General features: G+C 46.4%; 4 protein-coding genes across 4 annotated transcripts; 1 reads left to right on the top strand and 3 right to left on the bottom strand.

Moving 5' to 3' along the window:
- Positions 1–8,963: 8,963 nt before the first annotated feature.
- On the bottom strand, positions 8,964–25,273 carry LOC139057621 (uncharacterized). Its single transcript, XM_070536170.1, has 5 exons — positions 24,473–25,273; positions 18,043–18,249; positions 16,323–16,403; positions 15,139–15,216; positions 8,964–10,673 (listed from the first exon to the last, which is right to left on the bottom strand). The coding sequence occupies exons 1-5, from the start codon at positions 24,521–24,523 to the stop codon at positions 10,596–10,598; spliced, it is 495 nt and encodes a 164-aa protein (XP_070392271.1). The 5' UTR covers positions 24,524–25,273; the 3' UTR covers positions 8,964–10,595.
- A 30,404-nt stretch (positions 25,274–55,677) lies between these two features.
- On the top strand, positions 55,678–110,458 carry LOC139057620 (uncharacterized). The gene is made up of 6 exons (XM_070536169.1): positions 55,678–55,831; positions 73,062–73,341; positions 86,172–87,680; positions 98,919–99,007; positions 102,732–102,909; positions 109,290–110,458. Exons 2-6 carry the CDS (start codon positions 73,070–73,072, stop codon positions 109,450–109,452), a joined length of 2,211 nt encoding a protein of 736 aa, XP_070392270.1. The 5' UTR covers positions 55,678–55,831; positions 73,062–73,069; the 3' UTR covers positions 109,453–110,458.
- A 20,478-nt stretch (positions 110,459–130,936) lies between these two features.
- Positions 130,937–184,116, bottom strand: LOC139056971 (sodium-dependent low-affinity dicarboxylate transporter 1-like). The gene is made up of 18 exons (XM_070534755.1): positions 184,003–184,116; positions 179,561–179,594; positions 176,591–176,724; positions 175,581–175,730; positions 169,860–170,009; positions 165,012–165,107; positions 161,217–161,346; positions 156,103–156,296; positions 152,423–152,573; positions 150,168–150,219; positions 148,723–148,842; positions 146,411–146,521; positions 142,638–142,718; positions 139,863–139,961; positions 137,829–138,078; positions 135,982–136,143; positions 134,530–134,667; positions 130,937–131,651 (listed from the first exon to the last, which is right to left on the bottom strand). Exons 2-18 carry the CDS (start codon positions 179,592–179,594, stop codon positions 131,487–131,489), a joined length of 2,217 nt encoding a protein of 738 aa, XP_070390856.1. The 5' UTR covers positions 184,003–184,116; the 3' UTR covers positions 130,937–131,486.
- Positions 184,117–209,424: 25,308 nt separating this feature from the next.
- On the bottom strand, positions 209,425–275,801 carry LOC139057619 (sialin-like). Its single transcript, XM_070536168.1, has 10 exons — positions 274,057–275,801; positions 255,379–255,692; positions 228,523–228,789; positions 227,805–227,979; positions 224,900–225,036; positions 223,751–223,954; positions 221,638–221,770; positions 216,962–217,117; positions 213,222–213,307; positions 209,425–211,419 (listed from the first exon to the last, which is right to left on the bottom strand). Exons 1-10 carry the CDS (start codon positions 274,097–274,099, stop codon positions 211,198–211,200), a joined length of 1,737 nt encoding a protein of 578 aa, XP_070392269.1. The 5' UTR covers positions 274,100–275,801; the 3' UTR covers positions 209,425–211,197.
- Between the last annotated feature and the right edge of the window lie 12,557 nt (positions 275,802–288,358).

Raw genomic sequence — 288,358 nt, 5'->3', positions numbered from 1 at the left:
AGAGGTAGGTAACGCTGTATCAGCGGTTAATGTTGAGATATGGTAATCGCAAGCCTAGGTCAATGTTGCAGGAGAGATGCCCTGATGTAGCACTTGAAATCAGAGGCCGAAATTTACCACAGGAAGACAGCTGGCATTCTCTTTTATACGGACGACCGTGTGTGGGAATGCGACGTCCTGTGGCATGAGGACGGTGACGTTGGGCGGCACGATGTAATCGCCGTCGGCAACGGTTCGATCGGGTGAAACGTCCATATTGGTCACGGCTCGGATAGGTAGGCGAACTTAATCGGAGGGCCATAGTCGATTCAGCTTACTATCAGGACGGTCAACGGCCTCCAGTAGGGCAAGTTGGCCAACACCCGCAGAGCAGTCTATAACGGCCGAATGTGCCGACAAAAAATCAAGGCCCAAAATGATTTCGTGTGAGGAGTGCTCTAAGACCTCAAATAAACCAGAAGTATGGCGTGCGGGTACAGTGACGTAGGAAGAACACATCCCTGTGACTGCTGGAGTTCCACCGTCGGCTACGTGGACGACAGCGAGCGAGGCAAGAGTTAGGACTTTCTTTAGGCGCGTACAGAGGTTTGAGTTCATAATGCATATGTATGTTCCTGTGTCAATCAGTACTATTGCAGTTCTACTATCCACGTCCACGTTGATGCGGTTGTGATGACCAGGCAGTGTAAGCAGAGGAATTTCGTGTCGGATCGTCATGGCAGGTTCACCTCTCGGAACAGCGCCTGTTCCGAGAGGTGTTCCGAGGAGCGGCGGAAGTGAGACGGAGACGGGGAGCGACGAGGCAAAGGTTAGCAGGAAAGTCGCAGGCGTGCCAAAGGAGAACTGTTTGTTCGTGCTGGCAGAGGTGTTGGAGTGGTGTTTTCAGTATGTGCCGGCTGGCGGGGACTACCAGGCGGGCGCCAGTTATTTCGAAAGCTCGACAAGGCTGTGAATTCCAAGGACTGCGCCAAAGGCGGGGAATATGTCCGACGCGTCCACACCAAAAGCATGTATAGGCCGGTCACCAAAAGTGCACCGTTCATCCGCGTTTCAACAACGACGACGGGCATACGAAGTTCATGGTAGATCGGGTCTACCGGGTAGGCTGTAGTCGGGTCTGTTGACTGGGCAAAGTGACTGAAATCCAACGTTGACAAATGTTCGTCTATGATGGATATGTTTGCATGGTAATCGTATAGGGCGCCAACCTGCGGAGGAACTGGGGAGGCAGCTTTAACCTCCTAGTGGACGATGCGCACGATACTGCCGGATGCAGCTGGCACGGGTGGGAGACGGAGGTCCTCGCAGGTGTGGCAGCAGTGTCAGGAAGGTGAGAAAAGTAGTGGTCAGTTCGACGGCTTTTGGCTTCTTGGAAGCGGTTGCATTCAGCAATGATGTTCTGCAATGTCGAATACTTCTTGAAGACGAGGAGAGTAAATGCGTCGTCCTCGGTTACTTTGAGGACATGAGGTATCCTTGCCGCTTCTGGCATCTTCTCGTCAACCTTGCGACGAAGCTCAAGTACGTCCTGGATATATGTCACATAGCACTCAGTGCAAGTCTGAACTCAGAACGCAAGGTCTTTCTGCAGGGCATGGTGGCGTCCAACAGCTTGCCGAATAAACCAGCGAGCTTTCGTTCGCGCAAGTCTCAACTGGTGCGTTACTCTTCGTGGGTCCCAAACCAGACGCTTCGCCGGGCCCATGAGGTGAAAGATCAGGTTAACAGCATGGCGTTCTTGTCCCAGTGATAGCTCGCACTCACCCGTTCCTGTAGTTGAAGCCAATCTTAAACATCGGGTTCCTGGGTCGCGCGGTTGTCCCACGATGACGGTGGGCGCGGGTGACGCTGTGCCCGAAGCAGCCATGCCTTTAGCTGGGAGCGCCCGCTGTGTAAATCTGTCGGGCATCTTGAAGAGCACGCAACCTCCACCAAAATGTTATGTGGAGAAGAGAGGTTTAAATATATTTACATGGTATTTACAAAGCAATCACTGGCATACAAGATGAAAGACAGCCCGCGAGATATCCGCGAGCGTCATCGTCTTCTGCATGATAGCATCATGATAGCATTTCCTGTCGGCAATGCTATCATGCTGATAACGCGCGTGCCGTTCGTGACTGGAGAGTACCGGGCTCGCAGCGTTAAAGAAAGGAAACGCATAAAGGCAGATGGCGATTATTCTTGTGCGGCAGAAGGGGCACGCCAAAGGGTGTAAACTGTTCTTAGAGCGCACGTTGAGGTCGCTGGCTCTGTCTTGCGTTGCAGTTAGGTCTTCGCCTCGGATCAAGGCTGCGTCGCATTGAACTGTGGCTGGTAGGTCGCATCGTCAGGTCTTTTAAAGCGAAAGCTTTACTTGCCGCGATCTTGCGATTTCGTCGTGGCGGGGCTCCGAGGAGGCACATGACGTGACAACGCGCGCCTCACCACGGATATTAAGGCGAAAGCTTTACTGGCCGCAAACTTCCGATTCCGCCGTGGCGTTGCTCCGAGGAGGCACATGACGTCACAACGCGCGCCTCGCCGCGGATATATATCTCTCTCTCGATCCCTAGTCACTACTGCGCATGCGCCACCAGTAGCACCGAGCCACAGGTGTTCCGCCGCTGCGCAGCGCCACGCCTTTCCGCCGCCGCCGTTTGGTATGACGTCACATGCATTCCTCGCCATTGCGCTCGCCTGCGCTCGCTTCGCCAGCTGCGGCTGCGTCGCATGCCTGATAACATGTTGGAGGATTGAAATTGAGAGCTCATGTGCGCCGCAACCAGTGTCGAGGCGGCAGTATGGACGGCGACAATTCTGATAAGCAGGAGGAGGCTTGGGGTGCTATTCTCGACACGCATGGCAGGTGCACGGCCGCCATTATCCGCCATGTTGACTCTCTGATTGGTTGTGGAGAGCTCACGTGCCTTGAAATTTCTGCAGGGAAACGGAAGTTTTGCGAAATGTCATTTTGCGTTTTCATCAAGATGACGAAACGTGACGTGGAGCTGCAAATGTTATGGACTAATACATTTTTTGGTCCTTGGCAGATATATTGTGATGTTAGCGCTTCAAAAAGAATGTGAGCGGTAGCGTGCAGAAGCCAGTGCAGTTCATCTGCAATTGCGCGAATATGTGGTGGCGATGCAAGATATGCGCCATGCCAGCTTGCTGATTGGCTGAAGGAATATCTCGTGAGGAGCGTCACAGGAAGGGCTGTTTCCTAAACGTCATTTTGACGATGCGTGACGTTGCGCTGGGCCACCATTGCTGAGATTTTCCGCCATAATTTTTGCTGCGACGAGCCGCGCGAATTATGCTAATGAGCAGCCATATGCAATGGCTGCCGAGAGGAATGCGTATCGCCACATTTCCCCCGTCGTTTGGCACCACGAAAATATTTTGTCCATAACGCGTGCTCATAGTAGTTGCATCGCTCTCGGGTGGTGTTGGCATTTGTGGTTGGGGCCATCATTTTTTAAAACAACGCGTTTATACGAAATAATATTGGTTGAACATAGCAAACTTTCTGCAACGTTGTCCACTTTTCACTGCTGCATTTGTATTGTAATCAAGGTTAATGCCTTTTCGCACAATCAGAAGTTATGACAATGGCCTCTTTCTAATTTATAAAAAGAAATGTACGCAAGGCGGCGCCTTGAAGTTTCCTCCCTCGGTGCGAGTTATGCTATGTTCAGACTACGTTCGTAAGGCGCCGATTTTTCGTAACATACGTAAGCGGAAGCGCAACAAGCGTATGTGTCTAGTTCAGACTGCGAACGTAAAGGTACCAACCTGCGCAATTCTCGCAAAAATCGTGGGTGAGAGTGTTGAAGGGTCGGCAACATTTACGACTGTTATGTTACGACCGTTGCGACACAGCCAATGACCGATAAGCTTTCGGCTTTCAACAACCGGTGACGACACTTCCGTCCTCCCGTCTGCAGACAGCTCCGGGCGCGGGAAGTGCCATTCCGCCATTCCGTGCGCACGATTGGCTGTGTTCGTGAAAATTTTTGCAGTGCGCCTTGCGAGACTGTTTTCAGTTCATCTGGTTTATCCGCCGAGGAAATCGATGGCCGCAGATGCGTGCTCCGAACTTCGATGAGTGGTCTCATTAGGTTTTCAAGGAAGCGGAACTGCTGGGGCGACATGCGCATGATGTTATGAAACATCGCAGCGTCACCAACTCGGAGCTTGGCGAAAAGGTTGTGAAAATCGCCGTCCGCGGCCCTGTCGAGAAATACTTGCCGCACCCAAACCCTTCTGCGTCGCCTTCGTCGTCTTTGGGCGATTGAATACATGACTATAAGTTTGTTTTGAGCGTGAATTTCTTCGATCTCGGCCAGCGCTCGCATGTTGGCAGGAGCCATATTGGACCGCTGGTTACGTCCATTCTGCAGCTCCAAATTTGATTGGCCTGTTGTAAAAGCCGTAATTTAAGCAGCAGTAAATGTGAACAAAGGTGCTGGCTTAACTGCCGTAACGTTTTTTACAGCCGTTACGTTCGATACGCCAAAAGAGCTGTTACGCGCGTTGCGACCGTAGTGTGAACATAGCATAACCAGCGAAATGAACAAGAGATGGCAGCGCCGGCGCTTGCGTCGCTCTAATAGATATCTCTGGTGCGCGCAACGCTATCGGTGATATTCGGCCGTTTCTCAGCCAGCCGAGTCGGACTGAGTCACTTGCGTTTCACGAGATAGCGATAACGTGGCCTAGAACGTGCGCGCATCCCCACTGGTAGGTCGCGTATGTTGTCTCAAGCAAGAAAACAAGCGCGTTGGAGCCAACATGTGATGGCTGATTCCATTTTCCGGGGACACGCATCCTAGCTTTGAAGCAGACGATGGCTTGTACGCAGCAGACGACGGAAGCGAGGAGCGTTTTCGACGGAATAATCATACGCTTTGAGATAGCTGCTTTATTTTTACTGCGGAGGAAAACTGTTTTGCTTTACCGATAACGCTATATTCAGTGCCTTCATTTCAATTTCTTAGGCGAAACGTCAAGTTGGCGTCACGTTACGTAAGCAAAACGGGGCCACCAGCGCCATTTTGTTTGCGTCGCGCCTACGTCATGCATCGAAGAAAATGGCGGAATGTCCAGAATAGCACCCTTGGAATCGACAAAGAAACGAGATTAAGCGGAAACGAATCGCCCAGGAAACAGACGAACAGCGCGCCAAACGCCTGGCTAAACACCGCAACATAGCTATACAACTAGACTAACCTGGACTTGCAATCAAGATTAACCAAAGATAACCAGGCTATGCCTTAGCTTTCGCTACGTATATCCTGGCATAGCCGAGCTAAGCCACTGCCAATTTTTTTCGTCAGCGTATTCTTGGCTTCAAGGCTTCGTCATGGTGGCTGCGTGTCGTTGCTGCACCATCGAGATAGGTCTTGAAGCATTGTCGCCGGCGGAGGAAGATCTTCAGCATCTCTACGTACAGCAACCGTACCCTCCATCGGTTGCTGCTTTTAGTTTTCTGGATATGGGACCAGCCCCGGGCTCGGCCAGTGTGCGGTCGGCGTTGCGACGACAAATAGCGCCCTGGTGACGGCAAACGTGAAGGACGTTGGGGTCTTGACAGCGTGGCGGCTATGCAGTCGGCGATGTCACATGGCCGTTCGGCAAATTAAGGGCGTTGACGGCCAACACTCGTACACCTCTCTCGCGGTATGGGTATCGGTGGTAGACGTGGCCCGCTTCTCCGCAGTGATAGCTTATTGAATGGTGGTTGGGGGAGCACAAAAGGTCAGTCTCCTTTTGCAATGCTGCTCGGGGCGACGGGTTGGCGTGCTGGTGGCGGCGGCGGCGCTGGACAGCGGAACTGCGGCGTTGCCGGGCCCTGGCGTGGACGCGGTGGGGAACGTGTCGGTGAGCTACAGCGGCGTGCGTCATCGCTTCGGGCTGAGGCTGCAGCGACTGAGAGACTCCGCGTGACTGCTGGATCGCCTTGCGTACGACGTCAGCAATAGAAGACACTTGAGGCAGGGATGAAGGGGGCGGCTTCTGGAGCTTCTTGCGTACGACCGCTCCATGGTCTCGCAATTCTCGTCGGTACACATGAGTGAACTTAGGCGTAGTCTGTTTAGACCGTACGGTGGTTGAATTGTCGGTTCCGCATTTTCAGTGTTTTCTCAATGCTGGTGGACTCGCGAAGAAACTCTTCGACCGTCTCCTGTGGATTTCGTATCACGCCGGCGAAAAGTACTTCCTTCGCACCACGCATGTGTAGGCGGTCTTTTTTCCTCTCGGTCATTTCCAGGGCGGCAGGGCGGAATACACGGTTCATTTCTTCCATAAAAATAGCAACATTATCGTTAGGTAGTGTTACTTGGGCTTCCAACAGAACTTCGACCCTTTGTTTTTGGACAACGCTCGTGAAGATACTCAGAAAAACACTGCGGAACAGCGTCCCACGTCGTGAGGGCAGACTCCCGGTTTTTGAACCATGTCCTCGCGCCATGTTCCGAGAAGAAGTACATATGGCGTAGCGTATCCTCAGAGTTCCAGTTATTAAAATCTGAGATCATTTCGAAAGTCTCGAGTCAGGTTTTTCTGCATCCTCCTACGACGCTCCACGCAAGGTAAGAGGTTCCCTGAGTAGTTGAATCACGATGGGGGACGCTTGGGCCCCCATTTCTGGTATTGACTTAGCCACGATTTCCCTAATCGTCTCAGGTAAAAGAACGTACCCCGGGGGCTGACCTTGTAGCCTGCGGCTACCTTGCTGGTGCTTGGCGACGTTCCTCTTGTCTTCCAGGTTCGGGCTTGCATCGCCACTTTGTTGGCGCGTCCGGCGCGTAAACGCAAAGACCTCCACTGGATGTCACGTAGTACTGACAGTGAAGGACACAGTATCAAAACTGTGAATGGCGACACCTTTTACTGGTCGAAGCACTGCCCATTAAAACAAGCTACATTCAAAGTACAACGATAGTTATGAGCAAAGTCGGCGATCATCGGAACCTGACGTGAGGATTGGCTGCGTCCGCTTTTACACGTCATCGAGGGTTCCAGATTAATCGCTGGTGCCCGCGTGTCTTTTAGAAAGTACTACACAATTCGCGTCGTGCATGCAATCAGACGACACAAGGCGAGGCGACAGCAGACAACGGATAGAACCGTCGATAACATTCGAGAAACTTCCGATACATGCAAGCGCTTTCTGCGATGACCAATAAAGTTTAACATTTGTTAGCCAGTGAAAAACGCTCTCCCGAGAAAGTTAAACAAGTGGACGTGTCTATATTTTACAAAATATGGTGCATATGCAATTGCAGAAAGAAAATATGCCCACACGGGAAGGAATTGTCTCTGAGTTCATCGCTTCAACATGCGTTTCTCCATTCAATAGAGCTCCTCCTAAAATCTAGTCTTCAACATCAGCATCCCCGTTATGTTGAGGCTATGTATCGTCGACTTCATATAAACGCCGCATTCGCCAATAACTACATGTGCCACCTCGGATTGAAGACCAACCCCTATAGTGATAACTACGGTGCATTAGAAACTGTGGAACGCATTTTGTTGAGATGTCCAGGTTACAGATACGAGCGAACTTATCTCGTTAGAATAGGCTCTCTTTCCCAAGAACCACAAGCTTTAGGAAGAATTCCACTACTATGCCCGCTCCTGCAAAATAGCGGAACCCTTTAAAGCTTCTCTTTATATTGCTTGAGGACATCTGCTTAATTTACAAGCTCTAGCGCGTTTACAGGAAGACCCATTACCTTTGTCACACCTATACCTACTACGATCTTATTTTTCCTTGTTCTTTTCTATCTTTTTCTGGCCCTCCTCCCCCTCGGGCCTTATTGTCTCCGATCCCTTTTCCTGTGCAAAATAGCTTGCAGGAGCCTTCTTATACGCCGGCTGCTTTCCCTGCATTTCAGTAAAGCGTTTTTTTTCTCTCTCACTCTCTTTTTATTCAGTCTAGCATCTGCGCAACTAGGCCGCACGTAGTGTGAACATATTCGGGATATGTATAAAATCTTCACACTTTGCCAATAAGCCTGAAGAACAATGCAACCTTTTCAGAATCATGATTTTAATTCCACCGAGTCAAAGTTCGGAATGCAAAAGCCGCGGAGCCATGCGTGACCATTTCCAGGGCTAAAGATTTCTTTAGCTTAATTTTCTTGTAGAATTCGTTGACCAACACGTGCAATAAGTCATTTTCTAACGTGTCGTGCTTTTGATATGCTGGAAAATTGAAACACAAGAAGTTTTTCCCTTTGTACATTACTCTTTTCGCGCGCGAGCTGAGACGAACAACGGCTTGTGTAAAGGAAACACCAGTAGTAGAGTACAGCTTCATCCCCATAGGTTCGCTTTCTTTATTCGTCCACACGAATAATCAGGCCAATGAAACTATCTTGTATTTATCTCCACGGGATAAGCGAAACGCGTCACCCAATGTCAAGATCATTATATCAACCAACGGGGGAAATAAATTTCACATACAAATGGGGGAGGGGGGTTGCTCTCACTCATCAGGAGAGCACCCCGTTGACAGAACACCTGCAGCCAGCGTCGCTCCAACGTTGGCAGGCGACCATTTCAAGCCAGGTGGTAAAAGTGTCGTTTTGAGCCACACAAGTCTAGGCAACATCACAAGAAATAATTGGCCACATTTTCTAGGAGAATTTTCTCATTTCACCACACTACCTATCTCCACTATCACACAACCTGTGCCGTCCTGGACAACGCTTTCGGTCGCTCGGAACTCGTTAGGAAAATCTAATAAATCCCCTGTTATATGTCCTCTGAATTACCTGCATGGCATGGCCAGCCCAACTTTAAAGCTTCCTCTTAATGTCAAATGCAATATCTGCTACCCATGCATGCTCTCTAATGCATATCGTTGTCTTCCTGTCTGGAAGTACCTGTCAGTTGATAACACCGCCACAACTACAGAAAGTATACTGCACCAGTCCAGCTGGCGGAGTCATCCCTGTCGAGAATAGAGATCAAATAAGTCAACAAAGCTTTATTGCTCTAAGGTCTAAAAAAAAAGTGAATTTCCGCATAACGCTGGTGAGAGTAAACTTTATATACAATGTTTCTGTGCAAGAGTCGCATGTAACGCAGTAGTGTAAATCTCAATGAGTGTTACACAACAGTCACGAAGTGTCCTCGTCATGGCGTCATTGTCGTAGTTTAGCACTTTTCCTCCAGCCGTGGTCATCATAGTCATTTTGTTACTGCCATGTCATTGTCGTGCTACCGTAGTCGTTGCCAAGCTGTCGTCTCATGCCAGTGTGGTAGCCATTTCGCTGTCCATTACATCGCCTTGATGCTGTAGTCCTGTCACTGTCATAACGCCGCTTTCGCCGTCATTGTCGTCTTGGCGCTTCCAACGCCACTTTCGTTACCATCATCGCCCTTTTCACGCTGCCGTCGTCCTGACGATGCGATCTTCATCCTGCCACCATCGGAATAATCGTCCTTGTCATCGTATTTTTCACGCTGTCGTTGTCACTGTGAGGCCGTCGTAATCACGCCATCTTCGGAACCATCCTTGTTGTCATCGTTGTCGCGTGGAGGTCGTCGTGCCATCGTCATCATGGTGCTTTTGTCCTGACTCTGGCGTCACCTCCATATTCATTGTTGTCAACGTATGTTTCAAGCCGGCGTCGTCGTTGTCGCGCCACGGGCATCACGCCACCGTCGGCACCATTTTCTTATTGATCATCGTCACCATTCTGCGTTCGTCTTTGTTGCCATTATCGTCCTTTTTTGGCCGACGTCGTCGTCATATTCATTGTGATGTCCTCCATTCTTGCCGTCCCGCCACCGGCTATCCCGTTGCCCTCATCCTGTCGTCCTTTTCAGCGCCATGCTGCCATTGTCTTCACCATCATACCTTTATTGGAGAATAAACATTCGCTGAACCCGTCAAATGTAGACGTGTTTCTTCCCCTCATTTTCACTGAAATGAAACTAAGCAATGGTACATAGTTAACTGTTGGGCGTGGTAAATGACGCAGGACGCGTTCTCGTTTGTGTCTACTTTATTGAATCCCTCGATGACTGGATGCCTGGAGACACCTCGCAGGTACAGCGTATATGAAGGCCCACACATTTTGAGATCTGAGCCTCAATGTCCCGCGAGCAGCAAAAATGCGCCAGCCGAGTGAGCGCTGCTCTTTCAGAGCAGTAAATGAAGACCTGTTCCGCAGCTATTCTTGTGACGTAATGTGTCAGTTGTCTACTTCTACAAGTGCGGTTTGGTAGAGAATTTCCGCGAACAGGGCAATCAGCGCTGTAAGCATCCACATAAAGATTTCCCCATTCTCGTTGGCGCATCTTCTCTCTAAATTGTCCAGCTTTCTCCAGAAACACGTGGGTGAACCATGACGCAGGTACTCGATCTCTTCCGCAAGGTGCGACTCCGGTCTCCCACCCCTTTATTTAGTACCCAACCAGAGTCAAAGGAGTTCGACGTATTCTTTAAGCGAAGGCTGCTAAAGACCTTAGCAAATGACACCTGGCACAGTGGACACTGAGTGGTGCAGCTGTCGCAAGCAACCATTTGTCGCAGACGTCAATTTGCGGGCGTAACTTCTCGGTCACATTCCTCGGCGAGCAACAGAGAGTTATCACAGTGGCACCGCCAGGTAGCCTCGACGGGACCTAGCCTTGCAGCAGACCGTCAAAGCCAGGATCAGAGTCACCAACTGAAATGAGAACGGTAGGGTATAAGTCTGTGTGTATAAATGGCAAGAAGTTGACTGCACACTGCAGGGTACACTGAACTTAAGCGGGTTTGTTGGGAAGTACATTACCAAGCCTTTTCGACAGTGGCGCAACAGTCGCACATCCAACAGGGCAGAAAACGAAGCACAAAGGAGCGCGTGCCGTCAATAAGTTCAGCAGAAATCATTACGAGGCAATAACAGCAGCAGGAGTTATGCATATTCAATGCACATAATGGAATTCATGTGAAGCGAAGCTTCAGTCAAGCGGTATGCATGACATCGAGTACAACTAGTTGTGACGCGTACATTTGCGCTTAATTTTATCCTATGCGGTATGCAACTTAAACGGACACAAAATATAATTATTAAGTCGAGGCTCACTGCTCAAATGCAATTCCAGAAACTTCGAAGCTCTTGTTTCGTGCTAAGAAAATCAAAATTTACGAGAAAATTGCATCTGTTGGGCCCGCATACCTTTAGCGCAATTCAAATCGCCCACCCCTGAGCGATGGCAGTGGTGACGTTGCACACGCCATCACCGCCATTAACTGCCGTCGGTAAGTAAAAAAGTGCTCGAGAGGCAGCGCTACGATATTTTGCGCAAAAGACAATCGTGCGGTCATGGAGAAACTGAGAGAAGACAGAACGTTTTATTCTGCGCTGCATCTTCTTTTGGTCAATACCCGCCGCGGTTGCTCAGTGGCTATGGTCTTATGCTGCTGAGCACGAGGTCGCGGGATCGAATCCCGGCCACGGCGACCGCATTTCGATGGGGGTGAAATGCGAAAACACCCGTGTACTTAGATTTAGGTGCACGTTAAAGAACCCCAGGTGGTCAAAATTTTCGCAGTCCCCCACCACGGCGTACCTCATAATCAGAAAGTGGTTTTGGCACGTAAAACCCCATATATTATTATTATCTTTTGGTCAAGTGGCGTGGACCACTAAGGCATCCCGCGACATTAGATGAACGCGAAGTTCTCTGCTACTTGCAGTTTGTGTGAGTTTCGCAAGCCAGCAAAACCAGCATGGTACTGCACGATGAAGAAACTACTGGAACGCGAAAGCGTGAGTGGCAGAGTCGAAAGTTAACGAACGCTTTCGACCCCCCACGTCGTTGGAAAGAGCAACGTCAATGATTTATTTTTCTTTTTTCTAAAGACCAAATAGAACTGGAGATGTAGGATTTGCTTCGGTCTTATAACGCATTGCTATGACATTTTATTACGAAAGGGCGAGTAGTAGCGACCGAATTGTAATGAGGAGTGCTGAAGTCACCGGGATACCACTTGAAGGTCCCGCCTGAGTCGCAAGTCTTGTACTGCATTTACTTCACTTTCTCGATTACTAAGACTTCATTCGCGATAATATTGACGCCTTAGAGGTTACGGAGCAATAAGGTATCACTTTATTGTAACCTAGTATATTTCTTTAGTTTCCCTTTATTGTAATATTTACATTCATCCACCAGAAAACTAACGGCGTTAGCATCATGCACTTTTTTTTGCCTTCAGCCTTTTGCATTGTGCACAGCACCGCTCATAATCCATTCCGATATAAAAACACCAAATCAGGCATGTAAACAGTGTGAGGCATGCAGGCAACGATGTCATGAGGACGATGGCTATGTGTGACGCTTGTCGAGGAAAGAAGTGCGTAAAGAAGGTGTATGCCAAGGAAGGTAGGGCACATATTTTGCTGCACTTAAGGATTCTGTACCTCTTGTGTCACAGTGGCACAAACCAATTCCGGAGCATTGGCCAGGAAAAGGCACATACAGGGTTTTTCAGCGAACACTTCCGAAATGTTTAAAGGTTGCCTGTGGCAGATAGCTCAATTCTAGTTTATGAGCCGGTCTACTGGAAGCGGCGAACACTACTTGTACAAAAAACTGAAATGAGAAATTGACTAATTAACGATAATTCACTACTTAACGTTTTAGTTAATAATCTTATGACCAATATTGCAATTACAAATTCTAGCAGTGAACTTCGCAAGGCTTGGCAATTGGAACGAATTCTAAGGACGACACCAGTTTCGAGACATAAATTTGCGAACTTTGCGGAGAAATGCATTGGCGTTCCAGCTCCTTGCGTGCTCCAGTGCATGAAACGACGTTTTGTTAACAGATTACCTAATTGCTATCACAAGCGGCAACGTTAGCGTCGGCAACCATCTTAATTCATCAAGACGATAAGAGTGCTCCATATGACAGCAGAAGTTTGCTTTAGTGAGACAAGGCACATGCCTCATATTTGCTGGAAATAGGCGAGGTGCCGGTTGATTCAACTGAAGCAACTCTTAAAGTCGATCACCTGGCGAAAGCTGTCTGTTGCTTCAAAGATTGACTTCATGCACGCAGACCTTGACTCCTTGTGACATATGTTGTACGACAGAAAGTTCAATGTGTAAGAAGTTCATCTGAGGGTATTCAGCTCGGAACTTACAAGTAAAACGCTGTAGAAATCACGTGCCCAGCTTTAAAGCAAGTAGGTCTGGTTTATGGATTACGTCATTGCCATTCCTGCACCGCTATTAACCTACAGGCAGAGAAAGATACACGTTCATGTGTCAAGACGAAGAGGGAAAAAAAACATGAAAGTGAATAATGAGCAGCGACTCTTCAAAAAGGAAGCACAAAAATTAGTCAAGGTTCACCAAACAGCTTGCAGACGCTTTCATCCATCACTCCGAGAGCAGGCCTTCAGGCATACAGACGAACGCACCAATAAGAGAAACGCGATCTCTACACTATTCCTCGGGAGATGTAAATAGCATAAAATAAACGCGAGCTCGCTGAAAAACCATGGCAGATGTGGACACCGGTGAGGAGGGAGGATTCAAAAGAGAAGCAAAATGCGCATAGCAAAGCAGACCCCACGTAATCAGCTATGCAGATTCTTTTCGAGGATGACTAATATCTGCTCTAACTATTCCACCTCGATTACGACATCATGCCCGTCTAGGCATATGAGGCACGCGATGAATAGACCATGTGCTGCAAGGGGGCCTTGTGCGTGGCGAAAGAAACCTGGCTTCTAAAGTTCACCTTCAACTCTTAGTTTCGTTAAGGACAGCTGTCTTGAACAGTTTTTTTATATTTCCCGACTCATGTCGGTGCTCACGTCTTTGTTGATTCTCTTCGCTTGAATTGTTTCGAAGATGCGTACGTGTTAACGTTTGTCTGAACTTTTTTGAAGCTTAAGTGCGCAAGCTGTTGGAGTTTTCTTGATTGTCACTGCCCTGCAACTTTCTTAAAGCGGTGGCAGCTGGTAAGAGGTACATGACGACGCCATCGCGAACGTGGCACAACAGCCTGAAGATCAAATAGGGCAGATTATAAAGTGCACAGGAGAACACTCCGCGGCAAAGTTCGGCAGAACAATTCGGGCAGAGCTCATTTACGATGGCTAGCCAAGTGTGCGAACAGCCGAAACACGTCATGTATAGACATTTCATGTGGCCGGGCTCCTATTTCGATAAACAAAGTGAAACCAAAAAATAAAGTTAGAGAAACAGACCCAGTCAATTCAGTGGAAATTATTCAAACAAGAAAGACTATAGAGCTTTACTATAGCAAGAAAGAAATTAGAAAGTAAATGTTGTACGATAACAGAAAGGGCGGTGCCTTGCTATTTGAATCCCGAGCTGGTGGCCTAAGGACAAAAATACACCGCCGCAAAATATCGAAACTAGATGGGACGTGTGCCTGCTGCAGCAACAATAATTAAAATACGGAGACAACTCAACATATTCTAATGAAATGCAAAGGCATTCACTCAGTGAGACCCGCAGGCAACGTCTACCTTCCTGACGCGGTGGAATGCAAAGCGAATGGTAGCATTTACCGGTTAGCAGTCGAGAAAAGGTGGAGACGTTTAGAGTATTGGCGGCAAAGAAAGTAGGCAAGACGTTGATAGGGCCGGGTTTTCTCATCTTTTTTTTTTTTTTATACGGGCCGCATGCCAAAGACATTTTCACCAGCTCATATATTTTACCGTTTACAGCAAGCTCGCTTGGCTCCAGACTAAGCGAAAAGTAGCCCTTCAGCCTTCTTGTATGAAAGCATACATAGACATGCAGGGACCACGTCACACAGAGAAGCGTGTTCCGCAATATCCTTACATTACTCTCGTAAATCAATGGAAGTTCAATCTTTCGATATTTGTGTAAATCGCTCGCCCGTATAAATTGACCAATTTCTCGGACGTCATTGAGTTCGCACCCTTCAAAACGTTGATTCGTGTGATAGAGGAACAAACCTAACGAACGCATTCAAGATCTTTTTTTCTCGTTTACTATATGTTAGTGCATGGGTTCATGGCTATTAAAGCGATTACCTTTATTTGACTCATTCGGCCATTCCCATTCGTCAGCTCTCTCTCCTTCTCTCTTTCGTTCGTTCGCTTGTTAATGGCTAATGTATGCGCAAAAAGGCACTTACCAGGGCGAACACTGCCAGCGACTGCACCAGGATGCTCCAGTGTCGGCGATTCTTCACGTCGAAGCTCTTGTTGCATACCTGGACATTCAAAACAGCAGCACTTTTTGACAAAAAAAAAAGTCGGTACCCTGGGTTTGAAATTTTTATTTCTAGTCAGGCGCTTGCTTCGCACGCATGGTTCTACGAGCTTGCGTTAAAAATAAGAATACTGCTATGCGCGCAAAAGAACTGGTAATTAAGCAGACCCAGAAAAGTTTGGTACCATATTGCATGAAGAATTAATTCACTGGTGGAATAGTCATGATCGAGTGAGTTAAGAAGTCAGTTAGTGAATGATCAAGCGAGTGAACTAGTTGGTTCACCGCGCATTTCTTTCGCATGAAACCCACCATACTGAGGTCCTCACCAACTTCGTTCAACTGATAACTGAGCAGCAATTCAAGGATACATTGATATGTCGCCCAATTGAATATTTACGATGTGAGTATTAGTCAAAATATTAACAAGAGTAATGCGAACAATGCGAACTTGTATCAAAACAACTCTCGCCAATCTTAGCCGATGTAATTAAGAACTTTTTTTTTCAGCTGCTGTATTTCCTACAAGCCTGAAGGCGCGAAAAATAACTCCCATTTTTAAGAAAGCTGACCGCGAATATATTAGCAACTATCGCCCAATTTCAATTTTAACGTTCTCTAGTAGCGTAATCGAAAAACTAATTCATAACCATTTAATAAAAGGAAATGCCTATTAAAGTTTAGCTCGTTATCTGATGACCAGTTTTTCTTATGGCAAAACCTCTCTTTCACAGAAATGATGGGTGATTGATTGATTGATTGATTGATTGATTGATTGATTGATTGATTGATTGATTGATTGATTGATTGATTGATTGATTGATTGATTGATTGATTGATTGATTGATTGATTGGTTGGTTGATTGATTGATTGATTGAGCACGTACCATAACATTATCTATGAAATAAAATAAACAGTAGCGGTGAGCTTGTGTGCATCACGTGGAGACAACGTAGCTGACGCCCAAAGTTGTCTCACTTTCGAACGACAAGGTCGGTCATGTCACAAGTTTTCCAATGGATTCAACACACGTGGCGCGTGCAGTCTAAACACTTCCATAGGTGCCAATCCAAGTGGGACAAGTCAACCCAAAAGCATTCACGCACCCTCTCCTTGATGCAGGCGTCCAGCTGGAGTGCAAGGTAGACGACCAGTGCTACGGTGACCAGCGACAGCACACCCACGTACTGCGAGAGAGAGAGAGAGACAGAATGCAATACGCGCGTTTCACCTACGAATGAATAAACTTCACATGAAATAGGAGCTGTCGTTACTTTCTTTTTCTTTTCTGAGGAATGTTCCCATTAGTGTAACACCACAGTGGCGTCAGCGACCACATGAACTAAAGCAACCGAAGAAAAGGGTGACGCATCGCCGAGCTTTTGTGTCCAGAAGTGTGTCCGACGTCAGCATGTTTTAGTCTCCGACACTAAGTGATCAATCCCGGTCAAACATATCGAAACTATACAATGCATCGCGCTGCACTACAATTCTGCTGTGTTGTCCGAATATGGGTACATTTACTGGGCGGCCCATCCCACTCCCCCCTTCAGAAGCGCCCATGCACGTACGCGATCACTCTGTGACTACGCTGGCAAAAACTTCTGAGGAATTTGTCAGGCCGCATGCTGCAAAACACTGACCCTGCAGCCCATAGGCTTCGTTCTTCTGTGGGTGTTTCCGCTCTTTACACAGTACCGTTTCGCGGAGACCAGCTCTGTGTCTTTGCACGCACTGGCAAATGGTTAAGCCGCTAACAGGCACTTGTAACGATTACTTCGCGCAAGAAGCAATTGCGGCCGGAGTGGCGAATTATCGCTCGTATGCAACAATGGAAGACCACATTCATTTCCCTGCCGGGTGAAAGCGAAAGCCTCCTTGGTGCGTAGGAAGAAGGTATGATAATGCGCAGTTAGCTCGAGCGCTGAAAAGCGAGACACACGAGCAGTGGTGGCCTGCCAGCTCGTATAAAGCGTGATAATTGAGATTACTAGAAGTAATGTGATGCTTAAGTCGTTCGGTGACTGATAGACGTAGCACGTGAGTATCAGTCGCTCGTCCTCCTTTTCCCTAGATTGTGGTCTGCCACTTGGAAAACAAAACTGCGCCATATTATCTCAGCTCATCGTTTTTTTTTTAATTGAGGTTTATAACGAATACCAGTTCATTTCACTCCAATTCTTTCGGGGACCGCTGATATACGTGACGGCCTGTTCGTCCCGCACGTTGTGAATTTCTCAAACTACCAATTATCACGCACTTATTGAGCATGTTTTTTTTTTTTTTGAGTGAGCTATTCCTTTGCTTTCCTGTATCAGTTGTCAGTTGACTCGATATCAGAAAAATCGCTTTTGTTAGCCTTGATTTAAATTTTCAATCATGGGAGAACCTCCTATACCAAACATCTGCAGTTTCGTATTGTCCAGCTTATCAGGACGGAATTCTGAGTTGATCAAGATGCTAAGCCTTCTCGTGCCGAATAATCAGAGCGCGGGCAAGGCGTTTGACTGCTCCACTCCAAACCGAGATACGCTTCTTAAACCAGGCGCCAGCTCGTTTCACACGCCATCGCATCGAGATCGATGCACTACTTGTAAACGCTAGCATATCGGATTAAGGTGATGCGCTGCCAAATCCGATGCGCTACCACCGTGAGCTTCTAAGCGTGGCATGGATACTGCTTTGTATGGCCGCCTCTGAGGTGGATAACGCGTTCTAGTTCATTGATCGGAAAAGCCAAAAGCGTCATGCCAAGCACGAAGAATTTGCAACGAACACAAGTGACAACTGCGGTGAGCATTCGTACCAGTACTTGTGAGCACGTACCACTACGAGCCATCCGTACCGCTCTCCGCACGAGCCACCACAACCCAGTGTGGCGATCAGCAGCAGCATGCAACCGGAAATGACGTAGAAGCAAGCGACCTCTGTCGGTGGCCGGCCGCTGTCATCGTCCAGTAGTGCACGCGACACCTCCAAATCGGGCCGTACCAGCGCCAGCAAACCACCCGAAAGCAGCACCGCCCCGATGGCCTGTGGAGAAGAGGGAAATACTTGAGGTCGTGGCACCTGTGGCAATCTCACGGCGCCTGCTGACTGGAATGTTCATGTGTTCCTTAAGGCTAAGTGTTTGAGCGAACAAAATGCGCAGATATATTGTTGGGTCCCATGAAGACCACATGGGACCCCGGCAGCTTCCGAGACCGTTCCACGATTTGCACAGCTATAGGGAATCCTGTTTCTAGTAGGAGGTTCTAATTATAGGCGGTACCACGGAAACCGTCAAAGCGTTCACGCTATTTACGCGAACGAGACGAGTCATTCGCTAAATGCAATCTGTGCTGTTGAATTCCCGGAGTGCGCGCCAAGCGAACTTTACGCGTGTTCCCATATAAGCACGCACTTCCGCTGAGCGTGCGTTGTAGAAAAAATGAATAATCTTGACGTGCACGCAATAACAATCCGTGCATTCATAACAGGTCGTTGGTAGTCGTACAGGGCAACCTAGGTGTTTCGTGATTACATCCGAGGACCTCGGGCTTCTACCGTAAAATCACCTTGCTGGCTACTCCGAACATTGACTGATAAGTACACAGCTTTTACGTTTTGTACTTGTTTTTACATTTCTATTTAACGAAGCACCTTTGCCAGACTTCTGGCACGTGCTGCGCAAAGTTTTGCTTCGCTTACTTTTCATTCGTATCTGCAGTGAAATCAAGAAGACTTTCTTCTTTCACAATAATTGGTCTTCAATAGCCAGCTGACTTCATTAACCTTATCTCCGCTATCACAATTAGATAACACCTGCTCTTACGAATCACTCAAGCACACACACTCATTCCTCATTGTCGTCGCCTTTTTCAACCGTGCCCTTACCTACGCGTGTTGCGAAACTATGGTGGCTGTGATTTTCTTTCTCTCCGTGTTCTACCTTGCACCTGCTATGGAAACATCTCTTTTTCTCCTGTTGGCCGCCATGCCCATTGCAACATGCGCTATGAATTTCGCATATCCAATTAACTGCGGTTAAAGCACTACGCTTTGGAACTTCATTTCCAATGCTGCGCTTAGCCTGTAAGTCCTAATGTTTCGCGGCAAAGATGCTTCGCGGCAAAGGTACTTTAATTTTGTGGCAGAGTTCGATGCTGAACCCGTACTATCAATATTGCGAGATTAACTGTCCCGAAAATTGCTATGTGCGCTGTTTCCACCGTCATTTTACAGCCGTTTTTACTTAACTTTGCCACAGACGAATGGCACTTATACGGGTGGGTCAACTACATTTTCCCGCAAAGCACCAAAACTTTATCCTAATGCTGGCACACTGGTGCCACTCGCGTCAACATTTGTCTTCCTTCTTCTCCCGCCTATCGACAGCGGTCGTTCCTACCAAGCGTATATGAACGATGCTGAAAAACGTGGTTTCATCAGTTGGAGCGTCACGATATACACTTAAGTGGGTCCTGAACCACTTCTCGGGCTTGGTGACAAAAACGCTGTCGGCGAATAGCACGCGCTGCGGCGAACATCTCAGCCAAACTATGCAGATGTGCGCGGTGCACGGCGCTCACAAGCGGAGCGCGAACTCATATTTTTCTCGAACACTCTCTTTTGAAACGAGGTTTTCTCTTCAGCCGTTTAGGGGCTGCCGGCGGCTTGCATATGTCGCCATATTCAAGATTCCCATCTGCTATTGGCTGACAGCTGACATCAATCAAGAAGCGGGTTTGAATCAGCGTACTTCTTCCAACTGATGCTGCGTATATTTATTGACGCAGTTTAATAAACAGCCCGAAATAATCAAAAATCTGTTTCGAATTTAAATAAGAATTAACTATTTCCGGAAAAATCCCCCTATCGTCTGTCCCCGCGCGGCGACTGCCGTTCGCGTAGAAATTAAGCTTTGGCCACCGTGCTTATCGGTGTCGTAGGCATCGGTCTCACTGATTTCTATTCATTTTGAACACTCAACTATCCTCAAGCCAACAGAGTGCAGGCACCAAAATCTCGCGTAATCATTTGTTTACTCTTTCGGAATACACACCACATAAGGGACGATAATAACAGCAGGCATAACCACGATCATGTCCCCAGTAATTTAATGCAGAACTGTTTCCATCACGCAGTTCAATATTTTTAAACTCCGGCCAGCAGATGCGGATAACCTTTAAGTGACGTAAATCATGAGTATCTCATTCACCACCAAAGTGTTCGCAACAACCAAGTTATCCGTCGTCAGCTCAGTTTCCCCCGTCAGCCCACGTTCGTGAGTAGATCATAAATATGATCGCTTTGGCGCAAACAAGGAAGGACGGAAGGGAAACAGGGGATTGGGCGCTCCCCTTGTTCACTTCCGGCCTTTCTTGTTTGCGCCAAAGAAATCATATTTATGGTCTGCTCAGCAATATGAAGCGACTAGCCCAGTAACATGTACTTCTGCCCACTTTCGTCGACGCCGAAGCTACGTGGGAGACGCCCATTTGCTTCACCGGCCTGTGCTTTGCCGAATGCACGTGCAGCCGCTCTGAAAATGCGCGGCCACCAGCGTCTTTACCACCACCCTGTTTTGCTCTCAAGAATGACTCTTTCATGCTGGCTCTCGCAACGAGTCTGGAGAAGAGAGCCGTGCTTCATTTCTAGACTTCAAAATTAAAATAAATTATCTTATAACCATCTGCTGTCAGTCACACTCGATGAAAGCGTTCCTGACAAGCGTAGAAAGTTAACGCTTTAGTAAACCTAGCCTCCAAATTTGGTGTCTACGCTCCTTTAAGGTCAGGCCATACGTACGCTTGCAAGCGAGCGCTCACTCCTTGCCACTCCTGGCTAGACGTCTTGACAGAAATCGCTTCGTACTGAGTTAGTGAAAGCCTTTAAAAGCTCCAATTTGGATGTGGCCGCTATACATCGCTTCAGGTGGTGCAGGGCAAAGCTGGTCCGCACCACGTAGCACGGCCAGGCTTGAGCACATGAACGTGAGGCGCACTCCAGTCCTGTCGTGCACATATAGCAAACGCTGGGCACAGTTCCATGTAGCTGTATCTCCTACGTAGCTTAGATACCACCGCCGCCACCGGGTGCTGCGCCGAACCAGATCGTTATGATGCTTAACCTAGCAGCCGCTCGCTGAGGACAACCGCATACTCCAATTGGTCTCTGTAGGCAACGTGACTCCAGGCGCGCACTGAGCCTGCCGAGCTCCAACATCCGACGAGAACAGGTCGTCTGCTTCCCGATTTGCCCACCTTCGAGGTGTGCCGCAATCATGGTCGAATCACGTTAGGCGATCATTCAACGTGAGTACACAGTGACGCATTCATCGCTCAGCCGATGGGAGCACTGCCGGCGTAATCGAACGAGCGAACATATGTAAAGACATTTCGTTCGACCCTCGAAAACTGTGTAATTGCCGTAGAGATAAGTGTGGACGGAAATGGGCTACTTTCCACTCGATGCGAGAAGAGAGACCCGCTCGTAGCTATCTGGTACATTGCAGCGCAGCAAAGCTACCAGGCACCGTAAGCTGAGGCTAGCCCAAGCAAAAGTTGAGGGATAGCTTCCGAATTTGACGCGTCGTACGCGCCAACGTCGCAAGTAGTGGCGTCTACGTCAACATCCGAAATCAAATTTGAATTTCGAAATTTTAGAAATGGGAGCGTTGTGGGCACGCCCCGCTCCACCGTTATGTCCACTGTGCAAGGCATTGAAGGAGCGGGAACACTGCGAAAGGGATGAAAGGAGATTTCGAATGACTCCGCATCTAGCGAAAGCATTGCAGTACATCCTGCGGCAAAGCACTTCTGAAATAGCCAATTGTTACGCCAAATGCATTTCTCGACACCGATAATAATTTTCTCAGGGCCCCTTTAGGACAGTGTTAGAAATGATTCGAAGGGCGCTTTTCATTCCAAGCTTTTATAATTTTCTGCGGGTTGTTTGTGCATATTCAAGGTAATCTGCCCATCGACAAACACTACCTCTCAATTAATAAACATCAAGTAAAACAGCATTTTCCCTCTTGTGTTGCCTTTTCTAGAGAACACACATATGTTGAGCAGCAATGCTAAAACAATTTCCTTGGAATGTTATATCCTCGAACAGCGATCGCTTACAACTTCACGGTGAAACGAACTCTCCGGCTCCGACGATGTGGCGCTCCTTTTATTACTATGCTCGTTGTTATGTCTTACTTCTATGGTCCATCGATAACTGAAGACGTTTGCTTCTAGGCATTCTTCTTGTGTTCAAGGCAGCGAGAAGTTTAAAAAAGTGGCTGGTAAGTTTTAAAGTGTTTTCGCATGTTCTACCATTATCACTCCTACGAACTCGAGGATTTTAATGTTCAGTGGCTATTCACGTATTCTAGAAGCGGCATTACCAGGGATAGCTGCGGCAGCCACTCCTACTGTAACAGTCAGGTAGAGATCCACATGCGAGCAAATAATATGGTTGCAACACGCGTTCATCGAAGATAAGTTGGCTTCTTTATTTACACGAAAAGTAATTTGTTTTTTCTATTTGCAACCGCCCACTAGCGGTATTTAGCAGGCGGTCCTAGGGAAACCTCGAGTAAACGGGGCTATTATACGAGTGCATATCTCGAAGGCAACTAAATCTTTGTTCTTTATGTACATTAATAATATTGTCTGCGAGGAAATATAATGACGCTTATTATTTTTTATTATTGTTATTGTTCTTATCATTAAATAAAATTTATTCTCTCTGGCTCTCTCGAGGTATTTCCGCACATAAAAGGCCTATTTTACATAATATCGCAAATAGATTGTGCAGATATCTGCAACGTGGACGAAGTTGTTAAAAGGGAGAAATTGCAATCCATCCAAGAGATGCACGAAATTACAAAGTATTAGTTTCTCCAAAAGAAAGCTTCGCTGGTGATGAAGCGTTCGTCTTGGCTCGGGTATGAAACCCGAGACCACGGTCTCATCGGGGCGGCCGCTCCAACATCTGAGATAAGCACGAGGTTAGAAGATTGCGTCATAGGCGTGCGAACAAGGAGACAAGGCAGGGATCGCAATCAACCCTCCCCCACATTGGGGATGGAGGTCACCAATGGGCCACTTACTAAATTTGTAAAAAAAAAAGCCTATTCTGGAATGTTTTTCGTCTTCTTTTTTTTGCAATTAAAACACCATCTACCGGCCTACCTTACGGCAAAAAAAGTGCGGTGCGCATGGTAGGAAGCACCGAGAACGCGTGCCTTCAATCAACTTCAATGTACATGTATTATTATTTTTTTTTATATTTGCGTTCGTCACTGAAAAAATGTCTGTCACTTCTGAATGCGGGACATCTTGGTCTTTTGAGTGGTTTGCGGCGATTGCGTGGAAATTAGGCGGGTTTGTTTTACAAATTATCGAAGCGTCGAAACTGGCGTCTGCATTAGGGCAGAAAACTGTCCTCATAGCACACTGTATTAACGTGGACTATTTGTTGCCTGAATTCTGCCGTGTCCTGTGGGTAGGATGGCAGCAGCGCGACGTTTCACCGCCTTCGGGATCGGCACAGTTTTCACAGTGAATCGCCTTCGAGATCGGCTCAGGTAAACACCTTCCCCCGCTCGGTGGTACTCACAATGCAGCACCTTCGGCGGGAACTACTTGATTAATTCCGGCACATTACGGGCAGTCAGTCCTCGCATCGATTCTCAGTGCGCCCCTTTCAGTATTGGCCGTCGTCGTGCCTTACTCCTGTGATTGACGTCGTCATTTAGGCGACATTTCGCCGTTGCCGTCGTCGTCTCGCCATCGTCATCACGTCGGCATCTTGTCGCTGTCGTCACAAACAGAAATGCTCGCCTTACACAGACATGTTGCGCCATCTGGTGACACATTGTGTAACCCCAAACGATGCTAGAAAGGTCATGCAAGTGTATCCACGAGATGCTTCGCATAAATTTGTTTCCCGCATAGTGGGGGATCTGCTAAACTTTTTTCACGCGGTTTAAGAAAAAACAGCTTTGCACTGGGATACTGTTGCCTTCGGACGTTACAACACCTAATGTTAACTCATATCCAGTGCGATTCATTATGCAAAAAAAGAGGTGAGGCGTACAGACAAGACACAGGAGTAGAGAAGTGGACAACACTTCTCTACTCTTGTTTCCTGTCTGCACGCCTCACCTTTTTTGCCTAATGAATCCTTACCAACTAGCTCAGCTTTCTGTCGTTCTAAGCTTCATTTGCAGTACGAATTGATTACAAGAATCTCAATATTCACATCTGCACGCACTCACCCATAGAGTAACGTTCGTGGTAAGAAGAAGACATCGCGCAACGGGAGCCATGACAACGCTGTATGCTATCCGCACACGGCTAATACACGCACACGCACGTTCTCAAAACACGATGACAGGCCCGCACTTCACACACGTGTCTTGCTTCAGAGGCGTCACGTCGTTGCGTTGAATGGGTGAGGTGCGCGACAAGCGCAACAGCTTTACTGAAGTGATACCCTTCCAGAGCTGTAAAGCACGAGTGGTCTTCTTTGTTCGCATCACTTCGTCATAGCTTTGCGAAAGTCATTGTTTACCTGCTTTTGTCCTTGTTCTTTTGTTTCTACTTGAATGAAATTACAGTTAGCGCACACAATTGATTGAAATATTCGGGCAAGTAGAAACCGCTGCCAATGCGCTTAAATGCGTCGCAAAACAGCCCGAGCTATGCAATTGTGCTCGCCACAGGTGCCTTGATGCACGTTGCTAAGGTATCTTGATGGCTCCCAGAGCAGGGTACACAAGGAAGCAGAAGCTTTTCGGCGGCCACTGTCGTTGTGGAAATAGATCCCTGCATACGTTACACTCTGTCAAAGGTGGCTACGTCCCACTACTCAGAGATGCAGCTTTCGAAGCTGGAGCGGCAAGACAGGCTACTCCAAAGGCTGTAAGATTTCGAGGACATGTAACGCACATGAGAGAAAGCTTAACGGACGGGAAAAAACGTTTCATCCGTCGGACTTGCACGCACATACGACGTGAAACGTGGCACCCATTACGACGGTCTCGCTCGCTGTCGTAATCTGCTCACGTTGACCGCATTTTCTTCTCAGCCGCTGCCGTTATCTTAAGAGAAACAGATAGCGCCTTCACGCGTGTAGTGGGAAGGCTGATGCTGGGCGGGCCGACGCCTTTATCAGCGACGACGACGGTTCATGTGGTGGCCTCCGTATATCTCCTTTTTTGTCCGCCGACGAACGGCGTCCGCAGAGCCTTGTTGATGCAACGCGCATGCTCGGTGGTAAAAAGAGCTGCACACAGCATAGAAGGTGTCGTTTTAGCGTGTATCACTCATGTACCAAATTAGTATTGTGCTGGTTCGCTCGTTTCCAAATAAGGTATCTCAGCAACGATACCACGAAAACTGCAAACGAAGTGAAATGAAGGAAAGTTGCCGGTTTGGATTCTCAATTTGTGGTCACGAAGATGGCGCACAAACAAGTGACGCTACAGCGTCTGCTGTAAACGGCACCCTTTCGGCGCGGCGTTACTGGCTCTGCTGGCAAATCCCGCCCTATTGCTGCGTTATGCTCGGAAAGATCAGAGGGAAGGGGCAAACACAAATCCCCACGTTGGGACGCTCCATCTATTCCCCACGAATTGCCCAATTAACTTTCTTAATTAGCCCTAGCAAAAACCTGATAGGATAATCTGATAAACATTCCATCAGTTTTTTTCTATTGCATTATGAAACGATACAACTGATACACTGATAAAATTCATTTTGGTTCTATTCTGGACGTATCTGTGCTATTCTGCTTGTACAAGTCAACTAGTGTAGTCGTACTAGCTTGCCAGATCTATAGTCTATCAGTATCTATGTGCGTTGTATAAATGTAATCTCCTTCATGTAGAAGCAAGCTTCTTCAATTGTCCAAAAAATGACTCAGAAATAATGTATTTATATTATCACAAAAGACAATATATATAAATCAAATATGAAGCCCAGGATTTGCAAAGGAAACATGATTGAAACAAACCTAAGCAACAAATGTGCACGATACAACATATTAAAAAGAATAAAAATGTTATCACATTTAAAAGAGAAAATATGTGCACATTGGTTCACGACAAAGTTTAGCCTCTTCAAACAGGAGGTTAATGGCAATCAAGCTACCGAATTGGTTCACACGTACACCACGAAGATTATCAGACTTCACCCGCCGTGGTTGCTCAGTGGCTATGGTGTTGGGCTGCTGAGCACGAGGTCGCGGGATCGAATCCCGGCCACGGCGGCCGCATTTCGATGGGGGCGAAATGCGAAAACACCCGTGTGCTTAGATTTAGGTGCACGTTAAAGAACCCCAGGTGGTCGAAATTTCCGGAGTCCTCCACTACGGCGTGCCTCATAATCAGAAAGTGGTTTTGGCACGTAAAACCCCATAATTTTTTTTTTAATTATCAGACTTCACAATCTGGAAAGCTAGTGAATGGAAGTGGTGGGTTCTTCATTATTCATTACCATGCCTTCATGGCTGTTTGCCGGATAAGTATGTCAGACATTTCAGTTTGCTTTGGGAGAGTATCTATCTACTTCTACTGGACACCATCACTTCAGATGACATAGTGAGATTATCCGATCTAATTCTCTCAGAGTTTATTGTGAGAACACAGTTTTCGTATGGATTGGGTGCAATGACATACAATGTACACCAAATTCTGCATCTTCCTAAAAGTGTAGCCAAACTAGGACCTCTTCAGTCGCAGTCTTCATTCGTATTTGAAGGCGGAAATGGACTTCTTGTGAAACTGGTCAGCGGAGCTAATGGTGTTCTTTTACAAATACTGGAACGTTATGTACTTGCTCGAAAGTTACAGGCAGCTAAAGCTAGTTGAAATCATTCACCAGAAGCAGTAAGATGTTTTGATGCACAGGAGAGGAGAACTGGTCAGCAGGCAGTTTTGTTAGGCACTGGAAAGCTGTGCCTGAACTTGTATGAAAGTGAAAAACAGGCTGTAGTCCACAACCGTGGCTCTGACTCAACAAGTGTCAGTGAATATTACCGAATGGTCATCAACCAACGAACATTCCACTCTCTCCAGTACACTCGGGCTACAAAGACTAACAACAGTGCATTTGTCAGCTTCCCATGTGCGTTCTTTCTCATTTGTAGAATTCTTGCTGGAGTGAATTCTTGTATAATTCTGCAATGCCAGACACTATTTCCTGTTGAAATTATCCATGCAAAGCACCTTTCAGTCTGCGTCAGAAGAGAGGAACCACTAGTTTATGTGACATGCAGGGAAGTTATGCGCCTTTGTGTGCTTATGGAAATAGACCACAATATTTTTGTATCGACAATACCAAACTTTTATGCAACAGGCTAATTCCAGTGCTCAAGACATGGTAATAATGAACAGTATGTCTTCTGCCATGGTACATGAATGTCTGGTAATAACAGGTATAACTTTAAAGAACAGCAGCTGGTAACAGTGCACCACGCTTTACGCCGTTCTGTAAGAATCAGCTTTTTGATGTTTGAAAATAATAAACAAGCCAGAGCCATCAAAATTCGAGAGCGTATTTTTTTTCTTGCGATAGCTTCTTGTTTTCCTAATGAAGCAGATAGCCCAATTTGCCACTCTTCATTATTGTACACTTGTTGAGCAAGTGCTTGGGGAATCGCATGACCTACATTCTGGCAGTAGTGATGCAGCTTCTGATGAACAGTTGCGGTAGCCAAAACACCACAATATTTTACAATACTTATGTATGGTTTCGGATCGGTGTTCTTACATGTAGCGAAGGACCCTACTTAACCGACTGCCTTGAGTGGGTGATCACAGTGAACATAAAGCGCTTCACTAGCATATGGTGAAGAGCTAAAGCTTCTCAGTCTGTATGCAGAGGCATGTAAAGCAGCTGAATGATGCCTTAAGTAAGTAATTGTGCTACATCATACAACAGCATCACTTTAACACCATGCATCTGTCTTTCTCACTTTGGTGTTTTCTCTTTTGACTCAATGTAGCTGGTGCAAGTTTATCCGTTAACTGTGGTGGCATGACCAAGACACTGTCTTTTTTCTGAATGAAACGAGCAAACTCTAAAATTTTGTTTTAACAGTCTATTACGGTTTGAATCAAAGACTCCAAACACTATATATGACGCCTGTTGCTGATCGCGTTCTTTGCTGTCGCGTGCTGAAGGCTACACAGGTTAAACTGCTCTTACACATTTCGACGTGCGGTGGTTGAACTAGCACCCACTGAAGAATTGTGGCTTCTGATTTTGCAATATGTGCGCTTGATGTTTGGCTGTTTTTGTTCATGGATATGTGGTTTTAAAAATGGCAAATCCGTGTTCTTACTTGAATATGTTCTCAGATCTGTACTGACTATTGCTTAAATAATATTGCTGCATTGTCATGTTTTGATGTGTTGCTGTAGATCTTGTACCAATAGTGATGCTTGTCTTGTTTCCTTGCTTCCTGTCAGTGTGCCATGCCAGTTCGTTCTTCTTGCACAAGCTCACTTGTGTTTTGTCGCATATTACAACACTTTTGGGACGAATTCAAAAGCGCATAGTCTGGAGAAAATAGCTTCATATGAAGTTGGAATATAATAAAAAATGTGCCAATTAGACATGGCGTTCTATGCAGAATCTGTGAGCACAAATGGGCATGGTGATGTTGGTACTTCAGTCCGCGTTTTTCCTCTTATGTGTTTGTTTAAATGTGGCTCAAGTTGCTTGCTTATTGTTTAGATAATGGAGTGTAATATAAACCCTAGTCATGTTGGCAGTCATGTCGCTTTTGTCTCGTCCTTCTTCTTTTGTGGATGCATGTGTTAGCGCTGTTATTATTTTCAAATCAAGTATGCACCAACTAGCCCAAAAGGAAGTTTTAATGAAATAACGTTGGTAATGCCTAATTTATGGCATTAACAAACTTAGCCTGACATGTTAGAGCTGCAGTTAGTATGAACAGTCTTGAAAGTGCTTTGTTTTGCCTTTCTAAATAAACTTTATTGCAACAGTAATCCTATTTTAGATATGTATATATCTATTGGTGATATATATATTTTATCGGTGTTGCACATCCGTCTCGCAAAATTTGTAAATGCAATTTTGCACTGAAAGAACTGGAGCAGACCTACTACAAAAATGGACTGATACTTTTCTCATGCAACGTCCCCAGTGTAGTTGCAGAGACTAAGTAGCACTGCTGTGCTTTGAAAACGTGCGCTTTAATTTATGTTGAAACATGTTTAAGATAATGTATCAGCATACATGCTGTAAAAAGTTTTGATAATTGCACAGTTTATACAGTTCATTTTCATTTGATACTCTAATATCCCAACTGGGTTTGTTAATCTGTTCACGAGGCCGGCAGTGTGTTCGGGGTTGTATATTCATTTCATTTTAAAAACATCTCTTCGGGCTTGTGGGCACCGGTGTGTGTGCTATTTCTAACATGCTTTTATCAGTGCCCCAATTAGATTTCTGTATGATTTATTATGATCTCTATCTGGGTTTAAAAGACGTGTGAGATGTTATAGCATGTGATTACTAAGCGCATACGAGGCTTCCTCTCCGAACATAAAATTTTATCGGTTTATCAGCACGGGTTTAGAAAAGGTATGTCTACTGTTACAGAGCTGGCATCGACATTGCATAATTTGTTTAGTGTTCTTGACATGACTGGCCAAGTATATGTATTGTTTTTGGACTTTTGCAAGGCATTTGACAAGGTACCGCATGTTAAATTATTATATAGGTTGGAGAGCATTTGACTTGCACTCTGTTTTGTTAGGTGGATTTCCGCGTACCTTAATCATAGACAACACTTTGTACAAGTGCAGAATTTTTCTTCCAGTGTGCTCTCGGTGACCTCGGGGGTTCCACAGGGGAGTCTGTTAGGGCCATTGTTGTTTTAATCTTTATAAACGATTTAACGGAGGTAATACCAAAGGATGTCTCAATCAGATTATTTGCTGATGATTGTCTGGTCTTTAAAACAATGTCGAATACAGATGACCACGCCTCTTTACAAGCAACTGTTCTGGCAATTCACGAATGGTGCGAGAACTGGGGCACGGAACTGAATAGAAAACGAACTGTTCTTCTACGTGTAGCAAGGAAAAAATGTCCGAGTACCTTCACACACCACATGAACGGCAGCACTAAAAAGGAAGTTGATAAATATAAGTACCTAGGGTAACTCTTACCAGTAATATTTCATGGGGTGTGCACATTTCAGATACCGGTGCGTGAGCTTTTCAAAAGCAATGTTTCCTTAAGAGGAAACATAGAAATGCTCCTGTAAGTGTTCGGCTTCTAGCTTATAACGCATGTGTTAGGTCGAAGTTAGGGTACGCGTCTGCGCTGTCGGACCCATATGTTAAGGAACATATAATAAAACTTGAGGGTGTTCAAAGAAAGGCTGTACCGTTTATATTCGGAAAATATAGAAGGACGGATTCACCATCGTCTCTGATGAAAGGTAATGAGACTACAATGTTGGAGATACGTAGAAAAATAAACGGACTTTTGTTACTTTACAATTTTAGGTCGGAAAATCTTGCCCTATCTGAACCAAGTTGTGCTCAACCTGCTGCTACTAGGAAAACAAGGGACACAGCGGGACATTCACTGAGGCCTATTTTTGCGAAAACAAATTTCTACAAATTCAGCTTTTCCCCTAGAACAGTGAAAGAGTGGAATGAGTTGCCGACAAGTGTTATCAAGGCCGAAGACTTTTCGCCAGAACTGGAGCGTTTCTTTTGTGAGCTATAGATACTTGCAATTGTATAAATGTACGTATTTTCTGCTGGTTTAGTTCTGTTCCGCCTGCTTTTGGTTCTTTTTGTTTTGTTTAAAATTGCTTCTACATTGTGTTAAAGTTGTTACTTTGCCCATTTTGCTTTTTTCGAGTTTATTGCTGTTATTTATCGTTTGTCATTCTGAAATTGCCCCTCCTGCTAGGGCGAAAGAATTGGCCTGCAGTATGATTAAATAAAAATAAATAAATAAATCATCCTATTTGGTCTTGCAGGCAGCACAGTGAGATGTATCTGCTGCCTACCAGTCTGGCAAATAGTTCTATGGGTCAGGTAGGAATATATATCCCACTCATAGAAGGAACCGTACAACCTATACATATTCCTAACAGACTTGCAGAAATTTCGATGTTTTTTTCTAGGGAGTGTACAATGCCCTGCAGCTCTGAAGTCGGCCTCTAGTCTCAAAGCCTCCAGCTCTGGAATCGCCCCTTTAATGCGCCGAGTGGACGTACCGTATTACTGATTTGAAAAACCCGCGTTTTGCCGTCGCACACGGGAAGAGCAGCGCTTAGACGAATCAAGATGTGCGTGAGCGTCTAAGGAAACGGACGCACACACAAATCATGTTTCTTCGAAGCGTTGCTGTTCCTAAACCTGAGCTATGCTACACAAATGGGTAAAAATGCCTACGTGTGCATTTATAAATTCCTTAACGCCTATCCATGCATTCAACATCGCGCAATTTAATCCTTCACCACCTCTCAGGCATTTCGTTTTCTCTTGGCATTATTTCTGTTTCTTTAGTCGAACGCCTCTCACCTCACGTTTGCACTACGAACGCTCGAGTTCACCGCTTTTATTGCAATTTCTCCCACAATTATTTGTTACCTAATCAATGCTTTCATTTTCCTACATACAAACTTAACACTCCTCTCTACGTATCACTTTCATACTGTCACGTTGTAGTGACGGGCAAGAACCAGACAGTGGCACAACTGCTAGTGACGTAACCTAACCCTTTATTGGGTGAACCAGCATACACAGAAGCCGTATTCTGTAACGGTTCGTATTTCGAAGAATTCGCTTTGCGAGCGGCGATAGGTAGCCGCCTGGGTGACGCCATTTCCCCGGGGCGTGCACGCATATTATGATAGCGTCACGCACATGTCAATCATGCGGAAACGGAACCGTCGCCTGCTACAAAGCGAAGTAGCGTGAGGTGCTTCGATGTGATCCGAAGACGCTGCGTGCGTGTGCAGAGCCGGTTCGTACCGTGTGCACGGGAGAGATCTGTCGTATCTGCGCCGCCGCTATCAGTGCGTGATCGACGAAAGAGAGGAGACGACTGCATTCCAAAACGCCAGCAAGGGGAAAGAGCCCCGTCTTTATTTCCACAGCTGTTTAAGTAGAACCAGCGTGACGTCAGTGACACGTGGTTCCATACATGCGTCAGGCGCAATGACTCGGCGCACCCTGCGGGAGCGTGCTTTCAGCCGCAGAGAAATACATTCCAGCACAAGATCGTCGTTCAGAGTGAAATCTCGGCGATGGTGATCCCTGCGGCCCCGGTGTTAGTGCTTAGTGCGAAAAAGGTAATGCATTGTATCTGCAAAAACATGCGTAATTTGTGAAGTTAAGACATATAATCACTATAATAGCGTAAATGTAGATTATTTGTGGCTTTGTAAGTGATAAGGAACAAGTTAAAGGGACACTAAAGGGAAACAATAAATCGGTTTAAACTAATGAATCATCGTTTGAGAACCCTGCAGGCAGTCATTTCAAAAATTTTTTTTTTTATTATTAGATGAGAAAATGAAGGTCCAAGTATCAGTATTTGAATTTCGCGCCGAAACCCCAGCGCCGGTACGTCAGCATGACGTCAGGGTTCCAAAGTGTGTTTTCGCATTTGGGCCGCGTTGGCTTAATAAAGGTTCCCGAAACTTGCCATGTTTAATATTTGGTTCCTTTAGAACACACTTTAGTCAATCTACACCGCTATATATAATTAGTAAGCCCTAGAAGATGCCATCAAAATCCAATACGTCACAGCCCCCGGGTGCGGGACCTTAAGTAGGCATCGCCACCCGTATTTCGTTATTCAGCCTTTTCTGGCTTACCAAACGTCTCATCGTTGTAAGAGTGGTGTTTTTGGTGTTGTAGAACGGTAATTTACTGATGCAGAAGAAATCATTTTTCACTTTAGTGTCCCTTTAAATGCAAAAACTAAATTTCATCAGAGACTATACCCATAGGGATATGCATGGGAAACATTGTAGTTGGGGCGGGCCAACTGAAATTTGGGTTTGGGCCAACTTGAAATTTGAATACTGGCCAAATCAAACTGAGGGTTTGTCAACATAAATTTGGGGATGGGCCGCCTTAAATTTGGGGGTGGGCCAACTTGAAATTTGAAGGTGAGCTACTTAAATTTGGGGGTGGCCCAACTTAATTTTGGGGGCTGGTCAACTTAACTCTCGGGGTGAACCAAGTTGAAATCTGGGGGTGGGTCAGCCTAAATATAGGGTTCGGCCAACTTAAATTCGGGGATGCGCCAACTTGAAATTTGGACACGTGCCAAATCAAATTTGGGGACGGGCCTAATTAAATCAGTGGGTGGGCAAATTTAATCATCAGGATGGGATAAATAAAATTTGGAGGCATGCTTACGCATACTTAGACAACTGCAGTGGAATTTTCGCACACCATGTAAAAGGGACATTAAAGGCAGATACTAAGCCGGCGTAGACTGTTCAAATACCATTCCAGAAATCTCGCAATGCTTGTTTCGTGCCAACAACAAACTTAGTTTACGAGAGAATTGCAACTGAAGGGTCCGAATACCTTCTTCGGAATTCAAATTTCCCGCCACCCGACCGAGGGTGTGGGTCGTTGCATATTTATTTATTTATTTTATTTTTTATTTATTTTTATTTAGTACATACTGCAGACCCTTTTCAGGGTCCAAGCAGGACAGGCATATATTCTTAAAACTCAAAAGATACAGAACACAATGAAAAGAAATATACATAAAAATAAGGAGACAAATATTGCAAACTATTAAGATGTCATAACATGGTTCCAATCGGATATTGTCCGCGGTTAAGATATCATATTGACTGCAAATAAAGACGGGGGCAGCGGAAGAGAACACAAAAACGACACGGGCTCACGATCACCCCCCTTTGGTGCTGTCGGTGAGTCCAACTAGCCCAACAGCTAGCCAACAGAAGTGCTTTTAAGTAAAACAGCGCTCGACAGACGGCGGTACAGAACCGAGACAGAGCGGTGGATTCGCCACTCCAGCTGTTTTTTCTTTTTTTTTCAAGTGGCGTAGACCGTTCGGGCATCCCGCGATATCACATGGAAGTTGTATTCTCTGCTACTTGTAGTTAAGCAAGCGCAGCGGTATGCGATAACGAAACTACTGAAACGCGAAAGCGTGGGCTGCGCAGAGTCGAGCGAAAACGAGACCTTTCGAGCACCCGCTTCGTTGTAAGGGGAATTTCAATGAATTCTTTTTTTAGACAATCAAATAGAGCAGTATTTTATTTCCTCTTATAATACAATCCAAGTATTTTTTTTTCTGCAACTAGTAGTTGAGTACTAGTGACAGAATTTAATGAGGAGGTGCTTTCGTCATCGGACAATGCTTGAATGTCCCGGGGGACTATCTAATCCTGTCCTGCAGTTACCTCAATTTCTCGGTTATTAAGGCTCTGTTCGCGATCATATTGACGCCTTAGAGATTCTCGAGCACTAATCTATCACTTTACGTTGACTTAGTATGTTCCTTTAGTGTCCCTTTAAGGTGGCGGTCCCACTCCGGTGGCACCCGCTCCAAATTTTAGTCCTTCTTTCCGCACACATTGTACTTCCTGCGCTCATTGTATGGATATGAATTACATTGCATTAGGAAGCTTACTGTTCGTGCTTTCCAATGACACCGAGCATACTCACCTAGCTTGAAGCGTTATCTGACGGCAATGAAAACAGCGGAAGCAAAAAAAAGGCCTTTTTGCTCTGCTAGCCTCCCGTGTTCTGCGTTTCCGGCAAAACTGTTCAACAAAACAATGAAATTTGCCGCGCCTTTAAATTAAATGCTATGCAAGGTTTCTATGAAGAGATATTGCACGTAAAGAAATTTATATAGGCACTAATAAAAATAGGCAAAAAAGTAAAAAATTCGTGAATTATTATATCTTTTTTTTCTCTTTCAACGCAGGACAACAATATTTAGCGGTTTCTTAGGCTACAGTGCACTCATTATTTATGTGAAGTTGTTTTCTACTCTGATGAACAGTTCATGAGTTATTATTACTTGAAATTGGCAATTTGTGGTTATCCTTGGTCACGGATGACCGAAGGATGTGCGATATATTCAAGCTAAAAATCTGTCATTTTTAATAATCAAGCAGCAAGCCCTTCTCGGCGAATCTATGAAGAGAAAATTGTCTTATTTTCATTAAAGAATCTACAAGGGAGCAGGGAATTTAGCTCACTTTTCTGCTTGCCAGGTCCGTTCAAACTGACATTCTTTTTCATGTACATCTGCCCAAGGAAACGCAAAGAGTGCTGCACATTAGTATACTTGTACAATGCCTTGTAATTACAAGCACCCACTAGTTTTACTGGGCAGGTCTTGAAACAAAAGACTTCCAATAAATAATTAATCTCACAGGCACTTTTTGCTGGTAGCGCCATCTGTGCAAAAAATATCAAGCTGTTTCACAGTTCTAACATCTGTCGTAAGTGGGGCCACTAAACATTACAAAGCGGGCAAAATGCAAGTGGACTTTTTCTCCAGATTTGAGTGTTTGGACCAGTCTAGTCGTCGCACCTCCCCCACATTCGTTCAAGCACACGTGTCTGCAACCACGCCATCAATGTCTTCTAACGAGAGCTCACTCAATTGTGGCTGATGGGAGAAAAGAAAATGAGAGAGAAAGAGTGCCGTGCACGGTACCTCATAGGTGAATGACAGCTAGCCTGCAGTTTATGCTATTGTGCCTATGAGAATTGCAGATAAAGTAACATTCCAGAAATTTCCTGACTGCTAACTTTTGTTCACAGGCGACTTTTGTTCACAGGGGCTCATAATGTTTCAGTTGGCAATACGCAAAGCCTTTCCATCGCGCATGCATATAAAGAGCATCCTTTTTGGCGCACTTCAGGGCGCGCAAAAGGGCTCTGCGTAATGTTAGCAAAGAAGTAATGGAAAGAGGCTTTCTGGGGGCATGTGAACGCAGGAAAACAGGCATCAGGTCCCGCGGCACATGCGCGATAACCATACTATATTACAGTCGAAACAAAACAGGTGTCAGCGGTGCAAACAGCTCTAATTTATATGCACGTGCACGTGTTCCCGGGTAGCTAACAAACACACTCTGACTTCCTCTAGCAGTCGGGCCTCGCCACCCGGCTGTTCCACGGGACCTAACAGTGCCGGTGACAAACTTTCTCGAGGAAGTCACTGCACAAAGGAACTGTCTTTCTTTTACTTAGTTGCTCTGTTGTAAAATAGCTTTTTTTTTACTCTATACTAACCTCTCCCCCTATTCTCTTACCCCCAACCCTCCCCCGCTGCTGAACGCTCTTCAGGCGTCAGCAGACGGCGCTAGATAGTTACTGAGGTAAGTAGCAATTTCTTTCCCTTCTTTTTCTTTTATTTGTCTATCTGTTCAGAGCCACAAAGCTATATTTATCATTTCAAGCCTAAATGCCTTGTTTAGCGGGCCGGTACCTTGGAGAGTGCTGAAAAACGAAGTAGACGCTAGGAAAAAAAGAAACAAAACTAGTTGATGATCAATATCACTAAAGGTTCCGTCTGCTCAGTCTCAATCTGTCTGTATTATTACAGCTAGTGTTGTGTTCCGCCGGGGCAGTGAGGAGTGCAGTCAGCAGGCCATGTACCGAGACGGTTTTCGTATAGAGCCGCCCGAACTCACATGACAGCCACGTCAAAAAAAAAATTACCGACGATTACGTTACTTCCTAATGCGAAATTTGAGCGCAGCAAATAAGCTGTTTCACCTTTTCGATAGATTGAGGCAAAGAAATCGAGCAACACATGTATGCGCTATCACAGAATTTTTTTTTTCACACGTATTCCTTTAACAAAGACTCCACTAACAGTTCTTGACAGTCATCCTCCGCTTCGGCGGTGCGAACGGCAGGGTCTTCTCGGCGGCGGCGATGAGCTTCTGCTTCAGCCTCGCTTACTGCTGGTTGCTCTCGACGGCGGCGATGAGCCTCCGCTTCGGCGGTGCGAACGGCAGGGTCTTCTCGGCGGCGGTGATGAGCTTCTGCTTCAGCCTCGCTTACTGCTGGTTGCTCTCGACGGCGGCGATGAGCCTCCGCTTCCGCGGCGCGAACTGCAGGGTCTTCTCGGCGGCGGCGATGAGCTTCTGCTTCAGCCTCGCTACTGCTGGTTGCTCTCGACGGCGGCGATGAGCCTCCGCTTCCGCGGCGCGAACTGCAGGGTCTTCTCGGCGGCGGCGATGAGCTTCTGCTTCAGCCTCGCATACTGCTGGTTGCTCTCGACGGCGGCGATGAGCCTCCGCTTCGGCGGCGCGAACTGCAGGGTCTTCTCGGCGGCGGCGATGAGCTTCTGCTTCAGCCTCGCTTACTGCTGGTTGCTCTCGACGGCGGCGATGAGCCTCCGCTTCCGCGGCGCGAACTGCAGGGTCTTCTCGGCGGCGGCGATGAGCTTCTGCTTCAGCCTCGCTTACTGCTGGTTGCTCTCGACGGCGGCGATGAGCCTCCGCTTCGGCGGCGCGAACTGCAGGGTCTTCTCGGCGGCGGCGATGAGCTTCTGCTTCAGCCTCGCTTACTGCTGGTTGCTCTCGACGGCGGCGATGAGCCTCCGCTTCCGCGGCGCGAACTGCAGGGTCTTCTCGGCGGCGGCGATGAGCTTCTGCTTCAGCCTCGCTTACTGCTGGTTGCTCTCGACGGCGGCGATGAGCCTCCGCTTCCGCGGCGCGAACTGCAGGGTCTTCTCGGCGGCGGCGATGAGCTTCTGCTTCAGCCTCGCATACTGCTGGTTGCTCTCGACGGCGGCGATGAGCCTCCGCTTCGGCGGCGCGAACTGCAGGGTCTTCTCGGCGGCGGCGATGAGCTTCTGCTTCAGCCTCGCTTACTGCTGGTTGCTCTCGACGGCGGCGATGAGCCTCCGCTTCCGCGGCGCGAACTGCAGGGTCTTCTCGGCGGCGGCGATGAGCTTCTGCTTCAGCCTCGCATACTGCTGGTTGCTCTCGACGGCGGCGATGAGCCTCCGCTTCGGCGGCGCGAACTGCAGGGTCTTCTCGGCGGCGGCGATGAGCTTCTGCTTCAGCCTCGCTTACTGCTGGTTGCTCTCGACGGCGGCGATGAGCCTCCGCTTCCGCGGCGCGAACTGCAGGGTCTTCTCGGCGGCGGCGATGAGCTTCTGCTTCAGCCTCGCTTACTGCTGGTTGCTCTCGACGGCGGCGATGAGCCTCCGCTTCCGCGGCGCGAACTGCAGGGTCTTCTCGGCGGCGGCGATGAGCTTCTGCTTCAGCCTCGCTTACTGCTGGTTGCTCTCGACGGCGGCGATGAGCCTCCGCTTCGGCGGCGCGAACGGCAGGGTCTTCTCGGCGGCCGCGCTTAGCCTCTGCTTCGGCGACGCGTACTCCTGGATCATCTCGACGGCGGCGACGGTAAGCTTCTGCTTCGGCGGCACGCACCTCTGGATTCTGACGGCGACGGCGCTGGGCCTCTGCTCTGGCAGCTCGTTTAGCAGCAGCAGCAGCAGCAGCAGACGGAGGACTTCCATCGGTCGTCTCGCTCATGGCTCAGAAAGAACTGGCAGATAATTTCGCAGTGGCGAACGGCAGCGGCAATTTCGGCTCGGGCGGTGCACATATACAGATCCGCCGCCACCGATCTGGCTCTCCGATTGCCACCGCACAGGGCGAACGGCAGCGGCAATTTCGGCTCGGGCGGTGCACATATACAGATCCGCCGCCACCGATCTGGCTCTCTGATTGCCACCGCACAGGGGTTGCATTGGAGGAGGAGCGAAGAAAAGAATTAAGTTCGAGCCGGCGCTTTGACAACCGGAGACTCGCAGGAAGAGGGGGGAGGGGGGGGGCGTGTACACCCAGCGGCAAACGATGGGGGCAGAAGCGCGCGCAGCAAGCGGACAACACGATAAAGGAAGGAGGGAAGAGATAGCAGCGACTGACTGATGCCGATGACGCCGATAGTGAGTCAACCCCAGCTGCGGAGTTGGTTTCAGGGACAACGCCGCCGATGCCGACACAAACAATATGATACCCTCGCTTCCGCAGCGCTAAGAACCAGGTCTAGCCGTGGGAAGGTGGTCACGTATTCGTCGACGTGCCGGGGCCTACGTGAAATAACCGGCGCGTCGGCAACTGAAGAGCACCCTATCCGCCACACAAGAACAGGGGGGGGGGACCCTTTCCTCCTCTTTCTGCATGGCGGCGACGGTGTTCTATGCAGTCACGTTATCTTGACTCTCTAGCGGCGTCAGCGGCATCCAGCGGTATCAGTCGGTCGCTGCTAGCGCTGGGGGGATGAAAGGGGGGCGGAGCTGGTTACGAGGCCGACGACAACGCCGACGACGACGCGAAACCCAGGAACGGACGCCAAAGAGCTGCGCTCTAAAACGGCAGTGACAAACCACTTACCACGCCTTTAGCCACAATCAATCAGCGGCACAGACCATTTTTCACATAGAAAGGCTCAACCGAGCCACTGCTGAAAGTATCAGCCGTGAAAAGGCCACGCCCAGCAACGAAACGACAATGGTCTGTGGAACTACTCGTCCTAAAACAGAGGGAGGCGGGGGGCATTTTTCTGAACTGCAGCAGATCACCTGTCCCTGTATCACAACCTGGTCAGACCGGAGGATGCTGCGACGGCTAAGAGCAGATTTCTTTCCCTTTTTCAACGGACGAATGGATGTTATGAGCATCCCCTTTGGAACGGGGTGGTGGGTTGCACCACCAAGTTTTTGCTACTATACTACTTAATGTCCTACCTAGGTTAAACAATAAACACTACGAACTGCCACAACCAAATTTTCTGATCCCCTATTGCAAACTGTGCTTTTGTACGTCAACGTTTTTTTTTTTCGTTTCGCAACTTTTCTTCCACCAATGCTCCAATCGCCTCTTACTATGATTGAGTGACGTCGCCTGGTGGGAGAATCTGAACTACACGCACGATGGCGACAGTGATACCACTGATACCTTCGCCTTAAGGCCCCACTACAAGCACACTTGCCAGAGCACACTCACTCCTGGTTAGACTCCTTGGTAAACTTCGCTTGTCATTGAGCTATTGATAGCGCTTCAAAATGCGCAAGTTCGATGTTGCTACTATCCGTCGGTCTAGCTGGTTCATGACAAAGCCGTTCCGCAACACTGAGCACGGCCGTACTGAAACACATGAGCGCGAGCGGGCACTCAAGCCCTGCCTTGGACAAAGCAAACGTTGCGCACACATGCACTAAATGTGGCTGCGGTCTCCTATACATTGCATAGATACCGCGGCCGCCGCGGGTTACCGCGACGAGTCCGCTGGCTGAGCGCACTACAGCTCGCTGAGGACAACCGCGGTTGGCGCGTCGTAGCTGCCGAAATCGCCAATAGCGGCGTCCCAGTTGGTCAAAATTTCCGGAGTCCCCCACTACGGCGCGCTTCATAATGGGATCGCTGTTTTGGCACGTAAAATCTCCTTGTATAACTTTTTTTTGTCAGATAACAACCTTAGTGGCACGCATTTTCTTCTAATGTTTATGGACCGCACCATTCACCAGCAGTGTACCGATGCGAAGCAGTTCATGCGACTGCACACAACCAGACAGCGATGCAGTGATTTCACGAGGACGAAGACAAAGGCGATATTTCATGTTTATCGGGGAAACAACGGCGAGAAGTGCATGCAGGGAGAAGTATAGCGCGAAAGACAGTGGTGAAGTCGTCTGTTATTCCCCGATTTCAATCCATCGTCTGTAGTCAAATGAAACCTGCAAGAACGCGCAAGTGCTTTTGCGCGCACGTGCTAGGCTGCCACGCTTTGGCACGAAAGAAGTATACGTGCGACTGCATGCGTGCGGCCATGGCATCATGTGGAATGGGGTAGATAGCACAAATGTTACTGCGGCCGCATGGCTCCTTAAGTGAGGAAGACAAAGACCAAAGGGTCGGTGTCGCTGCTTTTGCTCGCGCTGTCGTTTGGCTAGAAGTGCTCGGCTGCTCTCTGCGCTGGATCCGCTAAACCGCTAACCGTCAATAAGCATCGTAGCATTTAGTGAATGTGTGGGGCACCCTAACGCCTCGCCCTGAACTTTGAAGCCGCACTCGGCCCACCGCTATGTATGCCGCCAAGACCATGCTAGACGACGCCGGTGAGCGACGCACTTCGTCAACTGGACCAGTCACCTGCGGTGCATTTTTTCAACGAGATCCAGTTGTGTTCAGTGGCACCGCTAATACTGACCTCGGCGACTGGCTTTCATCGTATGAACGGGTGAGCAATGACAACAAATGGGACCATTTGATAAAGTTCACCAACGTTATCTTTTATCTTGCGGATGTCGTCAACCTCTGGCTCCGAACCCATGAGGCCATCATTGCGGCATGGAATAATTTAGGACTGCTTTCGTGGAGGCATTTGGCCATCCGGCCGTGCGAAAGCTTCGCGCCGAACAATGCCTCCGCCAACGAGCGCAACATCCGGGCGAGAATTTCACTAGTTATATTGATGATGTCATCGACCTTTGCTACCAAATAAGCCGAACGATGACTGAAGAAGAGAAGAATAAACAAATCCTCAAGGGCATTAAAACGACGCTTTTCGAATACTCTTGGCTAAGAATCCTACTACCGTTGCAGCCGTAGACCCCTACTGCCAAAGCTTCGACGAATTACGCCGGCAACGAGCGCTCGCCCGCGAAACCGTTTTTCACGTGGCCTCCATTACCAGTTTGGTGATTGCTCCCGGACAGACTGATGACGGTTCTCTGATGCCTCAAATCAAAGTCTTAATTCGTGAAGAGGTAGCCCGCCAGCTCTCGCTGGTCCCTCTCATCCAGGAGCTTACCCAACCCTTATCCCCGGCCGTGAAGCAGGCCATCCGTGAGCAGGTTGCAGAAGCTTTTCCACCAGCCTACCAGCACGCTCCGATTGCCGCACCGCTGACGTACGCTAAAGTTTTGTCCATCTACACCTGACGCCCAGTTACTCTTCATGCCCTCATCCACTTTTCTTCACTGCATACCTCTACTACTTCCATTCGCCGTGCTTGACGTGGCCGCTGGTGCAATTATGCTAGTGCGCAACGCCTTCGCATACCCGTTCACTTTCCTTTACGACGAGTACCTAGGATCTGTCGAGACCATTGACATATCTGAATGTTTGGACGTGCCGGGCTGCTCTTCTGGACTTTCGATCGACGCGATGACACCATTTCCGAAGAGCTCCCATTGGGTACCGATATCTTTGATTCATGCAGTCACGCCAACCTTTCCCTTGAAAACCGCGAGCAACTTCTGCCTCTCCTGGATTGTTTCCACTCTTCCTTCGACTTTACGGAACACGCCTTGGGTCGTACTGCCAGTATTTCCCATCACATCGACACCGTGTCCCATACTCCACTCAGACAACTCCCTTATCGCGCTTCAGCGGCGGAGCATGGTGTAATAAATGACCAAATGAATGACATTCTCGAGTATGGAGTCATTCAAACATCCCACAGTGCGTGGTCTTCCCCAATTGTGCTAGAGCGTAAAAAGGATGGTTCTATTCGATTCTGTGTCGATAGCCGCCATCTCAACAAAGTAACACGGAAGGACGTCTACCCCTTACCCCTAATTCATGATGCACTTGATTGTTTACAAGGCGCCGAGTACTTCTCGTCATTGGACCTGCGATCTGGCTACTGGCGTGTTCCCATGACCGTATACGATGGTCCTAGACAGCGTTTGTCACTCCTGATGGGCTATATGAATTTAACGTCATGCCATTCGGACTCCGCAATGCGCCCGCAACTTTCGAGCTCATGATGGATAACATACTTCACGGCCTCAAACGGAACATCTGTCTGTACAACCTTGATGGCATCGTCATGTTTTCTTCAGATTTCTCAACGCACCTGTCTCGTTTTCTCCAGGCTTTGAGGTGTCTTAAGAACGCTGGTCTTCAGTTGAATATCAAAAAGTGCCGCTTTGCAGCTCGCAACTTGACAATCTTGATCCACGTTATATCTAAAGGCGGCATCCTCCCTGATCTTGCGAAACTTTGAGCTATCGCGAGGCTTGCTTGAATTTCGTGCTTCGACATGACGATCCTCGAGAACTCCTCAGTTGCTTTCTTTCCCAAGTAGCTGCAGCGCTGCTTGCCGAGTGTTACGTCATCCACCGCAAATCTACCGCGTACTATCCTCAGACCAATGGATTAACCTTGCGGTTCAATCGCACTCTTCTCGACATGCTCTCTACATACGTCGCGTCGGACCACTCCACCTTGGGCATGGTTCTCCCAATAATGTCAGGTTCTTGGGAGGATATCGTGCACGCAAGTATGCAAAAAAAAGAAACTTGGTGCGAATATTAGACAGAGATGTTTGCAGATGAAATGCGATCTTTTCTCTCTATACTCCCGTTAGATTCAATAAGTTATATTTACAGCACATATGCAGGAGCCCTCAGAATAAAACGTCGTTATAGCTGGCAAGAATCAACAGGCAGGGCGCGATGAAAGCTATAGAGTTGCTCTGCACGTTTTATTTACTTCGCCCATTAACGACGCGACAAGTCAGAGTCACAGTGATTGTACAAACACGGGTTCACAGAGAGAAATTGCGTCGTCCCAGACGATGGGGCCGTTGACGAGCATGCAGCCGTGGATAAACCGCAGGGTCTCTTGTCGACGCTGGCCTCAGCGCAACGCTTGCTAGTCGTGACCAGCACGGTCGATGAATAGGTCCCAACGGCGTTCTCCGGGAGACGTCAGTAGGGCTGGGTGCTGGATCAGCGCTGAGGAACGGTTGTCGCATGGGTCGTAGCCGCGCTCTGCGGAAACGTTGGTCGGGCCGGGGCGCAGGAGCAGCGCTCAGTTGCTGCCTGGTGCAGCAAGTGTGCAGTCAACGGGTCCCAGGTTGTGCGGCAGGCCCGCGTCCTCTAGCCTTACAGGCCAGTCAACTCCATCCGCCGGGCTCAGCTCAAAGGTGGACCGTCGTCCGTGAACATCCCGGAACAGTCCGGTCCCTTGGAATAGCAGGTGGCTCCTGGCTCTGCCTAGGCACGCTGTTCTCTTTACCCCTCCACTAAAGTCCCTTGATAATTTTAAAGTACCGCCACTCTTTGATCTCTGCCGCTGCTGCGTGACCTCATCGCCTCATCCTCGCCGTTTGCGCGTAACCTCACCCCCCCCCCCCCCGGCGGGAAGCGGCCTTGCGCCCGCTCTTCTGCACGACGCATAGAGTTTCTAAATAAATACTCATATGAAACTATATGACACCACGATTGGTCTCCCTGCCGTTTCCCTTGGAAACACGCGGATCTTGCGTTTTCCTTCTGTTTTTCTTTTTCGTCCGCGCCGTTCTCCTCAGCTCGGCTGGCTCGGCGCTTTAGCTCAGCGTAGCGAACGTTGTACGCTGTTTCCTGCTCTCTGTGCTAGCGCTCTCCTGGGCTGTTGCGCATATAACTGCAGCAAGAAGCCCGAGGATGGTTATGCAGCATTTGTGATACCACAAGGAAAGCGTGACGGCTTGCACAGGAAGCCGCTGCTGCATAACATTGGCCGAAAGAACTTCGTTCCGACAAATAACAATGTTGCTTGCGAGGTGAAGTGCCTTTCTTATTGCTCGTATCAAAACATCCCCTTGTGCTGCATTTCTTAATTCTTCCGGCCTGCTCCCCAGCATTTTTGCTGCAGCAATTTCTACGTTGCATAAAAATTGGCTTGCCCTCAGTATGCTTAATATTATGGTTGGTCTCCATCACCTCGAAAGTCCCCAACCGTTGTTATTGAGTCGGAAATGAAGCACTATAGGTTGTTTTGCGCTGTGAAGAATTCTGAGCGATGATACAGCCTCTCGATCGCACTTTTCGTTATTGTTAGGATACGTTGCCTGTTCTACTGAAAATCAAAATAGCAGCTTTTAGAGGAGCTATTATTTTCATCTTCCGTTGATGTGTTCGTCAGTCATACAATTAAGGCAGGCCTCCAAAAAATTAGCGGCAAGTATAACTATGGTATTGCAGGTGATGAACGCTAGCTAGTCCACATTGCGTTTTTTTTTCAGTTTTCAGACAAAAGCCCTTCAATCTCTGTTTCAAGGTCGCCTTGTGAACAGAAAATATCGCGCGACCCAGGAAGGCCAAAAACTACCCAAAGCATGTCCAGCCGTGTATAAGAGATTATGATTAACCAAAGTAATTAATAATTTATCAGTGATTTAATTAAGTTGCATTAGGGGAGGATTAAGGTTGATTAGGGTGGATTAAAGTCAATTAAGGTGCATGAACAAGGCTTAAGATGTAATAAGGAGGATTAAGGTGGATGAAGGAAGATTAAGGTGGATTACGGTGGACTAAGGGGATTAAATTGTACTAGGCCGTATAAAGGAGGACTAAGGTGCATGAACAATGATTAATGCGTATTAAAGAGAGTTAGGGTGGATGAAAGAGAATTAGGGTCGATTAGGGTGTATTAGGGTTGATGAAGGAGTATTAAGACCGATAAGGGTGTATTAAGGAGGATTAGGGTGGAATAGGGTGGATGAAGGTTGATGGAGGTTGCTTACGGCTTTACAAGGCTTTCGCATTCGCGTCTTCTAGGCAATACCTAAGTTCACCTTGGATTTTTGGAATTAGCTTTGAACTGCACTTCAACGCACGCCTGAGTGGGCGACGATTATTAAAAATAATAACATACAGCGCAAAGGACAAGGACAGCGATAGACGACATACACAGCGCTGTGTATGTCGTCTATCGCTGTCCTTGTCCTTTGCGCTGTACGTTATTTTTGATCATGAATTACCAACTAGCCCAAGCAACCACCCTAGCGACGATTATTATTTGGTTTTCTCATGGATACAGGAAATGTGCAGGGGTGTTCACATGATCGCGCACACTTGCTGTTGATATGGACATCTAGGCGGAGGCAGGGATTCTTCGCTTCAATAGCGAATGCTTTAAAACCACCTTTCTGTGGTTTTGTTCTGTGGGGAATCATTTAACACGAGCCGAAGTCATTGCATCAATCCGCTTTGATTACGAAAATTGAGCAATCAATCACGACTGTAATCACGATGCAGTAATGCAAGAAATATTTGGCAGGCAATAATGTTTAGCACTGCAACGGATTTCGTCGTAATCCACTTTCATCCTCCTTCATCGACTTTAAACCTTCTTAATCCAACATAATCGTCTATAATGCACCTTAATCTAACTTCATCGACGTTAAGCCACCCTAATTCTCCTTAACACACCTTATGCCTCCTTAATAATACTTAATCCCTTTTAATACAGTCAGTAATTCATAATTAATTAACTTTGCTAATCAGCAATCACAACTTATACACGGTGGACTTGCTTCGGTTCGCTTCCGCCCTTCCTTGGGTTACGTATTATTTTCTATACCTCACAACGCGACCTTGAAACAGAGATCTGAGGCTTTCGCGAAAGCCTTAGATCGCTGTTTCAAGGTGGCGTATAAAGCGTACTTTATAAGCCACACGCAGAGGCATGTACCACAAGCAATACTAATTCAGACGCACAAAGTAAAGCATCTCATCATATGGCAGAAAAATTGTCTGCAGTATCGAACTCACCTCAAAGATCATTTTACACCAGTGTGCCCCGTTCATGTGGCTTTAGGAAAAAAACCGACTTCCTTATAAATGTTGCCTTCGGCATGATCGATGCGGTTATCAGACTTTCTCAAAATTTTCACCACCACTCGGCCGTGCAACTGGCCCAAAATAACGCGCCTCCATAGAATGCTTGGCCCGTCTGCGGAAGCCTTGAGAAAAGTAGAGAAGAATCGAGTAGGAAAGTGCCGCAGGGAGGAGAGTGTCGCTACTTCCAAATAATCAAGGCGTTTTACCCTCCACGAACCATCACCGCCTCCTTGCGGTGGTGCCAGTTTCGAGATATAAATTCCCGAAATTTGCGGAGAAATGCATCGGCGTTCCAGTTATTTGTTAACTAAACGTAGTTTCATGCACTGAAGCACGCAAGTAACTGGAACGCCAATGCATTTCTCCGCAAAGATCGGGAATTTGTATCTCGAAACTCATGTCGTCCTGAGAATTCGTTCCAAGTGAATCCGCCTTGCGAAGTCCGCTGCTAGAGTTTGTAAAATGCAATATGGGTCATAAGATAATTAGTTAAAAATGTAATTCCTAAATTTTTGTAAATTAGTCAATATTGCATTTCCGTTTTTTGTGCAAGCATTCACCGCCGTTTCGAGCAAACCGGCTCATAAACTAGAAAGGAGCTATCTGCCACAGGCAAACATGCAACCTTTAAATGTTGAGTGTTCGCTGAAACACCCCGTATGTATATATACCTATATATATATATATATATATATATATATATATATATATATATATATATATATATATATATATATATATATATATATATATATTGACGTAATAGTTCTGCGGAAACCGGCTATGTGGAGAGCAGCAATTAATAAAACGGAAATCAGACATCGACCCGTTCGTAGCACTTGCTCCAAAGGAAACATATACGGGTTCCTCAAAATAAAAGCCTCGCAGTTGAAGAAAAATCCGTCCTGATCCGGGACTCGAACCCGGGACCACCACCTCTCCGGGGCAGCCGCTCTACAGTCTGAGCTAACCAGGCGGCTAGCAGAAGGTAGGGCGAAGTCAAATTTGTCGACAACTCGAAGCAAAGGCAAGAGTTTGACGTAATAGTTCTGCGGAAGCCCGCAAGGTGGAGAGAAGTAATTAATAAAGGGGAAATCAGACATCCACCCCTTCGTAGCAATTGCTACAAAGGCTACAATTGCTACCTTGCGGGTTTCCGCAGAACTATTACGTCAAACTCTTGCTTTGCTTCGAGTTGTAGACAAATTCGACTTCGCCCTACCTTCTGCGAGCCGCCTGGTTTGCTCAGATGTTAGAGCGGCTGCCCCAGAAAAGCAGTGGTCCCGTGTTCGAGTCCCGGATCAGGGCGAATTTTTCTTCATCTGCGAGGCTTTTCTTTCGAGGAACCTGTAGGGTTTCTTTTGTAGCAATTGCTACGAACGGGTAGATGTCTGATTTCCATTTATATATATATATATATATATATATATATATATATATATATATATATATATATACACGCGCGAGGAAGTCAAAAACTAAAGATACTTTTGAGAAGAGGTAGAGTTATTGTAAGGATAGAAAAGTGGAAAATCCATTGTTTTTCTAAAAAACCTACCTGCACTTCAACGCACCTTGCCCAACGTCTCACAAGCTTTTTTATTCTGTCAGAAAAAAGTTTTGGGTCGCACCTGCGACCAATTTTGCACCGCATCAATGACTTCTATATCGGTTGCAAATCTTCTCCTGAGCGCTTCCTTCAATGGTCCAAACATATAAACATCGCTTGGAGCCAGGTCTGGACTATGTGGCGGGTGTTCCAGCAACTCGAATCCCAACTCCTTTATTGTTTCGGCCATCGGTCTGGCAGAATGTGGCCGAGCGTTATATATATATATATATATATATATATATATATATATATATATATATATATATATATATATATATATATATATATATATATATATATATATATACGCATAAAAATTAAGAAGGGAAATGAGGGGCTCGAATCGTTCATAACAACAATAAAAAGCCAACAGACAATGAAGCCAAGGGCATCATAAATGAAATTAGCTGGTGTGGTTGAAACTGAAATCTAAAAAAGGAATGAAGAAAGGGAAATGGGTGTGGATGAAAGGATAGCCGTCTCATATATCTTTCAAAAGACAACCGTCTCGCTACTCCAGAATGTGACCGGCTATTCGGATAGCACGTGCTTTCGTTGGCTCGGATGTGGGGCGCCTTGCAATCAGACCCGGAGAACTGAATCGACCACCCGAATACACCATTAATATTGGTAACAAGAAAAGTGGCGCCGTCGTTGGTTGGAACATATGACGGGAGCTTCCCGCAAAGAAACTGCCAAAAAAGGGCAAGCGGTAAGAATTATTATTCAGGCTCTGAAAACTAAACTTCGAGCCGAAAGCAACATTGATATTAGGAACAAAGTATAAAAATAAAGAAACATACACGCTGTGAAGTGTGGAATGGCACTGCCAGTGATGTTGGGTTTGATGTTTGCCTTAGGGCCTTCCTACATGACTAACCGTGATTCTACTCGACAGTCGGTTTCATCATAACTTTCACAGGTCACAGAAGTTGTGTTTGGGACGTTCACTTTTTGTTTACTTTATTGGCGCTGAAGAAGCCAACTTCAAGCAGTGTAATGAAGCCAGCTTTCTCAATCAATAAACAATGGATTATACGGGTGTTTCGCAAGTAAATATGTTACAGCGAAGCTCTATAAGGCTAGGATTGCATGTATTTTTCGTGTGCGCCAACAAATACTATTATCATCAATGACTCATACCCCCGTAAGCAAGGAAAAAATGAAATGGCTCATAGCCCCGTAAGGCAGAAGCTACAAGCACTCAGCAAAGGAAAGCTCTTTCTAATCACACATTCAACATATATCTTCAACATTCAACAGCATATCTAAAATGGTCATCACCAATCAGTCATACCCCCTGAAGCCATGGCTCATGCTCCTGCAAGCAAATAAATAAAATTGTGGGGTTTAACGTGCCAAAACCACTTTGTGATTATGAGGAACGCCGTAGTGGAGGACCCCGGAAATTTGGACTACCTGGGTTTCTTTAACGTGCACATAAATCTGAGTACACGGGTGTTTTCGCATTTCGCCCCCACCGAAATGCGGCCGCCGTGGCCGGGATTCGGTCCCGCGACCTCGTGCTCAGCAGCCCAACACCATAGCCATCGCTTAGCAACCACGGTGGGTACTTGTAAGCAAGCAAAAAATTCAATAGCTCATAGCCCCGTAAGATTCGTGGCTACAAAATGTATGTACTTTTGTCATTTTGACTCTCAAGAGGACATGCAATGCCAGTGACTGTGGGGATGGATATCTGTGCCGTACAAATGAAAGACGGAATTGTGATATCCACTGTGCACCCATGTGTGATATTGAGACGTTCATGACAACGCACTTTGCAGGGGTTATCCGTGATGACACTACCCCTGTTATAGTCGTCAGAGACTTCAATGTGGACATTTCAAAACCTGACAAGAAGTGGTTCACTCAGTTTGTGTTAGAAAGGTTTCTGTGAAGGTCGTTCCACACCAATCCAAGCCACTAAACTACTATATAGACTTAACTTTGTCCAAGATTCTGTCTAAGGCTGTAATCAAATCAATCAGTGTATATCACAGTAATCACTGAACTGTCGATCATTACTGCCATCACCAGATTATGAAAATAAATACATTTACCTTTGTCTAACACTGTGTGAGGTGCTACGCTGCAGCTTCGCTGCTCATCCACCTTCACAGATATCCGAACGGCTGCTAAATTTTTATTCAGATAGTATTTCGGGCATTTAATTAATGTGCTGATTCAATCACGCCCTTCGGAAAAAACATCAGCGTTTTGGAAACTCTTTTTTCATATATATATATATATATATATATATATATATATATATATATATATATATATATATATATATATATATATATATATATATATATATATATATATATATATATGGTCGCTTCACGAATCCTTTTGCAAACTGTTTGTTTCTTGCGCATGTTGTTACTTTTGGGTGGAGATGTTGAGTTGAACCCTGGCCCTACACTAGATGGCATAGCAGAACAGCTAAAGCTAATTGCAGGGGATATTCAAGAAATTAAGAAAGAAATATCTATAACAAACACTAGACTTAATGCAATTGACAAGAAACTTGAAAAGATAGCTGGCATTGAAAAACAGATCTCGGAGAACAATAAACGAGTATCTACCTTAGAAAAAAACCTAATGGCTATGGAAAAGAAAGTCGAGGATCTCGAAAACCGGAGCCGTCGGTCCAACCTTGTCATATACGGTGTTGAAGAACAACAAAATGAGTCAACAGACATGCTTCTTGAATTGGTCGAAAAGAAGATTTTAGACGGTATACTACAGATAAAAACCAAGGGAATCGAAAGAATCCACCGCCTAGGCAAAAAGAAGCAAACTGATACTTCTAGGCCAAGACCTGTAATCCTTAAACTACTCGACTGCCGAGACAAAGTTTCAATCCTCAAGCACTGCACGAAGCTCAGGGGCTCAGGTTTCTATATCAGTGAAGATTTTTCTCGTAGTATTCGAGAAATAAGAAAGAAGCTGTGGGATCGAACGAAAGAACACCGGGGTAAGCAGGAAAGGGTGTCGCTAGTCTACGATAAAGTGCCTATAAATGGTCAACTTTTTGCTTGGGATAGTGACCATGAAGATTTAGTTGCAGTCCAAAAAAACGAAGAAAAGGACGCCTTACAAAAGAGAGTCACTCGAAGTCCACAGAAGTAACCCTGTTGAACGTGAACGCACGAAATCTTGCAAATAAAATAGACCAATTCGAAGCTCTTGTTTTAGAAATTAAACCTGACATTATTGCTGTCACAGAAACATGGCTTCACTCGGATATCTTAGACCACGAAGTCTTGCCACCGGGATATGTGATTGTGCGCAGAGATAGGGGCATTAGAGGGGGGGGGGTCGCATTTTTCTTCAAGAAAGAACTAGGGTACACCGTTTTACCAGATAAGCCAGAAATTGAGGCGGTGTGGTGCAAAGTACAGCTGCAGAAAGGCTGCATATTCGTAGGCGCTATCTACAGACCACCTAACGCTGAGATAAGTTACCTAGAACATCTTCTGGATTATATGCATGATCACATGACGAACGGAAAAATAATCATGGCTGGTGATTTTAACTTGCCTGAAACGGAATGGTCGTCCAAAAAAGTGCGAGGTGCTGCGAGTGACGCCATATTGGATATATTGTTCAACTTTAACCTCAAGCAACTCGTACGCGTCCCCACACGTATCCAGGGCAACTTCAGTTCTATTCTAGACGTTGTTCTTGTTAGTGACCATTTCCTGAACGACCAGACATCCAGCGAAATTTTAGACGGCATATCCGACCATAAATTAGTCCTATGCACACTGCCTCTACCTGGTCTTGCACGACACCACGGCCCTATAAAGCACGTTCTTGCATTCAACAGAGCAGACAACGATGCAATAATCGCATATATCACTTACGAATTTCTCGACTTTTCAGATCTTTGCTCGGATAAAGACTCGTCGATAGATCATGTATGGTTGCAGTTCAAAGCACACGTCATGCATTGTATTGAAAATTTCGTCCCACTAGAGCGCAAACTTACAAGGAAATGTAATCCATGGATCACTCGCGAAATAATTCATATAAAACGTAAAATTAGTAGGCTGAGGAAAGGTAGAAGGTCTGGTTTAGCCGCTAATATCACCGCTCAGATTTCCGCGCTATCTAAAACATTGAAAAGCAAGATACGCGTTTCCAAAATGCACTACTATGGTGCCACTCTATCCAAGTTCATGAAAACGTCACCAGCAAAATTTTGGCGTTTCGTCAATGGTAAACATAGCGATAGCAAGGCTTCTTCTTCAATAGAAACAAAAGATAAGGCGGATCAATTCAATCGCTACTTCCAGTCGATTTTTACAATCGATAATAGACTAGTGCAACAATCCCAGACTATCACATCTACCAAAAATAAATTACTAGAAACCCCAGAAATAACCGAAAGTGGTATACTGTGTCTGCTATTAAACCTTGATGACAAAAAGAGCTGTGGCCCAGACGGGATACCAAACGCTTTTCTCAAACAGTATGCAGAACCAGTTAGTAAGTATCTACGCTTAATATTCACAAAATCTATCCAGGATTCACAGATTCCTTCTGAATGGAAAGTCGCAAAAATAATCCCAGTGCATAAATCCGGTGACAAGACGATCCCATCAAACTACAGGCCCATTTCCTTGACGTGTACCAGCTGTAAAATACTCGAGCATATTATCCTCAAATTCATCACAAATCTTGTCGAAGACAATGATCTGCTACACCCCAACCAGCACGGATTCTGGAGAGGCCTATCGACCGTTACTCAACTCGTCGAGATAATGCACGACTTGGCCCAAGGCATTAACGAACACCCAAATTGACATAATTTTTATGGATTTCTCAAAGGCGTTTGATCGGGTTTCCCGTGAAAAGCTAGTTATCCAGCTGGTCCGCAAACTTGGGGATGGGCCAATGACTCGATGGTTGTCAAACTATCTGTCCGGCCGTCAACAATTTGTGCAATGCAATGAGCACGTTTCTGACACATTAAATGTCACATCCGGTGTGCCCCAGGGCACCAATATTATTTTTGCTGTTTATAAATTACCTGGCAATCAACATTAACGCAAATATTAGGCTATTCGCAGACGACTGCGTACTTTATAAAGAGGTCAAAAGCTACAGTGACCAAAATGAGCTGAACAATGCCCTGAATGAAGTAGTAAGTTGGTGCTCTAACTGGCAAATGGTGATTAACACAGGCAAAACAGTTGCAATGACAATAACAAAAAAGAAAACAAGCCTAGCATTCTGTTATGGTTTTAATAACGTCGCACTCCGAAATGTAACCCAGTACAAATATCTTGGTGTAATAATAACTTCTGATCTCAGCTGGGCAGCTCACACGGAAGCTATAACCGCGAAAGCAATGAAAAAATTGTTTTTCCTTAAGCGGACGCTGCGGCACTCTGACCGTGACACTAAGCTTTTAGCGTACACCACACTCATCCGACCGATTCTAGAATACGCGAATATAATCTGGTTCCCTTTCACAAGTATAGCGGTATCGGCATGCTTGAAAATGTGCAGCGCAAAGCGATTAGATTTATTTTTAACCGCTATCGACGCCTTGATTCCCCGACAGGATTGCTACGCAGCGCAGGTTTGCCCTCACTCCAAAGTCGCGCTAAAATCCACCGCCTGAAGTTCTTATATATGCTACTGCACAACTATTTTAAGATAGACCACACAACATACGTTGAAACTAAACAAACAAGGCAACTACGTCACACACATGATCTCACACTACAAGAATATGCGTGCAATAACAATACATTCTATTATTCCTTTCTCCCTAGATCCATTCGAGAATGGAATACCATTGACCGACTTATAGTCGAACAGCAAAGAATTGATGATTTCCTTGAGATGTTACATGACTCGCTTAATACGTACTCATCAACCTGATGTCATTTATTTGTGCTCTCTATATGATTAGCTGTTTTATTTTTTTCTATTAGCATGCTTGTCAATACTCGTATTCATACTTACTGTTGTATGTATATTTTTCATTCTTATTTGTGCTTGTTTAGCATACCTACCCTGACAATTACTGTTATTACTGTTTCTTTCTGTACCCAACCCCTGTAATAACCCTGTCAAAGGGTTGACAGTATGTTGAAATAAATAAATAAATAAATAAATAAATAAATAAATAAATAAATAAAATCAAGAGTTAAAAATATGTGAGCTCAAAGTAAATAAGTCTAGCTGCAACACAGAGCATTATTGTCTTGATTCAGTCACAAGCTCGGGCACTACATCAATATATGTCGTGCTTTCGAAACTACTTATATACAAAAGTGTACAAAATGCATGCGTATTCGGTATGATACAGCACTCACAATGCACAAATAAACAAATGAAAACGACGCGGTAAAAACAAAGAAACAAAGGTGAACCTGCACTGATTCACGACCAGGTAGCTTCACGCTCAGGTGGCTCACGAAAGAGTATGCTGTGCCAAGTATTTTAGTCGAACAAGGGTGGTGATTACAATGTACAGCCACCTCGTAGAGATGCATGCAGCAATGCGACAATACCTCAATACCTGCTTTACTGTATTTGCTAATGCTACATCAACCGATTATTCGCGATTAAATCATTAATAAAAAATTGGAAAGGTATATTGCTCCGAACTAGGCACTACTTGTCATAATGGTGCCTCCAGCGCTTGCCAAATGGGTACCGCAGTGCTACAGTTGACATGCCGAGTGAGGCCGAGCGTCTCCTTAAAAAATGGAGGCGGGCCAGGTCCCTCTGACTTTCTAGGCACTATACTTTAAGCATTGAAAAATGAAACTCATGCACACAAACTTGCTATCGAAATGAGCACGCAGCGAAATGCCACATCTGCGCTGAATTTCATTGCAAAAGAACCAGTTAAGCTATACCATGCAGACATGCCACCGCAAGTGTAGCAGACGATAACTAGGCGTGACGTCATGCAATCCGCAATTCTAGTAGCCAACAGTAGCCAACTAACGCGGCAGCACATGAGACTCTGTAATGAAGCAAAAACTATAATTGTTATATAAGTATGTCCTAGAATATGTGTAGCAATATATTGTGAAATAATTGCAGAAATAATTTGTTATTCATCTTCAGGTTCTCAAAGTGTAAAACCAGAACCGAAACTTTTTGTTTCGCGGGTATTGCTATTTACCAATTTTTCTTGAGGCGCCAAGGGGCATTTCTCCCAGGTAAGTGCTGTGAGGTATTGTTAACGTACTGTGTTGCTGCACACTTTGTTACTGCTCGCTTGGGTTTCCGCCTCCGTCCTGCGAGCCTGTTTGTTTCGTACAAGGCGTATTCAAAGAGGAAGAGGATGGAGATGCAATCGGCCACTTGTCCCCCACTACTACGCGAGGTGAGTTAGCGTTCCATTCTTCCGAAAGCACTAGCGACGAAGCGAGTGTTGCCTAAAGTTCGGGACAACGCGATGCCACATGTCAGTCATGAGCGAGACGTGAACTTCGCTCGCTGTTTTGTTGGAGACGGTGCGAAGCATACATCTGCCCGTTTCGTTAGTTGTGACTACGGGGTTGAACTTAACATTTGTTGTTCTTGTTTTGCCTTATTTTCCGTGTCCTGTCAGTGGCATCGGCGCAGCCTTTGCACCGGCGTTGCCTGTAGCGAGCTTGCCGTGAGAAATGCGTTGAATAGCTGATGCTGTTTCTCTGAAGTTGCGTGCAGATTGGCATAACTCTTTTCCGCAGGCACCTTATTAAGAATGCTGCTGTGTTATCCAAGTTGCTGCAAGCGCTGTTTTGAAAACACAGCTTGAAGCGCCTGAAACTTAAGTTCCGTTCTTGAATACGGGCAGAAGCAACCTGGCGTTGAGACGTTCATTATCTGTCAGCGCAACAACTAGGCAATGACGTAAAAAAAGATCGTCTTCGTCTAGTTGCCGAGCTCACATATCGTGAACACATACGAACTCGCCTAGTTCTCTCTAGCTGAGACGTTCTTCGCCGTGCCTTATGCTTGTATCTCTGTATTAAACGCGCGTAGATGAGACAATTCAGCAAGAAAGATATTACACTCATTTGAACCTTTGACGAAAATGGACAGAGTGAGAACTGACAAAGTTGTGTAATTTACTTGTCAATGACAGTTTCTTCACCACTCATTTTTATTACTCCACCTGTCAGCGTAGGGCACCTTAATTTAGGCGGAGGCGTCCAGTCTGTTCCAAATACACATCTGTGAAGTTGCATTGCTCACTGTTCTCCAAGTACACTGGGCTCCGGGGACAGACGTGTGGATTCTTGAACACAGTTTGCCTGAAGTGTGATGCACTTGTATGCATAAGTTGGAACAGCTTTCAGCCTAACTTCTCCTTTATGGTGATTTTACCGTAAGCACAAATGCATCACATTATTGGTTGATTTACCACAGCTTTGATGCAGCATGAACCAAGGTGCACAAACTTTTTCCCCTAAACTGTCCGGGGCTTCCAGTGTGAGAGCACTCAGCAGTTGCTTTGTGAATCAACGAATTCCACGTCTCATTTCCACGTCAGGAAGTACTGGATTAGATTAACACCCATATCATGACATTAAAATAGGGATGCCATTGGACATACTCTCCAAAGTTGAGGTCAAAACTGCTTATATTCTTAAAGTGAAAACTGTATTATCAATGGGACTCGCCACTAATGACAGGAACTACTATGCAGGAAGGTTAGTAAGCTGATAAAGTAAATTGAAGCCAAATGTCAGTCAAATAGCTATAAAAAGGAAAGCAATAATAGTTCTTGTGTGTAAGAAGACATCACTGTGAATTAGACCTTAAACAAAACTGTCAGAGCTGCCCAGAGATGAAACTGGCACATTTTGTTCTTTTCTACCATAATTTCTTAGCTGAACTAGGCGAAAATGCAGAAATGAAAAGTGATACATAGGTGACACGCATACGTGTGTATATGGTGACACTGTGTATGCAACATAGTAACCTTGTCAGTTAAAAACAAGTGCTGCACAACATCGTGAAAATACCTCGACAGAGCTCTGATACAGTTGCTGCTGAAATCTAGCTACATGTTGGAATGAGTGTGATGCTTTTCAAAAAATACACTCCCGAAGAAATTGTTGAAAAGGGCCTAGTATGTACTGAGATATTCATAGTGCAATATTTACTTTCCTCCGTTCCCCTGAACTCATTTGTTCCTCTGAACTTGGGCATTTTTGTCCCTGCGGTGTACTTCTCGTACTTCTTCGAGGCTGACATCCCACACAGGCACCCCAGGGTGACAAAGTACCAGTGGCAGGTTGGGTGGGATGCATTGTACAAACCACAGCTCCACACTTCCTAGAAAATCTTGTTGAATGTACAGTGCAGTCCGCTGTTAAAAGGAACAGGTGGGTAGAGCAGATGCACATTTTTTTAACTGAGGTTTTTTAGCGCACGAAAAGGGACGAAAGACTGGCAAGACGCGGACACAGCGCTTTGGCAAGCAGGAAGCCACCTGGCTTTGTAGCAGGTGACTCGTTGCACACCTCTATAGTGTTTTAGAGCCTCAGCCCGCACTTAGAGCGCCAACGAAGTGAAAGCTACACGTTGAGGTGTACGCTTTGGTGGTGGACCATATTGTAAATGCATGTCAGCGATGACTGGCGTGTGTCGGCTGTCATGCTTCGGGTAACGTCATTGTGACACTGTCTAAACAAGTAAAAAGTGCAGGGGTTTGGAAAGCCACAGAAAAGAGCCAAATGATATTCGTTATGCGAAATCTGAGGTTCTCTGCGGCATGCAGTAGAATGATATTTGCCTCGTGTTTTCATAGCATCATTGTCCATCAGAAGGAGAATGTTTTCTTACCACCTTCAAAAAGTGCTTCAGTGCCCATTTATATATTTGGCTGGCTGGGCAAAAGTACTTCAATGGCACCATTTGACATGGTCATTGCACGCAAAGATGCAACACACTGGCACTTGTTTTTTTCTGGCCCCCTCAAGGTATCTGGTAGGCATTGTGGTAAGTTGCAATTTTGTTCGCAGCTAAATTGTTTCCTGGATTAAAAGAAATGTGAGTTTTCTAGGAGCAAAATCTAGTGGTCAAGATTTACTCAGTGTTTACCTGGAGCACCCAAAAGGTTCACTTAAGAATAATATAAAATCAAATCTTTATTCAATACAGTTAATTACAAGGATAATTATATACATGCAGGGCCCCAGACCTCTCATAGATGTGTGAGGAATTTAGATTAAGAAAGTTAGAGGTGCTAAAGGTAAAGAGAGACAATCAGTTTAAACTGAGAACGTGTGACATACTGTTTCAGAATTCAATTTCAGTTAATTTTGTGGCATTAGGTTTACTTTTGGAATAGAAAATCAATATTAAGGCTGCATTTCTGAATTCATGCCAGAACCCCAGTGCTGATATGTCAGTGTCATGTCACCAATTTCAATATATATATATATATATATATATATATATATATATATTTTTATGTGGGCCCATTGTGGCTCAACAGACGTCCTCAACACTTGCTAAGTTCAATGTCTTGCTCTTTTAGAATACTATGTAGTCAATATTTACCTCCAAAGTAATAACTAGGCCCTAGCCGACGTTCCGTGATGTCATGGTGAGCTAGATGGTGCAGGAACTTCTAGGGAGTTTTGCCAGCAGTTTTTTATTATAATAAATTTTCTGTCTTACCAAGCCACTACTTATGGTAGAAGCAGTGGCTCCAAATTACCAACAGAGCTGAACCTGTTTTAGGGCGCAGCTCTTTGGCGTCCGTTCCTGGGTTTCGCGTCGTCGTCGGCGTTGTCGTCGGCCTCGTAACCAGCTCCGCCCCCCTTTCATCCCCCCAGCGCTAGCAGCGACCGACTGATACCGCTGGATGCCGCTGACGCCGCTAGAGAGTCAAGATAACGTGACTGCATAGAACACCGTCGCCGCCATGCAGAAAGAGGAGGAAAGGGTCCCCCCCCCCCCTGTTCTTGTGTGGCGTATAGGGTGCTCTTCAGTTGCCGACCCGCCGGTTATTTCACGTAGGCCCCGGCACGTCGACGAATACGTGACCGCCTTCCCACGGCTAGACCTGGTTCTTAGCGCTGCGGAAGCGAGGGTATCATATTGTTTGTGTCGGCATCGGCGGTGTTGTCCCTGAAACCAACTCCGCAGCTGGGGTTGACTCACTATCGGCGTCAGCGGCATCAGTCAGTCGCTGCTATCTCTTCCCTCCTCCCTTTATCGTGTTGTCCGCTTGCTGCGCGTGCTTCTGCCCCCATCGTTTGCCGCTGGGTGTACACGCCGCCCCCCTACCCCCTCTTCCTGCGAGTCTCCGGTTGTCAAAGCGCCGGCTCGAACTTAATTCCTTTCTTCGCTCCTCCTCCAATGCAACCCCTGTGCAGTGGCAATCAGAGAGCCAGATCGGTGGCGGCGGATCTGTATATGTGCACCGCCAGAGCCGAAATTGCCGCTGCTGTTCGCCCTGTGCGGTGGCAATCAGAGAGCCAGATCGGTGGTGGCGGATCTGTATATGTGCACCGCCCGAGCCGAAATTGCCGCTGCCGTTCGCCACTGCGAAATTATCTGCCAGTTCTTTCTGAGCCATGAGCGAGACGACCGATGGAAGTCCTCCGTCTGCTGCTGCTGCTGCTGCTGCTGCTGCTAAACGAGCTGCCAGAGCAGAGGCCCAGCGCCGTCGCCGTCAGAATCCAGAGGTGCGTGCCGCCGAAGCAGAAGCTTACCGTCGCCGCCGTCGAGATGATCCAGGAGTACGCGTCGCCGAAGCAGAGGCTAAGCGCCGCCGCCGAGAAGACCCTGCCGTTCGCGCCGCCGAAGCGGAGGCTCATCGCCGCCGTCGAGAGCAACCAGCAGTAAGCGAGGCTGAAGCAGAAGCTCATCGCCGCCGCCGAGAAGACCCTGCAGTTCGCGCCGCCGTAGCGGAGGCTCATCGCCGCCGTCGAGAGCAACCAGCAGTAAGCGAGGCTGAAGCAGAAGCTCATCGCCGCTGCCGAGAAGACCCTGCCGTTCGCGCCGCCGTCGAGAGCAACCAGCAGTAAGCGAGGCTGAAGCAGAAGCTCATCGCCGTCGCAGAGACAACCTCGCGAGGCACTTGTATAGATCTCGTCTTTGAGAATCAAGCATTGGTGTACCAAGTCGAACATATATCAGTCTATTTCTCCGACCACAAAGCTTCCTTCATGACTGTCAAGAACTGTTAGTGGAGTCTTTGTTAAAGGAATACGTGTGAAAAATAAAAAAAAAATTCTGTGATAGCGCATACATGTGTTGCTCGATTTCTTTGCCTCAATCTATCGAAAAGGTGAAACAGCTTATTTGCTGCGCTCAAATTTCACATTAGGAAGTAACGTAATCGTCGGTAATTTTTTTTTCTCTTTAGTGTTCGTTCTAAAAATTTCTGGGCCACCAAATTTAGGGAAAAAAAGATGCCTGGTTGTGCGTGGCGTTCATAATGTTTAGAATAGTGCTGATGCTTCTCTCTAAAATGGTTGACCTCTTGTAAACTGTGCTTCTCATAAAACAAACATTGCAAGGTTTTTCCGTAACCTAAGATTTCAGAGTAATTCAGTGTTCCCTTTTTAACATCACTGCCTCACACTGCGAAAGTATTCCTTCACTGCTTCACTTTGTGTGCAGTTGAACGACATGATGACGATGTTGCAGCCAGCATGAAAATAACTTCATTATGTATTACATTTGTTAAAGACATATATTTGACTCTCATTCATATTGGTGACAATCATTTTACATTCACTTCATTATTGGGGTGTGCGAATATTGGAAACTTTCGAATAATCAATTGAGTAATCACTATTTATATATGCAAATATATTTGTTATAGTTTTGAAATACTGAAAAAATGTGAACTGTGAGCAATCAAGCATAATATTGGAGGGAAAGTGTGATAGTTTTCATCACTGCGGCCATAAAACTTGAGAGATTTTGCCCAGAGGGACAGTCTATGCCACTCGGAGAGCTAGACCTGACCAGATTTACAGCGATAACTTTCACTCTGAAGAGCACTGTGTATGCAAACAAATGCTTAATTGTTCTTAATGCTCGATTTGGGCTTTATTAAATAATGCTTCATAACATGCGATGTAATGAAAGAAACTTGCTAACGTTATGAATGCTTGGAAGTGAAAATCATTTTGCATCACAATTGGAAAAATGGGTGCTCATTATTTGGGATGTATTGAATATTTCATTCAAATTTCTATTCATATTGATATATATTGCATATAATAAAAATATTACGTAGTTGAGCATGTACAGAAGAAACTCCCAAGGTTTAATCGTTGGTGGGACCTCCCATGCAAGTAAAAATGAATAGAAAGACAAAGTGAAAGATAAAGCTTATGAAAGAGTGCATAAATTACTATATATATATATATATATATATATATATATATATATATATATATATATATAAGCTGTATAACACTTCAATAACATTCACTGGTAGAGGCGATTAATTATGGTCTGAAAACAGAAAATGTTTCAGGTTTCTTTTAAACATTTTAAGAAAGTTCCAGCTTTTTATATGCATGTTCCAGAATGATACTGAGAAAAAAGATGCAAAGTGGATCTACCATAATTTGTGCAAATACTAGGCAAGAGCAAGTTAAGATGGTTGGCGAAAGGAGTAGAATTGGGACTAGAGTGCATATGCTATGGGATTTGCTATTGGCACTTTTCAATTTGCATATGATTGGTCTCATGGATTGCTGTTCCAGCACTCCTATTCATTATATCTGATCATATGTAATATTGAGATTCCGCTGTGTACCCTGACGAACCAAGTATTTTCATCTGCTGAAAATCGGCTCTTAATATGTTTCTTGAACCCTTTTGAACCTTCCAATTCGCCAGCTCTAGTTCACTTCCTTTCAAACCGGAATCCAGGAATGTGTCTGTCAGTGAATGTTGACGTGAAAAATTTATTCTCTGCCTCACAACATACTTATGGAAAGTGAAAATTTAGATTAACAGAACAATGAGGCCGAGTTCAGGACAAGAACAGCCTTGCCAGCAGAATCGTCCTTTTAACAGCTAGCGGTTTACTTAAAATTCATGTTTGTTGCTGTTCAAACAAGAAGCTGTATGTACAGAAGACAGGACTATGTGTAGGATCGAAAGTTGCATCAGTCTTAGCATTTCTTTGGGAAGCCATGTCAACAGGAATCATCAGGAGCAGCTAGCCGGATTCACAGGTAAAATAATGATACACCAATGACTCTGGGATATTTCTTGTAAAGGACAATTACAATAATAAAGTGGTCAGTGTGATGTTTCTAAACATCTTAAGAGAACGAGGTTTAGGGCTCAGATATGCAGTATAACTCATGAAAGACAAGCAACTGAGCAGTTTTGATTGATGAAGGATTGTTTCAGAACCCTGCAGGCAGTCATTTAAAAAAAAATAGTTTGATTATTAGATGAGAAAATGAAGGTCCAAGTATCAGTATTTGAATTTCGCGCCGGAACGTCAGCATGACGTCAGGGATTCCAAAGTATGTTTTTGCATTTGGGCCGCGTTGGCTGAGTAAAGGTTCCCGAAATTTGCCATGTTTAATATTTGGTTCCTTTAGAACACAACGTGGTCAATCTGTACAGCTATATATAATTAGTAGGCACTAGAAGATGCCATAAAAATCCATGACGTCACAGCCACCATGTGCGGGAACTTAAGTAGGCGTCGCCACCCGTATTTCGTTCTTGCGCTTTTTCTGGCTTACCAAACGTCTTATCATTGTAAGAGTGGTGTTTTTGGTGTTCTAGAAAGGTAGTTTACTGATGCAGAAGAAATCATTTTTCACTTTAGTGTCCCTTTAAGATTATATTTCGTATGTAAGCACGTCCACTCGTCTTATTATCCAAGGACAAAGAAATGTTTGCCGAGTTACTGCTCTAAACAAAAGTTGAGAATGACCTAGCCATATCGACACTGTGAGCAGCTTTATTCAAGTCTTGTATGCACCAGACCCAGCCATATAATCAAGACAATGCTTTTACCGTAGTGCGCATATACGGTAAAACAAATGCATTTAATTCATCTGCACTTCCTTGTGCCATTCGTCTCTGGAATGACCTCCCTGATAACATAGCCTCCATATCTAATCCTGACACGTTCCACTCTCAGTTACTCACACTTTTCCCATTTATTACCGTTCACGAGTGCCCAGTCTAGTGTATTTTATCGCGCATATTTGCAATGTTGTATATCATTTTCATAAACAGTATTCCTTTTGCTCTGTTAACAGTAAGAAGTGTTCGTGTGCCTTCAGATATTGCTTTGTGTTCCCTGTACCTTCAATAGTGTGTAACACGGTAATCTTATTATAGCAGTGTTCTTGTTGGAAATTTGCACTTTTTACACCTTTGCTGTTTAATATGCCCCCCTTACTTTATGCCCTGCCATAGGGCCTGTAAGGTTCTTTTGAATAAATAAATAGATAAACAAGATGCCACAGATTAATCTCGGCAGTTAAGGCTTATAGCACAACGAAGAAAGACCAAGGCAAGTTTTGGAAGGCTATGGTAAATTTTTATGTACACAAACTGCCCCACAGACTGAAGGTATGGAGTGCAAAGTATTTTTCTACTTCGGATACGCTTTTCAGGTGTTGCACTTCAGCCAGAAAAAAAGGTTGAAGACCCTGCAGGAACTTGAATTGGCAGACTTCACATCAAACATGTGCACTGATATGTCCCATGCAATGTCTGGGTGGTCTACCTTTCGCCAATATCTTGCAGAAATACATGGGCCAGAGTGTTCAACCGTGGTTGCCCAGTGGCTATGGTGTTAGGCTGCTGAGCATGAGGTCGCGGATCGAATCCCAGCCATGGCGGCCGCATTTCAATGGGGGCAAAATGCGAAAACACCCATGTACTTAGATTTAGGTGCACGTTAAAGAACCCCAGGTGGTCAAAATTTCCGGAGTCCTTCACTACGGCCTGCCTCATAATCTGTAAATGGTTTTGGCACGTAAAACCCCATAATTTAATTTAGAGTGTTCGAAGTGTGAACAGGGATGTCATCGGAGATCATTGTTCGGCGCGTTTGTTCGGTTACTGGCGCGTGCGATTGGCCTACTCCGCGCCGACGTCGCCAGCCGCGGGGCGCGGCCACGTTTTTGGTGACATCAAAATGACGGCACACTCCTGTCAATCATCTTGCCACCGAGCACGTTGTCTGCTAGGCGCCGAACACGATGGGAGCTAGGAAGTTTGGAGCAATCATCGCTCTTTACGAGACCGGCTTCGCATGGTGCGTCAGGTGGATTGGATTGGATCCAAACAGCGACTTCGGCAGCTGAATAGCACATTCGGATCCAATCCATAGTTTAATTCGAGAAAAATGGCGCTTGCGTTGCTCGAGGAGGAAGGAGAGCGGGTGGCAGCGCAAAACGTGTTTGAAGAAATGGCAGAAAGCGAATTCCAGCGTCGCTTTTGTTTCTCGAAACAAATATTGCATTGGTTGTACAGCGAAATCGGCCCTATCTTCGGTGCAAGCGAGCCACTGAAATGTTGTTGCTGCCTCTTGAAAAGTGCACCACTCTTCCCGTAGTTTCTTTCTTTCTTTTTTTCTTCTCGCTGTGCGCAACACCACCTAGGAACGACGCAGAGAAACTAATAGTTATATATTGCAGTAGTCACAGGTACTACTAATTCAAAACGTGTTTGAGCTTGAGCAGAATAAAGTAAATTTTTTAGATAAAGATTTTATACATTGAAAGATGAGAATCATTTCGATTTGTAGTATACTGTCTGCAAGCAGACGACAAATGAGGGAAGTAAACTTCCGGGGAGTTCACCGCTTGCCAATTGGCTGCTCTCTCCACCCCGTTCTCAGAAATTTTGCATACTGCCACTGTGTGACGTTGCAACAACTGAACAGAACGCGTATCAAACAAAGATCTCCGATCCCGCCCCAGAAGACTGGGCGAGCTCGAGCAGTAACTAGGAACTGCGTCATATCTGCATCTGGCATAGCATTGTCGAGCATGTGGCTGCCAACTGGACTTCGGAGACGCTAAGATTCTTTCCACAGAAAGAGATAAAATAAATTGAGAAATCGTCGAGGCATTTCGGATCAGGATACTTGGAGAGGCATGTGTCCACCGGCCGTCATTGTCACCCACAGGCAAAGGATTTGTGTACTTTCAGAGCGCATGTCACACAACTGGTTAACTATCATAGTGTTCGTTGGTTTCTTTTTCCTTTTTTCACAATGAACCTGTGATGTATGTAGGAGGTGCTACCAGCCTATATATTTTTTGTTTCCTTTCGATAAATCCAGTTGCGATTATGGAATGGTGTCTGGATAGCGCACCAAGACATGGACACACAAAAAATTGCACGGACGAAGCAAGCGCTTGTCCTCGTCTATTCATTTCTTCTTGTATTCGTGTTTTGCTATGCTATCCAGACACCATTTCATGATGGCCGACCAACAAGTCCAGCTCGCTACCCTCGTCCAGTTGCAAGTCTGCACACACGGCCTGTCAAATTTCTTGCACTTGCCCCATCTTTATCTGTGTAGTTTTCAGGAATGCAATCGCACCAACTTGCCCAGCTGTCCATACTTTTGTAATGAATGCTTAGACCTAGGGTGCGATCTTGTACGCGTTCCAAAATAGAACGGAGGCGGTTCGTTCTTTACGTCACGAAATAGGCGGTATGTTCCGTTCCGTTCGTCCGATAGCAGACGACACGGAATGATTGACAGCAGATATCACTTCACAATTGACGTCATGGCGTTCGGCGCGGTTCAAATTGACGAACCGTATTTGGCTCGGTGGAACGAACCGCCTCCGTTCTATTTTGGAACGCGTACAAGATCGCACCCCTAATGTTATTTCGTTGCACACAGCAGGGAGCCATCTGCCTCACATAAAAGATTGCTTGCTCGCTATTAAGGCCTCTAGCTTTTTTAAGGCCTCTAGCTAGCTTTTAAGGCCTCTCCATTTTGCTGTAGTGTAGGATGCCATGAACCATGCAACGGGTGATAGACACCACACAATGAGTACATGTTTATGACCATGAGTAACTCAAATGCAAAAGCTCCGATAATTGTTTTCGAGGTAGCTGTTGATTCTGAAAGCAGTTAGCATATTGCGAACTTGGACACAAGAAAGGCGACAAGACGAACTTTACGTTTGGATAAATGTAGTGTTTGTTTTGTCACCATTTTTGTCTGTTGTGTTAACCCTGTGGTTGTCTCCTACCAGACATTGAATTGATAGTTAATGTGTCCTGGCCAGCCTGTTCAGATTTTTTAAAGGGGCTCTAAAGTGAAACAGTAAGTAAGTTTAGACTAATAAAGTATTCTTGAGAGACGCTGTTTTCATTAATTTTGCGATGATATGTTGATTACCAGACGAGAAAGGGAAGGTTAAAATTTAATTGTTTTCGTACCAAATGCCTCAGCACCTGTATGTCAGTGTGAGGTCATGAATATCATAGTATTTTTTCCGTATTTTGGCCACGTTGGCTCAGTAAATATTCTTGAAAATTGCCGTGTTCAATCTTTGGCTCCTTTAGAACACAGCGTAGTGCATTTTTGCTGATAAACAATCAAGTACGTCCTAGTCGTCATCATCATCAGCCTGGCTACGCCCACTGCAGGGCAAAGGCCTCTCCCATACTTCTCCAACTACCCCGGTCATGTGCTAATTGTGGCCATGTTGTCCCTGCAAACTTCTTAATCTCATCCGCCCACCTAACTTTCTGCCACCCCATGCTACGCTTCCCTTCCCTTGGAATCCATTCCGTAACCCTTAATGACCATCGGTTGGTTATCTTCCCTCCTCATTACATGCCCTGCCCATGCCCGTTTCTTTTTCTTGATTTCAACTAAGATGTCATTAACTTGCATTTGTTCCCTAACGCAATCTGCTTTCTTCTTATCCCTTAACGTTACACCCACCATTCTTCTTTCCATAGCTCGTTGCGTCGTCCTAATTTAAGTAAAACCCTATTCGTAAGCCTCCAGGTTTCTGCCCCATAGGTGAGTACTGTTAAGACACAGCTGTTATACACGTTTCTGTTGAGGGATAATGGCAACCTGCTGTTCATGATCTGAGAATACCTGCCAAATGCACCCCAGCCCATTCTTATTCTGATTATTTCAGTCTCATGATCCGGATCCACAGTCACTACCTGTCCTAAGTAGATGTATTCCCTTACCACTTCCAGTGCCTCGCTACCTATTGTAAACTGCTGTTCTCTTCCGAGACTGTTAAACATTACTTTAGTTTTCTGCAGATTAATTTTCAGACCCACCCTTCTGCTTTGCCTCTCCAGGTCAGTGAGCATGCATTGCAATTGGTCTCCTGAGTTACTATGCAAGGCAATATCATCAGCGAATCGCAAGTTACCAAGGTATTCTCCATTAAATTTTATCCCCAATTCTTCCCAATCCAGGTCTCTGAATACCTTCTGTAAACACGCTGTGTATAGCATTGGAGAGATTGTATCTCCAAGCCTGACACCCTTCTTTATTGGGATTTTGTTGCTATCTTTATGGAGGACTACGGTGTCTGTGGAGCCGCTATAGATATATTTCAGTATTTTTACTTACCGCTCGTCTACACCCTGATTCCGTAATGCCTGCATGACTGCTGATGTTTCGACTGAATCAAACGCTTTCTCGTAACCAATGAAAGCTATATATAAGGGTTGGTTATATTCCGCACATTTCTCTATCACCTGATTGATAGTGTGAATATGGTCTATTGTTGTGTAGCCTTTACAGAACCCTGCCTAGTAGATGCTCTCAAATGTGCGACGTGACAGCTGGTGCAGGAAATTCTGGGAGGCATTGCCAATTGTCCTTTCTTGTTGTGCCTCATCTGACTTACTTAGCCTCTCTTCCTGCTAACAGTGGTGTCTTTGTTATTGCGGTAGGGTAATTTACTAATACGTGTGAAATATTTTTTCTTTAGTATCCCTCGTGCAGCCCTTGAAGGGTTGCCATAAGGGCGCCACGAAAGTAGAAAAGGAAAAAACAAAAGCAGTTCGCAGGGCATTGCTAATGGCTGCAACCTCAGCTTAAAAGAAGGATGTTTGGGGTAGATCGGGAAAGTGGACAGCACATCACTCTTTGTACCTCTGTCATTATTAGATCCAATGAAAAAATATATTCGGTGATATATTCACTGAAAAGCATCACTCTTGCTCCAGTGCACTCTGAGGTTTGAAGAAAAGATCTTGCAGAGCCCCCTTATTAATAAGCCTGCTTCCAGTGCAAGACAGGATTATAAGGCACCTGTGCTATGCATGTAAAGTGGGCAAGCAACAATGTGTGACTGAACAGAGTGCACGCGTGACAGTCAGAAATTTGCGCGGCCTTTGGTGGTTCACTGGCTGTCGCATGGGACTTTTGCCATTAGAGGGGAAAGGGCAGCGTCATCTGCAAGCCTGCGGTTCTCAGGAGCATACCAGCTAACATTTACAATTTTTTCATGAAATGCTAGAGTTTTAGGGCTTCTTTAAAAGTGCCGTGTTGGTTCCAGATATTCTGATTTTGTTTTCTTCTACTTTCTTCCAAACTTTAAGAAAGAGAAATACAGTTGTCAGCCGATTATTTGTACTTAACCGCAGTAGCGAGATGAACTTATTAAAAAAAGTGTAATCATAGCAGAAAGTTTGTCACTGTTTCATGTGAATATTTTAGGAATAAATATAGTAAGCATTTCTGTTTGTATGTGCCACAGATCACACTTGTTGCACTTCTAGAGCAGACTGCATGCTCACAGTGTCCCTGCAGAGAAGAAAGCCAGGGAAGCATTAACAGTCAGTCAGCATGTTTAGTAATCAGTTATAATACTTTTTGGCTTCTACTGTAGTACTTGTTAAGGCTGGCAGGCTTGCTGATGACATTGTGCATGCCAAACTAGGTCTCACAATAAAGTGCAAAGTTCGCTTTCAGATTCGCTCGCTCATTAAGCTTACGAGTGTGCAAAAGAAAAAGCGCTTGCTCGCCACGCACTTACGTGCACGCACAGTGTCAACATCCAATCGCCGCGCTGCTGCGGGCCACGTTCAACGTGCCAAACAGTACGGGTGGCAAATTTTTCGCACTCCTGGCATCGCTAGTGTGATGTATCCAAATTCACAAGCTGCTGCCTCGCACACCATGCTGCATCTGTACCCCGACAGTGAATCAAAACAGCAGAAGCCTGTTTGCACTTATCCGACGATCCATCAGTGCACGAGTACTTCGCCTCCACAATCAGTGGGCCTCCAACACATACGTGAAGCTCATCAGAATCTCGTACAGTTCCGCTCTCACACTGGAGCTTTTGCACACACAGTGTGACCACTTCAGCCTCAATACCTGTTGTACCTCTCGTATAATGACTTAAAGGATAGGCTGGATGTCAGCTACCTGCTTTTCCTCCACGAAACAGCGCAAACCGACATCACACTGCAAGAAAGTGAAGACGGTGGTAGTGGGGTCATAGAGACTTCTGTGCACCCACCATGCTGCACAGCGTAGCCGGACTTCACAATGCCCCCTGATGTTAATTTTAGTTGGGAGTAGTATACATAAATTTTGCCCATTTTAGGTTTATTCTTAGATGCAATTTACAAAATTGTTATACCACACTTCATTGCTGAGTTGAGTTGTAAACTTAATAGTTTTGTTTCCTGAAAATTTCCAATTTTCAACAGTTTGTCATTTTAAAGAATTATTTAGAGCCGCCGTCTGTGGCTCTGCGTAACACTGCCGAGTTTGAAAACTGAAGCTGGTCCTCTAAACGTTCAGGTCCACTCACTGTGCATTGACATAAAACACTCTGCAACTAGCAGCTCATCATCAGTGGCAGCCTGTTTATGTCATCTGGAGTTTAAAGGCATCTCCCAGTGTTCCTCAATTACTCCAGTCTAGCTGGCTCTATCCCACGCCTGTGAATATCCGAATATCATCAGATCCCTTGATTCTCTGCATCCCCATGACTGCATTTTCTCTTCCCATTGTATCAGTTGCACTGCATTAATAATGTACTGGTTGCAGTTCGTTATCTCTTCTATTCATTACTCAGTATAGCGATTTGGGCAGGTTTCTTGAAGTTCGTGACATTAACGCTCCACAAAGCACAAAAGTGTGGTACATAAATAGGTGTAGTTAGAGAAAAGTACAAACATAAGCACTCACTACCAGCTGAATTTTATCAGCCAAAGCCTGTATACATAAAAACGTAAAAGGTGAGAGGGTTACGCACAATATCATAGACGAACAACAGTATTCTCCCATCTCGCACAACCATTTTGTTCTGACATTACGGTGCTTTATGCTGCATTTGCTTCATGACCTATGCATTACCCCATCTTCTTAACTACACTTAATCTCAACTAAGTTACCATCTTGTTCACATTTGCTCTTTAAGGAGGCAGGTGGGTCTTAGGAGGCCAACAATTGCAATATAATAGGAATTTTAAAACACATTTTTGATATATATACAACTTTTGTGACAAATCTGTTAAAGGGACCCTGAAACGGTTCGGACAAATTTCGTACACGCGTAGGGTACAACTAAAGTTAATCATTCGCACAACAATTTGTGTAAAATGTCTCATTAAGAAAGCTACGGACGATTACAAGTTAACCTCCTCCATAGCCATGCATTTTCTCCTCAGCTCGTTCACTGAGTGATCGGGGCTAAGCTCCGCCTTCATTGGCTCTGCTTCATGATGACACGTCTTGTCGTCGACTTTCGGTTCTCCAGGAGCAAGCGCGCAAAGCCTCTCCAAACTCTCCACCAGCTGCTTGGCAGTTGACCCCAAGCGGGAGCCATCGAAGCAGCGTGCATTGCGAGCATTCTGTCGCAGCGCGGTACGTGTCTGGTGTTCCGGTAACCACAGGCTAGCTGGACATTTCGATGGGACGGTGGAGGCATAAACTCATGCTGATGAAGCAACATTAGCGTAGACGTATGTGAGCTGCCTGATCGGTCTCCACGGTCCAGCCACCCGTGGATGCAGAGCTTAACAGCCAAACAAAGAGCTAATATTCCTCTAACCAAGTGTAAAACATTTTAGACATTTACAAAAACAGTGTGTTAACGATTACACTCCTGAAAAAAATTACACCAGCAGCAAAGAAGAATACATTTTGTTACTGCTACTGTGCGTGGTTGAGCTCTGTGCCACCAGGTGGCTGCACCGTGCGGACCATTCACATTTGCCCTTCTGTTCATCCCCTGAAATGACACGCAAGGGGACACGGCCATGCTGTCCCCTTGCGCTTGCGTTTACCCTAATACCGGTCTCTTGAAATGCTATTGCGTTAGTAATCTTCCGGTGTAAAGTGACAGCCACAATCGCGCAAATCCTAGCGCCGATCGGATAGTGACAGTCCGATGCGCTGCAGCCAGTCCACTTGTCTGCTGCCTTGCAGAGGGACACAATGTTGCAGCTTGACATATTGCCAGTCGCTACATTTGCAGTCCACAATGCAGCAAAGTCAAATCATAGTGCTCACAAAAAGATTGGAAGCAACTCTGACCGCAGAGCTCGTGTCAAAATGGAGCACATGGTAACACAAGCAGACGACGCTTGCTGTGTGCCAGAAGTGCTTAAGTGTAGTGAGAAATTGTTCTTGTGCATCTTGTTCCTGTTACTTTATTTTTATAGAAAAAAATTAACTAACATTCCAACTGTTACGAACATCATTTGTTCACCATAAAGGTGAAAAAATGATTGATGATGCACCCTGGGCAGCCAATCGGATAGCTCGCCCACATGACGTCAGTTGGATGATTTACGTCATATTGGTAGGGGCAGCTGAAAATTCCGCCGAGCAGTGTGCTTTGATCAGCAGTGCTGTACATTTTTAAAACCTTATAATAAATTACATGCTTTATGCGGAGCACTTAGATGCATCAATTAATGATCGGAAGGACCTACTCTAATGACTCAGTACGTTTGTAGAAAATCATCATCTATTTAGGGTCCCTTTAAGTTTCTTGCTTCATGGAGCAATAGTATTGTCAAAAAATCAATTTGTAGCACACCTATGAGGTGAATTGGAGCTAATTTCAATTTTCTCAGAAATTTTTTTTAACTTCCTTGCAACTGCCAGCCTTGACATTTCGGCATCCAGAGCAGGATTTTTTTTTTTTTTTGTAGAAAGGTTCATGCATAAGTGGTGTAACACAGAGTTGTAAATGCTGGCTTCAAAACATAATTATTTTTACGCTATTTTTTGCCACTTTGTTCCCATACTGCAGGAACTGAAGTTGAATTTCAGTATTATAGATGCACAATAATTGATTGGAAATGCTTGAATCATTGTATTCTCTACCTTTCGGGCTGTTGACCAATGCGCTAAAATTAAATTTTTATTTTGCCATTTTCTTGCAATAGAAGCCTGAAACAATGGTATGTGAGAAATAATTGCCCTCTACACAGTAATATCTGAAATTGGCATGAAAGACTGAAGCATGCATAATTTCATCGAATGAAAATTAAATGATCGCATGAAGACCAGGCTGCCCACATAAATTATACCGCCGATTTCATCATCTACGTCAACGGCAATTCACGGTGAAACACTTCCAAGCGCTAGCTCAGCATCAAGTGTTGTTACATTCAGCAATTCTCCTTCACAGGTCTGCTCATGGAGAAACTCCAGCAGCAGCAACAGGGTAATGACCCTGCTAGCACCAGTGGGAAGGAGCATCCCTGCTCTTGTTGCGAGCGGGTCTTCCCAACCGCGGAGCGGTTGGCAGTGCACGTTAAGGTGCACCGGGACGGCCCCAGGCGACCACTCAAGTGCAAAGAGTGTTGCCGCAGGTTCACTCGCATCGACAAGCTACGTGCCCACCAGGTGGTCCACCGGGTTGGCAAGCCCCATCAATGTGAACTCTGCGGCAAAGCATTCACGCACAAGTGAGCTTCACTCCCCCTTTGCCACCCTTCGTGCACTCCGCACTTTGGCAGCAGCTAAGGTGAACCGCTTGCGGGCTTTAAAGCCAACTCCAAGTTGGGCAGACAGCTATTTCGCCCTTCATTAGGTTGACACAGCTGATTGAGAAGCTGAGAATTTCAGGACAAGTGATGGAACAGGAAAAGATGGGTGCAGTTCTCAGATACCTGAGGACGGCAGTAAGAATTAGAGAGCCAACTTGAGTAGCTGGTATGCTGGTTGGAGAGGAAAGACTGTCAGAGTTGGGTAGGTCACGTAATGCATAGGTCAGACGACCTTGTGGTCCATCACTGTAACAGGGTGGGCAACCGGTTACTGTCATTACTTTGGCTGTCTGTGACATGTGAGCTCCTTTCACAAATGTGCCTTCTCAGCACTGCTGCTTGACGTACCTCAGTATGGGAACACCAGTTGACAGATGTGGACATTCATGGATGACTAAGCAAGAATGGGCACAATTGAACTTTCTAAATTGGATCAAACCAATATGTGTAGCTGCATTTATGTTAAGTAGACCATCTTGGAAATGGAAAGTTTCAAGAGATGGAAAATGGCGTTAGCCCCGTGTAGCGTGTTGCAATTTTGCTACGTACCAAATCTAAGTCCGTACATCCAAACGGGACACTTAAGCGAGAGAAATCTTTACTTTGGAATCATGTGTGGTCATCCAGCGAAAACCGTCAGCGTGTCGCCATCTCTTACTCAGAGAACACTGCAAGAAACTTTTGCAGCTGCGTCCACTGAGGTGCATAAGTAAAGTCTTCCCATCTCTGCACTACCTACTGTTTTATGGACTGCCAGAAAGTGTGTTATGGTTAATCTGCAAAGTGCGAGTTTGTTCACTGTGAAAACATGTGAAAATAAAGGCACTGTTTTGTGCTAGATGCCCGTTTCAGCTTTCCTTAAACAAGCCTACAAATGTCACCCAGGGTAGTAAACAACTGTATCAGAATAATTTTAGATGTTATTACCTTGCATACAAGTATTTCCAAGTTCAATTGGAATGTCTTTCTTCAGGCAAAAAAACTGAGGCTGTAAAAGTTTAAGTGAAGCTTTCTTTCATGTTTGTACAAATGTCACACAAGTGTAATGCTAGTGGTGTAAATGTTCAAAGGTAACGCAGTCACGGAAATGTAAGGTAATTAGTTTGCTAATGCACCAGCAAGGCCAGAGGCATTACAAAAGGGAGGGCTTCCACCAAACAAACAAAATAATTGAACGAAAATGCAGTGAGCAAAAAAATAAATTACAAAGGCTTCTTTTTGTACAATTTCAGCCACGGCTTCGGAGCATACCGAACATGTAGCTGTAAAAATATGGTACAGTAAAACACTTTCACTTCTCATTTTGCGAGACCTAAAAGAAATGTCGAAGTTAACCACATCACCAATTATCAAGGGTATCTAGAGAACAAGAAACAAATGCTTACTACATATGCACACTTTTATTTAATAAATGAATCGGCAAATCCTGTTTTCATTTTGCAAAAACGCTGTGTGGAAGCTGCAATTCTTGTCGTCTTGTGACTGATTAGTACTTGCAGTGGCAAAGGCCTCGTGACTTCCTTTCTGGTGAGGCCACGGCACAAGACCCTTCGTCCGAGATATGCTTATCACAACCACGCACACATTCCAAATATTTTTTTGTCAGTCAGCGGGTCGGCAACAGGCCATCCGTTCATCGTGATGTAGCCACAGCGGGTTCAATTCCAGCATGCGGGAAGCACAAGGATCCCACTTCATCAGCTGCTTTTACCTTGTTTGTTTGCGTGCATATTGCACTGAGCTTAAACGAAACTACTGCTCTGTGATCGCCGTGAACAGGAACATGGACAGCAACCACACAGTTTATAGAGCACACAACGGACACGCACCGAGTCAAAACAAAACTACTGTTTGCTGCAAGCGCTGTGATTTGAACTGCAGTCACTATAGACACAATCTTAAATGGTGGCCATGCGGTTCCGAAGGCACACGGCCAACACACATAATAAGTCAAAAGATTTGCCGCAACCACCAGGGACGAAATCATGGTCGCTGTCAATGTGATCATGGATAGTAACTGTGCGATTTTGAAGGCACCCAGCTAATGCGGTGCCATACACAATGGTAAATGCAAGATTAAAGGTTATAAAGGCACAAACAGGTACAAAGCTTTCTGTCATTTCTGTCGTTCCCATATGGTTTCCGCTGATGACTACAGTGATGGGCACTCCGGCACTTTGATCCCCTCAAGCACTTGCGGCACTCTATCTTTTTGTGTTGCTTATATCCGGCGCTCCACACTCTCCAAGGTCCAAGGGTTGTCCGATTTAACCGGTGTGCGGGCAGATACGTCCAAAGTAGTAACGAGAGCCTAATGCCATTAAATAATTCGTACACCTGCCTGGACTGAAGGACAAGTCCAAATTATCTGTTTTAACTTTGATCGTTATTAAAGGGGCCCTGAAATGATTTTGACAATTTTATAGAGATGTACTGAGTAGTTAGAGTAGGTCCTTCTGATCATTGATTGATGCATCTAAGTGCTCCGCATAAGGCATGTAATTTATCATAAGGTTTTAAAAATGTACTAATGTACTAATCTACATTAAATATGCACAGTAAAATGTACTACACAGGTTTCCACAGATATTGAAATACCGGAGCTTTGTCCACTGCACTGCCGCTGGCACCTGCGATACATTGTTGCACGTGGCCATCCGTGTTCCTGACGTGTCATCTGGATCAGATCACATTCGGGAAGCGGAGGTGCCATTGCCTGCCTGACGGACACAGAAACTATAAGAGCTGCTACTGGCTTCAACTAGCTTCACTTTGGCAGCAGTGGCAGCAGCGAGCACCCGTACTTACGCTGTGATTACTATGCAGGTTGGTGCATTAGATACTGTCTCCACTATGCTTGTTGCTGCTGCTGCTGCTGCTGCTGCCTAAAAGCAAAAAGTGTGCATATCTGTTGTCTCTTGCCATCATGCCTCCGGAAGTTGCGAAATTCATCAAGTATTTCAGACAGGAAATGCGTGAAATGCGATCTTCACTTGAAAAAGAGCTACGAAAAGAATTTAAATAAGTGAAGTTGTTTATCAACTTCTTCAGCCAGCAGTTCTACGCCATGGCCACACGCTGCAGCCAAATTGAAAAAGAAAACTCTGCACTGAAGGAAGAAAATGCCGCACTGGCTTCTCGGTGTGAATCGCTCACACAGCTCGCACATAGCTCAGAATAAAGGATAACAAGCCTCGAACAGTATTCTAGAAATAAGAACATCGAGCTGAAAGGTATACCGCCCACAGAAAATGAAAGCGTGACAGACTTGGTAAAGTAAATTGGGGATGCTTGCAAAGAAGACATTAGGGAAGATGGCACTGGAACTGCCACCGTGTGAGCAGGAAAGAGAGTGGGTGCCCAAACATAGTTGTGCAGTTCCGGGCACATGCCAAACGCGAGGCACTTCTTGCAAAAGCGCGCAAAAAGCAAATCCTCACCTTTGACCTTGATCTCTTGGGTAAGTCACCCGTCTATGCTAATGAGCACTTGTGTCGGGTCTTCAAAAAGCTTCTTGGATGAGCGGTTTCCAAAAAGAAGGAAAAACAATGGAAGTATGCATGGGTGAAGGAAGGCAAAATACTCGCGAGGAAAACTGACACATCGAACTTGCTCTGTGTGACTTGCCCTGGGGACTTAGATAAGATACGATAATCAACATTTAGCATTCTAGCTGTCACCCCTGTCATAAAACATGGATATGTGTGGCGTTGCTCTGGCACTGTCCATTGTAACAGACCTTACAGCTGAGGGTAAACCCTTATCGTTTTTTCACCTGGACACCCAGTCCGCCAGGAACAAACAGGATGAACTGCGTGGATTATTTTCTTGCTTTGGTTTTTCATATGACGTCACCATGTTCCAGGAACTGTCGGTGTACAAATAAGCGACCACACAAACCTTTAAAAAACTGAGTCTATAACAGTTTAAGATATAAACGCATTAACGTTAGAAGAGTTTTAGAGTTGCTGCAGACTGATTGGGGAGCAGTTTACAAACAATCGGACCCTGATGATGCCTATTCCGCTTTTCTAATGCTATTCAAATCTTGTTATACTGAATGCTTTAAAAACAAAAAGGCTCATTCTAAATAATGAAGGAAGCCCTGGATTATTAAAAGCATGTTAATGTTGAACAAGCGGAAAGATACTCTTTACAGGCATTTCTTGCAAACAAGAGATCTGGATGATTTGCGGATGTTTAAGGGGTTTAGGAACAAAGTGACAGCAGTTATGAGACAAGCCAAAATGCACAACCTTCACAATTTTTTCAATGCTGAAGTGCTAAAACGTAGCGACAATGTCTGGAAAAGACTTAACAAAGTAGTTAGTAGGACAAGCACAAACCACAACCATATTCCAGACATAACTGCTGTAGATGGTGTATCAAGATCGGGAACATCTCTAGCTAGCTATTCTAGTTCATTTTCCACAACTTTAGTTGACAATCCTCATGATTCACTTAGATTATCTTGTATATAGGTACTAACCGTAATAGCACATTCCTAAAACCAACCAGTGCAAATGAAATTCAAATAGCGTTTCTAATGTTCCGAAACAGCCCATCCCGAGATTGCGATGATATACAAATTGGACCAGTAAAATACATCATACATGTTATCGCTTTTATCCTTAAGCACATCTATAATATCTGCTTTGCACAAGGCAGATTTCCTAATGCAATGCAGTTAGCAATAGTGAGTGTCATCTTTAAAGGTTGCGATAACAAAGAAATGTCTAACTACAGACCAATATGTATACTTCCCGTGTTTATAAAGGGCATAGAAAAGTTAATTACCAATAGAATGACTACGTTTTGTGACAAACATAACATACTGACAAATTTCCAATTTGGATTCCGCAAGGGTGATTCGGCAGAGTTGGCACTATTAACTCAAAAAGAACTAATCTTGAGTGCTGCAGAAAGCAAGCTTTTAGCCCTAGGTGTCTTCGTTGACTTTTCTAAAGTGTTCAATAGCTATAATCACGAGACATTAATAAAGAAACTTAAACTCAATGGCTTTAATGGAGTATTTCTATATTTACTAAAAACATACCTACAATATCGCCGCTAGAGGGTTATATCAACACTCAAACCTCTTATGGCATGGAAATTAACTGTGGGATACCACAAGGAAGTATCCTTGGGCCCTTGTTTAGTCTTTATTTTAGTGACATCACAAGCATTGATGAGATCGTTAAGTTAATTATTTATGCTGACAATACTAGCTTGTTTTTTACGTCTAGCTATGCTAATACTATGCTGCGATCACTTCCTTAATAAACTACATAAATGCAGCTCATTCAACTCGCTAACTATTTATAGCACTAAAACTAAAGCTGTGCTATTTCAAGCAAAAAGTAGACATACCATTATTAACTGCGACCTCATCATAGGTACTTCTATAATGGAACTTGCCCGCTGTGCCAAGAGTCGTGGAGTTATATTTAATACACACCCAACATGGAATAATCACGTTGATTTCATTTTCAAAAAGGTTGCCAGAGGTGTTGGCATACTAACATTATGTTTCTGTTTACCGCAAACCGTTAAAGTGCTAATATACAATTTGCTGTTTTTATCGCACATTAACTATTGCTACCTAGTCTGGTGTAGTACCACCACAACTAGCACTACTAAGCTGTTGATATTGCAAAAAGAAAGCCGTTCATGCAATTGCTGATAGATCGCGCCTCGCTCACACAGAACCACTTGTTAACAGCCTTCAAGTAACCACCATAAATTCCATCTGTAATGACTTACTATTTAAGTTATCTATAGGAAGCAAAAAACAAGGCAGCGATTTGATTCAGGAAATATCTAACCTCACAACAAATTATTACGATTACGATACACGGCATAATGAAACATCGTCTGTTCCGAAAACATGAACCAACTACAGTGTACAGTCACTGAATTACATACTACCATCATTACTTAACTCACTTGACAATGCTATATGATTTATTTCTGTATCATTTTCATCTTGTCAAATTATGTTTCTTGCTTCGGAATGCTGCTTCACATTCCTATATCGTGAAACATGTTTGTAAGCACGGTTTTTGTATAACTAAATGCCAACTCTTTTTTAATATATCTGTACAACTTATTAAACTGAATTGTGAACCATGCTTGTAAGTGCTGTTTTTGTATTATTAATTGCTGTAATGCCAATTTTTTTTCGTTTTTTACATGGGCCTCTGTCAAGCCGCACTCTTACTGCTTTTTGCCCATGTTCTGACATTGTGTAATCATGATGTCGAATAAATCCATGTGTCTGTACATCGCTGCCGATCGCAGCACACTGCTTGGCTGAATCTTCAGCCGCCCCTAACGGTTTGACATAAATTGCCCCAATGATGCTAGTAAGGTGTCGTGAGGCTTATAGCGCGTTAAAAAGACAAGGACGAAAGTGAGACGTGACACACACAGGCGCTAACTTGCAACAAAGTGTGGAAAGAACTACGTGGGGCAAAGCGGAAGGTGCCTCACTGAGCGTTTAAAGGAACACCGGTATAATGTAGCAGAAAAGCGGGGTGGGTTCCTTGACGCCCACTGCAGGCATTGCAGCTACACTGTCACCGGGGTGGATGATGGTGACCACTCGACGTGTGCTCCAGCCTACAGAGACTGCTCCATTGTGGGAAAAGCCCGAGGTAGAATAACTCGCGAAATTATAGAAGCAGAAATGATTGATAGGCTTGGCGATAACTGTGTGTCTAAACCATCAATTGCACTTTCCCGCAAAGAGTTATCGTACCTGCGCAATAGTTTGTAAGGGTTCTTTTGCAAATAGCGCATGTATGATGTACGTGAAAAAGTTGTATATATGTATGGGTCCCTTGCTCGAAATAAAGATTGTTGCAAGTTAGCGCCTGTGTGTGTCACGTCTCACTTTCGTCCTCGTCTTTTTAACGCGCTATAAGCCTCACGATGTCTTACCAACAAGCCCAAATCACTGCTTTACAGCTAGTAAGGTGAGCTATCCAATTGGCCACCCAGGGCACGTCATTGATAATCTTTTCAACTTTATGCGGAAGAAATGTTGTTCGTAATAGTAGGAATGTTAGTTAATTTGTTTCTATAAAAAGAAACAATGCACACGAAAAATTTCTTCTTACACTTTAGCACTTCCGGCACACAGCAAGTGTTGTCTGCTTATGTGACAATGTGCTCCGTTTTGATGAGAGCTCTGCATTCACGGTCGGTGTCAGTCTTTTTGCGAGCACCATGATTCGCCTTTGTTGTATTCTGGGCTGCAAACGTAGCGACTGGCAATATGTCAAGCTGTGATATCGCATCCTTCTGCAAGGCAGCAGACGAGTGGAGTGGCTGCAGCGCATCGGACTGTCGCTAACTGATCGGTGCCAAAATTTGCGCAGTTGCGGCCGTCACTTTACGCCGGAGGATTACTACCGCAATAGTGTTTCGCAAATCCGGTATTTGAGTAAAGGCAAGCGCAAGGAGCAGGGCTTGGCTGTTTGACCGTGCCATTTCACAGGATGAGCAGAAGTTCAAACGTGAATGGTCTGCATGGTGCAGCCATCTGGTGGCACTGAGCTCAACTAAACACAGCAGCAGTAACGAAGTATGCTGGTATGAATTTTTCGCAGGAGCACAATCGTTAACACATTTTTTTGTAACTGCTTAAAATGTTTTACACTTGGTTAGAGCAATATTAGCTCTTTGTTTGGCTGGTTAAGCTCTGCGCCACCAGGTGGCTGGACCGTGCAGACCGATCAGGCCGCTCACATACGTCTACGCTAAAGTTCCTTCATCAGCTTGAGTTTGTGCCTCCACCCATCAGTCGAAACGCCCAGCTCGCCTGTTGTTACCGGAATACCAGACGGCTTTGGCGCTGCGACAGAATGCTCGCAACACATACTGCTTCGATAGCTCTCACTTGGGGTCGACTGCCAAGCAACTGGCAAAGAGGTTGGAGAGACTTAAAGCTTGGGCAAATTGGTGTGCCGTTCTTTTTACAACAGCGCAAAGGACTAGGATGAGACACAGCGCTGTGTATGTGTACTCGTCTCGTCCTAGTTGTTTGCGCTGTTGTAAAAAGGTTGGAGAGGCTTTGCGTGCTCACTTCTAGTCAACCAGAAGTAGACGACATGACATCCCATCATGACACAGAGCCAGTGAAGGCGGAGCTTAGCCCCGATCACTCGGTGAACGAGTTGAGGAGAAAATGCATGGCTATGGAGGAGGGTAACTTGTAATCGTCCATAGATCTCTCAATATGAGACGCTTCACACAAATTGGGGTGCAAATTATTAACTTTAGCTGTACCCTATGCGTCTACAAAATTTGTCCGAACCGTTAAAGGGGCCCTTAAAACAGGTTTGACATAGCAAGGTTTCACTGTATATACTCATGTGCAGATGGTTATAAATGTAAAGGACACATATATTTGTATACAATGTTGACTAAAGCAGCTCAAAATTGTTGATTATTTATAAGTACAACTTCTTTGGAGAGGTGGTTCTAGTCAACACAGAACGAGGCAGAAAGCACTGAAAGAAACAGTTTAATGTGACATGGTTCAAGACCAATGTTATAATGCTGATCAAATTGAGATGTTGTAGCAGGGTTGAGAAATTATTTTATTGGGCATAGTCAAAGGAAGGTAGGCAGTTAAACTGATGTAACAAACTTCAGTAATAACGAAATCGTCGATGCAACAGCAATTTTCATAAGATGCCTAATGAACACCATGTGTTTTTATTTCTTTAACCTCTATATAATGACGTGTGTTTATCTGCAATTTCATTCTAACGAAATGTCAGTGCTGCTGCAAATGGAGGTAATAAAGTTTAACTTCTACGGGTGCCACTGGTGAAATGGTTGAATTGCAAAAGGTTGTTTGTGAACCCACCTTTGAAGTTGCACACTGTGTGGGAAAGAGAGGCTGGCGAAGCGCTCCGCAAAACAGTCAGCCATAGCGTCCGAGACCAGTCAATGCATGTCACTCGGTCTCGCAGGCCATATTCTGTTACTGCAGTGTTGAACAGCGGCACTACGGGGCAAACATATTGCCGCATCGTATTGTGCATTCGTATCGGCAAATTATGGTATAGTGGGAGGATTTGTAGCATGCCTTTCATTGAGAAACAAGCAAAGTGCTGTGCTGAATGATTACACTGTGCACGAGAAGTTCTAAACAGTTCAGCTTCACTGTTTGGACCTGCCGAGTGCATACCGCTAAAGGCACTCAATGTAAATCTGCAATGGCAGACTCTTGCATTGTGTGTCTATTCTCATTGCACATCAACTCAGAATCGTGGCTTCTATACAGTGATGTAATCGACTAATCAAAGTAATAAAAGAAATAAGCTGCTATAACATTACCACTGTGACCGAGTCTGACCAGTTCAGGTGGGTGTCGACGCTGGCTCCCGTAGGACTGCCCGACATAAACGTGCTTGTGCAGGAAACGCAAATTTCCCGGAAACGGCCATCAGTACACGGAGCAATTGGCTTCCAGGGCATTTCGATAGGGAGGGGATGATGTGGCCGCAGTTATTTTGCTTGCTTGTCAGTAATTTGTTTAACAGCAACATGTAATGTGTCAACAGATATCCAAGCACCACCGTTTTATCTGCATTCCCCCAACTTCATGCTATAACTGGCTGTCTGTACCTCGTCAGTCGATTTTGTTTCTCTTCTCCTCTCGGCAACATGTTTTGCACTAGCTTCTACCACTCTGAGCTTTCCTTAAATTACTTGTGGCACTTTACCATAAAAATCTCCCTTAAACCATGTAAATTCCTGTTCATGACTGTTCCTAAATAAAAAAAAATTAAGAATGAACACCATCACCTGTGGTTTTAGACTTGACTGCATTTCTGCGGCAGCTTTTTGCATGGTTAGGCAAAGCACGGGGCACACTCTTGACGAGATGAGAGTACTGAGTACTGTGAGAGTACTGAGAGATGAGTACTGTGAGCAAATGAAGGTGCCTTTTCCAGTGTAAGCACAAAAATAATGTAGGATGTGTATCCTGAGTACACAAATCAAGTAAGCAAGACTGACTGTACAGACGAATGACAGCATAACGCAATGGTGGGAGCTGCGGCTTGTACTACCTAGGCGATTTCATCGCTTGGGGATGGTGTACTGCTTGCCGTAGTGGCTGGGTCTGCCTGCCTTCACTATGGTTTGTTGGAGCAATTGTGGCAAATTGGGCCAAGGACAGTGCATTGATCTATCCTGCTACAAAATGGCATTTTAGTGGAAAATTGAACCATGCCGGCGCCAAAGATGCATAAGAGCCACCTCGTTAGCAAAACTGAAACCTAAAGCATGCTATCAGTATCATCGTCGTCATTGAGGGGGATCGAGTGATCGTAGCCCACTTACACAGCTGACGCTGCTGATGCCATCAGTTCTCCATTTGCTGCTTTTGCTCTTTTGTTGTGTCTCTCTCTGGCGGAGGTTACAATGCTCTGTTGCTGTGCGGTCTTGTCTGTGCCATTTGTGGGGCAGCTCTGTATTCATAGTACCACTGTGATGTTGAGCTCTCGTAATTAGGCTGTCAAATAAAAAAGCAGCTTCGGTGGTGTTCATTCCCACATCGTTTAGCATAGGCAGTGACGGTGCTATAACTTGTAATGCGCATCCTCAGCCGTTGGCTAGAAGGAGGAGGAGAAAGAGAGAGAAAGACAGGGAGGTTAGCAACGGCTGGCCAATAATTTTCTATTGGTGGGGACCTTCTTTTCAAGCCTGCATGATTGAAAGGATACATCCCGTTGTTGTCATTCAAAGAAGCTTTCACGTGACCCAATGCACAGTTATGCAAGAGAGACTCTGTCCATTGAAAGTAAAGAAATCTCTGGACGTCCTCACTGTAACTTCAGTTTAATCGTGAACATCCTTTGGATATAGGGTATTACTGCACGTCCTTGTTCTATGACGTTTATATTTATTATTTATTCCGGTAATGTTGACACCATTTGGTGCACAAATTTATGTTGGACACTGTGCCAAAGGGGCTTATCGCTTTGTCGAATCGGCTCTTTTCGTGTGCCAAGATCTGCTCCGAGAGGTCAAATGGCTGTTCCACTACTGATAGCCTTAGACAGTGGAACACGGCAACTGGCATCAGATTAAGGTTTTGCTGTGTACATGTGGCTGCCTATAGAAGTATTTCAGTTGTTTTCAAGTTTTTATTTGAATGTTGAGGACGTAAATAACGGGGAGGAAAAATGTGAAAGTTGACAAGAAGGTAAATGAAAAAAGAAACATTGAAGTCTGGGAAACATCGGTGAAGCGCCAACAGTGGTGCACTATCGATGAGTGACGCTTGTAAGCCTGAGCTAACTCTTGTTCCAGGAGGTAATGGCTTCCAAGTGATGCTGTGTGAGAGCGTGCAGGCATGAGCATTTGGTTATCATCGTCACCTTATTTTTTTGAACTACTATTGTGGCATTTTTGGATTTTCATTTTCCTCACTTTTTCCCATTTGGAGCACTGGGAAGAGCAGTTTCGTTGAGTGACTGTGACTCCCACTTTGTTTACTTCTCGAAAGGAGATTGCAAGCATGCAGCTGTGAACGATTGCTCCAGCAAACACCGCACAAAGCATTGTAATGCCTAGTGCACAGTACATTTTGCCAGCTATCTAGTCACTGTTTCACATTACCAGCGAAATTATGTATATATTTTTTGCAATAAGTGAGGGTTCTGTGCCTTGAAATCCTAGAAAGAAAGCTGGCAAGTAACAGAATGGAGTAACTAAATTAATTAATTAATTAGGCACTCTCTTCGGCTTACTCAGTCACCTAAGATGATGTTAGCCGTGACTCAGCTGTGTGTAACAGCGTAGCAGGCGACCGATGAAGCTGGAGCGAGTGCCAAAACACGATGGCCTGCTCCCACGTGACCACCTTCTGCATCACGACACTTCCTGGGAAGTGAAACCAAAACTGGCTCCTGAAAACGTCTTATATTAAAAAGCAAGATATCCCATAAACATAAAACAGAGACACCGTCGGAGGCATTCATCCATCTTTGTCTGCCACTGGGCTGTTTAAAAACTTTCATCACTGTTGGTGACATATAACTCGCTGAAAATGTCTGCCTCATTGAACACACTGTCACTACACTCGATGCTTTCATTCAGCATTAAATATTCCGAATTATGCGATCAGTTTTCATGAAGCTACACTTCTAAACCAAATTGGGCATTGCGTGGTCAGAAATCCCTGCTATAGAGCATGAATGAAAAAAAAAAACAATGGATAGCCTGTATGCCATCTATCAGCCATAGAAGGAACTCACCAGGACATTAAAATAGAGTTGACGTGCACAGCTCGTTACTGCCATTGACAAATGTAATGGACACATAGATGAGTCAGGTCCAACCTTTTTGCAAGATAAGAAAGAATAAAGAAAGCTTGTAGATAAGAAATACTTTTCTGCAGCACTTATATGGTCCATTTTAACTAATAATGGCAATCTGCATTTCACTGTCTAAATGCTGCGATCTCGCTGCCTCGCCTCTAAAGGTTATGACTATAATGCGACAGTGCTTGGCACCATAGGTGTTATTCTCAAGTGATAATGGTTTTACGATACAATCTTTTTCATAAGATTTCACATTATATGGCACCAGACGAGGTGGGGAGCTTGGCACCGCACCAGAAATATTGCTGGTCATATACACACGCACGCAAAATCTTGTGAAAGTTGATTGTATCCCCTGAAGCGATTGCTGAGAATGCCACACCGTGTCTTCCATCACTGCAGGCAAACTCTCACGGGGCACCTTCTCCGGCACAAGGGCGTGCGTCAGCATCAGTGCGACCTCTGCCCCCAGAGCTTCTACTTCCATGTCGACCTGACCAGCCACCAGCGCCGGCACACGGGTGAGCGGCCATTCAAGTGTCGCGTATGCCACCGCTGCTTTGTCGACCATGCTGACCAGCTGCGCCACGAGCGGTTGTACAGTGGCGACCGGCCCTACCACTGCCCCATCTGCCAGCGCAGGTTTGGCCGCAACAGCGTCCTCGAGCGGCACCTGATGTGCCACACGGGCGAGCGACCATACCAGTGCCACCTCTGCCCAAACACATTTACGCGCTCCTACCTGCTCCAGGACCACTTGAAGGACCACCCACAGCCGCAGCACTGCCTCAGTTCTCTGAGTATGCACACGAAAATGAGAGGAAAGCCGCGGCAACGTAAGATAACGGCTGCCGCTGCTGTCTCCATGTCAGCTGTGCCAGGAGGGCAGCCCAGTTCAGCATCTCCATTCCCTACTCAAACAGTGGTGGCTGCTTCCACATCTTCTGTTCCTGGAAAGAAGCTTGATACAGCACATGTGTCATCCGTCCGGGAAGCAGCTGCTGCTTCAACCTTATCCGCAATCCCAAAGGAGGTGCCGCATTTAGCACCTTCACCGCTGCACAATGCTAGTGCACCCAAAGTAAAACAGGCCTCGAAATGCAAGGCAAAAGGCAAGGCAAAAGGCAAGGCAAAAGACCAAGCAAAGCCTGTGTGCAGCCCAGTGAGCAGTTCGTCTTTGTTGGGTTATTGCACCCTGTCCGAGGCGGAGCTTGGCTATGCATTTGTGCCCCCACTTTCATCTTCGGTAAACCAGAATTTGCACCTTCAGAAACATGTCTATGAAAGAAAGCCAGGAAACCTCAGGAACGTGCGAGCAAATCAGCAGCAGAAGAACATGGTGGCTTCTGGCACCTCATCTGCAGTGGTGATCAGTGCGACACCTAATGTACCATCCTCATCATCTCCACGACCGACAGCTGATGTGGCCGAGGTCAAACAGGCCTCGAGAGTTGACTACATGCACCGTCCAGCTACTTTCATGGTTTCGCCGCTGTCGCCAGAGACCCAGACCGCAAATCTGGTTGCGAGGGCTCAGCCCATGATGTATCCACCGGGCAGCTACAGAATTTTACCACCTCACGGTGATTTATATGGAGCAAGTGGGCATGGACTGGTGGTTTCATCTTTCACTGACCACAGCTCGCTGGTCAGCAACAACGCGTGCAAAGTGTTGTCGCAACCTGCACTCGAAGGTGCTGCTTTCCTGCTCCCCCATGACGCTGTGCCAGGTGGTGGTCACGGGGTGTCTGAAGTAGAGCCACAGGCTGGCCTTTCGCGCCCACTGTGGGGAGACCAGGATCTGCAACAAACCGACAACCAGTGTATCGCAGAACTGAAGGAGGAGCTCAATCTCATGAATTCGTTGTCTGCATGCCCAGTTGTCCCAGAAGACATAGGAAGACACTCTAGGTATCTGTCTGCGGCACTTAGCCTCATGTCATCGTGGTCAAAGTATTGCATCCTGCGCGAAGGCAGTTCTCCCTGAAGTGATACCAAAGATTAAGGATTTTGCTGTGTTTCTCTTGCTTTTGTGCAAATTTAGCACATGCGTAACCGAATGAAAAAGTCTAGTCGAGTGAAGGTGGGCTCAGTGGGTTGAGGCTTTGTGCCACTTTTTGATTCTGCAAAAAGCAATGTCGAAAAAGAGCGACCATTTACTTTGAAAATGAAGTGGGAAGGGACAGTCATCTTAGTGAAGTTCAGTGCTCGATGTAGTGTCAGCGGTGTATGGGCCATTGTCACAATGTGATGAAAAGGTGCTCTTTGACTGCGATGGTCCTTTACTTTTCATAATATGCTTTTTCTCACTACCGGTAATTGCTTAGCTCTGCTGTGGCAAGCTGAGGTCATTGCAAACACCAGTTCCATTATTATGTCTAAGAGTATTTGTGTGGACTGGAACCATTAAGGTGCTTTACTTCCACCTTTCCCTACTGCAGCAATACGTGTGATATTCCTATTGCCGCTACTGTTGCCGCTGTTGTACTTTGCCCGCCCCTCTCCTCACTCTCCACCCACACACACAGACAGTTACTGCAGTTGAGGGAAATTGCGAAACTACCTTTGCTGCAAGTAATGCTTTGTAGTTTGTCTTAACGGAAGGTGACTGTGATATATCGGAAAGGCAGGACTGTAGCCTCTCCCATATCTTTTTGTATTTTATACAATGCCTGTCCAATACCAATGCAAACAGTGGAGCCAGTGACTTGCTGTTGTATATACAGCAACCAAAATCTGGGTGACGTCCACTCTCTAACTAAAATTTTCCCCCAGCCCTGGCTTTGCTCAACTGGGCAGGCACAGTACAAGTACAATAAGCTGTATAAGCCTTGTCTCAGCCTGTGATATATTATTATATAATCTGTGACTTCTTGAAACATGGATTTTGACACAACCAGCGTAACTGTCAGCTCCGTGATTGGACTACCATGGACCAGGATATGATTGGTGCGCTTACTGTAGCAGTTGTCTTGATCAGATTGAAGCCAGCTGGAATACTTGTGGGGTGCCTGACATAATGTGTGAAACTAATTATTCGTACTCTGTTATAGAATGTGGGGCTTCGTGTTCTCGGTGTCAGATGGGCATTCTGACATGATGACATTCCCAAATCCACTGCTTGCTTGAGGGAGTGTACCAACCCGGTATTAACTGTTACCTTGCCCTTGCAATATTGTTATTGACTACCAGTCAGTGTCATTATTAGCTCTAAATAGTTTCAGAGGAGAATGCATACTCTGATGGGCTACTTTTTACAACAGCAGTTAAAAACGTGGCAGCAAATGATGACTGCAATTTAGCTACTTAGAAGGGCGTTGCGATTGCTCTGATCGCATTTACTATTTACAAGGCCATACAGAAGAATTTGAAGTTCTATAAGGAACACAATATTCCTTCCATTCAGAGGCTTTGCTTGCAGTGCATGGAACTTCACATACGTTTGTTAATAAAAGGAAAATTTCACTTCTGATGTCCCATTTTCTGCGGGGCTGTGGTGAATGCTTACCATTTCATAACACTGCTCTCTGTTCTGCTTTCTCCTTGCTTGTGGAACTGCCTATTTGGTCTTTGAGCATGCAGTCACCAACATTATCTTTTGTCCTTGTATCTGGTTTTTCTCGTGATTACTCTCAGACAGATACAGGAAAAAGGTCTCTGCTATGATTCTCTAGCAATACCTAGTTGCCTGAACAAGCTTTAGCGAAAGTTGTTTTTGTTTTACTTCCTACTGACATGCAGAGCTTGGGAACCACATCCTGTGAAATCTAACTAGGAAGGAGCAAAGTAATTTTGTGGTACTATGTAGGACACACGGTTGGGACAGTAACCTAAGAAAAGTTAGCACCTTTCAGGCTTATCTTGTTCCCAAAAAATAATCGTCCTCTATCCTGAATGCCTTTCCTGTAATGCTGCACGCTTTCAGGCCACAAACAGCATGTGCATTATCAGTATGACATCGCATATTTTACAGGAGAGTAGTGAGCGCAGAGCTTCAACGAAAATAAACTAAGACAGATGAGAACCATCATTTGAAGATAAGATACGCCCTGAAGGGTGTAAACTTTTTTTAGAGTGCACTATTCAGCTGTTGCAGTAACTGCATGGTATTCAGTGGCTGGACAAGAATGTAGCAGCAAACAGAATGCATGTTTGAGCGAGTATGTACTGTCAGCGTAAAATCAAACATGAACAACTCCGATATGACTTCAGTGTGTTCTGTTTCCTGGGTCACCTGAATTTGTAATGGTAGCCAAGTTCTGGCACCAACGTGTACACTTGGCAGTGCTTTATGCATAGAAACTGGTTACGTTGTGATTACAAGTCACACTTACATGTAATTACTCTTATTAGGATTGCAAATTTGGTAAGTTTTGCTTGCCCCGGTCATAACGGTGATCAGTGTGTCCCTTGTTTTCTTTCACTTGTGCCCTTCGTAAGGGGTGCTCCTGATAATGTAATTATATCTAATAGATGGTGGTGTCTGTTATTCCCTGCTCACATTTCAGTTTATGCCAATTAGCATGTGCATGCGGGTTTGCACCCACTCATCTTGTAAGCCAGCCAGTAATGAATGAGAGAAACCTAAGCGGTCAAAATTAATCCAGAGCCCCCACTATGGCTTATCTCATAATCGGATCATGGTTCTGGCACGTAAACCCCAGAATTAATTTTTAGAGCACAGCTCTTAAACGACAATTCCTCCGGCAAGCGTCGGCGTTCCCGGTATAACAGAGCGAACGAGCACAGCGAAATATGAAAGTGAATGCAGCGTGTAGCGGGGGATGAAATAAGTGGCAAGAGAGAAGAGACGCGAGGAGGAAGGCGGAGAGGAGGGTGCAGTGGAACTATGAGGTGGAAAGGAGAGGAAGGTATGGCGAAAGCGTGAGAAAAGCGTAATGCGGCGACGGTGGCTACAAGATGATGCCAGAGTAGCACGCGTTGTTTGGGAGCTTTGTTGGCAGAGGCTTCTGTGAATTGCGCCCATGCGTCACGCCCGCGCTGGCCCCACATCGCTGGCTCTCGCAATCTCCAGATTAGCGAGGCAGTGGCACCGCACTTCACTCCATTTGCAACGTGCCGCACGAGACCGATTGTCCACGCCAGCCAATATGTCGGGAAACGAAGACACGTATCGAGCTGTGCTCAAATTTTGCATCAGGAAGTATCGCAATCGGTGGTGTATTTCTTTCTTAAAGGGCACTCTTAATGTAGTTAATGTTCTTAATGAATCTTTCCTGTGCTCTTGACTTGTCACTAAGGCTTCGTTCACACTTGGGAAGCGAAAAGAGCGAAAACGCCAAAGTGGGCACAAATTTATTTCGTAGGTGTCCAAGATGTTCACATTTGTTTTGCCACTGCTTTCGCCAAGACTACCTACAGTGAGTGCACTTGTCCGCAAGGTTATCCTTGTCACTACGCCATTTCAAGCAGTGAGTTCATTCATTTATCCATTGGTCATCTAAGAGGGGGTATCCAAAAGAAACCGGAGTAGTGCCGCACTGGGTGGACCTATCGTAGTACACATTTCTTCCGCTGGTTGAGCATAGCGCAACTTGTTTCAGGTTCATTGCACCTGGCGGCTTCTCCCAGGAAAAATTTCTTCGGGTACAGTGAGTTTTTTTCGGGAAATCAGTTTTGCGTTTTGTTTTTTCTCGTGGCTGATATAAGTGAAGAGTGTGTTGCTGTGAAATTTTGTTTCTTGCTTGGGAAAAATGCCACACAAACTGCTGACATGGTCAACACTGCTTATAAGGAAGGTGCTATTGGAAAAACTGATGTGTACGAGTGCTTTTCTCGGTTCAAAAAGGGAAATGTCGATTCATGACAAACCTTGGCCTGAACATCCGTCAACTTCACGAAGGGATAAAATGTCGAAAAATTTTCTGCACTTGTGCTTGAAGGCCGACAGCGCACCACCGAAGAGTTGGAGAAGTTATCCGGCATACCTTGGAGCTTGGTACAGTGAAATGTAGCGGAAGATTTGGGAATGAAAATGGTCGCTGCAAAATTTGTGCCTCGAGTTTTGACAGACGAGCAAAAAGATGATTGAGTGGAAGTATGCCGTGCTTTGAAAGAACAACTCCAATGCGATCCAGACTTTTTTTTTTTCAAGGTTACTGTTCACGGGACATGATGCTATTCGTATGACCCAAGAAACCGAACATAATCAAGCCAGTGTACGACACAATTGTCACCTCACCCAAAAAAAGCATGCCAAGTGGAGCCGAACATCAAGACCATGCTCATTTGTTTTTTTTTTAATGTGAAGAGGATAGTGCATTCAGAGTTTGTTCCACCGAGTCGGGCTGTTAATCAAGCTTTTTATTTAAAAGTACTGAACAGATTGCATAACAGTGTGCAACAAAAAAGGCCGGGTTTTTTGAAGTTGAGGGACTGGTTTTTCCACCACGACAATGCACCAGCTCGCAGAGCCATCTCGGTGCACCAGTTTTTGGAGAAAAATAGCATGACTCCCTTTCCCCACGCCCCTTACTTATCTGACCTGGCGCTCCGTGTGGCCCGTTCTTTTTTCTCTTTTCTTTGAATGAAGAAGAGCACGAAAGATCTGATTTGGCGACATAGAAGAGGTGAAAGAAGACATGAGAAAGCAGCTATCAGCCATCAAAACAAATGAGTTTGAAAAATATTTCAAAGAATGGAATTGCAGATTGGACAAATGTATGAAATGCAATGGAGAGTACTTTGAAGGTGTCAAGGTTGTTTTGTAAAAAATAATTGCATAGCTTTTTAAAAGGAATTCCGATTACCATTCAGTACCCCCTCGTATAGACGTATTGCATCCAACTTTGGCCACAGATTTGAACAATGAATAAATAGTTTTAATCCACTTGCCTGTTTTTTTTTGTTTTTTTTTCTGGAGATGCACAAGGAAGAGCTTAAGTAGTGGGTGCTCGAGAGAAATGGTGATAGATTCGCCTGGCTCTGCAAAAGCACGAGAAGTTCGGACTTGGCAACATTTTGCTGTTACACCTTTTGCTAATCCCCACCTCCTCAGAAATGTTCATCCAAATCTGGCTCTTGTGGAAAGCGTTCTTGTAGAGTAGAGGCTGTGAGTTTTATCGCATAGCACAGAGTAATTTTTCATTGCATCGATAACACCATCACTAACATCACCACTAACACTCTGGGCACCATATTCTGTGTTTACATGCCAATGCAGCTTCCAACAATCTGTAACAAAATTTAGCTTTTCAGTCTGAGAGCAATTCAGCTTGCTACCTAGTTTTCCATCCGCTTAGGCGGAAAAGCAGGGCGATTTCTGTGGTCTTTTTCTGCTTTCACCCACTTTGACACAAAGTGTGAACGTAGCCTGAGTGTTGAGCAAAGCTTGGAGCATCTTGACACGCAAAAAGTATTTTTGGTTATGGTCGGACCTAATGACATTAGCCTAAACGGGTGTTAAGGCAATTTTGTGCCAGTTACCTTGCCGTCATATTAATGCAGTCGCTTTACTGTGCTAAGGCAGGCAATGAATCCTACTGCTGTTATATGACAATGCATTAGCATGCAATGAGTGGGGAATCATTTTTGATGCCACCCATGCTGTGGGCTTGAACAGAGCAAAAACCGGCTTTTCAGAAACCATCATGGCTAAACTCTCTTGGTCTTATTGCTTAGAGCTTATATATAGGGTGTTGCAATCAAATTTCCATTAAGCGGCCAGGCTGGCTTATTTGCTTTGACAAGCTTTTAAAGTTTTTTCCTGTGCCACCAGCATGGCCCAAGACATAGGAAAGCCAAGCTGGTATGTTTTGACTTGTGCAATTTACAAGAATACGCCAGCTAAGAATGCTGTGGTGGGTGAAGAAGTTGTAAAGGCACTATCCAAGTCTCGTATGAGATGTTTTTGAAAATGTTTTCTACAGTGATAACTGTTAACAAAACTGAAAAGCAAAATATCGGAGGTTTTATCCAGCAGCTGCATTGTGATAAGGGTGGAATGCAAAAACACTCATGTGCCATGCATTTGGGGACACATTAAAAAAACCTGGTGGTCAAAATTGATCCAGAGCCCCCCCCACTACGGCGTCATAATCTGATTGTGGTTTTAGCACCAGAAACCCTACAATTAATGTTTTTATTTTAATACTCATAGTGTAGTGTTTGTCTTTTATTTCTTGTAGAAGACATCATCGAAAAAGAACTGTTCATCCCCACCAACTGCAAGGTTGAGACTATCAAGAGTCATTGTGCCATCATTGTCACTGTAGTGACATCACCATGCTTGTCAGTCTTTGTCGCACCAGCTTCTGCTCCTGTTTTGGTTGCTACTCAACGTTTTCGTTTGAAAGGACCCTTTCTGCAACCTTTCTGTCATGTTCCGACCTTTCTGTCACGGCTCCACTGCAGATTTGTAGCTAATAGCCATTACCACTGTTACTGTTTTATGTTTTATGTTTCTCTTTTCTGGCTTCTGGAAATTCACGCTATGACTGCACTGTCCTTTCTCATTTTTTCTACCTCTCATGCAGGGCAGAGAGTGGACAGTGTCCAGTTATTTGTACTATCCCTATTGGTAAGGATCTGTGATATAGTTTATAATTGGCACTTTATATATACAGGGAGCGTTACTTGATCGAATTATCTTAAATAGGCTCTGCAACACTTCTTGAGCACAGCAAGCAAACTTGCATAACTCATCAGGAAGTATTTTGTCAGATTCCTCCAAGCCAAATATTCTGTACCTGCAGCTGGGAGGCCAGACTTTTGCTGGAAAGGTTGCTCCCCTTCCTTTTAAGCTTTTGGAGAGCACCGCCACTTTTTTATCCATTGTAGTACACAAGAGTAAAATGATAGCCATTGGGCAGATTTCTCCGTGTCACAAAGCCTAAATGTCAAAAGCAGTGTATGAAAATGGCACACAACAACCCATTTCAGCCGGACAGTTGGTGTGAGCAGCCTGTTTTTGCAGATAGAGTCCATTCACAATGACAACTGACGAATTATAGATAGATAAACTTTATTAAACGAATAATCAGAATAATCGCTAATGGTCAGGGCCTCTAGTCCAGGGCTCCGCTGGCTCTTGCCATCTTGTCAGCTATCTGGATCAGCTTGGATCAGCTTGAGCTGGTCGTCGAGGGTTGAGCTGGACAGCAGTGCCTCCCATTGCTCCCTCGTGATGTTCGTGTTGTGGTGTTCTATATTATGTAGCGTGCACTCCCATGTAATGTGGTATAGGGTTGGTGTGGTCCCGCACCACGGTCTTCATCCTTGTAGGCTGTGGGGTGTATGTGATGTAATAGGTGTAGGTTTGTGTAAGTGCCTGTTTGGAGCCTACACTAGGCAACAGCATCCTCTGTCTAGATTTTGATGGGGTGGTGGGCATTGCAAGTGACTCCCTCTGCGGTAGTTCACGATGGCTGAAGTCAACAGGGCCCGGCTCTTTGTGATGCCAGTGTGGCCCGGTATCCAGATAATGGCTTGAGTGGTGATGTCCCCGGGGTCCTCCTTGAGTATTTGGGCTAGGACTTGTGCAGCAGGTCTTCCGACTCATCCCTGTAGGAAGTTGTGACAAGCCTGCTGAGAATCCGTGAGGATTGTCAGTGGTTTGTTTGCGTGTTGGCCTTTGTAGATGGCTAATGCGGATGGCCAGCTCTTCGGCTTTCTTGATCATGCAGGGGTGGGTCGAGGCAGTGGAGGTAACGTGGCCTTAGCGGTTGCATACCACTGCTACTGCACCCTTGTTCTTCGTCCCATACATGGCGGTGTCTGTAAAATGGGCCGTGGTATGGAACCTGAATGTTTTCTCCATGTACTGGGCAATGATATCGGCTGAAACTATTTCTCTGTTTAGGAACATCGCTATTAAGGACTGCACACTGTTAAGATGTGCTTTGTAATCCTTTATTGCAATCTTCTGAAAAATTATTGTGGCAGCTGTCTTTTGAGGTGCCTATCTGCTACCAGGGATAGGGAATGTTGGCGACAGTGATTAGTTTCCTCTTGATATGCAGTGTTGTGTTGCATTGGGAGGAAGGGGTCCTGTTAGTCATTGAGCACTGCATTCATTTGGTTTCCTCAATGGGTGCAAGGAACATAACATGATTTTGTATTGTTGCGCAAAGTGACACGGACACAGACTAGAAGCAGACAGGACGAGCGCTCGTCCTGTCTGCTTCTGGTCTGTGTCCGTATCACTTCGCATTACAATCCAAGATCATGTTACCGTACCAAGTCGCCCAACTTTCTATTCGTTTGCAAGGAACATAATTTTGATGCGTACCCCATGGCAACAGAATGTTTTTTTGAGTTCTTGTTGACTGTTCAACAGCATGAAACTGGGCAATAAACAGACTTGGGTCTTGAAGAGGGAAGAAAGGCAAAGTGGTATATCATCTTCTTCTTCACTGTGATCTGTCCTACATTTCTTTTTCGAAGTGACAGCATTTGAAGGTTCAGGACACTGCTTCCTCTGTCTGTCCATTGTTTCTGTTACACCATCACCAGGTTGTCATTGTTAAAGGCACACTAAAGAGAAATACTGAATCAGTTAACTAATAAATTGTACTTTCAGAACTCTACTTGCACTAATTTCGCAGTAAAGTGTTGAATACCGTGAGAGAAAATGAAGGCTGGACTTGCATTTATTAAATTTTACAGTGGCATCCCGGTGCCTGTGTGTCAGTGTGAAGTCATGGATTTCAATATATTTTCTTGCATTTAAGCCATTCTGGCGAAGTAGAAGTACTCGAAACTTGCAGAGTTCAGTTTTTGGCTCTGTATATATAAGGCTTTGGTTATATTAAAATGTAGTGTGTGCCAATGTGCTGAACAACCATTTAACTATTAATTTCTGTGTTACTTGCAACCAGAATGCCTGGGCAAGTTTGTGGTTGTAATCTGTGTTCTGTGCACCAAACATGAGGTAAAGGAGTTCCAGGAGGCGTCCATCATAGCCTCCTGTCACCCTGTAAGAATGAATGATCTCTCTGTTACTTTCTCACTTCCTCCATGCAAAATGTTTTTTAATGTCTTGTGCTATGCTGCAGTGTGTCATAAGCTTTCTTTTGCATGGTAAATTCCACATTGTTCGCTTCTGTAGTTTGCTGCAGTGCCCAACTCTAAATAGCGTTCATTGTGTTCATAAAGTGAATAGGATGTATGCTTCGCAATGCTTTCCAGATCTCGCTTAGAACTGGGCATATTGGCACATTGCAGACAAGTTGCCCGTCTGGGTTGTCCCAGACAATGCTGCAGAAAGAGCCTCGTAGAAAGCATCAGAGCTTGGGCTAGAAGTGAACATATACTCTGTTTCACACATGGTGGGAAATGCTGCGGAAGCTTTGCACGTAGTGATATAGAAGTCTCACGCCTTACATATTGCAGTGCAAGTTTTCATCTGCAACCTTTTCTACAGTATAATATGGTATAGAAGTTAAACAGGAATAAAGTGCCTTACAAAGACTGGCCAGTGTTTCGATAGGTGGACCTATCTTTGTCATGGGTGGCCTTGCATAACCATTTCACATCTTACAACTACAACTTGTGGACATACAGTTACATTGACTTGCATATCATTTGGGTGCCTTCGTGCTTTCAGTATGTGACTCGCCATGTTTTGGTCTCATTCGTAAATGGTGTGCTGTGATGTCTGGTTGCAGAAACATGTTGTACTGCTTTTGTGGGGGTAAGTAGCTTTTAGAAGTGAGGTGCCTTCTAACAGGTATGTCGTTTTTGTGACGAGGTACATCGTGAGTTGAAGAAATTGCATATTGTTCAAACTTCCTGTAATGTGTCGTTCTGCATTGAAGAGGTGAGCAGTTGCTGAATACGGAATATCGCTGGAGCAGCGTTTCGACAAATTCCTTTATTGTAATCTTGGCTCCAGCGTCATTCTTTCATTGACCATTGTTATTAACGTCAAGCCTACAGCTTCTTGTGAGCTTCTGTCCTACTTGGAGTTCTATGTTCGAAGTATTGACGACTACCTTTTTGGTTGTATTGAAGGTCAACCAATTGTTAAATTTTAACTCTGGGCTATGAGTGGTGCATATTACACTAAGTGACAAGCTTTTGTAGGGCAACTGCTACGAAATTTCGCTTTGGCGATATTGGTGATAAATGAGTAGTATTGTCAAACTTTGATACTATAACGAAAATAGATACAGCCAATTATTGGATATGATGAAGCAAATCTAAAATGAATATTTCTTGCCAATATCAACCATGTAACAAATGCATGCTTTTAACGAATGTTGGATAAAACTAAGCTATTTTTTGTGCAGTATTGTCGGAGCTGCTGGTCAGAGCATTTAAATAGCTCCTAAGCACACGTGCACTTGGTGGTTAGTGAATGTGATGCTAATCCTAAACGTATTGCCTCTGGGATGTTTCAGTGCACCATGGGCGGTGCCCAAATCTCTCAGGTTATCCCGAGGAGCCACGCACTTTAAGCCGCGAGTCAATTCCAGCGAGTGATCATGGCGGCACTTTTTTCTATATTTTTTTTCCTGGTTTGGTATCGAGCATAAACTTTTGCTAGTCTTTCCTGACAGATGCATTGATATTTAAAACTGGAAATTTTGCATCGAAGCTTCTCTAAATCTGCACCATCTCAAACTACGCATTTTACATAGCTCAAAATTTAATTGCAGTTGATCTCTAAAGGAATGCTGAAGACATTTCGGAATTTGAAGATTTATGGTGGATTTGAAGGGCTGCTGCAGTATGATTCAATTTTTCAAGTTATTTCCTCGATTGTTCGGGTAGCAGCGCCACAATCGCCGCTTAATTTTTGTCAAAGCATAACCCTGCCCCCTCGCATGCTGAGTGTAGTGACAAAAGAGCAAGTGCGAGGATGATGTCAACACGGATCACATGAACATGCTGTTCAAATCACGCACCTCACCAATACCCACAATGACGTCATGATCATCTTCATCATCAGAACCTGTTAATGGACTCACAGCATCTCCTGCAGACACTGCTGCTCATTTTTACTAAGTTAAAGTGACTTGCGGTGACTTTTGACCTGTTAAGATATGATTTTCATATTCAGGGGGTCAAAAATTATAATGGATTGAAAGCTCACTTTTTTTTAAAGGTGCTTCAGCTTTCCTTTAAGGAGAAAAACACAGGGTGTAGCAGTATTTGTTGCTTGATGTGTCTTCTCCTCTCTTCCAGACCATTGTCACCACTTTGCTCCATCTGCCACATGAAGCCAAGAGGATGGCTGCATAGGAGTGTGGGAAAAGCCCGAAGACGTCAATGGGGCATGTCACAAGCAACTGCACTTTTCGCTTAGTAGCCTATACATAGCACAGAGTTCGGGCATGTTCTTTGCTGTACGTAAATAATGCCAAGGACAACTTGTGTTTGCATAGGAAGTAGCCAGTAATGCCTTGTCTTGTGCGAAAGAATTTTTTTTTTTTGTAAGAAGTGTGCTTTTCCTTGCCGCTTTCATGGAATCGCAGCACACATATTAATTTCACTCTTGATCGACATGTGCTTTTCCTGCAAATTTGGAAAGCAAAACAAGTTGCTGTGCCTATTTATGCTGTGTTTTGATTGTCACATGTATACCTACCAACTCTCCCAATATTCCCCTGAGGTATACTGAATTCTGGCTTATTTTACAATTTTATTAATTTTATAAATAAATTGTGCTCATGAAATGGTTTACCCGTCCAGTGACCGTATCATTAAGTCTTCTGACTGGGAAAGGACACCACAGGGCTACCTTTTTAGACAAGTTTATTCATACAAGTTCCTGAAGCAGGCAAAATGAGCACCAACAAACTTGTTTTAAAAAATCTGTGATCTAAAAGTAAGTGTTTCCTGTCACTTTGTGCTGTTACAAGTTTGCAGCTTCTTATGTGCTGTGTCTAAGGGTAACACATCGTTATACGAGTGCATGTGTATCCATCAGAAGATGTGTGCGCGGGGTGATCTTTTAAAGAATGCTTTCTTTCCAGTGTTGTGTCTGTGGGATTTTTACAAATCTTAAATTTCACAGGTTGGCAGGTTTGCACCTACCTGCAGGACTGTACAAAATGTTTGCATTCTTCTTTTATTGTTTCCTTTTTGTCTTTCACCTCAACATTGTGTATTGGGGCTGCATGGTTGAGCCAATCATGTTCTGGAAGTCTTCTGTGTGGCACAAATTTTGGCAGACGCATCACTGGTGATTTGAGCATCCTTGCAGTTTGTCTGGAAAACTTACTATACGCCAATTGAAGCTGTTCATTAGTGGAGTGCCATACCTTTCACCGTGTTCACTTCTGCTGGCTTACCAAATTCATGTGCTCTGAGATTGATATCCCCCAAAGGCCATCAGCTGTGGATGTGGCCCTAGTTAATGTACAGTCTGACTGTATTGCACGTCCCCACTTTGGGAATCTCAAGTGTGTTTGAGTCAATATTCATTTCAAGACTAGATCTACTGCAAGATTTAATGTGTGATGCTGAGGTTTCTGCAACCAAGTGCGTGCGGAAAGCACCCAGATGTGTACAGCAGAGAAGCTTGAAAACGTGCTACTACAGAATTGAGCACCTTTTATGCATGTGACATGTCTTGCCTTTCACACTCAGTTGCATTATCGATAAAGAGTCAAAACACTGCAAGGTGTTGTTTACGTGACCGTGTGTGGTTATGACACTGCTTTGTTGTGCATGTAGGTAGCACTACGCTGTAGCATAGCAGCTTAGCATTAACTGTGTGCGAAACTTCGAGCTCTGTGCAAACAGATTTGCTTTGCTTAACTTATGCCGCATCAAAATATGTATTTTTGTTTTCATTTTAAGAGTTTTTCCTTCATGAAGATAACGCCTGGCCAACTGAATTTTAGATCTACTTCATTGGGCCTAACCATTTAGTGTACAGTTGTCAGCTCAACTGCAGCAGCATAGTCAAAACTGTTTGCAACTATTTTGTGTTAACTTTGCCACTTCACTCGTTATTTTCTAGGATGTAGGTGCCTTAGAGATGAACTGAATGAAGCTTTGAGAATTCATCCAGTTAATAGGAAGCTCAGCTTAACAAAGGTGTCTTAAACACTAGTGTTTGTAATTTGTCATGAAACCTGCTAATTTTAGTGAGATTTATTTACCGTAACCACAACTTTGCCTTCTTGGAGTCATAGCGACTTTTTAGTGATGTAAGTAGCCATTAATGTGCCCTAATAAATTTCCTTAAGGAATTTTTCCCAACTGCAGTGCTTTATCAACATTTAGTCTCAAGCGTCTATATGAGCCTTCATTTGTTGCTATTTAGGACCTTATCAGTGAGCCATCTCAGTATGTCAAAGCTGCTTTTCTAAGCAAAGCACACTATTGAGATCTGGTATCATTTTAAAAAACCACAGGTTCTCTCTTTTCATAATCTGACCATTGGCTTGCTATTGCAGGAGGCCATCTAATCCCATAGCTTTAAAAAATAACACGGAAGAGGTCTAGGAACAGTTTCAACATACAGAAATCGAAACAAGTCATCATCATTGCCACTTCATGATTTTTCACCTAAATCGAGTGTTTTGGGATGCAACTGGGTGACCGTGTCCAAAAAAGGTTACCAACACTGCTTGACATGTACTTGTGTAAGAGGAGTGTCATTTACTTAACTGGAAACACAGCAACTTCAACTGGAGAACTTGCAAAGGAATATTTATTAATGTAATGTATTACTTTAGATATCATTTACGAGGCCTTAAGCAAACAGTCATCACTAAGTTTGGCACTTATTGAGAGGCAACAGCAAAACTAGCAACTGGGAGAGTGGGTGGAGACAGGTTCCAGCTTAAAAATGTAGTCCTCCTGTTGATAAAAAGGCCAATCAATGATGGCCAATTAATGTGAACAAACAGTAAACCAGTGAATAGATGCATACACAGCAAAAAAAGTGAATAGAACAAGTACTGGACTTGCAATTAACATTACTGCCCAATATTTCTATTTTCCTCCTGGTTTAATTTATTTGTTTTCTGAAACTCTTCCAATAGTCTATTTGGCTTTGGTGTCCGATTCAGTGGTGAATATCCTTGAGGGTATGTGCAAGTCTTTATCAAAACCTCACTGAATAAATTGTGTCCGGGGGGAAAATTTTTTTATCCAGAAAGCATGTTGTAGACTAGGGGGCTTGCTATACAAGGCCTCTCCTTTCATCTTTTTTTTTTTTTTTGCACATATTCTGCGGCCAGCATTGACATTTTATTTGACATCTTTGACGAAGGTCAGCCTCCCCTCAGTAATTCAAACTCATGCAGTTGCAGATTACCATTTGCAAAGTGATTTGTATAGTGATGTTTACAAAAGTACTGCAACTAGAATTCGAACATGTCAGTGTCACGTTCCAGTTACCAATACAAAAATAACACACCCGACGACATCTCAAGGATGCAATTGTTTATACTCGTAGGATATGCGTAAACGCACAAACTGTATTGCAAGGAGTATGTTGCGAGAACAGACTATGTGAACAGTGAAGATTTATCCTATCCAGCATGGAAAGAAATTTGTGTATGCGTTGTAAAAATTTAAGTTTAACACCCACCTTGACTTAGCATCACCCTACAAAGAGAAATCGCATAAGCAAATTAGTAAAGCAATGAATTTGGCTAATTGGTGTTTATTCATTTTCAGTCTGTCAAACTTGCCCTGTGTTTGTAGCCACAGTCAGTCTCACTATGCGCATCAGAAAATGAAAGCAAATTAGGAAATTATGTACAAGCATACCATAGCTGCTTTCAGCTTTCTTTATAATGGCTTCGTCTGACATTCTTTTCTTTTTATTCTCTTGTGTGTCAAATGATGCTGCCCCTACACTTCTTGGCCAGTGCAGGTCACCCTTGGTGAATAAAGTTAGTTGCGAGTCCAACACTTGTCCTACCCACTTGTTTTGTTCGTGTGAGCTCTGATTTGCTGACGCGAATTCACTGTTTCAACTCACTCCCTATTGGTACCAGGTTAAGTACTTTCTTTGCTCCTGTACCTGTTCTGCAGGTGTTCTTGGCAGCTCTGGTGCACCTCCTCTGGGCTCACACAGGCGCTGGCAGCTGCTGCAATGCAACTTCTGCCCATTTGTGAGCCGCTTCGAGAGCGCCATCCGCCGGCACCAGCTTCGACACACCAAGGAACGGCCGCACCGATGCGAGTTCTGCCCGAAGAGCTTCCAGCGCAGGTCAGCCTTGTGACGCTAGCAAACGGATAGCTTTTGTGAGAGGGAAATATTGTCGTCAAGCTAAGAATAGCACGAAACTACTATGAGAACCACATTATGTGGCCTGCATTTCGAGTTCTTGATTCATTTGCCCTCGCTCTATGGTATAGTCTCAAGTTAGCTGAAATGGTAGAGCAGCCACTCTATGTAGGTGTGGGAGCTGAGCTTTATCCCAGCACAGGAACAAGGTTTTCCTCGGCTGTGGCGATGCTACCGTGGTGCCATTTGTGCTGAAATTTGCTGAGAGGTGAACCCTGCTACGTCCTGCTATCTTTGAGCAAGCTATGAGAAATATGCACCTACCCTGCTCTGAAAGGTTTGCTTGGACTTTCAAGAACAGAAATAAATACTCAAGTGCTATTTCTCTGAAGCATCAGAAGTGGCCTAGACCAGTAGCTACATTAGCTTTGTAGTGGACCAAGCCAAGCCTCCCCAATTAATCCTGGGTTGTGCCACTGTTTCTTCCGGGGGCTGTCATCTATTTTCAATACATTCGAAGCCGTCGTGTGCAGGTTGCTTAGGCAACGGGACAGCGTCGCTATTCAAGCTGGTGACAGGAAGTGACATTGGCGTCAAGCCAGACCCCACACTCCTCTCCTGTATGACCTGTGTAAAATGGTGACCAAAGTTTTCGATGCTGTATGGTGTCTGACTCGATTTTTAAAACAGAACGCACACAATGTCATAGACATGGCAGCTGTGAACAAAATTGCCACGAATAAATTTGTCACCTATCTCATGCTTTTGTTGGTGACATGATTTCAGGGCTTTAAGAATGTCATGTGGCTGCTATAGATTTTGGTCGGCTGTTCACCAAACATCAACTTTCACCGCTGGATGTTGACCAATTGTCCCTGGTTAGGCCTAGCGGCATTGTATGGCTGTGACAAAAATTCACTCAGCTGACATGGTGGCATGAGCAACAAGCTGTCTCGGCACTGGGGCTGTCCATATGGTCGAACTAGTAAACCACCTGAACGATTCAGCATTAGAACACGGGCTAGATTTGCAGCTGGAAGCCAAGATTGGGTCCACGGACAACATGCCAAAACTGTTTGCCAAAGCGCACAAGCCACCTATGCAAGCTACTGTTTGCTTAGATAGCATTAGTTTTATCAAAATTACTGGTACCTTAACTTTAGAGGACTTGTATAACCTGAAGATACTAACAACATTGCAACAGCAATGCGAAAATAAAAGGATCGCCAGTTCCATTTAGCAGGTAATTGAGAGTGCGCCTATACATTAGGTTCTGCTGTATTATCAACTTACCTTTTTTTTTTTCATGGAGTGCTCATTCTTAAAGGATACATTTATGCCAATGAGATCACACTGACAGTTCTCAAAATTCCCGTGACATCTGCACATAGCCTGTCCAGGTTCTGTGCTTCTTTAAGCCACTAAAGTTCTCTTTAAGCACATCGTGGGAGACCATTACTTCATCACAGTCCATAGTGAGGACTGTAATGCAGGGGAAGGGGTGTCATCTTTAGTGTTTGGGTTGAGGTTATGTACCAGTGAGCACTCAGTGCATTTGCATGGCTTGCCCACTGTAGAAACTCTATATAAAGTAATTTGCAATTGCTTTCATAAACCTGCTCCAAAAGTCTATTTTACTGCTCGAAAATTCAATTTTGGCTGTTCCAGAAGCTGCTCAGAAATTGCGCGAGCCAATAGCATCACTGGGACTGTGAAACATTTTTTAGAGTGCAGTTCTTAGGCGCCCAACGTTGAGCGTCGGTGTCCCTTGTAACCGAGTGAACGAGCACAGTGAAGGATGAAAGAGTGGACACAGAGCACAGCAAGGAATGAAAGATGGCGAAAGCGAATAGAGCCCTAGGAGCAAAGCGGAGGGGGAGGGTGCAGCGGAACCATGAAGCGGAAAGCGGAGGAGGGCGGTAGGGTGAAAGCACGAGAAGAAAAGCATAATGCTGCGCGAGGCATGCTCTGCAGCGACGATCGTTACGGCATGGTGCCAGAGTACTATGTGTCGTTTGTTCACTGATGATCTCATTGATAGGGCACACGGCGAGCGCGTCCGATACGATATCATATGGAAACTAAGCGCTGCATGAGCGGAGGTCTGGCTGCAGCGGCTCTTGTGAGACATGCCCATGTGTCACCCATGCACTGCCTCTTGCGATCTCCCTAGCAAGGCAGTCGCACCACAATCCACTCCGTTTGCAACCTGCTACACAAGACAAATTGTCGGCACCAGCCAACATATTACCAAATGAAAACACTCATAGAGCTGTGTTCAAATTTCGCATTAGGGAATATCGTAATCATCGGTGATTATTTTTTTGAGAAACTCGTTTGGGTTTCCTTTGTTGCTTTGTGCAACCTTTGGGGGGATTACAACCTTTCCCTTTCATAAAACATCCTCAGCTTTGTGGATTTTTACGGAACTGATTTGCCCGATTGGTCTTGTGAGAGCTCTCCACTGTGCACCCAATGCTTAGAGCAGAAACGTTTTTGCCTAACAGTGCCTGGGAAGAAGTTGTCTTGCTTGTAGCTTTCTTGTTCGGACAGCCTGCTAAACTCCATTTCAGCTCCTATTTTCTTTAAGTCATCATCATTGTACAGCTTACGTCCACTGCAAGGCGAAAGCCTTTCCCAAAGCTCTCCAGTTACTGCTATCTTACAGCACCGACGTCCAATCCCTATCTGCAAAGGCATGATCTCACTGTGTGGCCTGACCCCACCTGACCCCCATTGACTGGACCCCAAGGAACCCAACGGCATGCGCATGTTATGGAGCTGACAATGCGAGGGCACTGAAGAATGTTGGAGCAAGTTAGGCAAAGTGTCAAGTTTTGTGACAGGGCACAAGTTTTCACAGAGTGACCAGTGTGGCCGGTGTGGTGGAAACTCTGAAAATAATGACGAACGTTGACAGGGGTCTAAGGACTGCACCACGAGTGATGCATTGGAAAATGATTGACACAGTCGTACAGCAAGAGGGGTAGCATGGGACAAAGATCAACTGGGTGACGTTCAAATAAAGAAATGTTCTTACTGGAATGAATTTGAATACTATTTGGACAAAAAAAACTTCGAATTTCATGTAAAATACCAAATAGTAGCTTCAAGTTCAGAACAAAGAGAAATACGAGGGTTGTGTGTAGCCCATTTGTCAAGAAAAGGCTCATATACATTTCTTCAATTCATTCGACACATCTAATGCCTTTAACAAATAGATGTTTGGTCAACTGAAAAGCTTGTAAAAAAGCAACAAGTGACCACATATACCATGACAATGACAATAATGAAACAAAGCAACAAAGGGGTAACTTTCAAATAACACTGCAAGCCTCAGTTATTGCCATCAGGCTGTGCTGTGCCAAGACTGCATGCTGCATGCCTGTGTTTTGCCAGAGATGGCACAGCATGAGCAGCCTGTGTGACGGCGAGTCTGATTTCAAGAAGTTTGACCGTGCTACTGCACACTTCTTCGTGGTCATATTTGCTGTGCATTAACAGCCATGAAGGAAGATGGGTGTGCAGATGCCTGGAAAAATACATCTGCTTTAGCCTTGACGCAAATAATGACAGTTGATTTTGTTTCACTGTATCCGAAGTGATATAACATTATGGGGTGCATGAAATGGGCCCCTGGAAATTTTCACATTGAATTATGCAAGGTGTCTACCAACCGGGAATTCTCAGGGAATTTGAATAGTCTGGAAATACTCAGGGAAAACTCAGAGAACTTGTGCTTCTGTCAGGAAAAATTAGCTGTAATTTTGTTGATAGGGAACGAAAGTCGTGTTTAAGGGACCTGAAACGATTTTGACGATTTTCTACAAACTACTAAGTCGTTAGAGTAGGTCCTTCCGATCATTCATTGACACATCTAAGTGCTTTGCGTAAAGCGTGTAATTTATTATAAGGTTTTAAAAATGGACATCACTGCCAATCGCAGCACACTGCACAGCAAAATTTTAAGCCACCCCTACCCATATGACGCAAATCACCCAATTGATGTTATGTGGGCAAGCTATCCAATTGACTGACCAGGGCACGTGATCGATAATTTTTCCAACTTGGTAAACAAATGATGTTTGCAATAGTTGGAATGCTAGTTAATTTGTTTTTATAAAAAGAAAGTAGCAGAAAGAGAATGCACAAGAACAATTTCTCACTACACTTAAGCAATTCCGGCACACAGCAAGCGTCGTCTGCTTGTGTTACGACGTGCTCCATTTTGGCGAGAGCTCTGCGGTCAGAGTTGGTCCCAGTCTTTTCACGAGTACTATGATTCGACTTTGTTGCTTTGTGGACTGCAAACATAACTGACAATATGTCAAGCTGCGACATCGTGTCCCTCTGCAAGCCAGTCCACGAAGCAGACTGGCTGCAGCGCATCGGACTGCCGCTATCCGATTGGCACCAGGATTTGCGTGATTGCGGCTGTCATTTTACACCGGAACTAATGCAATATCGTTTTGCAAGTCTGGTATTAGGGTAAACGCAAGCGTAACAGAACAGGGCATGGCCGTGTCCCCTTGCGTGTCGTTTCAGGGGATGAACAGAAGCGCAAATGTGAATGGTCTGCACAGTGCAGCCACCTGGTGGCACAGAGCTACCACACACAGTAGCAGTAGCAAAATGTATTCTTCTTTGCTGCTGGTGTAAATTTTTTGCAGAAGTGTAATCGTTAACTCGTTATTTTTGTTAATGTTTAAAATGTTTTACACTTGGTAAGAGAAACATTAGCTCTTTGTTTGACTGGTTAAGCTCTGCGCCAACAAGTGGCTGGACCATGCAGACCGATCAGGTCGTTCACGTACATTTACACTAAAGTTCCTTCATCAGCTTGATATTATGCCTCCACCGTTCTGTCGAAATGTTCAGCTAGTGTGTGGTTATCGGAATATCATACACGTTCGGCGCTGCGACAGAATGCTCGCACCGCAAGCTGCTGCGATAGCTCTCGCTCGGGGTCGATGGCCGAGCGGCTAGCGGAGAGGTTTTGCGCGGGCGGGGGCGGGCTCCAAAACAGCAGGAAGTGGACGAAGTGATGTCGCATTGTGACGCAGAACCAGTGAAGGCGGAGCTTAGCCTTGATCGTTCGGCAAATGAGTTGACGAGGAAAAGCATGGCTGGGGAGGAGGGTAACTTGTAATTGCTTGTAGCTCCATTATTACGTAACGCTACACTTAAATTATGGTGCGAATGTTCTACTTATGCTGTACCCTACGCGTCTACAAAATTTGTCCAAACAGTTTCTGGGGCCCTTTAATGCTGGCTCTAGTAACAGAGGAATCACACCGAATCATCATTGACGCTGTGTCATCGGCTCGAGGAATTTCCAGAGTACAGTTAATGACCGATTTTCCAGACACCGGATTTTTCGGACATGCCTGATAATTTGCACGGCTTCGCGGCACCACCACCCCATAGAGTCAATGTATAAGAACGTCTGAAATTTATGACGCAAGAACACTTCGCCATCCGATAATTGGGACTTTTTGCCTTGACTGCAGGTCCGAAATGGCATTAATCAAAGCCACCACTGCCGCCATTTTGATTATCTCGCCGCCTCGAACCGGCGCTCTCGCACGCAGATCCACTGGTGTCCCTCATCCAAACCAAAATAAACTCTTTAAAGCAGTGAAACCCGACACTGATATGTTGTGTACAGACTGATAGTATGTCAAGACAGTTGAAGTTGACTTTCAAGCTGCTGAGAGAGAATCTTAGTTGTGACAAAATTCAGGCCTCATACCGATGACCTTGCTATCAGTTTATAGAAATAGCTCATATTCGAAAATACTTACTTCTGTATGCACTCCTTTTCATTCATATTTGAAAATGTTCGACTCGATTCGGAATGGGTTTTACATTTCTTTTGAATATGTTATATTCGCTGTGCATTTTAGTAACACCTTCCTTCTGTTTTTTGTTTCAACATGCTTACTAGAGAGTGACAGCTTCGGGCACCATGGTGTCAGCCCGTCTTGACATAAAACAAACTTCTGTCTCTTTCAGGGAATTTCGCAAAGGTGCTCAGGGAAAACCGGGAAAACTCAGGGAATTTGGAAATATCAACTTGGTAGACACCCTGATTACAACACAAGAAGCAAATTTGACCTACCGAGATCTTGGAAAACAAACATCTTAACATGTGTCTGCTTTAACAGTACTACATGCTTTCCTTTCATAAAGCATTTATAGGTCACTGTTTCAAACTTTTAAATGTGTGCCCACCAACTTATTCCTTAGCACCTCGTTGCTTTTTTTCACTGCTTAGGTTCAGTGTGACTGCTTGGTCATGGTAGTCTTATTTGCTGCTACTCCTGTTTACTCAACTTTTCTCCCTTGATTATCTTTTGAAGGTATCAGCTGACTCAGCACATGACTATCCGCCACGGCACCAAGCCCCTACCCGTACCCAGGCAAAAGATGCAAGACTTCAGTGGCCACATGGCCTCGCTCGACCCTGCGGACAATTCGTCTCAATTTCAAGTGGACATGGGTGCGGACCTGTTTCCATTCTAAGTGGAAGTCTGGGATCTAAGCATGGCTTGAAGTGTTACAAGTCTTCCGCGGTTGCATAAAGCCAGTGCCATCCTTCAGCTGATGACCTGAGACTTTGTACATTTCATGTACATTTGACTCTTTGTGCGATGCTAACTGTTCAACATTCAGTAGGCTCCTTTTAAGCATAACACAGACGGAATGGAAAAAGTGTTTAGTTTGTCCAGAGCTTTGTTCAAGTTGAGGGCATAATAGCTTGAAACACTCGTTTATTTTTAGTGCCGAAGGGGGCATAAAAGGGAATAATTGTGTTCTGCTTCAATTCTGGCAGCTTATTTCACATATGCATGCATGTCACAAAAGGAAGTCAGGAAAACACTGCAGCCACTGTGCTTAAAGTGCAACACTGCAATTTTAGCTACCTTTGTTTCAAGTTGATGCACTACTGTATTATGCACCAAGTGACATCTGTCTGCATAATCATCATGATGACTAATCCTTCTCCTCACTCTTGCTTGCGACTTCTTTGCAATTAACAAGCTCAATGACTTCTGTTTCCATGGCAAGCATATATTATTTGGGCAGTTGCTATTTGATTGTATGAAACAGAATATGCAACAGGATGCACGCAATTGTTAATAACCTGAAAAAAGTGAATGCCAAAGAGGAGTTGGACGAAACAGAGTTCCTTGAGCCTTTGGCGTTAACCTTCCCTCATGGTTCGTAGATGGCTGCTGTTTTATACGTAGTGTAACTTCCAGCAAAGATCCCAGTTATTTCGGTATCAGGTACAAAGTTCACAAAAAGTGCCTATATGTAGTCAACTGAAATCAGCGCCCAGGTTCTCTTTCGATCTGTTCAAGCAAACTGCATTTAAATGCAGTTCACTGTGTGCAGTGAGGTAGTGTACTGCTGTGCAGAAATACATTTCATAAAATGTTACTGTATCTGTTTCGGTTATTTCTTCTGCAGCATGTTGTGGTGGCAAGGTGTTACGTTCAAATGAAATAATTTTGAAAGCCCTTGTTCTGATGTCTCTTTTGTGTCTTGCCCTTGTGTGGTACGTGTTTGCACCCATTAAAATCAGTCTTTGCTACAATGCACTAACGATTGTTACAATGTATTCTCATAATGAAAAGAAACAGACGCAGTCAAACATAACAGTGAACACGATTGAATTAAAATCTCTTCTAAGAATTGACGCAGGCTGCAGAACACATTGAAGACGAAGAGGCGGACAGGGCATGTGTTTCTCGCAACTAAATTTGGTTCTATAGCATGGATCATTCATGGGTGCTCTCCAGTCTACATTGTGCATTGTTGAAAACCAGAGCATTGGATAGAAACTTTAGCTCCATTTTGAAGGCGTAGCAATAACAATGCGATTCTAGTTCAACTTCGGAGCGAAAAAAAAACAATTCAAACTAGCTTGAACCAGTTTGTTTGTTTGCATAACCTAAATAGTTCAAGAAAACTGCTTAAATTTATTTTGTACAATAACTTGACGGTATCCAGCAACACGAGCGGATTCAAAAGTATGTGCTCTGTTCTGGATGCAAGTACTAGTTACAAGAAAAAAAAAGGACATTCTAGAAGCACACTTCGGAAACAGTGTACAGTGAAAGCTCGTTAATTCGAACTTCAATAATTCGAATTTATGGATAATTCAAACTGTACGATTTGGTCCGGCCAAGCTCCACAGAAGTCTATGTATAAAGAAGTCCGTTAATTCGAACACGAGAAGGCTCCCTCACGGATAATTCAAACTACGCTCGCCTGGCACATGGCCAGAGAAACGCGCCTACTGCCTACACACAAGGCTGTATTGCCTCCGAAACGGAGAGAACGGCGAGAGAAGGCAAAATCGGAAAAAAATCTAACCGACGCGGGGTCAGCCAGAAGGCAGCGGCGGCTGCCGCCTCTCCGTTCTACGTAACCTCCGAGACTTCTTGCCAGCTGCGAATCTCGGAGGCTTGGCAAATCTTGTACAGCTGCTAATGCTGTGCGGAGATGGCACGGCAAGCGCCAAAACACAGCGAATCAAGTACGTCGCAGCTGCGCTTGCAATCAAGAACCAACGAATCAGGGCCTTCGCCACCTTCACATGTTCAGCGTCTTTGTCTCGGCAGTCTTCATCGGTTGTGCACCTCTGTTTTCAGCTCAGGAGGCATCAGCCGTCGCGATTCATTGTGATGGTGTTAAGCCTCGGCTAACGTTCGTTTCATTGGACATCGGTGGTGTGGCACAGTCGGACCCAGAGCTTCGCCAAATTTCTGACATGCCCTACTGCTTCCAAATCGCAGTGTACTGTTGCTCTCCTTCACTTTCGTTAGTTCGAACTTTCGTTAATTCGAACTGAAGCGGCTTCCCTTTGCGGTTCGAATTAAAGAGCTTTTACTGTATATCATTCCTATTGCAACTACTTCAGTTTAAATATCTAAAATCAACACGACTGCCGAACTAAGAAGCACATCATTTTGGCTATTATTCAGGGCGTCCCAGATAACTTTAGCCAGTGTTTAAAAGTATGCAAATGCCATATAGCTAGACAGAAACAAGGTAATGTTTGCCATTGCTTGGAGATATTCTAGTATTTTTTAGAATTTCGCCTAATTAGATAGTCTTAATTAATCAGTTTCTCAAATATAGTTAGATTGAGAGTGTCAATGAGAAAATTGTAGAGTGACATGAAAAACTCCCGGTTTCTGTTGCTCAATATGTGCTTCATATAAGTTTTTCTGTGTGTGAAAGAAGCCCGCAAATGTACGCAAAATTGCTGCATGGCTGGCCGTTCGAGACAGTTTGTATTCTTTAGTAAGGTGGACCTTGTGAAGGCCTATCACCAAATCACCGTTGAGCCTGCCGATATCCCGAAGACGGCCATTACTACACCTTTCAGCCTGTTTGAATGTATGCGCATGCCCTGTGGGCTTCGCAACGCAGCTCAAACATTCCAAAGACTCGTTGCCGAGGTAACGCGTGGACTCCGGGCTGTATTTGCCTACATCAAACCTTACCTCATTGCAAGGTTCAATCCACAAGAACATGAGCGTCACCTCCGTGAACGCCTTCAACAATTTGGCTTGGTTGTCAACCCCCCAGGAATGTATCTTTGGGTCTTCTGAGCTCAAGTTCCTGGGTTACCAGATCTCTGTGCTGGGAGTTTGTCAGTTGCCCTCCCCACATCCAGGCCATGCAAGAGTTCCCAGCACCCACTACCTACGCTAGCTGCGCAAGTTCCTGGGCCTTGTGAATTTCTCCCAACGCTTTATTCCGAACTGCACGGAGCTTCTGCACCCATTGACTGACCTCTGCATGATCAAGGACTCCTCATTGGCAATTTCCTGGTCTCCCAAAGCTCAAGCTGCTTTCCGAGCTTCTAAGCAAGCCGTCGCCATATCGGTGCTTCTCATCCACCCGAGAACTAACGCGCCCATTCGCGTCGTGGTGGATGCTTCCAGTGTAGCCATTGGCGCAGTTCAGCAGCAGCAAATCGAATCCGAATGTTGTCCACTGGGCTTCTCTTGGAACCAAATTAGCACTTGGGAAGCCTGGCAAAAAACAAACAAAAAATATGTCAGCTCTAACCTGCCGAGACTCGCTACAGCGTTTTTGGCTGCGAACTTCTTGCTATCTACTCAACCATTCACCGCATCCGGCGCTTCTTGGAGGGTCAGCCATTTTATGTTCTAACGAATCATAAGCCTCTGGTATATGTCTTCAGTAAAAGCTCCTCCAAGTATGTCGCACGTTAACTTCGTCAACTGGCCTATATATTGGACTTCACTATGGATATCCAGCACATCAAAGGCACCGAAAACGAGGCAGCTGATGCACTCGCCCATATCACCTCCCTCGGCACTCTACACCAATTGTGGACTAGGAACGTCTAGCTCAGACGCAGATACGTAGAAGACCCTGAGCTGCAAGCGCTGCGTGACCGTCCCTGTTCCCTCCATCTACAACTCGTTCTTCACCCGTATGTGCCTGGTTCACTCCGGTGTGACATATCAGTGGCTGCATCTTGCCATTCATTCCAGCTGCCTTCCGTAGTGCGGTGTTCTAAACTCTTCACGGCATCTGCCATCCCAGCATCCGAGCCACGGAGCGCCTCGTTACACAGCACAATGTCTAGCCAAACATTAACAATGATGTTCGCCAGTGGACACGTTTGTGCATCGGGTGCCAGACCGACAAAGTGACCCACCACAAGAAGACTCCCACGCACTCTTTCTTGCCACCTGGCTGTCGTTTGGACCACGTCATCTTGATTTGGTTGGACCACTTCCTCCCTCTTGACGACTTCCAGTACGTTCTAATAATGATTAATGAATAATGATTAATAATAATAATAATGAATAATGCCCCAGCCGTTCCAGTACCTTCAATGCCTACAGGACTGCATTCAGCAACTGCGCCCCGCCCGCCTAGATCTCCGGACCACAGCGTCTTTGTGCATCCGGACCTAGCGCCTTCGACCCTCGTTTTTTCTCAGACGAGACACTGTAATGCCCGGAGCCTGGAACGTGCAGCCAGAGCCTGGAACCTTGTTGAGAAGGAACCTTGTTGAGAAGGAAGGATAGTGACGCGGTCGCAGGGAGTCTGCCGGACCGCGTCACTATACTTGCTTTGGTAGAGTCGGTGCGCTGACGCTGGCATGGCTAGGCTCAGTCGTCTGGCATCACCAGTTAGTGGGATGGGTTCGATCGTCCGGGTCACCAATGTGTAGGAAGGCGGCGCGAAGAGGTAGCCCCCGTAGACACGGTTTATTTAGGCCGGCCAGCCATGGGCGCCGCGGAATCTCGGGAGCGACCTACACCGCTGCCGTTCAGGACGAGCGCGCTAGCGTGTTCTATTCTCGCGCCACCTGCACGCGAGCCCTCTTCTTCGCCGGCTTTGGATGCGATAGTCGCGCCGCTGCAGGTCGCGAATCGAATGGTCGGGAAGAGGTAGTCTCATTAGACTGGCTCATACCTCGAGACGCCTCCTACGGAGCTCCCCGCTGATGTCGCCGGCGTGTCCGCGGATCTGCATGTAACCAAGACAGTAACGTCTCCACTTCATCGATGGCTACATTTCGCCGTTCCGCCTGGGCGGGGGGCCCTGTAGCGCCCACCGACGCCGCTACGCGGAACGCTAAAGGTCGGCGCTCGCGATCGTCACTGCAAAATATGAGGAAAAGAAAGTTGGGCGGCGCGGGCTCGCGGCGCAAGCACGGGACGCGCTAGTCCATTCTAAGAGCTTGCTACGCTGGTTCTCTGGTTCTGCCGCTCCGCTGCAACCCCTGGGCTCGCGACAAAGTCGTACCCACTACAGGCTCATACCCCCATAAATGCGGCCCACGTGATAAGTTTTTGCACACGGACATCGCAAAACGCTGGAAGCTTGCCTAAGACAGCTCCGTTGTAATTTTGCAGGCGAACAACCATCCGCCCCAGGGGTCAATCATGGAGCACATCGTCACATTCACCTCTTGGAGCGAGCACGTTTGCTCCAGAACGCGGTAGGGCCCATGATACTTAGCGACAAGTGAAGAGGCCGGACGTAATCACAGTCTACCTAAGCCGAGTTACAACCACGAAAAAATGCGTATTGAAAGGCAATCATGTAGGACGGGATCGCTGCTGCCACTGGTCCTCGGTAGAAAAAAAAATCCGCCTCCATTCCACCGTGTGCCAGTGGATCCAAGTCACGCACGCGAATGCCATGCGCAAGTGAAGCATACGTCTTCATTGTTTCAGGCGCTGAGCCGTGCTCCCGCATGGGTTGCATGGTTGCACATTGCCAGGGCTAAGGCCACTTGCTCCACCACCTTGGGGTCGCGTGTGCGTAACGTGGCGGCGTTTAATGTCCGTTACGAGGACGAGACCGCTACCGCGGCGAAGGCTCGGTTGCATCGGTAGGTGGCGGCGTCTACGAAAGCGACGTCGTCCGCTTTCTTGTTTGTGCGCTTGAGGAATGCGGTGGCACGGGCTAGGCGCCTGCCACGATTGTGTTCCCTATGTACGTTTCGCGGAATGGGTGCGATCGTGATCAGGTCGCGGAGCTCGCGGGGAGCCGGCGTAAACTCCGGTGGATCCTGGGTGTTCGGTGGGAAGTAGCCGAGCTCGCGCAAAATGTGACGGCCGGTCTTGGTCATCGTCAGTCGTGCCATCTGCGTTCTCTCCTGATCCTCAGCGATCTCTTCGAGCGTATTGTGCACCCTGTAGGAGTTGAGGAGGACTTAGGGGTGAAAACTTGGGAGGTTTATTTACATTATTTCACGTGAGTGTCGATTAACAGTCTTAGAGTCATTACGGGCCGGCAGCAACTCGGACGCTGCGGCCCGTCGCAAGAAGCTCGAGAGAGATAAATCAAGGAATGCTCTCAGAATCATCTAGGAATGCTCTCGGTCTTCGTCTTTTAAGCCCTTCGGTGTCTTGGTGACACGTCACGTTCGGCCTATGGGCGAGCCCGCTCAGATGACGCCATTTTCGGCCAATGGTAGGCGCCTGTGCGATGGAGTCACACTCGGCGAAGAGAGTCGCTCCTTGGTCCCCCTGCGGTCTTGCCTTGCTGACTTGCAATGCGCCGTCACCGTAGAGGATAGGGGGCGACGCCGCCAGGTTGTCACGGCGCATTACAGCCGTCTTTCTTCGGGACCCACTTTACCCGCAACAGTGCCAGGACGGAAGAGTCCCTTCCCCTCACTTTCGGGAAGAGCCAAGCAGTGAATAGCTCCACCGGCTGCACATGAAGTGGGGTCCGCCAACTTGTTTGCACGTGTCGTGCCTCAGGAATGTGGCATCCGTGCTTCTGGGGCGCTATAACGTAAAACTATTCCAAACTTTTCTATTCCAATTCTGCTATCAGCCCTCCACGATTGGTCAAAAACTTTTTTCGACCACCCCCCCTTCACCTGTCTGTCACGCGACGTCACGAAAACCGCGATAGCTCCCCATCTGATAGGATGTGTACACACTGCTTATGCATGATTTGACAGAAAAAAGAAAAACAGTTATTTCTGATTCGACCCCTTTTCGTCATTAGCCTTCGGCTATTGGTAAAACGTTTTCGGGCTGCACCCACTTCACCTGCCTGTCACGCGACGTCACAAAACCGCAAGAACTCACCGCGTCAAAGTGACGTGTACGCGATAAAGATGCATTAATGTGCAGAACAAAACTGAATTTTCTTCGGAATAGCCGCAGGCTGCCCCGTTCCGAAAGGAATAAAAGATGGCTGCCACCGATCGCTCAGACGCTGGCTACTCGCACCTGCCGTAGAGCATGGGTGTATTTGCGTATAATAAAACTGCTTGCGTGGCCGTGTAACGTTTTCGAGCACTTTCGGCATGTTTACCACCTCATTCTGCCAACTCTTCTCTGCTGAGGGTCCGTTTTAGCGTCACTCTTGAGCTTCCGTTGCAGGCCGCCGATTTTCGAGCAGCCACCACAACCTAAGTAAGGGAAAGCCAACCAATCGCAGACGCCGGCACCACCCTCTTCACCCGGTTATCGATTTTCAGTGCAGTGACTCGGCCCCATCGAATCCCTCTCCACTTGAGCGTCCTCCTCGCCTCTTGTCAGCCAATTAGATACGACAAGCCGCTCAGTGTAGGCAATGTTATTCTGTTTTCAAGCAAACAAAAGTAACCTCCTCTGAACGAGGGGAGCGTTTGATTGGTCTGTTCAGACAACCCTGCGGGTGACCGCCCGGTGCTTGCGTTGGTGGTTAGGCAAATTTGACGTCAGGAGATTGGAATAGAAACATTGAAATAGTTTTACGTTATAGGGCCCCTGCTCTCCTTAATTAGCTGGGGTGCGATTCGATGTGGTCTGGGGAACTCGAAGTAGGGCTCAGGAAATGGTCCCATATCTAACAACCCCGAGCTCGAGGACTCGATACGTCGGCGTGGTGATCGGGAGCCCTAGGGCCCGTTTCACTACCTTTCGGATGAGTGTATTGAGCTTGTCACGCTACGATTGTTTCCACTTGTGTATTGCTGCGACGTAGGTAAAGTGACACAGGACGAATGCGTGTACGAGACGCGGCAGATTGTCTTCTTTGAGGTCGTGGTGACGGTTGGCCACTCTGCGTACGAGTCGTATTGCGTTGTCCGTCTTTGTCGTCAGCGTGTGGATCGTTTGGATGTTTGATCCACCCGCCTCGATAATCATTCCCGGTACACGGATGGAGTCGACTCTGGGAATTGGGTGACCGTCTCTGGTGCGGACGGTGATGTTGCGCTCGGTCGGAGGTTTCCATTCCTTGGGCATTTTGCCTTGTCGTTCTGGGCAGTACAACAACAGTTCCGATTTGGCGAAGGAGTACTTGAGGCCCGTGTGGTCGAGGTAGGACTCGGCGGTTTCGACTGCCTCCTGCAGAGCAGATTCGATAAAGTCGTCCGACCCGGCGGAGCACCAGATGGTGATGTCGTCCGCGTATACCGTATGCTTGAGGCCATGTATCTTCGAGAGCCGTTCGGAGAACCCAATCATCACCAGGTTGAACAGCGTCGGCAAGAGGACGGAGTCCTGGGGGGTTTCACGCTGTCCGAGCTCGACTTCTTCCGACGTGCGGTATCCAGCACGGAGCACGGCCTTGCGACGGGTTAGGAAGGAGCGGACGAACTCGTAGAACCGGCGCCCGAGCCCTAGGTCTGCGATCGCCTTAAGTACTGTCGAATGCTCGATGTTGTCGAACGCCTTCTCCAGGTCGAGGCCGAGTATGGCGCGGGTGCCCCAAGTGGCCCCGGTGTCTGTGGTCTTGTTTCTCAGGAGAAGCATCGTATTGTGCGGCGGAACCCGGGTCAGAAGCCGATCACATGGTGTGTGAAACAGTCCTCGTCTTCGAGATACCGGCCGATTCTATTGAGTACGACATGCTCGGCCACCTTACCCACGCACGACGTGAGCGAGATGGGGCGAAGGTTATCGACGCCAGGCGCCTTGCCCGGTTTTGGAATGAGGGTCGTCTGGGCCAGTTTCCAGGCTTCAAGTAACTCGCCCCGCCCCCACAAGTCATTGATGGCGCCCGTGAGGTACACGACCGAGGAGTCGTCTAAGTTTTGCAGGAGCTTGTTGGTTATGCCATCGGGGCCCGGGGTGGAACGGCCGTTTAGTTCGTGGAGGGCCCGACGTACCTCTTCGGCGGAAAATTCGGCGTCGAGGAGGGTGTTGTCGGTACCTGTGTAATTGGGATGTAGGGTCGGCAGGCCTGTGGGTATCGGCAGGCACTTATGCACAAGGGTCTTGACGTCATCCAGCGAAGCGGTGCCTTTGGCTTGGTGAAGGACTTTCGTGAGCGAGTGGCGCTGGTTCGTGCGGGTGTTGGTGTTGTCGAGCAGGTGTTTGGGGAGGTTCCACGTCTTCCCGTTGCTGACCTGTCTGTCGACCGAGTTACACACCTCATCCCATTGCTGTTTGGATAGGGTGCTGCAGTGTTCCATTATGGACTTGTTCAGTTCTGCAATGCGTTTGCGGAGCCTGCGGTTCAGACGCTGGCTCTTCCATCGTTTCAGTAGAGACTGTTTGGCCTCGACCAAGTGGGCGAGGCGGCTGTCCATCTTCTCGGTGGGCATATCCGTGCTGAATGTTTTCGTGGCCTTATCGACGTCGGCCTTTAGCTGAGCCGTCCACGTCTCGAGGTTCGTGGCAGTGTCGGGAGGGAGTCGTGAGGCGCGAGTCTTACGAAAGAGGTCCCAGTCGACCCACGTGTACGACTTCGGCTTCCTGACGATGGTGGATAAGTGCACGGCCAGTTTGAGATGGTCGCCGCCAAGATCCTCCGCGAGCATCGGCTGTGTTCTTCACGAAGCAGAGATCCGGAGTGGTGTCTCTGTGCGTGGACGTGCCGGTGCGGATAGGGAACATGTTGTCTGTCACGAGGGTGAGATCTAGGTCGTTCGCATGCTGCCACAGCGCGGTACCCTTGAGGGTGTCATACACGTAAGCCCAGGTGCGATGCGCAGCGTTAAAGTCGCCAGCTATCACGATGGGGTTTGAGCCTGCAAGACGCATGGCTCTCGAATAGGCGTCGGAAACGTTGACTCTTTTGTCTGGGGCTGCTGTACACCTTGAGGATGTACACACTTTGTCGGGACGCGTCACTAGGGAGAATCTCCGTCATGACGTTGTCCACCTCGAACGTGCCGAGGTCATGCGCGAAGCAGGTGAGCTTTTTAGAGACTAGCGTGGCGGTACCACTTCCTCCCGCGAGGCCTGGTAACCACAGGTAACCGGTGAACGCGGCAGTGTGTGTGAGAGTCTTGCGGTAGACTTACTTGGGGCTTGGCGTCGTGGCTGCGTAGGTTTTGCTGCAGGGAGGTTTTCCGCGCAGTGAAATTCTTGCAGTTCCACTGCCGGATGCGGAACGCTTCATCTCGCCTGGCCATCTTGATGCTTGTAGGGGTTGGTCCCGGCGCCTGAGGGCTGGAAGGGGGCTGCGTGTGCGGGTGGGTTGGGCGTGGTGTGTTGTAGCGAGGCCGGCTTACCAGTAGCAATAGCGGGGACTACGACGTTTAACCGATTACCGTGGGCCGTGAGGGTGGGCTGTACGCGGGTCATATGCTCTCCGAGAAAGCGGAGGCTCTCTTTAATTGCCGACAGCGTACTTTTAATCTCTTCTATCTTGGGTTTCTGTTCTGGTAGGGCGCGAGTGACGGCGCGTTTCTTGGGCGCGCTCTCGCCGTCGGCGCTACCAGCGCTAACAGGTTACGGTGGTGGTGACGGGGCTACTGCCTTGGCGGCGTTCTCGGCGGCGGGTATAATGGCTGCGCGCGCGCTCCTGTCGTTTTGTAGTTCGGCAATCGCGGCCGTAAGTTTGAGGATTGTCTCTTTCACTGCGGCCTTTTCGCGTTTGAGTAACGCTATCTGGGATGTGTTAGTGACTGTAACGTGCTCTGGGAGTGAGCCCGACTCTACCTGTGATGTGGTGTCGTTTCTTCCTCCCCGGACGACGTCCGTCCAGGTGAGGGTGCCTCGTTTCTTGTTGCTCGTTGGTGGTGCCGGCGAGCTTGACAATCGTTGACAGGAGGGCCCGGAGCGGGATCCAGAACGGGAGCCGGAACGGGACCAGGGCCCTGACTTGGAGCGAGAAACGGAGTGGTCCCGAGATGCGCCACGCGGCGCACCTCGGGACCGGAGCCGCTCCAGGCGGGCAACGACCCCCCTGGAGCAGCTCCGGGATTGGCCCCTGGATCTGGACTGGGATCGTTTGTCAGCGGCCCGGGCACCTCCAGGGAGGTGCGGGTAGTCTTCGATGGTACCGATGGCGGACTTGGGCATTGTAGTACAGTCGTCGCCGTTCCTCGTCGACCGTGCTCTCGCCGTCGTCGTACCACGTATGGAATGTGGCAGCGTTCCTTGCAGGCTTTGTCGGCGGTAAGATGGGGCCATCGCATAGCCTACATTTGGATGCTCAGTGGTGCTCCTGAGTGGGGTTTGGGGCACCACAGCCTCGGCAGATAACGTCCCCGGGGTTTGGGCACACGTCCGCACAGTGGCCGAGCCGACCGCAGGCGTAACATAAATTGACCTGCCTGTGGTATAGCCTGCAATGCATGAGAACCGATCCGTACCCTGTCAGAAATGGTCGGTATAACACCGCTTCCTTACGGGTCAAGCCCGGAAGCGGTGGCGTCATAGTGCTTCTCTCTAGTTTGTACCACTTCACAGTTTCGTTGTAGGAGGTCATTCCGTCCTTGGTTTCCCACCACCACGACGGGTCCACCGCAGTAGCAGCGGCACGGTTGGTTAGTCCTCGCGCCGCCGCGTTCGCCGTCTCGTGGTTTACGTTGCCGCGATCCGACACATCTCTGCCCACGTGCGCCGGAAACCACTTTATCACCACACACCTATTTTCACTCGTGAGATTGACCGCACGCAACACACGCGCGGCTTCACCACACATCACTGCCGTCCTTGAATCACAGAGCACAGTCGTGCCCTCGGGGTCGGCGATGGCCAGGGCAACGGTCACCTCTTCGGCTCGATGCGCCTCTTAAGTCCGCACACTCGCCGCAGTTTTCGTTGCACCGGTCGATGCCCCGACGACTGCTGCGGCGAATGCCTTTCTGTCATCTGGATACTCTGCCGCGTCCCCAAATACGGCAGTCCTGTCTTTGGCATGGAGATCGATGAGCGCCTTGGCCCTCGCCGCCCGCCGATATTCGTGCTCTTTGTACGTGCTTGTATTGGCACGTATTGCATTTTACGAACTCTAGCCGGAGAGTTTGCAAGACGGATCAACTAGGGACGAATTCTGAACAATAATTTCGAGATATTAATTCCTGAACTTTGTGGAGAAAAGCATTGGCGTTCCAGTTAATTTTGTACGTTAATACATAAAACGATGTTTTGATGTCGCATATGTCGAAGTGGTGTCATCCAGAAAATTCTCTTAAAGTGGATATACTTTGCGTTCTTACCAGCTACAATTTGTTAATTGCAATATGCGTCATAAGGTGCTTAGTTAAACACCTAATTATTTATATTCGGTCATTAGTATGCATTTCAATTTTTCGTGCAAGTAACAAAGAAGCTTGAGAACAAACTAAGGACCGCGTAAAGAGCGATGGAACGAAGATTGCTAGGCATAACGTTAAGAGACAGAAAGAGGGTGGTTTGGATCAGAGAGCTAACGGGTATAACCGATATCCTAATTGACATTAAGAAAAAAAAATGGAGCTAGCCAGGTCATGTAATGCGCCGGTTAGATAACCGTTGGACCATTATGGTTACAGAATGGGTACCAAGAGAAGGGAAACGCAGTTGAGGACGGCGGAAAACAACGTGGAGCGACGAAATTAGGAAATTCGCGGGCGCTAGTTGGATTTGGTTGGCGCAGGACAGGTATAATTGGAGTTCGTTGGGAGATGCCTTCGTCCTACAGTGGACATAAAACAGGCTGCTGCTGCTGCTGCTGCTGCTGCTGCTGATGATGATGATGGTGATGATGATGATACTGATGATGATGATGATATTGATGATGATGATGATGATGATATTGATGATGATGATGAATGTCCACCTGTTCAAGTGCACCAGCTCAAGGGCTAGAATTGTGCAGAAACACCCAGTATATACCGTGCGGTTGCAGCGTGACCGCACTTCTCGCGAGAAAGTTAACACGTGCAAGCCGCGCTTTGACTACTGCGGAAAAGAAGTACACAATCACCGAACAGGTGTCCCTGGCTGATGTATGGTGGGAGCAGAAATTTTCCCCATACCACCACGCTCGGCATTCACGGTTGTTACCGATCACCATGCCTTATGTTCGCTATCAACGATAAAAAACGTATCAGGGCGCCTTGACCGCTAGATCCTCAGATTGCATGCATACGACTTCGATGGCGTTTGTAAGTGCGGTAGGAAGCACCAAGACACCGGTGTTTTTCCCTGCTGCCCACTGCGGCCATGTTTGGATCACGTTACATCACCTTGTCAACATGGCCGCGCGGACGTCGAGTCGTCAGTGTTACCTGTTGTTTCCCTGACCCAGTTGCCATTCAGCTGCCTTTCTGTGCTTTCCGGTCACCAGCGCACTGATGTTTGTTGCTACGGCATCATGGATCGTCCCACTGGTGTTTCAATCGCACCAACAGCAGGCTTTGAAGACAGCTCAAAGTTTTCAAATTAGAGGATGGTCTTCTATATCGCCACATTTTCACCCGGAGGGCCATCGATGGGTTGACCTTTCTCCGCGCGCTCTGCGTGCTCAAGTTTTCTGGCCTTCTCACGATGACCCGACGTCTGGTCACTTGGGCTACTACAAAATCCGTGAGTGAATACGCAGCCGATTCTTCTGGCCAGGTATTTATTCTAGCATAGCTCGATACGTCGCCTCGTGCACTCTTTACCAACGCCGCAAGCAACCTACCACTGCACCCGCCGGGACAATGCAACCACCACTTTGTGCAGCCAACCACTTTGCTTTCGTCGGCATTGACCTTTACGGCCCTCTCCGGCCCTCTCCATAGCGGTCGTCGCCGCCAACCGTCTTGAGCGGCACTGCGCTTTTCTTCGCACGCTTTCACCATTCCCTTCTCCTCCGCTTTCCGCCTCATGCTATCACTGCAACCTCCTTCTCCACTTTCCTCGCGCCCTCTTCGCTCTCGCCGCTTCTTTTCATCCCTCGCTGCGCTCTGCGTTTGCTCGCTTACGCCGTGAATGCCGGCGCGGATGCCTATGAGCTGCGCTCTAAAAAGTAGAAAGGAAATTATGTACGGTAGCACAAATAGCGGTGCCTTGGTATTCGAGACTCTAGCTGGCTGCCTAAGGACAAAACATCATCATCATCACCCTATTTTATGTCCACTGCAGATCGAAGAATCTCCAAATACCCCTGTCCTGCGCCTACAGATTCCAACTTGCGCCTGCAAATAGCCCAATTTCTCCCCCCGCTTAGTTTTCTGCTGTCCTCGACTGCGCTTCCCTTCTCTTACCACCCATTCCGTAACTGTAATGGTACACCGCTTATCTACCCTACGCATTACGTGGCCTGCCCAACTCCATTTTTTTCGCCTAATGTCAATTAGAATATCGGCTATTCCCGTTTACTCTCTGATACACACCGCTCTCTTCCTGTCTCTTAACGTTAAGCCTAACATTCCTCGTTTCATCGTTCTTTTCGCGGTCCCTAACTTGTTCTCGAGCTTCTTTATCAACCTCCAAGTTTCTGCCCCATATATGTTAGCACCGGTAGAATGCATTGATTGTACACGTTTCTTTTCAGTGATAGTGGTAAGCATCCAGTCAGGATCTCTCGACGCCTCCCGTATGCACAACAACCCATTTTTATTCTGTAAGTTTCCTTCTCGTGATCAGGGTCCCACGTGAGTAATTGGCCTAGGTAAACGCACGCCTTCACAGACTCTAAAGGCTAATTGGCTATCATAAATTCTTGCTCTCTTGCCAGGCTATTGAGCATTATCTTTGTCTTCTGCATGTTAATCTTCAAGCACACTACCGGAACGATATCACCAAATACCGGAGCAAATATTCGCGACAGAATGGCACACGTGTCTGCAGGCCCGAAAGTCTGGTGACAACTCGGCGCATCCTAATGGAATGCGCGGGTAATCAGCCAGCGAGACTTGTAGGTATAACGTAAGCCTTCCACAAGAGCTGGGATTCAAAGCCGATGTAAGCATCAACTGGTGAGCAGTCAAGATAAGCAAGACACGTTTAGACTATCGGTGGGGAAAAATGGAAGGTATTCATAGGGCCGGATCCGTTATAAGTATATTTAACTGCACAATTAAAGTCTATACGTATAGAAATTTTGAGCACAGACATATAGGCACAATGCTAGATTGATAAGCATGTAGAGATCACCTGATAAGCTCAAGCTGGTTAGATGAATAATTGTCAACACAGTTTCAAACGCAATGTCAATAAATTATTGTCATCATCATCATCATTGGGGCGCAGGGGAGCTCGGTCGGAGTAGGACCGGAGAGCTGCTCACCGTCCAGCAACTTGTACAACCAAGCCACCCCCTCCTCCGGCTGTCTACTTTTTCCTATCCTTAACTAGACCTCCTCCCCCTTGCCCTCTTTTTTTGATCCTCCTTTCGTCCCACCGCCGATGCACATTTGCCTCCTTAAACCACACAGACAGACTAGCAGTGCATGAGGGGTTCGTCTCATGCACTGTCGCGTATCAAGACAGCTGTCGACGCTGGAGAGAGGAAACTCAAGTGCGCTGAGGCGGCGCGCGCTCGACGGGCCAATTAGAGAGCCGACGTGCGTGAAGCTCGTCTTGCCAGATCACGCGCCAGCCACGCCAATAAGACGGCCGCACCTCGCGAGGTCAGTCTCGCCCAGATGCGCGATGCGTATCGTGACGTGCCAGGAACAGCAGGACGTCGTTCAGCGTTTCTAGGTCCTGGAGCGGAACAGAGTCGCCCAGCAGGAACACGTGGCTGCCGAGGCTTCTGAAGAATACAACGAACGTGTCTTACGTTGCCGGGCGGCCAAGGAGACCCAATGGGGGTCGACGTAATTGGGCGTGAAATACCGTACGAATAATATATACAAAATAAGCAAATAATAAACACGAAAAAGAGATATAGTGAGACAGAGTAGAAATATATAAGAAACATTTCATCATCGACTTTTTTTTGAACAACCGTGTACGTCGACCTTGCCTTTTTTAGCGTCGACGCATGGTTGACCCTTTCTTTATTAGTGCGACCAGTTAAAGAAAGTCGCAGTTTCGGCCGACAGTCGAAGCATCGATTGCGATAGCGAATCAGTAGACAGATATACAGAGTTATGACGGTAGTTTTATCGGCCGTATAAACTTGGAAACATTCCCTTACTAACTGTATTACTAACTTAATTAGCGAGCGTGATGTCAGCGAGCACAAGCAGACATGAACTCACCACACTCGATGAGCGCGTACATACGCTTTCAGAACGCCGGTGCCAGCAAGCGCGGCAGCTGCAGCGAGCGAAATGACCTTTGTCTATTGATTCAACAGAAGAGTGGCGAGAACACAGCACGAACAAAGGTATGAGCTGTCTGCAGATCCCTTTAAAGCACGCGCGACCGCGCGCGGCTGTGCAAAGTATACATATGTGTTGGCAGAGTCGAAGCCGCCACCTGCCTCCCGCACTGCCTCCCCGCTCTCAACCGTGCCGCGCTCGAAATTGAGCCGCGATCGTGAGAATTCCCCTTGCGCCTGGTCGCGAAATATGCGGTTGCTGCTAGTGAACAACGCTGCCGCCCACCCTTCCCTCCCTCGCATCCTCCCACGGCCTTCCGCGCTACCGAAGACGACGTGTTTGCTCTCCGCCTTCCTCCCTCGCGTGCTTTCACTCGCACATACAGCATACGGCGCGCGGCGACGGTCTTATCGCACTTTGACTTCATACGCACTCATATCGCGACGCCGACGCCAAATTGCAGCTGGATTGTCCATAGAATTACTATCGCAATAAAAAACTGCACGGAGCATACAGCGCAATAAGGTGGATAACATAAAGAGGCGGCCATTACTCGGGCGTCAAGTCACAAAGCACAAAAACGAGGTGCCTAGTTAAAAATGCCCACTAAAACCTTTTTTTTTTAATTATTCACTTCAGGACAGATGTTTCAGCGGCGAAATTGAAGCCGAGTATTAGCGGAAATCCCAAGACTACCCCTCACTTGCCAGATCCCCAAATTCTGCTTCGCTTCACATAAATATTCGTTTAGCTTCAGATAGATTCCGTGTGTATTGGATTTCCGTTTTTTCCTTCTCTCGAATACATTGACTCTGTGTCGCGTAAAATATTGTGTATGAAATTAATTTATACAATTCTTCCCGTCCTTCCCTATACAGAAATGTACCTGGTCAAAATGTTTTACGCAGTGTGAGAAGTACGCAGGTACCGCTTAAAGTGAAGTCCCTTTTCTTGCAGTTGCAGTGGCACAGTGGCTGTTAAATATGAATGCAATTTGTTCGCTCTCATGGGTGATCATTTTTTTTTTCTGTGTAGGAAACATGATACCTTTGAAGATGTTTCCCTTGGTCGTTGGGATGAGAATTTTCTGGGGGCGTCCTTCAAAGCACATTTAAAAAGATGGTCTTGCCATTGGATGCCCCATGGCATTATATTTCTCTAAGCTGGAAAAAGGCGAGCGGGAGTACCATTCACTCTCGTTATGCAACGAGGCCTGCACAGTATAAGGGGTTTTAGAATGACGGGGCGCCACGCCCATATCGATGCACGCCCACATTGAGAGAACTTTTTTGGATCCATATGTACGTATGTATGAATACGTTCATACAAGAACGAAGAGGAGAACAAAGTGTACTTGAATGACGGTCACATTACGTCACATAACTTGCGAGCAGATAACATTTGACATCAGGGAAGTGCACCGCCATGCTCTAGAAAGAGGGCATGCACCACATTATATTTCAATGGATTCCTGCTCACTGTGGCCTAATCGGCAACAACCTAGCTGTCAAGGCTGCCCGGTCTGCCCACAAAGATACACTGACGCGTCCAGCACTTTTGGCGAGGTCGGACGTGGCCAGGGAACTTCGCCTACTTGCATGGAAGAAGTCACGAGATCTCTGGAGTTCAAGTGCCTTCAATTGTCGATTACATAAACTGGACCCCACGCGACGGCTACAACTGCCATCTAGCCTTTCCCGCGGCGAAACAACCTTGTTGTGCTACTTGTAGCTAGGAGTGGCATTCACGAATGCATACTCCTATCGTTTGGGAATGGCCGAGAGCCCGATGTGCGACTCCTGTGGGTGCGAGGAAACCATCGAGCATCTATTGTGTGCCTGCCCTCGCTACGATGTCCAACGCCTCTCTCTGCGGGCATCCTTACACCGATTGGACTCGAGACCGTTCACCGAGTCAAAGATACTCGGACCGTGGCCACACCCGTCACTGGCTCGAAAAACGATTCGTGCACTAGTGCAATACTTGAAGTGCACCTGCTTAAGAGACCGTTTATAGTGTCCCTCCCACACGCACTCAGTGCTTACTCTCTCCCTTTTTTTCCTCTTTCTATTCCTCTTTACCCCACCCCAAGTGCAGGGTAGCAAACAGGATGCTCTTCTGGTTGACCTCCCTGCCTTTCCTATCCTTGTTTTCTCTCTCTCTCTCTCTCACGAGAACCTACAAAGAAAAAAAAGAAAACCTGTAAAAGCTCAAGCTCGGATAGAGTTTGGCTTTATCGTTAGTTTATATCCGTGTGTCACTGCGAAAACGTGTAGACATAGACAATAAATAAAGAAAAATGCCAGCACTGAAAACATTTTTCTTTCACTTCCACACTTACACCTTGCACTAAATACATCGCTTCATGAAAAAGGACTTCGGGCCCTGGAATGTAGCAAGCAACCTGAGACCACAAACACATTTTCATTCTCGTGACACATTTTAATTTTGTGATGTTTTACAACCAACCGTCAACAAATAGCTCTTCATTGCGTCTTACGGTATCTGGCTCCTCCACTAAACAAAAGCAAGCATAAATAGTACAGAATATTATTTTTTTTATTATACTGGGACTACATATTCCAGTAACATTGATCATGCGGCTTGTCCATAAAAAATATTGTTATGGACAAGCCACACTATCGACAGACGCGCTAAGCAACCTCTCTGGAGATGGTCGGTCCATGAAAGCCATTAGGTAGGGAAAAAAGAGGCAATGAAGGAAGGGTCCTAAAATAACACAGAGGTAACACAGTTACTTTAAAGGCTATGATAGGCTGTTTGAAAACGCGAAGTTATAAAAGGTGGTCTGCCCGAGTACACATGTGCCTGGCATGTAAAAGGGCCACGAAAAGAATATGTGGGGATGTAAGTAAAAATGTATTCGTCCTCCAAAAAAATCTAGAATAACCAAGCGCCAGTAATGAGACTATAAAAATTGGCGCGATGAACATTAGCAACAGGGTGTTAGAAAGATTGGTGGCGCCTCAGTGGAGGAAAACCATGCAGGGTGACATCGAGTAATATTTTGCATGTGGCAGCAGCATAGCGTTATGACGCGGTTATCGACATGAAAGTCGCGCACGAACTTGAGTTGTGTGTCAAGGTGCGGTGTCAGCTGCAATCTCTCCGTTTCAAAGTGGATTCCACTCGTGATAGGCATTATTGACATAGTCGCCAGCCACGTCTACGGCTCTGCGCATGTCATCGCGAAGTCGTCGCCGACTACTGTCTATATTTCATGCATTTTGAGCGCTTAAAATAAATAGGAAAAAGTGAGAGAAGAGGAAAGTCGTGAGGACAGGTAGGACGCCGTTTTTCTTTTACCAGCGTTATTTTTTACTATTTCTTTCAAGCACTAAAACGCATGTCGAATTTCCAACTAGCCAGATGTCTGCTTTAAGTATTCTTTTTCTATGCGCTTCCACGCGCGTCCCCATCTCTCCCAGCTGTATTTTGCGATAACCCACAACGCCAAGCACCCTTGAATAATGAGTACATTTTGCCACATGCGTTTTTTCACGGTTGTGATTGGTCGCTTCCCGAATGCTGTTTTGTGATCGGCTTTCGGTTGTCACGCGCTCAGCGATACAGGCTGGGTGGTCTATCTAAAAGAGCGAAAGTGTTCGGAGGCACACGCACTATATCTGACATCGCCATGCGTAAGAACCAAAAGGCGATAACAAAACGGCTTCGCGAAAGCAACCGATCAAAACCATGGGTACATGCGCGACCTGATGTCGCCAGCTCTTGCAACTGGAAGACAAAAACAATATCGCTTTGGGGGAAAGACCGATTAGAACCATAATGAAACACAAGTGCAATACGCCATTGCAATAAAAATTAAAAACGAGCTGGACCGACACAAAGAATACGGATGAGACGGCTATTGCGTTAGTTCTCATTATACATGGCGCATGCACCTTATGCGCGCGCAGTCAGTGTGCAGTGCAAAATATTGTCACAGTGCGTTTGGACAGGACCGTGCACGCTAGAGGGAGACGAAGAGGAAGCGGTAGACTGACTCCTGGAGCTGCGACCTTTGTACCAGCATGCACGATTGCCACTAACTTTTTCCCCGTGTAAATAGTTGCAAATACCTTTGTGCATTGGGCTCCCTCTTCGTAGCAATACGTTTAGTGCGGAATCCGAACGGCGACCGCAAATAGCATTGAGACTCGCGCACACGCACGTGCTCACGTCTTGCACGTTTCACTAGCCCGCTACTGTATACACGAAGTTCAAACCCGCATGCTAAAACCGCAGTCTTTAAGCAGTGCTCGCCGTCACAGTTCGCAGACCCAGCAGCTCTGCAGAAAAGCAACTTACACGAGGAAAACGATTGCGAAAAGCCACCGATCCTGTTTGTTACCTTTCGTATTCGGTTTACCTTAATTTCCTAAATGCCGCATGACGGAGCCCAAGTTTTTGTGATGCAACAAAATAAAATTCAGGAACTTAATCTGCGTCACAAAAGTCTGAGATTGAAGTTTCCTTTTTCACTTGAACAGCAACCATCTCGCATTATAGACCCTGCTCCGTACATCCAACCTCTGACGTCACGATTAACTCGAAATCGTCATGCTGAATCGATAACACCATTTAGAGCACGTACTAACACATTCAAGTTTTCATTTAATTTTTCACAAAAGATCACTCACTGGAACGCGCTTTGCCGCTGTGTATGCTACAGAACAGTGACTCATCCGACGCATTAACGTCATAATATGAGGCGCTTTTCGTTCCCTTCTCGCCAGCTCTAGGACGGTTTTTCCCTAAAGTTGCAATGTTTAAATTGTTTGGCGCATTATTGTCACTGCCATAAGGTGCACAGTGACGTTATATATATATATATATATATATATATATATATATATATATATATATATACATTCCTCTACTGATAATGTGTGATGAATTACTACTTTGATGTTTGAACCAGTGCCTGTGTAAAACCTTTCGATAGCCCTCCTGCATGGCCCTAACTCGGGCCTACAATATTTTATAACTAAATAACTAAATAAATAAATAAATAAATAAATAAATAAATAAAGTGAGTCCATACAGCACAGGCACCAAGAATCAATTGGCGTATATTAAAAAAAGCACACAGCTCTTAATGGGGCTGCAAGGAACGATCAACATTGAGCGGCAAATTGACAACCGACTTGTACAGCTTGTTCTAGTCGCAGCAACGCGACGTTGGTTCAGTGCACGCTATCACGATTCGGAGCGATCCATTCAGAAGTTGCTCACAGGGCACCGAACAGACTGTAGCGCAGTTCATCCTGCTAGACGCAGCAGCTGCTTTGAGCGAACGTACATAATCGCTGCTTACATAATCAAAGCGACTGCTTTCTGCTTGAGGAAAACGGATACAATAATTATAAACACTGCACTTATCAAACTACGAGGGACGCGAGAGGAACACTCTGCAGGTCAAGGTTCCGACTCCTCGACGCCCGAGAAATGGCGGCGGCAAAACAAGTCTTCGAAATACACACACACACGCACACGGTCGTTTTCGAGGAAAGGAGGGTAACGTTGTCGCACAGGCCGCGGGGGCGAGGGTCTCCGGTCTATCGAGACGCGGCAGTGGATCCGTGGGCGGCCTGGACCCTCGCTACAAGAGCGAGGCGAGCTCCGACTGCAGAGGCAGGAAGACGACGTCCTCCTCTGCCAGGGGGTAGCTGGTGTTGGAGAAGTCGTAGAGGGCTACGGCGACCGTGTTCATGGAGACCAGCGTGCACACCACGGCCACCAACTTGGCCGCTGCGCCCAGGATGAGCTGCGAAAGGAGGCAGGAGCGGAATTATATCGTACGGGGCGATATCGTTTTTCTTTAGGTTTTTGCAGTTTTTTAAAAAATCGCTTGTTGACGCTATTATAATTCTACTCCTTGAGATGAATTATTCAGAGAAGCGGACGTGCACAAGAAATCGAAATACATATTCAAATATGTAACAAATATTCAATAATTAACTTCCAAATTAACTATTTCGTTACCGCGAGAAAAGGTATCGTTTTTTAGAGGTCTCGGGAAAAAAATTATTTGCCACTACAAATAATATTTCCAGAACACAATGCAGCACATCATATTGTGCATAATGAAATGGTCTTTCCAAAAAAAAAATACGTTGCCAAAGAGAAAAGTTGCTAGGTAAAACATAAAAATTCTAGAAATCGCCATTCTTGCTGCCAGTTGATAAAAACAACAATAAAAAACATGAAATCTGCAAAAATAATAATATCAAAGAAAATTCAGAACATACATTTCAAAGATAAATAACTTCAAATTATTAAATCCAATGTCATTTTTCCTACTTAAGTTAATATGTGCTTCGATCGCGCTTCGTAGTGATGTCCGCGTCCTCGAAAAATCCAGCTCAGCGACAAGATTTATGTTATATCTGCCACAGGCGGTTTTTGAAAATTCCATAAAACTTTAATATGATCACCCTGCATATAGCAATGTATAACAAATGATATAGTCTATGAGAACTAAGGTATGGTCATGATGCTCACATATATGACGACAGTACTCAAACGCGGAGCAACCATTTCACAAGTTGTAATTGATGCGCAAGGATAAATGAGGATGTCGTAAGAAAGTGGACATTGGCGGAAATGATGTGGCTTCTTCACAACATCTAGAAGACACATCATGAACAGCCGGACGCATCTATACCAAAACACAATGGTCCAACTCAGAATACGGCTAATTAACTAATTAATATACAGCAAATATTGCAATTAACAAATTGTGGCCTGCGAGTTGGCAAGAAATGGATTGAAATTGAAATGGATTTCCAGGATAAAACAAGTTTCGAGATATTTTCCAATTCGGGAAACAAATTGGAAATCATCTCCAATGATGTTTTGTTGTATTGGTTTCATAAAATAAAATGGTGAATGATGAAAAACAATGTTACTTTTGTGCTTCAATAAATAAACGACCGACCCTGTTCCATCGACTCTAGGCCAGCTCTGCTCCTTTCTGGGAATTCTTTCGAGCTCTAATCAATCAAGCAATCAAGCAATAAATAATTCATAAATTCAAATAAAATCTAAGATTTATTGTCAGCGACGTGATAAATTATTAAACAAATGTTTGGACAATTAGACTAGTTAATCATGGGTCCAATCTAATGCGAATAGACAAAAGCAGGTTAATGAGCAGAGTTGTAATGAATAGAGTATTGAAACCGCGTGCATAGAAACTGCAACAACAATGTAACTTTGCAACGAGGTCTAGGCTCGCAGGGCCACACATATTCAATGCAACCTTCAGTCAGTGCAACCTTCACCGCTCCTACAGACTTCCGTCGTGCCTTTGGTGTTTTACATGCGCAACGTATATATTCGGGGCGTGCTACTGATGTTTTGCTCTAATTAGCCGAAAGGAAAAGAAATGTTATGTTATGAAACGAATAGCTCATGGCGGCCCTTTTGTCCGTTTTCGCTATCGCTGGTCGGTGGTTGGACTTGCACAGCTTTCGCCGCCGCCGCAAATGCACCGATGCAGGGACCGTTGCCGAACGCCAACTATCACGTTCTTTGAGACGCACGTAATGCCGGTCTGTATTATATAACGCTACCTGCATGCTGCTCAACGACTCTGTTCTCTGCGAAATTATGAAATAAAACAGCAAATGTACCCAAATATTCTCATTGAAACCAATAGACGCCTTAAACTGCATCGTTACTTTATTGATGCGAATAGGTACCTAGAAGCGTCCCACTATTCGCCTTGCATTGACAATAGTCGGTGACGGTTTCTGAATTTTTTTCTTCTTCTTTTCATCCAGGCTTTACGACATGCCTTCGGTTCCATCTGAGCTGCTACTAAAAGCTTTTTATAAATCCTTGAAGCCGCATCTTCTATCCGTTACAATTCCTACAATCTTAGAAAAAAAAAGGACCGACAGTGAATGTTAGAGGAACGAGCGCATCTATTAGCTTCATCAGTCATTGCGGCCTTTTCATCTAGCTGTTGAACCTCCAAAATTTAGTAAGTGCTATACCTTTGCTAAGCATTCGACAACTTGCAGCGAGAAAGCATGAGTCTATAATGCGTAAAACAAATAACTGTTTTGTTACGGCAAGAAATAAGGCACCGAGGGATGGAAAACGCAGTCGAGGACAGGAGATTATAACCTGGCACACACCTGTAGTTATTCTAGTCGGTGTCAAAACGTTCATTGAGGAGCGGCACAGACCTAGTAGCACATACCCAGTGCTCCAAGTCGGCGTCAAAGCAATTTACTGAACTGCGGTGCATTACCAAAGTGCCACATACCCAGTTTCACATCCGCAGTTACCTTTGCCCGCGTCAGAGTTTCGCTTAAGAGCGGCACATACAGGCACACAGTGTCCCATACCCACTGACCCCAGTTTGTCCGCCGGTCGATTTCGAACGCTGTTCCCATCACCACAGGAGTTCGATGCGCTACTCCTCCTTCCAAGGAAGAGCAAGTTATCCCGGTTGGCAGGAAAACAGGCTGATAGTTAGACCGATAGTCACCCCCGGGAAGTACGTAAAGTATACCACAAGAAAAATGCAAATCCCATTAAAAACTCAGCAGACGCAAGACAAGGGTAATTTGAGATCGCTGGCAGAGGAAGCCTGCGGGTCGGCAGGGCACGTGAAATAGCCGCACTCTTACGAGCTTTGCGGTGCTGAGCGGGGCCTTGTCCATGAGCAGCGCGACGGACAGCGCCGAGCCGGGCAGCATGCCCGCCGTCGAGATGGCTATGGTCACCGGAAAGGTGTAGTACACCGGGTTCACCTGCATCTCGGCTGCCTGTAGGGTGCAGGTGGCAACAGCTGTTGTAGTCTACACACGAAAGCAATGAACCGCGCGCACGATGCAGTCAACAGCTATTTAAGGCAGCGTCGCCCGCCCGTGGTGGCTCAGAGGCTATGGCGTTGCACTGCTGAGCGCGGTCGAGGGTTCGATGCTGGCAGCCGCATGCAGGTAGGTAGGTAGCCGCATGGTAGTAGAATGCACAAATGTACTGCGCACTGGGTGGTGCACCTTACAGGAACCTCAGGTGGGTGGTTAAATTAATGAGCAACACCACGCTACGGCATCCCTCGTAAGACACCGTGCACTTTCGGAACATTAAGTGATGCAATTTTATAAGATAAATATAAGAATATATAACATTAAGATATGATAGAGCAGAGTACGCCAGCAAACGTGCGAGCATTACGTGCGCGGTGCGTAAGCTTTTGCGGCTGACTGTAAATGAGACCGCGTACATTGCAGTAGGTCTACATATTTTAGCTAAATAAGGATCAGGAGATCTTAGTATTTTATCCCTGTCGGTTTCAGGCCAGGGAAACAACATCTACCTAAGATGAGATGTCACACTTTCGGGTTGTTTGTGGCACCACTACAGCTTCCGTGGGCTGTCCTCTCGAAAGTCAGGAACGACACTCCTTACTGTCGACTGACACACACACACGAAAATATATATATATATATATATATATATATATATATATATATATATATATATATATATATATATATATATATATATATATACGATAATTTGTGACGATCACGATCAGAATTCTGCAGATACTACGCATGAATAATACATGGAAATACATCTGTCGCAGTAATTCTGTCCACAATCTTGCAAATAATTTTGTCTCTCTGTTGCACTTGTCAACAGCAAATTATTACTATATATTCACTTCGGCATGTTGAATTTATACATAAACATTCACACCACTCTTAGAAAAAAAGACGACTCGGCAGTTACTAAAATTTGATTCCGTCACATAATTTACGAAGTAATTATACCGCAGACAGCAACGATAAGGCCATACCTCAGCGCTTGCAAACTCAGTAACATAGAGCACATTATGAGTAGCACATGCAGTGGATGACATTAACTGCAGCCGGTTGCCACATATACCACCGGCACCCGATCAAAGCGTACAATGTGGGGCTTATGCTCCGCCCGCCGTCGATGGTCGAGAGCGTGGTGGTGATCTTTGCGACGTAGCGCAAGACACAGTTTTCTGATCGGCCTCGTGCACTACAATGCGCCACGTCGGAAGGGATCTTCCTTTGGACGAAGAAGCGAGTGACGCCACTGACCAGCTCGCTGACGATGCCGAGGAGCGCGCGGTGCGCCTCGACGCTGGACCAGATCTCGGCGAGCAGCGACGTCCACATCACCAGCACCGCCTGCACGATGATGGGCTTGTACGAGGACAGCTGCCGCAGCAACGAATGCATGGTCGGCACCACGCCCGCCAGCTGCAGAAAAAACACAGCTCAGGGATGCTCCCGAAGAAGGGCAGGCTCACGTCTCAGAAAAAAGAAGAACAGGACCGGAAATATTGCAATGATTCCATTCCAATGACATTCCTGTTCAGGCTTCGTGAAGGGTTTCTCAGCAGCTCTTCGCTGCCGCTACCACCGCCGGATTGGACGGACGGGAACGGATGGACGATTAGGAAGTAAAGGAACCGAGCGAAGTGACTCGCTAGGTGAAGTACGAGCCCCGAGTCGGATTTGCGCGTATAGAGAGGCAAAATTACAGTCGAGTTGCAGGAGCCGTAACGTGGCGGCTGCTTGAAAAAAAAAAAACCTATTCGCAGCGAGCGATTGATTTGAAATTCAGTACATGCAGTCGCATCGGTATGAGGGTGTCCCAGCTAATGTTAGCCAAGCTGTTCGAAAAAATTCCACAGTATAGAATTATGACACGTAGGGTGTTCGGTCATCTGCCATCTTCCGTGCCCATAATAATTATTATGCGGGAGTTACTGGACGAATTATAGAATGATAATTAGGTAAGTTCCTAATTTTTTTAAACAAGGGCGCTGCTTCCGACGTGAAAGCTTATATTGCGTATTAAAATATTCCATTCAGTCAGTTTCGGCGCGCTATGTCCTGCGCAATCATTTCTTCCCGCGCTTTTAATCAGTCGTAGCGCCCGAAATACGAAACGTGCTGCGTACGTGATTACACACCCGCGCGCCTGTAGCACGCTGTACGTCCAGTCTGTAGTTATTGTCTAGCAGTGACTAGTCCTAAGCAAGCGTGTTCGTAATTCATGGCTGCACCCAACAACTTCAAGGTGTAGTCGCGACTCGTTCTTTGCTTTGACGTTTTCGTTTCTTTTGACGTCTTCGTTTTCTGGCTTTCCAAGCGGTCGCTTGCAGTACAACCCCTTATAAGTATAACCGGGTTTAAAGGACCCTTCCTCTAGATAATTTGTCGTTAACGGTTGTGTGAAGTATGCATATTCAGGGAATTTGTGCGATTCACGGCACTTTTACAATGTAGCCAAATAGGGAGGAGGCTCCCACTCGCTTAAGTTGTCACTCCGCATCAGGCAATGCTTGTCGCTCCGTGTTTCCGGCGCGTTCAGCGTCGACGCATTTTGTCTAGCCCGCTTACGCCAGGTCAGACAAATACATTCATTGCTCTACAGATTCATCAACCACATCGCGCAGCATCCCAAAGCTGACATGCCGTCTACCGTTTGCACTGTCTGCTTGATTATAGAGTCGAAAGAAGCCCACGTCACTGCGTACATCAATATTGGTTTTGCAGTTCCAATCTCCCCTTACTGGGTCAGGATACCATATGATGTTTGGGCGGCTAAGGCGAACTGCCGCACTACGTAAGGCAGCAGGACTACTTGTAAACAAAAAGGCAGGTCGATGCGTGGTGCAGAAAAAAAGAGCAGACGTAAACGTTGACACTCATTCTTTCGCTGTTTGCCACTTTGAACAACTCGCCTTTAGGAAACTTCCCGACACGTGTCAATCTTGCCACCCTAAAATGTTTACGCTAAAGGGAAGTATAAGGTAGGATCACTACCCTGAATGTCACGGCAGCACGAATACTAATTCATGAGGTCGCGCTCTGCAGTTTGCACCTCTATATGAAGAGAACTGGAGCAAGCCATATAAGTCAGTCTGCACCCGTACCTCGGCAGCCTTTCCGAGGCATTCGTGTCCTCCGAGCAGGAAGAGCATGCCCCAGGGCACATTGAGCAGTCCCGCCTCGAGCCCCAGGCTGAAAGACCTGGTGCCGACCGCGGCCACACCGCCGTTGCCGCTGAACATTTGCCCAGCGCCTGCTACGGCGCCGCCGCACCTCGAGCTGCCTCGGGCAACGCGGAGTTGGGAGACCGCGGACATGCCCAGCACCAGAAGGAGCACGTAGGTGGTGCAGTTGCTGCATGTGGCAATCCGGAAAATATGCTCATCTTGCTGAAATACTTCATGGCTGTGCGTGCGTGTGGATTTATTATGCACGGTCTAAAAAGGACATCTTCCGCCAAACTCATCCTGTATGCTCTACAATTAAATTAAGAAATATTTTAAGATGTGTACTGTTTAAGTCATCACAGCAGAAAAATTGCAATTTTAAGTATTTAGCAGTTCCCAAGACTTCAAAAATTTGATTACAACTTTAAATTGTACATGGCTGGATGTGCAGATTCGGATTGACATTGTGACCATTCGCTTTGAAACGGGGTTCACTGGTTACCACCGAATTTTTTGTTTTTGCTTCTATGCTGCGTTTATTCTCGCCCCCTACAAATGATTCGTCTAACGTTACTGTAACCGAACTATCAAAAATAAATGCAACAAATTTTCATTCTGCGCTTTGACTACGTTTATGCTACGGATACTTCAGCTATCATATACTACTTTTCACTATGACGAAGACTGTTCTACTCTAGATATTGTTGGCATAGTTGCTATTGAAAATACACAATTCAATAATGCTACATTATTGTAGCAATAATGCGACAAGAGCTGCAGTGGTGGCGTAGAGGTAAAGTATCCGCCTCGCGTGCAAGAGGACCGTGGTTCGAATCCCGGTGCCGTGCAATTTTCCACTGGAGTAAAACAAACCGCGTGTTGATAAAGTTGCATAAACAGGCCTGACGTGCGGCCTGTTCCCGGTGACCAGAACCGGTAGCGCACTCCCTCACCAGAGCAGGATTGCCCACCCTGGTGCAGTGCTTGGCAACAACCTCCTATATGAATAAGAACAATCAAACCCCAGCCCCTCAGTCCCCAGCAGCTGCGAAGGCCATGGTGGCGGTCAGACCTGTCAGGCCTTGGCGCCACCGCCTGCTGCTGCTTGCTGGCTCGGGCAGCACGTACCACTACGGCACATTAGTCGCTGGCCAAAACTCGAAAGATCGCTCAGTGGCGTTCACTTGAACATTAATATGCTTTCGTATTCACAACTCATAAGAAGTGCTTAAAGGCCCTCGGATTTTTTTCTATTCAATCAATAGCACTTACAATACGTTCAAAGTTAACTACACGACTCCTACTTCAATAGAACATGCGGGTTTAATCTGGTTTGAGACTAGCCGACTGATTAAGCCGTCCATGAAATCCCTGGTAGACTGTTTACAAAAAAAATAAAGAACTTCATTTCCCTTTTCGAAGTGTGTGATCGAATTGTGCTGCTTAAGACGTCATACAGAAGTCACATATTTTGTGTTCTCTACATGAATTTTAGCATTATTATTAGAAGAAGAATTCCATAACCGCTAGCAGGTTAAGCTATTTCTTACTTTCGAGTACAATGATTTATAGTGATGAAAAATGAACTCGCCCAAAGCAGGAAGCGCCGAATCAAGGTGAGCTATTGCGGAAAAGCCGTACCTTATGGCAAGATTGCCCTACTTGTAAATACGTGTGTGCATTATACTAACTTGACTGAACCTTACAGTTTAAGCTTCTAATTGAGTTATTTGATCTTGGCTCTAAAACACTCGTCCCTATTATTGAGCCGCTGTGCGGCGGGATCGATCGCAGTGGTTACGGCTGCGGTACTGCGGACCAGTCAGTGCCCGTAGGATTGGAGAAGAAAGAAGCGTTGGTACTGTCTGCCTTATTACTTTTCTTTTGTCTGGGGTGCTCTGAATGAGAGTTTTATTCTGGTGTATATATAGCATAGATATTGAAGGGAGCAAGATTTAGTTTTTCGCTCACATCTGCGTGGACTCGACGTCGAGGAATGTGATCAGGGCGCCGAAGCTGATACCCGTGAGCATAATGACGGCAGACACCGCCATCAGGGCGCGGATTTCCCTGAAACAGAGATAGGAGATTGTCAGAAAAGAATGTCGTCCTCTGGCGCGACACTTATGAAGACGCAGTCATCAGGCCTCCAGTTCTTGATTTGGTTCAAGGTTCGCGAGGTACGCAAGTAATGCCCCAGTGACGCGCCGTCGAACAGCGTGGTCGTCTGAAGAGCGAACAATATTTCTTTGCGAACTGTGCACTTTACCTGTTTGGACTCTACAGTCTTGCGCAGTGATCAAAAGTTCGTTAAACATAAGCTACATATTAATAAAGGGAAAATCAGACATCCACCCGTTCGTAGCAACTGCTATGAAGGAAATCCACACGGGTTCCTCGAAAGAAAAGCCTCAGAGTTGAAGACAAATTCGTCCTGGTCCGGGACTCGAACCCGGGACCACCGCCTTTCCGGGACAGCCGCTCTACCATCTGAGCTAACCAGGCGGCTAGCAGATGGCAGGGTGAAGTCCAATTGGTCGACAACACACGAAGTAAAGGCAAGTGTGTTGTAGCAATTGCTACGAACGGGTGGATGTCTGATTTTCCCTTTATTAATTACTTCTCTCCACCTTGCGGGTTTCAGCAGAACTACTACGTCAAACACTTGACTTTGCTTCGTGCGTTGTCGACAAATTCGACTTCGCCCTGCCATCTGCTCGCCGCCTGGTTAGCTCAGATGGTAGAGTGGCTGCCCCGGAAAAGCGGTGGTCCCGGGTTCGAGTCGCGGACCAGGATGAATTTTTCTTCAACTCTGAGGTGTTTCTTTCGAGGAACCCGTATGGGTTTCCTTTGTAGCAATTGCTACGAACGGGTGGATGTCTGATTTTCCCTTTATTCATTACTTCGCTCCACCTTGAGGGTTTCCGCAGAACTACTACGTCATAAGCTACATATCCTGAATTGCAGTTTTGATTTCCTCTTTCAGTTAAACCCGAAGTTAGCACGTTCATTTCCAGAGTAACAATTTAGTGTTTCGCTTTGGTCGTGGCATAAAAGATGAATTGAAGCACACAACACGGCTATTTTTGAATAGCTTCATATAAAGCTTGCGTTTCGTTGCTATGACGCTAACTTGACGAGTTACTGCGCATACTTCGGCGTGAAAAAAAGAAAAAAGAACTGGCACAAGGGAGTGCCCCGAGTGGCTTGCAAGTGGGTCATGAGGCCGCATGCGGCCGAGTAGCTTTTAAGCCAGAGCTTTAGCTTTTGCTTAGGTATGTACTGGGATACTGGAGGACCTGCACAGGAAGAGCATGGCCAGCACTTCCGGTCGGTGGCTTTTGGGGTCACAGAGTGCGTGACGCTTGAAGCCCTACGGGAGGCCTCACTGGTGGGACGGGCGTTGTGCCAACAGCTTAGCTGACCAACGCGAGCCGACGGCGATGAAGAGAGGATACCGTTTCAGCGCTCGTGGAGATATCTTTTGCGAGGTGTTATATCGCAATGCTTTGGAAACGTTCTTGTGTTGCGCCATTATACTATGTCGCGGGAAAAATGAAACAGAAAGTATTTCCCTGATGATTATGAGGCTGATGGGTCATTCGAACCAGCTGGTATTAGGAACATGGCTCTTCCAGATATGGATCCCGTGCGCTTTTGTTGCTGCAGAGCATCGGGAGACATCGCTGCAAGCGTCGCTGTTGCTATCAGTGCCTTCCGATGTACAAGTACACGCATGCGCAAAAACGTATAGCTCTACGCTGTAGTTTATGCTCGTTATTAACGTAATTGGCGTGGTAATTATTACTGTTATGTGCAGGTTATTTACACGCGTATGGTAAACATGTGGCCTGCTTGATACATCAGATAACTTCGGTCACTTTCGCGTTAAGAAATACAACTTACGGATGTTGAGCAGCCACTGTTCATGAGCAAACGCGCAAAAGGCATAATTATTTACACTTGGGCTGCAGAGCAGCATTAGGTCGCACGTTCGACTCCCGACCGTAGCGCCTCCGTTTGAATATGAAAAAGTATAAAAATGCTCTTGTACCGGGCCTTGGGTGCGCGTTAAAGAATCCCGGGTGGTCTAAATTGAATTCGGAGTACTCCACAACGGCGTCTGTCATAATCCGCTTTGCAGTTTACGGTAGTTAACCAGCAGAACTTCTTTCAAATATAATTTATTTATTTACAAATGCTGGATTTATTTACATGTGAACTTCATAATGAAGTCTTAAAACACCAGGAGGCATGAAAAATTACTAGTAGTATTATCGTTCTCGTTGCAGTTTTTAGGATTTTCCTTGATTTTATATAAGAGTTTACACGCTGACAACGCATCGAAGTGTCAATGCATGTATATGCAAAAATGTATACTTAGTCTAACAAAGATAATAATTTCGGCACATCACACGAGAATCAGTCGATAGCTTTATCTGTTCAGCACACGCATGTTTATCCAAGCTTGAAGAAACGATCGGCGCTTTTGTGGATTATAAATGCTAGCGCAGAATGATTTATCAGCGCCACGATGTAATATATCGCTTGCCTTGAGGCTCTATCAGCCGAAACATATTGGTTGAAGGGTTCGTGCTATTCGAAGCGAGGATGTGTTGCGTTGTCTTGCAGGTGCCGAAATTATGTTGTTTTAGATGTAGTTGCATCCATACTGCTTAATTTACGGAAATCACGAACGCGAACGACGTGAGGTGCAGGCGACTAAGGTGTGAAGATCTCACGAACCTGCACTTGTCCTCGGAGAGCTTCAGTTCAACGACGTTCTTCAGGAAGGAAGCCAGCTCCAGGCCAACCTCTTCCAGCTCCCTGCATCACAGTCATCACCAGTTTAATTAAACGCACTGTATGACAAGGACCTCTTGCCGGATATTTTCAGTTCCCACTCTGCCGCATTCTATAGCTGCCGGATTTTCTTACTTATTTCTTCATTGTGTACCAAATTAAAAGGCTTTTCTATGCTGCCAAGGGACCACTGTACGCAGCACCAGGCATTTATTTGTCTACATCGTTTAAGCAAAGTTATAATAGGCCAGCGCAAATGCACAGTGCTGTCGGAATGCACGGTGCTTCCCTTGCATCTGTGGCTAGCCATGAAAGCCGGATAAATCGGGATAAATTACACAGCACGAATGACTCCGTCGCATATTTGAGCAATGGATTCATGCTTCGGAGCAGTGCAACACTCGAAGACACAAAAGAAAAAAAAAGGCTATACAAGCGAGACGGCAAACAAGGTGCGAGCGCTGTGAGAACGCCTTGTTTGTCGTGTCGTGTTCTTCGTCCCTCGCGCTGCACTTGATGACGAAACAAAAGCAATGCGCCAGTTTTCTGCTCGTATAAAGACATTAGGATGTTAGTGGTGGTGGTGAAAACTTGATTTTTCTACGGCAAGTTAATAGGGTGGCCTTCACCCTGCCTAGGCGTCTGCCACGAGCCCTTGGGCTCTGGCAGATGTTAAACCAAACCTTGTTGGGGTCAACCGGCTCATGTACAGCCTAGAGATGTAAGGGCTGGGAAAAAAAGGAATGTTTAGGAACAAAAAACAATTTTTTCTTCTTTTTTAACACAGAGAAATCGAAAAATGAAACAAAAAGAAAGACTAAAAGTTTCACCTATAGTAATACCTACCATTCTCTGCTAGGCCGCATACGATTCTAGAAGCAAGTATGGCGATGTCAGAAAAACGGCAGCACAGTTTTCGAATGTCTTCATCATATGCTTTCAGTTTCGTTTTCAAAACGTAGCGTAGCCTTTAAACATAGCGGAGTGCAGGACGTCCTCTAGCTTATGGCCCAAGACGGACTACCGGGACTCTACGAAGTACGTGAACCGTGAATCTGCTGGCATGGCTTGCGACCCTAACAAGCCGCTGACACCTATAGCTTCTAGGCCACTGCAGATAGACTCGCCATCTGCCCGTTGTGAACGAAGCTGGTTTTTGTTTAGAAATGTTCATAAGAAAGTTCGTAACAAGCTCACACGAAAGCGTGTTCGAGATGTCGTCTACGCACTGCCACATATGTATGTGGAAGCAGCTTGATTCTAACGCGAGTGTGTCCAGCGAAATTGACTCGGACACTGAGTTACCTTTTTCTCAATTGTCATATTAGCATCTTTTTTTTTTTGTAAAAGGTGTGCATTCCTTTGTTGTCGCGTTATCGGCGTAGTGATCACGTGTAGTTAAGTATAATTATTTTTTATTGCTGGTATAATAAAGTATCTTTACGTGAGTTTCGTTCTCTCCCGAAATGCCGAAAATTTACTAAAAGAAAGAAAAAGATTTTTATTATTTCCCGCTCAGAATTTCCGGAAATTTTGCATCCATAGTCCAGCCGATGCAGTTGTGTCCCAAAACACCGTAAGCAGGGAAGATCGCCGCATGCTTACATTTTTGGAGGCTGCTTGTGCTTCGTGAAACAAACTATTCACTTAGCGGACTACATCCGCCGTGGTTGCTTAGTGGCTATGGTGTTGGGCGGCCAAGCGCGAGGTCGCGGGATCGAATGCCGGCCACGGTGGCCACAATTCGACTGAGGCGAAATGCGAAAACACCCGTGTAGTTAGATTTAGGTGCCCCTCAAAGAACACCGGGGGGTCCAAATTATTCCGAAGTACCCCACTACGGCGTGCATCATATTCAAATAGTGGTTTTGGCACGTCAGCCCCCATGTATATCCGGGGTATACATATGCAGGTAGGTGTTCATCGTTATGTATACCCCCCGGTGCCTCATCGTCATTGATGACGCTATTGATACGGTCCGCCATTCCAAGTTCCCTTCATCGCGCGCTTTACGTGCGGGATACTGCCAGATCAACGACGCGGAAGATTAGTGCAAGACAGCCTTTCGAACTCCTTCAGGCTTGTGCGAATTTAACTGCATGCCGTTTAGGTTGCGTGAGCCTCCTAGTACCTTTCAGCGCGCCATGAATTGCGTGCTAGGAACTCTGAAGAACAAAGCTTGTGTCGTATATCTGGATGGCATCCTGGTCATCGGCGCAGTTCAGTATGCTGCTATAAACTTGGCTAGATTAGCCGAGTTCCTAGCTACTCACACCGCTGCCCGAGATCGCATTCTCCTGGCTATCCCGACGGGTTCATGAGCCCCAGTCGACCCACAGGACAACGTTCCGAAAAAAAATACACAGACATCCAGAAGCAGAAAAACTAATCAGAAAAGACGCGGTGATGTTCCGGAAACCACACCCCGACGCATTCCCGCACGGCAGCCTGCAGCACGACGCCATATACAACTACAACTGCTCCTGCTGCTCTGCGCTCGATCAATACCTTCTACCACATGATATGGGAGTGTGGGCGCAACCGATGGATATCGCCCATCACCGAATCAACCGTCGGTTAGTCGGGGGTCAGCCTAACAAGCTCTAGCCCCGAAGACCAGCAGCACCTGAGGAACAGCTAGGCCAAGCTATCGGCTCAGGACCACATCATCCTGGACTATATGGAGGCCGGCCACCTCGGACGATTTTACCATCGGCTCACTTTAATGCAAGCTCGAACGCCTTGGCAGAACATCACATGACTACAAACCACATCATCGAGGAGGGGGTGCTGAGACCGTAATCGCAATAGCGAAGCGCGTGTCTTCGCCTATAGAGGAGCGCCTCAACACGGGAATAAAAGGACGCGGCGTGACAACCCCGAGATACGGATGCGCACTCTTCGCCACCTAACGCATAAATAATCGCCCCCTCTAGCGCCCATCTTCAGTAAACAAGAGACCCGCAGCGGCACCGAAAGGCAATTATATGATTTAGTTCCTGTGATACCTTATAGGCGACTGATTCTTTTATTTCGACAGTGCTTCTCCTTCGCTTCAAGCTTTTCGTTGAACTTTGGAGGCTTTTTGGAGGTTAAGGCTTTTTCACATAGCGCCACTTTTACTGAGCGACCCAGATTTCCGTCGTTCTGCGTGGCAGCTCCCTTCGACTAGGTTCAGCGAAGTTTCTCGTGCTGTCGCGCTGTCGCGGTGTCGTGGCGATCGGCCACATTTTAAACGCGCCGACAGTGAATGCCGTCAAAATAGAAGCTTTTCTTCCGACGTCTAATTTACGGCGGGTTGTGGGACATGTCCATCGTTGAAGACTAAGCAATTACAAAGGCGCAACGCTAATAAAGCATGCTGCCTATTCTACTTTAAAGTAAGTATAACAAAATTCCGTCATAGGACCGGTTCCCGTGTCGTTTTCTATGTAACGATAGAAATGCAAATAAATTGCGAGTAGGGGAAAACTTCGACGCAAATTGCGCTGTCGCCAGTCGCCAGCGCATGTGAAATCTGGTAGCGGAAATCACTCTCTGACGCCCGCGGCTGCAACGATGTTTTTTTCGCTTCAGTCACTGTATACATGTGAGAGAGCCTTAACGTTAGCATTATGTGCGTTTTTTGCACGTTTCTTAGCCCGCCATCCGCGCTAGTTGCCGCGAGTTTGTATACCTGCGACGCACGAACGCAAAGCGCCTCATTCGCTGCTCACCACTCGCCCATGAAGAGCCAGAAGATGAGGCAGGTGCAGGCGGTGACGGTCAGCGCCGCGATGGGCAGGCACAGCACGATCCACTGGCCCACGCCGATGCTCCGCAAGTGCCTGCGAACGACGAGGAAACGGACGGAGCGGTTTGCAAGGGAGCCGACCCTACTTCGGCTTCCATGTTTAAATTCACACGCAATGAGTAGGTCTTTCCCTAAAGTAATAATCGAAAAGATATCGCTCAAAGTCAATGCGAGAAGGTTTCGATAGAAGTTACTGCATAAACAATACAAGGGCGAAGGACAATACATAAAATATTTGTAAATGCACGCACGCAACGTAACGAAGCGTACAACTCTGACTCCGAGAGAAAATCACTTAAGTAGATGAGCAACTTGTCTTAGTTGCAACTGACGGGGCCTTTAGAAAGGAGCAAATACTCCCGGTAACAGGTCACATGAAATTGTTGCATAACTTATGGAAGCTTCGCGAAACTATTGCTTACAAGAGAGAGCATGCCATTGAATCATACTATTCTTTTTTAGTGTAAAATGTACCAACAGGCGCAAATAGTTTATTGAATAAGGTAACGTTACGGATAATGACCGTTGGGAATTTTGTTCAGATCCTTTTAACTGCGATTTTCAAGTACACTTCTGAAGACATTGGGTGTGGTGGGGAGGGTATACGCATTACAGGTGTTCTCCGAATCACCAGCTTTAATTGTAGTTGGGATCTTTTAAATACGAGATAGTCTTAGTTAGAATGCTTTAGTGATTGCTTAATTTATAACATTTGGGAGTTTCGCATGCATCGCAACACTGAAATCGGGGCTGGTCCCGGGCTAAAGCATCCGTCTTAACGTCCGAAACTTTAGTACAGGCTATGAGAAATGTGGTAGAGGAGATATAGGAACAGGGGAGATAAAGTTCCTCGCTTCTTATTTTTATACTGCATGTAATTATTTTAACCTGCCACCCCTACCTCACTTAACGAGTGCTGCCAACAGTGGGTAACTGTGTAGGTAGATCAAGGACTGGTGTCCTGTGACAGTATCCATACTTCAGGCTGACCTGCTACCATACCACGAACATGCGCACAAAGGTTTTATCATCACGTTAGTGCGGACATATCGAACAACACGCTCTGCATCTCAAACAATCCATAAGTGCGTTCACATAACATAAAATAGCCCAAAGCGCCGCACCTAATCTCCTTCATAGGAAGACAAGCGTAGTAAGTAGGGGTTATTGAGAAACGAGAGGCCGAATTCAGAAAGTTTCTTTTTCTTAAGCGCTCTTTGTGAGTGGCCCGCCGCCTTCGCTAAGAATAAGTCCGGCATCAGGATTGCCTGCAATTTGCTCGGACGAATAGTTCTTGCGTAAATGGTTTTTGTGAGGCCGAAGTCTCCTTAGACGTCGCCATAATGGGCGCTTGACCCTTTAAAACACCAAGCAGAGTGCCAGCATGCGCATTTTGTTTCTACGCGCAGCCGGCCTATAAGCATGTGCTTGTATTCTTCGGAGTAAATGTGGTTATCTTGTGAACTTGTTTTCCGTTGTGAATTGTGGCGACCCGTAATTTATATATCTTCGTGTAGGTTGCCTGCACTTTCAGGCCAAGTGTGCGAATGCATATACAGGGTGATCATTTTAAGTTTTACGGAATTTTTAAAACTGGCCTGCTGCCAACAATATATTTCAAGTCCTTGAGCTGGATTACTCAGAGAGGTGGACATTCCTTGCACGAAGAATCGAAACACATATTCAACAAATTAAGAAATATTCACTAATTAATTTTCTTATCAATTACTTTGCAGCATATAATGCAATTTACGAATTGTAGCCGGAGAGTTTGCGAGGTGCATACACTTGGAATGAATTTGCAGAATGACACTAGTTTGGAGATACGCGCCATCAAACTCACCGTAAAAATGCACTGTTCCACACTTTTTGCAACGAAGTTGTTAGCCTCTACTTGGGCGAGATTTCTCGTGGCGTGCTCACCCAAAAACAAACGGCAGCTGGAACGCTTTGCGTTTGAGTTTCCGCGCGAGACAACTCTCGTCTAAAACATGAGCCGAGGATGATCCTTACGCCAACATATCGTTGGAAAGCACCGGCCCAGATCGACGACTATCCTTCGACCACCTGTTCGACCACGACGCCCCAATGAAGCGTCGGTGTTCCCATATATCTACACCAATGCTAACGCGTTTCTTTACTGCATGGCGAAACGCTGCACCTACAAGTTACCGCGTGCGGGAAATCTTTTTCGTGACTGTAGCAACAAGTGGGGCGAAAGCGCGCGCATCTCACTCCTTGAAGTACGCCTGGGCTGCCAGCGCCAGCGAGGTGCCGTACGGCGTGCCGAAGGAGCCGAACGTGGACGCGTACGCGATGCTGATCTTGAGGCCAATCTTCATCCGGAACAGCTTCCTAGAAGCAGCGGAAAGAGGCGGTGTTTATGAAATCAACTGAAATGTCGATTCGTGACACAGTTACACGAGCAGCCAGGCAGAAGGAACGCAGGGAAAAACGTTGCTGAATGCAGCTCGGAGACCGCCCAACGCCCATCGATCGCAGGAGAGCAGCTGAAGACAACGGCCGCGCAGCAGTCGTACATTTGTACTTGCATCAAGCATGACAAATTTCCACTCATTTTCGAGTCTAACACACACAAAAAAGAAACCAGGCACATACTCAACCAAAAAAGTAACGGTTAGAACTTTTCAATTACATAAAACAATTCGAAAATTAAAACATTCTTTCCCCAATTTTCAGGAGGATTTGAAACACATTAAATAACAATACTCAGAAAATGCTTAAGAGGAAATGATTAGGCAGTTATTTTATGTAAAATCGAAATACACGTATATATTATAATTCAGAAAGTAAGATATTCCTCTACTTTTAAAGAAAAATCGCTTTAATAGAACAGAACACTGCACTAGTTGGTTTGCACTAAACATGACGAAGTAGAGGGACGAAAGGGCACGCAAGAATGAAGACGAGTATGGACAGAGTTTCGTGCGTGTTTCTGTGCTTTGTTCTTGTGTGCCATTTCGTCGCCCTGCTTGAATCACGCTCAAAAGTCGTTTTTGCTTTTATACCTCGTAGAAGAACCTACTCATTCAATAATAATTAGGTGCAAACAATGGATCCCCATAGAGTTTCACGCCGGAATTATGGTGCCGCCTTAACGCAGTTAGCAAGGGCGGCTGTGTTTGTTTCTCCAAATGAGCCTTGATATTTATGTATACCAGAAAGGGCGACTGAAAGCTATGGTCCGTTGATGCCGTGCACGATGTTTCGGGTTTGACTCCCTGTTGCGGAGGCCTCGAATTCGCCATTTTATATTACCTCATAGACAGCGGAGGAAAGTAAAAAAGCACGCGTGTACAAGCATCAAAATTATACCGGAGTCTTCCACTGGGGCGTCTCCACTGCCTTCGAGTACTTTGGTAAGTCACGTGGCTTTCTTCCTCGGACGTGTACGTGCACCCATTAGGTAAATAAAGCACGTACCGCACACCCTATGGATCAATGATTTTTAAATTTAAGGACGCCCCAACGACATAAATGCCAGCATTTAGGACAGTGTTTAAACCAAGTATTCAAAAAAGAAATTCTCTGGGTCGGCGATATCTGTGTACACAAAGCGTTTCCAAGTTCACCTTGTGAAGTAAACGTGCAGTGATGATAAATGTTGCGTATCTATACCAAGTGATAAGTATTAAAGAATAAAAGACACTGTTCCTTACTCGTTTATTGATGTGAGGAGCTCCTCTGCGGCCGAGTGCGTCGAAACAGCATCTGGATGCGCAAAAAAAAGAAAGAGAGAAGGAATAGACGGTTTGTCATCGCGTGACTCCACTAATAGAAGCCTATAATGTGAAAATTTTGACAGCTTTAGAAAATTTATTGAACGCGAATAGTGCTAAACCGTACACAAGGGCAGATACTGTGTTTTCTCACACTATTCTTCCTTGCTTCCTGCGCTAAGTTTATTACAATACACGTAGTGCAAATTTTTGTTTAAGATATACCTGGCCTCGAAACGCGATACTAGAAAAGAACGCCTAGGCACAGGTTACACGGGGAATTTGACTAGGTGCTGCTTACTCAATATGCTGATTGCTCATTACCTTACCTCTTCAGCTCATTACCTCAGCAGACGCTTTCTGCAGTAGCACGGTGCAATAAGCAGCACAGTGCGTCTGAATCTTCCCCTGCATTATTGAGAGCGCGAAGAGCAGGCGCCCTTGGTGGCGCTTATTTCAGACATTGCAGTTTTCGCAAGTACGTTTGTGTACGGATAAACGTGTACTGCTGGTAATTGTTCCCTTCCTTGTGGCTAATTATCAGTAGCATTGAAATGCATCCCTTCAGGCAGCTTCCCTACTGAATTATCTCTTAAAAAGGCCCTCACCCACTTTTTCTGACAATGTTATTTCAGAGATTCTTTGCCCCAAAAAGTACTTCAATGCGTTCAGCAGAAGCGGAGTTACTGGCAATCAAACACTACCTCCCCCGCTGTGCTCCCGTTGAAAGACCCCCATGAAAAAGGCCCATTCACTGACTTGCAATGCGAAGGCTACGGCGCAGTGGGGCGTGCCCACAACAACTCGCCTTGTAAGTTTCACCGCGTGGCGCAGTTCAAATTTCATTTTGGCAGTTAACGTAGAGGCCCCTACTTCCGATTTTGGTGCCCACGACGTGCTGAACATAAGTCGAACGCGATTGTTCTGAGCGCGACGCAGTGCCTTTAGCCAGTGTACTCGTGGCGGCACCTCGCGGTGGCCACGATATCTACTGCAGCTACCAACAGCAGCCGACTATGAGAATCCGCTTTATTGCGAAAGAAAGGGTCCGAACGAGAATGAGGAGCAGGCATCTGTTGAAAAAGGGATCGTTTGAGAGCAAGGTGAATTGGCGCTGCGCTTGCGAACTCCACGCACCGCGTGCGACGACAAAACTTGGCTGAGATGTTGACAGCAGCGTGGGCTACCCGCGGACCTTGTTGTTTCACCGAGCCCGAGAGGTAGTTCAGGACTTCTTTATCGTGCAGATTATTTATCATCCTCCTTTAATTGACACACTTAGCACAGCCGGCGCTTGCCCTCGCAGGAGAAATTACCCAGTCCTTGCAAACCCCAGTCTCTGTATCACAGTGCCATGCACTGCATGTACGCCCTCCCAGTTTATCTTTAGAATAAAGAAGACGTGGTTAAATTTCGCTCTATTAACACTACCACGTGCCCCGGCTAATATTAGCCAAGCCGCCTGAAGAAAAAAAAATATATACGAAAGTCACGGTGCAAAATACGATTGTATGAATTGCGATATTAAAGGGACACGAAAGGGAAAATGAATTCTTCTGCATCAGTAAATTACCGTTCTACAACACCATAAACACCACTCTTATAGCGATATGACGTTTGGTAAGCCACAAAAAGTGCAAGAGCGAAATACGGTTGGCGACGCTTACTTCCGTTCCCGCACCTGGGGGCTGTGGCGTCTTGGATTTTGATGGCACCTTCTAGGGACTACTAATTACATATAGCGGTACAGATTGACTACATTGTGTTCTAAAGGAACCAAATATTAAACGTGGCAAGTTTTGGGAACCTTTATTCAGCCAACGCGGCCCAAATACGATAACATACTTTTAGTGATCCCTCACGTCACGCTGACGTACCGGCGCTGGGGTTTCGGCGCGAAATTCAAGTACCGATACTTGGACCTTCATTTTCTCATCTAATAATCAAACAATTTTTTTAAATGACTGCCTGCAGGGTTCTCAAACAATGCTTCATTAGTCTAAACTGACTTATTGTTTCGCCTTAGTGTCCCTTTAAGTTGTCAGCGGTCTGCACGAGCTAATTCTGTAGGCTTTAAAAGTCGTATCTTGTACCATGTCTTCTAAATATTTTTGTTTCTTTCAATAGCTTGGATAACGTTACCTGGGACACCCTGTATATTTATAGCGGCTGCCACCGCTCGCACTGGTTCTCACCGGCTGCGTTGTGAGAGCCCGGCTCTCCGAGTCCCGCCGGCTTGTCCGGGTTCAACACCGGCACCATGCACGTGTGGGACAGGGCGAACGACACCTGGTGGCTGCTGCTGTCGGTGTCGGTGGAACTCACGTACGGTTGCCTGGATGGGATCTGCACGCAGGGCGGACATCCGCGATTAGGCGAGCACGTCGCGCCACCTCGGGTCGGCCGTTATTTCCTCGGCTTCCATGCGATATTTGTAGGTAACCTGCCGGAACATCTCTATTCATCCCGCTGTTCTGCGATCTAGTCGTGTAGCGCTTTTGTATGATAAAGTGCTATTGAAGGAGGTTTCAAACATTATTTTCAGATCTTCTTGGTTTCACCGTGCAGTCGGAAAGCTTATATTTTAGAGGACAAAGTTGGTCGCTTTCGTTCCCAGATCCTGTTCTTGCGTCGCATGTTCTGAAATGAAGGTCATCTCAATTAAGCATTTCTTTTAAACACTTTCTCCAGTGTTATGATCGACCTGTCAATTGTGAGAAATATTCAGGCTTGTGTTCCCATGACGAGATGATTTGCCTCGTCACAGAAAAGGCTGCTAGGATAAACGTGGGAAGGATTCAAGCAGGCGTTCCCATGTCGACATAATTGCCCTCTTCCTCCAAAATGTGTCACCCCTTTATGCCCTGAGCAGACACAAAGGGAAGGGCAAAGAGGAGTGGTCACGAAGGGGAAGAGCTCGTTGACTTCACAACAGGACCAAGGCACTGATACTTCCAGAAGTGTCCCATGCTATCGAAGAAGACATCGACGACCACAAGTACGCGAGGGTTTATTTAAGACAGTCCTGGCCCCCTTGTTAGTCAGAACCGGTTTCTGTTAATCAAACACCTATGACTTCCGTATGGCGGATGACAGGACGGTAACATGGATATGCAGCGCAGCTGTCGCCGTAAGCAGCAACGTATTCGTAGCAGCTACAAAGGGATATCACGTAGTCAAACCCCGCTAATAACTTGAAACAAGATTTCTAGAGCAAGATTTTTGCTCTAACCTGCTTATTTATGAAAATAACAAACCGTCAGCACGAAACCACCCTCTCTCTCTTTCCCAATTGTTACGAACGTCTCGCCATTTGCAACAACCGCTCCTTCAAACCTATCTTTGGGCGCACCAACGCCTTTAATTGATCGGCGTTGCCACTAGCAAGTGAACTATGGATTAGTCTCTCTAATACTGTTGTCCACATTCATGACGCTGTTATGCTTCGTAATGAAGTAACCGCTATTTTTTCGTGACCAGCTGCTTTCATTAATTTGCTCTCAATTATGCGCATGCTTCCCACTAACTTCTGTATTTGACAATGTCAAGGTACGTACCCTTACATTAGCTTAGTAAAATGTTACGGTGTTAAATGATGTCAAATGAATGATTACATTGTGTATGTCGTCTTTCGATCCGTTAGTGTATATCGCGTTACGCTATTATGTAACGTGACATCGTTTTATGTACCTTAGTATGCGTCTCCCGCACTCATTTCTTTCAATTCTTTGTAATGCTTCCGCTTATGAAAATAAATATTGTACAAACTTCCCATCACACAATACTCCTGCTGAAGCCTGTGAGGTTTTTTGAATGAAACAAAAAAAGCTGTCTGAGGGATGTGCTGACAGCCTACTCGCTATTTCGCAATAGCAGCACGTTGCGAAAGGAGATGTCACATTCCAGCCTACCCGCCGCGGTTGCTCAGTGGCTATGGTGTTAGGCTGCTGAGCACGAGGTCGCGGGATCGAATCCCGGCCACGGCGGCCGCATTTCGATGGGGGCGAAATGCGAAAACACCCGTGTACTTAGATTTAGGTGCACGTTAAAGAACCCCAGGTGGTCAAAATTTCCGGAGTCCCCCACTACGGCGTGCCTCATAATCAGAAAGTGGTTTTGGCACGTAAAACCCCATATATTATTATTATTACATTCCAGCCTAAATTATTTTGGTGTGAATACTGACTTCAATAGCTCTGAGATGGCACCATCATCTACTAGAGATATGTCTCTGCTCAAATCTGGTGTCATCGAAGAAGGTCTATCGCTAAGCCAGAAGGAGCTGTAAAGCAGCTTGTAAATTGAAAGCAGCTTCGCCAACACTCAACGCTGCCTCACAATTCTTTCTCGTTTCGTCGTTGTCGCATCGTGCCCCAAATAAGCCTCTTCATAATTCATAGGACTGGAGTTTCCACATCTTGACGCACCTGCCCACCATGACTAAGACACACACCCGACGTTGCATTCGCTCCTGTGTGTCATTTGTACCATGGTTGCTCACCAGAGAGATTACAGTGTTCAGCGGTACCAGTGACGCAGAAATTAACTGATTCTATGACCACACTAATGGGATGCTTGTTAATAACAAGTGAGACGACGTCAGCAATTTGATCAATCTCACAGTCCATAACACTTTCCTGGCTAACCTAGCGTACAGGAATCACAACGTGGTCGGCGTTGAAAACGTCCGTCACAATAGTGTTCAGTCGACCTGCTTTCTGAAAAGTGTGCGCTAACCAATTGTCGTGCGCCAGATGCAAACAGACACGAGATATACATTTACAAGTTACATTGAATATGTAGGTCTCTGTAAACCTCTGAAGGCCTCTCTCTGCAGTAGCACCAGGTCGCGAGATCAAATCCCGGCCGCGGCGGCCGCATTTCGATGGTGACAAAACGCAAAAAACTGATGTGTCCCGTGCATTGGCGGCACGTCCAACATATCCTGGTGGTCAAAATTAATGCGGAGACCGACACTATGGCCTGCCTCATAATCAAGCCTTAGTTCTCGACCCTAAAACCCCAGAATTCATTCATTCATTCATTCATTCATTCGTTCGTTCGTTCGTTCGTTCGTTCGTTCGTTCGTTCGTTCGTTCGTTCGTTCGTTCGTTCGCTCGCTCGTTCGTTCGTTCGTTCGTTCGTTCGTTCGTTCGTTCGTTCGTTCGTTCGTTCGTTCGTTCGTTCGTTCGTTCGTTCGTTCGTTCGTTCGTTCGTTCGTTCGTTCGTTCGTTCGTAACAATTCGTTCGTTCGTTCGTTCGTAGGAAATGTTAATGTGTATGGCTGCAACTGGTGATATGTCGGCCAAGTTTAGAGTGTGTGGGTTGATTGTGGGATTTTTTAGAAAATTACCATTACTTGTAAACTTTACACGCGCGCGCTTTACGAATCACGTACAATCTTTGCCCAGTGCCTTGGAAGAACAATATGTGGCGCCAATTCAGGCTTTCGAATGGTATAACGCATGGAACCGGGGTAAAATTTGTGGGTTAATTACGGGTTTCAAAAATTGCCAATAAAAGTGCTCGAAAGCACCAGCTTTACTAGAAATTGCATTGTGTTTAGGCAAGGTCCCCACGCTTTCTGTGTTTTTCGTAATCAGGAAGAAATCTGCGATCATATCAGGCATGATATACTATCTGGTGATAGCTGTGTTGTACTTGTGTTAACAAGCCAAAATGAACAATAACCAAGCAACCGTGGCGTAATTGAATACCAGAACGGGCAACACTTGGTCGTTGGTTCGATACCACGCGGGATATCTTTTTTCCATTAAGTCGTGGCGCACCTGACGAAACGCGAGACGAAAGACTGAACACAGTTAGGTGATGCTATAGAACAATCTTTGTGTTGACGGTAAAATGGGATGCTCACCTGAGCTGCCGCCATGGCTGCGTTGGCGTCCCACATGCGGAAGATGGCCTTCATGCGGCTAGAGTTGATGGGCACCGCGCGATTAACCTCGGCTGGCAGGCTCCCCTTGGCCTCATCCTTGCCTTCGAGACAGACCGAAGGATCAGAACTGGCGACCACTGGGTGCGCCGGGGTTCTCGATTCCAGCAAATCCACTGCGCCGAGACGTTTGCGCGCGGTTGCGTTAAGGCAAAGCGGTCTATTGGGCCTCACTGTCCTTGTCTTTCATTCATCAAGCTGTGTTACTGGGTGCTTGTGATGATGATCGTTGGCCGAGGTTTTCATATGTTGCGTTTCTTTTTTACTTGAATTTCAACGTCTAGAAGGTGTAGGTATTCTATGCTCAAAGGAAGCCGGTGCGAGCAACCACAGCGCTGCTACAACGTCAGTAGATATCGCTGCGGAGACAGTTCACTGCACTTTTCTGGCATAAATAATGCGCTTCAAAACTTTAATTTTGAAATTTTGCAACTTTAGGTTCCAGTGGGAGATGGCAAATTAGTACTGAAGCAGTCCAGTTGAGCCTTTCCTGCGTTGGCAGCCATCACACTGCACCCGCGAATGTCTAATCTCAGTTGAAGTCGTTTGAATCTGGAAGTTACCACAGCCGGCTGAGTGCGCGCAGGCTACACTGTGCTGCTGTTGCCAGATTGGATTGTTGCTAGCTTAGAAGCGTTGCTTGCATTACGACAGCGTGTACTGTCGTCAAACAATGAATTTATGCGTCACTTGGGTGAAACATGAGCTGCTGCATCGACGATGCGTGTTACGAAGTATTACAGGAAACTGAAATCGTAGGAACTGGCGATCAAGTTTAATGCAGCGAGACGGGTGATAGGACGGCCACTCGAGTTCGCGTCCTTTCATTTATTCTCCCTCCCATGAGTTTTGTGTTCGCTTCGGAAATATCAGAGGAGCGTATTAAGTTAGTCAACAACGTGGTTAACCAAGCAGCTTTACTCATGTTTGACGAATTTTCTAAAAGCCGACCTGCGGCAGCCTCGCTTTTACGACGAACGCCCACCGAAATATCAGAAGTTACTGGGCGCATTGCGCAAAGCATGAAAACTCACTTTCACAATTTCTAGCCGTGTTTCTTGAAGAATGACGTGATAGTTACAAGCACGTACAATATTGAAGCGTTCAACTCGGCCCCATAGGATCTAAAACGTTAAGCGAAACGGGTCAGCCTGTCACACAGGTATTCCTCGCTCACCAAGAATCAAGCTTTAGTGGCGCTCAAAACGCTTTATAATGATCCACTTCAACGACGATAGAAATAACCCGTGGTTTGTGAATGGCGTAATAAAACTGATGCCTAATGAAAGCTATCGGGGCAATGCTCACTTTATTTTAGGTAAGAATAAACAGGCAACGCACGATCCGTTTAATCTTACACCGATTGACACGACATGTGGCTATATGGTAAATACGACTGCTTGGTCACAGCAATGTGATATTACGCCTGAAGTGTGGAAACAATTCCTGCCACGCTGGTCAACTTCGGTTTATTTCTTCTAAACTCGTCATTTACAAGCTAAAAGGGAGTGTAAACAGCACTCGAAGAAACACATAGGTACTGCTATAGTCTACCAAATAGACCGGCAATTCGGTGCTCGACAAGCTGTCACAGATTTCTCTGCTTCCACGGCTTTTGAACGCTTATGACGCGCGTTGCCTTTTGTCCTTACATCGTGCTATTGCGAAAAGAACTTTCCCAATTTGCGGGGGTCTCTGTACGCGAGAGTGCAATACACGGCCTATCATTTTCGTTTTTTGGGTAAGTCCCAAGAACGTATGTGCCTTAAGGACCCAAAATACAAAATTTACCCACGTCGAACGCTGGCGTATGCGGGGATTGTGAGCTGTTGCTTTGTCTACGCGTTCACTCCGTTGCTGCGAGGAGCATTTATGACGGCAAGCGATCATGTGACCGCGACTGCCCAATCTACAGAATTTAGGTGAAGCAAAAGGCCGTGGTACTTTGCTGAGTTCCAAAATAATAATTTTAGCAATTCATATCTGGCCCTCAACTGGTGCTGTCCTCGTATTGCAACATTTAATGTCATCTCTTTTATGAGGCCCATGAGATTAGCGCATGCCAGTAAGGCGTGACATCTAAAGGCATATCCGAGCTTACGTCCTCTCTATTTCTGCTAGAATATATCGCTATATCGCTATATGCTATACCGGCAGGTTTAGGTTTGTCCTATAGTGCCGGGTTAACTCGCTTCAGTCTCTTAACCACAACATTGACCAGCATGTTGGCTTCATGAGCCATATTCTGTGGGGCTTTGGTTTTCGAAGAATTCGCTTTGCGAGCAGCGATTGGCCGTCACCTTAGTGACGCCATCGCCTGGTAGCGCGCACACATATTATGTTGACGTCACGCACACGTCACTGAAGCGGAAACCGAATCGGTCGTCTGCTACGAAGCTACACTGTTAACGAAGCGAAGTGGCGCGAGGTGCTTTGGTTTGATCCGAAGGCGCCGTGTGTCGTGTGCAGAGCCTCTGCATGCCGTGTGAACGGGCGAGATTGGCGTTGGTGGCGGTGGTGAGCGATCCCTGTGGCGCCTGTGTTAGTGCTTTTAGCGAGCCTCCGTGAGAAACGACGACAACGTCGGCATCAACAAGACGTGCTTGAGGTGGGAGACGAAGAATGCAGAAGGCAATTCGGGCTCTTCATAGAGACACTGCGCCGCCTGGGCGAGGAGCTTGAGGCTGTTTTGGCGCCGCAACGCACTAGCAGCATTGATACTGTGGCCAAGGTGCTGAGCGCATTGCGATTTTTGGCGACTCATAACTTTCCGACAGAGCGTGGCCAATGAGGAAGCTGGCCCTGTCCCAGCTGTCAGACTGCCGCATATTTCTTTTCTGTTGCTGAAGCCATAACAGCCGTCGGCAAAGAAAAGGGATGGCTGAAATTTCCGAAGATGACAAATGAAAAGGTGGCAGTGAAGCAACGGTTCCTCGAACATGGCACGCCAAGTTAGCGTACGACGTCCCACCTGGCGGCATAAATGGGTCAACCGAAGTAAAAAAAAGTATGCGAGAACACTCACCGCCGGTATGTGAAACACAAGTTTCATAATGAAGAACATAAACTTCCTCGATAAGATCAACAAATTATTTTTGTATACCAAGAAGAGTTTCTAATCTGCTCTATTTTTCTGCGTTTTGTGACGTTCACTTCTAGTAAAAAAAGGAAAACCTGCCAGCTGATCGGCCTCTGTCCTTCCTCTGGTTCTCATTACGTCAGTGGACCCCACAGATGTGACGCCACCGCAATAACTTATTTCTGCGGAAACCAAATCGTTACAGAATACGGCTCCAGGACGTGGGCTAAAGAACAATTACAGAGAACACAGGCAATAACTGAATTGCCTGCACGAAAAAGTGTTGCACCTATTTTTGTTTTTTACTACTCTTCGAATAACAAAATAAGGCGGTGGTCTCTGCCTGACACCAATCCAATTGAACGCAAATATTCGGCGCATGTCGATTCGCGTGATTTGCTGCTATGGGCTGGATGTTCCACCGGGATATGACAACATTGCAAGCCACATTTTACCCCGTGGCCGCTTTGCCTATTCAACGCGCGTTCTTGGCCGAAGAAACAGCTTCAGCGGGACAAGATGACAGACATGATCGAGCCCAGACAAGCAAACATAATGCAATCAAATTTGTATAAAGGCACTGCTTCTTCGCCAAAGTATGCACCAACCGACCGAAATGAGCACACGGTTAATACGCGCCCCTGCCTATAAGGGACCCAGAATCGGAGCCTGCTAAGTAATTGTCACCGTTAGATTGTGCGACTCTCTTCTCAAAAGCCGCGGCCAGTAGAATTGGTCATGCTGTGCAACGATAACGCTGCGGTAACGCATGACTGCCCGTGTGAACGCGTTCTCTGTCACTGCGTAAGGAATGAAACTGGTGATGGTTTTATGTATGTACATTCTTTCTGTCAAGAGGCTTTGTCGTGTTCTTCTATAATGCTGCTGGTGTAAACCTAACAAAGCACTGCGGGCCGTGCTATAGGAAAGGGGCAGGGGTGTTGGTGTTGGTCTGCAATTGTATGATGAATTAACCTAACCTCTTCATGCTTGCTTCGGCAAGACTGATTTGTTGTAAGCAGAAATACTGTGAAACGCTTGACGTCACCGTTACGTAATGTGCATTCTGGCTTGTTGCACATGATTGAAGGAGCAAATTCCGAGCATTGTCTCTTCTGGAATCAACTTCTTTTTTGCGCCAGACCGCTGGAAATAGATTTTATAGAATACGCTAACCGCAGATACTCATCTTACGACTGTCTTATGCTTTAGCTCTGGCGAAACCTCGAGTTAAAAGAAAGGTTCAGAAGAAACAATGTTTCCTAGATAACACATGGAAACGAAGAAATCGTTTTTCTCGGCACCCACAGCAATGAATTTAACGAGGTTTCTTGCATTTGAAAGAAAACTTAAGATAAGTGATTGTGGCAAGCCCACTTTGGCTTGATGCCGTGAATGCTTTAATGAACATTGCTGCAAATTTCGAATTTCGATAAAGAGGCTGTCAAGTTTACAACGTTCACTTTCAGCAATAAAGTTGATATTGCAATTCTTCAAAGTGCACATAATAATACGTCTGAAGTGAACAAGAACGCTGTAATATACACCACATTTAAATCTAGTACTATTTGGTTAGCAAGACGTTTGCGAGAACCTCGCAAACATTGTAAGAAATTGCATGAGCTGTAAATTTGTCCTATTTGGATGCCCTAACGGATGTACCTTAACTGCAATACCTGTTTTCAGTGCATGGTTACGGATGCGTAAAGATCGTGCTGCTATTTTTTTACGCTTAGCAATTTTCGGCAACTTATGCAAAACATTCCTTAGGCTAAATTAAAATTCTGCCTAATGAAGTTATTAGAAGTTATCTTTCTTTCCCAAATTCAACATATTTCGTTGAAGTCGGTCCAGCAGTTGTCCCAAATGCCTTTTACATCCATTGAATAGGCGGCATCGCAGTTCGGAGAGAAGTGGAGCTTCCTCTTAAGTATTCCTTTATTATAGAAGTACTCACAGGAAGAAGTGCCAGCCTGAGACTGGGTGACGACGTATTTGGTGGGGTTGGCAGTGGAGTAGCTCGTCGACTCCGGGAAGGTTTGCTGCAGGTGCGCTCGGGCTCCCAATCTCTCGTAGGTCGTACTCCGCTGCAGGCGTCACGATTTTGCCTTTTTAGCTTTTCGTTGGAATCGTCAGGGGGTTTCGAACATGCTTCGAGCAATATTGACAGGTTCCAAAATCATAACTCGTTCGCCACGCCAACTTATGTGACATTACATGCTAACCTCCCAGAGAAGTATAACTCCACTTTCAACTTCAGGTGGAGGCAACTGTTGGGTAGAATCAAATACTGCTGATAAGTGTGCGAAAAATCTTTGACCAATTGTTTTTTATTCGAAGAAGGCTGAGAGTGACGTGACGGGCCAACATACAGAAGTGAAGAGGTAATTAGGTTCAGAAGTGATATAAGTTTACGCTAGGTTTCACCTTACGTAGAAGCACTGTAAGTTTGTCGTAACATTTTGAAACAGTAATGGCTGAACTAAGTCAATCCCAGGTATAATCGTGGTTATCAGGGAAATGAGACGTCCACTCAAACGTAGCAAAGTGTTACAAAGGAAACGCGTACGGGTTTCTCGAAATAAAAGCCTTGCAGTTGAAGAAAAATTCGTCCTGATCCGGGACTCGAACCTAGAACCACTGCCTATCCGGGGCAGCCGCTCTACCATCTGAGCTAACCAGGGCGCTAGCACACGGCAGGACGTCTCATTTCCCTTTATTAAATTACTTCGCTCCACCTTGCAAGTTTGTGCAGAACTATTAGGGCAAACTCTTGCCTTTGCGTCGAGTTGTTGACAAATTCAACTTCGCCCTGCCATATGCTAGCGGCCTGCTTAACTCAGATGGTAGAGCGGCTGCCCCGGAAAGGCGGTGGTCCCGGGTTCGAGTACCGGACCAGGACGGATTTTCCTTCAAATGCGAGGCCTTTCTTTCGAGGAACCTGTATGGGTTTCCTTTGTAGCACTCAGCTATGTTTGGGTGGACGTCTCATTTCCCCTTATTAATTACTTCTCTCCCGCTTGCGGGTTTCCGCAGAACTATTGCGTCCTATCATGGCTAGTCAGGTCAGCACTAAAACAATGAGGTCAATTCGGTGGCCACTAATAGCCGTTGTTTATGACCAATGTACTTTAAGCGTTGTTGAAAGTCAAGGACAAACACACTTTACGGGGCATTGTATATGTGGACCACATAAATATTTAGGTATACACACTTTGCTTGCCAGCATGAACAATGGCTGTCTGACGACGGCATTGTCGCGCCCAAACTTTTCATTGCCTATGACCACTGCGCTTCAGTGGGCGCGTCACCTTCTAGAGGGTAGGCAAGATAATTACGTACACGTTTAGCAGAGGGCACATGCCGATCGCTATTGCTTATGTGACGCGAGCTTGGTAGCACATGAAGCCAATATAGCGAAAGCAAAGTACGCTCCAGTTGCTGCAAGGATCTAGAGAAATCAATTTCAGTTAACTAACTTTTACGATTGGGCACCCATTCTGCACCATAATGTTATCGCCGAAGCCATTCACCAAGACTACGCCGGCTGGATCTTATTAGCACGCGTCCTTTCGAAGTGTGGCCTATTTTGCAATATGAGCACTTCAGACCGTATTCTCTAAAATATTTTGCAAAACCATCGAGGGGCAAAACACGCAGCTAAAAAAAATCATGTTGCCTGCTCGGGCACTATCTGCGTTTGTGGTGCGAAGTGGGCGATTTCGTTGAACGAAGCCATTATGATCGTCTGCCCTCTTGTGCGTAATTGTCCTGAGTGAGAAAAAATGCCCCTAAAACTACCTGTATAAGCTTATAAGTTCCAAGAGTTAATTTCAAACGATTTGCGAACCCACATGGTGAAAATTGTGGGCTTGAAGCAATAAAGCAGAAACCAGATTCTGGTGTTCAGTAATGCTACTTTTGCCGTTCGTTTTTTTTTTTCGAAGGCCTTTCACACTCGGAGGGCGAAGCGTCTTGCATTCTGTGGCAGCATGTGAAAACAGTTGTCATTCAATGACGACGACTGCAACATGTGCACCTGAATGGATGCGGTCGTAGAGGTTTCTCGTAGCATTCCGCCTCGACGAGAACTACCTATGCAGAGTATCGTTTTGTATTTCAGAGATGAGGAATCGCTGGTTGTTGATTCAAGATCCTGTCTTTCTGTAGCATAGGCATTCCGTTCCTGCTGAAGATCTCGAGAACAGGTATGTCATAATGTCGCATGAACCAGATATAGAAAAGTTCATGGCAGTTCGAAACGAAAGTGGGGTCTTTTTCACGTACTGCGAAAAAGTGTCTGCCAGTAACATTCAGTTATGCGAACTTAGGGAATTCTCAGCTCTGACTGCAGCATAGTGCGCCATGTTAACGGAGTCGTACCATTGTTCTAAGGGCATTCCCAGACTTTGTAGGGCACTCGGGCACTCCGAATTAGAGCATCGTTTGTTGAAGACTTTGTGACAGTGGTTTATCTCTCGCACTACTGCGTGACTGGCCACTCGAGGCACATTGCTTGTATTTACGGGCTTCTTTCACGCTCGGAAAAAAAAGCCTTTTATGTAGCTTGTATTGAGCAACATAAAGCTGCATCGTGAGTTTTTCATGTCTCATCGACGCTGTTAATCTAATTATAATATTAGAGAAGTTGAATATTTATTGAAGACTAATTAAGTAGTTAGGTTGAATGCAAGAAAAAACCTGTGTATATCAATGCGACGGCAAACAACATTACCTTGGTTTTGTCCAGCTAAGTGGCATTTGCACATTTCTAAATCTTTGTGCATCATAGCTGGGACCCCTGTATAAGCCCATTTGCTGGCACTTGTATTCGGCGGACATAAGTGATTCGTATATATATTCACTAATATATGCATCAAGCACCAGCAGCAGCCGGGTAGGCAAAGAAAGCTTCCCTTTATTAGAGAACTTTGTTGATTGAAGATGACACTTAGCCTTATTCACGAAGGACAGAATAATGGATGGTTACAGTTCATAAACCGTGGAGAATATCAATCTCCTGGGTGAAACTCCGCAAGCTCAGGAGGCGCCTGCGCACAATGGCGGTAGACAGCCTGATCCCCTCTTGGAACTTACAGGGGGCCGACCGCAAATATCGAAACCGGGGCAGTTTGCGATCAGGTGCCGCGCATTTGGAGGCACGTCACTACTAATGTGGTATTTTGTATTTTCCCTGTCAGATTCAATCCTTGGAGGTGCTCCCAACAGATCTGCTAACGCGGTCCGACCATCAGTAGTCGGTTATTTTTCTGACGCTTTCTTTCTCTCTTTGACGTATATACACGCATCCACGATTCTCGTCCTCGCGCAGACCGCATTTCCTGTTTTAAATGGTACTTCGCGTGTAGCTGTTGCGACTTATGATGCAATGTACATGGTTCTCAGGCGTTGGACTGAGGTTCAAATCACGAGGAAACCCAGACTTCAGGGGTAGAGTTCACGATTCATGTGGTATTTTAGCGCTCTTTATCACGGACCGACCGCTTTCGCTAATATGTCCCGCATTGAGATGGACAGAGATTCTCTGTTGAGAAGAAATGTGGCGTAAGTGCTTCTTGTTAGCATGGACCCAGTGCTGCTCTGAAATACCATCGCGACTTCGCAAGTAGGAATAAACCGGAATTCGTGGAACCACCGGCACGAGACTCAAACGTACATTTCGCCCCTTCATCGACCATGGCGTCGGCGGCACGTCCTCGCTTGCGAAACCCGCTCTCACGGCCGTGCTCACCGGAGTGCCCTGGAAGAAATGCATGTGTCGCACTACGGCCTCGGCCAGAGGCCACAGGAGCAGCAAGCACAGGGCCTCGTCCAGGAACAGCGTCATCTGCGGGAGAAGGCAGCGTCGAGTTGCCCGAGTCCGTTCCTGGCTTGACGCTTCGATAACGGAACCAATGAGAGGATGTTCTAACGTCGCGAAAGTCGAGCTTGAGTGATAGATAACGTTTCTGCGAACCCTTCCTGGAGCCTGAAGTATTGCTTGTTCGTAGAATATAAGTAACCATTTTATAAGATTCAAGCACTTGCGGTCACAGGTGCCTCTTCCCTTGAGATCTCGTCACCCGGGGCGTTGACTGAATAATTTTGCTATTTCGTCCGTTCGCGCATTGCAACAATGTACCCCATTAGGTCTGGATAGGTTTCGGAAGTAATTTTTTACAATGACAACCGCTTGATGAGTGAGTTAAGCATAGCTATCGTCGCCGCCGTGCTTTGCAATCTCCCGAACTGTTCTCAAAACTGCTGCGCCGTTTTGAGAACAGAACTGCATAGCCACAGTGGTATCAGAGGTAAATGCGCATGTGGTATTAGTACGTGTCGCACAACGTTTTTGCTGTATCCTGCTTGTTTTCAGGGGCAATTAGTTCATACGCGTTTTAGAGCTTTAATACGACGGGCTTCAACATGAACTAAAGACGGGGCAGAGAAGTGTGTTCTTACCGCGCGGACCACGTTGCAGAAGTGTTATCTAGCAACGGAATAGGCGTCGTTGAAAACCGAGCAGGAGAGAAAGCAGGGTGCAATATAGAAGACACGGACCCTGGGAATACTCGGTGTACTAGTTGGTTCATACTTGTTGTGAAAATAGAATGGGAAGCAACACGAGGAGCAGGACTCTTGTTAATACTTCATGTAATATCGCGTATTACTACACCACAATAAATATTCCTATACATTTTTTTCCGTCTACGTAACGTCTGAGCAGCCAGGTCATCATCGTGTAAGCACGCGTGGTTTTCGGCTTCATTTCGGGCACTTTTTTTTCTTTTGTGTTTGACATTTCGCAATTTACTAAACATCGGTGGATCCGTATCTGTAAGCTTTGGAAGCATTCGTAGGTCGAGCAAGAAAATTACCTGCCTCCACGAAGTTCGTAGCTGCGGGTGGTGCCTGGTTGGAGGCTGTTCAAACGATTTTACATTTTACAATGAAGCTGTTATTGCGAGTAGAACCGCCAAAGAATGGTAAATGCCAGTTTTCACGGTTTTATTAAAAAAGGAAATCATTCACGAAGTCGATGCTTTGAAGATATGTGGAGATTGTTAAGTTCAATCAGAAGGCAAATGTTGAAATATTTGTGCCAATTAGCGGTCGAATGAAAATAGTTAGGCACTCTTTTTTTTGGCCCATATAGAAACATATATTTATTAACGCCTGCTGCCAGGCTAGTTGGTACATGGCTTTTAGAAATCGTTTTAAGCGTAAGAAATAATGAGTGCGCCTGTCCATGGTTTTGTTCTGTTGTCTGCGTCTTATTTTTTGCGCCGAGAACCATTTGTTATAAAAACATATGAATCGCTTCAATTTTTGTCTCATTTCTGTGGGCGGACTAAACATAGCGTAGATTTCGTATTTTGAAGAAATAAGAGCAATTCCGTGTGTGACGTGTGTTGAGAGTTCGAAGTGTCTAAGGTATTATTATGTGCTTTAAATATAAATACAGAATACTCGTTGTTACTCAATCTTTATGTTTTACACAAGACATGTAGTTGCTGTTCCTTGGTGAAGTTTGCGAAGCACGAGAACTTTATTTAGTTGAAGTAGAAAGAGTCTCGAGTGACACGAACGATAAATGTTTAATCCCTAGCTTAATTACAGCCTTTGTAGAAAGACGCTTGTCTAAGCGTTCCACAGTGGCATACTGCAGCAATTCACTAGGATAACTGCACAAGCCGCAGGCTTCAAACTTGATGAAATTAGTTGGAAAGTTAAGTGCAGTGCGTGGCAAAACGGTGGTTTTTCTACTTTAAATAGAAACGGTACAAATAATTGTGGAACCCTCGGTTCTTCCTTACGTTTATGTGGTTTTCCTTGAGTTTTTGGTAAAACAGACAACTTGTTTAATTCTTGTGGAAAAAAACGGGCAGGCTATGGCTAATATGTCTACGCAAAGTTCGCAATATGTGGAATAATTGCGGCGTTCATACTAAATTGCGCATGTAAGTGCTGCCGAGCGTGAAGAGTGTTTCTTTTTTACGAGCGGTGAAAAACTTGGCCGATGCCGCCACGTGTCTACTTATTCCTCGGAGATCAAGCGTACCAAACATATGTCGGCCACAATGGAAACTCTGTGTGCGAAGGTAAATGCGTGTGGATCAAATACAGCTATTGCGGAAAAAAAAAGGTTGTGAAAAAAGTGCTCCCGAATATCACGCTGCCGTTAGTAGCTACGTTTCCCAATGCACGGAAAGAACAGCAAAGTTCCACAATCTTTATACTTGACAGAAATTCCGGGTGCTCTAAATGCAATGTGTCCCTAAATTTTAATTTTACTTGCCTAATCAGGAGCGCTACGAATTATTCACGTATCTTCGTCTTTTTTGGTGTTTTTATGCCTTGTACGAAGGTCGCCCTGTGTCCTCGAAGAACTAAGAGAGGCACCTTGTCTCTGCTTGGTGAAAGTAAGGGCCTGGCAATGGGTGATGTTAGGCAACGTTCAATGTGGGTTGGGTTATTGCGGTTTCGCAATAAATTACGAATGCAAGCGCTCTAGAGCATTATGCGTGTGCCGTACGAGTGGCGCAAAATGTAACCCATGCACTGCCCTGACATAAATACAAACGCCACCGAAATTGAATTTATCAAAGATGTAGGGGAAGCTTTGGGGCATTTTTGTGTGAAGTGAAATATCTGTGGATAAAATGCACCCTTTTAAAATATATTCTTGAAACATGTGCTTGAAACTGTTGTGTAAACTCTTCATGATACGTTTCCCACTGTCCCGAGATTACATTTAATAAAAATTGCATTTAGATTACATTTAGTAAAAATAAGGGGCAGGCTATGGGCAACGTGAACGTAAAATTCATTGTGTTTCCACTTGACTACGTCCTCTACAATAACTTGCTTGATCGAGCGCTCCGGAGCATATATATATAATGAACTTTTACGAGCGGTCCAAAATTTTGCAAGCAGCCGTTGCATACCTACAGGTGCTACCGAGATAAAGTTAGCAATGATATGCGGACTACAATGTAAGCTTTTGTGCGACGTTCAATGTACGTGCATCAAATACAACCTTCGCAATAAAAGCATTTAAAAATGTCACGAAATGTCACTTCACCGTTATTAGGTACGTTTCCCGATGCGCGGAAAGAACCCTGCGTTGTACAATCTTCACATCTAATAGTGATGAGGGGAATTTCGCATGCAATGTGTCCCGAAAGTTTAACGCTACGGGCTTAAATGAAAACGTTACAAAAAATAAATGACTTTTCGTTCTCAAGCTATTTCCCTGCGTGCTACCGTGTTCGTTCGATGCCTTCGGTGCACCAAAAGAGGCAACGTGTTTCTGTTCAGAGAGAATAAGAATAAGTTAATGGGTAGTGTGTAGGCGAAGTCTCAAGTGGGTGGGCTTATTGGGGATTTCACAATGGATTATGTATCCATGCACTCGGTTTTGTTACAATTGTTTTACGAAAGCGCAGGATTTAGCCCCTTTCACGGGCAGAACCGCAAATGGCACCAAAGTTACATTTAGCAAAAATGGGGGGCAAGCTATGACAAACAGTTGTGTGAAGCTAAATGGTTGTGAAATAAATAAGCACCTTTGCTATACATTTGAACAACTCTGCGAAAGTGCCATACTACCGTTATGATTTAATTATTAATAAAATAAATGATGGGGTTTTTCGTGCCAAACCATGATCTGATCATGAGGCACGCCGTAGTGGGCGACTCCAGAATAATTTGGACCATATGGAGTTCTTTACCGTCCACCCAAATCTATGTACACGGGCGTTTTCGCATTTCGCCCCCATTGAATTGCGGCCACCATGACCTGGATTCAATTCCGTGACCTCGTGCTCAGAAGCTCAACACCATAGCCTCTAAGCAATGACGGTTAGTAGAAAAAAATTGAATATTTGTTATCTACAATACGATATTATAAAATTGAATACCACTTAAATAGCAATGACACCTTGATACATACTAAAAATTTGGCGTATTCACATATCTCTAATTATTAGCATCGCTGTCAGTTATGCATAGGGTGTGCGAATATTTGAAAATTTCAAATAACGAATCAAATAGTCACTATTAGTAAATGAAATATTTCTTGTATACTTTTCGAATATTTCAAAACATCTAGTGCGCCCAAATAAACCTGGATCAAAAGTACGGTAAATTCTGAGCCTCGCGGGCATAGTATGGACGTAATACATGAGAACTTGCGTAGTGGAGCAGGCTACGTCACTTAGGTAGCCTTACTTTTCAGGCTGTACAGAGATCGTCCGCACTCTCTGAAGAGCCCTGTGCATGCTAAGAAACTACTTGTTGTTTCTGATCTTCAATTCGTGTTTTTAATAAACAACCCTTCATAACCTATTATGCAGTGATAGTTAATAAACAACCCTTCATAACCTATTATACAATGATAGAAGCTTGCTAACCTTAAAGATTATCTGATGTGAACATCATTTTGTATTAATGATGATAACGACTACTCATTATTCGAAAAAAAATCGAAAACTGTTAGATATAATATGTAATTCAATTCACTTTGGGCCCTATTCGATTTGTACTCGATGCGGTCTAAATATATCCCTATTCGCGCGCACCTAGTTATGTATATTACCTCGAAGGTGAAGAGCACGATGACGGCTAGCAGGTTGCGGAAGCTCCCTCCGAACAGCTCAACGACGCGGCTGGCGGCCCTCAGGGTCAGCGCTGACGTGTCCACCACGCTGACGGCCAGGTGCAGGCACAGTAGCCACAGGAACCGGGGCTGCGCCACGGAGGAAATGGAGTCGTGACACGTGGGAATTGGTTAAGACGGGCAACGTCTGCCAGTTGATTTGTTATTAAGCACGTTTGTTGACCTCTGCATCAGAAAGCCACTGATTTCTAGGCAGGGACAAAGGATGGCCGCGTGTAGATGTGAGAACTTAGAAACACAAAATTGACATTCTTGACAGGCCTCCCAGCCGACTTCGCGTCATCGCTCTCAGATCCGGGTGCATCAGCTGCTTCGCTGGGCCTACCGCCGCCAGGAGCTCGAGCCCCACTGTCTTCACAGTCCACCTTCTATCCAGTCAGTCATGACCTCGGATTCTCTCGATCAAGTACTCCCGTCAACGCCACCAACCCCTCCACCTCGAGGTCTCCGCTCTCAAGCTCCGGGAATTCTGGTCGTCGGACTCGGAACTTTGGTTCCTTACCATTGAATCCTTGTTCCATCGCCACAGCATCAGTTCACTGTTGACCATATTCGACCACGTCGATGGAGTGCTTCCACCTACTACTGCTGCGGTTGTTCGCGATGTTCTACGCTCCTCACCGTCGACCCCTCCTATGACCACTTTAAGACAACGCTCACCCAGCGCACCACTTAAACGGAGTGACATTGATTACAGCAACTTCTTACATTGGAGGAGCTCGGTGATCGCAAACCTACCGACTTATTGCGTCGCATGAAAGCCTTTGCTGCAGACCCGGTTCCTTCAATCGACTGCGTACTTCTCCAGGAACTTCTGCTGCAGCGCCTTCCACCATAGGCGCGCATGATCCTGACCACGTCTTCGTCCTCGACGCTGGAATCTCTTAGTTGGCCGACAAGATTATGGATGTCGGTTTTCCCTACGTGGCCGAAGTTCATCGCCTCGCTGACCCTCCGACCCACGGCACTGCGGCTGGCGACAGCTATGCGCATCTCCTCGAAGCTAACGAGGAGCTTACACGACAAGTAGTGCTACTAACAGTTGAGGTCACTGCCATTCGAACACGCCGGCCGCTTTCTTCGTCACGACTTCATAGCCCCAGCCCCGGCCACTCTGGACGCCACTCTCCTCCCCCCGTTACGCTTTACTGGTACCACCGTTTCTATCGCTCACGCGCAAACCACTTCGTCAATAATGGCGCCGAAATTTGCGTCCTTTCTCCTACGTTGGCTGAGCGCCGCCATCCTCCCGACTCACCTCCTCTCACCGTGGTCAACGGATCGACCATCCGGAACTGCGGCTTAAACTCGATGACTCTTGATATCGGCTTCAGACGTACCTTTGGCTGCACTTTTGTCATCGTGGCCGTGCATAGGCACATCATCGGAGCCGACTTTCCCTGACACTACAAGCTCGTTTTCGACGAGCGGCACAGCCATATCTTGGACTTCGAGACGAGCTTAACTGTACAAGGCGGTTCCTGTCGCGCTCCACCGCTCCGGCTTCAGTAGGTGCACTTGGCCACTCCCGAGCCTTGGTCAGTCGTCATTGCCGTGTTTCCGGACGTCTTCCGACGCCCTCCTTTCAGTCTTCGGTCGCTTACTAAGGCTGCGTTCACATTTGGTGTCGGAGCAGGCGGAAGCGGAAAAAACTTGACAAAATCCGCCCGCCTAGGCGGAGAAACGGGCGGAAAACCAGGCGGCGAAAAAATCGGTCTCGGACCCATTTTTTCGCCCAGGCGGAGCGGAAGGACGTTCCGCTTTACCGGAAGCTGCAATCGCATGTAAACATCCGGTCGTAAAATTTAACATGTTCCATTGCTCATTGCCTATTTTTAGAAAAAGCAACTAGCCAAAGCTATCGAAACTATGTCTCGTTTATCTTCCGTGGTGGACGAAAGTTAAAAACGACACGCGCAGTTGCGCGAAATGGTAGCTTTTAGTAACTGATGGGTCAATGAATGAACGTATGTCTTGAAATAGTGTGATGAACAGTGCCACCACGCGGACAAACGTACGCAAACTAGATAGATGTGGGCGAAAGCGGAAGTGGTTTCCGCTGCAGTGGCGAAACAAATGTGAACGTTTTGTACATGCGCGAAAAAGATTATCCGGCCGCTTTGGCTTTTCCGTCCGCTTGCGGTTTGCCAAGTGTGAACGTATACCTTTACAGCATCACACTTGATATCGTCACGACTGGCCCCCTCCCGTGTTTGCTCGAACTCATCGCCTCGCGCAAGGATCGTCTAGCTGTCGCCAGCCAAACAGGAGTTTGAACACATGTTTGACCTTGGCTTCATATTTAGTCCCTCCTCCAGTCCTTGGGACTCGCCACTCCATGTGGGGCTCAAGAAGACCGATGACTGGCACTCCTGCGCCGATTGCCGTGCTCTCAACAAGACCACTCAGCCGGGACCGTACCCAATATCTCGCATTCACGATTTTACGCAGCCACTGTATGGCTGCACCATTCCTAGCAAGGCCGACCTGGTGAATGCCTACCACCCTATTCCTGTGGAACCCTCAGATATCCCTAACACCGCCATTATAACACCGTTCAGCCTGTTCGAATATCTACGCGTACCTTCCGGTCTTCGTAATGCGGTCCACACCTTTCAGCGTTTCGTTGACCGGAGGCGCTGTAACGTAAAACTATGCCAAACATTTTTATTCTAATTCTGCAATCAGCCCTCCGCGATTGGTCAAAAACTTTTTTGGACCAGCCCCACTTCACCTGTCTATCACACGACGTCACGAAAACTGGGATAGCTACCCACCTGATATGACGTGCACACAATGAATATGCATGATTTGACCGAACAAAAAAGAATTGTTGTTTCTGATTCGACACCTTTTCGGCATAAGCCCTCGGTTATTGGTGAAAAGCTTTCGGCCCGCACGCAATTCACTTGCCTGTCACGCGACGTCACAAAACCGCAAGAATTCACCTCGTAAAGTGGCGTGTACTACGCGTTAAAGATGCATTATTATGCCGAACAAAACTGAATTTTCTTCTGAATAGCCACAGGCTGCCCCATTCCAAAAGGAATCAAAAATGGCTGCCGCCGATCGCTCAGGCACTGGCGACTCGCACCTGCCGGAGAGCATGGATTTAATTGCGTATAATAAAACTTTTTTGCGTGGCCATGTAATGTTCTCGAGTGCTTTCGGCACGTTTAGGATCTCCTTCTGCCAACTCGTCTTTGCTGAGGATTAATTATAGCGTTGTTCTTAAGCTTCCGTTGAAAGCCGCCGCGATTTTCGACCAGCCACCGCAAGCTAAGTAAGGGAAAGCGCACCAATCTCAGACGCCGGCGCCGCCCTCTTCATCCGGTTATTTATTTCCAGTGCACTGGCGGAAATAATCGACAGCCTCTCCACTTGAGCGTGCTCCTCGCCTGCTGGCAGCCAACTACAAAGAAAAAGCCGCTCAACGTAGGCAATGGTATTCGTTTTCAAGGCAAAGGAAAGTGACCTCCTATAAACTAAGAGAGCGTTTGATTGGCCTGTTCAGACAACCCTGTTGGTGACCGCCCGATACTTGCGTCGGTGGTTACACAAATTTGACATCAGGAGATTGGAATAAGACATTGAAATAGATTTACGTTATACGGCCCCAGGTATTAGGCGGCTTGACATGCTTCTTTGCCTATCTTTGAGGCATCTTCGTCTACAGCATCACAGCCGAGGCTTATTAGCTCCATCTACGTCAACTGCTCGCAAGACTGAGCAAGTTTGGTCTTGTCGGTAACGGTCCGAAGGGCGAGTTTGGCGTTACGGAGTTGAATTTCTTCGGCCATCACGTCAACGCACACGGCTTTCGTTCACTCCCGACCCGCGTCACAGCCATCCGTGAATTTCCTCAGCCATTCAACCCCAGGCAGCTGTGCGAATTTCTTGGCCTCGCCAACTACTACTGAAGCCTCATTCCTCGCTGCGCCAATATACTACAACCTCTCCACGACCTTCTCGCGGTCCTCAAGGCACCGAATACACTCATGGCCTAGAACGACAGTGTTGACTGCGTTTAGAGGCATCAAAGAAGCCATTGCCAAACGCACGCTTCCTATCCACCGCGTGCGTTTTGCACTACCGCTATCCGTGCTTCGCCATTCGTCCAGGTCACGGCTTCTTCGCTAGAAGCGGGGCTATTTAGTGCACTATTACGTGCAACAATGGCCCGGTCACAAAACACGACGAGTGCACACCAAGCAAGCTGACGGTGCGCGAGAGGAGGAGGAGGAGGAAAAACGTTTATTTAGCTCTAGAAAATTCTATGAATTTCGCGGAGTCAGATGGTGTCTTCCATCTTCTTGGCAATGGCCGTCTGCCCCTAGTCCAGGGCTCCGCTGGATGCCGCTGCCAGCTGGGCCCGTCGGATCAGCCCTAGTTGGACGTACTGACGGTCGCTGGAGAGCATTCCTTCCCATTGCTCCGCACTCGGGTTTGGTATTATTGGTGCCGCATTTGTTTTCTGGCAGGCCCACGTTATATGGTAGAGCGTGGGTGTGTCCTGGCACCATGGGCATTTGTCACTGTATTGTGTGGGTTGTATTTTGCTGAGGGTGTTTAAGTTCGGATATGCACCCGTCTGTAGCAGCCTCCAAGCTACGGAGTCCTCTCTAGTGAGAGACCTATGCGGCGAGGGGTACCGCTTCCTGCTGCCCTTATAGTGAATGTAATCGGTGGAATCCGGCTTCCGCCTGATTGAGCGGGCTCGGCTAAAAATATAGTTTGTGAACACCATGCACCAGCGTCTGTCTGATATTTCTTCACCCACAGCTACCCTCCTTAATTCGATATTTCAGCGCAGCTGTATATGTGTTTTCATTTCGCGATGCATCGAGGCAAAGAATTTGAGACCGAAATCACCGCACCGACTGGCAGTGGCCAGTAGCGTCAATGCCTTCGCAGGAGGAGGAGCCGTTTAGGAACGTTGGCATGATGAGTGGCGCGAGCTGTGGCACGAGCGCGAGGGTCAGTATGAGAACGCTGGCGTGACGAATGGCATCGGAGCCAGCTGCGGAAGAAGACGATGAGGAAGGCGCGAGAAGTGCAGCGGCACGAGCGCGTTCGCGCGGTTACACCGAGGAGCGCCGATGCTCAACCCAGGGACAGCCGCCTAAGAACTGAACTCTAACGGAATCGATTGTTAGACTAATAGTTTTGCATTCCTGATGAAAATTAGTGCAACAAAAAGACAAGGCACATAGGAATGGAATAAAACGAAACACTTGTCTGTACTTTCCCTTCGCGCGTATGCCTTTGTGTGTTTGTGAACCCACTTCCTGTGCAGTATGATTACGGTACTATATATATATATATATATATATATATATATATATATATATATATATATATATATATATATATATATATATATATATATATATATATATATATATATATATTTATTTATATATATAAGCAAGAACGCAACGAGCGCAGAGCCGTCCGAGCACGTGCAGCGACGTGATACCCACGGTGGCTGCGGAACTAGGACGTAATTCCCAATATTTACCAATAGTTTTTTTTATGCAAAGCATAAGGTCCTGCGGAACCGGGAACTTCGCTGCACTTAAAATGTTCTCACAAACCCCACCGGCAAACTCGAAAGCGCTGGAAGTATCGCGAACTCACACTCAGGAACCAGAAGGCCACCTGGTCGCAGTCAGCGAGGCCGAGCAGAGGCTGAACCACCAGCGGCAGCGAAGCTGTCACAGCCAACGGCAGCGTGTCCAGTATCCACAGGCACGTCATCAGCGCGATGCAGAACACGTGCTTCGCGTCCTGCGCACCCCGCAGCCAAAGATATCGATCAGCTGTTCTTGCTGAGCCCAAGACTGTATGTGGAAGAGCGGCCTATAGCCACCAATTCCGGCACCATGATCGCTCAGCTGTATCATGTAGACGATGGGTGGTACATGGATTTGTCTAATCTGGGTGCTTGTGGCTTTAGATTCCTTTAGATTCCTTCGTGGCCTTATTACGCTTGATCCGTTAAAATCGCAAAGGAATCTCATTTTTTCCCTAGACACGTGATGACAATACGTTTCAGCACACATGCATAGTCATAGCAATTTGCTGCAATTCACACGCTATATTTTGTTGAAAATGATCGATTTACAAGGTTAGAAAACCGTTCGAAGCCATGAGGACGGAGCTTGAGCGAGTCACTGCAGTGCCCACTGTTACCCTACTGCCCGAACGCCCACACTTGCGATTCCTGTAGACATAGTCACCGGAATAGTCCTTCGGTAAATTTTGTAGGAAACATTGTATGATAGCACCAAGCAACCCGTATACCGCACGTAACGGCGCCCATGAAAGACCGGGCTACTGCTGATGTTGTTTCTTACCAAGTTTACGCTGGTTCCGATGCCAGGTTTACGCATTGGTCTCGGGTCGTGCCATGGGTGTTTACAAGACTCCAGCTAAGGAAATCTATAGTCAGCACTCGGGTACTTCCTTCGCGACGCTTGCCAAACGGTTTCAAAGAGTTGCTCACAGTCGCGCCAGTGAGTCACGAGCATGCGTGCGTTCCGAGTGCACATTCGTTCAACGTGCAGCTGACTCGCTAAGGTGAGAGCAGCTACGTGGTAATCTCGCATCGTTATCAGCCGCACCTGTCTTCGTTCTTGACACACTACCTGGATGAACAGCGCCATGAATGTTGCTGCGATGAGGGTGCCGTCGGCGGCGCATTTTCTGGCTCGCACCGACGGGACACCCGGCTGGGGGCAGCGACATCGGATCCGTCTGGCTAGCGATCCTAGCTTGCCGCCTTCATCGTGCAAACAGGGGAAAAAAAGAGATGCGGTCTAAGCGCGTTTGAAGGCACTTTGGATAATTTTCATAAAAATGTAGACGATTTCAACCTTGTTGGTCACGAAGAACAATTTTTTCGCATTACGCGTCACACGCGTTACTCGTAGACGTGGGACGTTCCCCATCTGCGGCAAGTTGCTTTTCATCTATTTTTATTGCCATTAGTTTAACATTTCTTTAATTCGCTTAGTAAGTACATGTAATTTCCCCTATCTTTTCCTTGGTGCCCGTGTTCGTTGGTTTTTCATGATATAAGACACAATTCAGGTAGTAAAATAACGCTGCTGTTTAAAAAGCAATAACAAGTACATCGAACCGCTTTATAGCTGAACAAAGATATTATAGGTCGACAATTCTGATTATTTGCCTTGGGCCCTTAATTAGACGTTACACTTACCACAAATATTACCATGAACGGTTCCCAGCCTGGTATCGACAAGTACAGCGACATATTGAACAGAGCGGTGATTCAAAATTGCTGAACAGACTGAATTCCTAGCTCATTGACAGAACATCTACATAGAAGCATTTTTATAGCGATACGCATTTTTACAGTTTATTATAACCTACAATATATTGCATCATGTACTGCAACGTACACTGAATATTTGCAATCTGATATGAGGGTGAGTGAATATGAGACCTAAAGTAATGCGAGTTCTAGAAGGCAGTCGAAGCAAAGTATAGCATCCATTATATACGGGATGTTTCTGCAATGATTTTAACCAATCTAAAAATCACGCATGGCAAATAGCACGATTCTAATTCTTGAGCAGGACTGCTAAAAAGGGACGTTGTTTTAACAAAAAAGTTCAAAAGCAGAACTGAATGACCAACAAAAATTCAATACTTAGGCGTAGAATTAATAATCTTACGGCAAATGTTGCAATTTACAAATTGTAGCCGAGACTTCACAAAGTCGATCCGCTTAGAACAAATTTTCAGAATGACACCAGTTTCCAGGTATTAATTCCCTAACTTTACGAGTAGATACATTGGCACTACAGTTAAATTCGCGCTTCTGCGCATAAAATGGCACTTTGTTAAAAAAGTAAGTGGGATAATTGTGCCTTCTCACCGTACGTTTGATGACGCATATCTCGTAGATGGTGCCATCTAGAAAGTTCTATTCAAATGCGTATGCCTTGCCGTCTCACCAGCTGCAATTCGTAATTGCAATGCATGCTGTAAAATTATAAGTTAAAAGTTAATTCATGTTTTTTTTTTTAGTTAGCCGATTACACATTTCCATTTCTCGTGCAATTAATATCCGCCTCATCGAGTACATGAGCTCAAGGACCATAATTTTGTCACCACAGGCGGTTCTTAAAAATTGCCTGAGGTCCTCGCAGAAACAACTCGTATGACTGCGGCGCGAAGTACCATGCTTCAGCATGTATAGCATATGCTGTACATGCTGAAAAATGGTACTTCGTGCCTTGCGTTGATATGTAGTGTATTTTCGCGGCGCGATTTTTTGTAACTGCGAGACTGCATTAACATTTATTCGAAAATAACGAAGGCGTCTAATACTGCGCCTTTTCTGTCAATACTTTAAGGAAAATAGCTTCGCTTACGTGCACAAACTTAAATGCGCTCTTCTAGTATAGGGCCCTATAATGTAAAAGTATTCCAATATGTTCTTATTCCAATCTCCTGAAGTCAAATTCACGTAACCGCCGACGCAAGCATTGGGCGGTGATCTGCAGGGTTTTCTAGACAGACCAATCAAACGCCTTCCTTGTTCATAGGAGGTCACTTCTATTTGCTTTAAAAACGAATAGCATTGCCTACAGTGAGCGGCTTGTTTTATCTAATTGGCTGACAAGAGGCGAGGAGCACGCTCAAGGGGAGAGGGATTCGATGGGGCCGAGCCAGGGCACTGAAAATCGATCACCGCATCCAGAGGGTGGTGCCGGCGTCTGTGATTGGTCCGCTTTCCCTTGCTTGGCTTGAGGTGACTGGTTGAAAATTGTGGTGGCATGCAACGGAGGGTTAAGAATGCCGCTAAAATGGATCCTCAGCAAAGAAGAGCTGGCAGAGCGAGGTCGTAAACGTGCCGAAAGTGCTTGAAAACGTTACACGGCCACGCAAAAAGGTTTATTGTATGCAAATAAACCCATGCTCTCCGGCAGGTGCGAGTAGCCAGTGCCTGAGTGATCGGCGGCAGCCATCTTTTATTCCTTTCGGAACCGGCCAGCCTGCGGCTATTCAGAAAAAAAAATTGTGTGGTATAATAATGCATCTTTAACGCGTACGCGTCACCTTGACGCGCTGAGTTTTCGTGGTTTTATGACGTAGCGTGACAAGTAGGTGAAGTGGCTGCAGCCCCAAAATTTTTTACCAATGCCCGAGGGTTAATGGCGAAAGGGCGTCGAATCAGAAATAATTTTTTTTCTTCGGTCCAATCATGCATAATCAATGCGTACACGTCATATCAAATGGGGAGCTACCATCGTTTTCGTGACGTCGCGTGACAGACATGCGAAGTGGGGGTGGTCCAAAAAGCTTTTGACCAATCGTGGAGGGCTGATTGCAAAATTGGAATAGCACAATTTGGAATAGCTTTACGTTATAGCACCCATAGTCACGCTCACAGTGAAAATTTACATACCAGTTTTACAAATTCTTCCTGTATGAAAATTTTCGTAATTTTGTTTCTATTTCCACGACCCGAGTGTTCCGACCTCCCTTCTGTGTCACAGTCAACGCAGAATATAGAAGCCTTACAAGAACGCCGAACAAGGCTTAAAAGAAAAGCATCGGTGCGCAATAAAGCCTGCAGGACTTACCGCCTCGTCGAATCACGGCCGCCACGCGCTTCATCTGTGGGAAAGGGAAACGTAAATGGCAGTCGTCGATTACGCTTCTTAGAACGACTCGCATGTGGTGCCGTATGGAGCAACTGCATTCCTGTGGTCCGTTTTCTCAGATATGACCTATACGGTGTCAACATTAACACTGACATGGCCTCGGTGCTGAATAAACAGAAATTTCTAGCTTTCTGACATACCAAAACAAATACTACACACGCTGCCATTTATTCCACAAATAGTACTACAATCTGACGGAAAAGTCTTACCAGACGGCGACCTGCCCTCTCACGACAGGTACATGCACGGACACTGTCCACACGCACTTCCGTCTTGAGTGGATCATAGACACCCACACGCTGATGTGTCACCGCCCAAAATTACATCGACCTAATACTTAAATGTTACCACCACATCCATCCATCCATCCATCGATCCATCCATCCATCCATCCATCCATCCATCCATCCATCCATCCATCCATCCATCCATCCATCCATCCATCCATCCATCCATCCATCCATCCATCCATCCATCCATCCATCCATCCATCCATCCACCCACCCATCCATCCATCCATCCATCCATCCATCCATCCATCCATCCATCCATCCATCCATCCATCCATCCATCCATCCATCCATCCAGCCTGTCCTGTCGGTCCTGTCCTCTTTTGTCGGGCAGTCTGTCATTTCTGTTCGGTCCTGTCTGTCTTGTAGTCTGTTTGTCTGTCTATCGGCCCTATTCTGTTACCTCCTGTCTGGCTGTCTGTCATGTCTGCATGTCCTTTCCATTTTGTTCTGTGCTGTCTGCACAGTCCTCTTCTGTGCGACTGTCTGTTATTTCTGTTTTGTTTTCTCCTGTTTATCCTGTAGTCTGTCTGTGTTTTCTGTTCTATCCTGTTTGTTTGTCCGCTTGTCTGTATTTCTCTCTGTCGATTCTCTTGTGTTCTCTCCTGTCTGCCCTGCCCTGTCCTCTCCTGTCTGGCTATCTGCCATGTCTGTATGCCCTCTCTCTCCGGTTCTGTCTGTCTGTCTGTCTGTCTGTCTGTCTGTCTGTCTGTCTGTCTGTCTGTCTGTCTGTCTGTCTGTCTGTCTGTCTGTCTGTCTGTCTGTCTGTCTGTCTGTCTGTCTGTCTGTCTGTCTGTCTGTCTGTCTGTCTGTCTGTCTGTCTGTCTGTCTGTCTGTCTGTCTGTCTGTCTGTCTGTCTGTCTGTCTGTCTGTCTGTCTGTCTGTCTGTCTGTCTGTCTGTCTGTCTGTCTGTCTGTCTGTCTGTCTGTCTGTCTGTCTGTCTGTCTGTCTGTCTGTCTGTCTGTCTGTCTGTCTGTCTGTCTGTCTGTCTGTCTGTCTGTCTGTCTGTCTGTCTGTCTGTCTGTCTGTCTGTCTGTCTGTCTGTCTGTCTGTCTGTCTGTCTGTCTGTCTGTCTGTCTGTCTGTCAATGCTTGACATTCACAAAAAGCTATTTCGCTAGAGTTGTATGAAGCGCGAATTCCTGCTAGTCCTAATGCTGGACATATTCGCACGTCCCTACAACACCTTTCATCTGGTACGAAACTCAGCGCAATGCCGCAAGAGCGCTTCATAAAGCGCCCACTTGCGGCGTCGCTGCCGCAAGTCGAAGGTCATTGGAGCAGACGCCCGACCATGGAGGAAGGAAAAAGGTAGGATAGAGCAACACGTCACGCAGCCAGCCTTGGCAAGGGAACGCTTCGTGACGCCAGCCCATTTGCTCAGTACATTGCTCACTGCCGGCCCAACACGTGACCTGTTGCGTTGAGATTACGGAATCGAGATTTGGCGAGACGTTTGGTGCCCGGTGATTGGTTCCTTATTCTATGGCTAGTTTTAATCGACGCGCGCTCGATCGCTAGCTGCTTGGCTGCTCTGCTTCTATCTCTGGCCTCATTTTGCCTTTATCTCTGGTCACATGTCGGGACGACACCCTTGGTTTCAATCGCTTTGCGCGATGCTTCCTCGTATCTTTTTCTTTCCTCCATGTGCCCGACGGACGCCACAGGCATTCAGCGCGTGCGACCGCTGTTGCGCAGGGGTCCACTACCATTATTAGCGTGGGAATATTGTCGTGACAACGTGCAAATCGCCACCTTGATTTTGCTCAATGTTTAAACCTTTAAACGTGAATAATTTGAAAATAACTACAATGGCGTGTTTCATTTCCAGCCTCAGCTGCATTTGTAAAGGTGGCCCACTTCGTGATTGAAAAAGGTACAGTTTGAACCTCTTCACGGTTAACTGGTGACAGAGCAATTTCACGCCACCCTTTTATGTAATTACACGTAAAAGGCTTGAGTTGCTGCTTTTAGCCGCTGCTGTTTCAGTTATTGCACTGTCCATCTCTCTCCGTGAAGAAACAGCATGCTTCATGATATTGACAATGCCTACCATTTCTTGTGTTCCTGCGTGTGGTCAAGTTACAATGGCAGAAGTAACCTTACACAGCACACTAATTAAAGAGGTATACGCACTACTTGAGTAAATAAAACTATATATATTATTGAACAGCTAATTAAACTAGCTAATTATTCGACGAAACTCACTAACAGCCAACTTAACTAACGCAAGTAGACAACACACAACAAAGCTAACTGAACTAATTAACTGATTATCCAGCTAATAACTGACTAAGCTAACTGCAGGTAAAGTGGCAAACTAATGGCCAACTAAACTAGCTAAACTAATCAACCAACAACTATCTTAACTAACCAAACTTACAACTAAAGGAATAACTAACCTAACCTAACCAAACTAAGGAATAACTAATCCATCTAACTAAGAATACCTATCAATAACTGACTTGATTATGCAACTATAACTAAAAGAAAGCAACCAAACTAAAATAAATTACATAACTAACTAATAATCAAACTGATTGCTAAACTAACATAAATTTCCAGCTAATTTAATAGCTACATTAACTAACTAAACTCAATAACAAATCATGTATCAAACTACAGCAAGAAAACCGGATGAAGTAAATAGTATTATTAAACGATTAACTAAATAAATAAGTAACAAACTAACTGAACTAATTACTGGAGTAGCAACCTATAACCACAGTTATTTGAACTAATAAAACTAATTAACCTATCAATAACAAAGCTAAGCAACTAATTGACTAAGTTATGTAACTAAACTATTAACCTAACTATATTTACTAAAGGTATGTAATTAACTAGTTGTACTGATGAATTAACTAATAGCTAACTTACTAAACAAGCTAACCAAATATAACTAAACTATATAACTAACTAGACAAAGGGCAAATATAGACAACCGACTCAAACGGCTTGTGCAAGGAAAGCCGCAAACTACAGAGGGGGCCGTCTGTAATTTAAACACAAAGGCATCACAAATTAAATTATTTTGCAAAAACTTGACACTTTACGTTTACTCTGGAAACAAGCTGAAATAAATGTTGCAGAGGCACCTCTCTTCGTGAAAGATTTGCATGATCGTGTAGCCCAGCCAGTCCCCTTTCTACTTACACCAGCGCCTCTGGTACCACCTCCGGTCCATATATAAACCTTTCGGGGAAGTTTCATGACCAGAAGGAAGATATAGAAGGCCCCTGGTATTAGCGAAAGAAGCTAGCTAATGGCAAAATCACTTACCAAGGAAATACTTTTTATATTCGCCTTTGAACGCGACCATCATTTGATTCCTTTAGCCCCAGAAATTACTTTGGAAGTAACATATTACCAGAATCGCCTGACGTGCACCTAAGCCTTTTCAGATTACATGCAACTTCAACTTGCGTTCCAGAACAGGTCAAGGAGCGCATTTTGCAAGCCCCAAGCAAGAAACGCATTGTGCAATAAAAAATCTCGAAAATATCATTCAGATAGATAGACAACGGAAAGGTGAAATTTCCGGCATTTTAAACCGCGCAATTTTTATGCTGCCTGCAATACGAAACACTTAGGGGAAACGCAGCCTAACAAGTTTCAGAAGTGCCGAGCTTACATGCATTCCAAAGTTATCAAGAACTTGTGGCCGTTGAACGTGAGGTTAATTTGTGCTATGCCAGACTTACTTTTGAACCAGAAAACTAAAATCTACTCGACGCTGTAGCCGTCGCTCGCGATGACCACCAAGAAAAGGACGATCGGCTGTGGGCGTGAGCTGACTGAAGAGGGGAACCCTCAAGGCTACCGGCCGAGAAGGGCTACAGTAATTAAAGGCAGATGGCCTGCGTGCGTAGGCCACCTGCAGCACTGCTGCTGCACTCCGTGTTATGGATACTACGAAATAACGGGAGAATCGCTTTACAGTTTATATGCCCAGCGAGGCCTATAGCTGCACAAGCTAGTGCGATAAAGCGCAACTCGGGACAAAGCCAGGGCCTATGATGTTAGGTTAACAAGGTTACCAGCGGCATAATAGTCACCGCATTCTATTTACCTTGGTGACGTGCAAAGGCTGAACTCGAGGTGTAGAAAGAGGCTCGCACACTTTGACCCCGGGCAGGTGAAATGGCTGCCGCTGGACCTCGACGATCTTCTTCTTGTTCTTCTTCTTCCACAGAGCGTGAGCAAAATGGCCGGAAGGAGGTATAGAGTTTCCGACTATACGTTTGTAAATTTGGCGCTGCGATTGTTCGCATATTTAAATGACGGCTAGTCATTTACAAGTATGTGAACTATAGGCTAGTATTTGCCTATAGTTTTTGTGCTTGTGGACTTTGGACGTTCTTGGGGCTTTGTTTATGAAGGTTGATCTGATTTCATTAGGTTAATTTTGACGTAGTCCTACATTTCTAAATGTTTAAGGTAATAAGGCTCTGCCCATACCTAATCACTGTGAATTGTGGCGCTTATAACCGAATATATAGGTGAAAATTAAACATCAAGATCACGAAGTTCTTTGAATTGAAAAGGACGAAGTTTGGGGAAATCCATGCACTAACCATCATTTCCTTCTTGGCCATCTGTGTTACTCTACCCTGACTACCTTATTACACACTTTTATTTCATTTATTATCGGTCTCTTTCACCCAATCGACAATTTTTTTTTCGTATTACCACGCACTTCATTGGCCATCTCCTATGGTGGGTTTGTGCCATTATATAAGGAAACATCAGCATTGTCATGTTGCCCGTACCACAGAGCTTGCGGCTCCCATAGACACTAGCGCTAGAGTTGCCTCTGGCGATTTTTTGTAGAAAACTCAATGCAGTCAGCTAAGTAAGTGTTTGCTGCAGCATTTAGCTAATCACGTAGCGATTTGCCAACTTTCTATGAAGACGTTGATGATGATGAAAAAACCTAAGGTAAGAGAGAAGGCAATGGTAATCCAGTACAGAGTGGAAAGAAAGTGTTAGCAAGGTTAAGCGGCCCAGTACCATCTGACCGGAGCTTCAATAAGTGCAGCCAAATTTAATCAAATTACGTTGTGGCGTGAGCGATGATGTTCAGTTAATGGATGCGCTGGCGTTGTTGTAGCGTCAGAGACACGGAGCGAGAGGGACAGAGCAGGAGAAAAGAAACCTTTTATGGAAGGCCTTCAATTTCCAAAGGCGCTAAGTGCTAATTGCTAGTTCAATTGCTAAGTTCCAATTGCTAAGTGCTAAGTGCTAATTTCTTGAAAGACGACTCCGTGATCTTCGCCATGTTCCCTTGATGATCCGATAATGTGCTTGAGGTAGCCACTTGGTGTTAGGGGCAAAGGGATGTGAGAGCTGGGAAGAACGCGCTAAATCGCTGAAATGAGCGCTATGCAAACGTATGGCCTACCAAGCGTCTAAGTGAGGTTGCGCATTCATCAGTGCTGTTCCTGGAATAAACTGGTGTTCACAAGGCAGCAAGCGCCATTGCGGCCCCAGCTTTTTCCTAGAAAAGTAAGGCTAGCCTTGATGAAAGCGCTTAAAACTATTGAAGTGGTTGGTATTTCTCTGGAAGGTGATTTGGCGGATGCATCACGTTTGTGGTTTTCTTCTCCTTTCCGGCATTTGATCGCTTTTCGCCTACACTAGCCTCAAGAAACAGAGAAGACTGTATTGGGAGGTAGTTTTTCGAAGGCCGCCGAATGTTTGAATACGTTTTTTGTATCAAAATCTGCTCCTATGTATTTATAAGGCGCCTATAAGGGTAAGTGCAGCACCGTTTAGATTGGGTGTTGTGACGCACTCTTCGCTTCCCCCCACGGCCGTCGAACGGCAACCTCTCCCGACGCCCCACCGCGGAAATGTGTAGATGTAAAGCCTAGCCGTTAGTAGCACATGCCCACTAATATGCCCGCTACTCCGGGTGCCGCCTGAAACCCACAGGTTTTTTAATAGGTAGAGATGGGCCACGACCTTGAGCTCTATTGTTTATATGAGTTTTCATTTAGAAAGGTAATCTTGTAGATATTATGTGCGTGGTCTCCGGGCGCCAAATGTCCAACCACAGATGGCCTCGTTGAAGACCATCCACCACACCGGTGAGAGGCAAAGCGCTGCCACTGGGTTCCGAGTGGTGTCATAGGTAGAAGTGCGCGCCCGGCCAGGTGCGTGGCCATTATGGGAACTTGACGCTTGGAATGAGGTTTTTGTCCTCCGCCAGAGAGCGTCCCCACCCAATAGGTGGGGACGCTCTCTGGAACGGAGCAATTGCCAAGGACTTTGTGGCTGTAAATTGTGAAATAAGAAAGCTAAGCCAGGAGGAAGGATTTGAAGTGGCAGACATAAACAGAGAAGTGCATAGAGCAGGCTTTGGCGGAGGCTTCACACGAGATGGCATCCACTTTAATGGAAGGCTAGGAGCCGAGATCGGCTGGCGCCTGGCAGGTCAGGCAGTAGCTTTTTTAGGGGGTCCACTGCGCCTCAGGGTGTAGGGGTAGGTAGAAACAGTGTAGAAAGTTCAACAATAGAGGCTGACGCCAATAAAATGGCCACTAGGAGGTCAAGGAAGAAAACTACAAATAAATTTAACACCAGGATCAGGTACATAAACATGCAAGGCGGTAGAAAGAGAGCGAGGTGGTTAGAAATAGAACAGCAGTTAAAGGACGAAGAAGTAGGTGTATACGCGCTATGCGAAACACACCTCAGGGATCTAGAAGACCCACCGCTGATTGAAGGCTACGTCTGGGAAGGGAGCAATAGAACAACAACGGAGAGGAAGGGAGGAGGAGTAGGTATGCTCATACACCAAGGAACAAATTGGCAAAGAATAAAGTTAACTTGCAAATAACATGTCTGGGTATCAGGTACAATTGCCGGTGAAAAGGCATGGCTAGTAGTAGTTTATTTAGGGACAGGGGACAAGTACAGGCAAGAGAACAAAGATCTAGTGAAGTGTCTCGATGACGATATAAAGCAGTTTGGAGAAGGTGCCGATATTTGTCTGCTGGGTGACATGAATGGCCACATCGAGGATCTAGATGGATACACAGATTGTAATGGGAAGTTGATGCTAGACTTCTGTGAACGACACAACCTAGTTATAGCAAATAGAGAAACTAAGTGTGAGGGACAAATCACGTGGGAGTCCCGTAACAGACAAACGACCATTGACTACTGCTTAATGTCGCAGGGATTGTATAGCAAGCTAGCAATAATGGAAATAGACGAAGAGGGGAAGTACAGCCTCGGAAGTGATCATAAACGTATTAGTCTACAGTTGGGAGCCCTACTCAAAAGAGAAATGCGGGGAAGCCAAAAAGAGTACGCAAAATTAAATGACGCGCAAATAGCGCAAATAGCGGCTGGCATAGAGGAAGCAATAAAGAAATATTCCATGGAGAGGTGGGATTATAATCAGTTAGAACTACTCATTAGTACAAAAATAAAAGAGGTAAAAGGAGTAAACCGCTGGAGAGGAAAGGGGAAGCCACGAAGTTGGTGGAATAAGGAAATTAGAGAGGCCATCGAACAACGACGGTGGGCATCTCGGGAACACAGAGAAGCAAAGAGGGCGCAGTTATCTGAAGAGGAAATAGGCCAAAAATGGGAATATTATCGACAAAAGAAACAACAAGTGCAGGTCCTCGTCCAGACAAAAATAAAGCAGTCCTCTGATCGCTGGCTGGCTGAAGTTCGCGATGCAACTAAAGGGGGGTCAAGAAAATTCTGGAACCATATAAGCTGGCTGGGTAAAGCTAATCACAGAAAAGAGGAACAGATTCAAGATACCGAAGGAAATTGTTTAGAGGGAGATGACGCTGTGAACTACATTGGTTCAGTTATAGCAGAGTCATTTAGGAAAGACGATAGGGTAATCGCCCCAAGTGAGGGAGCAACACAGAATAGCATAATAGAAAACAGCTTGGAATTGACCAATCTTAACTGGAAAAAGGCGGAAGCAAATGTTCCAAAATGCACGTCCGCGTGGACAGACGAAATTCCAATCAAGTTAATTAATGAACTCGGCCCAAGAAACAATTAAACGCTGATAAAAGCATTGGAGGCGGTCATAACAAATAAGCAAATTCCGCACAGCTGGAAACAGAGTAAAATGAATTTGATTTATAAAGGGAGAGGTGATAAGAAGAACATAAAATCTTTCCGACTAATTACGATAACATCAGTTATATATAGGCTGGCGATGCAGGCGGTGAAATTAAAAATGCAGTCATGGGTAGAAAGTAATGGAATACTTGGAGAACTTCAGAACGGGTTCAGAAGTGGTAGGCGCTTAGATGATAGCCTGTTCGTGCTTACCCAGTTCATAGAAATAGCTAAGGTGGAAAATAGACCTCTGTATTTAGCCTTCCTGGACATAAGTGGTGCGTACGACAATGTGAACAGGGAACTCCTGTGGAACATATTAAAAGCGGAAGGTATCTGTAATGAGGTAATTGATTTTCTACAGGAACTATATCGAGAAAATAATGTTGAAATAACATGGGATGGAATCAAGAGTACGACAACTGTCGAGGTTCACAAAGGATTAAGGCAAGGTTGTCCTCTATCACCGCTGCTGTTCATGCTTTATATGATAAGCATGGAAAGAAGGTTACAACGAAGCAATCTAGGGTATAATCTGTCGTACAGATTAGGCGAAAAGGTTGTTGAGCAATGACTACCGGGTTTAATGTATGCGGACGATATTGTACTGTTAGCAGATAGCCAGGAAGATTTGCAAACTTTGGTTAATTACTGTGGGGACGAAGGAGACAGTTTAGGTTTAAGTTTTAGTGCAGCTAAGTCCGGTGGGATGTTTTTCAACGATACAACTGATCAGGAGCTTACAATACAAGGCCACGAAATACCCCGAGTGGCCGAATACAAGTATCTCGGGGTATGGATAAACAAAGGGCAGATGTACACGGAAAAGCACGAACAGTCTCTAATAGCAAAAGGGCGAAGAGGTGCCGGGAGGAGGAGGAGGAGGAGCAACATTTATTTAAAAAAAATAAAAGAAAGGACAAGCAGGTGTCTTTCTGCTTGTGCGGGAGGCGCCCTTAGTCCAGGGCTCCTGCGGCTCTTGCTGTCTCCCGGGCCCGCCGCACCAGTTGCTGCTGGTTACGAGGGTCCGAACTAGTCAGCACGGCCTCCCACTGCTCGGGTGTGGGGATGGGTATTTGCGGGGCCGCCTTCACGTTGGGGCACGCCCATGTGGTATGATAAAGGGAGGCGTAATCATTACAAAAAGGACATTTGTATGAATGCCGGGATAATGAAACATAAGGCATTGTGGGGTTACAACAGGTATGAGGTACTGAGAGGCATTTGGAAGGGAGTAATGGTGCTGGGGCTTACTTTCGGAAATGCGGTCCTGTGTTTAAGGGCAGAGGTTCAGTCGAGACTAAAAGTAAATCAGAGAGCTGTGGGAAGGTTAGCACTAGGTGCCCACGGGAAAACCACAAACGAAGCAGTACAGGGAGATAAGGGCTGGGCATCATTCGAAGCAAGGGAAGCTCAGAGTAAAATCCTATACGAAAAACGTCTGAGGAAATTGGATGATAACAGGTGGGCAGCTAAGGTGTCTAAATACTTATACAGAAAGAGCGTCGACTCACAATGGCGGAAAAGAACTAGGAAGCTAAGCAGTAAGTATGCCAGACACGAGGACGAAAAAGGACAGAGCATTAAACGACAGGTTAAAAATGCGGAAGGTAAAAATTGGATAAATTCAATGGAAAAGAAGCATAGCGTAGAACTATATCGATACTGGAAACAGCAGATCAAGAAGGAAGCGTTTTATGATAACTCAAGAGGCAGTGCCCTACTCTTTGAAGCTAGATCAGGATGTCTTAGAACACGGAGCTATAAAAAGAAATTTAACGAAGAAGAAGACACATGTACTGTGTGTGGTAAATATGTAGAAACAATGGAACACCTCATACTAAAATGTGATGGTATCAATCCCGATGTCGATGCGGCCACAGTCACCCTTCCTGAGGCCCTAGGGTTCAGAGATAATGATAGTCATGTAAATAAATGTGCGGTGGAAATTAGCAAAAGGCGATTGGAGGATTGGTGGCTCAAAAGCAGAGAGGTGACATAAGGTTAAAAGGGTAGGAAGACGTATTTAAAGAAAATCGAGAAATTCAATAACACACAACACAGATAAAAATAAAAGGCAAAATAAAAATCTGAGCATGGTGGCAACTGCCATCGCCCCGTTTCAAAGGGGACGTTCCTACCTTCCATCCATCCATCCATGCATTGGGACGCTACATGGTAAATGGCCGCCATGGGAGCAGCCCAAATTACGTTTTCTTTAGGTGGTCCCTAGGGTGGCGCAGGCTACTTTGCCAAGCGTATCACCCGTGAAGAAAACCGAACTCCAGGCCGGAGTATACGCATTTTTGAACGAACCAATGGGCGCCCGGCGGCAGTGAGAATCGTACCCACGACATCTCGAAGCCGAGGCGTGTGCTCTACCACTAGGCCACATTTGCTGTGTACTTTATCCTTATACAGACTGGCGAGTGCGTGACAAGGTGCGCGTTTTTTTTATATGGTAGGCTTCTGCTAATTCTCGAGTTAGCTGATTGTTACTTTTGAAGGCAATCTCCGTTCCAGTTAACAAGGGACAGCACCCACAATCTCTACAGTTAGCGGCCAGATGTGACGCCCCCGATGATTTGATTGACGTGTGGTGCTCTCATAGACGCATGCTGGTACAGTGCCAAGATTGGCGTACATCAATGTTTGGTCACGGTGCTTCAAGTGTTCTGTGACGTCGTTTATTGAAAGTAATTTCGTTCGCCTCGGCGAAGGAATTAAATACCATTGTTGCTAGTAGTCTGTGCTTGTCAATGTGCCTTCTTGTCTTGCCTTCTTTTCTTCAAGCTCTTTTAAGACAATATATTCTTTGGTGAGTTACGACTATTTTCCCTTTTATAATTTGTTGCTAAGGTCTGTTTCTAGCCGCGTTCATCGGCCGATCCCGAAATTGTGCTGTTAAATTATTGTGATGATGTTGACAATGACAATCACAAGGTTGACAATGATGCTGATGATCACTGATGATAAACGTTGGCAGACCATTCAACATCTAGGTGATGTCGATGAAACTTCGCTCCAGAACAGCTGTCAATTACTTATACGGTTCATAAGGCGCCCTATTCTTGCCCCAACTCGCCCAGGAAGGCATGGTCTTTCATCGACTTCAAGTATGGACTGAATCGGCTTGCAACTTTTTTTTTTATATGGGCACATGCCACGTTCTCCCGTCTTCCTTTGCAGAATTAGATGGCGCCGGCGTCTCCCTGACAGCCATTGTTTCGCCAGCTAGAGTGAGGAGCGACCTAGACGTATGCTACTGCTGTTTTCGCTAGCTTCATCACAGTGTTTACTCGTTATAACAAGGATAAAATTAATAAAAACCACTTGTACAAAAAAGTTTGTCCCACCTTTATTTCACTGCAAAGTTAATGCCACTTCTTGACGCCGACATACGTGAAACTGCTCTGACGTAAAGTCTATTCGGCGCCGTTTACCACTCCGCGCCAACTTACGTTTTGGTCCACAGAATTTAGGTGCCGATAGTGTGAGTTCATAATCATCATGATTATTGCTCCTTTACCTTTCATGTAGGAGCCTTTCGTTTCGAAAATTCACGCTTCCAGCAACAGTGCTACGGCAAAATCTACGAAGCTCGAAGTGTAAAAATAGGAAGTTTACGGGACACTCGCTGTGGTTCTCGTCACATTACAGGTGACTACGCGCTAGGAGAGAACCATGCAGTAAAACGTCGGCATGAGAAACCCGGCATAGAGAGAGAGAGAGAGAGAGAGAGAGAGAGTGAGAGAGAGAATATTTATTTTAATGAGGCGTGGAGACTTCCTCGTATGGTTGGAGCCGCTAGTTCAGGGCCCCATTGGCTCGCGCCACTCCGCGTGCCCGCCGGTTCAGTTGTCGCTGCTCTTGCGTTTCTAAGCTGGTCAGCGCAGTCTCCCGGGAGGAAGGTGAAGATGAAGAAATAGGGGAGTAACCCGGTGAGTATGGGTACTCACAGCTGCAATGATATACTGCGGGCTTTTCTGCACAGTAGGGACAGTATCAATATTGTGCGAGATGGAAGAGGTTAAGATAAAAAAGACAGGGAGTTTAATTAGTTTGAGGCTGTCGCCACGCGAAGGCGTCATCTCGGTTAAGGAAATTATGTGTTGGGGTCCCGCTATCTCTGCAATCTTGTAGACTTTCAGCGTAGTTCAGTGGTCCTGTCTGTGCATTGTCTGGGTTGGACAGCTCTTCCAATGGCTGTCGGCTAGCGAGCTCCCGGGCTACCGCATTAGCGCGTTCATTACCACGGAGAGAGGCGTACGTGTCCAGGTGTCCAGACGATACGCACCCTGTGTAACGCTGTGGGGTGTAATCATGTAAGGATGCGGTGTGTGTAGGTGTCACCATCCCTGGTTCCAACGTCCTGCAGGCGGTCTGTGAATCAGTGACCACTGTGATACATATATCCGGTGCCGGTATGGTTGAAGCGTGTACAATGGCTAGGGCTATAGCAGCCTCTTCCGCCGTGTCACTGTTCACAGTGTTGAGCACGGCCGAAGCCCTCAGCGTGTCTCTACTATCTGGTACGGTTATACACATGGCACGTTTCTGTGTTTGCCAGCTGGGCCACATCGGTGTATAGGACCGGTGTGTCTGATGTGTCACCGCCAAGGAGTCGAGCCAGGACTTCCGCTCATGCCTGTCTCCAACCTTGATGAAGGTCAAGGGGGCAATTAGCGGGCAATCGGGGCCACATGAATTTTGTGTCAATGCTAAGCGCAAGAAGTGTGCGGTCTTCCTGTTGTGGTTTTCTTGGTGTTTGGTATTCTTGTCGGGAAAGAATGAGACACCCCTGCATTATTGTTCGTTGGAGACGTTGCAAGTGGATGTTAAGGGGACCTTCGATTAGTTCTCGGATGGCACCCCGAGTTGTAGTCGGAGCTGCGTGGATTCATGTTGGAGTAGTCCCAGCACTGCCTTTAGCGTCGTATAGGGGAGGGTGTCCATCTGGTGAGTCTAGATGTGAGTCTGTTTATGATAGGGGAGGTGGTAGGTTAATCTGCTAATAACGAGGGCTTGCATGATTTCGATTGCATTTTTTCTTGTAGTCCTTGACGGTGGTTTGTAATGTGCTTTACCATGTGCGTTACTTGGGTTATTTGTTGACAGAGTATGTGTAGGGTATATGTGGCCTTCCCGTTTTATTGTGTGTGAAGGCCTAGCACACGTAGTCTGTCTACCTTGGTATAAGGTTGCCATCGAGATGCAACGTGATAGTTGATGGAATATCGGCCTTATTGCGTTTCTTTTAATACAAGCAGGAGCTCCGACTTCTCAGAGTCCTCGGGCTGTTGCATAGCCTTGTACTCTGGTTACTACTTCCTGTAGTGTGTCTTGAATGGTGCCGTCCGAGCTTGTGGTCCCCGAGAATGTTATATCATGGGCGTGCAGGGCTTGCTATACGTTCGGTAGTTTGTCGAGGAACAGTTGAAGATTTGCCATCGCCGCGTTAAACAGAGTGGCAGAGAGAACCGAACCCTGGAGAGTTCCCCTGCCTGAAAGTTTTATTATACCTCACCGAATATCGCCTAGGCCAATGGTTACCGTGCTGTCAGATAAAAAAGCTCGGGTATAATCATAGATGCGTTTTCCGCATCGGGGGTTTGCAGGATTGTTTAGAATGAAGTCATGTAAGACAATTTCAAAGGTCCCTTTGAGATCCTACACTAGAATTTCTCTTGTTTGAGCTGTACTCGGACCATCCACGACATCCTCCTTAGGTTGTAGGAGTATGTCTTGCGCAGACAGACCTGCTCAATACCAGAATAAGGTGTTGGGGAAGGATTGGTTCACTTCGAGGTCAGGGTGGAAGTGCATAAGAACTACGTGCTGGAGGAGTTCGCCGATGCACCAAGTCAGGGAAATGGGTCGGTGATTTTGGAGAAACAATGGTTTCCCGGATTTGTAGTTACGGTAATAACGACGTGTCGCCATTCCTAGGGAAGCGCTCCGTTAATGCAATTGTCTTTATGATACGCAGTGAGTTGCCATACCACCTGATCGTCGAGACTGTGTAGTAGTGCGTGGTGAATGCCATCTGCTCTGTTATATGATGTGTAGGACTACCCTCACTTCTGTCTCTGTAATATCGCTGTTTAATTTGGTTGTTTCCTCGAGTGGACAGTCTTTTTACTCTGGTCGGTGACCTGCAGCAATGTATCTCTGTTGCAGTGTTTGGAGGAGGGCGCCATCATCCATTTGTTCTTTGTGGGTGATAGTTCAGACGGTGTTGGTTGTGTGCGTTTTTGTGCGCTTTGTGTTAAGTAGTGCTCTGAGGAGGGACAACGTACTTAGTGTGCAAGTAAGGTGGTCCAAGATGTGCAAGTAAGGTGGTGCAAGATGGTAAGGTGCAAGTACACTTAATGTACTTAGTGTGCAAGTAAGGTGGTCGCAGAGGTTGTGTCAATGATTATTGGTGAGGTTGGTGGCGTATTCTTCCGCTTCTGTTGGGCGATTCTTTGTTTCAGCCTATGGTTGTGCCACTGCCTCTTCCATCGTTTGGTCAGGACTCTTCGAGCATCCCAGAGTTGGAGCAGATCTCTGTTCACATCCAGTGTCTATGTTCTTGCACTGAGTTTCTTCGTCGTAGCTTTAAAACCTGCTTGAAGCTGTTTTGTCCACTCGTGTAGAGATGGCGTGTCGTGTTGATGAGACTTGATTCCGTTGGCCGAAAAGCGTCCGTGTTCGTTATTTTAATTGCACATTCTGGGGGTGCGTATGAACCCAATTGGACTTTTGTGGTTAGAATGCTGTGGTCACTGCCCACGTACTCCATTAGGTTGTTCCAGGTGCATTGAGTCAACTCCTTGAGCATTGTTAGGGCGGTGCACGTATCCCTGCATACGCTGTTGCCCGTTCTGGTTGATGTGGCAGGTTCTGTCAGCAGAGTGAATAGATGAAGGCTTATGGCGCGGGGTATACGGCGCCCTTTCGTAGCTTCTGTTTGGTACGCCCGGACTGGGTTGGACGCATTGAAATCTCCCAGAATAATGAATTTTTGTCTTGTTTTCTGGCGGCCGAATAAAAGATGTCCGAAGTCGTCTCTTCGTGATTTATGTTCACTGTATATATTAGGTACAAACAAGCAAGCTTGATATCGATCCCCGGCCACGGCGGCCACATTTGGATGGTGGCGAATTTCGAAAGCGTCCGTGTACCTAGATTTAGGTGCACGTTAAAGAACCCCAGGTGGTCCAAACTTCCGAAGTCCCCCACTACGGCGTGCCTCATAATCAGAAAGTGGTTTTGGCACGTAAAACGCCGTAATGTAATTTTTAATAGTATCGATTCCTGGGTAAAATTTTCAAGAGAACATGCGGAATATGGGAACTGTCAAGAGTATTTTCGGTTACTGTGATTTGTTTGGACACAAGTGTGGCAGTTAGTGGTGCTTTGGTGGTGTCGCACTTGTCTCTGTAGGCGTTGTGTCTAGTGAGTGTGGGTGTGCAATGTACTGCAATGCACAGAGCTTCTCAGTGAGTCAGGCACGGCCCCATCGTGGCCACGCTTACTGTACGCCAGCATGTCGCACAATTTGCAGGAGCTGCAAAGGTGGTCAGGCGGGATAGTTGGTTGCTGGAACTCGCATGATTAGTTCAACCAGCGTGTGTGATTTCTTTTTATTTTCTTGCGTGCATGTTCTGTTCCTAATTGCTCCCTCTATGCCTTACTTTACTTTCGCCTTTGTGGCCTGTCACCTCGCTGCTTCTCCTTTACTTCCCTTCTCCTTATTTTCAACTTCCTTTTCTATGCTCTCCTTTCCTAAGAGTACGCAGGCTCTGTGCCCCTCTCGGTGGCAGTTGCCAGTTTGCTCCTTCCCTATTTCCCTCTTGTATGTGTGTATTTGTGTTTTCGTGTTTAATAATAATAACAACAACAACAACAACAACAACAACAACAACAACAACAATAATAATAATAATAATAATAATAATAATAATAATAATGGGAGCAAAAATTGAAGATAGGCACACAAAAGAGCGAAATAGGCAGGAGGACCGCTTCACATGCATTACAATGCACCTGACTACACTACACGCCGCACAGAAATACGGAAAGTTTTAAGACATAGGACAAATCATAGCAAACAGATGCTTGAAAGTAATTTACCGAGCTTATTAAATTATATAAATGAAATGGACATTGATATTCGAAAAACGAGCCCTCCAGAATTTAAGGCTTGCCGATGTCCTTACATTTCGGTGTTTTATATAAAATGTCACATATTTTTCGTTCAATATTTTTTTGAAATCACTCAGCTCTTAAACTGATTTGGAAACCTTACATTGCTTTGTTTGCAGGGTTCTTTTATCTATTTATGTGTTTTGTTACAAGTGCTTTGCCAAGTGTATAGGATGCAGGACCGGTCAAGCCTTCAGACAGCTTTTTACCTGCTATCCTCAACAATGCATTTACCTTGTTATGTTGGAATTAATACTTCGACTTTGACATCAATTGAATTTATTGTACTTCAAAAAGAGGTGCACAGGCGCCATATAATAAACTAAGTTGATATACAGCTCTGCTGCCATCAATATTATTTATTTCATTATTATGTCTTGTTCAATTTCAATCTGTTAATACGAATGTGAACTGCAACAAGCAATTGCAACAGTCTTCGTTCGCTGGTCAGTCAGTACGTTTAAAGTACAGCGTGCAGCGTACAAATGGCTAAGTCATCAATTTTCACACTCGTAACCTACAGCACCGTCCTAATACGCTGCGCCACTCACTTTGTGTAGGTGGCAGCAGTCGCGTTTCTTGAGACAAGGATGACACTCTGGACAGAGGTGGCTGCAACAAGTTTAAGCCATTCGCATGGCCGAATAACCCTTAAAATTGCGACGCCGCACCTCGGTCTTGGTCGTTCTAGATGACCGTGCAGGGTGGCTACACCGCTACTTAAGGCATAACAGCATGGAGCACGCATTCCTTAATTTGCCCCCTTCTTTTCGGTGTAGCCCACTCTGATGGACTCCGGCATCACCTTAGACTCGACGAAGAAGTTGTAGCTGCTGCAGTCAGGACCGTCGCCGCTCCCGGTGTCCATTTTCACGTTGTAGTAGCGAGCGACGTGTTCGTAGTGCAAATGTCGAGACACCCCAAGATCGCTTTGCGGGGAACCCGGCTTGTGTTCGCAAGGCCGTGCTATACCGCGAGCACGATATGTCTACGTGAGAACAACGCAGCAAACTCAATGTAACACGCATCCGAGGACGTGCTACGCACGCCTGTTTCGAAGCGTGTATTGAGCTCGCACGTACGTCAATCCTTCACGATGGCAGCGAAAACCCAATCTTGCTTAGTTTACGCACAGGGCTTTTGCCATTATTAGAAAAGATGCACATGCGAGCTTTCTGCATCGAAAGCGCGCCCGCATGCTTCACTTCAGCAATGTCGGTACTGTCATCTAGAATGCGGGGAGGCAAATAAACCGCTCCTACGGCCATATAGCGGTTGTGATTGTAGGCGTTGTAAGTGCGGTTGTAAGTGTTGTGATTTAATTGGCTGCAGAGTAAGTGCCATACGCGATGAAGCCGGCCACTGAGCCATCAAGCTACCGACCTACGAGAGTTACTTCAGTCCTTTACGTAGCAAACGGCACGTGGGGTACAGGTCTGCCAGCCACGGTTGTCGGTAGCAAAGCACTCGTTTCGCACATACCTAACCTACAAACGTTTTGTGAGAAAACACTGTTTATTTGCTGGAAGCGTGTTTTTTTTTTCATTCGTTCTGGGAGATTGGCGGCGACGGGTGTAATCAAAATTATAATTTCTAGACGAAGAAGCCGACTAGTGCGGATGCGATGATTTCGGCTTCTGGTTTTTTCAATGATTTCGGTTGGTTTCCTTCCTCGAAACCGAGTAAATTATGCGTTAATCGACGCAGCAAGTTGTGAGGACTTCACCGGTACCGGACGTTTCACGGTGGGTGACGTTTTCGACGTTTTACGAGTGTGTGAAGTTCCGACTGCGCCGCGGCACAGCCAACCCTAGCGCGGTAGCTAGGCCTAAACTCGGCGATGCAGCGCGGGTAGGCCGGGGCCTAGCCCTGCGACCACGGGCCAAGATGGAGCGCAGGATGGAGATCGTGGACGGAGAAGACATCTCTCAAGAAGAAGCAAGCAGCCCTGGCTGGATGACGGCATATGGCCGCAAGAACGGCAAGGGGATGAGAGTGGCGACTACTACCCGCGAAGGCAACCCAAGACGTGGTGAGCGAAAGGACGGAGGCCGCACTGCCGCCCCACGGAGCGCGTACCAGCGCATCGTCGCCACTTCAAGGCTCCCTCGACTGCCAAGGGACACGTATCGCATCATCGTCAGGCCAAGGGACGGCCTGAACGTGACCAAGGTTAGCCAAATACGTTTCGAGCAAGCCCTAGCCATGGCGGCGGCCCTGGCTCCGGCCGAAATTGAAGAGGACACCATTTGCCCCAACGGTACCCAAAACATCTATGTGGTGTGTACTCCTTACGAGAAAAATGCGTGCGCCTACGTAAAGGCACAGCAAGTCCGACTAGGCGAAAGCACGTACCGGATCTCTGTGTACCCGGCTCCCCCTGACGACACGTGTAAAGGAGTAATACGGGGTGTCGACGTGGATGTCAACGAGGCTCAACTCCGAGCAAGGATCGTGAACCGCCGCAACCCAGGAGCCATCGAGGCCAAAAGAATCAAGAACACCACGGCTGTGGTAGTATTGTTCAAGGGTATGAAGGTGCCCAGTTATGTGTCTTGCGGCGCCAGCATGTTTCGCTGCACGCTATACAGGAGACACACGGAGGTTTGTTACGGCTGCGGAGGTTTAGGACATCGTGCCGACGTTTGCCCTAACCCAAACAGCAAGTGGTGCCGCACGTGCGGACAGAAATCACCAGCGGATGGTCATGAGTGCATTCCAAAGTGTTCGCTATGCGAAGGCCCACATCCCACGGCGGACAGAGTATGCAAACACAGGTTTCACGTCCCCTACATCGTCAGAAGGAGAAGACGCCAACGTCACCGGCGTGCCGAGAAGATGCAGCTGGCCCGAGGAATGCAGTCACGCGACTCCAGCGTATGTACCAGCGTCGCCAGCACCCTTGGAAGAGGTCGCTCCAGGACGCCATCTACGCGGTGGCGCGACACCAAGCGGAGCCGCTCCCGTTCCAGAGGGCGCTCGGCGTCTCGAACGAGATTTCAGGAGGAGCTCACCTGGGCGGATCGTGTGGCGAAGACGCCCAAACCCAGAAAGGTAACGTGGTCGGTATCGCCAGAGCATAGTGCAGAGCGGGAAATTCAACTACTACGTCAGGAGATTGCTAGTCTCAAAGAAGAACTATGCAAGCAGAAAGTTGCGCAGGCCATTCAAAGCAGGGTCGAGGGTGCGAAAGCGGCGGATAATGCCGTGCAGAAAAGCACGCAGGAACCCAAAGTCGAGGTCAGCAAAGCCAAACGTAAGGCCCCCCCTCCACTTGAGGACAACTCGGAGATGAGCGAGTCGGAGATGGCCGGTGCGGAAAGCTCGCAGAACAAAATGCTCCAAGAGTTACTTAGGATTTCCAAAGAAAATCAGGCAAGCTATAACCAGCTCGCGCAGCGCATGGGAGCACTTGAAAGTAAAGTAGGAGCTATAGAGAATAAAGTAGTAGCAGTTGAAAACAAGATGACTATAAAGGCCAATTCAAAGGTTCGTAGGCAAGCTGCAGCTAATGACGGCACTGGGATAGCCCCGAAGGGTCATCAAAATCTAAACTAGCAAAATGGCGGGCACTCAAAAGGATCTAGTAATTTGGCAGTGGAATTGTGCTAGCTTTCAAAGGCGCAAGACTTCGCTGCAACAGTACATTACAGGTGAGGCCGAAAGGCCGCAAGTAATTTTGCTACAGGAGACACTGTGTGTTACACCCACCCTCGCAGGCTACAAATCGGTGGCGGCAAGGGGGGAGTCCAAGAGAGGTATAGCTACGCTAGTGAGCAAAAAGCTCGCATACGTTGAACATGATATTCAGCCAGGTCGCGGCAGAATGGAGGCGCTTCTGGTTGAGGTTATCCCCAACAGCTGGCTTAAACAAAGCGTGTTCATCCTCAATGTTTACAGCCCACCATCCGATCAGAGACAGTCTTTCCACTCCCTGTTTATGAAGGCGGCTTCGCTCGCTAGAGAGGCACCGTTAGTAATCGCGGGAGACTTCAACGCCCCACACAACGCATGGGGGTACATCAGGCAGACAGCTAAGGGCACAAATCTAGCGCGGGCCATCGATGACCTAGCGCTAACAGTCATCACCGATCCCCGTTTCCCCACGAGACTGGGCACGTCGGTGGCTAGAGACACAACCCCCGATCTTGCCCTTATCAGAAATGTAGAGCAAACAACATGGGATAACAAGCAAGAAAACCTGGGCAGCGATCACTTCATCATTAGTGTTACCCTTCAGGTCAGAGCCCCACAGGCCAGGGAATTTAAAGTTACGGACTGGGATGCTTTCCGTAAGCTCAGAAAGGAAGACACTGGCGAATACGCCAGCTTGAGCGAACTCGTCGAGAGACTCAGAGCAGACGTTGAAAAGGCTACAAAAACTATTCAAACCGAGCTCGAGGTTTCCAGGATGGACCCGCACGTCGCACATCTCTTGTAAGCTAAAGCCTCTATTTTGAGGCGATGGAAAACACAAAGGCTTAACCGGAGGTTGCGAAGGAGGGTTGCCGCACTTAACAGGGAGATTGAACAGTACTGCACCGAGTTAGCTAGGCTACAATGGGATGAAATCTGTTCAGCAGTCGATGGGCGCATGCGCACAGGCGGAAAATGGAATCTCCTTAAGCACATGCTAGATGACACGCAAACCAAAAGCAATCAAAGACAGACATTGTGCCGCCTCATTCACAGGTACAAACAAGAAGGAGGAACCGAACAAACGCTCTTAGACGAGGTAGCCAATAGATATCTCCCGCTAGGCGCAGCACACTCAGAGGAATATCCCAACATCGAATGTGACACGGTAAAGGAGCTCGATGACCCTTTCACGGAGTCCGAAATCAGAGCAGTACTTCACAACTTAAATAGCAGGTCGGCCTCAGGTCCGGACGGCATCTCAAACAGACTGCTAAGGAACCTGGATGATAGATCAATTGAGCTGCTAACGAAAGAGGTCAACAAAACTTGGGAGAATGGGTGCGTCCCGGACGAGTGGAAAGCGGCCTCGGTTGTGCTTATCCCGAAACCGGGTAAGCCCCAAAACCTTGACAACCTAAGGCCGATATCGCTAACCTCTTGCGTAGGCAAGGTAGCGGAGCATGCGATCCTGCACAGGATATCGGATTACTTAGAACGCAACGAACTGTTCCCGCACAACATGGTCGGCTTCAGGCCCGGCCTTTCCACACAGGATGTAATGCTACTCCTTAAGAAGCAAATTTTCGATAACAGCACTAGGGATGTTAGGGGCATCTTAGCCCTTGACCTGACCAAGGCCTTTGACACTGTATCTCATCGATTTGTCCTGCAGGCCACGGCCAGCCTAGGTCTGGGAGCAAGGTTTCAGGCTTTTGTTAGATCATTCCTCATGAACAGAACAGCCACCATCAGGATTGCACAACTCAAGTCAGATGAGTTCGCGCTAGGGGCCAGAGGCACTCCCCAAGAAGCAGTCATCTCCCCCTTACTGTTCAACATAGTCATGAAGGGCTTGTCAGAAAGGCTCAAATCCCTTCCTAATATAAGCCACTCGCTATACGCAGACGACATCACGATTTGGTGCCCCAGAGGATCACTTGCAGAGGTAGAGCACTCGCTACAATCAGCCCTAGACGCAACGGAGTCCTACCTGGAAGACACAGGCCTCCAACTATCACCACACAAATCTGAATTGTTACTTTACAGGCCAGCCAGGCAAGGTGTTCGAGGGCTCACCCCCCTAAACCAACTTCCCATATCCCTCTTTGCGAGAAACGGGCAGCCCATTCCTCAAGTCGAATATATCCGAATACTAGGATTACTGATTGACGCGCGTGGATGTAACGCCAAAACGCTCACGCGCATCACGGCGAAAACCGAGAGCATGCTAAGACTAGTTGCTAGAGTATCCGGACGAAAGAAGGGACTAAGTGAAGGCAACCTCCTCAGGATCCATCACGCTTTCCTAATGAGCCACATCACCTATGTAGCCTCGGCCCTTAACTGGACCAAAACCGAAAAGAATAAGCTGAACATTCTCATGCGCAAGAGCCTAAAAAAGGTACTGGGGTTACCCGTAAGCACTTGCTCGGACAGGTTAAACAAACTCGGTATGCACAACGACATTGATGAAGTGATCGAAGCGCAGGTCACCGCTCAGGTAGTCAGGCTCTCGTCAACCAGGGCAGGGAGACGCATCCTAGACGAGGCCGGCATGGCTCCAAGAATACTCAATGAACGGAAAATCACCTTATCCAGGGAGGCACGGGCAACCTTTGTGGTCAGCCCATTCCCTCGGAATATGCACCCGCAATACAATGTAGGGAGACGAAAAGCCCGAGCACGGGCGATTTTACAGAAGGCCAGTGAGAATCAGGATTCGACTGTCTTTGTCGACGCGGCTCAGTACGGCAACTCTAGCACGTTCGCTTTGGCAATCATTGACGGCAAAGGGGAATTACGCTCCTCGGCGTCGGTTAGGTTTGCTTCAAGTGGAGTCGCGGAACAGGTCGCCATAGCCCTGGCCATGACCGACCCCTCGCGCACCAACGTTTTCACCGACTCACGAGCGGCCATCAAAGCTTTCGAATCGGGTAACCTAGCCCACGAGGCTGCCTCCATTCTGGAAAAGAGAACAAACCCTGGCACTCACTTCATCTCTTGGTTTCCCGCCCATATGGGTGCGGACGTTCATCAGAACATACCTAACCTCAACGAGCTTGCCCATGACCGTGCGCGAGATCTAACACGCCGCGGCGGCATGGAGGCCGCATGGGGACAGGATGAAATCCAGCAGAACGATCCGCTCCTTACTTTTCACGAGATAACATCTCACTATCGGCTTAGCAGAAGGGCCTATCCTCTTCCTCACCCGAAGTTAGACAGGTCTCAGACAGTTTTACTTAGAATGCTCCAGACGGGCTCATTCCCTTCGCTGGGCTTTCTCAGCCGTATCTACAGAGACGTCGATTCGAGCTGTCCGGACTGTAATGAGATCTATTGTTCCTTAGCGCACATGCTCTGGCAATGCCCCGCGTTACCTAACGGCCCTCTCTCCAGCGAAGCCGACTGGGAAGAGGCACTCCGGAGCCCATCGCTCCAGACACAACTAGAGGCAATCCAGAGGGCCCGAGAAAGGGCGGAACATCACGGCGTTCCTGCCCCGACTTGGACGCGGCCAGCGGCTTCCGCGGGTCCCCGATAGGGGCCTCCGCTGAAGCTCCTCAGGATCAAATAAAGTTCATTGTCTGTCTGTCTGTCTGTCTGTCTGTCTAGACGGGAACAGCCCTTACGGGCTGCATGCGCCGATAACTTTCACCTTATCGTAGAGTACCTTTGTATAGTCGGGCTTTAACAGCACTAGAATTTGAAAAGGCAATGAGCGTGTTGAATTGGTGCATATCAACTCAATAAAAAAATGGCTGTGGCTTAGGTAAGGTTAAGCCCAGGATGCGAAGCATACTAGCCTTTATTTTAGTTGTTGATCCTCTGTTTAGCTTGGTGAACTGCTGTTGCTTGGCTATATTTGGTTCGGCTAGACGAAGAAACAACTCATGCGTTACTCTGCTTCGCCTTGGACGCCCCGCATTGGACGCGGTGAGCGTCGAGCAACGCAGCGTTCGGCGCGGCAACGAAATGTGCGCCTGAGCAAGCGACGCACGCCTGAGCCTTAGAAACAGCTCGTTTCTAAGGCAACACCGCATTCACTAGAGGCGCTTTTGTACCGCTTTGAAGCATCGTACTTGTGGCCCAGAGTCTACTTCCGGCCACCGAGCGTGACGGACGTGCGATGACGGGCTCCGTCGGAGCGGCTACAGCGGCCATGCCTGGTCGCGGAAACAGGGCTATTGCATCGGACAACGAATACCAGGTCGTACTGCCTACTTTGCCTACAGGTCGTCTTGTCTTAAATACCGTTTTCCTGCACGGGGACATCAGTGCCCGCCCATACCGGGTGGAAGATTTTCGTGACGCGCTCGCTCCACTTTCGCTCCTGCCGGAAGTTATCGCCTTAGGCGCGAGTCATGTGTGGGCGGTTACATTCAAGGATGCCGACGCCGCGAAGAAGATTGTCAACATCGGCGAGTTGAAAGTGAAAAATGCTAGATGTCTTGTGATCGACCCTGCAAACCGGGATGTTCGAATGAAGCTGCACTGGCTCCTTCACAGCGTACCAGACGAAGACCTGCGTCTTGCCTTCTCGCCATTTGGGAAGGTGACGGACATCTCAAGAGAGCTGTGGCGCGCTCACGGCGTGTCTGACAAGGGGTCAACTACGAGGACGGTGACCTTGAAGTTGAACGCTGGCGTGAAGCTCGACGACTTGCCGCACCAGGTGAACGTTGCTGGAGAGCTGGCGCTTGTTGTCGTATCGGGCCGGCCACCCCTGTGCCTTCGCTGCCGTGGCACAGGTCATATTCGGCGTGACTGTCAAATTCCACGGTGTGGTTCGTGCCGTCGCTTTGGACACGACGAGGGCCACTGCGCACGGACGTACGCCAGCGTCGCCGGGCCAGTGAGCAGTGATGAGACATCAGCACTTCTCATGGATGAGGCTGACGCGGAGGAGGCATCGAAAGAAGCTAGCGGATCAGCGGTGCAGGAGACCACGTCGGCTGCTCCTAGGGCGCATCAACTCGACGCGCAACCCAAGGCTCGCGCATCTCCTGGACAGACACCTCTACCTCCGGCACAGGACGCCGTGGCGGCGTCGAAGAACGCAGCGGAAACGCCTGACGCGTCTTCGGAGAACGCCACCCAACCGGTGGCGGAGCCCATGGACTTTTCCCCTGAAGGGTCCAGCCACATGGCCGGAAAGCGGTCGCACGATGAGGCCGTCAGCAAGGCGTCGCAACAGGATGAAATAGGCGGTGATGAGCCTCCTTTTAAAGCAGCAGGTATGAGGCGAGCGTCCTGGAAACTGCGGCCGAACATTCCGGCCGATTCACGGCAGGCGGGGAAACCGCCTCCGTAGTTTCGTGCTGTAGATCCCGAAATGGGGTTTGGGGCCGTGCGATGTTGTCGTGAGGGTAGACACCATAAGATAGGGTTTCTTTTCTCTCGATATGGCGATCAACCTTCCTGAAGCACTTCGTGTAGCGACTCTGAATGTACGAGGTCTTGGAGCAAGAAGGCGGCAGTGTCAACTTAGTCGCCTTCTCTTAGAAAACAATCTACATGTGGTGGCAATCCAAGAAACCAAAATTGATAGCCAGGAAGCGACTGATCGAATGGTGTCCACTTTCCGTCAGCATTATGATGTTTGTGTGTGTCATTCTGTCGGTGCCTCTGGTGGTTGTGCCCTTTTCATCCGCAATAGTGTCGGTATAACTGTGCAATCGCTCTTTTCGTGCCAAAGCGGACGCCTCCTGGTTGTCGATTTTTTCCAATATGGTCTGAATTTCCGTGTCATTTGTGCTTACGCTCCAAATGTAGAGGCGGAGAGAAAAGAGTTTTTTTAGCGTTTTCAGATGTATCTCGATTGTGAAAAAGTACTAGTTTTGTTGGGGGACTTCAATTCTGTTTGTCGTTCGGTAGACCGTGTAAAAGGTTTGCCAGTGCGAGATAAGAGTTCGGAGGTCTTGAATGTTGTAGTTCACGACCACAACTTAGAAGATATTGGAAGTGTTGTCACAAATGGTGCGCGTCCGCAATTCACACATTTTCAAGGCGATAGCCATGCACGATTGGACAGGCTGTATGTGTCGCTTGAACTTGTGCCACTATGTACATCGTACGAGGTTAAGCCAGTGTCTTTCAGTGACCATTGTCTAGTTATTGCAACCTTTGGTAAAAAAGAAAACAAAAAGTACTTCAAGTGGGAACTTTGGAAACTTAATGCGAAATTGATGGAGGATCAGGTTTTCGTTGAAGATGTAGATGAGAAGCTAAAGAAGCTACTCACAGTGCAATCTTTAAGTATTGGTGTAGAGTGGGAGGAGTTTAAGCAATTAGTAAAAATGAAAGCCATCGAAAGAAGTAGCACATTGCGTTATGAAGACAAACGAAACGAAACACTGCTTCGTGAGCAACTTGAATTTCTTACTGGTATAGAATGCTCCCAACCAGGTACTTACACCAACGAAATAAGAAACATAAAAATTCAGTTAGAGAGAATCGATGCAGAAAAGTACAGAGCGGCGGTTATGCGTGCACGGGCCGAGAAGCTGTGGGCCGGTGAAACGCCCACAAAACGTGCGTTATCGGACGAAAAAGAATACGCTTGCAATAAAGAAATACGGCAAATAAGAAACGGTAATGACGTTTCGGAGGACCGCAGTGTAATCAAACGCGTCGTCGCTGATCATTTCAAAGAATTGCTAGGTCGACCGCGCACCATTATAGGGGGCTTTAAAGCGGAATTCCTGTCGTTACTGCCAAAGCTGGAAGAAGAAGAAAGAACGCGTTTGGAACAGCCAATTTCTATGAAAGAAATAGAGGATGCAATAGATGCACTACCTGTCGGCAAGGCATCCGGCCCTGATGGCCTAGGTGTAGCATTTTATAAAACATTCAAAACAATTACAGCCCAGATTCTACTCAAACTTATCGCCGAATCATATCAGCAAAAACATATACCACTGTCCTTCACAACTTCGCACATCGTTCTCATCCCAAAAACTGAGGCACCTGAAAAACGTCAGTTGGTGGGGTCTTATCGCCCGATAAGCCTTACCAACGTCGACTACAAGATATTTATGAAGGTATTGGCCAAACGATTGCAGGGTGTGATAACGAGGCTGGTTGGCACGCATCAGACCTGTGGTATAAAGGGTAGAAGCATCGCCACGAACATACACGTAGCTCGAAGTGTGCTATAATGTTGCGATGTATTTGGCGATCGAGTGGCAATGATGCAACTAGATCTCGCTAAAGCCTTCGACCGTGTTTCCCACGATGTTCTCTTCGCCATATTAGAGCATTGCAACGTGGGAAGCGTAATAACAGATGGTGTCAGGATGGCGTATGCTAACTGCTCAACTCGGGTCATTGTGAACGGGGACCTGACAGACAGCGTGCAAGTGCTGTCTTCTGTCAGGCAGGGATGTCCGCTGTCGCCCCTGCTATTCGCGGCTTACCTTGAGCCTTTGTGCAAGGCTATCCAAAACAATGAACGGATAACTGGCTTCAGGTTACAGTCCACACAGGTGAAAATATTGGCGTATGCCGATGACATCGCCATATTCTGTTCAAATAGAAATAGTATTTGTGAGGCCGTGGCGGTAGTTGAATCCTTCTGCAAGTGCACCGGGGCGCAAATAAACTGGGAGAAGAGTTATGGGTTTTGGCATGGTGAATGGGAAGAAACACCAGACTGCTTCGCTCGACTTCGGTGGTCAACCACTGCAACAACCTATCTAGGTGTGCCTCTCGACTCTTATCGCGACCCGGAGCCGTACTGGAATGAACAAGTGGCGAGGGCAAAGGAAAAGACTAACGCGTGGCAGGGGCGACAGCTGTCAATGTTCTCGCGCGCCACGGTCTGTAACCTATTTCTTACGTCCAAGATATGGTATGTCATGAATGTGCTGTGTGCTTCGCGGATCAACATCCAAAAAATTCACCGTATCTTCGCCGTTTTCATATGGGCCTCGACTTGGGAAAGGTCCAGCCGCACAAACTTGTTCTTGCCAGTAAAGAAAGGGGGCCTTGGGTTGGCACATTTATTTGTGCGACAAGTTGTGTCGCGCTTTATGTACCTTCGCGACCAGAATGATGTGTTCCTTCGCACAGTCATGCAAGTGCTTTTATGTCGTCATCTTCCAGGATTTGTTGTATGCTCGTGTGAAGCAATGCATGGTTCCGTTAAAGGTTACCTGCGAGAAGTCGTGCTTGCATACAGAATGTTGCATGTGCGGTTTTCTGTGCAGTATCTCGCCAATATTACTAGGAAAAAAACTGTATAAGGACCTAATTGACACTATGCTCCCTGTACCGATTTACCGCATGTCTAACCGTGGAGGCCCAGGAGATGTCCTCAAAAGGGTTAAAAGAATGCCAGTACACCCATCGGTAAAAACATTTTTCTTTAAACTACACACTAACACATTATCAGTTAAAACATGGATGCATAACAGGGGTATTTTTGTACCGTGGTCCATTAACTGCTTCTTATGCAAGAAACCTGAAACGATAGAGCATGCGTTTCTAGACTGCTGGGATCCCATCTTTTTCTGGGATGTGCTACAAAGGACTTTAAAAAAAGAGTTACCTTTAGATCCACATGGAATAAGATTCTTACCGGTAGAAACGGAGGCTTTTCCGTATGACGCTATAATGCTCCTGGGCCTCCACAGTTTGTGGAAAGCTAGAGCGCAGTTCAACAATGCTGATGTCAATTCGCGACCTACACGTTATCACTTCATTGAATCTGTAGTACGGTTCAGGGATGTCCATCGGGCACTCCCTGAACAACCAACATGGATTGACATGCTAGATAAGCTTGCAGCATTGAAAAAATTTTGATATGTCGTGCCAGCAAAATCCTTGTTGACATATTTTTCCTTTTCTGTATTGTTTGTGTATGTCAAAGCCGGCAATAAAGAAAAAAAAAGTACTTGTGGCTCAGTGGTAGCGTCTCCGTCTCACACTCCGGAGACCCTGGTTCGATTCCCACCCAGCCCATCTTGCAAGAGTTGAGCCAAAGCTACTTTTCCTCTGTCGTGACGTCACGGTGTCACGTGGTATTCAAGGCGACACCGCCGCGCCTGAGGAGCTGGGTTGAGCTCTCGTAATATGCTTCGCATAAAAGAGAGGACAAGCGGAAGAACGAGGACCAGCTCCTGTACTGACTTCTTGGTTTTTCTTTTTTGGATGTGTGATTACTCAATATATATTCATTTCGCCATCCCAGCTGCTCACCAACCGTTTTGTTCTATATGGTACCACCAGCTAACGTCATATTCAATGACATGAGGAGTTTGTCGAGTGTCCCGCAGCGTTTTCCCGAGATGGCTTTCCACACGCGCGCACGTTTTCCTCGCTTCCACAAGGAATGTTTGAACGCGTCAGGAATAGAGAATCGTGTCGCGATTGCCACTTCTGGCATTTCGCTGTTAGATGTCTATCTTGTACTTCGCGTTGCTTCTGTCGCTTTTCATAGGTAGTGGGCTTGCTGCGACTGGCTAAATTTGGCAAATTGCGAAATCCGTGTGGGCTCGTCACTATACTTCATACTTTGTATATCTAGAAACCGCGTTACTAAGTCAAACAAAGAATAAGGCCATAGCATCTGAATGAATGTTTTATTGCACATACACACATTGTCGGCGTTCGGCTTAGATGCGCCACAAACAAACAAACGAACAAGAAATACAGAATACATAAGCCCCTCGAGTGGGGAGAACTAAGTCAGTTGGAATGATTGCTACATGAAGGAAAAGTGCGCAGAGGCCTGCACAATACAGATGCGAACAAGTGACATTTGAGAGTATGAGACATGATGCTCGCGTGTTTTCGTCATCAGTGACGGAATAAGCGCGGCACAAGAGGCTTCAGCAACGTTATTTGCTCTAGCAGGCGAAATAGATCGAAAATATTTCTTGCAAAAATGCCAGACTTGTTTTAATACGACACGTTGGTGTGATTCACGCTCCCTGTTCGAGTGTGACACCCCACTCAGTGGGCTCTGATGCCACAAGCACAAGGAACGAGATCAATGAGGAGATTCCAATGTCAGGATAAATAAAGTCAACACACTGCGGTCAGTTAGCCACCAAGGCGATTATAGCATGCGCTGTATGATGATAGTGAGTGAGTAGATAAGGCGATTGGTTCCGACATGCCAGAGGTGACAAACGCATCGGAGGTGGGAGGGGGGGGGGGGTGACGAGCAGCTTTGACGACCGCGAGCTGATCTCCACAGTGGTGCTAAAATACGGAGGAAAGCTCCAGTCTATCTTGGCATTCGAACGCAACTGTGGCCGATGAAATACCTTGGTTGGACTCAAGTCGAATTTTGCGCGAGAGCTTCCCCTAGTTTTTTTAAAGTTAGACGAAAGGACAAGTCGGTGGAAGAAACGAGCAGTTAACGTCAACGCAGTGAGAAGGTCGTCATCGAGCAAGCGGCCGACGTCGAAGTCGAACTTCTGCGTGCGCTGCGCCTGTGGGGCGTGCGAAACTGTCACGTGCTTTATCTTCCAATGTTCGCAGTCTTGCTGCGGACGCTCATTGACTGATACTTTTCACGTCATCACTAGCCTGGAAGACTTCTACAAGACACGAATAGCAACCACGTAGGTACGTCCTCCAGGACATGTTTCATGCCCTCTCGTATGAGCGCTCCTAATGCAACACGGATATCTTCACACGCTGAGTCCGTCGGGTACGGAGCACGGCACACAGCAAGCGGCACATTGAAGTGGCCAGTAGATTTGCTCCTCGAGGCCTGCGTGCGATTCGCACAATTTGCACCAGTATATTTAGTGATCCCAGATGCCAGCATTGTGGTGGCTTACAGTAATGTCGAGTGCCAAACAGAACGTGCATCCATAACAGCTATCAACAGAAGTTGATCTATCATCTTCATCACGGCACAGTGGATAATGGCAGCAGTACTTTCTCATCACATGCTAAATCAGTGATGATACGACGGCTAATATTACGCGCAGAACTAAAAATATCGAAACTACCTTGAAGAATATTTTGACTGTAAAGCTGTAGTCACTTCACCGTTCACCGAATATTCCGGCTGAAGCGCCATTCTAAAAAGAACGAAAAGAAGTTGGTATCGACGGGTAGTGTGCCTTTGACGATAATGATACCTCGAGTCTCCGATGACATCGAGAAAATTGTAAGTTTGTTGAGGTGCTTAAATGGAAAATGTGTTGGCAGTGTTCTTGGCGCCGGTGGCGCCTATCCACTTCTGCGCTGGTCAGATGTCGCAACGCGATAGCTGTCTGTTGCGAACGGAGGGCAGCGCCGTCGCCTGCATAGCGAGGTGCTTCCCCCGGTGCAACCATGCAACTGGCCCGCACGCGTCAGCGCCAGTGACGTTCTCTCAGAACATGTGGAAGCTCTCGGCGAAGCTGGTGGTGAGGTCGGAGCGGTGTGCGCCGTCGGCGTGCTGGTGCTCGGCGTGCGTCGCGACGGCCTCCGGGGGCGGCGAGGGCTGCGCCCAGGGCTGCAGCTCTGCCGAACCGAAGACCAGAAAGGCCAGCGCGCCCAGCATGAAGATGCCGCACGTCAGGTAGAACACCGTGGCCCAGTTGTCCAGAGTGGGCTGCGCACAGGCAAAACAGCGCGTTGCAAACTGGGGTTCACGGCGGCCGTGCGTACTCCGACGGGGTACGTTTCGCCGTGATTTTGACAGTGTATCAGCGTGGCACGGTACCCTCGATGAAAACCGAACAAACTACCAAAAGGGTTTATGGCGAGCTTAGTTTCAGAGATTTAGTTTCGATCAATCAATGAATCGATCGATCGATCAATCAATCAATCAATCAATCAATCAATCACTCACTCAATCAATCAATCAATCAATCAATCAATCAATCAATCAATCAATCAATCAATCAATCAAATTAACGCTTAATTCTTCTTTGGAGAAACCCTTAACAGAAAAAAAAACGAGCTGAATGCAGCGCAGTACAGCAAAATATGGTCAGGGGTTTATTCGCGGGAATTCCGAAATTTTGCTGTATTACAGTTTGAGGGAACTACAGCTTCGGCACATAATTGGTGCCCCTTTAGATGACTAACGCTCAAGAATTATAGCCACGCTTTTGGTTTGCATACATTTGGCGTCATTGAAATTCATGCAGTTATCGATTACTTCAAGCTCATTGGGGCAATGCAAATAACGCCCTTCGGTGGAAGCAGCGTATTTGGGCGTCAAATAACAATGAAACGCGGCGTCCCTACTGTCGAACATGTTGCACTAAAACTTGCTTACTCCCTTTCATCGCTCAGCTCTGTATTACGACCACCTTGCTTCGTGGTTACGGTGTTCCTTTCAGCTCGGGGAGTTTTAGCGGTGGTTCAGCATTGCTGCTCCATCTGGGATCATATAATATGTCCGAGTAAATCAGCTGCAAGCCGACGCCGAGCCGCTATTCAATAACGCAGAAACAGTTACTATTCTCGGCCAGGACGACGCACAGTGGCTGAAGCATTGTAATATCCACGGATCACCCTTTCGTAACCTGTAGCTTCCATGATATATGGAAGGAGCGCGAGCATCGCGAGGTGATTCAAGGGCAATCTTTGATTACTGATAAATTTCATCGTGTTTAACGCATTCAAATACTTATTTGCAGATGTTCTTTGTGAAAGGATGCCTCTTAAACGGAGTCCGCAACTTTTGTAAAAATTTGTTGTGATGTCCTTTTAAGAGTTAGCATTACCTCGGTAGCACGTATGCACGAGAACAAAAAAAAAAATTGTTCCCCTTGGCATTCAGTGTAGCGAACTTGACGGGGCTTGTTAAAACGTTCTAAAAAGTTAAACTGTACCGCATATCAGAGTAGTTTCCTCACTTTAGCCATGAACGTCTCCAATAAATTTTCCTAAAATCTCAAAAATAGAAAGCTTTCGCGTGAAGCTCGAAAATTTATTTACGTAGCAATCAAAGAAGACATCATATTACCTAAAATTGCATAATTTGGTATTTCTAAACAAGACTCCGCCCTAATAGCATCATTTTGGAATCGGACTTATGCCAAATTCACATCAACAACGTAATAATTTGTCCGCTTCCGACGATACAAAACATTAGGTTCACATAATTGTCATCCCTCTTATTGATGCAGGCACGGAGTTGTTAACTTGGCGGTTGAATTTGTTTGATATTTATCGATAGCTTTTCTAAAATAAATTTGGTCATAAATCAAGAATCTACTTTCAACACTCGGCAGGTAGGAGTTCTCGTCTAAACTAAACAAATGGCGTTCAAACCCGTACTGCACTTGTTTTATCACAATATTTATGCATTAATTCGCGTGTTTCTGAATAGGCAAATCGTAGTTGGTCCCAAACTAAAGCTTAACAACTGCCGCTGCCAAAGAAACAGGATGACATGCTTACCATCGGTGAAGTGACCACGCCAACGACCATGGGAGCTAGAAACCCGGACACGTTGGATACGGTGCCCGCGATGCCGTACAAGATACCTGCAACGTGACGCCACCGTGGGCACAACGTGAGCACGTGTTTCGGCATAGGCGACAAGGCATCGTTAAATGTTGGTTTGCGTGAATGACGAACAGCACAACTGCGTGGTCAAGTGAGGTTAAGAGTGAATGAATAATTCATTAGCATAATCTCGGAAGTACAAGGAAACAGGGTTCTCCTGATAGTCGAACACGTAACGTGACGTCACGATCACTTCGTCAACTTTGAGTGGCCGTCATGAGCGAACGGGAAGGCGTACAAAATACATATAACTGCAGGAGGGGGCTGGGGTAGAGGACAGAAGGAGCCAGAATGTGCAAGGACATGGAAGATATCTTAATTGATATATTTCTGCCATATCTTGGTTCCGAAGATCTAATTGAAGGGGCCTTGGATTAAAGAAACGCTAAGAGAACATTGACGTGCAAGCAGCTCATCATCATCATCATCATCATCATCATCATCATCATCATTTATGTCCAATTTATATCCCTGTCCTGCGCCAACCGACTCCAACAAGCGCCCGCGAATTTTCTAATTTCATCGCCCCGCCTAGTCTTCTGCCGTGCTCTTCTGCGCTTCCCTTGGCACCCATTCTGTACCCGTAATGGTCCAACGGTTATCTAACCTGCGCATTACATGACCCGTACAGCTCCATTTTCTTCTCCTAATGGGAATTAGAATATCAGCTATACCCGTTTTCTCCCTGATCCAAACCGCTCCCTTTCTGTCTCTTTACGTTATGCCTAGCATTCTTCGTTCCATCGCTCATTGCGTGGTTCTTAACTTGTTCTCGAGCTTCTTTGTCAGTCTCCAAGTTTCTGCCCCATATGTCAGCACCGGTAAAGTGCACTGATTGTACACCTTCCTTTTCAATGATAATGGTAAGCTTCCAGTGAGGAGCTGACAATGTCTGCCGTATGCGATCCAACGCATTTTTATTCGTCTCTGAATTTCCTTCTTAATATCAGGGTTCCCTGTGATTAATTGACCTAGGTAAACGTACTCCTTCACAGACTCTAGAGGCCGACTGGCGATCCTGAACTCTTGTTCCCTTGCCCGGATATTCATCATTATCTTTGTCTTCTGCATATTAATCTCCAACCCCAATTTTACACTCGCTCTGTTAAGTTACTCAATCATTTGTTGTAAGTCGTCTTCAGTGTTGCTCAATAGAACAATGTCATCGGCAAACCGAAGGTTGCTGAGATATTCATTGTCGATCCTTACTCCTAAGTCATCCCAGTTTAAAAGCTTGAATACTTTTTCCAAGCACGCGTTGAATAGCATTGAAGAGATTGTGTCTCCTTGTCTGATCTCTTTCTTTATAGCTATCTCCCTACTTTTCTCGTGTAGAATTAGGGCAGCTGTGGAATCGCTGTAGATATTTTCCAAGATATTTACCTAACCGGTGTGTACTCCTTGATTGCGTAATGCCTCTATGACTGCTGGCATCTGTACTGAATCAAATGGCTTTTCGTAATCTATAAAAGCCATATAGAGAGGCTGATTGTACTCCGCAGAGAGCAATCAGCGCTCCACAGACGCCTGTGTAAAGACGAAGCCTGTGCAGGAAGCATGACAGAATCAAAGCAATGGAAAAAAAGCTCTACAATATCGTTGCTCATCGCGCTGAATTATTCGAAGCGGCAAAGAGTGATATCGAAGTTATGTAAAGCAGCTAGATGCGTAGTGGTGCAGTCACAGATAACGTGCTTCTATTTCCTCTTCGTCCGCCGCTCCGTGCAAGGTCGAGACATTCCTTGAAAGGGTCGTCGTTGCCGCGTCCGCCAACGGTTTTTAGCACCACCCTTAAGGTGTCCATTGCTTCCTGCGGCCAGGCTGGTACGCGGGTTGCAACAAGTTCTCACAGTCAGTCGGTCTCTGGCGTCCCAGAAAGATACCTTGATGTAGCGTGGACCAGTTCTTCAACTAGATCATCAGGAATGGCTGAAATGCGTTTCCGTTTCCCAAAAAAGGCCGAAAAGAAAGCCTTGGTGGGTGGTGCAAATCATCTGCTAACCGGGATATCTGTTAACCGATGAAAGGTGGACGTACTAGAGGTGGAACAGGAAATCTCAACGTGGTGCTTTCTTAGTACTTTTTGAAAGTGGTACTTTATGACTCCCTTCAGTCGTACTCAGTTGCTACGACATGGAAAAAGTGGCGGCTTTGGACACAGTACGCCTGACTCTAGAAGCCATTCAGGAAATGAGCAAGGGAAGTGCTTCCCAATAAAAACTATCGCAGTCTGGCTTGCCGACTGCCACATTGTCTTTCTTCGTTGGCGAGGTATTCCGTTAAACATTGAAATTTACAGGTGTTTCCTCGCAGTTGCTAATGCATGATTGCCTGTAAAACCTGCTTCATGTGGTCCGGCTGAGGAATGCCGTAACCAATGCCTATCAAATGAAGTGCGCCCTGAAGCTGGAGCGTGTACGTCCGTTTTTTCACAGATCAACGACTTCAAGCCTGATTATTATCTTATCGGAAGCCACGCAAATGTATGCACAGACTAAATAGGACTCACAGATGACTCGGAGGTGCTTTTTTTTTTTTGAAGCTGAGTCACTTCATTTCACATAGGCGAATTTCTTTTTGAGGGAGCACTGAAGAGGATTGACCAGTGTGACCAGTGCATGGCTTCGCTGAGCAAGCTGGTTTGTTCAGTCGTAAAAGTTTGCTAGCTATGCAGAGACAGACGATAAGCTTGTTATCTGTGGTTACGGGAGTCGGGCTGCACATAACGGCATGCGGCAAATGATGTCGAGATCTGTTGTAAGGCACGGCAATAAGGATTGCCAGTGGCTAGTCTCCAACGAACTGTTGTTTGTTGCATATGACTACGTCTTCAGCACTTGTGCACACTGAGCTGTTGCATCGAGCACGTTACGACAGATTAAACGGTGCACCGTGACGGGTGTGCCATCAAAGTACTTAGGCGTTGTTGGTGTGTTACGTGTTTAAGAAATATCTTCTAGAAGTGTTTCATAACGAACGCCGCCATTGTTACACAAAAAAGAGTGGTGAAGAAAATAACAACTTATGAGACGTATTTGATGTCATATCTATATGCTAAATGTTCTGTTAGGAAGGATGCCAACTCTTAGTACAGTACAAAAGCTAAATGCGCGATTTCCGGTCCTCCACTGCCGCCAAATAAGACGACAGTAAGGATGTTTATTTCGCATTAAAACAAGGTTTATGCCTTAGTCTCATAATTCGTGATATAAACTGTGGGGAGGACGATTTAGATGTTGCAATCGTCCAAGCTACGTCGCGCTGCACTGAAATGCTGCCACACGAAAAATATTAGGAATTAGTGTGTCTGTGTGTAGAGGGGGGGGGGGGGAAGGGCTGTCTTAGTGCATATTTCAGATGTGTATGTAATAAAAGAAATATTAAAGCTGGTATTTGGTTATTATATAAAATGGCAAATTGGCCGCCAGTTGAACACCTTTACTGCTAACGCTTAATGCTGATTTTGCGTACATTGACTTAGGCACAATATCATTCTTTTTTTTCTCAACAGCTCCTTACACCTCTGCATCAGCCGTGGGCTGTCGAGGAATGGGCACAGACATGGCGGACGCCGTAGTAGACAGCGTGGTTATTGCTACCCCGAGTGCCAGACGCACGAAGAGTACACCTACCGGCGTGTGCGGGCGCCATGTCTACGAGTGCGGGGGTGGCTCCGCCTGCGGCCAATCCGTAGACTCCCATGGCCAGCACCAGGAGGCAGGTGACCGGCGCATGGCTGCACCCGGCCCACGGCACCAGCGCCAGTAGGAGACCCGAACCAGCCAGGGCTGCAGCACGCATCGCGTCGAACATGGACACGCTATGTCTACATTTTGTGGGGGAAAGAGTGTTCTAGCAGTAAATTAGAAGCTTAACTTCGTGTCAACATCACATGATAGTAAGAGTGAATATGGAAATGCTTAGAAAAAAGAAACGATAAAGGTATCTTTGGCACTATGGCTTTAGGAAGTTGCTCTGAACAACCGGTAATTCAGTGCGTATTTTTAGAAAAAAAGCAGCGTAAATAGGCCCACAATTCTGAAACTGTGTCCTCATGCTAAGAGGCCGAAAGCTCCCTAATAATAAGTAAAACGCTATGCTTAGTCCTCGGTGTAATGTTTTCAGATCCATGCTGAACCAGGAGCGGAATTACCAAAACGTCAGCTCTTAGAAAGCGTTTGCTAAGAAGCTAGCAGCCTTCATTTCACTACATTATGCTCGTCATTGCATTGCGATAAGGCCTGTGACTGCCAACAAATAAGTCTAAGTTTCAAGCTATCCTGCCTCGACCCCTCTCCCCCCTTGAGCACGTACCAATACCGAATTCCAGAGCTTTTTGTTCGTAAGACATGCTTTTATTTAGGCGGCTGCTTTTGTCTAGATGACTCTTCTTGCTACTGACTCTGGTGAGCAGAATATTGTGTGAATGCATACATAAGGCCCATCGTAAAAATGGTTTGCCTTGGTGATGTTCCTATAGCCATGACGTGCTCATAAAACCATGCGCCTGGCTATTATAGTGAATATAATAGCTCTGTATATTATACCAAAAGTACATGAAGCAGCATAAGCGAGTTTGATTATGCTCACCCCCTGTATAAGCTTAAAACATTTTTAGCAGAAACGAATTATCCGGAAGTTTCTCATAACCGGGGTTAAAAGCACGCCCGAATCAGGAGACCGCAATTATATCAAGTCAAGTTGAAGCAGGGTAAAACCAGAATGAAAGCACCTCTGTAGAGCCTTGACATAAATATACGTCAACGCACTCGCAAACATCCATATTTTACGGAAATGCTATTAGCAATATTGATCAACGAGCACCTTACAAAAAAGTTCCAGGAGTTAACGCGTTCCCCTGGCACACCTAATAGAAACATTAAGTTTGTGTTAATACACACGAAAGCAAATCTTCGACGCGTCCAGCCCACTTAGCAGCCAAATTGCGGCTATAGACGTGGAATCCCCTTAATAGTGACATCAAAATTTAAAGTATTTGTAAATGTTATATCCACGAAATTGAACCCCAGTTTACGTGCACTAGCTCCGAAGTCACGCATGTGCTCCATTGTTCATCCTACCATCACAGGATGCGTTCAAAAGTTATGCGTTGAAAAGTTAAGAAAACAGGGAATATGCGACAACTGAACGATTTCCTGGTGATGGCGCTTATGACAAAGGGATACACTTCAATGTAGCTCGAGTTAGTAATTAGAGAAATATCAATAAAAATTAGATTGGTTAGTAACTCTTCAGCTGGAGAAGTCAGACGATTAATCGTAATAGAATAATTGAAGCTGAGGTGTTCGTACCGTTTCCGGACGTGAAAAAATTTAACGCTGTTAATTTCTGCGACATGCTGAAGACCGACGTATTTGACCCAGAAAACCGGCAGTGAACGGCGGAAAAGGGTAACTGTAAACATTTTCAGAAAACGCGAATTTGGGACGCGATCCGTTAGGCGACAACGTCGAATGAGCATCGCTTATTGCTCGTGCTCGTTCGAAGTTCAAAGAAAGCCTTGCACTCTCCTTCCAGGGTCCTCAGTTTTCTTTAGAGCAAAGCTGCTCGCCTATAGTTGGTTGGGATTTTTCGTGTTCGCTTGCGCGGTTTTTCTCACACACACACATACAAAAGAAAACGACAGCATGAAGGCTTTACGTTAGACGTTCCACGTAAGACAATTACGTTATTCGTATATTCGAATTAGAATCCAGTGATGTCGTGTCAGCAGGTTGTGATATCCTGTAAGCAGTCGTACTGTACAAATTTTCTGACGCATTTTACTTTGGGAAATTGAATTCTTTCAATAATGCACTTGCGCTAGGCGGGAGGCCTGCGAGAATGAGGATGCATTCTATGCTACCGACAACGCCACCTATTACAATAACAATCCGAAGCTATCATGTCTGCAGCTTGAGTGTAAGCCGCGCTTAACGCATTTTCCCGACGCATCTTACTTTTAACAATCATTTAGTTCCACAATGAACTTGCACTTGGCGGAGGGCCTAGAAGAATGAGGATGCACGGTGCACTTCTGCGCACATGCTTTCGCATTCACAACTCAGAAGAAGCGCTTTCATTTTCTAAATGCACGTTAACTGCCTGCTATCTGACGCTTTCTCTGACATCCGGCTATTTGCATACGATTGTGCAGTTTATCGCTGAAATAATAACCTCAGCGGCTCTAACGCCCTTCAGTGCGACCTTAGCTCAGTGGAAAACTTGGAAGGCATATCATGTCACTAAATCCAAGGAAAACATCGCTAGTCTCACAGACTTCATTTTTACATTGCATCACAGTATTTAATTTATAGCCACGATGTCTACAGCGCATGCTCTTACAAGTATTTGGGCATCAACCCCTCCTAAATATTATATGGTCCCTTTGCACAAAATGCGCGACTAACGAAGGTAACCATGCACTATGTTAAATGACCCAATTTTCATTGAGCCCTTTCCTCAATGCGATTGCTATCTTATCAAGCTGTAATGTGGCCTGAACTTCAATACACATGCCCAGTATTGCACCTTCTCCAACATAGCCTCATAAATACCTCAAAATCAGTTCAAAACCTCACCGCATGATGCATCTTCGTCAAGCATTGCTATCCTTCAAGCTTTAGCTTCATGAAATCCCGTGCTGACCTTCCCCGATGTATAATCGCGTCGCAGAGTAGTTCGTCTTTGCTTTTTTCCCAAGTTTTATAATGGAGAACTTTGAATCTCTGCCATAACACCAGCACATCATCCTACCAAGTCGCCGCAGCATTTTAAAACCAGTAGTTGCTCCTTAATTCACTGCTAGTTTCTGCGCACTAATCATCATTGTTCGTGCGGACTTCAACGGATTGGAATGGTCTTCGTAGCGACATTGCACGCCACTTCATCACTGAGCAATTCAAAGAAGACACTGAACACATTTTCTTCAAATAATTTCGCCCACACCTCTTGTAAAACCCCTTAATCGGGGTCTTTGAGGTATTGAAGATAAATAAATAAATAAATAATGAAATAAGTAAATAAATAAATAAATAAATACGTTTGATAGACACCGGAGGCAGACAATGAAGCGAATAGCCTTTTTTCCGTTCAGCTATATCTTGATGTGGGCTGCAACGCGGTGCCCTGCTAAACCGGAACAGTGAAAGCTAGGTGACAAATTCGGGGCTGTCAAAACTCATGATGCTGACTCACATTTTCCATGTCATATAACTAAATACTTCTACTGAAAGCTTATCGCGCCTTTAAGCCGAACACTTTTGTTAGCAGCAGCAAGATAAGGAAGTTTTTGATTAGGTGGCACAAAAGCCTCGCGTTGCTCCAGCTTGCGCGGGTCGTTTGGGTACCAGCAATACTCAAACAGACTCTGGGTTATTGAAAGCGAACTACATGCGTCCCGCCCCGTAAGCTAAAACGGTCTGTTGCCTTTCTTCGTGCTGCGCGACAATGATGCGCTGGAATTTCATAAGACCTAATTGAAGAAGTACTCGGCGCGGAGTCGAAGCATGCTTCTGCGAGTAGTTGCTAACGAGCTGGTCGCGCGCTCACGCCTTGAGGGGTCAAAAGTCAGTAGTCATAAGCGTCGTTCATGTCTGCAGTTACCCAGCACCTTCCGGTGCAGCTTCAAACTAATGTTTTTCCTTGACTCCCTGCTATTGTTTCGTTTTGTAGTTACAATGTATCCACCCACTTTGTAACGCCATCTGGCTCTTGAGGGCATACTAATAAGTAAATAAAAATAAATGATGACGTTAGTTTCAGAAACGCCGTCAGCGGATTGGAACGAATGGCTCCGCATTTCACACGATGGCATCGTCAGCGTGCATTCTCTATTTGTGTGTGTGTGTGTGTGTGTGTGTGTGTGTGTGTGTGCTGCGGGGGGCACCTTTTTACTAGATTATCGCTGTTGTGAAGTAATCACATAGGCGCAAGAAGCGCCTATGCTGCATTCCAAAGTGCTTGGATGTTGTAGCCGGATCTACAGCGAAACAGACTCGTCAATTCGGATTGCGCGCTCAAGGCGAACAATATTGTCCTATCTGAATGCACGCTAGCACCAGCGATCACTCTGGAATGTGCTGTGATGCATGCATGAATAGCGTACAGACATGACCCACGAGATCAGATTCAACGACTGCGCTTCGCAGCCATAGGTACGATTTGATGTTCACTGGCCTTTCTGTGCGCAGTTTCACCAAATAGAAAGGTAAATTCTCATCAGATGTTTCCTAGCGTGTTATTCTTTATCATCACGGCAGCCTAACAGTGCATGTTCTGCAAAGGATGAACGGTAAACGGCTTTCACCTGCGGTCTGGAAGAGTTTCCTGATAAGCGTGGTGGAGAGGCGCCCTTTCCTCCGCAGGCGGTCGCTTAGCAGGCCCCCTGCCAGCATGCCCACACTTTGGGCCCCGAACATGGCCGCGTTGATCAGGCCGCTCTGCGAAGTAGAGGAGTAAGCAAGGTATCAAGCGAAGAAAAAAGAAAATAGACAGAGAATGTTTTGGTTGCACGGACAGTGTTGCCAACTATAAATAAAGAAAACACACGCACACACACACACACACACACACACACACACACACACACACACACACACACACACACACACACACACACACACACACACACACACACACACACACACACACACACTAGTCGAGATTCTAGAAAACTCTAAAACCCGCGATACGTGTACCCGAAATTCTTTAAGTGTAGAGAACAATCAAAATCACGGAGATCGCGAGCCTCTCGAGCTCTCCCAATTAGCGAGGCAGTCCTGCCACACTTCGCTCCGTTTGCGGGGTGCCGCATGTGACAGGTTGTCCGCACCAGCTTATATATGGCGCAAAGAAAATAGGTATAGAGCTGCGTCTAAATTTTGCGTTAGGGACTTCGAGCCGCCACCTGAGGCCACCACAACAAATACTGCCGGACCATTCTTTTTAATAATGTCTTGTTCTTCTTGAACGCGATTCTGATTGTTGTCTAGAGCCCCCCTTGCGTCCCCCACGCGTGGGGGACGCGTGGGGCGTTATTCACAGCAGCCGCTGCAGACAGACCTCCGCTCATGCAGCGCTTTCTTTCCATATGTCTGACGCGCTACTCTGGCACATATCGTAGCCTTCGTCGCAGCAGAGCCCGTCTTGCGCGGGGATACTTTTATTCTCACGCTTTCGCCACAGCCTCCTTCTCCGCTTTCCGCCTCGTGGTTCTATTGCACCCTCCTCCTTCCCCTATCCGCATCGCGCTCTCTTTGCTTTCGCCGTTTTTTATCCTTCTCTGTGATCGTTCGCCCAGTGACGAGGGATGTCGACGTCGATTCTCGCCGAAAGGACTGGCGCCTAAGAATGGCGCTCTAAAGGAAGACGACATCACATGAAGGCCACCACCCGCAAGAAAATGTCCCACTAGACAGCGCAAATAACCGCTAAGTCACGCCCAAAAAACCGCTAAATTGACAATTCCGCACTTGTAAGGCTGATCCTAAAGGAAAACGAAAGGTAAATATCTAAATGAGTTTGGACTCATTAAGCATTCCTTCCGAATTCTATTTTTGTTGATTTCACGGTAATTGGTTCGTTATCACCAGAGAAAATGGTGGCCAAACTTCATTTTTTTTTGTTTCATTTCTGAACCCCATTTCCAGTACGTCCTTGGGACGCCGCGGAATTTGAAGTATATTTTTCGTATTTGGGTCGCCGTGGCTCAGTGAAAGTTCTCGGAATTTACTCATTATTCGGCTCCTTTAGAATACAATGCCGTTCGTATCTTTACCGCTAAAGAATGAGCTAGGCTCGACTAGATGTAGTCAAGTCTCTGGCGTCACTGTGAGCTGCTGCGGAAACTGAAAGTGGCGTCACCTTTGGTTACGCCACTGTTGTGAGTATTTTTGACTTACCGAAGGCTATTTACACGGTAAGAGGGGAGTGTTCTGGTGGCGTAGAAAGGTAATTTACTAATACAGCTCAATTTATTTTTCTCTCTAGTATTTCTTACATGCATAGTGCTTGCCACCTTCTACAGAAGATGATCGACAATCTGTGTTTTTGGGGCCTTGTATAGGCGAACAAACGAACAGAGAAATGCCAGCCGAATGCACGTACACGTCATATGATACCCGCCAAAGTGCGCAGGTCACTGTATTGTGCGGCATGGGAGCAACCATGTCATTAAAGATAAGAGCAGCAGTGGAATCTCCCTTTACGCATCGCAGCATTAGTCGTATTGTGCCTTCACGCAATATTCCTTAATGTTTAAGCATTGTAGGGCTACTTCACTCGGAAAATTTTCCGGCCATCCGTCTGCAACACATGATACTATAAGCTCCATAGCTATACATGGGGCCCTATGGGGCGGCATATAACGATTAAAGCGAATGGCTTGTTGGTCGCATGTCATTCTATCATGGTGTAGTCACCTTCGCCAGTGGCATGCGTAGTACGGCAGACAGGTAGGTGGGCAGGCTCGTGAGCACGGTGAACTGTCCCCAGAGGCAGGCAAATCGGGACGCCGTGAGCGCCCACAGAGGCACAGAGGTCAGCAGTGGGAACCACGGTGTGTCACATTTCGTTCCGTCCTTGGCGTTCAGTAGGTCCGAGCTGCCAGCTTCCATAGCCTTGGCCTGCGGTGCAGAACGATGGTTCATGTAGAGTGGGAACACTATAGCTAGTGCATCGCTATTATTTGACATATTCCTAAGCACAGATTGCAGTACAGATTCCACAGATTGGAGAATTGGAGTTTCATGAGTGGATGTGGTATTTAGTAGCTGTGGGTCAAACTGAAAAGAAGGGGCGGAAATCGGGCGCTTCAGCAGTATATCGTAGTGTTCGGTGGAATTCGCTTTCTCCAACGGAACATATAACTACACATGCCACGTAGGCGATCGCCGTAATTCAAGAAGCCGAAAACCCATTTTCCAAACTTACAGAGCCCTTAATTACCGAGCAGCTGGCTGAGAGCACGCTTGTACCACCGCTACCTGTGGACTCCAGGCAAAAGCAAGAGCGCGCGTGAGGGCTGTGGTAGATGCTCTTATCCTGGGCGATGTTCACATTCTGTGGCATTCCGTACAGCTAAAAAATAGGCTATTCTTTTTTTTTACTTGGAATGCGTTGTTTACAACTCGCACCCACGAAAAAGACATGCCAGGCGAGGACGACAAAGCGCAAGGATTGTTCGGGCCATATAGGCGAGCCTAGTTTACCTCGCACCCTTCCGCAGGGCAGCGGCACCTTTGAACAGCGAGTGGCGGATTCCTTCCCGGCTACGCAGTACCTAGGCCTAGCTGATCCCGCACCTCAAATGCTAGGACTAAAAATTGCGAACCTGTACCGGACATTTTAAAATAAAGTTTACACCCACCATTTCTCATTTCTGTTCCATAGCTAGACCAAATATTTTTCTGTGCACTCAATGTCTAGGTGTGCCGAGAATTAAGTTAGCCCAGGCCACCAAGTATGATGACGAAGTTTCGCTGCTTGGCGGATTGCATTCTCACATGTGTTGATGAAGATATTCAGCTCTACCCGCCAGCATTTCCTGAGTGTGCAGCAGTAGCACGCACCTGCAGTGGCGGCAGAGGCCTGGCTGTGCGTCCGAGGGCGATGTAGTCGTACTCGGCGTCGCTAATCCACGGGTCCTCCTCAGGCGTGCTACGTACTCGCCACGAGTACAGCCCGAAATAGGCGCATCCCACCAGCCCTGCGCACAGAAGCGATACCATTGGTGAGAAACGTTGAATGTAGAATTGATTTTACGAATGATGAACTCTCCCGGAGGAGTGCCCAGTTCAAGACGTATGCTAATGTGAACATCGCGAAAATCGCAAACGGCGAAGAGAGCGACGCAACCATTACTCGCTCATCACATCATTAGCGCTTTTTGGAACGTGCAACACAGTGTCCTAATTTGTCAAGGCAAGTGTCATACGAGGTATGACGTAGTGACGGTCTCTTGGTGCTACTGACATCCGTCCTTTGAGTTTACGTTACCTCCCCCGAATTCATGTCAACGAATGCAGCCAAAGGTATTGACATGTGCACATTGTTCATGGTTTTCCGGAGACTGCTTATCACCGACTAATTAATCGTCGCAAGTTATCTTTCGGCGTAAGACGCGCTTTCACGTATCGGAACTTTCTCGAGTGTTCTCGCCGATCCTATAGCAAAATAATCTTGTTTATATTCAGATAGCATGTGCTACGCTAACGGTGGTGTATATTCTAGAAGCTGAGCAAGCATCAGCGATTACGCTGGAATTATTGTACAGTGACTCATGTATAAATAGCGGAGGCTTTCCAGCCGGAGATTAGCTTTTCGACGATCGACGACTTTGCTCGCTGCTATATAGTTGTGCTTTAAGTATCACTTGTTATTCCGGGTTCAAGTTCACCCAACAGAAAGTTACTTTTGTGACTCGCAGTTTTCATTACTATGTGGTTCTTCACCGATACTACAACGCGACAATATTCATCGAGGACAGGAAAACCAGCATTTCATTCAGTGAGCTGTGGGGATGACATCGTGCCCAAAGAAAACAGAAGGCGCTGACTCTATCACTTGTCGACTGGGACAAGAGGGACGAGTAGTGTTACCAGCTGATGTCCATAGTATTTAAGAAATGCGCGCAAGATAACGTTGATGAAGGTCGTGAAGTCAAGAAGCTGGGGAAGAAGTGGGCGAGTGGCTGGGATATTCCTAAGAAATCTTATCATCAGAGCGACAACCGGTATAATTTTGGACTGCTAATTCTGGTACAGGTCTGACTAACCTTTCATAAGTGCTTTTCGACCGCTTGAGGACACAACAAAGAAAACAGACAATATCACCCTTGTGGAAGAACGGCCAACTTCTACCGATTCCTATAGATAAATCGTAGACTTGCGACCACAAGGGCAATTTAACTGGTTGGCTTCTCCACAAAATACGCTTGTCATATTATCAGAGAGCAATGATGCAAGGAAACGGTGAAATGAGAAAATATACATTGACGAGCATTTTGGCATCGACTTGCTGGAATCGAAAACTGTTGTTGTATAAGAAGGGTTAAGACCATTCGTACAAGCACTACGTACCGGACAGCACCTATAAAAAATGAAGAATAAATTGGCAAATGGACAACTACACTACAACAAAATAAAATATAGAAACCAGAGATATATAAACAATACACCTAAATAATCAGATTCAATTCCAGTGCTCGTTAAAGGAGGTAATAAAGCTTTGAGAGCTCCGCCTTGTGTGTTGAATCGTTCCGCTGCCTAATCGCTTTTCTAACAGTTAACGGACAGCCGTCGTCAAGGACATTCAATGTTGCCTCAAAGCAGTCCTTGCGATTCATAAAGTAGGCAATTAATACAAGCGTTCTCAGTGAGTTGCTACCATAAGCTAAACATTTTGTTTCTGCCGTTAAGACTCTTCTATGAAATGTGCAAAGGTTTTTTTTACATATGGTTTTTTTACATTGACGAACCCGCCGTGGTTGCTCAGTGGCTATGGTGTTAGGCTGCTGAGCACAAGGTCGCGGGATCGAATTCCGGCCACGGCGGCCGCATTTCGATCGGGGCGAAATGCGAAAACACCTATGTACTTAGATTTAGGTGCACGTTAAAGAACCCCAGGTGGTCGAAATTTCCGGAGTCCTCCACTACGGCGTGCCTCATAATCAAAAAGTGGTTTTGGCACGTAAAACACCCAATAATTTTTTGTACATTGACGGGTCATCCTTGGTAGTATATTGACACGCGTACTTGTTTAACTTTTTCCGCTGTGCGCATTTCACCAGCTAACACACGTTAAAAGTTATGCCCCAATGGAAGGCACAAGGTTTTGCTAGAAGGTATATAACAGATAGAATCGGCAAGAACGATCGCAAACGTTTTCGGATGCGTGAAGACGTGTAATCAGTTTGCTTGCGCGAGGCGAATAGTGTTGTACATTCTGGAAGGCACGCGATCACCAGTGGTAAGGCTGGATTTGCCGAAAAGTCATGCATAAATTGCCGATGCGTCTGAATCGCAGGTCAGCTTTTCGACTATCGCCGACTGTGCTCGCCCCTATGGTTGTTCTTTAGTGTAATTTTTTTTGGCACAGGTTCGCCCAATAGAGCGTTAAGTTAATTGGTTGCTCATAGTTTCGCTACTGTCTGGTTCTTCACCGTCACCACAGCGTTTCAATATCGTAGGTTCGTTATTGTTATCTGACGATTCTTAGGCGGGTGCAGTCGGGAAAAAGTATGCTTTGTCCATTTGGCCCCACATGCGAAGGGAAGAACAACACAGTAGAGGACGGCAGGTAATGAGGTGGTGTGATGACACGAGAAAATTCACAGGCACAGGGTGGTGACGGTTGGAAGAGAAAAGACATGGACAATTGAAGGTCGTTGGTAGAGGTATTTTGTATTGTACTGAAGGCAAAACACGCTATAGTGATTACGGGGAAGACGGCTAAGAAACAAGGTGCAGCGCTCACCGAACACGTAAAATGCGGACTCCCAACCAATGGTGTCGCACAGCATGGCCGTCATGGGCATGGCCAGGATGGCACCCACATTGGCGCCCACGTATGCCACAGCGAGCAGAGATCCACGCTCGTGCGGAGGTGCCCACTCGGCCACCATGCTGAACATGGCCGGGTACGTGACGCCCTGTGTGCACCGTCAGATTCACTGCGTCAGCGAGGTGCCGGGGCTACAGTTCCAGGCTGCTCTTGCACTGTGGATGGTCTCCACTGGATTACCTTACAAAACACATACACACTCAGATATATATATATATATATATATATAGAATACACTGTCAATTAGGAAAGACGACTTGTGTGTTTCGATGTGTGAAATTCTGATAATTAATAAGTCAGTGACGTCCATAAAGCAGCTAGGATCAGGGTAAGGTTGAAGTTGCAACCAAATGGCATCTAAGCATGCTTGAAAGAAAGAGAAGGTAGAGACTGTACGTGCAGTCGGCTTCAGATCTTATGAAAAAGAGGATATGAGGGGAAGCTGGATAATTTCGTAGCGGGGAAACGCAGCACGCTATTCGGCTTTCAAGCCTGCACTACTAGCATGCGGAAAAGAGCATCGCTGTGCGGTTTTACCGGCTACACGCTCGAAAACTACTCGGAATTCCAACATTCTGTGAGATTTCACGGCCCGCACACTTTTGACGCAGACTGCACTCGGCCACGTTACCTCGCCGAGTCCCTCGAGCACCCGCACGGCGACCAGGGCTGCCGCCCCGGCGTCGTGCGAGGAGGACGAGTGGGCGCGTGCGGCGGCGGGCGTGACGAGGGAGCCCAGGGCTGTGCCCAGCAGCCCGAGTCCGAAGGGCCACTTTCCCCCGGCGCGTCCGGCCAGCCACCCGCCGGGCATCTGGGTGGCCGCGTAGCCGTAGAAGAAGGCGCCCAGCACAACGCCCTGCGTCCACGGGTTCCACGGGAACTCGCCTTCACCGGCCCTCTGCGGCAAAAGGAAGACGCATGAGTGAAGAGAAGGGCCATATTTGGCGGAACTCCGCAAATTAGACCAAGTTTTCTGCTCAATTTGACAGCATAACAGAGTGCTGCAAGGGGACCAATTTATGAAGTGCGCATTTTAAGGAACTTTCGTTGTTGAAGATATAACACAGAGCGGAAATGAATGACTCATTACCAGAAATATTGCAGCTCTTCGAGTGCTCCACCTATTCGGATCAGTATCCTTTTGTTTAGGTGGCAGCGCACGACCAGCCCGAAAAAAAAAAAAAAACTTTCCTGGTGCGATTCACATATGAGGACATACTTTTGTAAGAATCTTAGCTATTATCAGCTCAGTCTTTTAGATGTCTGTCGCCGCTGATGCCTATCGATGGAATTCCAGAGTCCTTTTCCCGAATTCTATAATGAAATAACGAAGAAACTGGTGTGCTTCGCAAAGATTACATCTGTGGTCGCACAGATGGCCAGTCGGACATTTTACCTCTCAGACACCATTGCGTGTCGTATATTGTATTTGTTGCATCAAGCACATGAGTAGTATACAAGCAAAAGGGAGTACATCACACTTCAGTTACTTAAAGATTGGGAAAGCACGGTGTAAGTTTACCTAACAACATCTAAACAATAAAATAAGGAAATGACATAATGTCATCTAAAACAGAGTCAACGACAGAATACTACTATTCAAGAGAAGGTACGGGTCCTTTTGAAAGCCTCTTCGGTCATAAGCTTTCGTCAGACCAAAACTGTTTCAGCTGTTGGCGCGTTGCCGCAAAAACACGCGCGCTGTCATCACCGCTGCGCAGGCCAGTAACGTATCAGCAGCTTGCTTTCCCACTGTGCACTGTTGATGGCTCTGCTATACCCACGAACAGGAGCGCGGAGTCCATTGGTACTTTTCATAGTTCGCGGGCTTCCTCTATTTGCCAGAAACACGGGACGTATATGCCTTTCTGAAAACACCTTATTTTGACGTGCCTTATGATTATATCCAGCTGCCTAATTGGCATCTTGCCAATTAAAACATCAAGGAAAAGTTAGATAGTCACGCCTTCAAACAAATATTTGATTTCGGGGCCTACATTTACTGGCGGCTTCGCAACAAGGCTCTAAACAGCATGCGCATGGTCTTATTCACGTATCACAATCGGCATTTTTTTTTTCAGAAACTCGGCGCATGATAGCCGGGACACCACGTACGCATGATATTTGTGGCAAGAAGTGAGGAGGAAGAAATAGCCGCGTCCGTGGTTATGTGACTAACTACATGGTCGTGTTTTTCTGTTTCTCCACTACACAGGAGCGCCACCTACCCAAACGATATCAACTAGGCGTAGAGGTATCACTGACTTAAAAGCTTCCTTCTCGAAAAAAGATTGCTTGCGTGCACCTGCGAATACTAGCCGGCCCTGCACAAAAGAGTGCACAACTTGCTGTGTATAATATCACGCAACTTTCGCGTCACTGCTTCTCATTATCAACAAAGGTTGATATTATCATTATCAGCAAAGGTGCGACTTTTATTATTTTTTTATTACGAGCCATTTACATCCATGCTCCTCAGGTTTCCTTACGGCGTCGTCTGTCCCAGTAGTCTCCGCGTCATTCAGCGCTGCGCGTATGTGTTGCGGGTTTCCTCATTTCCTGCGTTGTAATAAAGATGGCGGTAGGCGCTCTATTTCAACTACTGTCCCTGCATGCGGCTGCCGGAGCTATGTACAGAAACAATGCGAACACTTTAAACGAAGCAGTTTCCTCTGGAGAAACGAGATGGCGCTTTCGGCGGCTACAGCACGTCGCCTCAGCGATAGCGTCGAATATGCAACTTGGTTATCGTTAACGCACTGTGCTCCATTTATGCTGCAACATACGGAGCAGTGGAGTGAAGAGGTGTGCAGTAGTCAACTGTAAAAATTGTGAGTGGCGCATTCAGGCATGGAATAAGTCTGTATGTCCAAGTTCACGGTCCGCTGCTACATAAGGTCTGCCTGTGTTGCCGGCTTTTCGAGGTGCACGGCGTGCCTTGTCCATAAAAAAATTTCACTCATCCGCCAGCGTTGTAGCACTATAACCACCTAGAAAAAGACTTCAACCCCGGCTCGTTAGCAAGAGCGAGAACCACTCGTTATACGCTGACAAAGGGAGTAGCGCCGCTTCTTAATTGGCTTGTAGCAAGTTTGTCGCATGCTTTCTACGCACACACACACCGCAACTCAAAGGCAAACATAAAGTATAAACCCCATGCGAGCGATCTTGCGCGCGACAGCGACAAGCGGGGGCACAAGTCGTACCCCATGCGAGCGATGACTTCGAGCGACGTCTCCCCAGTGTTGCCGGTATGAGGGCAGCAATATAGGCGCCGAAACAAGCGTGACGCGTGCTTTATTACCTTAAGGCGATGTCTTTTACTATAAAAAGCAGCATAAGATATTTTTCAAGGTCTTCCACTATGTTCTTATCCCTGCACTATAAGAATTCAATAGTTTTCTCGTTCCGTGCCACAATCAGTAGTACTTGAGTGACGTACATCCAGTTCCGGCTTCGTGCTATTGGCTAGTCGCTCATAGCACTTCCGGGCGACGAGCGATGAATTCTAGATTTGCAGAATCGAGCGATCGCGCAACAAGACCAAGCGATCTGTTCAAGCGACGGCCCGATCCTTCGCTCGAAGCCGTCGCTCGTCGCTGTCGCGCACAATATCGCGCTCATGGGGTTTAGCCTTGAGCCCTCTCTATCACCAACTTGTCAAGAATAAGTGAACGGGCGTCGAAACATGGGTGACAGCAGCTGTACCGACAGCCCACTAATGTTTGGAGCTGAAATGGCTGAATGTTTCGTAACGGTCCACGCGGTAAGCGAATGACTAGCGACAATACGTATTTGCTACAAGCTTTTACAACGTACATAACATTTACGTTACAAGCATTGTGCCGAGCAAGAACAAATCTCTCGCAACTGAGCACACCCGTGAGTGATCAGGCAGAAAATAGACAATCAGATAGTGACCGCCCGGTTACCTTTCCCGAGTCAGAAATTTGACAACCCGCTGCTTAAATGTATTTGCTGAATATAGAACGAAGAGCTAAACACGCTGATACTGCTTCTATTCATAAGCGGAAAGTTAGGATAGCTTGGAATACATCTTTCGCCCCACATTTTATTAAAAGCTGCATATACGCTCCTCGCGCCAATTGGACAAAGCGAAATGCGCTCCGAAAGCGCTTACATGCTCTTTAAAGCTGTAGCCAAAGCTTTGCGTGTCGTCCACCTTGTCACCGTCTACGACATCCGCCGAAACAGAGGTTTTCTGAGATGCACCGGGACGTCATGCACATGCATTGTAAACACGTATGAAACGGAGGCAGCTGAGGCAAGCACCGGACGCGTCACCACGTGATCAAACGTGGTGGCACCCACGGTATCGATGCGATGATAGTATATGAGCGCTTTAAACCGTTTCATTGTGAGCTTGAGATGCGAGCTTGCGACGTGTTCATTATTGTTAATAAACGTGACCTCCTCTTTGTGCCAACGGCATCTTAAGGTAAGAATCTTTTAAAGCGCTTTATTGAGAGCTGCTCCTACTCCTGCGTTCTGAACTTCGCTGCAAAACGTTGCGTCAAAGCTGCAGAAGTCGCGTTCATGCATTTCATATATACCGGGTATTTCTGCCAAGATTTTAGGTCATTTGTGAAAATCATCTGTGGCCGGTAGCGCAATTATAGTCATTGAGCTGGATTGCCCAAACAGGCGGACATTATTTGCACAAGAAATCGAAATGCATAAACGACTAATTAGGAAAATTTCACTGATTCAGCTCTTAACTACTTAATTTACAGCGCATATTGTAATTTACTAATTGTAGCCTGGGAATTCATAAGGTACACCCAATTAGAATGAATTCTGAGCATGACATCAATTTCAAGATATTAATTTCATAACTTTGCGAAGAAACACCTTGGCGGTAAAGTTACTTTTCTGCTTCCATGCATAAAACAATGCTTTGTTAAAAAAAAGTAAGTCGTATAACCATGAACTTTTACAGCAAGAATGATGGTGCTTATCGCGAATATGATGTCATCCACAGAATTATTTGAGGTGGATATGCCTTGCAGTATTACGATCTATATACAATTCGCAGATTGCAATATCTGACGTAAGATAGGTACTTGATAACTTAGTGATTTTTGTTAATTAGTATATTATGCATTTCGATTTCGCATGAAACCAATGTGCGCCTCTTCGAGTAGAACGGCTCAAGGAGAAGATATGTGCTATCTGCGACAGAAAATTTTTTTTTTTAATTACTTATATGTCTTCGCAGAAGCACCTAGCTATAAAGCGGTACTGCCGCTGGTATTTCATGTGCAGAAAAAGCTCGGGAGGACATTACATAGGCGGCTTTAAAATGAAATAACGAGTTGGCATCTCTTCTTACCATAGTGGCAGGCATGATCAAGAGAAAGACGTGGTACCACAAAATTCATCGCAGCTGATCAAATATTCGTAATGACAGTGCGCAAGTAAGAGCAGCAGATATAAAATGCACTTGAGACTGTTTACAAGGGCTGCGCCATAGTATTACATGCGATATCAGCTGCGGGTATATTAGAATGTGAGATAGCGTGATAGGGGAAAGCAGATCGTTACGGGAGGAAAATGGGTTTTATCTTGAGTTGGACATGGACTGGGCACAGTCAAACAATTGAATATTTCGGTATGTAACGTGGCACGGGAAACGGAATCTGGTATGGTCATCGAATAATTTTAAGATAGTTTTATTCGCGAAGGACTCCGGTAAATGGCAAATGGTTCTTGCACAAACGAAAAGTTCAGGGATGCCTGAGCTATACTGGAGCAGTTTCAGTTCCTAATCTTTATTCTAGTGGCATTGAGTTTAACTACATGCCCTTGTAAGGTGTCCCGGCGCGCCGGGAAGCACATTATTAATTTCGTGCGCTCCCGATAACCGATCCACGTGGTTGAAATTTTCCTTGTGGTTATAACTGCGACTGAAGGCTTCCGAGATATAAAACATGCAACAGGCTGAAATGATGACGCCCGTCAACAGCTTTTCCTATAAGGATGCACAGTGGAATGACCAGCAGCAAGAGATGTCTGTCAAAACAGATCCCAGTGGCACTTCAAAAGTACAAGAAATAAATCTGCGGAATGTGCGTTTTTTCTTCATCTTCTAGAGTGAGCTTGGATTAGCGCGTTCTTCCGCGAACGCCAATCAGACAACCGGCGCCTGCCATCTTCTGCGCCCTGCATGGTGCGACCAGCCAGCTTTTATTTTTCGAGGAACAAGAAGTTCCTGCTCCCCACAGATATGCGAACGGAGCCTCCATTTAGAGGCCACCGTTTTTCGAGGGACGCTGAGACTCATCTGCATGCAATGGAGCTGTGTGTGTGTGTTTCTCTTTAAATCAATTTGTTTCTTAACGTTGGCCTTTGTGTATATGTGTCGTCGTCCTCGCTCTTGTTGTCGTTCGTGTTGACTGCAGTTATAGTGTTCGCGTGCTTCCCCCCCCCCCCCTTTTTTTTTTGCAGCATCGGAGCCCAAGAGCGTCGACGATGAAAAGAGAGCGCGCGCGGCTGCGCGGACAACTTCCGGTCTGCGCGGATCGCATGCGACCTCACCGAACGAGGAAGGAAAAGCTTCCCTTCCGGCGAGCGATCGAGAGCGCGTCGTTTTCTTTTCCGGCTACATCGCCGAGCGGCGAAAACAGGCGCGCGCCTTGGCCGTTTCTCTCCGTTGCAGCCGCTTGCGCTTGATACGGCGGCACCAAGCAGGCGGGACGGAGAGGTGCATACACCCACTGCGAGAGCGTAGGGTGGTGGGGAGGAAAGCAGTGGGGCGAGGGGGGACAGCTGAGGCTGAGAAGTTTCATTAACCACGTTTTTCTTTTTTTGACATATTTGAATTTTATTAGTTTTGATTTGTTCTCGGTACTCTAGGTGCATTGTTCTAAAGCTTAATTAGTCATAATTGTTTGCATTACAAAAGATAATTGCGCACGTTCAACACTGCGTAAACAACCACAACACTTTGAAAGACACATCTATTGGTTTTGTTTTGTTCTACAGTCCCGTTTTTTTATTATTGAAATAAAAAACAAAGAAATAAAGAGACGTAGTCACCTTATAAGGGTGACAGCTACTCTTTTTCGCATAGTGTAAACAACAATGTGAAAAATATATGTAAGAAAATGAAAAAAATCCACGTCATAGGGTCAGAAATGCACAGCACACAATCTTATACCGCCATGAACATATCAATAAAAATGTCATACGCAGCTTTGATAGTTACGTTATCTTTGTCTAATTTACCGAAATTGCTACCTATACAGATTATTGTGTAATGATAAAATTTTTTGTAAAGTACTCCACCCTTTCTCATCTTTTATACTATAGTTTTGTACTGTGTTCTTTTACAGTTCTATATTAACGACGATATGTTATAACAAATGCCTCGTCACGGTCGGTATAGGGCCTGGTGAAACTGTTTAAACGAGCTTTTTGCCTCATCATTAGTTTACGCACTATACGTTGGAATAAAAAAAACACTTATTTGAGTCACTGCTTCATTTTTCCACATATTAAAGGTACATGTCTAAAGCAAAGCAATAAATCACTTTAGACGGGTATAGTATTCTTTGGAAATTCTCTTGCCGCTAGTTTCACGATTATAGATCCATTATTAGGATGAGAAATCAAGCTCAAAAATTTCGTTTTTTGAAGTTTGCGCTGAAACCCCTATGCTAGTACGTCAGTATGACGTCACAGATTTAAAAGTATTTTTTTCGTATTTGAGCCACGCCACCTGAGCAAAAGTTCGCGCAACTTGCCATAGGCTCTTCTAGGACGCAGTGTAGTCCATCTTTACCGCTAAAGAATTAAGTGGGTCTTAGCAGGCGCTGTCAGTATCTATGACGTCATGGTGAGGTAGTCCGAGAACTTAATGGCGGCGTCGCTACTCGTTCTTCGCGTTTTTCTTTTTTTTCCCGGCTTATCGGCCATCTTGTCGTGGTAAGTGTGGTATTTTTGGTATTGGGGAAAGATAATTTACTGATACTGAAGAGACAATTTTTCTCTTTAACGTCCCTTTCAGACTTAACAGGTGGCTGGGAACTCCCGTAAGATTGCTTAGCAGCTGTACACAAAATGTCGTAGTATAGCACTGCCAATTTGGCTTCTTTCGACCCGGCAGCTATGCCCCTAAGCAGACCTCGAGGATCGAACGTACTTGCAAAGGCATTTAACAGGAGCCTCCATGGAAGAAGGAGTGAAAGAACCACCCCGATGTAGAGAGCGAGAGAGGGAAACAAAGCACACGCACACAATCACTTCTGTTCGCAGAACAGAATCACAGTTAACAACGCTCGTCAGGGCTAGATTTGTTCACTCTAGATCACTCGTGCAGATTTGTTGTCTGTAAGAGCTGCAGCAATACATTAGCAGTCCTATAAAGCGACGGCTCGTGAGGTCAGAATTCTAGAGCGATTTGTTCGAGAGACGCAGAAGCTGTACTTGTAGTCATAGGAGAAAAATCTAAATAAATAAATGGCAGCAGAACCCATCTCACGATGAACGTCGACGTTAATACCATTAGCACAGTATAGTAGCGAGGCAGCGTATTGCCACTGCAGATACACGCTATATGTATGAGCCGTGCCTCCAGCCGGGCTCCTGCCTCGCGCTTCCCAGCGGACATGATGGATCATGCAGCGGCGCCGCCACGAAATGGACGCTGGGGCGCATGAGTGAATGTATTGCGCGTAGAGGTTTGTCTGGATATGTATGACGCGGGTCCGATTGCGCCCAAGCATCAGATAAGGGTTGAGTGAATAGTTTTTATGCGAAGCATATTACGAGGGCTCAACCCAGCTCCTCAGGCGCGGTGGTGACCATGAAATCACGTGACACCGTGACGTCACGACAGAGGAGAAGTGGCTTTGGCTCAACTCTTGCAAGACGGGCTGGGTGGGAATCGAACCAGGGTCTCCGGAGTGTGGGACGGAGACGCTACCACTGAGCCACGAGTACAACGCTTCAAAGCGGTACAAAAGCGCCTCTAGTGAATGCGGTGTTGCCTTAGAAACGCGCTGTTTCTAAGGCGTGCGTCTCTTGCTCAGGCGCACATTTCGTTGCCGCGCCGAACGCTGCTTTGCTCGACGCTCACCGCGTCCAATGCGGGGCGCGTAGTCGCTGCCCTGTAGCCCATTGTCTTACACCCCTTGGCGGGTCGACGGGAACGCTGTCGCGTTCCACTCTTGAAGGCGAAGAAGTAATGCATGAGTTGTTTCTTCGTCTAGCCGAACCAAATATAGCCAAGCAACAGCAGTTCACCAGGCTAAACAGTGGTTCAACAACTAAAATAAAGGCTAGTATGCTTCGCATCCTGGGCTTAACCTTACCTAAGCCACAGCCATTTTTTTTTTGTCGTTGATAAGCGCGCACTTACACAGGGGCACATGCCCAATGATGCGGATTGGTGTCAAGGAGGTTCACTGAACAGCGGTATATAAACGTGCGGCGCATGCAGAGTAGCGCAAGCTGGCGTGTAACAGTTGAACCATTGAGCGTCGCCTGCCCGGTGTCACGTGCCCAGTGACCCAAGATATTCCGGCAGTCGGTTTCAAACTCGGTTCCCTCAGCACAGCAGCCTGATGCTCTGACCGTTCGACCATGGACTACATGAGACCCAAATTGGTGGGAAAAACGGTTACATACATACATACATACATACATACATACATACATACATACATACATACATACATACATACATACATACATACATACATACATACATACATACATACATACATACATACATACATACATACATACATACATACATACATACATACATACATACATACATACATACATACATACTAGTTAGCCCATCGGAAAGCCGGTGATTTTCGCCAAGAATGATAATCGCATTAAATATTACGAAGAACCAACCCCTGTGGCCATACAAGAGTGTGTTTAGAATGTTGAGGGGTGGATATTGGTGGCACTGTGTTGCACTGTGTTATGGGAGGCGCGCTTCCTCTACCGTCATGCCTTACCCGGGCGCGGGAGCCCACTAATACTTCCACGGGCCAGTCTGGAACGCCGCGCAGCGTTTTAAACAACAGCACGTGCCGCCTGCGTCTTTGAACCAAAGCGCCGAGTCTCACGACAACATCTGAAAACACTAGCTGTCATGGGGAATGAATAACCTTGCTGGTTAGCACGCACGAGGTTGCTGCTTTCAGGCATCGGCAGTCCAGATGTGGGCTTTGGCCGCCCCATTGCGATGTGGGTGGCATGCTCTTACGCTGGGATTTTTCCTCGATCGGTCGAAAGTAATTCATTCTTACTACGTGGTTCCCGAGTTGCTGCATTAAGTCAAATTAGTTATTGAAGCGTTGCGGTGGCTGTCTTGCCGCGGACGTGTGCGAGTGAGTGTGCGAACTGAGGTCGCAAAGGGATCATCAAAACCGGCAACAGGATCGTGCCTCCAGTGCGTTCGCTTAGTCGTATTTCCGGTTGGCCGTTGCGATGCGCATACTTTCCACACGGGTCGTATTGTAACACGATAGGTAGGACAGGGTTATGCTTCGTTCAGCGAAGCTATATCTATAGAATGCAAAACAACAAAGGTGCCAACAGGGTCGATGAGGGGGAAAAAAGAAACAAACAGCGCGAGCAAAGAAAGAAAAAGAGACAATTGCGGAGCTCGTTCCGACCGGCCAGAGCCGGCACCGCGTGTTTACGTCAAGCATCACGCGACCCGAGTTCCAGGGTCTCGTGACCGCGGATATGTTGGCTCTCTGCACCAGAGAAAGTGAAGTGTCCTCACGTGCACGTCAGATACAGCACCGTGTGGCAGTCCGCTTGCTCTGTCGCCAGGCAAGAACGCTGTTGCTCGAAACGTGCGTACACGCACACGTGAACGTGTGTGTGTAGCGCAAACAGGGCTCTCGTCGAGAAACAGCGGGCAATCCATGCGCTCGTTAAGCGCAGCCACTATCGTGTACTGCACGTCGCGATAACGCCCGGACGGGCGGTTCGGCCGCGTCTCGGTCCGCACATGGGATGACGCTGGCTGATTTCTTTTGTTTTCTATTCTGGCTGGCTGCGCCAATGTCTGGCCTCCCGCAGCGGCCTCCTGCTTTGCTTATCAATCGGGCTGGAAAACGTGGGACGCGCGGCGGATATCGACCTCCTCGGTTGCGCCACAACAGCACTCGATCTCGCAGCGCAAACAAAGACCAGGAAGGAACGTGGAAGCCGGACTCCTGTGGTTGTGACCTAGAACGGTGTTTTGGAAGGTTGCTGTCGCTTCCTCTCACCTCTACAGCGAGCCTCGACTCGGTCAGAGTTGAAAGTTGATGCCTTCTTTCTGAGCCGTTTTTAAAGTCGAAAAACGTGCGCGTACAAAGTAACTCGGAATCCAAGGGATTCCGCTGAGAACCCAACGAATTCGTTTGGAATACAACGAATCTGGCTGCATGGATAATAACATCCATGTTCAAAGCGTTTCCCGCAGAAGACGTGTTTGTGCTTGTGTTTTCTATTGCTCCTTGGAAAAAAAAAGACCTTTAGGGCGCTGCAGCTCATAGCCTAAGCAAAGCAAGAAGAAATAACCGCTCGTGGTACTAAAACAGTGACGAACAGGAATGGCGAGAGCAAGCGCAGATCTCTCTCGCGCACGGTACCGCTTATTTACGCACGTATTCTCGCTCGTCCATTACCCCTTCGTTTGGTGTAGTTAATTAAGGCAGAATTATGTAGGTAACACCAACCCACGACCTTTGTTGGGAGTCGAACCCTGTACATTTGGTGCTAATGGAGGCGAAGTTAATGAAGGCGCCGTTAATTAAGGTAGAGGTAATGAAGGCTCTCGGACCCACGACCTTTGGTGGGAGTCGGACCCCGGACCTTACGTTGTGCGCACCTCGTGACGAACAGCGTTGGACACGTGACGTCGCCGCACTTCCGCTGCCGCGCCGCTCGAGTGACGCGGTCGCAATGTTTTCGCATTCATCCACGTAGCGATAGCTAAGTGTCCCGTGAATTTTTTTTTCCTTTTTGCGTTAGGCGTATCACACAATATTGGCTTCAGAAAAGATGACGCAACCGGCTGCAAAAACTAATACAAGTCGTTATGACAAGTAAAACGCCTGCATGCTGATCGAGCACACGTCTCGGAGGCGCATATGACACACGAGAGCCTTTGAATATGAAGTTTTCCGATCCTTTCGAAAGGCAAGGTATAACTTGTCACCGCATTAATAAAATTCCAGCAGAGACTCATTGGTTTTCTAAGATGTGCAGTTTGCTAAATATTTCTGCAGGTGTGGACGAGCTTTTCCACCTCATGGCGTTAAGAGGAAACTTTAGCTCGCGCCCAACTCCAACGCGGCCCATTCAAATACATGTAAAAGGCAAAAACATTTCTCTGAGATAACCCCTGGACAGCTTTTAATGAAATTTGTTGCATTTGAGAGGGAACGTTAAATCATAGTGACTGTGGGAATCGAAATTTTGATTTACGGCCTAAATGTTGTGGAAAGAATTTCCAAAAATTAGAAAGTTAAAAAAAAAAAGACACGCGAAGTTTATAAATTAACAGCCCTGCATCTAGAACAGATATCGCAATTCTGTAAACGGCATCCATTAGGTCATTCAGAGCGGACAGATTCGTTGTGTCAATTTATATCTTACGTGAATCTGTTAGATTGTGTAGACGGGTTCTGCAAATGCTCTTTTTCTATGGTGCTGAATTGCTTTAGATTCTCGTGTGACATATCAATTTTGTTCACTTTAGATGTACTATAAGATGCAATTCAGAGAATTGGGATATCGCTTTATATTGCTGAGTTAGAGAGCTGTAAACTTGATAGTTTGGTTTTCTGAAAAGTTTCGTTCTTGCTAATTTTTAATAAAACATTGACTACCTAAATCGGAAATTCGAAACCAACAGTCACTATATCTTAAGTTGTTCTTTCAAATTCAGCAAACCTCGTCAAATTTGGCGCTGTGGTTGCTGAGAAAAACGAATTCTTCTTTTACATGTATTTAGGGTAGGCGCACTCGAGCTTCCTTTTAATGTACGAAAGTATGACATCACACTTTCACCATGTTAGTGAAATATAAAACCATGCATGGATGTACGATTTAAAACATACGAGGGAAAACAACTAGTGTCACATTGCGGGCTTGTTGGCATGTACATCCAGGCGCAAAGTATTACGGACCATGAATTGCGAGAAAAAGCTGAATATCTCCGCAGCCTCACAAGGCAGCCTGGTATTTGCATTTCAAGCCTGCACTAGAATATGCTAACAACACCGTCGTATACTGCGCTACTGGCTGCTGCTACAGGCTGCTCGGGAATGGAACGTTTTCCGAGAGCCCGTGGTCCGTAAACTTCCGCGGCCGTGTATACGTCATTTTGAAATACTGGTGTACATCACATACACGATGCGATCAGAAGGCACACGAACACGCAGGCACGGCACCGCGTCTGCGTATTAATGCGCTTTATAACCACATCGTTTTTATGCGCTGCGCTAGCATTTTACTTTGGAAACGAAGAGACTGAGACAGACAAGACAATCGCGAGGACAAGCGTCTGGCACGAAAGGCGGCTGCTCACACAATGGCACGAATCTTACACGACTACTCGAGCAGTCTCTTCTCTAAAGAAAGACCAGCGACCGCAAGGCGCTTCGCCCGGTCCTCCGGCGATAGTGCTGATAATCCGCAAATAGCTGCACGCGCACTTGGACGGCGGCTCAGTCGACAGCTGGGCGACGATCCGTCGCCAAAGTGCCTGCAACAACACATTATGCGTGGTCCTGAGGCGAGCGCTACGCGCTATGGGAGAGGTCGGAGCGCAGTAGATTAAACTTTGTGTTTCTTCTTACGGCGGAGCAATTAAAAAAAAACAAAGATGCTCATATCGAAGCTCCTGCTTTCGAATCTTTCGAATCTTTCGATGCTCAGATCGAAGCTCATGGTTTCTTCAGGTAGGCGGGGATTAGCAGCAAGAAAGTTTGCAACGATAATTTTCCTAATTAACTACAATATGCGAATATTCTTTTTCTAAATTAGTACCTTTAGGGCATATTTTGTCAATGCGAAATTGAAGCCGAGGATAAAGGAAGTCATGTGGTCTTAGCAGAAACTCAAAGTGTCGCACTATTTTCGTGATTTCAGTCCCCAAAATCTGCTAAAAGGGAGGAAAGAGAAAAGTAGAAGGCAGGGAGGTTAACCAGAATAACGTCCGGTTGGCTACCCTATGCCGGGGGAATGGGAAAGGGGAAAACAAAGATCACAGGGAGAGAGAGGAGGGAATGCAATCTGCTAACAGATGCCTCAACGTTCCATTTGAGATCGTCCCAAAATGCTGGACGCCCTTATTCTTCTGAAGGGGGGAGGGGGGAGGGGCTGTACATTAGATTGCAAAGGCATTTCGTTGCGCATTTGAAGGTCGAATTTGTGAAAAGTGGTGCTAGTGAGGATTTCTGCTAAGCAGAAATGACTTCGCTACTCCTGAGCTTCAGTATCGCAATTACATATGCCCTAAAATTAGTCTTTGTAAAGTTACTTACAAACTACTACTAGCACATTCTACTTAATAAGCGAAATTATTGTTCGAACGTATTCTTACTGCTAATACCTGCCCAGCCACTTAGCCCTGAGCAAAAGCAGCAGGGGCCTATATAAGACAGTTTTTTTTATTTTATGGTGTTGCGCTCGAAGAGATACACGTAGTGTATAGGGCATATAACGGGTGTTCCGTCTAACTTGTGACAAGCCTAAAAAAAAAACAGAAAGAAACAGTTGTGCGCTACACGAAAACAAGCTACGCTCTATTGCTAACGGTTGTCTGCAGTAACTCAAGGCATGTTTTTTCTACGACCCTAAGTCAATACTTGACAAAGCATTAAGAATCAACTTTCAAGTGTTGACCTGAACGCAATATCTTCAATGGAGAAGTTGTACAGAGTATTGAGAAATATCACGTTGAACTCTTCCCTTGGAGAGGGCTGTTGTGGTAAAATCTTTTATGGGCTCCAAATAAAACGCGCGAAATCTGGAAATGTATATATGCAACTACTATGCACTTGGTTAGGGAAAGTTATACATTCTCTTAACCAACACTGCCAAGCACCCATTAGCACTGTTCAAAGCAGAGTCCAACGTTATATTCGCCTGGATGATGCGCCAAGTGAAGGACAGCTGGGACGGCGGCACCAATTTCGAACGCTATAGGGTCGTCTTGCTAGCGGCACTCCACATAATATAGCTTGAGGCAGGTGGTCTTGGGTATATGGGAGTACAGTTGCGGATTTTCCACCGCATCTAAGACGTTGCTCTTTTAATTCTTCCTGCACCACCGAATTTTCACAGGCTGTGCCAATTATGAATTCTAGTGCTAATAGTATATAATAGAAAGCGAAAGAGCATAAAGAAGTGTGCATTTTTGATTCACAGTAGACGAAGATATTGTTCTTCTTCTTTTAGGACCGCATGCACGGCTAATGAGTGGCCGTCGGACCAGCGTCTTGAGAAATGGAGGAAAATATGTTGCAGCTGCCATTGCGGACCCTCTGACCGAAGACCCGACTATTACTTTCGCTAGCCACAGTACAGTGAAGCATTGTCCCTGTGTTTGAGGATGAGATAGCAATGGCACTAGTGCTGCCATAGGCACAGCCCGTGAGAGCAACATCAAATTTTTTTACAGTTTGAGTGTGGCGCGTCCTATTAGACGCGCGTCCAGCATGGACGCCGAAGGGGACGCTGAAATTGTGACCATTTCTCATGTTTCGAAAGCAACATTGTCCACGGGTAGCGGAAATGCCTCCACAGAAATTATATAATTTAATTTTTTATTGTAGGAAACAAATAAGAGCGGTTAAAGTGTCCAAGCATCTCACGCGCTGATGCACAACGCCACGATCACCTTGCTGCAATGGCAAAGCCACAAGCGAGATGATGTCTAGGTACTTACAGTCGGATACAACTTTAGGAAAAAGGGGAGGCCCCGCCCAGATGACCGAAGCGCGATAGCCGATTGCTTCCGAGACTAAAATAGTCCCGCTCGAAAAATCGTGCTCCTGAAACGCGCAATCTTCGGTATAATTAAAGACTTTTGTATTTTGATGACTGGTTTAGTCGAGCTCTCGTGTGCTACAGCACATGCCGGATAGCGACAGAAAAATAACCCCGTGCCTTCTACAACGCTGCGCGTCGTCTGCTCTTAAGCTTCATTGCAAGAGACAAAAGTAGAAAGAGCAGCTCTGCATGGCTTTTGCGCTTGTTCGCATGTACATGGCGTATCTACTACTCGTTTTCCAAGCTTAAAATGAATGAGTTGCTATGGAAAAAGTACTTATATAAAACAATGCATTTATCGCTGAAGCGCACAGCTGACGCGACTTGGCCCAGTTCGAAGCGCGGGCGGCAATCTTCGTCGGCGGGGTCACCGGCCGTCCGGCTCATGACGTCAGTCCAGAGTGCGCGCCCATTGGTAGATGCTCGTGTGCATTCACGTCGGAGGAGTAAATGCCCCCTTTTTTCTAAAGTTGTATCCGACTATAGTTTAAAAGTAGTCAAAATCCGTTTGGCAAAATAAAATACGTTAATGAAGGCTCCCTTCATAAAACGTGCATTGCGTTACACAAAGCTGCGCTCAACATGAATGCGTTACCTTAAAGGGACACTAAAGAGAAAAGTGAGCTCTTCTGCATCAGTCAATAACCTTTCCACGACACGAAAAACATCACTCTTACCACAATAAGACGCTTGGTAAGCCAGAAAAAGCGTAAGAAAGAAAGACGGGTGGCGACACCTACTTGATGTTTCCGCACCTGGTCGCTGTGACGTCATGCATTTTGATGGAATATTCTAAGGCATACTTACTTATATAGCGGTACAAATTGACAAAATCGTGTTTTAAAGGAACCAAATATTAAATATAGCAAGTTTCGGGAACCTTTACTCAGCCAACGTGGCCCAAATGCGAAAACATACTTTGGAATCCCTGAGGTCACACTGACGTACCGGCGTCAAATGCTGATACTTCGACCTTCATTTTCTCATCTAATAATGAATCTATTATTTTCAAATGGCTGCCTGCATGGTTCTCAAACAATGCTTTATTAGTCTAAACTTAGATATTGTTTCGCTTTAGTGTCCCTTTAAGCGCAGTTAATCCAAATATCTCCTGTCGTCTTCAAAGTCAGCGCACAGGAAGTCGATCATCACGCATGAAGTGTCCTACAGTTCGTGGTAGCTTCAACTTTTGCGCTGGGTTCCCGGGTCGAATTTTGAGTTCCTGATCCTATTTTTTAAATAAGCTGCGGCTGTATAAGATCTATATTTTAAGCCAGGTGGTAAAGGGTGTCAAATGAGTACCCAGCTGACGGCGAGCAGCCTACGATGTATTGTCACGTGAACCTTTGTGGTGCACACCCAACAGCAAAAAGCTCTCTCTAACTGTTTAGGTCGTGCGTTGTTCTGTGCGAAAAACCCATGTTCGATGTTTTAAACGTAGAAGAATATGATAACCTTTCTACGTGATATTAATTACGGCACCGTCGAAAGACTCCTCAAAGTCCTTCCTGCAGGCATCTGCTGTCTTGTCGACTATACACTCTAAGAAAAGTCTACACCCTTTGGGGTGTATATCTGCCGCAAAACGATCATCGTCATCTGCCTTGCTTGCGTTCCCTATCTTGAAAACGCCGCGCCCGGTACTTTCCTGTCGGCAACGCTATGTCATGCTGATAACACGCAGGCCGTTCGTTACTGAAAAGTACCGGGCTCGCAGCCTTAAAGCAAGGAAACGCGGATAAGACAGATGACGTTTATTGTTGCGTGGCAAGATAAGACTCAAAGCGTGTAAACTTTTCTTAGTGTGTAGAAAAATGTAGTTTTTTTTTTCACGTATATTTAGATGAGTCTATGAGAAAAAAGGCTTTTTTTTTAATCCGTATATTGTTGTCGAAACAAGTGAGAGCCGCATGCACGCTTGCGGCATGCAGTCACCAGTGTAACATTGAACAGGAAATAGGAGCACCTGTCTCCCCACTCCAACCGCGATTTCAGAAACTACGCTGAAAGATGAGCTTCTCGTTTGCCTCGTCGTGAAAAAAACTGATATTTCTAACGGCGCGCGCACGTCTCGCGACGAGCTCTAGCTCTAGTGAATTACGGAATCACAAGGAATAGAGCAATTTTTCAAACACAAACGAAAAAAAAACTTCTTAAACCTTCTTGTATAACTATAACTGCACTACGCCAACGCACCGCCATCTAAAGAGCGGCAGTGAACGTGAAGAACACGTCAAGGTCGGGTACTAGTTACTTCGAAACACATTACAGAGTCAACGGGGCGCGGTCTATCACTGTTTCGCGATCGGAGGTTCACCGCACGCAGGCGGCGTCCGGCATGCGGGAAAAAGCGCGCGAGTGTAAACGTGAGCGGCGGGGCGACTTCCGCCTTTCCGCGGAGCCATGCGTGCGCGTAATCGCCGGCGCGAACCCGAGCGGGCGGCGTCCAGCGGGCATCGTCCAGGGCACGTACCACACGCGCGGTGCAGAGGCGGCGGGCCGCTTCGTGCCGACCCAAATAGCAGCGGCGCGAGAGATGTGTCCCACCGGTCCCGCGTGTCATTGACCCGCCCGCGGTAGCCCTATTAAAACGTAACTGGCGTGCGACATTGCTCCACAGAGATACCAACGCGTGGTAAAACAGGAAAGCGCCTATTTTGACGGCGCTTTGTTTCGTCACACACATTGCCCCACCCACATCGCGCCGATCGCTACGACTCACCGACGGCGCGACCAACTTGTTGGAATCCAGTCGCGGATAGCCCACGACGTCGCGGCGGTCGCTGAGCGACGGAATTCGCTGCGCCGCTGACTGAAAATCGCGCCATGTGAAACAGCCTTTAGATGTGAACGTCAATTGCTCCCTGAATGGGCGACTGTGAACGCTAGTGTTGTATCGGATTGCAGAGCTCCTTCTTCAGACCTGCAGACCTGCAGGGGAGTCTTCGTGCAGCTAACCCACCGAGCATATTTCAGCGCATCCACCGATTGTTCGTTTAGAACTTTTTGTGTGGCGAGTTGGTGCATGCAAAGGATGTAAAGGTTGTAGACCACTGTTCAGCAAAATTAAGATTCTAGGCAAAAGCAATAATAGAATAAATAGCCCGCGAGCTTTTAGAAGCTTTTCCTATCAAGGAAAAGGGCGATGACTCTGGAAGTGATACTTCTGTTGCCTTATATCGCGCTCAACACAATTTCCTGCGATGTTTGTGTTTACATGAAGGAGGCTTGATTTGCCCTCACCTCCTCATTCCCCTTCCTTTTGTAATCATGTGTGAACACTGCCTATATAAGCAGATTCGACCCAAATAAACCCAGTTCATACTTCGTGCTATTTTCGGTCTACCTCGTTTTTTTCCCCGTGTTTGTTCTTAGGCGCAACTTTTCCTAAAACACGAACCGTTTCCCACAGTCAGGCCTTGAGCATAGCGGCGCTTTTCAAGCGTTTCGTGCTTTTAGAGAATCTACGCCACGAGCTCGTATTCAATTGTTTCCTTTTCACCATCTTGGTTTATTTCCTTCCTCCATGCTTTTCCCGTGCCACAAGGGCTGCACGTCACGTGATGTGTCCAGCTTCGGAGGCGTGGCAGAGTGAAGTGGTAAAGCGAGCGGCAGCACGGAACGTTCGCCTGCGAAGGGCAACTGCATGACGTCACGCTGCTTCCCTCCGAATGGACACGCGCGCTCCTCGTCGCGCCAGCGTTCTGATTGGGCCGGCATGGATTCGAGAGCGCCGTATCTGCTGCGCATCGGCAGCTACCTCGCGTGCTGCGAATGCTTACTGTAACTTAAGCTGCCCAGAAATTTACAGAGCCTGTTTGCCCCATGCCTAATACCTAGTCATCGCGTAAAACTCGTCACCGTACGGGTGAAATTCCGATTTTTTTTGTGTGTGATAGACCGAAATTTAGGACGACACCAGTAACGAACTCTTCACTGGCTCACATTCATTCGCGTTAGTCTAAACGATATCATGTGAAGGCTAAAGGGACGATGCCGCATTGCCTCAGCACTTCATTCCTGGGTCGCCGTTGACCATTCGAGCGCTCTACCGCTTGATCATTGCGTCAAGGTGGCTCTTTCGTCAAATACTAGGTCTTTGTATGCCATAACAAAAGCGACTGTAGTGCATCGTAGTACAGAAGTATGCTGATAACCACGAAACCTGTCCGCAAAAGAATGGAATTGAATGGAAAAACTTTATTGCTCTATATCTCAGTGAGATTGGCGGTGGGCCGGTGTCTTCATGTCCTGAGTACTGGCCCCTTCACAAGGTCGGCCCCCCTATTCCAGGGCACCGCTGATTCTTGCTGCCTCGCAGGCGTGCTGCACAATTGCCCGTTGGGCTGCGAGCTCGCTACTGGGGAGCAGACCCTCCCATTGTTCCGCACTTGGGTTATTAACTTTATGGAATGTGAAATTACGCTTGCATTCCCATGTCCGCAAAAGCAAGAAAAAGGGAAATAAATAAATAAATAAATAAATAAATAAATAAATAAATAAATAAATAAAGGACTGATAGCATTTTCATCGTTGTTTTTTCACAGAACTTATAAACGACCGGTTGCGTGCCACTTGTCACTGACCCTGTCCACTATACTGATAACATTCTCACCACTTCTCGTTTTTCATCTGTGCCAGTTTGCAAACATGTGTGTCGGAAGGCTCCGCTTTGAAACACCTTGGCGAGATCTCGGCGTCTATGTTTACCATAGTTGTCAGTTACGCTGTTGCTTACTTTAGTTTCGTCTATGCTGGCGCTCTTTCCGTGTCGCTACGCTATTACGGCGAACGAGGCACGAGACGGTAAACCCTTGATCTACGTTGGCCCTCCCCTACCCCGCTCCCCCTGAGAAAAAAAAAAAAAAAGCCGCAGCATTTACCTCAGTGATCTCTCGCGCTCGTTCCCGAGCGCCATAGGACCAACCGCCGCAGCATATCGACGATAACATGAAGCCTCTACGGAGAAAAGAGACGATATGCGCATTGTGCTACAGCACGGTGTGCAAAAGCCGCTCGCCGGCGAGCGCGAACAGAGCGATAAGCTCGGCTCGAAAGCGAGTTTGTATAGTACATTGCACGCTTGAGATATACGAGCAGTTGAAAAAAAAATGAATGAAAAAGTGGAGGCAACAGTATTCGCTCGTGAATGGAGAAAAAGGACCGTGTTTTCTGACAATTATTTTGTTTTCCATTATTTCGGCTCTTCCCATCGGTTCGTTTCATGAACTGTAGCGTGCACTCAAAAGAAGTCCGAAATTGTCCATTCTTGTTTATCTGCGGTAAACAGCGTAGCACTGTTCCGTACCCAGAGGCACGCTCACATTTGTCCTTCCAAGCTGCATTGACAGTACTGTTCACTGTTTCTATATTTAGCGAACATGCCTTCAAGCAGGCAGGCAAGATAGACACACGGACAACATGGGCAAACAAACAACAAAACAAGGGATGAATGGTGAAAAGAATACTTGTTCGTCAATGAAAAAGAAGAGATGCAATTCAAGAGTGGTTTTAGGGGTAGGCGTAGAGGTGAAAACGCAAAATGAAACGAGTGGCCGCAGGAGAGAGTATGCAAAGATGCGAGGAATGATCGCGAGGGATCAAGCAAACGAGTGAAACGTCACGAACGCGCTCAGCGAGCCAGCAGACAAGAAAATGGGAAAGCTGCTCAACGACACCATAGTGGCAACAAATGAAAAAAAAAGTCTGCAAAGAAAGCGTCCGAAAAAAGAACCGCAACGAAACAATAGAAACGAATGAAACGTCCAAAGCGATCACACTGACAGCGAGGCGTTGGCTCGTATTGTGACGTATTGTTCTAGAACAGCATTGTGCACAGCGGCCTGTTCCGGTATATTAAAGTACCGCGTAGAAGCTCGTTATCGTGTTTCAGTGGACGTGGTGCTTTAATAGCGAGAAAGGAGTTTCGGGTTCCGCTTCCGGTTGCAAGTGGAAGAAGAAGAACAACACAAGAAAACAACGATCCTGAGATTAGGCTGTGGGACGAAAGAGCCCTGTGTTGTCAACGTTCATCCCGGAGAAGTCGACTGTGGCATCAGCTGTAGCGGAGATTTACACATTTTTCAAATATTTTCACACATGGAAAGACCGGGCATGTTGTACATCTTGAACATCTACGCGGTGTTTGTCAGCGAGGCGTATACGATGGGGCGTTTGTAAAAAAGTCCGTGGTGACCGCTGTTGATTCTTTTATGGATAAGCACAGTTTGTTTAAGATACCAGCCAGAAAGCTTTCCTGATATGGACAGAGTTCTTGTACCAGGACTACTGCAGCATCTTTGATAGCATTTGGCGACAGGAATAATGCTTGGTACACTGTGGCAAGTGTTCCGCTTATGACAGAATTGCACAGGAAAACACATTGAGTAACCCATATTTTTGGAAGGAAGGCACGACATTCGCTGACAGCGTACACAAAACCTTTTAATTCATGGGTTGTCACCGACTATATAGCCGTGATAAAATTTACAGCAGAAACACCCTAGTGGGACTTCTCATATTACGCATAAGTGTTCCTTCTGCTCGCTCATATTAAGTCATTATATACATATAATAAGAAGCCAACGCACAAAGACACCGATGACAACATTGGGGAAATTACGTGTGGTTTCTTATTGAATTAAGTAAATTTTAAATCAATGGAAATGAAAGCGGATGAAAAATTGAATGGCCGCAGTTGGCATACGAAACCACGTCTTCTATTGACGCGTGCGATGCTCTTACCAACTGAGCTACCGCGGCGCCATTTTTCCATTTACTTTCTGGGGTATGTTACTAGAACCACCCGCCGTGGTTGCTCAGTGGCTATGGTGTTGGGCTGCTGAGCACGAGGTCGCGGGATCGAATCCCGGCCACGGCGGCCGCATTTCGATGGGGGCGAAATGCGAAAACACCCGTGTGCTTAGATTTAGGTGCACGTTAAAGAACCCCAGGTGGTCAAAATTTCCGGAGTCCTCCACTACGGCGTGCCTCATAATCAGAAAGTGGTTTTGGCACGTAAAACCCCAAATATTATTATTATTACTAGAACTAACCCTAGGAGCGCCACACACACACACACACACACACACACACACACACACACATATATATATATATATATATATATATATATATATATATATATATATATATATGTGTGTGTGTGTGTGTTTGTGTGTGTGTGTGTAGCGCTCCTAGGGTTAGTTCTAGTAACATACCCCAGAAAGTAAATGGAAAAATGGCGCCGCGGTAGCTCAGTTGGTAAGAGCATCGCACGCGTCAATAGAAGACGTGGAAGACGATATATATATATATATATATATATATATATATATATATATATATATATATATATATATATCGCGACATGCGAGGGATTACGAGGAATTTTTGGTCCTGAAAGGGTACGTCTGTGCATTCACGTGTTTATTGCATTTCTTTGCTTCCACTCCCCCCAGCCCCCGCTGTTGAGGTTCTTTCTCAAAACGCAAGGCTAACGGTAAAATAGGAAGCAATTTTTCCCGATCTTTGTAGCTCCAGTAATTTCTTCATTTTACTTCCCCGTAGACGCATGGTCAGCTCGACTTCCCGGGTGGAAAACTCGGGCCTCGGCCAAGAAAACTGCTTTGCCCCCCCCCCCTCAAAGAAAGAAAAAAAAGAACATAAGGCGTGCGAAGCGAAATTTCGTCTCATGCGTTCAAGCGGCCCGGTCGCTGGAAACTCCCCCTTTCTGCCGTTCCCTCGACTCGCCGCCTATCGAAGCGTTCGCGCGTTTTATGGCGGCTCTCACGCAACTCCGATGGCCGCGCGCGCGTTCGCGTGCGCTGGCACACAGCGGCGGCTATGCAGAACAGCCCACAGAGACAAAAAAAAAAACTATACACGCGTGCTTTGGAGCGCCGAAAGCACATTTGTTTGGGGAATAAGGAAGCGGCCACGGCCGAAGAGCCTCGGAGACGCGCCTGGTATACGTGGATGAATGCTCTGCGTGTGTACTCACGAACTGCGATTCGCACACGCAAGAAAAAAGAAAGAAATTGAACAAACTATTTACCCGTGCGTGCGAACACGGCTCAGCGCCTCCGCGTGTAAACGCGAAATAATCTTCTCAGAACAAAGTGTAACGTCGACGGTTATAGTTTATCACGCTTTGTATAAGCAAGGGATCAGGCACATACCCATCGTGGGGGGGAGGGGGGGCTCAGACGTGCCTAGGACCACCCCGACCCGAAGTTAATCGGCATATCCCCCCCTCTCCACCCATGTCACCAATCCCCACACACATTCCTAAAGCACTGCCAAATCAATCTTGAGACTTGACAGCTCAGTGTGACTTCAAAAGGACTGTCAAACTGCAGCATAGGCGCTTGAGTTCAGCGGTCAACATTTTGCTGCCTTCTTCACTCCTTTTGCATGGCGGTAGTTTCGGCATCTCTTGGGATGTGAAGGCCAGTTTTCTCATCGATTCGGGTGCCCACGCGATTAAACCGAGATGCGTTCAGTTGTCACCATGTATTGAACGGCCTCGCGCATCGCTATTGCTTCGTTAGTTCAACCTCCTTTGTTTAGACTGATCCAGGGACCAGCGAAGGGATTCGATTCGCAGTGAGCTTGTCTGTATTCTCGTGGAACGATTCGCGGCCGGAGAAAACGCCCGTTCCTTTTAACTTTTCCTTTCGTTTCATTATTTCCTCAAGTGACGGTTGGCCGCGACGCTGGCAGATGCTCCGAACCTTATACACGTGATATGGGTTGGATAAAGTGGAAAACAAAATCATGTGAAACAGCGTTTTTCATGAAGCTCTGCAATAACCGTTAATGTGAATGTGAAGCAATGTGAATTTCACCCGCTACCTTGTCTGTCTTTGTCCTCAATGTACGGCACTTTTCGTACAATATTAGCAACGGGAAACAAGAGCGGCAAGGAGTTGAAAAATGAGGTGATCTACTAAGGGAGAGAGCAGAGGCAACAGCCAAACAAGAATGAAAAGTGAAATCTAACAAATTTAGCCGTTGTTTGCAAAAATATTCATGGACCAACATCTTTTTCTTTAAAACGGAGAAAGAAAAAACGGCGCCGGAAGTGGAGAATAATTCCGTGTGCTTTGAATGACGCTTCCTTAGGTATGACCTGACGCCAAGGGCCATACGTCATCCCCTTCCCCCCCTCAACGTGGACGGGCACCGGTGGGATGCGACGTCATCCCTTTCCGTTCTCATGGTCGTGGCATCGGGTGTGCTTACCTCGTCCCCTCACTCTACCCCCTGCGCCGGAGCCCACGAGCGCCGGAGAGGTCATTCACTCTTCCGCTCCTCTCAGATTCGTCGAAAAAAGGATCGACTTCTCCTTCCCGTGCCTGGTATTGCAGGAGGAGGGGCCTTCTCTCTGTGCCTGTCAGGTACGTCATCGACGCAAGCAAGATCCCACCCACACGATTGTAGCAGAGCCTATTTAAGGGGCTCCGAGTTGTATACCAGATACTTCATACCATGTACTTCATACTTGTTACTTCATTCTCTTCTTATTTTCTTTCAACTACCATGGAATGAAACAGTGCAAGTTTCGCACTAGCAAAACGTCGTCTCGCCCTTGCTCGGTCGCCATGGTCTACCGGAGGCCTGCAGCTCGCCGACAACGCCACGCTACCCAATAAGGAATGTCGGTGGAGCTTCGAGAGACAGATCGCGTGCAGTGGGATCGCCTTCAAATGCAACAAACTGGTTGCTAACGGAGGGATCGCCCAGAGGGGCCCAGAGGGGCAGAACAGCTTCTACAACTATCAATCGGAGCCGCCGGACGTAGCCACTTCTCTGCTGTGCCTATGTGGGTGTTTTCCTGACCTTCCGCGGTTGGCGCAGTGCGTCTAAAACCGCAGCGTCCTGCGCTCTACGTGGTTGTACGGAACTGGCGGCCACGCATCGTTACGCAACTTTTAAAATAACAATGAGAGTCGGTTTTCGCACTTAACTTTGTAGAGCAGTAAACGGGGGATACAAAAATAAACCTTTGACTGTTCCGCAAGTATATATTTCTCTATAGTTCCTCCACAACTAATTCAAGAAATGCTACTAGAAATCTTTATTTTACACTTTGGCTTGTTTACTTATTCTTGGCAGTGTTGTTCCTGCGCTTCTTTCCTGCGCGAGTCCATTTGATGTGGTTCCTTGTTTGCCGAGTAAAGGAGGGGTGTATCTCACAGGCGTACCTGTGAAATACACCTTATTTCATTTTGTTTTGCGGGTTTACACCTATTTATGGCGAGTGGTGGGCATTATTCACATTTATACTAGTAAAGGTCCCCTCCCCCCCCCCCCAAAAAAAAAAAGTTCCTGGCTACGTGCCTGCAAGGAATTATTCATTCTCAGCAGTCATGGAAATGTAGTGCAGTTAACCAGTAGCATAGCAACAATAAATGTTTCGATGCACGTGTAGGGAATGAACTCAATGGCGGGATGAAATGCCGGCCAAGGCGGCCGCGTTTAGATGCGTGCGCACGAAATGGAAGAACGCCTCGTGCTGTGCATTGGTTACACGTGAACATCAAGAGCAGTATAACGTAAAGCTACGCCAATCTATTTCTATTCCATTCTTGCCAGAAGTCCTCCACGATTGGACAAATATTATATTTTTTTTTCGGCCCAACCCCCGCTTTCCTGTATGTCTTACCACCTCGTGAAAACCTCGACAGGACGTGTATACAACTGATCACGCAGATTAGGCCGAACCAAACAAAAATAATTATTTCCGATTCTAGGCAATTTATGCCATTAGGCCTCCGCTATTGGTAAAAAAAAATTTGGGTTCTGCGTAGTTCATGGCTGTGGTGGTTATGTACCATGCCTAAAACTGCAAGGGTGGATGAACGATTGCAGCGCCAAAGGCTCCGTCTATTGATATTTGTAGGAATACACATTGGGCTCAAGCGTTCCCCGGCCAAGCGGCTGGCTTTCTTCAGAGATGCTCGCTTCGGAGAGGTTCCGGTAGCCCCGCTGTTCCTATCGTGGGATTAGCTTCAAAAGACTGCAACCTGCGAAGGTGGTATCGCTATGCGAGCGGCTCAGGCAGCCCTTCGTCATCGGCGCACACCGGGCCTAGCTGCTGTAAATTCCAATGCACGACCAGTTCAAGCGCTCAAAGGTGCTGGGGTTAGAGTGCTCGGTGCTGGGTCCTGCGAAGCTTGAAAGCTCGTTTAACCACGTAACGAAGCTTTATCGTGACAATAAGCACGCCCCTATAGTGTCAATGAGTCCGGAATATGGCTACTAAGCTAATTTGTCTTCGTGATACAGCTTCGTTAGGTTTTAAGGCGGCCATCCGAGCGCTTTCAAAGCGCTCTCACAGGATAACTCGAATGTTCTCGAAGATCACTCAGAAAGAACACTCGTTTGACCATCGCCCCTCCGACGACCAGACTGCCGACACACCGAAGCGGGTACTCACCTTGTGGGCGTCTTGGTGCTGGATAGGTGAGGGACACTGGCCGAAGCCGTTGACTCGACCGTACTGTGGCGCTGCTGTGGCGGTGGCGACGGTGACGTCAGTGGCGGCGGTGGTGTCGTTAGCGTGTGCCGCTAGAGGTTCCTGCGCTGCGACGGCGGCGGGGGTGGGCTGGACGGCGAACACCGGGCCCACGTCGTGCGCGTTCGCCGTCTGGTTGACCATGGCGACCAGCGCGACGCTCAGGGAGAAGCGCAGCGCGTAGGCGAGCAGCAGGCCACTGAACAGGAACGCCGTGAGCACCCAGCGGCAGGGCACTGAAACACCGACATCGAAGAAGTCGAGCGTGAACGCGACCGATTGCAAGTAAACACGTGAAGTCATAGTCTCAGATCATCCGCCGAAGCATTTATTTGGAGCCCTATAGCCTCTTCACGCTCGGCTTTTGCGGGTAAACCTGACGAATTACATGAGATCAACACGTTGACGAGCCTTCGTATGAAGCCAATAGCCGAACGGATGGTTCTCCGTTGTTTTCCCCTTTCCAACGACGGGTAACATAAGGGCTCTGAACGCAGGGTTCCGTGCTCTACCTACGCATTTGGGAGCAGAAAAAAAAAGTATTTATCTCTTTCTGTGCGAAGAGTCCAATAACTAAAGTACGTAATGGTGCGCTTAACGCGGCTTTGTCATAGGCTCCAGGTATTCAACTACCTACCACCTATTAACAGGTAACTAACAACTAGCAAGGACGAAGACAGGGGTAACATAAGAACACATTGTTGACTTCTAACCGATGTTTCAATCCGGAAAGAGTACTCCAACAGCAGGTGGTTTAGCGCACTTTCTCACGCTTTATGTAATGACACCGACGGTGTATATTATGTATACATTCGTGATCTTTTTCGGTATGCGACGATTGTGCAAGTTCTGACCAATTTTGTACTAAATCTGGGCGCTAAATTATAGTTTTTACCTGCAAGTTCAAATTCGATCCCTATCAATTTATTTCATGCGCAGGAACGTAGAAAGCAATAGCTAACGAAAACGAATAAATAAACCAGCAGCTCTACTAGAAGCAGCGCGCAATACGACGGTATACACACGTCTCCCTCCATTTTATTCATTAAATGCTGTCGTCCAGGATCAATACCACAATTTCGCTTACAACTGTCGTCCAGAAAGGAGTGCTTTTGAAAGGACCGTAAATGGAGTTTACCTAAACCAGTAACTTAGCCTTGTGCACTACAAAATAGAAAATGCCATTCTTACTGTGAGAAATTGTGTGCTAAGCAAAGGAAATACATGGAAAATGCGTAAAAGCCAACTACATTTGGCGATGCACCATCTGTAAGTACAATCATCGCCTCGACGTGTCATCATGAGTTTTGACGGTGTGTACGCGAACACTTTATGGATAAAGAATAATTACATGGTAGACAATTCAAAACATCGCCATTTCAAGTTTTTGGAGCTTTTTTGAGACATAACGCCCCAGATAGAAAAAAAGATTCGGGACTCTCTTCTGCTTCCACCTCTCCGAACATCACGCCATTTCTTCAACTCCATGAGCATTCTACGTCTGCACGGCTCCTCTAACGCATTTAATAAGTCATTCCTACCTCTTGCAATTGAAGAATGGTATTCATTACCAGACCATATTGTAAAAGAACGCGATCCATATAAGTTCCGGCAGTTGCTGATATCCTATTTGAAAACATGATTTGGAGAATTCTTGCCTTCTTCTGTTTTGCCTCTGTTTACTTTACTGTTGCTGTTTTTGTACATGTTTATGCTTATTTAAAGGGCTTTTTGGACTTTTTTTTCTTCTTCTATATAAATGCTGATGATCACTGATTGTGACAATGTTTGAAAGTGACCTACGTTGTTGTGTTCGATGTTCCAGCCCCCCCCCCCCCTTCAGTAATGCCCCTTCCAGGGGTTTATAAAGGCCAATAAATGATGATGACGATAACCTGGCGTACCGACGATTGGGTTTCGGCAGAACTTTGAGACTTATTTCCTCCTCTAATATCCAACCTATTAGCAGATAATTAAGTAAATTAGACTTTTGTGAAAATACATTGCGAGCGTAAGCTGATTTAGTGTTTTGCTGTAGTGTTTTTTCAGTTGTTCCTACTGGTTTTAAACAAGTATCTGAAAACTGCCAGGGCGTTCGGGATAGAAACCACGTACAATCTATTGTTAGCGCTGTGTGAGCTGTAAGAAAAGTTGAAGCTGACTATAACGTGCCGCAAGGAAGCGGTGACCACCTTTTGCTTTCATTGTGAGCAGAAGAATAGCGCAAAATAATAAGAAGGCACATGAGTGAGATTTCCGTGTATTATGGTCGTTCCTGCCTCCACGCGTTATCAACAGAAAATGCGGACTTCGTGGCATTGAAAACGGGGCTCTGACGAATGAGCAAGCGTGCATACGTTAACAACTCAATTCGCTGGCGACGAAGTTGTGCCGTCGAGCTTAGTACTCGCACTAAGGCTCATTTTGTGCGCACCTAGCCAGTGCATAGCTGCGATGTCACAAAATGATCACTGTCAGCGAGTATGCGGCTGTCACCGAGGCGAGCCGGTTTTTTTCAAGGGTCGTGCCAGGGTGGGATGGAGGGGGCATGTTGTGACCTTCACTCCTCGCCTCCGAAATAGGGTACTTCGCTGCGTCGTCTTAATGCGTTGAACTAGTTATATTCTCTGGAAAGCTGGACGCTGCTTCTCCAACGCAAAATTTTCTACGATTGAAATAGTAAAGCTAAGCTAAATTACTTATTATGCATAAAAGACAAATTGACATTGGGAACCTTTATTTCTTGGCCTACCAGCATTTGAATTTCGAGTACCAATAATATAAAACTTCGGCAGAGCTCATCTGACGCTGAAATTTGACGTTAATGTGAATATTGCTGATACAATGCGGCGACAAACCGCATTGACTACTGAAACGCATCGTGTATGAGGCGTGAATGTAGGTTCCTCTCTTGCGCATCTCCCGGACAAGCTGCGACATCTGGCGGCGCCACAGCGAAGTCGATTTGTGGAGCGTGTGGGAATATATACTCAGTCAAGATTGTACGAGTACATGTATGACGCGGCTTCCATTCTGCCGAGCACGAAAGAAATACTAAAGTATTTTTCTTTCGTCGTTAAAGAGCGGCACGTACCCCGTGACACATACCCACCGACCCAGGTTGGAGTCAAAGAGGTTTATCTAAATTCGGCACATTCCCGATGGCACGTACTCTGCGACTCAAGTAAGTCCAACTGTTGGTTTCGAACGTGGGTTTCTCAACACAACAGCCCGGTGCTCTACCTTTAAGACCACGGACATCTCAACGACGCAAGTTGGCCGCAAGAAAATTTCGACACAGACATACGAACATTGCGGAAGATGCATGAAGTATCCAAAGAAAGCTGATCGCTTTAAAAGTACGTTTTTTGTTTTCTAAGCAAAAATAAATTTAAAGTTTGTGTTACACACGGCGTAAGAAAGCCCGCACGCACATCGCCCAAATATACGGCTCGCCAGACAGTGTGCCAGGGCGGAAAGTTGTTTCGCTTAGCGCGCGTGCTCGAGCGGGGCGTCTACGTTAGGGAGCGTTCCCGCGCATCTCAGTGACGCCGCGCGGAACGAGGATCTCGCTGGGTGAGCACAAGGCGCTTTCTACTGCGACGAGAAAAGATTGTGCGCGCACTCCGTTCGCGTTGAGTGGTTGAAAGAGTAACCCTCACGGAGAGGCCTGAAACCAGGACCAGTAAAATACTAACAGAGCTGGTGCAGCCGGTGTTAATGAATGGACAACGACCGCTTCGCATTATCAAGTCACGTGACAAGTGGTGGGGTTACCATCCTAGGACTAAATCCCAGAGTGGATTTCGAAGTGTGTTCCCACTATACTTCGGTATTGTAGCGATGGTGACGAGAACTTCCCTCTCTAATTCGAGCTGTCAGCAGAGCCACAACGATCCCTACAGCACTCATCCGAGAGCCGCATGCCCGCATCGTAATCATGTAATAGTCACGAGTAGACGCGACATAGCTAAAGAAACTTTTCATGATCAGTACTTGTTACAAACGGAGAAACGAAGAGAGCCACTTAACTGCACTACACAAGTCATTCTCGCGGGGGCTCCGCCATTTTCAAAAAAGGGGCGATATCTATTGAGCTCACCCGCTGTACTGGTATGTGTGGCCACCTGCAGCGGTACTGGGCTGTGCGAGAAGCATCAATCTCCTCCACGCTGCATAATTCCTTTTGTGGGTGGGTGTGTGTTCACATGTCTGCATGCGGTGGCTGTGTTGCCAAAAGCAATAAAAATATTGTTTATTGTTGCCTCTGGTGACATCTGTTTCGTTCACCCTGTCATACTAATTTCCGCAATGAACTGCCTTGCAGTAAGGTAATATGAGCAGATAGCTGGAAGAGAACATTGCCAAAAAATTTTTATTCTGTATTGCCACCCAAAGTTTCAGGCATGTACTTGAGGGGCATGCTATCCAGAATAGGAGAAATAAATTCTGCATATCAACGCAATCGCACAGCGTATCATCCTAGTGGTATAGCCCGCTAAACTTGAGCCACCCGACAACAGAGTGGTTACACACGAAATACGTTAGAATAACAGCACCTTGCAATGACAACTACCACTCAAAGCGGCCACTTCGACACGAAGGTCCGCAAATAACACCTCGAGGAGGAACACCGCTGGGCGGTGAAATTGCGCGTAGACATGAAAGCGATCTATAGCCTGCGTTTAGACAGAAGCAAGACGAACGTGAACCTCGGGATCTAAGTGGTCCTAAAATGCGCATTTAGTGCATCCACTATTAATACATACGCACGCTGCACTGATAGCCACTGGCGAAAGAGTTAGGCGGAAAACAATGAGTGCATTCAAGCCAATCTACTCACACACCTCAATTTTGACTAGCCAATAAATTAATGATTAAATTGCACGCTACGTAGAACATCTGTCTACCTGGGAGGAACTGTTAAGTGCAAATCCAAGGACGCATTACCGAAGGTCCACTCAGGGCTCCTAATTTAGACCTGGCAAAGTTCGTTTCCTACATGTGTACTGAAACTGCGTTTCACCTACGTTGCCTTTTTCTTCCTCAGTCACTCCCAAGAAACCTCTCCAGCTGCCGTGAGTTCCACGCGAGCATGACGCCGAGTTTGCATTGGAGTGCGAATTTCCAGAGCCGGTCATCAACCCTCAAGGCCGGCAGGTCCCGAACGAAGGCCCCGGCTATTCCGCGAACCCAGGTGGCCGGTCGCATATGGCGCGCGCGGCTTTTCTAAACTATCCTTTGTGCGAGTCTGCGTCTTTCCCGCTGCCGCCGGCGCTCCGAATGCGTAAACGCGGCCGCAGCTCGCCGAGGGCATGCCTTCGGCCACATTCCTCAAGCGTTGCCGCCGAAAGCTAAGGACGCCCCTTGCAACGTTCTTGCTTTTCCGCAGTGCTTGCGCGCCGTGAATGCAAGTACATAGCTTGAGAGAAACGAGTCCAAAAGAAGGCAGAAGTATCAGCTGTATGCACCAGAAGACTTTTTATGCGAAGCATATTACGAGGGCTCAACCCAGCTCCTCAGGCGCGGCGGTGACCATGAAATCACGTGACACCGTGACGTCACGACAGAGGAGAAGTGGCTTTGGCTCAACTCTTGCAAGACGGGCTGGGTGGGAATCGAACCAGGGTCTCCGGAGTGTGGGACGGAGACGCTACCACTGAGCCACGAGTACAACGCTTCAAAGCGGTACAAAAGCGCCTCTAGTGAATGCGGTGTTGCCTTAGAAACGCGCTGTTTCTAAGGCGTGCGTCTCTTGCTCAGGCGCACATTTCGTTGCCGCGCCGAACGCTGCTTTGCTCGACGCTCACCGCGTCCAATGCGGGGCGCGTAGTCGCTGCCCTGTAGTCCATTGTCTTACACCCCTTGGCGGGTCGACGGGAACGCTGTCGCGTTCCACTCTTGAAGGCGAAGAAGTAATGCATGAGTTGTTTCTTCGTCTAGCCGAACCAAATATAGCCAAGCAACAGCAGTTCACCAGGCTAAACAGTGGTTCAACAACTAAAATAAAGGCTAGTATGCTTCGCATCCTGGGCTTAACCTTACCTAAGCCACAGCCATTTTTTGTTTGGGCAGACTACCTGGTTCATCGTTGTGGAAACTACGCTCGGCCCGTGTCTGGTTTTTTTTTCTTTCTGCGTCTATGTCTTTTCACCCAGCAAGTTTTATATCTCTCGTTCCTTCTATTGTCCCCTTTTCCCCTGACGGTTATCGCTTTCCGTTTATGCGTTGTCCTAACGCAGTTTGAAGATAATACCAGAGGGATCGTCGTCGCTGGTCTGCACTGTGAGTGTGACCGCACTTTTCAATTAATTTGCACCAATCTTGTAATGGCGTCATCGCTCACCTTCGCGTGTCGCAGCGTGTGAGCGTTTGCGCGTATAGGTGCAATTTGCCGTTTGCAGCATTGCATACAGTGCGACATGCACCCAATGGTTCTCCTTCCGAAGGCATTTGCTAACCCTAAAAGGCATTCGCAAGGACCCAAGTGAACGTCTGCTCAACAAGCGCCTACACAACTGACGCGACCCCCGCTTTGGCTCCTACTATCGGTGAACCATTGAGAGCGACACTACGAGGGCCAACGCCGCTTCTTTTGGCGCGCCCTCTTTCGAGCTCCTTTGTTCTCTTGCGTAGCTCTCTCTTCCTCTTCATAGCTTTCTCTCTCCTTTCAGAGTAGAGTCAATGGGTGCGTGGTAATGGCCCTCGCCGCGGGCCAGAGCGACTGTCACTAAACGGCCCACGACGCCGGCAGGAACAACGTCATCGGTTCCCGGAATGGCCTAGCACCGCTCGGAGGGGACGACCCACTTTTCCTGTGCTCGCCTCTGTGGTGCACCGACAAAGGCGCGGAAGAGGAACCAGGAATTCGAGCGGCGCCGAAAAGAATGCGCGGCCCTTTCTCCAAATTGCGACGACGCTACGTTCTCGGAGGCGGCCGGTGCTCTCCGACGTCCGCACTGGGCCCGAATTTGAATGTGGTTGCGTTCGAATTCACTTATCGCGCGCGCGCGCTTGACCACAACAGAAGAATGGACAGTCACTTAAGTATCCTTACGTGATTATGATGCCACCTTTATTCACCATGATACACCTTACTCTAATTGTACAAACTTTGTTTCACCTTAATCAACATTAATCCACCTTAATTCACCTTCACTCACTTTACCTCGCCTTAATTGAGTTAGACAATTTGGAGAAAAGGCCGCGCATTTTTTTCGAGGACAATGGAAGAGAAAATAGTCTAGAGGAATTCGATATCCCACAGGTGATGCCGGAAGAAGTAAAGAAAGCCTTGGGAGATATGCAAAGGAGCAAGGCAGCTGGGGAGGATCAGGTAACAGCAAATTTGTTGAAGGATGGTGGGCAAATTGTTCTAGAGAAACTGGCCACCCTGTATACGCAATGCCTCATGACGTCGAGCGTACCGGAATCTTGGAAAAATGCTAACATAATCCTAATCCATAAGAAAGGGGACGCCAAAGACTTGAAAAATTATAGACCGATCAGCTTACTGTCCGTTGCCTACAAACTATTTACTAAGGTAATCGCAAATAGAATCAGGAACACCTTAGACTTCTGTCAAGCAAAGGACCAGGCAGGATTCCGTAAAGGCTACTCAACAATAGATCATATTCACACTATCAATCAGGTGATAGAGAAATGTGCGGAATATAACCAACCCTTATATATAGCTTTCATTGATTACGAGAAAGCATTTGATTCTGTCGAAACGTCAGCAGTCATGGAGGCATTACGGAATCAGGGTGTAGACGAGCCGTATGTAAAAATATTGAAAGATATCTATAGCGGTTCCACAGCCACCGTAGTCCTCCATAAAGAAAGCAACAAAATCCCAATAAAGAAAGGCGTCAGGCAGGGAGATAAGATCTCTCCAATGCTATTCACAGCGTGTTTACAGGAGGTATTCAGAGACATGGAGTGGGAAGAAATGGGGATAAAAGTTAATGGAGAATACCTTAGTAACTTGCGATTCGCTGATGATATTGCCTTGCTTAGTAACTCAGGGGACCAACTGCAATGCATGCTCACTGACCTGGAGAGGCAAAGCAGAAGAGTGGGTCTAAAAATTAATCTACAGAAAACTAAAGTAATGTTTAACAGTCTCGGAAGAGAACAGCAATTTACAATAGGCAGTGAGGCACTGGAAGTCGTAAGGGAATACATCTACTTAGGGCAGGCAGTCACTGCGGATCCGGATCATGAGACGGAAATTATCAGAAGAATAAGAAAGGGCTAGGGTGCGTTTGGACGGCATTCTCAGATCATGAACAGCAGGTTGCCATTATCCCTCAAGGGAAAAGTGTATAATAGCTGTGTCTTACCAGTACTCGCCTACGGGGCAGAAACCTGGAGGCTTACGAAAAGGGTTCTACTCAAACTGAGGACGACGAAACGAGCTATGGAAAGAAGAATGATAGGTGTAACGTTAATGGATAAGAAAAGAGCAGATTGGGTGAGGCAACAAACGCGAGTTAATGACATCTTAGTTGAAATCAAGAAAAAAAAATGGGCATGGGCAGGACATGCAATGAGGAGGGAAGATAACCGATGGTCATTAAGGGTTACGGACTGGATTCCAAGGGAAGGGAAGCGTAGCAGGGGGCGGCAGAAAGTTAGGTGGGCGGATGAGATTAAGAAGTTTGCAGGGACGGCATGGCCACAATTAGTACATGACCGGGGTTGTTGGAGAAATATGGGAGAGGCCGTTGCCCTGCAGTGGGCGTAACCAGGCTGATGATGATGATGATGAATTGAGTTAACTTCATCGTGAGTAACCTTAATGTAACTTATTGTAACTTTATTTCACTTCGCTGTAATTTACCTTAATTCAGTTGAATTCACAGAAATCAGCCATGATTGCTACCGATTAACGTTGTTATACCATTTGCTATCTCCTATATTGCTACTGAGTGACCACGAGACGTTGATTGGCTGCACCGTCACGTGTCCGGTGAGGCCCGCGCTATACTCGCGGCCAATTTTTATTGGCTATAAAGATAAGGCCACGGAACTAAAGCGCGCCTCTTCCACCGCGGCTGTAAGTATGGTCCCGTGGTTTTGTTCAAGTTTTCTTCCTTGGGAAATAAAGAACACTTTTAAAATTGTTCTCCATGTTGTATGGTTACCCAACGAGGAAACTGTCCGCGCCTCCTGCCGACCGTCCTCGGCCTAAAACGATCGTTTTCAAGACAGAGCCAGCCAGCTGTGGAAGAAGACGACGACGAACGCGCGAGCAGTGGCCCGACCGCGAGGGGCAGTATGGGAACGCCGGCATGATGACCGGTATCGTAGCCATCTGGGGAAAAAGACGACGAACGAGCGAGCAGTGGCATTAGCGCGTCTCTGTGACCACGTGACGTGCGCAATCATGTACGCACGAGGCACGCCTTTAGTAATCCAGAACTGTGTAGCAGCCGTGGCTTCGGATCTGAACTTCATCAGCGCACCTGGCGCCGCCGCTTGCGGTAGTTGGCTTGCTTCATCAGTTCACGTTGCGCCGCATTCCGCAGCGGTTCGTGTCACCGAAGCACTGTCGCATTTACCACAATGGCGCCAAAACGACCGCAGATATTTAACCGCAGCCGGTGAGCAGTGCAGGATTAGCAACAGTGTTCAGTGGGAGCGCTGAACACAACGGCAATACCACGAAATGCTTACATGCATCATTCAGATAACTATCCGAGGAGAATATACGTAAATTTTTTTTAGTTCTTTTACAACACCTAGTTTGAAAAAACGATGCTTCGTATTCACCAGTCATGTACGCATATTTTATTGTAATTTTAGTTTGGCCTTTAGAGTTTTCGCACACCCGAGACTCGTACGTTTTACGCACTCCTAAAAAGCCAAAATGGCACCCCCGTCTTTTGGCGAGTGTTCGTCAGTTGCTGTACCGCCAATCAACTCTCCTGAACCCGCTGTGGTTGCTCAGTGGCTATGGTGCTGGGCTGCTGAGCACGAGGTCGCGGCATCCAATCCCGGCCACGGCGGCCGCATTTCGATCGGGGCGAAATGCGAAAACACCCGTGTACTTAGATTTAGGTGCACGTTAAAGAACCCCAGGTGCTCGAAATTCGCAGAGTCCTCCACTACGGCGTGCCTCATAATCAGCAAGTGGTTTTGGCACGTTAAACCCCATAATTTAATTTAATCAACTCTCCTGAGAGGCTGTTGACCAACTTCAGCAAAAAGAGACTGCCGAATCACAAGCGTGTTAGCAGCGTCTACACTGCAAAACATATGAACTGATCTGGAAATCGCAACCGTGGACAAGTACAAATGAGCGAGTGAGGTGACCACTGCGACAGCTCTATCGAAGCCAGCTTCGGTTGCGCGTCCAAGTCCTAACCGACGCCGAGATGATGCGGCCGCTTCGGGGCTTCGACGCAGGCTGAGTTACTAGAGCTCGGCACATATAGTATGTGCATAAACATCCACTAATTCACGCCGAGTTATTTGTCTCTGCCAGCATTAAAGCGATAAAACTGTGCGAGCTCGGAGAAACCGAAACCGCTGCCCTACTCGCACTGACATAGCGAATGAGTACGTTCATGTGCGTAGCTTTCGATTCATAGGCAAGAAAAATTGTCCGCGAGTTTAGGCCACGTGTTTTACTCAGCCAGATGGCTGCGACATGACGTGTGCAATTACGTCACGTTTAGTCAACCAGAACCGGGGAGTCGTCGTGGAACCATGCTCGCCTCGCACCCCGAGAACCAGACTGAATTTATCAAACTTTCTTTTCAAAGGCATTCATTTAGTTTGTTTACATGAACCTCCTTGAGAATTGTTACGTCAAACTAAGCATTTTTGACATGTTTTTACTCTTTGCGCCGTCGGCTATTTTACAGCGAATTTGCATATGGGTCGGACATATCTGTCGTCCGCGAACAACCCGCGAACTATAGCTCGTTACCGCCCACAGGCGCAACCGCGCGAACGCGCTCGTGCCACTGGTCACTCGTTCGTCGTCGTCGTCTCCTTCCACAGCTGGATCCGTACAGCTCTTCGCTTACAGGCTATGAGCCATTCATTGGCCAGAGGAAACTATCATCGTCGTCATCATTATGATCATCATAATAAACTAACATCATCAGCAATAGCTCGTGCATTGCGTCGTCTTTCAGAGCTGGCTCCGTTTCCGCTCATCTTTTCATCCTAGAATTTCGTTTCTCTTCTGTCGTGTAAATGGGGAGGCGCGTAAACTTTTAAAAATTGTTTTGGCATAAACCCTTGCTTAAAGGGATCTGAGCCATTCATTGTCATACGTGACGGACGCGTTCAATAACAGAAGTTATACGTGAATGTGTGTGCGCACCTATCGTCACATGGACCACCCATCAGGACAACACCTATGTTTGTACCTTTGTTAAAAATTCTATGTCACTCCTGTGTCGTGTGCTAAACATCTTCTGCATGTAGTACTCTGTCGAATGCTTTCGACAGATTAAGACAGATGGCATCTATCTGTTTCTTATTGTTTATTGTGCTGGTAAGGTCATGGATTGTTTCAAGAAGCTGTGTTGTTGTGGAAAGGCACTGTCGGAATCCGTGTTGGTTGAAAAAGAATGAGTTCGCATTTTCAATGTACGTGTAAATTGACTTGGCTACAGCATGTTCTAGGAGCTTGCAGCAAATGCAGATCAGCGATATTGGATGATAATTTCCAATTATATGCCTATCTCCACATTTGTGCACAGGTATAACCTTTGCCGTAAGCCAGTCATCAGTGACACGTCAAACAAAATTTTTAAGTAATACGCAACCCATTCCGCAATCCTGCGCAGAAATACGTTCGGTATGACATCGCGGTCTACCGATTTTTCGACGTCAATGTTTAGTAGAAGAACTACAATTCCCTCATACGAGACCTCAACGTCTGGCATCTCTTCCGAGCGAAGCGATGGATAGAGTACGGATTCAATACTGGATTGTGACGGAACAGAAAACACCGACTTAAAGAACTCGTAAGAAGAATCAATCAGTGCAAGATCAGTAGCTACAGTGTTATCAACTACTATGCTATGTGGCTCATAGTCCTTTTTCGACAAGTAGCGCCAAAATTTATTGGAAGACGACCTCATGGAATGTGTCAATGTTTCTTTGCAATATCTACTTTTGGTTTCAGCAATCATAGAACGCAGTTGTGCAGACAACTCAGTTATTCTTGCGGGGTCCTTGTTACTTTAGGTCTCTGGCGGCTTAATCCACGTTTAAGTTGTGTTATTTCCCTGTTGATCCAAGCGTTCCATTTAATTTTGCTTCTTTTACGAGCTATCACAAAATTTGCTAATAAAATGGAAAATAATGTGCTTGAATGATTCCCACATGGTGTTGATATCACCTTGAGAATCAAAACTGCCCAGGGCAAACAACAAGTTTTCAATGATATTTGTGTCATCAGCTTCGAAAAAAGTGGGAACATATCTAACCGCCTCTTTACGTTTTGACATTGTTTCGTTATGTGCTATCTGAATGAAGACAACTTCATGGTCTGAGCTACCCTCCTCAAACGACACTTCAAACTGGTCAAAGGGCCCGTCAAGGAATACCAGATCCAGGATAAAGGGACTTTCGCCTGACTTTTGCGTACTTTGACGAACAATTAGTGAAACGTCGTGGGTGAATGCAATGTCAAGGAGCAGATCGCAGGGTGCGTGTTCCCGCGACTCTATTGCGAATGTGTCCCAGTTAATTTGCAGGTAAATTGAAGTCACCGGTTCGGAGTAGCCGGCAGTTGCGCTTTTTGTTTGCTTTTGGGTAACTCTGTATCGACTCTAAGAATGAAAGAGGTTAGTTTGGCTGTCGGTAAACTGTACCGAGAATGACTCGTGACGTTCCAATATTCATTTCACACCGAAGACTTTCGCGTCCTGTGATACCGCTTAGTGTTTTTAATTCAATATTTTCTTTCAATATTTTTGCAACGCTGCCTCCTCGAGACTGTCGATCCCGACGATTCATTATCTTGAATCTCTGAACGGAACCATGTCTCTGTGATCGCTGAACGGGAACTTAACCAAGCCTTAATTTTTCCGACATCTTGGCACCAAACCTCAACCTCAACATAATGGAGGGGCCCTTCCGGATCGGTTAGAAAAATGGTTCAGATGGTCCGGTTGACCTTCTGCTAGAGCACGTCAAAAGGGAAACGTTGGGCAAAGGCTTGAAGCCTTCCGTTGACGGGAAATGGTTCCCACGCTACAGGCAAGGCTCAAATAATTTCAAATAACCTCCACTCAGTTTTCAATATGCCGTTTATCTTTGTGCAGCCAAAGCTGTCCTTTAAGGGATGAACAATGTGGCCTCTTTACGGGTTGTCGCATGTATTCCTGTAACAAAGGGGATGGGATAATTCTGTTTAACTTGCGGCTCTGTTTTGCTGCTGCACGCGGTCGGCCGAACTGCAGTTGTAGACCAACTACTCACGAACAATGTATAGTAACGAAACACGTGACTTTTTTTTCTGTTCTGCTCGGCGTCTGACTCGCTTCATGTCACAGTGACAGTGAAAGAACAAGGAAAGGAAGCCCCTCGTTGAATGTGCAGAGCACATGCAGGGTGTCCCAACTATCATGCACCAAGATCTAAAAATGCGCAAATGCCACGTAGCTGGACGGAACTAAAGTAATCTTGTTTGCCGTCGCTTTGAGATACTGTATGATCGACTTGTCGGGTGTGAGACACTCAGGCGTACGTTCCCATGACAAGATGATTTGCATCGTCCCAGAAAAGGCTGTTACGGTAAGCCTGGACTTCAACCTGTCAAGTGTGAGAAGCGATCAAGCGGGCATCCCCACGTCAACATAATTGTCCTCTTCTCCGAAACAACGTCACCCCTTTTATTCCCCGAGGTGACACAAAGGGATGGAGGAAGAGAGGGCAAATAGAGGGGCGGAAGGCCGTTGACGACAGAGCCTGACGAATGCACTAATACTTCCACAGGCTCCCGAAGAAGACAGCGACGACCACCAGACCACCTGAGGTTATTTAAGGCCGTCCTGGCCCCCGTGTTAATCCGAACCACTCGAGACTCGGATGAGAGTCACAACCATGTACCAATGAAGTGAATACAATTTTTTTCATCATCAGGATGCCCGGATTCGTCATCGTTTCCTGATTCCTGCGGTGAAGACCCACCTCACCCTGTCGAGATCATCTCAATACTCAGATTCTTTTTAGCACTCCGGCTAATTACATAACCAGATTTTATAAGTAATCAGCTTTTCAAATAGTATAATTAGATTAAAAATGTAAATGAAGAAACTGTAGGGCAACACGAAAAACGGCCCATGCAGCTTTCTATTGCTCAGTATGTGCTACATAAAAGTGCTTTTTCCGAGCGTGAAAGAAGCCCGCGAATACAGGCATAGTTTCCGCGCGACTGGACGCTCGAGGCACTTCGAGTGCATTCACGGGCTTTTTTGTTTATTGATATGATATAAGGAGATGTTGGCGCACAATTTAAGGAGCTGGCTGCTCCTCATCTCTTGAGTGGTTTCGTCATACATCGTACAGGGTTCAAGATTACATATCAGTCTTTTTACACAAGCGCCAGGACTTATCACGCAACGGTTCCACAGGAAGACTATGACGCAAGGAACACATGGTACATACAGTATACAAGGTAAATGTCTCCGCACTTATGTATGTGAAAGTCTCGAAAGTACAAACGATACTGTCGCCTAATAACACATTGTCTAGTCAGCGGGTGGTACATACATCGTGTAAATGCATTATCACATGCAGTCCCAACAGAACAGTCAACATAACATAATTCACAAACATATGCATATACATAGTGACATTGACATGAAGGGAACAATGAAAGCGCTAATAACGTTCAACAGTGCCGCTGTCTTCAAGAAAAGTCTTTAGTGCTTTTAAAGCGCTCTTCTACAAAGCCGTTGTTGGCCAAGGGCCCAAAAGCTTCCTTGAACTGAAAGGTTTGTGGTCTAACTTAATTAGCGCTGATTTAAGTCGGCATCTTGGTGTGTCGCGATGTGGGCAATCTAGAAGGAGGTGATATATGTCTTCGTCTATAAATCCACAATCACATTCGGGGGTTTCCGCATGGCCACTTCTGTGTAAGAAATGCTTTGTGTACGCAGTGCCTAACCTTAATTGATGAATAAGGGTTTCCATAGTTCTATCTAATGACAATGAAAATTTGAATTCAATAAATGGATCAATATGGTATAAGTCCGAGCTCTTAGAATTCTGGTCAAACCAAGTATTTCTAGAGATTTTGAAAGACGTTGTCCTTATAATGCAGCATAATTCATCCTTTGATATTGGGAGCGAGCCGTATCATCTTTGAGGTGCGCTTGTCGTGCTGCTTCATCGGCTGCTGTGTTGCCAGGAATGTCGCAATGCATTGGTATCCACTGGAGTGCTATTGCATGTTTCGCTTCGCTTGCCTTTGTGAGTTTTTTAAGTGTTTCATATATTATACTGTCACTGAATGTTCTCCCCTTTGTGTTGCAAAGTCATGTTAGAGCCGCCTGTGAATCACTGAAAATTACCCATTTTTGCACATCTCTTACTGACAATATAAATTTTATCGCACATAGCATTGCGAACAGTTCAGCCGTTGTGGACGAAGTCGCACGCGATAACTTAAATGATTCTTGTTTGTTGAGGTGCGGCATAATGAATGATGAAGTTGAAGAGGTTGCTGTACTGGAGCCGTCTATATAGACGTGTGTGTATCCTGAATACCGCGTATATATCTGGTATAGTGCTAGTTGTTGAGCAGCTCGAATGAACATGTCTCTTTTTCTGAATATCCCATCTACTGACAATTCGATTTTTGGAACCGTAAGCAGCCATGGAGGATGTTCGACATCTGAGTTCCAAAATTCATTTCTTGGCAATATGTGAAGATTTTCTTGGATTTCTATATGAACGTAACTTCGATCTCGTTTCATTATGTCTAGAGCCAATGGGTGGTTTTCATGCTGGGTTTGAAGACGGAAATGATGCCGGCATGTTTCTGTAGTTCGCATAACTGGAAATGGGGATTGGCGAGCCTCAGCTATAACAAGAGAACTAAAAGTTGCTCGTGGAATTCCTAGACATAGGCGTAGTCCTCTACCTAAAAGTCTTTGATGTCGCTCTTCTGACGTGTGGGAAAGTCCGTGTAAGATGAGCGCGGAATACGCAGTTTTTTGTCGTATTAATGCATTGTAACGAGTCAGCATGGACGATACTGATCCGCCCCATGATGTGCCTGCAAGTCTGCGAAGTACAGCCACTATGGCATTGACTTCGTTTTCGAGTTTTTTTATGTGGGCCCAGCCCAGGATAGCTGCCTATAAAGTATTATGCCAAGAAATCGATGCTGTGTGACAATCATTAGAGGGTGTCCTTCCAGATTAAGAGTGAAATTTTTTAACTGCCTCCGAGTGAAGGACAATACAGCTGTCTTTGCGTGTGATAGTACCATTCCTCTCTCTCTCAAAAATTTGTTTACTATATTTATGGCGTCTTGCAATGCCATTTGAAGTAGTTGAGCATTAGACCCAGATGTCCAAATACATACATCATCTGCATACAGTGAAAACTTTAAATGTGATGGCAGCCTTCTTGTTAAATCAGCCATGACGCAGTTGAAAAGGAAGGGGCTGAGTACGCTTCCCTGTGGTACTCCCTGTTTGACAACATGTTCAGCACTCTTTCCTTCACCAGTCTGAACAAATATTTTGCGACCTGATAGAAATTCAGAAATCCATCGCAAGGGCCTGCCAGGCAGACCAAGTTCCAACATGCTTAGCAAAACATGAACGTGACTAACAGTGTCAAATACCCTCTTGATGTCTAGGAATACTGCTATAGTCATGTTCCCACGTGCACGCTCGTGCTCCACACAGGTTACTATATCTAATATTGCATCCATTGTGCATTCGCGGGCTTCTTTCACGCTCGGAAAAACACATTTATACAGCACGTATGGAGCAACACAAAGCTGTAACGGGAGCTTTTCATGTTGCTCTGCATTTTTGAGAAGTATTATTTTTGAGAAGTGCATTATTTAATTAAGGCTAATTATAAAGTTAGGCGGAATGCAAAAAATAATCTGAGTATCCCCGAGCGGCGGCAAACATCATTACCTTGGTTTTGTTCAGCTACGTAGCATTTGCATATTTCTAAGCCTTCGTGCATCATAGTTGGGTCACCTTGCATAAAAACAATATATTTTTATTTAGCAATCTAAGGAATTTTTAGGGCGGTGTAAGTTGGCTCTGCTAGGCACAGGTAATTCGAGCTATATCTGGGGAAATATTCTGCAGGAGTTCACCTAGTGGACTGTCTGTTTCGGCCGCTGCTCATTGGATGCAGCTGCACGAGCGAGGAGGAGACGAGCGGCCCTAGCCAATCAGCAACGGCCGAAAGTGACAGGCCACAAGGTAGACTCCTACAGAGTACCTCCCCGTGTCATCGGCGTAGGTTGACGTAACTAAGCGAAATGAGACAATTAGGAGAAACACCAGCTCGGAAGGTGCTTCTTGAGCGCCCAGTGCCGCGTAGCTATAAATTAATTCATTTCCACAAACTGTGCAGCAAATTACAAAATGACACGAAAGACCGCAACCTGATACATGCGTTAATTCGTACCCTTGTGCCAGAAACGCATGACAGTGTCCAAACACCTTTCAAATAATGAAACTTGCATGGGTGCGCCGTAAGAACTCGGTTGCAGGCGAGTATACAGAACAAAGCATCCTTTGTAAGGGCGACACCTGTCACACAGGCCTGTGTCGTTGCCGAAATTTAATCTACTAGTCCCTGAACGGTTCCTCAACCTCACCGGCCGGGTCAAGTGTACGCAGGTGTAAGGCAGGTTACATGTGCAACTAAGCGAAATTAAATGTGTTTTCAAGGCGTTGGATACTGTGGCCTTCGAAAACAAGTCACATTACGCCTGGCGCGTTCATTCACAGTGCATCCAATTTCTCACGTAATATTAAAGGCACTAAAGATAAATCGGCCCACGTAACGGGAGAGTAAAAATAAACCGTCTTTCGCTCCAATATGCGGACCAAGGGAGGCTGACAAATTGGTGAGGCTGAAAGACGTTATTTTGTAAACTTTTCATTCGACCTAATTCTAAACCGCTATGAATGCGTATGAACCAGTTTGAACTGGTTAGAGTCATTATTCCTTTTTCCTCGAGAATTTGAACCTGAACTCGAACTGAATCCGAAACGTTTTCAGCTCAACTCCCTGCTGCATTTATTAGTCGCTGGAGTTTGCTTTTGAATAATGGTATAGTGAGTTATCTGGCCGTGGTCTCACCATACTTTCTTTTGGTAAATTGAAAAACATAAAGAATTTGCTTTTTAAAATTAAACAGAAATGTAGAAAAAGAAAAGGGGGTATATAAACGGGAAGATAGCGAACTCGTTATAACTTTGACTTTAAAAAATGGACGACTTTTCGCATAGTCGAACAAATAAATTCTAATAGACTTAAAAACGTTTTTCTTTAAATTTTCACTACAGGAATTTCTTCTGATATTTATGGTCACGCATACGTACAGTTTTCTATACCAAGATAATGTTATGCAATACTTACGAATTGAGTTGCCGCTTCGAGGGAGGATGGGCCTTTTCTCCATGTTCGACGGCAGTCAGTGGCTCTTCTTTGCACAATATTCCGCACCCACTTGACGTCCTTCTTTAACGCTCGCTTTCAAGGTCTGGTATTGAATGGAGCCACAAACTTAAAAATAGCCTTGGCCCCTGCGTCTCTGGTTAGTTCTAACAGAAGCAGGGCTCGCGCTTTGCAACTGACTGCCCGAAGAAAGCTCGATCAGTGTTCTGTCCTCTAGGTGAACTGATTGGTTACAGCCTCAAACGATACAACGAGGACGATTCTCCGCGGCCGAGATGACGATCGAATGTGGAATATTTCTTACCAAATTGGACAAAGATATGCGATAACAATGTCAGCTGTGACGGAGACGATGCACGAAATTACTTGAAAGAAGACAACGTCAAGTGAAAACTATGGATGCGAGCTAGATATGCCTATGTTGTTACTCGGAGTTCCTTGAAGATGGGGACTGAGGGTGGTCCAGCTAGCAGCGCCTTCAGCAGCTGCGTACAGTCGCGGGCCGTCGCTGGGCAACGCTAAGCACCGAATGCACGTCAGAATCCTCGTCCCTGGAGCGTTCCTTCCGGAGGTCCAGAGCTTCCAGGCGAGTCAACTCTCGACAAGGCCTGATTCGCAAGCCGTCAGTAGTTGTGAGATTCAGTGGGACTCAAATGTCGAGTCCTTCTAGTCGCGATTACCCCCCAGTTTCTCGCTTGCGACTTCTCTCCCTGTTCTCGCCAGTGTCGCGAGGGGCCCTCTGCGGCTCTTGTCCTGTGTTGGCGTCGTTGTAATCGTCTTCACTCTGGTCCCCCGTAATGGCGGTTCCTAATGACGTCGGTTTCGAGAGCGAACGAACCGTCTTGAACCGAGGTGCTTCGCTTCGTGCGAAGCAAGTGCCTTTATGCCTTGCACTTCCGCTGCTACGAGTCTCGCTTGCTCGTCGAAAGCGCTGCTATCGGCGCCTATGGACACAGTAAGAAAAACTCACTTTAACTATGTTCGCATGCTATTTCGTGCGGGTAGGATGGGTGTCCTCACTGTGGTTCGCTCCTACCTGAGGAAGCACCGACGGGCTCGATAAAGAAACGATAACTATTAAAGAGATCGAGGTCACTGTTTAGAAAAGAATCGGCATGAGATTTCACCGTCCGACAACCTTAACGAAAGGCCGCCGTTTCGTTACTTTTGCTTCACTGTGCTACAGTTGACTCAAACCTCTTCGATATCGAATCTCTCTGGGAGAACTTGATCACACGGCCAAAGGGATACATCCGCTGTCTAGGAACGTGTCCGCTTCGCCATGCAAAATACTCTGGGAATCCGAGGAAGTCTGACGGCGCAGTATCGTTGCAAGCGCCGACTGAGATGTCTAAAGTCCTGGATCGACTAGGACCCTTGAATTCACGTCGAGGGATACACAAAATCGTAGCGATGAATACGACAATGCCTCACGGTGCACAGCGAGCGCAGGAGAGCAACAGCAGGAACTTGGAATTCAGTCACATCGAACAGCACTGCAACCGCACGCAGAACGACACGCGCTCGACGACTCCCTCGGGTGGTTCTGGCAGCCTGTCGGGGCACGCTACGATATATCAGACACCGGCGCTGCAGTCGTCAGTCGCCAGAGTTGCGCCCATTGAGACAATCGGGCGGAGGGCGAGGAGATCGCTTTGCTTTCTTGTTTTCGATCGATAAGGATAATCTTGTTTTCCGGCACGTGCGTCACCGGTCTGCCGACGTCTGGTCCGGTGGCTGCGGCTGGCTCATGGAGGCGGCAGGGCCCAGCACAGAGTCGCGATTGCGATGGGCGAGGCCCGCGGGCGAACCCACTTTGAAAGAAGTGAAAGTCGCTGTTTGCGGTTCGCGTGGCGTGCAACGGGCCCCGTATCCCGCTTCCCGGGTCTGCACGGCTATCAAGTGGAAGCGCTATCGTCTCGACTCCTTTTGTCTCGCCTCCAGCTCTCGAACTGTAATATGCGCGCTCGGGCACGTTCGCTATCGAGCGAACGGCCCGTTTCTTGAGCAGCGTTCACCACACGAACTCCCCATTCACTTTGCCTTCGATATCTTCATCCCTTGAAGTCATACTCACGTTGCGATACCTTCGCAGCTACTTTGAATGTCGAAATATGCAACCACAATTAATAACGATCAGACCATTATTGAGAAAGTATTGCAAAATGGGTCAGCGAAATAGAGTGGTGCATTTTTGATATGGTACGCCCGTGAGGAGATGAGATCCTTGACGCTGACAACTTACATAAGTTATGCACCTGAAACACCAGCGAAAATTAGGGGATGCATATTGAGCTCATAGGAGGCGTACCAAAGAAATGACATTGAAGTGTCAAACGTTTATAGTGCCAAAAAATTGTATAAATTCCGTTATCTTCGAGGAAAGTATTCCATCTGGAGAACAAGGTGGATATTTGAACCACCGCTGCGGTAGCTGCGTGGCTAGGGCGTTGAGCTGCTGAGCATAAGGTAGCACGTTCGATCCTGGCAACGGTGGGTGCATTGCGAGGGGAGGTGGAACACATAAACATCCGTGTACTGTGCATTGGGTGCACTGTAGCGAAACCCGGCCGGTGCTCAATATTCTTTCAGAATTAACGACTACGACGTGACTCATAATCAGAGCCAGGTTCAGGCGCGTAAAACTCCAAAACCTATTTATAAATTATTATTTCAAACAAAAGGTTCGTGAAGCTCAACCAAGGCACCTAAATAAAGATGAAACCAGATGGGCACAAATATGCTTAGACGTAGCACCACGCCATCGGTGTCGTCTTACAGACGCTAAATATCGGTCATGAGAAATAAGAAATTACTATTTATGTGTACTCGAAAAAGTGAAAGAGCGTTTGCAATAGCACACGCCGAGAATGCGTGGACAACAGGAATGTAGTGGTGGTGCGAAGAACCAAAACTTTTCCAGTTCCAGTTGAGTGCACACAACGGCAGCCGAATAAGCCAGGGAAAGAGAACTTCAATGCTGAATTTTCCCGTCATACAAAGGGATATCTTTAAGCACACAAATACCGGAGCAGTCGATAACGGACAAGCGTTTTGGAGCGAAACACGCTGAAGTTGGCCTGAAGAGAATGAAGTCGATCCCCCTTCCTCTTTAATTTAGCAATGATCTGATTACCGGAACAACTTAATCAGATTCCAAATCAACACCACAGTCTGTATGCCGACGACGTCACCCTGTAGCTGGTTAAAGGTAGCGATGGAGATATAGAAACGACGCTACAACAAGCTGTAGACACGGTTGAAAAGTACGCGACCGACAAAGGCCTCGCCTGCTCCCCGCAAAAATCAGAACTCTTCCTACTCAGAGCTCCTACAAACCGCAAATCCGGCACTGCACCACCCCCAGAAATCACTGCGCGAGCCGGAGGAGGTGCAATCCCGGTGGGGACCACCGTGTACTAGGCCTCTTCATGCAAGCTCACAGGCGCAACGGTAACACAATTCATAAACTGGAAGCATGCGTTCAGCAGACGATGCGACTCATTTCAAGAATTTATAACCGACACTCTGGCACGAAAGAAGCCAACCTCATAGGGTTGGTACAAGCCTTCGTTCTCAGCCGCATCACCTACATCACCCCGTACTTCTGCCTCAAAGCGGCTGAGAGAGAGAACATAGAGGGAGTTATCCGGAGGACCTATAAACAGGCTCTTGGGCTACCTATAAGAACAGCCAACGCTAAATTGGCAGCCCTAGGTGTGTACAACACCCTCGATGAACTTGTGGAAGCGCACCTTATATCTCAATACGAAAGGCTAGCTCAGAGTTCCCCCGGGTGAAACATACTCCAGAATCTTGGCATCAACTACGAGTCGACGCCAAGCATTAAAGTAGACATTCCTTACGATCAGAAGCGCCATCTCAAAATTATTCCACTCCCTAAAAACATGCACCACGAATTCCACAAGGAAAGGAGGGCCGAGTGGTCCAAAGCCCTACGTCAGAAATTCCACGCCTTCAAAGACCTAGTCTATGTCGACGCAGCATAATATATAGAGCGCAACTGTATGTCCCTTGCAGTGGTGGACTCCTCAAGTCAAATACGCCCTGGTGGTTCAATTCACACCAGAAGGTCCGAAACAGCGGAAGAGGCGGCTATCGCTCTGGCAATAGCCTCCACACATTGTCATTACATTATTAGCGATTGCAGAGTAGCAGTACGCAATTTTGCGAAAGGTCGGGTCTCGGCTCTCATAAAACACATAGTAGACACGAAACGACACCCACGAACAATCCAGATCATTTGGGCACCAGCACACTTTTCCCTGGCCGGCAACGATGCCGCCCATGCACACTGCCGCTCGAGGACTCGCCAACCGAGCACCCGGACGGCTCACGCTAGAATCAGAGAGGGATCGCATGGTCAGTTACCAAGAAATAACTCTGCACTACAGGTTAACCAGGGCAGTGTACCCACCAGCACACAAATCGCTTAACAAGTGACAAGAAGTAGCTTGGAGACGACTTTAGACGAACACCTACCCCAACCCCTTAGCCTATCACTACTACTACCCGGACCAATACCCTAATACATGTAAGCATTGTAAGAAAAAATCGGATCTGTTCCATGTTATGTGGTTGTGCCCAGCCGAAAATCACACAACTCAGGAAATAAGTAATACTGAGCAGTATGGAGGCAGTGTTGCTCAGCTCCCACCCTGACCTGCAGGCCAAGGTCACCAAGACAGGTGAAGAAGCCGCCCGGGCCCAGGGGCTCGTGGCTGCCTAACAAGATCGTCCGTCAATACCTTGTTTTCAAATAAAGTCTTCACTCACTCACTCACTCACTCACTCACTCACTCACTCACTCACTCACTCACTCACTCACTCACTCACTCACTCACTCACTCACTCACTCACTCACTCACTCACTCACTCACTCACTCACTCACTCACTCACTCACTCGACGCCAGGCCATCCCGAAGGCAACGCTTTAGTAAAGCTGTGGGAGAATTTCAGATAACAGATATGAACTAAATTATTTGATTAAATGCTGGAATTTTACGTGCCGAAACCACGATATGATTATGAGGCACGCCGTAGGGGGGGACTCCACAGATTTCGACCACCTGGGGATCTTTAACGTTCCCCCAACGCATCGGACAGCGGCGTTTTTTTTTTCATTTTGTGCCCATCGAAATGCGGCCACCGCGGTCGGGATTCCATCCCGCGGCCTCGTGCTTAGCAGCGCAACACCATAGCCGCTAAGCCACCATGGCGGGTAGAAAGGAAGTGAGACGCAAAAATTGAATGAACGCGGCGTCAGAGAAACTGAAGGCTGTTTTGGGTTTTCTAAAAACTATTGACCTGTGCGAACATTTTTGACATTCCCCTGAAGAATATAAATACCCGAATGGGTCCTTCCGCATTACTTAACTGTAATCGTTTTAATGTTTCTTTTTTGTATTTTGCGTAGCTTGAAACATTCTGAAACTCTGCACTAAAGATGTTCTGTTCACTGAAACATCATGGGCTATGTTGCATAGCTGGACGATATCTTAGTAGACTGCACAACACACAGAAGTAAGTTAAATGTTAAACTGAAGTAAGCTGTTGCAAAGGCCGTTCTTCCAGAGTGCTGAAAGTATATCTACACTAACAAGTAAAAAAGTTTTTCTATTTAACTGGTTTTTCCCCGTTACAGTGGCGCCTACCACGTCGATGGTTATCCACGTGGCTTGAGCACACTTGGCGCGTCTGATAATTTCTTCAAGAAGACGAAGCGATTGGCTGTCTACGTGCAAGAGTCCAGCTGGGGGCTGTCGGATGATGGGTTCAGTTTGCTTAAGCGGCCAGCCCGTGACTCAGCCTTCGGCGAAATTTCTTCGAGGCTCGACACGTGGCTCACGTGACGTCAGTAACTGGCGCTTATCGGCAGGAAAGCAAAGCGCAGTTGGCAAGATTGGCAACTTATAGTGTTAAGGTTTAGGCTGATAAAGGAGTTGAAAACGATGTTTATTAAGAAGAAAGAAGAAAAGTGGCAAACGAAATGTGTGCGTAAGATTGCCATATAGACAAAAAGCAAGAGGAAGACAAACACTAAAAGCAGAATATTTATGAAAACATGTTTGTACAATATGAATAACTCGTTCTCAACCGCTAAACAGACATCCTTTTGGATACGTGTACGCAAGAGGCTATTTCTAAAGAGTAATGGTATTGTGGGATTTAATGTGCGAGAACCACAATTTGATTGTGAGGGACACCATAGGGGGTACTCCGGATTACTTTTGACGACCTAGGGATCCGTAAGATCTATTCAATGCACGACGCATGGGCGTTTTTGTAGTCGGCCCCCGTCAAGATGCGGCCGTCGTGGCCGGGATTTAAATCCGTGACCTCGTGCTTAGCAGTGCCACGTCATATGCAAAAAATTATTTTATGCCTTGGAGGTTAACCTCTCTATATTTCCCATGTTATTTCTCTCTCTCTCTCACTGTCTATATATATATACATATATATATATATATATCTGTGTATGCTTTTGATCAAGCGCTACAGCAACCTAACATTCGGTTCTAGCTCTCTAATTGTGGTCACATTGATATAATCGCTATAGCATGGCACTCACAAGCTTACGGAACCTACGCACTGGCTTGAACTCGAGACAGAAATTCGCAGACGTTGTCAGTTCATTAGGTAGCGTATGAAAGTGGCAATGCTGAAAAGCAGTTTCGTGTGGGAGTTTGTTCCTTGCTGCAGCGCTTTGGGGAGACGCAACAGTCCAAGGACGCTTACATTAACACGGCCTAACAAATTCAAATATTGAAATCATAGGATGTTTCTGTGGTAATACCATGACTAAAAGAACTGAAATTAGGGCGCCTTCGTAAGAATTAGGTAAATTATGAATACCATGGCTAACCTGAAGTGATAGGGATGCCACGTAAAACACGTAAATTTATTTACCCTACATAAACAGGCACTTTGTGCCTTCACGGTAAGTTTTGCTTACGACAGTTGATTCTTATTTGCTTCGTTTGTCGTGTTTCAGTGTTAAAGGGTCATACAGTTTAACTTACGGCTTCATACAAATTCAACAATGTTAAACTTGCCTGTCTCAAGCTTAAAATGAATCAGTCGTGGGGAGAATGCATCATTGCGATGGCTTTCTGCACATCATCTTTTTTGTTTGAAATTTTGTAAGACTGTACGCGCAGCTCCCATCTATAGAGCGTACTCGCATGCAATAACAATAAAAAAAATTGGATCGAACTGATTTGCTTTGAAACGTATCACGCATTCCTGGCGTGCGAGTGTCAGTGTGAAAAAACAAACATGCTACTTCATGTCACTTAACTAGAGTTTTAATGATAGTTCTCACTTTCCTGTGAAGCAGTTGCATGAATGCTTAGTTTTGGTTCTTTTGTTTGTTTATACAACCCCATCAAAACAGATGCAGAGGGACGTGAAAACAAAAGTGAGAAACCTGACTTAGAGTCAAAGCGTAATATTCAGTGTTGTCCTACTTGTTGCAGCAGTTATGGATGGGTGATGTAAACGATGCAAGAAAAATTGCATGTATCAAACGGCAAAAGTGGCGAAAAGTGAATACGTAGGATGCATGGAAGAAGTAAGTGCCTACGTGTGACAGACGATTTGGTGGCGATAATTTTAGCATCGCGACGGAATATTAACTGCTGGCCTGAAACAAAACAAATGCTTAACAGTACCAGAAATGCGCATAACAGTAATGTAAGCGTCTGTATAGTGACAAGCAGCATCGCACATTCTTACAAAACTTGGGATTAAATAAGCGCTGCGTTTGCAGGCGAAGTCGATTGGGCATCTTCGCTGGGGCGCATTTAGATAAGCTTTGTCTTGAAAATGTAAGTCATTCCAGCCGATCGCAAACAGGAAATGTATTTATAATGTGTTTTGTATGCAGAGACTGGTGCACGCTTTTGTAAGAGAGGCCGCAAAAATTTTTCGCTTGACACGGTGAATAGCGTTCCCACAAAACTGATAAAGATTTTTCTTCGTGCACTTGCCCCATATTTTACAGTGATGTATCATTGCTTGGTTGTAATTTATCTATGCGAACATTTCTTTATCTATAGCTAACGTCTACTTTATCTAGTCACTTCTGCAAGTAAATCTGCCACTGATAAAAACTCCTTCCCAATTTTATGTAAATTTCGCTCAAGAGCCATACAGCATATGCACATGCTCTTGCAAGCATATGCATTGCTGTTATCTTGTTTGGTGAACTTCCAGTGGTATTATCACTAGCAATCTTTGTTTCTTAAAAAGGAGGCCCGGACAATTATATTTTTTCTCCCTATTGACGGCCCCAGTTAATTGATGTTTATGAATGATAACATACCCAAATCATGTTGTCTCTACTATGTCCGTATTTCACGTCATTTATGGCACGAACACAGACAGAAGACTTCAATTATTTATTATATAGCTTCACTCGCCCTCCACACACCACCATACCATCTAAGCAGTATAATATACTTTTGCACCAGCACACCGCGCAAGAACTACGACTGACAGATGCTATAAGACTGTTTACCTGTGCAGCTCAACAACGTTCCATTTGCAGGCTTTGATACATGCACGTGTAGTGATGCTGAACTTCGTTGTGACTTCGTGAAATGACTAGCTATTGTATAACATCTCTTCATTTCCGTTAATGGAAACACATATTTTGTTGCTTTTCCTTTTACTATTTGATTACTTGTTCTTTGTCTTGGTAAGTCAGAAATGTTCGGTCTTCTGTCACATTGTATAGGCTCCTAGTCTGTCTCTTGTTTGCTTTTTGGTAAAAAAAGTTGCTTTTCTCTTAAATGCTGTTCGGCACACTTGTTGCCATCCCGCGTATAACCCTTATTGCGGTCACTTTTCGTGTCCTTCTTGTCTTGATTGTACACCACCGTCGAACTATGTTGGGGTCAGGAGCTCGTCAAGCTACGGCTTTTTCTTTTGTAGCCCTCTGCTGAGTGGAGCGGAAATTCTAAAAAGATTAACTGACTTAATTGCTTGATTGGCTGACTGATTGAAGGATGCAACTCGATGTCTTTATAATAATATTGCTGCATCACGTTCATCCTGCCTAATTCCTCCGTTGACGCTCCTCACCAACACGAACCTAATGGAAGTAGACGTAGATGGTGTTCTGTTTACGACATTAATTGATACTGGAGCCCAAGTATCCACAATGAGCGTTAACTTATGTCGTCGCCGCAAAAACGTTCTTACGCCTCCCATCCCTCGAGCCGTACGCGTCGTCAATGGCGCCACTGTTGTCGTCAGGAGAATGTGCACTGCTCGCATAGGAATTGCTGGCCGCCAAGTTCCAGTCCTGTTCACCGTGCTGACCAGTTGACCTCATGAACTAATCTTCCGGCTCGACTTTCTGACGACGCATTCTGCCCTCATCAACTGTGCCACCGGTACGCTGTGCCTCGAGCTTCCTCTACTTTGAGACGTTCGCCCCGAACAACCGAACACCCTCTTCACTACAGCGTCTCTTCGCTTACCTCCAAAAGCCCAACTTTCGTCGAATTGGCCTCAACGGCAACCATGCCTGATGGCGACTATGTCGTCGCACCTATTCGTGATGTCGTCCTGACATGTGATATCTTTGCCACGCTCCGTGTGGCAAAGATATCGTGGTTACTTTGTGGTTTTGTAGCCGTAGCACATACGCATGTATACCACATGGGCCCACACTAGCCTTGGCTATGGGCCCAACAGTTGTTTGCTTATGTTGATGTACAAGTGTATGATGAAATAAATAATGTCTAATGTCTAACCGTTGCCGCTAATCGGATGTGTCTCCCCGTTATAAATTTTGACTTCAAGCAAGTGTTACCTGAAGGCCTAGTGGTGACCATGCTACAGTCAGTGACAGACGACCACGTCACTGCTTTTGTAGCCGACGCGCCTCCATATCCTCCGATAACCCGCAGGATGCTTTGAACCTGGACGGCCCATTACGGCCCATGGTTGCTCTGGACCTCGCACCTGACCAAGCAGCCACCATATATCGCCCTTTGCTTTCCTACCGCGATATATTTGACACTGACAATCGACCACTTGGTCAGACGTCCCTCGTTAAGCATCGGATGAACACTGGTTATGCTGTTCCCATTCACCGCCGACCGTGTCGCGCGTCCACGGCAGAGCGGCAAGTTATTCAGCAGGAAGTAAACAAGATGCTCGCCAGAGGCATTGTTGAGCCCTTGTGAAGTCCTTGGGCATCGCCGGTCGCGCTCGTCAAAAATAAAGATGACACGTGGCGTTCCTGCATTGATTACCGCCACCTAAACCGAATTACTAAAAAGGACCTTTACCCTTTTCCACGAATCGATGACGCTCTTGATTGTCTTCACGATGTCAAATACTTTTCGTCCATCGACCTTCGATCTGGTTATTGGCAGATTTCTGTCGATGAGCAAGACCAAGAAAAGACCTCTTTCGCCACTCCAGATGGCCTCTACCAATTCAAGGTTATGCCTTCGGTTTCTGCAATGCCCCCGCCATGTTCGAACGGATGATCGACTCTCTGCTTCAAGGTTTCAAATGGGTAACGTGCCATTGTTACCTCGACGACGTCCCTTTGTTCTCGCCTATATATGAGACGGACCCTGAGCGCATCTCAGCTATCATTGATGTCTTCCGCAAGGCTGGGCTTCAATTAAACTCATCGAAGTGCCACTTTGGGTGCCGAAAGATTACAGTGCTAGGCCATCTTGTCGATGCTTCCGGAGTACAACCGGAGCCGGAGAAGGTTCGAGCAGTAACGGCTTTTCCTGTACCTAGTCTGTCAAAGACGTCCTGAGTTTTGTGGGGCTCTCTGTTCTTATTTCCTACGGTTCGTGAAATATTTCGCAGCGATGGCTCAACCACTCACTGAACTTCTGAAGAAATACGTGCCTTTTACGTGGGGTTCACCTCAGGCTGCCGCATTTTCAAGCCTTATCACGATTCTCACCAACCCACCGGTCTAGGCCCACTTTGACCCATCCGCACCTACAGAGGTCCAAACCGATGCTAGTGGTTATGGGATCGGCACCGTCTTATCGCAACGCCAACTTGAACACGACCGCGCTGTAGCCTACGCTAGCCGGCTCCTGACAACTTCAGAGCGCAACTATTCGGTTACCGAGCGCGAATGTCTTGCTCTCATCTGGGCTGTTTCAATGTTCCGCCCATATTTATATGGCAAGCCCTTCTCAGTAATCACAGACCATCATGCGCTGGGTTGGCTTTCGTCACTCAAGGATCCTACTGGCCGGCTTGGTCGTTGGGCCCTTCGACCACAAGAATATCCCTACTTACAAGTCGGGGCACCAACACTAGGATGCAGATTGCCTCTCTCGCTGCCCAGTCGAAGACGCGACCTCTACGTCTGGTACTGACACCGACGCCTGTGTTCTCTCTGTTTTTCCAATGCTCCATGTCGCCGACGAGCAGCGCCGTGACCCGTCCTTGCGTATCATCATTGAACGCACGGAATCGTCACTTGCCGACAGTTCCCTTCGCTCATTCACACTTCAAAATGGCGTACTGTGCCGCCACAACGTTCACCCCGACGGCCCTGCATTACATCTTGTGATCCCTAAACACCTTCGCTCGGCTGTTCTCCACGAACTTCACGACCTCCCCACCGCCGGTCACCTGGGTGTGTCACGTGCCTACGACCGGACCCACCGACGCTTATTTTGGCCAAGGCTTGCTCGCTCCGTTCGAAGATATGTAGCTGCGTGTGAGAAATGCCAGCGACGCCAGACAACGTCAACGCTCCCTGCTGTGTACCTTCAATCACTCGACATTCCCGTGGAACCATTCTTTCGGGTTGGTTTGGATTTACTTGGCCCTTTTCCTCTTTCTACTTCTGGGAACAGGTGGATCGCTGTGGCCACGGATTATGCCACGCGCTACGCCATCCTACAAGCTGCGCCCCAGATGTCGCCGATTTTCTTCTACGCGACGTGATTTTTTTTACATGGAGCTCCGCGACAACTCCTCACAGACCGTGCCCAGACTTTCCTATCAAAAGCTATCGCGGACATCCTGCAGTCCTATGCCACGAGGCACAAGCTATCCGCGTCATACCATCCGCAAACAAATGCCCTCACTGAGCGTCTCAATCTCACTCTCACGGACATGCTCCGGAAATATGTCTCTTCGGACCACACTGACTGGGACCTTGCTCTACCGTTTGTGACATTAGCTTATAATTCCTAGCACCACGACACAGCCTATTATTCCCCCTTTTTCCCTTCTGTTCGGCCGAGGACCAGCACTGCCCCTCGAGACAACCCTCCCTGTTCGCGCGGCACCCACCACTGAATATGCATGTACTCGACGTCATCGCCTGCTGTGCACAGGCAAGGGAAATTGCCCGTGACCGCCTTCGGAAATACGAAGAGTGTTAAAGGCGTTTGTGTGACCGGCAACACCGAGACCTGCACTTCTCGCCTGGTTCTTTGGTGCTTCTATGGTTTCCGTGTTCAACTCGCAAAGAGCAGTCCTCTCAGCCACCCTAGACAAACTGGAGAAGCGCCCAATGACAGAAAACCAGATCCTTGGAAACTGGCCTACACGAACATCAGTGCGATCGGCTATGAAGGCGCTGCTGTGGTATTTAAAAGACACTGGACTTTCTGACTGATTGTAACTTCGCTGTGTGACGCAGGATTCTACGGTGACACTGCATAACACTAGGAATGCCTTTGCGGACTGCGTGACAGTGCCCACAGAAACAGTTTGCGTGTATGTGCATGTGTGTGTAGGTTTTTTCCTGAATTTTTGAAAATCGTTCTCTCTCTCCCCTATTGCATCTCCTTGCCCCTCCCCCAGTACAGGGTAGCCAACCGGAGATCATCTCTAGTTAACCTCCCTGTCTTTCCTTTGCCTTTCTCTCTCTCTCTTTGTGGTTTCCGTCGCGTCAGGTTGGCCTGTCAGAAAAAACTCCTGTCTCGTTACACAGACCCCTACCGAGTGCTTCGTGCCGTGACTCCCGTCACCTACGAGATCGCCCCTGACGCTCCATCTGCTTCCCAGTCCAGTAATATCATGCACGTTACACGACTGAAGCAGTATCACCCTCCCAGTGATGACATTTAGACGCTCCGGGACGTCGCTTCTGCCGCTGGTGGATTATGCTACACGCGTGTGGTATTTGATTGTTTGAACAAGGCCTGTTGGCACCATCAATCGAGAAAAGAGGAGGAAGAACGAACTGGGCTCGCACTGTGAATCTAACCGGTCAGCGCTGCAACCGCTGTTGTAAAAATAACCTGTAAATAGTCGCTCGTCTTACTGACTCGTCCTTCGCGTAACAATGTTAGGCGGTATTAAACACTACTAAGTGGCAGTAAAAGGGTCCGTGCTTGGGCTTCTGTAAATGCAACTAGTTCTAAGTTACGCCAAGAGAAAGAGAGAATATAATTTATTAATAGGAAAGACAGAGAGGTTGACCTGAGCTGGTGCGCTTTAGTCTGCTACTCTGCACTGGGGAAGAGGGAAGGGGAGTGAAAGTACTGGGATGGATCATGATGATACGAGAAGTGGTAAGTGCTTATGTACAAGAGACAGTTGCCTTGCTAGAGCCGCTCGTCGCGCTTAGAAACTTCAACAACACTTTAGTTGCACGCATTGAAGTTGCAGTGTCAGGCCATGGGCTGAGGATAGCTTCCTCCGACAGTGGTTGCCTGCCAACGCTGGCTAGAAAACTTCCTAATGTCCTTCGCTCCAGCATATATGCTGGGCGAACGCACAGTATGTGTTACCGTGTTTCAGGCATCTGGCAGTGTTCACAATCAGGGCTGTTTGATTGGCCGATGAGGTGCGCGTAGCGACGGGTGAAAGCAACGCCGAGCCGAATCCTGTGTAGCAATGACGTTTTGCTCCGTGTAAGCTTCGGGGGCAATCAGAATTTACTGTCTGGGTCGATCATATGTAGGCGTCTGTGAATGTTGTCATCGTGGGCTCTGTATGCTTTTGTAAGGTCCTGCATGAGTGCCTTTATCATGGAGTTGGTGTCAGGTCGCGAGTAGGCAATCCGTACTTCATCAGAGGAAGAGAAGGCCGATCTTGCCTCACTCTCAGCGAGTTCATTGCCAATCACCCCACAATGACTAGGCACCCATTGAAAGGTGATCACGGATCCACTTAACTCGGCACTGTGATGAAGTTCGGCGATTTCCAGCACGAGCAGGTAGTATGGTCGTTCGTTTAAAAGCAATTTTAGCGCCTGTAGCGGTGATTTGGCATCGCACGATA

This window comes from Dermacentor albipictus, chromosome 3 (assembly GCF_038994185.2).
Source record: "Dermacentor albipictus isolate Rhodes 1998 colony chromosome 3, USDA_Dalb.pri_finalv2, whole genome shotgun sequence".
NCBI lineage: Eukaryota > Metazoa > Arthropoda > Arachnida > Ixodida > Ixodidae > Dermacentor > Dermacentor albipictus.
The sequence above is the reverse complement of the archived record's forward strand: the minus strand, read 5'-3'. Positions and strand labels throughout refer to the sequence as shown.

Bases quoted from the DNA above. Each gene is read 5' to 3' on its own strand.
- LOC139057619 (XM_070536168.1), bottom strand. From the start codon at position 274,099: ATGGAGAAAAGGCCCATCCTCCCTCGAAGCGGCAACTCAATTC. The intron at 227,980-228,522 runs GTAACGTGGCCG...CGGTGCACACAG, and splicing joins TGCTCGAGGGACTCGGCGAG to GGCGTCACGTACCCGGCCAT. The intron at 213,308-216,961 runs GTAGGTGTACTC...GTCACGTTGCAG, and splicing joins CATGGCGCCCGCACACGCCG to GTATCTTGTACGGCATCGCG.
- LOC139057621 (XM_070536170.1), bottom strand. From the start codon at position 24,523: ATGGCTCCCGTTGCGCGATGTCTTCTTCTTACCACGAACGTTACTCTA. The intron at 18,250-24,472 runs GTGAGTGCGTGC...TCTTCTCCACAG, and splicing joins CCACGAACGTTACTCTATGG to GCCATCGGGGCGGTGCTGCT. The intron at 16,404-18,042 runs GTACGTGCTCAC...TCTCTCTCGCAG, and splicing joins GGTACGGATGGCTCGTAGTG to TACGTGGGTGTGCTGTCGCT.
- LOC139057620 (XM_070536169.1), top strand. From the start codon at position 73,070: ATGGAGAAACTCCAGCAGCAGCAACAGGGTAATGACCCTGCTAGCACC. The intron at 87,681-98,918 runs GTATCTGTCTGC...CCTCTCTTCCAG, and splicing joins GACATAGGAAGACACTCTAG to ACCATTGTCACCACTTTGCT. The intron at 102,910-109,289 runs GTCAGCCTTGTG...TATCTTTTGAAG, and splicing joins CCGAAGAGCTTCCAGCGCAG to GTATCAGCTGACTCAGCACA.
- LOC139056971 (XM_070534755.1), bottom strand. From the start codon at position 179,594: ATGAAGCGCGTGGCGGCCGTGATTCGACGAGGCG. The intron at 161,347-165,011 runs GTGAGCACGGCC...TGACGCCTGCAG, and splicing joins ATTTCTTCCAGGGCACTCCG to CGGAGTACGACCTACGAGAG. The intron at 139,962-142,637 runs GTTCGTGAGATC...TCTCTGTTTCAG, and splicing joins CTCTCCGAGGACAAGTGCAG to GGAAATCCGCGCCCTGATGG.